General features: G+C 45.1%; 1 protein-coding gene across 2 annotated transcripts; it reads left to right on the top strand.

Annotated features, from left to right (window-relative positions):
- The first annotated feature begins 35,612 nt into the window (after nucleotides 1-35,612).
- CLCN4 (chloride voltage-gated channel 4) lies at nucleotides 35,613-273,612 on the top strand. 2 transcript variants are annotated; one of them, XM_078657586.1, is made up of 14 exons: nucleotides 35,613-35,703; nucleotides 53,065-53,148; nucleotides 87,859-88,010; nucleotides 115,092-115,191; nucleotides 128,452-128,508; nucleotides 140,320-140,507; nucleotides 160,913-161,035; nucleotides 170,341-170,547; nucleotides 170,656-170,736; nucleotides 172,485-173,030; nucleotides 193,886-194,072; nucleotides 198,225-198,623; nucleotides 220,803-221,019; nucleotides 271,685-271,912. In XM_078657586.1, the coding sequence occupies exons 2-14, from the start codon at nucleotides 53,070-53,072 to the stop codon at nucleotides 271,773-271,775; spliced, it is 2,427 nt and encodes an 808-aa protein (XP_078513712.1). In that variant the 5' UTR covers nucleotides 35,613-35,703; nucleotides 53,065-53,069; the 3' UTR covers nucleotides 271,776-271,912. The 2 variants fall into 2 exon arrangements, with proteins under 2 accessions (XP_078513712.1, XP_078513713.1); XM_078657587.1 differs by lacking the exon at nucleotides 128,452-128,508 and having other exon boundaries at nucleotides 271,685-273,612.
- Nucleotides 273,613-278,963: the final 5,351 nt, after the last annotated feature.

Below are 278,963 nucleotides of genomic sequence, written 5' to 3'. Positions count from 1 at the left end.
GACACACCTTCTTTTGGCATGTCACACACTTTTTTAGACCTGTGAACAAGGTGATTACTGGTTTAATTTTGTATGGGAGAAGGGACGCCACTGACTTGCCTTTTACCCATTTGAATGACAACAGCCTAGGACTCTTCTACACATATTTACACGCCAGCCGTAGACCTGCGGTTTAGCATTTTGTCACACATGCTCTAGATTCTAGTGACCTTATATAACTTGGTTCTTCTGCAACCCTTCCCTTTGATATTACTCACTGTAGACCTCTCATTTTCTTTCTCATAGATCACTTCTACCATTAATAGACAACATTTACTATAATCCTCTATACCCTCTGTATATGCATTGGTTGTCTTAATGATGTACCTATATATGATCTGTGTGTTGCTTTCCTTTAAGCTGTCACCTCTGCGTTTATGCTGTGCACTTTGTGCATAATCCATAGTATAATTCAATAAAAAGATGTAAACTTTTCCAATTTCACCATTCTTTTGAGGTGTTTTCTAGTGCTATGAACATTCCATTAAAGAGTCTTTCTGTAGGACGGTAGCATCCTTCTGCATGGTTACCCCCACTTTTTGCCTGGTGATAAGCTGTTTTTGACTAATCTGACTGGGATCCTGCTAATCAGGACCCCAGTCTATCTGCTTTCACCCTTAAATTGTTGTGGTTAGTACTTAGGTACAGCCCAGATTGGATATTGGGGTACCCTTATCAGTCCCTAGTAAATGGTACTAAGGTACCCAGGGCAACGGTACCCCAGAGGTCCCCCATGGGCTGAAGCATGCATTATGACACCCATGGGAGATCATTCAAAATTAAACTACAGGCCTGCCAATGCAGCCTGTGTAAGCTGGTGCTAGTACCACTTACTAAACGTATAGGTTTCCTATATCTAGGGTCACTGCACTTAAAACATGTCACCCCTATAGCAGGCCTTTACAATCCTGAAGGCAGGGTGCTTGGTTCTAAGTAAGAGGGTGCCCCTGCATGAGCAAGACACCCCTACAGCCTATGGAGTCTTGGATTCTTCCAGGTTGTCAGTGAAGCAGCCATATACTTTATAGAGGGGCACCGCGTAATTACGTGATGACCATCTCAAAACTGGCTGCAACAAATCCTATCATGTTTGGTAGCAAACATGTTGGAATCATACATCCCACACCATAAACGGTGTGGGAGTATGATTCCAAGCACTGGAAGAGCCCTCCGTAAGGCTCTCAGTGTTCCCAGTACCAGCCTACTTGACATGGACAGCACAAAATGGTTGCTGTCGACCAGAGATTCCGCCCTCCTGCTGCTGAGCCAAGCTCCAGCAGGGGAAAGCAGAATAATAGGCATCCTGTCACAGGGAGGTGTGACCACCTACCAGATAGGAGATAGTGTATTGGGGTAGGGTGGGTGCGCTTGTCAGCACTTTGTCTGCATGAGGGGCATAATTGGTGTCCCTGTGCATAGTCCAGTTCAAACCAGCCCTGGGAGCCGCTTGCTCCCGCTCTGGCGTGATACTAGACAAAGGACATGGGAGTAACCTCCCTCCTGTCCAGACCCTCTGTAAAACCTGCGGTCGGGTCGGGGACAATCGATATTTGCCCGGCGGTATTGCCTCTGTGACCCACGAATTATTTAATCAATGAAGAGGCAGGCGCTGGAGACTGGAAAGCAGGAAACAAGGTTTTATTCTCTCCGGAGGAGAACACAGCAAAACAGACAGCAGGTATCGTTCTGAGGTGCTCTAACTTATGTCTGAGGCCTGGCCCCTTATATACAGGGTTCTGCGGTTTTTATTACAGTTTACATACTCATGGTAAAGCTTTGATGTACGGAAAGACATTCCCGGAATCCCCCCCTCCGGGCCCGTTCCCACACACATTTACAGTAGAAGTCCCCACCCTGGTCGTAACAGGTGATGAGTATCGCGCAGCTGGATATTCCGCCAATTCATGGAATGCGGGGGTTCGATCGGATCTCATGGGGTGGGGGCTTTGATCAACCCGGGGGCCCTTTGATGAGGGAAGCTTTCTATTGTACGGGGAGGGGCAAGGAATAGTATCGGCAGAGCTGGGTGTCGGCCTGGGAACGAGGAAGACAAACGGGCACACGGGGAAAAAGGGGTTTGCATCAAAGGGCCGGGGATCATGAAAGGGAAGAAGGGAGGTGTTGCGCTGGGAACAGGATGAGGGTCTGAGGTAGAGCAGCGCTGAAGAGGGGTTTATGATTAAGGCAGGTGCAAGCAGGGGGTTGGTCAGCGTGCAGGCTTGGTGAGGGCGAAGGGCTATGTCGGGGGCCAGTGGCATGCAAAAGGGTTTGTTCTGATCAGGGCATCTTAAAATGGCGGGTGCGCACGACAAAAGTGTGGCATCAGGGGAAGAGGCAAGATGGCGCAGATAATGTTCACCAAACCGTACTAATTTTCAACAGTCCTCCCTTTAACATATTCAAGACATCTTGCTGGTTCATTTTCTACTCGGTTCTATTATGGTGGGCATAAGGAAAAAAAGCAGTAGGAACCCTAGATGAAAGAGTTGTAAACATTACATTTTAAGATCTCTAGTTTTAGGAGGCGGACCTATTGATAAACTTTGATAAACTTGTTTAGCAGGAAAGTCATAGTAATGCAATGCAAAAGTGATTCGAAGTGAGAGCAGTGTGCACATTTCATAATGTGAACTGATGGATTGTTACATAATCAATACAATGTTGGCTGGGAGAGAAACGAGACGTGGCAGAAATGATCAGGAATGTTCGAGGTTTAGTAAGTTTTCAGCAATTCTTCGTCTTCCGTTGGCACTGTGGAGCACCGGCGGTGGAGCTACGAGTCCAGCTCTATTCTAAGTTCCGTGTTGCAGGGCACGACCTTTTCCTCGCGTTTCTGGTCAAAAAGGTCTTTTTCGCCCGGTGTCCTTTGGGATCAATAGTCAAAAGTTCAGGTGGAAGAAGAGTGTACAAAATAGTCCATAGGGTAGGTCGGAGGAAAAGGGGGATGGAGCAAGGCCAGATCGGGGACAAACTAGGGGAACGAGAGATTTCAGATGGGCGGGCTCATGACCGAGTCTAGAGAGCGGGGACCTTTCGGCACACATTCGAACATGGAGCAGGGGCCTCAGATTAGCCCTTTCTTCTCATTTTGTTGGAGATAGTGCCTCGTCCTGTAGCTCTGTTCTGTCGCGGTCTCGCCTTGGCCCATGTCGCAGACGTTCCATAGTCCGTAGTCAGGCCACGTGCTCCCACATCCGGTCCTTCTTTCCTCCGACAGCCGTACCCTTGAAGGAGTTTGAAAAGACAATTTTTAGAGAATTGGTAGAGGAGAGTAACCACATAAGTCTATTTCTCTCCCAGCTCCAGGTAAGTGAGGATAGAAACGTTCGTTATATTAGGGTTCACAACTGACATATAAATGATCGATGGTGGACCTGCTGGATTTACTATGACTTTCCTTCACAACTGTTTAATATAGTCACGACAGTTCATCTAATGGGGATCCACCTCTGTAATGCAAGCCTGACGATGCTAAACCGTTCTCTAGGGGTCTATATTTACAAAAAGGTGGTGTGAGCTATCAACATGGTACTAAAAAGGCCTCGCGCTGCGGGACGAACACAGGCTAAACATTTTTCATATTATCAATGCATCCTGCCCTTTAACTAAACATTTTCACTTTTGGCAAGGTTCATTGTAATGGTTTTCTTTGCCCCGGTCTAATCTTTAACTTTGTAAAACATCATTCTGGTCCCTATGCAGCCTCTCGTGGCCTGATTACTAAATTAGAGAAGACAGGGGTCTCATCGGAAGACAACTAGGGACATAGAAAACCGTGATGGGGGGGGCATCATCTCATTTTGGGTTATAGGGGTACTGTCGGCAGAAGGCCACAGTTCAGTTGGTGAGCATTCAGTGGCATTTCTCGAATTTTCAAACTCTGAAATTTGCCTATATATAGAAAATCATTTCTAGGAGCCACAGCTGGCCTGTGTGAGTCGCGAGTCGACCCACCCCTTACAATCGGGGGATGAAGGATAGTTATCGGGGGGGGGCAACTGAACGCAATACTGGGTGCGGAACGCAATACTGGGTGCGTCCTGAGAAGATGGGGGGGTTTCGGTTACCTTTATGGTTTGGGTATCGCGACAATTTGGGACGGGGAGGGGCGCGTTATCTGAGGCACTTTTATCGCATAGTAGTAGCCGCTGACATGTAGTTCCCTCATTTCGGGTCAGATTTAGGGAACCTCAGTCAGCTTACCTGTCCTTTCCTTTATGACCAATTCTCGGTTTCATCAAAATATTTCCGGAAAGGAGAGGTGGTGACACAGCATTAGGGCGATTTTATTAAAGACAAGTTTTGAGCAAATACCGGCGGTATTTGAAGCCAATTGGGGGGTGTGCTAGGGGTGGCAGTCTGCCAATTTCGGGGCTAATCGCTCGGAAGAGTGGGAGTGTGAAAAAGAGAGAGAGAGAGAGAGAGAGAGAGAGAGAGAGAGAGAGAGAGAGAGAGAGAGAGAGAGAGAGAGAGAGAGAGTGCAACGGCAGGCTAAATAGTACACGTGCGACAGAGAGAGTGGCAGTGTATTTAAGAAAGGCTATTTCGTGCATTACACAGCAACGGACATTCACGGTCTGCGTTAGAATCTTGAAATTATGCAGTTTGAGGCGGACGAGCATTAGACAGGGTAGAGGGGACATGCTTCGAGAAAAAGGAAAAAGAAAAGGGAGGTACCATTGTGTCGCACTTTCCTGCATTCTCGGTCCTTCGACCAGTTGAGTCAACGCTTCAGTCACACACGCACATTCTCTCATAGTTTCGATTCATCCGTGACATAGGTTCATTCGCGCAGCCTGGGTTAAGGGTGATCACTTTCCATCAGATCATACTAGTTTTGCGGGTTCGTTTGCTACGTGAGTAGTTTGCAGGTGTGCTTAGGTGCCACCTTGCAGCGCTAGTCTGTTTCGTGTATTAGACATGGCAAGGCTTCAGATCTTCACCATACCTCGGTTGCGGCCCCTGATGTAACCTGTAGAGGGAGGAAAAAGAGGGGAAGGGAGGGGGACAACAGTCGCGCATATCAAATACATGGATTCGAAAGTCCTCTACTTACCTCATACTCGCCTTTCCTCCTCGGGGTAGAGTCCCCGGGGATATAGTTTCCGGAGTCGGGGGGGGGGGGCAGTGTGTCCTTATAGGTCGTATGCGGGGAAACGTGAAAAGGGAACCAGAGGTGCCTAGTGCGAGGTATCTAGTTAGCAGATGTATCTCACTATCGGGGTCCTTAAATCTCCTTCAACGCAGTGACGTTCTAGGGTTCTTCGGTTCTCGGGTCAGCTCTGTTCCCCAATACCTTTGAACATCGTACTTTATAACATTTACATCGTGTTATTTTACCCTTCTTTTACATTCCCTCATTTATACCGTTCGTTTTACCCATCCTTGGAAGTCGAGGTCTTCCTCCATGCGGGAGTTCATGAGTCAGTCGCGTACCTTGAAGGCAGAGTGTCGTGTCGTAGATCCGATCCGTCCTCCAGGGCTGGGCAGCCATCTTCTTAATAACCTTAAAGAGAGAGCATAGTAGGGTGCACAGAAAAGAACGTTCCCGCCCGTCCCATATTTTCAAAATAAGCATGCAACACCCGTTCATTATTTCGAAGACCTTTATTTTTGCAAAATCATGGCACGTGGATTTATGAGGGTACAATCGCATTTGGCCGGACACGGCAATGGCTAAAGTGCGTACAGTGGGGGTGTCGTTTTGCAGCGATAAAAACGTTAGAAAGTTTTAGCAATTCATTTGTAGCAAACCAGAACGTCTATCAGTTGGCCGGGGGCTCGGGGGCGTTTATTTCATAATTTAGAAGCATAGTCATACTAGTTGCAATCAGATTTCCTATATGCATACCGCGTGCGTGCGTCATAAGCGAGGTTATACATCAGCTATATATAAAAATATAATACATTGTACATTTATAATCATCATTTTTAACGGGATTCTTTTACATGTTCATCGAGTGAGCTCTCCTTTCTTCTTGTCAAGTGTACAAAAGGGTCCTATATGTCTCAGAACATTAAGTTTGTATAGTAAAAAGGGACACCACAAGGTGTTCGTAAGTTCCTATTGATACCTGCGCCATTTTGGGCGGGGCCGGGTTAGTCCGGAAGTAGCATCAGGGAAAAATGTTTCCTACAACCGGCAGTTGGACCAGAGTCCTTTTCGGCAGTTCTAGAATTCATGCTAACAGAAGGAGTGGCAATGTCATGTTTATTTCGTTGGTGATCAAGACAGTTGTCCCTTACCGGAGGCCTGCAGTGGCCGAGGGTTCCTCCGAGGACCTTTGTAGAATCTTCAAGGCTGTGGAGATGTGGTTGGAGGTGGGGGGCTCGTGCTCCGGTGGGCGAGCGACCGAGTTACATTGCTGTTCAAAGTTACTCTAGCGGCCGAGGCCCGCCTTTCAGCGGACCCAGACGCCATTTTGAGGCCCTGCAGCAGTCCCCTCTCATCGAGTCTGCAAGAGTGGAAGAGACCTTTTTGGGGACAACAATAGAGAGTGGAACTTCGTGTTGTGGAAGCGGGACATTCGGCTGGGGTGCGGCTGTGATGCCCCCACCTAGGGGGGCGAGGGAGACTCGTTCGCGCCGTCTCCTTCTTCCGGTGCACCCCATGCTGCTCTTTTTCATCGGCCCGCACGAAGGTCTCTCCCCATCCGGTGCTCCCCAAGTCGTGTCCTCAGTGCTGTGGGAGTATGGCCACCTGTGGCGCACATTCGGTGCTATACAAGTATCAGTGCAGTCATTGCAGGTTCGGTGTTCCGAAAATATGGGCACCGTTGCACGTTCTGTGCTGCGCAAATAGGGGGCACCATCGCCTGGCTGGGGGTGTTCGGTGTTGGGCCGGGGGCTGGGAGACCTCCTATCCGTGGAGGTGGGAGAGGCTCGTCCGCGTCGCCTCTCCCTCCCAGCCCAACTTGGACAAATTGTTGTGGAGGTACGTGTAGGACATCCCGCCGCCCAGAGCTGCTGCGGCTGTTACGGAAGGGAAAAGAAAGAGGTGTCTCGCTCTTCTCTGGACATGTGGCGGGACTACCTAAGACTATCCAGGCCCGTTGCGGTTGGGCCGAGGAGACATGTGGCGGGACTACCTGTAACTGCCCAGGCCGCTGGCCCCTGCCTCTCCTCCGGCTCCCCCATACGTTAAGATTTCCTGACCAAGTGTTGGCGGCAGGGCCCGCCTTATATGGGTTGCCGCCGGTTGGGCGTAGCCGTAACCCTGCCCTATTTTGGAAGGTTCCAGAAGGTGGGGGGGCGAATGTTCTGTTGATTTTCAAGTTTTACAGTTTACCGTTCTTGTTTTTCTAGTGTTATTGTGTTTTCCTTTGCCTGTTATGTTAAAATAAAAGTTCGCGTTTATCAGTGGCTTACTGATTTCGTTTCCCATTTCTTTCTTTCCAGGTTGTTTCATGCTAAAATTTCTATTAACATAGTTTATGTAACATGGAAGCACGTGCAGGGGGATGACGCAGATTCATATATTACGTACACACAAACTCAGACGGGGGGTAGTAGAAAAGTATGACACACAACATCCAAAGACAAACATAAAACAGTGATTATTTGGCCAAAATTATCTTTTTCCGTCTGTTAATTTAGAGCTAGGCTGGGTTCCCGTTCTTATATTGTCCGACCTAGGAAAACTCGAACATGCCGCTGAAATCGTTCTGGCGAAACCTGTGCCATCGGGCATAATCAAACGTGGTAGTTCTATCTGGTCTGTCCGTGCGAGTCGGATTTTTCTTTGTCTCGCGCTTTTTCTCATTCTGTCGGCCTGTCATTCCTGTCGGCCCTCTGCCCTTACTCACGCTCAGTAGAGTCGGGCATTGGGCTTTCCAGTGTCCGACATATCTACAAAAAGCGCATTGGTCTTGCCCTAAGTCTGGCCGTCTTTTGCGTAGTGTCGGGGGATAACTTTTGGGTCGTGGTGCCCCGGGGTTGTCCTGTCGGTATATTTCTCTACCTGGTTTGTCCTCGTCTTTTCTCTGTCGTTGCATAGCCTCTCTGCGCCACATACCGAGACTGTCGAGCATAATAGGCGTTGTCTTATTATTGCGAAGGGCTATTTCCAACGTTTCTATTTTATCAAGGTCAAAGGATCCTGCCAGTGGCCACTGTTTGTCTTGACTTTCTTTGGTATACCTGTGCCACAATTTATTATAGGCTATGGTAACTAATCCATAGTTTATGAACATGTCCTTATTAGGGGTGCCTTCCAGTGGAGCTATATGATCCACCTCTAATACACGGTCCGGGCTGAACCAATTATCAATCAGTGGGGAGAAGACAGACATGACGGCTCGTAACGAGGGACAAAAGTCAGCACTGCCTATCTTATCACTGGGCGCAAAGACTAGACAGAATATTCCTATTCTACGTTGTTTGCAGGCAGTGAATACCTCATGAACAAAAAATAAAAAGTAACTAATAACGAGGAACAATCAATAATAAATAAGATAGAGTAGGATCAATGGGGAGAGTAAGTAGGGCGCAAAAGTCTGCGTCCTCTACCCTTTCACTATCCGCAAAGAGGAATCTGTTATTTCTGGTTTGCAGACAGAGAATCTCCAGAAGACAATCTGCGAACAGTAGTTCGGGGTCAAAGAACCCAGTTAATCAGTGAGGGAGAGGGAGTCTCCCAAAAACCGTTAAGAAATAATAGAGTCAGCGGTGGGAGGAAAATAGGCGCGACGGTTGCGTTACCTATCCTTCACTGTTTGCAGAAGGGAAAGAGCCTACTGTTTCTCCGCGTGCAGACAGTGAATCTCCAAATAAGTTAACAAAGAGTAATACTAGTATTTTTTTAAACAATCAAGCAATCAATTATTTTGCAATCCGTCGTGTTTACACGACCTTACCCGGACCGTATGGACAGTTTCTTGTCTTCCGAATCCAGCGCCCGTTCGTCCTCTTTTTCTCGTATTTCTCACGGCACTCCTAATGGTCCCCAGTCAGGACCGTAGATCACTCGAGAGAGGTCTGTTCGGAACTAGTGAAGTTCGGATGATCGGCTGCCAGACGAGGGTCTATTGGGCAAGAGCTCTCCCGATCGTTGCAGTCGTTCACTCTGTCGTCGGGACCTCTCCCACTGGATCCACGAGTCGCTGATGGGCCCCACGCTTGGGACGCCAATTGTAAAACCTGCGGTCGGGTCGGGGACAATCGATATTTGCCCGGCGGTATTGCCTCTGTGACCCACGAATTATTTAATCAATGAAGAGGCAGGCGCTGGAGACTGGAAAGCAGGAAACAAGGTTTTATTCTCTCCGGAGGAGAACACAGCAAAACAGACAGCAGGTATCGTTCTGAGGTGCTCTAACTTATGTCTGAGGCCTGGCCCCTTATATACAGGGTTCTGCGGTTTTTATTACAGTTTACATACTCATGGTAAAGCTTTGATGTACGGAAAGACATTCCCGGAATCCCCCCCTCCGGGCCCGTTCCCACACACATTTACAGTAGAAGTCCCCACCCTGGTCGTAACAGGTGATGAGTATCGCGCAGCTGGATATTCCGCCAATTCATGGAATGCGGGGGTTCGATCGGATCTCATGGGGTGGGGGCTTTGATCAACCCGGGGGCCCTTTGATGAGGGAAGCTTTCTATTGTACGGGGAGGGGCAAGGAATAGTATCGGCAGAGCTGGGTGTCGGCCTGGGAACGAGGAAGACAAACGGGCACACGGGGAAAAAGGGGTTTGCATCAAAGGGCCGGGGATCATGAAAGGGAAGAAGGGAGGTGTTGCGCTGGGAACAGGATGAGGGTCTGAGGTAGAGCAGCGCTGAAGAGGGGTTTATGATTAAGGCAGGTGCAAGCAGGGGGTTGGTCAGCGTGCAGGCTTGGTGAGGGCGAAGGGCTATGTCGGGGGCCAGTGGCATGCAAAAGGGTTTGTTCTGATCAGGGCATCTTAAAATGGCGGGTGCGCACGACAAAAGTGTGGCATCAGGGGAAGAGGCAAGATGGCGCAGATAATGTTCACCAAACCGTACTAATTTTCAACACCTCCCCTGGGATCGTCCCAACCCTTTCCTTAGTGTACTTAAGGGCTTACCTGGGTGTAGGTCCCTTGATTGGTCGTGGGACAAGATTCAGATCAGACACCACTTCTTCTTCTACCATCTGGACACTCTGGACTTCGTTTGGGCTTGACTTCGTCTCCCTTCCAGTCTGCTGCATCGTCTGTGCCTGTGCACCATACAAGAACCTTCCAAGGCCTGTGGGCATCAAAGACACCTAAAGTAATCTCCCTTGGAGTGAAGGAGTCACCCCCCTGCATTTCCAAGCACCGCAACTAAGTCGACCGGTCTGCTGATCCTGAGCTCCTCCAGACTCCATAAGGTTCCGCAACACAGGTGGTAGTTTTGCACAGCTCCTGAGGCCTGCCCTACCCTCTCACCAAGTTTAAGGCCAGTGTCCCTCGTGGGAGTTGCAATAACCGCACCCCTGTGCACCGCGTCAACTTGCAGTTGCAAAGGCTTGTTGGCTTCCTTCCAAGAAGATCTTTGGGCGCCAAGTAGCCCTAACCTCAAGCACCTCCAATGACCAGATCCTTCAGCCACACTGCATCATGTGCACCGTGGCCTGCATCTTTTGGTGAGCTGCTCTAGGTCCTCCCGCGACTCCAGTGCCTCCGGCCTGTGGGTCCATTTGAGGGTCACCGTGGTTCTTTTGGGCCCCCCTGATTGCTCGGGCCTGCCTCGATTCCCCTGCTTGTGATGAGTCCCCTAGACCTTGCTGGTCCCGACGTTCCTCTTTCTTCAATTCCTGCTTTGGTTGCATTTGCCAAGGCTTATTGGTGCTCCCGACCCCTCAGCACTCAACATGCTTTGTGGGACAGCTCAGTGTTGCCTGGTCCTCAGAGCTGCAGAGTCAAGGTCATTGTCACCAATCCTGCAATACCCGACTGCGGAGGATATTCGTCTTACAAGTCTCCTGGCCACTCCTGAGTGACATAGACTCTGTCCCCTGTACTTGCAGGTACCTTTCATCTAGAATCGACCTTCGGATTCCACCGGACACTTTCTCCTTCTTCAGCAGCGGCACTTTCCTGAAGTCCTCCATTGGGTCCGACTTCGGTTTCCGACACCACTTCCCACGTATGCTCCTGACTTCCTGGTGTAGGTAACGTGGGTACTAGGGTATCCACTGGTGGGGTGGCTTACCAATCATCTGTGTTCCACAGGATTTTGTCAGGGTCGACTGTCAAGGGTCCTTAAACTTTAAAAATTAATCTGCGACTTACACGTAGAGTTGTACGGAGCACGCAGTTGTGTTCCTACACTGCACACTCTCTCCGTGTGGTCCCTATCTACGCACCTTGAGTGGGTACTTAGGTCCCCAGCACTTCTACAACCTCTCGACCTTGTCTTGAACCGAGTGGAGCCAGAGTGGAGAGTGGTCGGAAATGCCCCAGGGTAGGTGTACAATCTCACGCACCGCTGGCGACTGAGCCGCAGGCATCAGGAAATAATCCAGTCTAGACAGACTCCCATGGGCCCCAGAGTGAAAGGTGTATTGAAGCTGAGTAGGATGCAAAAGCCTCCAGCAATCCACCAAGCCAAATGTATCCAAAAACCCACCCAACCACTGTTGGGCCGCAGGAGTATCCCTAGGAGGGTGGCGATCGTGTAGACCGGAGAACACCGAATTAAAATCACCAGCCATAAATAGAGTACTATTAGGGAGGTCCAACAACACACGGCCCAAATCGGAAAAGGTAGAAGTCTGCAGGCCGGGGGGGCACGTAAACCGTAAATAAGGAGAGGGCACGACCCTCATAGCGACCCACAAGGACAGCATATCGCCCCCGATCATCCAGAATCACATCATCAATAGCTAGGGGGAGGGAAGCCCGAACAAGGATACCCACACCCCTAGAACCCGAGGTAAACCCCGAATGTGCTACGAGGCGATAGCCCCACCTATTCATCGCATGACAGACATTGCCCACCAAATGAGTCTCCTGCAGGAAAACAATATCTGGAGATAAACGTCGTATGCATTTCAACACCACACTCCGTTTGACACGGTCCCCCAGACCGTTAACGTTCCACGAAACGAATCTCAACCCGCTACCCCCCATCCCACCCAACAACGCCAAAACCCCCCACCAATGAGCGTGACACAAGAAACATCATCAAATACAGGATAAAGTCGCCTTGAGAACAGAACACACAAACAACGAACTTCCCAACCGCCCACCCCCAACTAACAAAAGAACACCCCCCACCCTGCACCCCTGCAAAAAGCTAAAAAGCCACCCCAACCTGCAGTGTGCCTGTCGCCCAAGAACCCCCATTCTACACAAAGACCCCGGAGGAGGAAAGGCTCCGTCCCACCCGCCACCCCGATCAAGACCAATAACGAGAAAAACCATACATCAAATCACATAAGCAATAGAGGAACGTGGGCATACACTCCTGGAAAAAGTTATTCAAGACAAGGCACCAGGCGAAGACGAAATGCTCAGCTCTCTACACCACCTTCAGCACCGCCCGGGTGGGCATCGGACTCAGTCTCAGGAGGTCGGTCAGGCAAGGAGTCCAGCCAGTCATTCACAGCATCCGGCCGATCAAAGAAAAAAGTTTGGTCATTGTACTCAACCCGCAGCCTGGTCGGAAAAAGCATAGCGTAGCGCATCCCCATGTCCCTAAGACGCTTCTTGGCACCACGAAATCCCATTCGCTGCTTCTGGACCTGTTGGGAAAAGTCCGGATAAAAGTTCACCGTGGCATTCTCAAAGGCCACCGGGCCCTTCACTCGTGATGCTTGCAGGATAGCGTCCCGATCCCTATAGTGGAAAAGTTTTGCAACAATAGGTCTCGGCGGGGCACCTGGCTTACCCTGGCCCCCCGGAACACGATGTGCGCGCTCCACTGTGAAAAATTTACTCAGGCCAGACGGAGAGAGGTGGTTTTGGATCAGGTCTTCAACCAGGAGATCAACCGAGTGGGGTTTTGGATTCTCCGGAACAACAACCACGCGAACATTACAGCGACGTGCACTGTTCTCAAAGTCTTCCAAGCGCCGGGTCATGAAATCGTTCAACCTACGGAGATTGCCAATCTCCGTCGGTATCTCAGAGACGTCTGTCGTGAGGCTGGAGGATTTGATGTCCAACGATTTCACCTTTTCATTGGTTTTTGAAAGATCGGCTCGAATTAAGTTCACATCAATGGCCACGGTGTCAATTTTGTGGGCCAAGGTTTCATATTGTTGGCCTATCGACTCCCTCATGCCAGAAATGGCGCCCATGATGTCCTGCAAGGAAGGCTCCGTCGACGCATCCACGATGTGATCAGACGCGCTGGAACCGGGCAGGGCAGCTCCGGGGGACCCCTTAGAGTGGGTATAACGATCCATGACGTTAGATTGGACCGGACCCCCGCGCAGAGGTGTCTTCGTCTTCCGAGTCTCCCGGTCCCCTCTGCCCGCCATCTCGGAGATGCGTCACAAGGAGATTCACCAGGGTCAACGGACCGGGCACCAGAAAGGGAGGCCTCAGGACCAAAGGACCGCCACAAAGGTACCGCTAGGATAGGGACAGCCAAATAGGAGAACAGTCCAGCCAAAGGCCCGACAGCCGACTCGTGCCCTGGACCCAGCTCCGGCCCGACCCTCTAGCCGATGTCTCAGTCTGAAGCAGAATCGAAACCGAAACTTAAGAGGGGGACCCACAAGTCCAATCCCCCTGCCGTTGTTGTTCAACTCCAAGACGGCCACTGAACCTCACCCAGTCCCGGGCGCACCTCAAGGGCGGAGCCCAAAAGTTCGAATCACCGTAACTCCGGCACCCGGTGTCAAAATAAATTTCTGAAAGGTCCAGGTAGATCAGCCCAACGTCCTCTATACAAATCCTCGTGGAAAATCAGGATTTGTTCAGGATATTACGCCGGGAGTGGCGGGGGTCCGGGGAGCGCTGTGCTCACGCGGCCATCTCGGATGCCCGCCAAGCTCCTCCTCCGAAAAACATGTAATTAATTCTCTCGTAGCAAACTTTGATGTATATATTGAAATTCTCAAAATGTCTTCTTTTATGAAAAAGTACGTTTATTGTTAATTCGTTTTTTTGTACTTTTCATCCATAAAATGTATATGGTTCTTATCAACTATAAGTTAGCTTAATATAAACAATTGAAGATCTCCTCCGGGGTTCACTGACTAAATATCGACGGACAGAATATCGTCTACCCAAAATATCGATGCCAAAATATCGAGGGACAAAATATCGAATTCCTATCTACAAACAGATAAGTACCAACATTTATATATATATACATTGTAAAAATATCAAATTTGTTAAAAATATTTGTAAAATAATAACATTATTAAAAATACATAGCTAAAATATGCTTAAAAATACTTAAATTACCTTACATTTAATAAATAATTAAGTTAACTTCTAAACAAAAAAATATATAATCATATCTGTTAAAACATTTATATATATAAACATAATATTAATAAAAAATACACAATATTATTACCGTAGGATAGCGTAGGGGTAAAAATTACTATTCCCACTCCTGGAAGTGCAACAGTAGGGAAAGCGTTGGATATCGTAGGGCCAAAAATTACTATTCCAACTCCAGAGAGTGCAACAGTAGGGAAAGCGTTGGATAGCGTACGGGTAAAGATTACTATTCCCACTCCAGAGAGTGCAACAGTAGGGAAAGCGTTGGATGGCGTAGGGGTAAAAATTACTATCCCAACTCCAGTGAGTGCAACAGTAGGGAAAGCGTTGGATAGTGTAGGGGTAAAAATTACTATTCCCACTCCAGTGAGTGCAACAGTAGGGAAAGCGTTGGATAGCGTAGGGGTAAAAATTACTATTCCCACTCCAGAGAGTGTAACAGTAGGGAAAGCGTTGGATAGCGTAGGGGTAAAAATTACTATTCCCACCCCAGAGAGTGCAACAGTAGGGAAAGCGTTGGATAGTGTAGGGGTAAAAATTACTATTCCCACTCCAGAGAGTGCAACAGTAGGGAAAGCGTTGGCTAGCATAGGGGTACATTTTTATATCCCCGCTCTCGTGAAAGTAAATTAATATAAATCACATATTTTTAAATTAATCAATTAAAAAAATTACCAATTAAGAATTAATTAATTACCAATTAAAAATTAATTAACATTTTTTTTAAATAAATACCAATTAATTATTTTACATGTTTAATTAATTATATTAAATTACTTCCCAACCTATTCCCCTATAAACCCACAACCCGCTACTAAAAATAAAATAATATTATTCACATAATTATCAATTAATCAATTAATAAAACATATTTAGCAATTAACAATTAATTAATTAACAATTAAAAATTAATTGACAATTTATTCAAAATAAATACCAATTAATTAACATTTTTAATTAATTATAATTAAATTACTTCCCACCCTATTCCCCTATAAACCCACAACCCGCTACAGAAAATAAAATAATATTATTCACATAATTGTCAATTAAACAATTAATAAAAATTAATTAACAATTAATTAATTATCAATTAAAAATTAATTAACAATTAATTCTAAATAAATACCAATTAATTAATTAACATATTTAATTAATTATTATTACATTACTTCCCACCCTTTTCCCCTATAAACCCACAACCCGCTACAGAATTAAATTACGCAAAAATTAAATAACATAAAATTAATTACTTACAATAAATTACAAATAAATATACACTTTTCACACATAAACTAACATATAAAACACTTAAAAAAATTAGATATTATTAAAAAGTCGATATTTTTAATTAACTATATTATGTACTTCGATATTTTGACTGTCTATATTTTTAAATTTGATATTAAAGTACTTACCTTCAAAACGATATTTTGGATGTCTATATTCTGTCCAGTCGATATTTTGTCCATTCTATATTTTAGACTCGATATTTAGGTGACTCGATATTTTGGATTCGATATTTAGACCGTTTACCCTCCTCCGGCTTTGTTTGTTAAACCGAGTGGATCCCGAAGGGAATACCAAACATTTAGTCACTCATGTTCTAATGCTACATTACACTTCTATCACCAAATACATTAAAATAATCATTTCAGTAAATACTCCACTGTAAAGTTAGTGTTTTTCAGATTAACAATGCACAATATCTTTCGCCAGGTATGTCAACCTTTTGGGACAGGTATCACCTAGCTTGCTTGTATGTCTTTCTCCATGATCTATAAGACATAATAGTCCACCTTTTCCATTGCTAGGCTATTTGGCAAATCTAAAAGGTTTATGTGCAAAAAGATCCTGTTTTTGGAACCACTTTTCGCCTGTGACTAGTTCGCTTAATCTATTCCCAGTCCCTCTCTGTCATTGTATTTTATCTCTATACCTTGATTTTTAAGAATAAAAAATACATTTCTTTTTCATTTCTCAATGTGTCTCAGTCTCTGGGAAACGTCTCTCTGACCTCCATGAATAAGCTTATGTGAGCAAACATTAAAGAGGTCCTTTCCTAATTGTAGATCTATAAATCTTTGAAGTATACTGTAACAGAGGGAGAGCTGTAGAAGTTCATTACTTTCAGTATGACATCACCACACAATTGAGTTCCAAGAAGATGTAAATATGCTCAGAGAAATTTGAACCCATACTACATTTTAGTTATAGCTGCAAGAAAATCACAAAAGTTCAGTTTGCAGTTGTAAATTGTTGGGACGGAAAAGTCCTATGCATGGTTATGGACGTTTACCCCTGCTCTGTGTGCCCAATTGTACTGTTGCCTGGATCCATAATGCTGATTTTTGTTGTCATTGGCAAACACTGATAATCTGTGTGTGCCATGCCAGATGGATTGTGGTCTTGTTGGACTGGGAGGGGCACACAAAGTGTTACCCTCTTAGTGGTGGAAGGCTCCTGCCTTCACCAAGAGTTAAATAGCATGAGTGCAGTGGTGGCAACATACCCTGTAGTTATCAGTAAAAGTGGAAGGCCCTTTTCAACCTGTGACACTGGAGTGAGGGCTACAGGTTCACTCATCTTTTTCAAAGTTCCGCTACTGTGTACTTAACTCACCCTTGTCGTACATCAATTAGATGTAGAGTGCTGCGCAGGGCAGGAGGGGTGAATCTGTGCTGGATTTATGTGTTCAGAGTGCAGTGCATGCATGGTGAGCGCGTGTACTGGGTGTATGTGTACCGTAGAGGAATACATTACTTGAGTAATGTAGTGCTGTGCAGTGCGTGCACAGTGAAAGAGTGCTGGGTATATGTGCTTGCAAGAAGTACAGTACATGAAGGGGGAGATGTTGCGCAGTGTGCATATGGCAAACGTGTACTAGCAGTAGGTAGGGTTTTTTGGTGGCAAGGGTGTTTTTAGGGTTTAGGCTGGGTAAGGGTATTTGGGTGGCAAGTGAATTTTAGAGTTTAGGGTGGGTATAGGATTTTGGCTGGCAAGGGAATTTTTAGAGTTTAGGATTGGTGTTGGTTTTTGGCTGGCAATGGGATTTTTTAGGGTTTAGGATCGGTATGGGGTTTTGGGTGCAAGCCGATTTTTAGGGTTTAGAGTGGGTATGGGATTTTTGGTGGAAGGGAATTTTTAGGTTATAGAGTGGGTATGGAATTGTGGGTGGATATATGTATGTATGTATGTATTTGTATATATATATATATATATATATATATATAATATATATATATATATATATATATATATATATATATATATATATATATATATATATTAAACGCAGAAACCTGACCGCCAAAGTTAGCGGTTACACCAGGCGTAGACCTCCACTCCGGTACCAGGTGTTTAGTCGAGTAACAAACACCAATGAAGCCACATCACGAATTCCGCTGCCAGCAATCCATATTTATTTTCGTTAAAGTGCAAGAGCGAGTGCCCTCCCTGACGCGTTTCACTCCGCAGGCGGAGCTTGATCACATGACGCGTCAGGAGTAGGCGGGGCAATAAATTCAATTTAAAAGCCCAAGCGCCTAAAGACACAGGACGCAAGGGTTGCAACACAGCAAATAGGCCAACAATTCATAATTAAAGCAATAGTGCCAGTCAATTATGTTTCTAATCGATGTACAAAAGGACACTGTTAAGAGCATAGTGCTCAAATGACATGTAAGAATAGCGTCACATGATTTGATCTGACAGCCACTCAAAGGGAGTAAAATGGATATTGTAAATTCATTTTGTCAAAATTAACCAGAATGTAAAGCACTCTTAAATCTTCACAAATGAAAATAAAAAGTGTGCTCAAAATATATATATATACACAACGAAAAACTATGATAATATAAGTATTTTACAGGTAAGTATGAACCACTTTATATATGTACATAAATATAAAGGGTTTACACTTACCAGTAAAACACTTACATTTTCATTGTAAAGGCATGCGTGGCTAAGGCACAGTCACAGTAAAGACTTGCGTGGAAAGGCATACATGGTAAAGATGCATGCGCTGTAAAAATCGGGTTGTGAAGGCAAGGAAGGTAGTGGCATGTGTAGTTCCATCAGACAACCTCGCTGCATGCATACTTCAATGCAATGGGACACCTATAAAATGCTCATCTCTGGCCTTTGCAGTCTCCTAAACTGCAAATTGTTTTCTGAGTCACTAGAACACCTTCCCCCGGATCAATGGCTGATTGGACTACAAATTGATTACTCACTGGTCACAGCTCCTTACCTCTCATAGCAGGAGTATGAGAGAAGCTCGAATGAAGTTCTGTTACTTAAAGGTTTAACAAAACCGGCACAGTTCTCCAGCTAAATTATACAGGGCCCAATTGATTCCCACATTGGATTGTTGCTGATGCCGTGGCCCAGACTGCGAAATACTACACATTCTCTGTTTCTGCACAGAATTTCTGGGACAGGGTTGATCACCTTATAAGAGACACTCTTGGCCACACCACTCCCTTCCAAGATTTGACACCTGGGGCTTGCCGACTCTTACCTCACACAAATTCTGCTGGATTGCCTCCATTTTGTCGGTGGCCAAACTATTCATAGTCCATTGGTGGCCTACGCCCAATGTCCCTACTCTGGAGGACTAGCTGGAAAGTGTGGCACTCACAGCTGCCCATGAAAGTTTGATCTATTGGTTGAATGACCTGGGATACATATTTATTGACATATGGGTCCCTCTTATTCATGAAAGAGTTAATCTTATATCCAGACTTCCAACTTTTTCCTGATTGCAGGCCGACACACCTTCTTTTGGCATGTCACACACTTTTTTAGGAATGTCTGACAAAATATCGAAATCAAAAATATCGAAATACAAAAATATCGGGACAAAAATATCGAAGTCAAAAATATAGGAATCCTATCCCTAACAAGGTAAGTACAAAAATATCGAAAAAATAATATCGTAGTACAAAAATATCGTATTTAAAAATATCGTTTTTTTAAATGTATTAATAATAATGTAAAAATAATTATAAAATACATATAATGTTACAAATATTAAATAAAAATATTAAAACATAATTAAAAATTTAAAACTAATACATATACATTTAAAATAAATTAAAAACTTAATAATGTAATGTAATTTTATATTTTTTAATTTCATTTAATTGATTTAATTTAAATTAATTTTATTTTTACCCTGTACGACTGTACCCCAAAAACCCAAAACTGACCCTGAACCCTAAAAATACCCCTTTACCCAAAAACCCAAAACTGACCCTGAACCCTAAAAATACCCCTTCACCCATGAACTGAAAACTGACCCTGAACCCTAAAAATACCCCTTTACCCATGAACTGAAAACTGACCCAGAACCCTAAAAATACCCCTTTACCCAAAAACTGAAAACTGACCCTGAACCCTAAAAATACCCCTTTACCCATGAACTGAAAACTGACCCATAACCCTAAAAATACCCCTTTACCCAAAAACTGAAAACTGACCCTGAACCCTAAAAATACCCCTTTACCCAAAAACTGAAAACTGACCCTAAACCCTAAAAATACACCTTTACCCAAAAACTGAAAACTGACCCTGAACCCTAAAAATACCCCTTTACCCATGAACTGAAAACTGACCCTGAACCCTAAAAATACCCCTTTACCCAAAAACTGAAAACTGACCCTAAACCCTAAAAATACACCTTTACCCAAAAACTGAAAACTGACCCTGAACCCTAAAAATACCCCTTTACCCATGAACTGAAAACTGACCCAGAACCCTAAAAATACCCCTTTACCCAAAAACTGAAAACTGACCCTGAACCCTAAAAATACCCCTTTACCCAAAAACTGAAAACTGACCCTGAACCCTAAAAATACCCCTTTACCCATGAACTGAAAACTGACCCTGAACCCTAAAAATACCCCTGTACCCATGAACTGAAAACTGACCCTGAACCCTAAAAATACCCCTGTACCCAAAATTAATTAATATTATTTAATTACCAATTAATTATTAATTAACAATAACAATAAAGTAAATATATTAGCACATTTGCTGTAATTAATTTAATTTAATAATTAATATTATTTTGCACAATTAATTAATTAAGAATAACAATAAATTATATATAAAAAAATTACTATAATTAATGTAATTAAATAATTAATAATAATTAATTACCAACTAATTAATAATTATAAATATGTAAAAATTATAATAATTAATTAACTAATTAATAGAAATTAATGACCAATTAATTAATAATTAAAATATGTACAAACATATATCAATTAATTAATTATTATTAAATTACTTCCCACCCTATTCCCCTATAAACCCATAACCCGCTACAGAACATATTTATCTATTAATAAATTAATTAAAAATAATTAAAAATTAATTCTCAATTAATTAATTAATAATTCCTACTAATTAATAATTAATTTAACATAATTAAATTACTTCCCACCCTATTCCCCTATAAACCCACAACCCGCTACAGTAGTAAAAGACAATATTTAATAAAATAACATTAAAAATAAATAATAAAACATAATAAATACAATATAATATACACTAAATTTATTTAAAACTTGATATTAGTAACATCAAAGTTATTAATTTCGATATTATTAACATCGATATTTACAACTTCGATATTACTGATATCATGCCAATATCGATATTTAGACTGTCGATATTACTTACCTTCGATATTTTTGTATCTCGATATTTAAACTTCGATATTTTGTCTTTCCTATATTTTATTTTCGATATTTTGTCTGTGTACCCTTTTTTAGACCTGTGAACAAGGTGATTACTGGTTTAATTTTGTATGGGAGAAGGGACGCCACTGACTTGCCTTTTACCCATTTGAATGACAACAGCCTAGGACTCTTCTACACATATTTACACGCCAGCCGTAGACCTGCGGTTTAGCATTTTGTCACACATGCTCTAGATTCTAGTGACCTTATATAACTTGGTTCTTCTGCAACCCTTCCCTTTGATATTACTCACTGTAGACCTCTCATTTTCTTTCTCATAGATCACTTCTACCATTAATAGACGACATTTACTATAATCCTCTATACCCTCTGTATATGCATTGGTTGTCTTAATGATGTACCTATATATGATCTGTGTGTTGCTTTCCTTTAAGCTGTCACCTCTGCGTTTATGCTGTGCACTTTGTGCATAATCCATAGTATAATTCAATAAAAAGATGTAAACTTTTCCAATTTCACCATTCTTTTGAGGTGTTTTCTAGTGCTATGAACATTCCATTAAAGAGTCTTTCTGTAGGACGGTAGCATCCTTCTGCATGGTTACCCCCACTTTTTGCCTGGTGATAAGCTGTTTTTGACTAATCTGACTGGGATCCTGCTAATCAGGACCCCAGTCTATCTGCTTTCACCCTTAAATTGTTGTGGTTAGTACTTAGGTACAGCCCAGATTGGATATTGGGGTACCCTTATCAGTCCCTAGTAAATGGTACTAAGGTACCCAGGGCAACGGTACCCCAGAGGTCCCCCATGGGCTGAAGCATGCATTATGACACCCATGGGAGATCATTCAAAATTAAACTACAGGCCTGCCAATGCAGCCTGTGTAAGCTGGTGCTAGTACCACTTACTAAACGTATAGGTTTCCTATATCTAGGGTCACTGCACTTAAAACATGTCACCCCTATAGCAGGCCTTTACAATCCTGAAGGCAGGGTGCTTGGTTCTAAGTAAGAGGGTGCCCCTGCATGAGCAAGACACCCCTACAGCCTATGGAGTCTTGGATTCTTCCAGGTTGTCAGTGAAGCAGCCATATACTTTATAGAGGGGCACCGCGTAATTACGTGATGACCATCTCAAAACTGGCTGCAACAAATCCTATCATGTTTGGTAGCAAACATGTTGGAATCATACATCCCACACCATAAACGGTGTGGGAGTATGATTCCAAGCACTGGAAGAGCCCTCCGTAAGGCTCTCAGTGTTCCCAGTACCAGCCTACTTGACATGGACAGCACAAAATGGTTGCTGTCGACCAGAGATTCCGCCCTCCTGCTGCTGAGCCAAGCTCCAGCAGGGGAAAGCAGAATAATAGGCATCCTGTCACAGGGAGGTGTGACCACCTACCAGATAGGAGATAGTGTATTGGGGTAGGGTGGGTGCGCTTGTCAGCACTTTGTCTGCATGAGGGGCATAATTGGTGTCCCTGTGCATAGTCCAGTTCAAACCAGCCCTGGGAGCCGCTTGCTCCCGCTCTGGCGTGATACTAGACAAAGGACATGGGAGTAACCTCCCTCCTGTCCAGACCCTCTGTAAAACCTGCGGTCGGGTCGGGGACAATCGATATTTGCCCGGCGGTATTGCCTCTGTGACCCACGAATTATTTAATCAATGAAGAGGCAGGCGCTGGAGACTGGAAAGCAGGAAACAAGGTTTTATTCTCTCCGGAGGAGAACACAGCAAAACAGACAGCAGGTATCGTTCTGAGGTGCTCTAACTTATGTCTGAGGCCTGGCCCCTTATATACAGGGTTCTGCGGTTTTTATTACAGTTTACATACTCATGGTAAAGCTTTGATGTACGGAAAGACATTCCCGGAATCCCCCCCTCCGGGCCCGTTCCCACACACATTTACAGTAGAAGTCCCCACCTTGGTCGTAACAGGTGATGAGTATCGCGCAGCTGGATATTCCGCCAATTCATGGAATGCGGGGGTTCGATCGGATCTCATGGGGTGGGGGCTTTGATCAACCCGGGGGCCCTTTGATGAGGGAAGCTTTCTATTGTACGGGGAGGGGCAAGGAATAGTATCGGCAGAGCTGGGTGTCGGCCTGGGAACGAGGAAGACAAACGGGCACACGGGGAAAAAGGGGTTTGCATCAAAGGGCCGGGGATCATGAAAGGGAAGAAGGGAGGTGTTGCGCTGGGAACAGGATGAGGGTCTGAGGTAGAGCAGCGCTGAAGAGGGGTTTATGATTAAGGCAGGTGCAAGCAGGGGGTTGGTCAGCGTGCAGGCTTGGTGAGGGCGAAGGGCTATGTCGGGGGCCAGTGGCATGCAAAAGGGTTTGTTCTGATCAGGGCATCTTAAAATGGCGGGTGTGCACGACAAAAGTGTGGCATCAGGGGAAGAGGCAAGATGGCGCAGATAATGTTCACCAAACCGTACTAATTTTCAACAGTCCTCCCTTTAACATATTCAAGACATCTTGCTGGTTCATTTTCTACTCGGTTCTATTATGGTGGGCATAAGGAAAAAAAGCAGTAGGAACCCTAGATGAAAGAGTTGTAAACATTACATTTTAAGATCTCTAGTTTTAGGAGGCGGACCTATTGATAAACTTTGATAAACTTGTTTAGCAGGAAAGTCATAGTAATGCAATGCAAAAGTGATTCGAAGTGAGAGCAGTGTGCACATTTCATAATGTGAACTGATGGATTGTTACATAATCAATACAATGTTGGCTGGGAGAGAAACGAGACGTGGCAGAAATGATCAGGAATGTTCGAGGTTTAGTAAGTTTTCAGCAATTCTTCGTCTTCCGTTGGCACTGTGGAGCACCGGCGGTGGAGCTACGAGTCCAGCTCTATTCTAAGTTCCGTGTTGCAGGGCACGACCTTTTCCTCGCGTTTCTGGTCAAAAAGGTCTTTTTCGCCCGGTGTCCTTTGGGATCAATAGTCAAAAGTTCAGGTGGAAGAAGAGTGTACAAAATAGTCCATAGGGTAGGTCGGAGGAAAAGGGGGATGGAGCAAGGCCAGATCGGGGACAAACTAGGGGAACGAGAGATTTCAGATGGGCGGGCTCATGACCGAGTCTAGAGAGCGGGGACCTTTCGGCACACATTCGAACATGGAGCAGGGGCCTCAGATTAGCCCTTTCTTCTCATTTTGTTGGAGATAGTGCCTCGTCCTGTAGCTCTGTTCTGTCGCGGTCTCGCCTTGGCCCATGTCGCAGACGTTCCATAGTCCGTAGTCAGGCCACATGCTCCCACATCCGGTCCTTCTTTCCTCCGACAGCCGTACCCTTGAAGGAGTTTGAAAAGACAATTTTTAGAGAATTGGTAGAGGAGAGTAACCACATAAGTCTATTTCTCTCCCAGCTCCAGGTAAGTGAGGATAGAAACGTTCGTTATATTAGGGTTCACAACTGACATATAAATGATCGATGGTGGACCTGCTGGATTTACTATGACTTTCCTTCACAACTGTTTAATATAGTCACGACAGTTCATCTAATGGGGATCCACCTCTGTAATGCAAGCCTGACGATGCTAAACCGTTCTCTAGGGGTCTATATTTACAAAAAGGTGGTGTGAGCTATCAACATGGTACTAAAAAGGCCTCGCGCTGCGGGACGAACACAGGCTAAACATTTTTCATATTATCAATGCATCCTGCCCTTTAACTAAACATTTTCACTTTCGGCAAGGTTCATTGTAATGGTTTTCTTTGCCCCGGTCTAATCTTTAACTTTGTAAAACATCATTCTGGTCCCTATGCAGCCTCTCGTGGCCTGATTACTAAATTAGAGAAGACAGGGGTCTCATCGGAAGACAACTAGGGACATAGAAAACCGTGATGGGGGGGGCATCATCTCATTTTGGGTTATAGGGGTACTGTCGGCAGAAGGCCACAGTTCAGTTGGTGAGCATTCAGTGGCATTTCTCGAATTTTCAAACTCTGAAATTTGCCTATATATAGAAAATCATTTCTAGGAGCCACAGCTGGCCTGTGTGAGTCGCGAGTCGACCCACCCCTTACAATCGGGGGATGAAGGATAGTTATCGGGGGGGGGGCAACTGAACGCAATACTGGGTGCGGAACGCAATACTGGGTGCGTCCTGAGAAGATGGGGGGGTTTCGGTTACCTTTATGGTTTGGGTATCGCGACAATTTGGGACGGGGAGGGGCGCGTTATCTGAGGCACTTTTATCTCATAGTAGTAGCCGCTGACATGTAGTTCCCTCATTTCGGGTCAGATTTAGGGAACCTCAGTCAGCTTACCTGTCCTTTCCTTTATGACCAATTCTCGGTTTCATCAAAATATTTCCGGAAAGGAGAGGTGGTGACACAGCATTAGGGCGATTTTATTAAAGACAAGTTTTGAGCAAATACCGGCGGTATTTGAAGCCAATTGGGTGGTGTGCTAGGGGTGGCAGTCTGCCAATTTCGGGGCTAATCGCTCGGAAGAGTGGGAGTGTGAAAAAGAGAGAGAGAGAGAGAGAGAGAGAGAGAGAGAGAGAGAGAGAGAGAGAGAGAGAGAGAGAGAGAGAGAGAGTGCAACGGCAGGCTAAATAGTACACGTGCGACAGAGAGAGTGGCAGTGTATTTAAGAAAGGCTATTTCGTGCATTACACAGCAAAGGACATTCACGGGTCTGCGTTAGAATCTTGAAATTATGCAGTTTGAGGCGGACGAGCATTAGACAGGGTAGAGGGGACATGCTTCGAGAAAAAGGAAAAAGAAAAGGGAGGTACCATTGTGTCGCACTTTCCTGCATTCTCGGTCCTTCGACCAGTTGAGTCAACGCTTCAGTCACACACGCACATTCTCTCATAGTTTCGATTCATCCGTGACATAGGTTCATTCGCGCAGCCTGGGTTAAGGGTGATCACTTTCCATCAGATCATACTAGTTTTGCGGGTTCGTTTGCTACGTGAGTAGTTTGCAGGTGTGCTTAGGTGCCACCTTGCAGCGCTAGTCTGTTTCGTGTATTAGACATGGCAAGGCTTCAGATCTTCACCATACCTCGGTTGCGGCCCCTGATGTAACCGGTAGAGGGAGGAAAAAGAGGGGAAGGGAGGGGGACAACAGTCGCGCATATCAAATACATGGATTCGAAAGTCCTCTACTTACCTCATACTCGCCTTTCCTCCTCGGGGTAGAGTCCCCGGGGATATAGTTTCCGGAGTCGGGGGGGGGGGGCAGTGTGTCCTTATAGGTCGTATGCGGGGAAACGTGAAAAGGGAACCAGAGGTGCCTAGTGCGAGGTATCTAGTTAGCAGATGTATCTCACTATCGGGGTCCTTAAATCTCCTTCAACGCAGTGACGTTCTAGGGTTCTTCGGTTCTCGGGTCAGCTCTGTTCCCCAATACCTTTGAACATCGTACTTTATAACATTTACATCGTGTTATTTTACCCTTCTTTTACATTCCCTCATTTATACCGTTCGTTTTACCCATCCTTGGAAGTCGAGGTCTTCCTCCATGCGGGAGTTCATGAGTCAGTCGCGTACCTTGAAGGCAGAGTGTCGTGTCGTAGATCCGATCCGTCCTCCAGGGCTGGGCAGCCATCTTCTTAATAACCTTAAAGAGAGAGCATAGTAGGGTGCACAGAAAAGAACGTTCCCGCCCGTCCCATATTTTCAAAATAAGCATGCAACACCCGATCTTTATTTTTGCAAAATCATGGCACGTGGATTTATGAGGGTACAATCGCATTTGGCCGGACACGGCAATGGCTAAAGTGCGTACAGTGGGGGTGTCGTTTTGCAGCGATAAAAACGTTAGAAAGTTTTAGCAATTCATTTGTAGCAAACCAGAACGTCTATCAGTTGGCCGGGGGCTCGGGGGCGTTTATTTCATAATTTAGAAGCATAGTCATACTAGTTGCAATCAGATTTCCTATATGCATACCGCGTGCGTGCGTCATAAGCGAGGTTATACATCAGCTATATATAAAAATATAATACATTGTACATTTATAATCATCATTTTTAACGGGATTCTTTTACATGTTCCTCGAGTGAGCTCTCCTTTCTTCTTGTCAAGTGTACAAAAGGGTCATATATGTCTCAGAACATTAAGTTTGTATAGTAAAAAGGGACACCATGAGGTGTTCGTAAGTTCCTATTGATACCTGCGCCATTTTGGGCGGGGCCGGGTTAGTCCGGAAGTAGCATCAGGGAAAAATGTTTCCTACAACCGGCAGTTGGACCAGAGTCCTTTTCGGCAGTTCTAGAATTCATGCTAACAGAAGGAGTGGCAATGTCATGTTTATTTCGTTGGCGATCAAGACAGTTGTCCCTTACCGGAGGCCTGCAGTGGCCGAGGGTTCCTCCGAGGACCTTTGTAGAATCTTCAAGGCTGTGGAGATGTGGTTGGAGGTGGGGGGCTCGTGCTCCGGTGGGCGAGCGACCGAGTTACATTGCTGTTCAAAGTTACTCTAGCGGCCGAGGCCCGCCTTTCAGCGGACCCAGACGCCATTTTGAGGCCCTGCAGCAGTCCCCTCTCATCGAGTCTGCAAGAGTGGAAGAGACCTTTTTGGGGACAACAATAGAGAGTGGAACTTCGTGTTGTGGAAGCGGGAGATTCGGCTGGGGTGCGGCTGTGATGCCCCTACCTAGGGGGGCGAGGGAGACTCGTTCGCGCCGTCTCCTTCTTCCGGTGCACCCCATGCTGCTCTTTTTCATCGGCCCGCACGAAGGTCTCTCCCCATCCGGTGCTCCCCAAGTCGTGTGCTCAGTGCTGTGGGAGTATGGCCACCTGTGGCGCACATTCGGTGCTGTACAAGTATCAGTGCAGTCATTGCAGGTTCGGTGTTCCGAAAATATGGGCACCGTTGCACGTTCTGTGCTGCGCAAATAGGGGGCACCATCGCCTGGCTGGGGGTGTTCGGTGTTGGGCCGGGGGCTGGGAGACCTCCTATCCGTGGAGGTGGGAGAGGCTCGTCCGCGTCGCCTCTCCCTCCCAGCCCAACTTGGACAAATTGTTGTGGAGGTACGTGTAGGACATCCCGCCGCCCAGAGCTGCTGCGGCTGTTACGGAAGGGAAAAGAAAGAGGTGTCTCGCTCTTCTCTGGACATGTGGCGGGACTACCTAAGACTATCCAGGCCCGTTGCGGTTGGGCCGAGGAGACATGTGGCGGGACTACCTGTAACTGCCCAGGCCGCTGGCCCCTGCCTCTCCTCCGGCTCCCCCATACGTTAAGATTTCCTGACCAAGTGTTGGCGGCAGGGCCCGCCTTATATGGGTTGCCGCCGGTTGGGCGTAGCCGTAACCCTGCCCTATTTTGGAAGGTTCCAGAAGGTGGGGGGGCGAATGTTCTGTTGATTTTCAAGTTTTACAGTTTACCGTTCTTGTTTTTCTAGTGTTATTGTGTTTTCCTTTGCCTGTTATGTTAAAATAAAAGTTCGCGTTTATCAGTGGCTTACTGATTTCGTTTCCCATTTCTTTCTTTCCAGGTTGTTTCATGCTAAAATTTCTATTAACATAGTTTATGTAATATGGAAGCACGTGCAGGGGGATGACGCAGATTCATATATTACGTACACACAAACTCAGACGGGGGGTAGTAGAAAAGTATGACACACAACATCCAAAGACAAACATAAAACAGTGATTATTTGGCCAAAATTATCTTTTTCCGTCTGTTAATTTAGAGCTAGGCTGGGTTCCCGTTCTTATATTGTCCGACCTAGGAAAACTCGAACATGCCGCTGAAATCGTTCTGGCGAAACCTGTGCCATCGGGCATAATCAAACGTGGTAGTTCTATCTGGTCTGTCCGTGCGAGTCGGATTTTTCTTTGTCTCGCGCTTTTTCTCATTCTGTCGGCCTGTCATTCCTGTCGGCCCTCTGCCCTTACTCACGCTCAGTAGAGTCGGGCATTGGGCTTTCCAGTGTCCGACATATCTACAAAAAGCGCATTGGTCTTGCCCTAAGTCTGGCCGTCTTTTGCGTAGTGTCGGGGGATAACTTTTGGGTCGTGGTGCCCCGGGGTAGTCCTGTCGGTATATTTCTCTACCTGGTTTGTCCTCGTCTTTTCTCTGTCGTTGCATAGCCTCTCTGCGCCACATACCGAGACTGTCGAGCATAATAGGCGTTGTCTTATTATTGCGAAGGGCTATTTCCAACGTTTCTATTTTATCAAGGTCAAAGGATCCTGCCAGTGGCCACTGTTTGTCTTGACTTTCTTTGGTATACCTGTGCCACAATTTATTATAGGCTATGGTAACTAATCCATAGTTTATGAACATGTCCTTATTAGGGGTGCCTTCCAGTGGAGCTATATGATCCACCTCTAATACACGGTCCGGGCTGAACCAATTATCAATCAGTGGGGAGAAGACAGACATGACGGCTCGTAACGAGGGACAAAAGTCAGCACTGCCTATCTTATCACTGGGCGCAAAGACTAGACAGAATATTCCTATTCTACGTTGTTTGCAGGCAGTGAATACCTCATGAACAAAAAATAAAAAGTAACTAATAACGAGGAACAATCAATAATAAATAAGATAGAGTAGGATCAATGGGGAGAGTAAGTAGGGCGCAAAAGTCTGCGTCCTCTACCCTTTCACTATCCGCAAAGAGGAATCTGTTATTTCTGGTTTGCAGACAGAGAATCTCCAGAAGACAATCTGCGAACAGTAGTTCGGGGTCAAAGAACCCAGTTAATCAGTGAGGGAGAGGGAGTCTCCCAAAAACCGTTAAGAAATAATAGAGTCAGTGGGGGAGAAAAATAGGCGCGACGGTTGCGTTACCTATCCTTCACTGTTTGCAGAAGGGAAAGAGCCTACTGTTTCTCCGCGTGCAGACAGTGAATCTCCAAATAAGTTAACAAAGAGTAATACTAGTATTTTTTTAAACAATCAAGCAATCAATTATTTCGCAATCCGTCGTGTTTACACGACCTTACCCGGACCGTATGGACAGTTTCTTGTCTTCCGAATCCAGCGCCCGTTCGTCCTCTTTTTCTCGTATTTCTCACGGCACTCCTAATGGTCCCCAGTCAGGACCGTAGATCACTCGAGAGAGGTCTGTTCGGAACTAGTGAAGTTCGGATGATCGGCTGCCAGACGAGGGTCTATTGGGCAAGAGCTCTCCCGATCGTTGCAGTCGTTCACTCTGTCGTCGGGACCTCTCCCACTGGATCCACGAGTCGCTGATGGGCCCCACGCTTGGGACGCCAATTGTAAAACCTGCGGTCGGGTCGGGGACAATCGATATTTGCCCGGCGGTATTGCCTCTGTGACCCACGAATTATTTAATCAATGAAGAGGCAGGCGCTGGAGACTGGAAAGCAGGAAACAAGGTTTTATTCTCTCCGGAGGAGAACACAGCAAAACAGACAGCAGGTATCGTTCTGAGGTGCTCTAACTTATGTCTGAGGCCTGGCCCCTTATATACAGGGTTCTGCGGTTTTTATTACAGTTTACATACTCATGGTAAAGCTTTGATGTACGGAAAGACATTCCCGGAATCCCCCCCTCCGGGCCCGTTCCCACACACATTTACAGTAGAAGTCCCCACCCTGGTCGTAACAGGTGATGAGTATCGCGCAGCTGGATATTCCGCCAATTCATGGAATGCGGGGGTTCGATCGGATCTCATGGGGTGGGGGCTTTGATCAACCCGGGGGCCCTTTGATGAGGGAAGCTTTCTATTGTACGGGGAGGGGCAAGGAATAGTATCGGCAGAGCTGGGTGTCGGCCTGGGAACGAGGAAGACAAACGGGCACACGGGGAAAAAGGGGTTTGCATCAAAGGGCCGGGGATCATGAAAGGGAAGAAGGGAGGTGTTGCGCTGGGAACAGGATGAGGGTCTGAGGTAGAGCAGCGCTGAAGAGGGGTTTATGATTAAGGCAGGTGCAAGCAGGGGGTTGGTCAGCGTGCAGGCTTGGTGAGGGCGAAGGGCTATGTCGGGGGCCAGTGGCATGCAAAAGGGTTTGTTCTGATCAGGGCATCTTAAAATGGCGGGTGCGCACGACAAAAGTGTGGCATCAGGGGAAGAGGCAAGATGGCGCAGATAATGTTCACCAAACCGTACTAATTTTCAACACCTCCCCTGGGATCGTCCCAACCCTTTCCTTAGTGTACTTAAGGGCTTACATGGGTGTAGGTCCCTTGATTGGTCGTGGGACAAGATTCAGATCAGACACCACTTCTTCTTCTACCATCTGGACACTCTGGACTTCGTTTGGGCTTGACTTCGTCTCCCTTCCAGTCTGCTGCATCGTCTGTGCCTGTGCACCATACAAGAACCTTCCAAGGCCTGTGGGCATCAAAGACATCTAAAGTAATCTCCCTTGGAGTGAAGGAGTCACCCCCCTGCATTTCCAAGCACCGCAACTAAGTCGACCGGTCTGCTGATCCTGAGCTCCTCCAGACTCCATAAGGTTCCGCAACACAGGTGGTAGTTTTGCACAGCTCCTGAGGCCTGCCCTACCCTCTCACCAAGTTTAAGGCCAGTGTCCCTCGTGGGAGTTGCAATAACCGCACCCCTGTGCAACGCGTCAACTTGCAGTTGCAAAGGCTTGTTGGCTTCCTTCCAAGAAGATCTTTGGGCGCCAAGTAGCCCTAACCTCAAGCACCTCCAATGACCAGATCCTTCAGCCACACTGCATCATGTGCACCGTGGCCTGCATCTTTTGGTGAGCTGCTCTAGGTCCTCCCGCGACTCCAGTGCCTCCGGCCTGTGGGTCCATTTGAGGGTCACCGTGGTTCTTTTGGGCCCCCCTGATTGCTCGGGCCTGCCTCGATTCCCCTGCTTGTGATGAGTCCCCTAGACCTTGCTGGTCCCGACGTTCCTCTTTCTTCAATTCCTGCTTTGGTTGCATTTGCCAAGGCTTATTGGTGCTCCCGACCCCTCAGCACTCAACATGCTTTGTGGGACAGCTCAGTGTTGCCTGGTCCTCAGAGCTGCAGAGTCAAGGTCATTGTCACCAATCCTGCAATACCCGACTGCGGAGGATATTCGTCTTACAAGTCTCCTGGCCACTCCTGAGTGACATAGACTCTGTCCCCTGTACTTGCAGGTACCTTTCATCTAGAATCCACCTTCGGATTCCACCGGACACTTTCTCCTTCTTCAGCAGCGGCACTTTCCTGAAGTCCTCCATTGGGTCCGACTTCGGTTTCCGACACCACTTCCCACGTATGCTCCTGACTTCCTGGTGTAGGTAACGTGGGTACTAGGGTATCCACTGGTGGGGTGGCTTACCAATCATCTGTGTTCCACAGGATTTTGTCAGGGTCGACTGTCAAGGGTCCTTAAACTTTAAAAATTAATCTGCGACTTACACGTAGAGTTGTACGGAGCACGCAGTTGTGTTCCTACACTGCACACTCTCTCCGTGTGGTCCCTATCTACGCACCTTGAGTGGGTACTTAGGTCCCCAGCACTTCTACAACCTCTCGACCTTGTCTTGAACCGAGTCATGGTTCTTATACCGCTTTCTTAGTATATGGTTTGGTCCCCTCCTGGGCTCCACTCTGTATTTCGTGCTATTTACTGTATTTCTATGCAAAGTATTGTGTGCATTGTGTTTATCTCTGTGTAGGAGATATCAAAACATGTTAGAGAGTATTCTGTAATAAATACATATTTTTATAAATACATTGTGTGATTCTTTATCACTTAATCTATACTATAAGATTGCCTTCTGGTAAAAACAAGCTGCTTTACACTCCTTCTGGACGAAGCCTGAAGGGTGCTCTCCAAAGCTACCACTTACAGAGCTTTCTAAGGTTGCCTAAGACCTCTTAAAGCACCACAGGGGTTGTCTGGACTGGTGCAAGGTGCGCACTTACATTAGTGGACATTATATACCAGGCCAGCATCTCACACTTTCTATCTTGCCCGTTCTGATAAGGTGTTTTATCGAACATATCTAAGTAATCCTCAACTAGTGCCAAATTACGTTCCGCAGATTTCTCTTTGCTCTCTGGGGCATCTTGTTCTTTATGCTCAAGTCTTTCATATTCCAGTTTAAATCGACTGTTATGATCCTAGTGCCTCATGGCTCCAGTGTTTCTAGTACCAGCAGGAGTAACTACAGACTTGCAAGCTTCTGCTCCTGAGCTTCATGCCTGTATTTTAGAAGCCTGAAAGACCACCTTCTATACTGCAGTTTTAGACCAGTAACAACAAGCCTGATGGTTTTCCTATAAGCAATGATCCCATCAACAGTCGTTGCATCCAGACAGTTTTTCATATTTTTGTGGACACTTCCCTTTTGGGTTTATTTAGCACTAATTTTCAGGTGGCCTTCTTTCTAGAGCCCCTGTTGCTTTCGGGTCAGATGGCTATCACTCAAATGTGCTGTTTCCATGCAAATTATCAGCATCCCTATCATCACCACACACAGACATAATAAGAGCACAGGGCACCTCATGTTGAGCACTTCCACTATTAAAGTACTCTGCTGGCTCCTTCTGCAAGCCTGTTTCATCTTCAAAGTTTGCTACTTCACCTTCAAGTCAGTTAATATAAGTGGATCACTGTACCTGGCAAGAAAGTTCAATCTTACCAGAGATGCATGTAGCACCTCTGGCATAAATGGAACCATGCTGAGAACAAGAAAATGGACGATGGAAAAGACATGTCCACCCTTCTACTGCTACTTCCAATGCTCTGGAAATTGATCCCTAAGCAAATTCGACCACATCTTTCCCTCATTCACTTCTGTAAGGAAATTGATACACATTGCTTCACGCAATACCTTATTCTTGTGCCAGGACCAGCCTTTAGCATATGTGAGTTGAGCTCATGCCTGGGACACCAACATTTAGAGGGATGCACAGAGCTCCCTGCACAAATCAGTGCTCTTCCGACATGGCTTTAAAGAAAAGTATGTTTCATCATTTGAGAATCTCAATCTCCCTCCCACTACCCTTTATCACAGCACACTTCACTAGAATAGAAGAGAACTCAACCAAAATGAAATGACTCGCATCCTAAAATAATTAAATGGATCACAACATAATTATTAGCAAATAGTTTCTCGTCAAAATGACATATGTTAAGTTGCTACTGTTGACTTACATTTGAATAGTACAATGCATAACATCCTAAATTGTCTTAATATAGCACTTACTACCCCATACGAGGTGTTGAGCACTTTGCGCCGAGCAGCAAGCTACTTTGGAACCCAAGATTAGAGGTTAATAGTTACTAGAATATTAATAAGTATTTTTTTTTCTTGGGCTTTTGTTGTGTTGGTTTTGTTCTCTATATTTCTTGTGTGTTTCATACTGTTTAGAGGAGGGATAGAATGATGGGAATGGATTTGAAAGGGGGAGCAATATGAGTTTGCTCTTAGGTATATGATGCCTCTGGCCTTACCATAAATCTGGCTACAGGGATAGCAACCTTCATGACACCTGTGATCCCTGGAGACAGGAGGAGATGGAATGAAAGTGTGTCTTTAAAAGTCATTGAATGTCACCTATGCGTTCCAGGTCCACGACCTATTAGAGGCACCAACCCCTTTCCAGAGTTTATAAATATTCGATATTAACAAGAAAAGGAGTGTAGAGGTTCAATAGGTAGTGGACTTACCCTCCTCTGTAAATTATGAAAAAACAAACAAAGTCCACCCTTAACTACAGGAATATTACTACCCTTCTTTGTTCAGTATTTGAGCGGACTGGTCAGTTTTACTGAGTTTGTACAAGAAAAACACACTATTTTGTTAAAATACCCTCACCTACCAAACGGTCCCTTGGTGGCATGTTTCATCATCGGGTTCTTCCCGCCTCGCTGGGGGATGGGGCGTGCCCGACCGACGACGACATGGGAACACTTATTAGTGAAGTGATAGTATATGTGATGTAAGAGTGGAAGGGTCTGAGTGGATAGAGTGGGAGAGCTAGTCAAATCAGATGTAGAAAAATAGTTATACAACTAAAAGTCTTAATTAAATGCAAAATTATCTGCTTATTGAGAGATGTCTCTGGTAAAAATGGAACCCTTTTTGCATGATTCATAAACTCGCTCAAGGTGTAATTATCGACATATATCACCTGTTTCTGAGGAAACAAAAATATTTCTGATACAGTAAACCAGGGGTGTCAACATGATGTGGAATTTCACACTGAGTAAAAAATGTATGGGTACCACCTTGGGGGAATCAAATGAATAGTTTCTGTATAATCAACTAATGCTGGTAAAAAATACTGGTATTTTATGGCTGTGAGAATCACTTGCAAAGCCAGATAACTTGCAATGCCTCCTGGCTCAGTTCTCTATGTGTACTTTATTGTAGCTATCACTTTACTGAACCACGCCCTCGAACGTGAAACAAACTGTGCTCTGACCTACCTTGAAAACATTAAGCACCCACCCAGTAGCTGGCGCTAACAAAATCGTAGAGACGTGCAAACCAAGCTCTTGGTACTCTTATAATAGGAGGAGGCGTTGGTCACGTGACTGTCAGTGCTTCCTCCCCCTCCATGACATCACCACTGCCGCAGCCATGACAGCAGCAGCAAGGGGAGAATGCTATCCCGATCTGTTTCACTGAGATAAACGGCCCCGCGCTGCAGGTAAGGCGGCGCACGTACAATTCTTTCCTCCTCGGTGGCCTTCCGCCGCTCTCCCGGCTCTGGCATGCTGCAGCTCGGTAGTGCAAGGGGGACTCGGGCGCGGTAAACAGGCCGAAGGGAAGCGTATGTGTGCATGCGGCAGAACAGGTGCGGGAGCTGTTCGCCCGCACTTTGGTGATGTGCGGTGCCGGCTGGGCTGTCATGTCTCTGACAGGGATGCTGTGCAGCCGAAGAAGGTGTCATGGTTTTTCTGGGTTTTCCTGTGTGTAGATAAGCGCCCTCAACCGCCCTCATTATGCAGGGTAACAGCTGACAGCTTGCTGCAGAAATATTACAGTGCTGCGTGTTCTATGGTCTCCTCACTTCTCTTATGCGTGACACAAACAGAAACTAGGCCACTGCTAAAAACAAATCGTCATGCAGCGTTGAAAGGGGCGAGAATCCATAGATATTAGATTAGTTCGTTCTCTTCTGTGCATTGCTTCTAAATAATCTTAGGTCTAGGATGCGGTTCTCGTTTTCATGGGTGATGCTAGGCCAAGCAAAATCACAGGGACCTCAAGCCGCATGCCTTGTAGATATAAAGTCTAATTTGACAAAATGGAGAAAAAGATGCAAGATCCAGAGTATCACTTTCAAATACTGCAAAACTCTAATGCACTTACCATACGAAATGTTCTGGTGCTTACGTTCGCGTGCTACTAGTACTACAGGGAGATATATACATATATATATTTGCGTTATTGTTCAGTTTAAAACTATTTTAACATTTGCGAGGGTTTTCTGAAAAATAATAAGCAAAGCACAGCAGACGAAATGAATCGAATGAGATGCACTGTTAAGTCACTGCACCCTGTAGATAAATTTAACAGTGCAAATTGTAACCAGGGTGTCAGTTAAGGAAAAAAATAACTCCACGATGCTGTCATCGCTTAGTGCTGCTGAATGGTCAATGAATCCTGGCATCTGCGCAGAAAGGGTTAACGTTGTACAGTGAAGTAAACCTGAGCACATTAAGGTGCCTGTGGGCTTGTTAAAAGACATCATGGGACTTTAGTTCTGCAGTGTAGATGCAGGCTGGTGTTTGAATGTCCTTTCTAGCTCCATGATTGTTTGAGGGCTAGGATATGTAAGGAAGTGGTGAATGACTCAGCCGCACTAGTGCTGCGTTGAAGGTGGGGTCATGTTTCTAATTCTGGTAGGTGTGCTAACACGTTATTTAGTAACTATCCCCTCAACATTTGCCCTTTGCATAATAGGGCATTTTTAATGTAGCTCAGGCTGGTTTCTCTCTCCTATTAGCTCCCATCCTTTCTAGTTTCTAAGAACACATTTCAACGCAAAATACTGTGTATAATGAGATTATATTTACATGGAAAAGAAAAGGTATACAGAATGCATTTTCCACACCTTGGCTAGACCAATTGTTATTATAGGAGTAAATCTCGGTACTGATAACAGAGAACAAGATACATTTACAACTACGTACGTTTTAGGGAACTGATAGGACATGTTTATATATTACTGAAGGGAAGAGATGCGACCTAATATGACATTTGCAAAAACACTGACTGATGTGGTTTAAATTAAACAGTTTCATTTCTTTTAATTCTGAAATTATCAAGACCTGCAAAAGAACCATATTAGTCTATTCTGTACTATACCATATATCTTGCAGACAGGTGTTCTAAAGCTGTCCCCTATTTTATACCTTTTTGCATTGCATTTTCTGACAGAAATCTAGTCCATCCATGTTCCTTTTCTTCCACTGTGTGGAAAGCACAGTTCATTCTGCATTTTAAGACTTACCTTACGGGTGATTGTTCGCGCTTTACAAATATGGATTATTATTGTTATTATTCTTATTTCGGACTTTTTATTCGTCTTTCTTTCTGCGGCATGATAACTTTATTTTAACGATGATAAACAGTATCTGTAAAAAATAAACATATATAAGTATTTATTAAAAACGTAAAAAAATTCTACATTTTTATTACTATACAAACACAGTTCATATAAATTCTAACTGAAAAATTGTAGGCCTGAAGCAGAACTGTGAAAGTTGAAAGAGCACTACATACATAGTGCATACCAATTTGAAGCACTCCATAACAATAAAACCTGAAGCACTCTGAGTACATAAATATTTTCTGAATGATCACAATACTATAAGGAAAGCCACTGAGTGTATTCATAATTGGTTCACTTTTACTTTAGTAAATAGATTACTACATGGTACATAAACAGTCACTATGGTTTTGCAACTCCACAGATTTAGAATTTAGAGTAGTGCAGTGTTGTTTGTCTATTGTAAGGACTCGTGCTGGGGTAGTGTTCTAGGGTAGCGCTGTGGTGTTTGGGTAGTATAGGAGGTCGTGCTGGGGTAATGTGTTAGAATTTAAGGTACTGCACTGGTGATTGCATAGTATAGGTGATCGTACTGGGGTAGATTTAGACTTAGGGTAGTGTAGGGGGGTCCTGCTGGAGTAGTGTTCTAGGATAGTGCAGTCGTGATTGGGTAGTGTAGGAGGTCATGCTGAGATTGATTTAATGTGCAATGGTTTTTGGGTAGTGTAGGGGGTTGTACTGGGGGTAGATTTAGGGTTTACGGTAGTGCAGTTGACTTTGTGTACTGTAGAGGGTCCTGCTGGGACAGTGTTCCAGGATAGTGCAGTCGTGTTTATATAATGTACGGGGTCATGCTAGGGCTAGTGTGTTAGGATTTAAGACCAGTGGTGTTTGTATACTTTAGGTGGTCATGCTGAGTACTGCAATGATGTTTGACTAGTGTAGAAGATCGTGCTGAGATACTGTTCTAATGTAGTGCAGTGGTGTTTATGTAGTGTATGGGGTCATAATAGGGATAGTGTTTTAGAGTTTAAGGTACTGTAGTTGTGTTTGTGTAGTCTATGGAGTCGTACTGCAGTAGTATTTTACGTTAGTACAGTAGTGTTTCGGTAGGGTACGGGGTTATACTGGAGTAGTGTTCTATGATAGTACAGTCGTGATTGGATAGTGTAGGAGGTGGTAGTGACATAGATTAAATGTTTAGGGTAATACAATGTAATTTCAGTAGTGTCCAGGGTCGTGCTGCGTAGTGTTTTATTATTCAGGGTAGTACAGCGCTGTTTATACAGTGTAGGGGGTCATATTAGTGGTAGATTTAGAGTTTAGAGTACTGCACTGGTCTTTCTGTAGTATAGAGGGTCATGTTGTGGTAGTGTTCTAGAAAATAAACTGGTGTTTGGGTAGTGTCGAAAGTTCTGCTGAACTATATTTAAGATTTCGGGTAGGAAAACCGCAACATTCTATTGCCAATAACCTTGGCGTCGATTGATGAATCTTCTGAAAACTTTCCATACTTTTGGCCATCTCAGTTCCGCTCCTTCCCTGAAAGTTTGGGGTGATTGGTGAAGCGGGGGCTAAGAAAAAAAGGGGTCCCAAACCGTGTTTTCCCCATGCAATTTCCCATAGGACCTTTAGCCACGGGTACAGCCCGAACGGAATTACACCAAATTTGGCAGACAGGTAGTCCTCAGTTCCGACTTGTGCGTTTCGCTTATCTGGTGTCAATCTGTTGAGTAGTTTCAGAAAAAACTACGGTTAAAGTCATTTTCATATATCTATGGGCGCGGTGGATCCGCGGATTGTACGAGGATTGGCCTCGTAGAATAAGCGCACCGTCTCGATGACGCGTTGAATTCTAATTGGCTGTCAAGTAGTTGTAAACACCCTGACCCCCTAGGCCTGCACAGGGGGTCACATAAAGACACATGAACTACCAAAATACTTCTCTAAGACTGAATAAAAAAAAAAAAAAAATACTGTCTTACTTTTTTGGCCCAACGGGTCCTTATGTGGCCCCCGAGGAGGCCTAGGGGGTCAGGGTGTGTCTACCCTGCCTCCTTTTCACATTTTGCACCCATATTTCACTGACTTCCTAAGCCTCGCTTCTACCGAGGCACAAAATGGCTGCCAACAGTTCCTGATGTCGAATGTTTACAACCGCTTGACAGCCAATTAGAATTCACGCGTCATCGGGACGGTGCGCTTATTCTGCGAGGCCAATTCTCGCACAATCCGCGGATCCACCGCGCCCATAGATATATAAATGACTTTAACCGTAGTTTTAAAAACAACTACTGAACAGATTGACACCGGATAAGCGAAAGACACAAGTCGGAACTGAGGTCTACCTGTAGTGTAGTTCCTATATTCCCAATAGGCTCTGCGCATTGGAATAATATATTCAGCAGTGTAGACGTAGGACTGAGGTTAACTAGGTCTCTACTGACTATATTAGACTTAAGGTTTGCCAGCTAGCTCAGAGGTCACTAGAAACTTTCTCGAATAAGCGAGGAGGAGTTTAACCTCCCTGGATAGACAAGAAGGGATTTAGCTTCTGACAACCATAAAACATGACAACTTTGCTCTCCCTGATTAAGAGTATATCTCTAGAGTCGTGTGAAAACAAAAGACAGCTATTTCACTCAGCCAAATGTGCGTACTTAGTTTCACCAGATTGCAGAGAAAAGAGAGACGGGCGTTTTCAATAAAAGGTATTATTTATTGAGCAGTCTCCTTCCTCATACAAGAGAAATGAATTGCTACAATTGCAATACTTATAGTAAAGTAAAGTGCGTACAGTGAAAGCAGGATTATAAAATAATACTGTAAAAGCATTGATATGGTTTCTTAGCCATATGATACTTTAAAATAGATAAAATATATACATACATATATACATTGACTAATCGTACTCAACTGGTGCTTCTAAATACACCTACCCCGGTGTACCTGACCTAAGCCTAATACGTGGGAAGGAGTAAGTAAGTAGCAGTTTAAGTTAAGTTTGTTTTGCCAAGAATCTGACTCAAGAATTCTCTGTAACGGTTTAGTCGGTTCAGTACCTGGGTAATAGAAATCAGGAGGGCTGGTATCTCTCTCTCAGGACTCGATATCCCAGTCACCCGCAAGGGTAGGCTGGAAACGCCGGAGCTGGATTTTCTCGGCAGGAGAAAAGACAGCGTCTTTCTCAGCGCGTCAAAAGGGAGGGGCAGCGTCCGTGGGCTCTCGCATCAGCTGGGCTCCCGGGCAAGTAGATAGCTGCTCCAGATTCACCACCACCGTGTCTTTGCTTAAGGCAGCGTTGGTATATTTATACCTGAAAGGTGCCGGGTTTGACGTAAGGCTGGACATAAGACTTCAATAAAGATGTCACTAAGAACTGGTCGTTCTTACAGTGCTTTACAGGAGTTCTCGGACGAAATCAAAACAAAGGCAATGGGGATTTCCCAGGTTGCTGGAGGCTTGGTTTGTTTAGAGAACTCGGTGTGCTTTCTAGGATGCTGGAGGAGTAGGCTTGCTTAATGTGACAGCATGTGCTACGACTGAATTATGAATAGGGTTTTTATGCCGTTGTATGGATCTTATTGATTTATAACCGGACAAGGGCACAAAATAGAAATATCGATACAGGTTCCTAGATAAACACACTACACCCACTCCACGAATTAATGTCCATCATTACTAAAATTTAAGCAATAGTAAACATATCTAAAGGTGCATGTGTATACCGATCCACCCCAAAATACATATTTTGCATTTGAAATGGTGGATGCGAAATACATGAAAATGAGTATAGGTACTGTACGTTTTTTAAGCAGAGTAACCATTCATAAAAATAGGATGCATATATATATCAGCAGAATGATTTTGCGAAAATTACACATGAAATGGCTCTAAATACAGAAAAGAAGTGCGAGACCATTCCATCACATATAAATACAATTATTTGTAAATATGCTAGAGGCTGAGGTAATATATTGTCTCTAGAGTTCCTAAAAATAGAAGCTTGTTCTCTAAGAATAGTTCTACTTTAAGCATAGTACAAGTGCCCAAAAAAAAGGTAAATATTTTGGAATCGGGGGGAAAAAAATGATTTCGTTTTTATGGGGAAGAAGAAAAAATAGTTCCAAATATTTTCAGTATCTTTTGTTTATCAAAGCCGAAGGCCGAATTCAGAGTTCAGGGAACGCTGTCTGCTCGTTTGCTTTAAAGTTATTCTTTCTGTTCAGGGGAGAACATCATTTCAGACAGACTTTCAAAAAAGCAGTTTACCGCTTCAGGTGAAAGTTCGACCAAGTTGGAAAACGTCGCTATCATGCAGTCTTGAGCATGATTGCTTTCATTGATGTATTGATCAGCATTGCTCACAGAAGGTCGTACCTGGTTGATGCTGCTCTCATCTTGCACTTCACTACCCTTTAATCGCAGTGGTGAAGTTTCCACGAATGCCGTCATCAGGATAGGTAACCGCTGGGGACAACACGATGCATGAGCCGTTACAGGACTTAGCAAGGTATCTGTATCCAATGGTACTTCTGATTGTAGTGTGAGACAGACGTCTAACACGCATTCCTCTCGGCACAGCATACATCTTAACACAGGTAAGATACAATTCTGCCAGATGGGTCTGAATGAAAGAAACCAGATCATATTCAGATCTCTGAGCCGGGCTAATCCAAGGACTTTAGTTATGCGGTCCCGATAGCGTATAGCTAGGATCGTTTCTTCCATTGTTGCTGGAGTCTTGTCTGTGACATGGCTTGCCATAACGAAGCAGGAGAATCAAAAATAAAATGCCTGCTACGAGTCCCAACAGGAGTGGTAGGCCGCCAAAGACCGAATGGACAAAATTAGGAAAGATGCCCAGGACTGCTTTGAAGGGTGTTAACAGTCCCGAAAAAATTGTCTTAAATACATGTGGGATACCATTCGTATCGGACATGTTTAAGATTTGGCTTAGCATTTCCGCGAAATGTAAGGGGCAATTTGTTGATAAAAGTGTATGTATCTCTGCCGTTGTCCTTGCAACTTGAAGATCATACGTTTCTTTTGATGACGCCAAGGGCACAGTCGTCTGTAGAAGAACAGACTTCATTCTGCTTAAAGTATCAATTCGAATAGAAGAGATATTCAAAATGGGCCACATTTTTCCCTCTCTGTCTGGAGTGCTGTTCGGATACAATACTTGCATACAGCAAGTGACCATGGAAGAAACGCTTACTAGATAAGCTTTTCCTGGCACCAAGCCACAACATCTGTGGTCCGCTATTACAATGTAGCTCCCGTTAGAAAGCCGTCTAAAGAATGGCTCTATTCGAGTTGCAGGTGTGCCATGCTGGTGGCATGAAAGGTTATTTGAAGTCCCCTCACCGGCCCCATGTACGTTTATACCCTGACACAGAAGTATACCACTTAGTGATCGTTTACAATTATTACCACTAAGAAATACATTCTGTCCTTTTTCACTATAACGTGTGTGTGTAAGGTAATTTCCATGATGACTTAATGTATCCTTTACCCAACCTTTCATACTGGCCTGCTCATATATACTCTTGGCAGTATTTAAATTGGAAAGTTGTTATCGGAATAGTTATGATTCCGTGTATTATCCATTCAATGACAGGTTGTTCTGACATTGTCAATGGTAATCTCTCAAGTTTTTCAATGCTCAGAATTGTATATTCCGCTCCTTTTTGTGCCAAGCTGATTTGTGTATCAGTAAGGTTAAAGATAGAGAATAATGACGTTGTGTTGATTAAACGCCAGGGCACGTAGCCTGAACGCATATTCTGTAACGTCCAGCCAAGCTGTACAAAAGAACGTAATTGGGACTGACCGTGTTGTAACATTAGTAAGTCCTGTTCTATTATATCAACTGCAGATGATACAATACTGTCCAGTGAATATATTCTGGAAGACAGAGTCATTAACCCATTGTCTACAACAGAAAGTGATTTTTCCAAATTAATACGGTCAATTTCCCGTATTTTTTCTGCTGTTTCAATTTGTGTTTCTTTCCAAGCTTCGTTGTAAGCCGCGTATATACTGGCCGCTATGAAACGTTTCTGACGCTGTTTGCGTGGTCCCATTATGAATTCACGCAAGTCAGCACCGTCTTTAAGTAAAGTCAAGTGTTGCTTAATTTCTGCCAGTGTGGATTTCTGTAGCCATTCGAGGCAGAGTTTCCCTACACTGTATGTTGTAACTATCCCTGGATGTTGTCTCTGGGAGTATCTAGGGTCTGGTCTGGTCAATTTCAACCCCTGTATTTTGTTCAGGAATCTATCTTGACAGTTATTTGTGTCTGTGGGCCAGATCAACCATTTTTTCCAATCAGGATGTGTTCTGTTTTGGTTAAAAATATGGGATACGTCTATCTCAACATCTGTAGTGCTATTACGGTCATGTGTTGGCTTTGGAATAGACGGTTTGTTTAAGTCTTTAATTTTGGCTAGGCCAAGACAGGTTGTCTGTTGAATTGTCATTCAAGAAAATAATTTGTTCTGGGATCATGCAGGCTCTTAATAATGATTCTATACCTTGGACCTGCCAATCTCTGGTACCCCAGATGGTTTTTGTTTCAATGTTATTTTTCCAAAAATCAAAACCAAATGTATTCATTTTTTCAAAAAATGTTTCTGAATAGATTAATTTAGTGTTGGTCAGCATGGTTTTCATTCCGGTCTTATTTAACAGTTTGAAATAAAATGTTTCTGCATCACTTGTGTTAAACCCTGAGAAGTATGGGAATTTATCATAAAATGTTTTTGAACTGCCTTTTGGTGGAGTTGCACAATGTTCCCATTGATTATAATTAAAAACATTTCTAGGTTGAACAGATTTGTGCAAATAATGGTGAGCATAGTGATTGTAGCAGTACATCTGTTCATAATTTGATGAACCCTGAAAATAATCATGTTCTGTAAATTTTGCTGACATAACCAAATCTGACATCATATCATTAATACTTTCAAAGTCCCAATCATCGGAGAATGTGCTCGGTTTTACAAAGTCACTTAATGAAACCTTGAATTGATGTGGATACTTCAAGAGCTCGACCGGCCCATACATTTCGTAATCTGTTTTGTCCCAAGCTACCCCACCGGGTATTGGATTGGCTGTGAAATTTACTGATGATAGTTCTCTTTTCTCGATGTGGGATGACTTGTGTGGCTTTAGGACCAAGTTGATGTTCTGACTTGCTGTGTCCATTGTACTATATTTTCCCTCAATGAAATGTCCCAAGCACAGTACCATGATGAGCCAAAGCAGGAGGAAAAGTACACCTAGCACAAACCAAAATTCAATCCATGGAGGAATCAGATAGGTTTCTTTGAGTTGATGAAAGAGTTATTTTGCTTTGTCTTTAAAAGTCTTTGTTGTTGTTTGCTGTTCCTCAAGTTCGCTTGGATCCTCAGAAAAGTCATCGAAATTGATGAAGTAGCCTGATGCAGTTCTGTCAATTGTTGGAATTGCTTCCGGATTTTCATTTGCTTTTGGAATTTTCTTTGTTTCATTAGCATAGTCTGATGCTACATCATTGTAGACAGGTGTTTCTTGACGAACTGTTGCAATTTGGGTTTTAAGAGGCATAAGTTCCATGGCTTTGTTGCATAGTCCTTGTTGATTCACTGTAGGTTTATCAAATGTGATTAGTCTCTCAGTTTGAACCTCTTGTTTTGTAGCAAACTTTGGAGTTCTGCTATTTCTTGGGATTCCACTTGGCCTACTACTTATTATTGGCCACATGATTGTGGTTTAACCAGGTCGATGGATACAACTCGGTTCTCCTTTTTACCAGCAAGGGGCGGTAGTACAACTGATCTTGTTCCGTTGACAGCTAAGACAGGTACTCCTTTTCTGTAAGAAGGCCCAAATTCCTTCTTCACCGCGATTTTCTCTCTGACCAGATCTCCAATCTTTGGAATCCAGACAGGCCTTGCTGGGACAGGTGGTTTCTCTTCAGTGGCTGTTGGCTGCTGTTTCAACTTTATGTTGCTCAGGTCTTTTCTCGTTTCATTTAAGTCCTGTAAAATAGCCAAACGATCTTTGATATCAAAGCATTTTTCTTCTACCACTGAAGTCTGACTATCAAGGTCCTGGATATGCATTCTAGTCCCGAACAATAGTTCATACGGACTGAAACCTTTTAGAGAATTTCTTGGCAGAGACTACGTTGGACACTTGTTAAATGTTTGACCCACCCATCACCCGAACCTAATACCTTTGCCGTTATAGATTGCTTTATGTCTCGGTTTTTTCTTTCCACAATCCCGTTTCCCTCAGGATGGAAGGGACAAGAATACCGCAATGCAATGCCCATGCTCGTCATGGCCTCCTTATAAGCTCTAGAGCTAAAAGCAGGACCCTGGTCAGAATGTAGCATGCCAATTGCGTATGTGCCGATATAGACTCGCAAATCTTTTATAACAGTTCTGGCGTCAGCCAAGCGCTGGGGCCACATCCAAATGAATCTCGTGCATGAATCCACTGCGACCATGATATATTTATAGTTACCATCCCTTTGTAAGGGACCACAGTGGTCCAGGTAAACGCACGCTAATGGTTTATCCGAGATTAGAAGGGGTGTTTGCGCCGGTCGTTTTACTGTTGAAACTTTCATCCTTTGGCATATTGCGCATTCTAGAACATAGTTCCTAGTTTGTTTTCTCATGCGCGGCCACCAGTATCTCTGTTTTAATAACGATACTGTTGCGGAAACACCAGCATGTGCAGAAGCGAGCCCTTGGTGTGCCGCTGTAATTAGTCCTAACCTATGTTCCATGTTTGGAATTGCCCTATCCCCCACTCCAGGGATTCGAGCAAATGGAACGTTATTCGCATCAGTTATGTATGAGTACTTTACTGGAAAGCCTTTCGGGAGTGATTTTATCTCATTTTTCACTGTAGCACTGACAGCTTGCAGTATCTCGCTGTCTATTTTTGTTTTTGACCGGGTGATATCAGCTACGGAAGCCGTTTGCACAGCTGCCTTCGCGGCTTCATCAGCCAATGAATTCCCCGCAACGTGAACGCCATCACGTTGATGACTCCGTGTATGTATCACGTGAGTCTTTTGTAGTTCTTTCTGTAAAAGAACTACTTGTTCCCAAAGCAATTTTTGCTTTATTGTGGCACCTGTGTCTTCTTTGTAACCGTTTTTAACCCATTTCTGCAAGTCATTATTGTATGATTTGACGCAGTAATGCGAATCGCACACTATTAGTGTCGGGAATTCGCGATCGGCAATATCTAGCTCCATTTTTAAAGCTATTAGTTCAGTTTGTTGACCTGAATTGTCTTTTACAGATTGTGACATTGTTACCAGAGGTCTCAATTTACCTCCGCGCCACCGGCATTTAACAATCGCGCACGCAGCATTATAGGCTTGTTTTCCCCAAACTGAGGGTTGTGCATATCCGTCTGTATATATTACACAGGAGTAAAGTTGTAGGGGCAGAATGTCGATTGACAGAGGATATTCTTTTTCATATTCTAGATTTTTTAATCTTTTCATGTTTGGGTCAAAATAGTATTTCACTTTGTCTGTAGCAAGAGAATTTTCCCATTGTATCCATTTTGGATCTAATGCCACGGTAGTTAAATTGCGTGGGCTTGTTAATGCCTCAAAGGCTGATTCTGCTGTTAAAACAGTAATCCGTCTGCCTTGGGCTTGGGCTCTTTCTTTTGCTACAGCTGTTTGAACCGCATGTACAATGTTTTCCGCAATACTGAATGTTTTTTCAGCTTCTGTGTACAAATGTGATTTGTATGCTATTGGTACCGTTTCTCCCTCATTCGAGGTTAGGTACATGAATCCGCATCTTCCTGGGATGACTCTGATTACATGGTTGCGTGTGTTATCGCGAGTTTGCAATTTTGTTTTTGTTAACTTATCTGTTTGCAATAATCTCAAAAATTCTGTGTGTTTTTGAGTCCAATTGATTGGTTTACAATCTGGTTTTATTAGTTCGTCTCTGCATAATTTAGAATGTAGGTTCTTCCGAAATTCAGGAAACCTAGAATTGATTGTAAGTTTTTCAGCGTCTTTGGTGCTTGGATTACAGCGCATTTCTCTAAGAAATTGTCTGCCAGGCTTTTGCCTTCACTTGATAATTCATATCCTAAAAACAGGACAGTTAGATGAGCAATTCGCGATTTTTTTAAGTTGAATTTGTAACCCTCTGCTGCGATCCCAAGTATTATGGTGTTTACTCTTTTCAAGTGAGTATCCAAGTCATCATCTGTTAGATAGATGTCATCGACATAAGATAATGCCTCATCATCATACATTTGTAGTAACTCTGTTACTCCTGCTGAGAATAATCCTGGGCTGTTCTTGAACCCCTGTGGGAGTCGACAGAATTTTCCTGCGAGCCCATTATTGAGAAAACGGTCAAATACCTGCTTTCAGGTGCTATGTTTTTTCAAAAGAATCCATTAGAGATGTCTAATGTTGATTTGTATTTTTTGCGCACGATGTTATTCATTAGTGCTGCACTATGTGAGTTTTGTACTGCAAAAGTTTTGCAACATGAGTTTAGATGTCTGTAGTCCAAAACTAGACGATATGAATCGTCTGGCTTGGAGACAGGAAACAAAGGATTGTTCATTTGTGAGGTGCATGTTTCAATCACCCCCTGGTATTCAAGTTGATCTAAGATCTCCCTGACCTGTTTTTTAGCTTCTTGCTTAATTGGGTACTGCCTCTGTGCAGTTGGTTGACATTTTAACTGGATTTTGTGAGGAGGAGAGTCCTCATCCCCTCCAACATGGTTTTTATATAGTGCAGGAGCTTGGGCTACTGCCCACTTTCTTGCAAGTGTTTATTTTTTATGAATTGGAATGTGATTTGAGAAGGCAGGCATAATCATTTCTTCGCCATGAGGGCACTCCCTGACAAACTCTGGTGGCCAGTCCTTTTCAGCTAAAAGGATGTCATAGCCTTTGGAAAGGTTATCCCAAAATAGACCCCTTATTTTCCTACTCTTATCTCCCTCTATACGTAATGTTATTTCGTATATTTTATGAGGTTTGCTAACTCTGGTATCTGCAGTTTCCACCTGAATGTATTCATTCGTGTCCACTGTCTCCAGATGATTCATCAGGATCTTGCGAGCTATGCTCACTTCTGCTGCGCTGTCTAGCATTGTCTGAGCCCACTCTCCGTTTTTCAGCTGTGTCCTCAGGATCCTCGGCATGTTTGATTACTTTAATACTGGCTACCTTCTTTTTTGGAAATTGTAATTTTTTACTTTGATGAGCAGGTTCCTTGTCTTGGGACTTGCGTGCTCTTCCCTGTGTTCTGACCGTCCTCTTCTTTCCGATTTCTGCGAGGAAGTCTGAAAAGATCGAGAGGGACGTGTATCAATATCTTGATATCTATCAGGTTTCTTCAAATTACCCCTATTTCTAAGGTTCTATCTTTTCTCAGAGGGCTCCCTCTGGGGAGACTTGTGTCCTTGGTCCGAGATCTTTCTCTCCGCCGAGGAGACCTTCCTCCGAACTGGAATCTTTTTTCTTTGGGAGTGGATTGTTTATTTCCATCCCAGCTCTTTTTTGGAGTGTTTAGATTATTTTTAATAAAGGTTTTTTTCAGGATTTTCAGTTAGTTGGGGTTTTACTGGTTTCCCACCCAAACTATCTCTTCCTAGCTCTTCATAGGATTTTTCTATGATTCTGGCAAGTTCAAATGGTTATTCTGCTATATCTGTTTCTTTCAATTTCTGGAGGAAAGTTATATCCTCAGTTGCCAATTGAACTAACTCTCTATATGCCTGTGTTAACTCTTTTATTTTAACTAAGAGTTTTTTGCTTGACATTTTATTAATGTCAGGATGTGGTGTACGGCTGGCTAGAACCGGCCATGTTGCTCCTGGTCTTCCTAGTGGACCGAGCCTGGTGATGTGATTATTATGTTTTAGGGCGCTTTTAAACCAGAGCAGGTGCTCTTGGTATTTTAATGGGATTTCCACCTCCTCGAAAGGAGTGTACTCATCCGGAGGTTCCTCTATTTTGTAATAGTGGAATTCATGTGTGACAGCGTTTGCTGCTGGAAAGTTTATCCATGAATAGAATACCTCTGTCTGCCGATATTCATGTGCCTCAATTACGAATATGACTGTACCACCTCTCGATGTTAGTCCATTTTCTATAAGTTTAAGAGTTATAGTTTTTCTTATGTTGACCGGAATGAGTATAGCATTCGGGTCGGTCTGCAGGAGACTATTGTCATCCTCTAGGAGTTGAGCTGCTATTCTAGCTGCCTCCCTTTCGTCTTCACCGTCTGACATTTTTACTGACAGAAGGGTTTTTGTTGCAGATCAAGTTTCAAGGAAACAAAGATTAGGTGCACAATATTTTGGAACACTGTATCCTTCAACGTTGAATAAACCAAAAACCATACATAGGAATCTCTTCCTACTAAGTTCCGGCGGATTTTAACCTTTTACCCACTCCAGACATCTTTTGGAGTATTTACGGGAGAAAGGGTCTGTGTGAAAAAGCACGACTGAGTTACTCGAACGTCTTGCGTTAGATTTATCGCCTTACCAAACGTTGGGCGCCATGTAGTGTAGTTCCTATATTCCCAATAGGCTCTGCGCATTGGAATAATATATTCAGCAGTGTAGACGTAGGACTGAGGTTAACTAGGTCTCTACTGACTATATTAGACTTAAGGTTTGCCAGCTAGCTCAGAGGTCACTAGAAACTTTCTCGAATAAGCGAGGAGGAGTTTAACCTCCCTGGATAGACAAGAAGGGATTTAGCTTCTGACAACCATAAAACATGACAACTTTGCTCTCCCTGATTAAGAGTATATCTCTAGAGTCGTGTGAAAACAAAAGACAGCTATTTCACTCAGCCAAATGTGCATACTTAGTTTCACCAGATTGCAGAGAAAAGAGAGACGGGCGTTTTCAATAAAAGGTATTATTTATTGAGCAGTCTCCTTCCTCATACAATAGAAATGAATTGCTACAATTGCAATACTTATAGTAAAGTGCGTACAGTGAAAGCAGGATTATAAAATAATACTGTAAAAGCATTGATATGGTTTCTTAGCCATATGATACTTTAAAATAGATAAAATATATACATACATATATACATTGACTAATTGTACTCAACTAGTGCTTCTAAATACGCCTACCCCGGTGTACCTGACCTAAGCCTAATACGTGGGAAGGAGTAAGTAAGTAGCAGTTTAAGTTAAGTTTGTTTTGCCAAGAATCTGACTCAAGAATTCTCTGTAAGGGTTTAGTCAGTTCAGTATCTGGGTAATAGAAAGCAGGAGGGCTGGTATCTCTCTCTCAGGACTCGACATCCCAGTCACCCGCAAGGGTAGGCTGGAAACGCCGGAGCTGGATTTTCTCGGCAGGAGAAAAGACAGCGTCTTTCTCAGCGCGTCAAAAGGGAGGGGCAGCCTCCGTGGGCTCTCGCATCAGCTGGGCTCCCGGGCAAGTAGATAGCTGCTCCAGATTCACCACCACCGTGTCTTTGCTTAAGGCAGCGTTGGTATATTTATACCTGAATTGTGCCGGGTTTGACGTAAGGCTGGACATAAGACGTCAATAAAGATGTCACTAAGAACCGGTCGTTCTTACAGTGCTTTACAGGAGTTCTCGGATGAAATCAAAACAAAGGCAATGGGGATTTCCCAGGTTGCTGGAGGCTTGGTTTGTTTAGAGAACTCGGTGTGCTTTCTAGGGGGCTGGAGGAGTAGGCTTGCTTAATGTGACAGCATGTGCTACGACTGAATTATGAATAGGGTTTTTATGCCGTTGTATGGATATTATTGATTTATAACCGTACAAGGGCACAAAATAGAAATATCGATTCAGGTTCCTAGATAAACACACTACATACCTCTCTGCCAAATTTGGTGTAATTCCATTCAGCCGTTCAGGCTGTAGCCGTGGCTAAAGGTCCTATGGGAAATTGCATGGGGAAAACACTTTTGGGAACCCCCTTTTTTCTCGGTCCTGCTTCACCAATCCCTCCCCAACTTTCAGGGAAGGAGCGGAACTTAGCTGGCCAAAAGTTTGGAAAATTTCAAGAAGATTTATCAATCGACGCCAAAGTTATTGGCAACAGAATATTGCGGTTTTCCTATGCACAATAGGTCCTAACTACAAGTACTAAAATCTCTCAATAAACAAAAGGGCTCTTTTTACAGCCACCCAAGATCTAAACACATAAACTTGATGTATATCTAAAAAATACCTGCTTCTTTTTTTTCGGCGGCGAAATGCGCGGAATCTACGCGTATCCCGCGACTTTAAAAAAAAAAGAAAAATACTATCTTACTTTTTTTGGTCCTACGGGTCCATATGTGACCCCCTGAGCAGGCCTAGGGGGTCAGGGTGTGTCTACCATGCCCCCTTTTCACATTTTGCACACTTCCTCAGCCTCGCTTCTACCGAGGCACAAAATGGCTGCCAACAGTTCCTGATTCCGAATGTTTACAACCGCTTGTCAGACAATTAGAACTGAGCGCGTGATCGGGACGGTGTGCTTATCCTACGAGGCCAATCCTCACACAATCCGCGGATCCTCCGCGCCCATAGATATATATATGACTTTAACCGTAATTTTCAAAGAAACTACTGAACAGATTGACACCAGATATGCGAAAGGCACAAGTCGGAACTGAGGACTACCTCTCTGCCAAATTTGGTGTAATTCCCTTCAGCCGTTCGACGGCAAAGTTATTGGCAATAGAATGTTGCGGTTTTCCTATGCATAATAGGTCCTAACTATAACTACCTACTGGCAACCGCCAGTAGGTAATATATATATATATATCTATATATATATATATATATATCTATATATAATGTAATATATTGCCTGTCCAGGGAGGGGCAGTCTAAATGCCCACTAATCGAATAAACAGAACTTGACTGGTTTATGTTAGCCCAGGGTGTAGCTGCATATCTTTTTTCAAATTGAATACTCCCTCTCCCTTTATATGCATGTTTCTTTTAATTTCTTGCAAGAGGATTAGTTAATAGCGAGCTGCCCTCTATGTCTAAGACCCCCTGGCATACTGTGTCTCTTTTATTATAAGTATACCAAACGTACTAATCAGAGTCTCTAAATGTTTTAGCAGGCTATTGTTTTTCTTTGTATCCGGTACTCCTCTTGCGAGCTTCATTAAGAAACGTGAGAAGTGTTTGAACACAGACAGAGCACACCGTGTGTCAGTCCTGCATTAAGCCATAATAAAGAATGGGTCTGCCTTTTCAAAATTTGTGTTGAAAAACCACATGCAGAGATGCTTAGTCCTCTCCTAGTGAAACGTGTTATTTCTGCATTATTTATTTTCTGTCGTTTGTAGCGAATTTTCAAATGTATGTCATGGCTCAGGTGTGCTGTTTTGTTAGGTCTACATAAGAGTGTTCAAATTGAGTGTTATGTGTGTCATTCATTCTTTGTTACTATTCAAACATTATTTTGTAGTTCCAATTTGGTCTGCTAGCACCTTCAGGATACACTCTTTCATTTCAGAAATCATGGAGGTGAAGTCGGAACGAGTGACTGGGGAGGTGTCAGAATGCGATCCGGACGCTCTCTTCGATTCATTGAGATCAGGTAAAACTGGGAAAGATAATGGTTGGAAACGCCAACATGACAAGCGGCCATATTAATGTTTAACTTGCAGGTAACCGCTGGCTGTTTTCCTGTGACCTCGTTTATTTGTTGCAGTGAATTTCAGGGGTTCTACATCAACACAGGAACAGGGGATAGGAGCACTGAGTGCATCCAGTGATTTTGCAGTGCTTCTGAAGGAGTATAAGAAGCCACTCATGCACAGGCCTTTGAGTGCCTGCTTTTTTGCCTCTGACCCAGAGTCTACCATTTCTAAATCTGAGGGGGTCCTAGACAGAGATACCATGTTTTCTATGTGTGTTCACCTACATTCAGGTCTTAGCCAAAAAATGCAAATAACAAACCTTTTCAAATAAACTTCTAAATCTGTTAAAGTCAGGCAGTAATTTGTACAGTGTATGCCCTCATATAATTTTCAAGAAATAATCAAGCACACAAATCAACATTGATTTATTTTACACACCTATAGAAAACTGCACATAGTAGGCTGAATTTTTAACCTCAAAGTGCAGTTGAGAACTGATGTTATTTCACAAGAATACGAGAGCGGGGTGTGGGGGGAGCCACTGGAGGTGACATGATTAGACCTTCAACGCTAATGATAATACGTTTACATGTTTTCTTACATCTCTTGAGAACCTAAAACTCTGCCTTAAGTCGAGCCTTCTCGGCAGAGAGACTTATTTATGGCCTTGCGGCACTAACAACATTTTCCTAATGTTTTGGGAAATGTGGAGTTGTTTGTGTGTGGTCCCTTTCAGTAGTAAACATGTTCGGAAAATAATATTTGCTTCTCAGTCCTGATTGGAATTTTTTATTTTTCTTCGGAATTTCAAGGATATGCAGCATCATAATTTTAAGTGCAGAGGGATTTTGTGGTGGTATGTGGGGACTACGCGTAACATCATTTCTCTCTGTGGAATCAATGACCGCTTCTTTTTGTGTCAGTGTTTTGCTGTGTGCCACCACACAATGGGTCGTGGTTTATTATGAAAATTTTTGGCAGGTGCAGGCCATGCCTGTTGAAATGTGATTGTTCTTTTGTAAACATGGTGGTAATAAATAGGTAGGAAGAAGTACACATTCTGCTCTCCAGAAACAAAAGGGTACTGTAAATTGGCTACTACTTGCAGTCATACCAGAGGTTAAGCCAATGCAGATATCACTTTCCCTTGAATGCATGCTTTTTAGGCATGTACGTTTTGTTTGTGGTGTGGGCTACACAGACGCGTAAGCTGGTGGAATGCATAAAAGAGCTTTTAGAAATACTTCTTTGTGAAAGGCTAGTTTCGTACACTAATAGTTCACAAAATACCCGCTGTATTGTAACCAAATGTTTGGCTGGTCTAGAAGGCTTTAAATGTGCCTGATGTTGTTTTTTCAGTACAATTTCTTCATATGCCTTTCCTATTCTGCCATCGTTTTTATGACACACACCAGAATCCCATGCAATGCATTTTCCTGTCTCAGAGAGTATCGATGCCCCTCGTCTCTAAGTCCCAAATAAAAGATTTTATCCTGACCACCAAGTCAGGTTCTCTGGACGATCCCTGTCTGCTCTCAGTTATCTTAGCTGGTCCACGACATTATTGCCGTCCATCTCGCAAACCTGCTCAATAACATGTTCAGAACAGTTATCTTTCCATCCAAGTGGAAGCGAGCCTCCATTCTGCTGTTATTGGAAAAAAAACTAATCTAGACCCCGAAGACCCAGCCAATTGTCGGCCTATTGCTAGACTCCTCTTCCCAGCGAAAATAGTCGAGAAAGTGATGAACACTCAACTAAATTAGTTCATTAAGGACTCTAACTGCCTTGATCCCACTCAATTCGGATTCAGATCCGAACACAGTACAGAGACTGCCTTGATCAAAGCCACTGATGAGCTTAAATTCATCCTAGATGAGGAGGGGTCTGCCGCCCCTATTCTGTTGGACTTCTCTGCGGCATTTGATATGGTGGATCATTCCACATTGATCCACTGTTTGGTAGCAAAAGGCATAACAAATCTTGCCTTGAAACTAGTCATCTTTCCTGTCGAACAGGGAAAACATAATCAACATTGATGCTTTCTCTTCAAGCTCATACCCCCTGCCCTGCGGAGATCCGCAGAGATCCTCTCTCAGCCCTACTCTTTTTAATATAAACATCACTGATCTGGCTCCTCTGGTCAAATCCTTCCGGTTCTCCCTCACATGTTATACGGATGATACGCAAATTGTGTTATCAGCCTCCAACATTGCCAGCCACATGTGTCTTCGCATCCACAATTGCATAAAATCTATTTATGGCTGGATGAACAAACACTGCCTTAAGCTCAATGCTGGAAAAACGAGGTGATTTTACTCGCCAGTAAGCCCAACTTCTGGACTGTTCCTTGCTGGCCAGCTGACAAGGGCCCCATTCCTGCTTCCACCAGGAAAGTCAAGCGTTTAGGTGTCACGATTGACAATCGTTTGCTCCTAGGCAATCAAATCAATGCAATGGTCTCCTCTTCGTATAATACCTTGAGAATACTTAAAAAAATACGAATCATTCTGCTCATCTCAGTCAAGAAATCAGTTATATCCACTACTGCAACAGCCTCAACATTGGCCTACAAGCTCATAACCTTAGCAAATCCAAATTCTTCAAAATTCGGTAGCCAGACTCCTATTGGATTTGCCTAGGCACCACTCTGTTTCTTCTGCTCTTAAGGATCTTCATTGGCTTAGTCAAAAAACAGAATCAAGTTTAAGGGCCTCTGTCTGACATATAAAGCCATCCACGATTCAGGACCTTCCTTTCTGAAGAAAGCCTTATCATTGTACATTCCAACAAGAAACCTAAGATCAGCTGGCTCCTTCAGAATAAATCCTACCAGATTTAAAAAATCTAAATGGCGTGGTAGCAGCTTTGCGGTTAGAGCAGCCACATCCTGGAATCTCCTTCCTTTGAGTCTTAGTTCAGCTCCTTCCCTGCCCCAGTTCAGGAAACGTTTGAAAACTTGGCTTTTCAATCCGTAGGTCCTCTCTTCTGCCCATCGTTGCTTATAAAATCAGCGCCAAGACCCCTCCGAAATACACTGCTCTTTACAAATAGCTTAATATAACATACATGTATGTATGGATAAGTGTGCATAACGATTGGCACTTTCACTAACCCTAAAGCGACAAACACTAACTGGGACGATGCACTCCTCTATTAATGGTTGCTGACTGGCCTGCCTGAAAGCCTGATTAGACTTGCTTGTTACATGACATTTTGCTGAAGATATAGGCATTTGTGTCAGGTATCATAAAATCCCTTTTATTCAAAGTTTTGGACCACTTGATTGTGTATTCTGCTGAACAACCTTCGACCGCTCTGTCTTCGGCTTAAAAGACATAACTTATGGTTATCGTCAACAAAACTAAATACATTGGCCCACCCTGTACTCTACAGGTCTACCATTGCCATTAATTAGAACATTCAGCAGTTATTACACGCTGAAGCATTTCACAGGAAAAATTAAAGCAAAGACCCATTGTTTTTAACTGCGAATTCAGATTCTCCTAGAAATAAAATACACATTACATGAAACAAGATTGCTCCAAAATGTTTGACATACTAAAGACATCCCTACTTTAACTATGGTCAGTTTAAACATGAATAATTCAAGGTAATCCCTTTGCACATTTCCATGTTAATGTTGATATAATGCAAACACATTTAATATGGAAAATAGCCCTATCCCCATGCTGAAACAGAATGGTGTATCATATATAAAACCCTCTTCCAACTTGAAAGAGACTTTGTTCCTTTGTCCTCTTTAAAATTTCCATTACCCCTTTGTTCCTCTTGCAGTGATGACTTATATTGTGAGCAAAAGACACACAAATGATAGACGGAATGCGGAACAAATCAAATATTCACCACTAGTTGAGAAATCAGGGTTAAATCCATCGTTCTTTTGCTCACCATGCCATCCCAGTTTGAACACAGCCATATGCAGATCAGTGTTGACCCTGTTCCTCATGGGAACAGTCCATCCCTAACTGCCAAGCCAGATCCTCCCTGGACCAGAAACAAGCATCATGGGACCGGTTTCGGGGTGACACCCCTGATAGCCAGGCTAGCTTGAATCCAGTGGTACTGTGAGCCCGTGAGCCACATCTGGGCATACCAGGTGCACTTAGGCTGAGAAATCGAAAGACACACAAATGATGGACGCAATGCAGAACAAATCAAACATTCACCCCCAGACATGGGTCCTGGGCTCCCTGTGCCACTGGATTCAAGCAAGCCTGGCTGATGAGGGGCGATACCCCGAAACCGGGCATAGGAGAAGAGGTGTCTCAAGAGTGGTTGTGCACCTGCAGGGGACACTGTTGTAAGCGCCATTGACGGACCATGCGTGATTTTGGCGGTATTGTGGAATTTCTGATGCTGTACACGTGTGTGAAATGGGAAGGCCAACAAGCAGCCATGAGCTATGGCTCAATGGTTCCAGTGCTTGACTATGGTTTCGGCATCCCCTTCCTGATAGGGGTTTGAGTCCTTCCGAGGAGATTCAGGCAGATTTAACAAGGGTGAAGTTTGTCGCCATTTGTATTCTGATTTCTTAATTTGTATTCAAGCAACTCCTTGCATCTATGACCTCTGGTTTTTACAACCGATATGCGGGACATGTGTGCCAATGCTGATCGTGTTCAAGGATTCACTAACCTTTCATATTCCGTCATGTGTCTTCGTTTCTGTGTCGTTCGGTTTCTATTTCCCTGAATTATCACTCAGAGTTGGGTTTGCGGTTTTGTAACACATGTCAACCTGCATTCTCTTCTATTGCTGCTTGATGTATGTCCTGGGAAGGGGGACCATTGCAGCTTCTGTGGATTTTCTCCCAGGAGGGGTGTGAGCTGTTTGGGTCCACAGACACATTCAGATAGTGGTCATTGGTCATGCCTGTGAGAATCGGGTCAGCTAACATCCTTCTCTGTGATTAATGTGTTGGGTGTTGAAATAATTGGAGCCTAGTGCTTTTTTTTTTTTTACAACTTTTTAATGCAATGAAAAACCACATTATAGCAATGACAGCAACCATCAGCACACACAGCATTACAATACAGCAATGACAAAGGGAGATTACAAGTATTGTCTAATGTACCAGGTATTAACCCCCATCGTCTATCCTTCTCGTGCGAGGCTATCTGCCTCGCTCCAATTACACCATGTCATGCAGTTCCAGTCTCCCCACAGGTGTACAAAGCATCCCCCTAGTCTTGTTCCATCGTCCCCACACCCTCGTACATTTATGTGGACATCCCCTCCCCTCAAAGACCACCTTTTCTGCTTGCATGCACCAATTAATGTCAGATTTCCACTCCCACGGTGTCGGGCAGAGGCTGCTCTCCACAATCTTGCTATGTTTTGCTTGGCTACAGCTAAGCCAAGGGTGACCCACAGTTTATCAGCAGCTCAGAGATCAGTTCCCTCTCATACATTTAATAAACACCATAATGGCGAAGTCTCCATGTCTCCTCAACATATATGCATCATACATGTTACCGCTTCCCTCCAATCGGGCTGAAGTAGTTGGCACGGAGCCTAGTGCTTTTGATCTTGCACTCTCTTTCTCAGGATTAAGTTGGTTGAAGGTTAGTGCCTACTTGCGCTGATGGCTAATTGTGACCCTTCTTATTGTTAATGGCTTCAATTATGCCCTCCTATTGTGCGGTGTCTATTTACTTCATGTATATTGCTCTTCATGGCCTTTTAATGTGCAGATTGACACTGAGCACTGTTGGCCGGTGTTGAATCTCCAGCACCTCAACTAATCAGGGGCGTCCATGCCTTTCAGGATGCTTGCCTTGCGGCTCCATCAGCTTGAGCCGCCAGGATGCATTGAATGAGGATTCTGGTGGCCTGCTGTGCTGCTCCCCGTCCTCCCAGGATGAGGGCTCCAGTGTCCAGCTCTGCTGTCCACCCTAACATTCTCCGCTGCCTTCCTCCCCGGAAGACCAATGTACAGGTAAAGTAGTCTCTACTGGCTCACTCTGCTGGTGTCGCCAGGAGACTTTGTGGCAACCTTTGATCTTCAGGATGCGTGTCTCCTCTTTCCTGTCCGTTTTGGTCACCAGGAATTTTTGAGGTTTGCTGTGAGCTCATTCCAGGTTCTTCCATTCGGTCTGAGGCCTGCTCCCCGAGTGTTTGTCTATGTCTTGGCACCCCAATGGCTGTTCTTCCTCTGCAGGAGATTTCCACCTTCCTTTCTCTTGTCGTCTGTTTAATCCGGAGGCATCTCTTCCCCTGACCTGTTTTCTGGTGGAGACAGAGCTCCAGTTAATCTGGTTGCTCCGGCTCCCTCTCTTGATGGAGGTGGTGGTGGGACGGGATGGCGACTTCCTTTGCTTCCATCCCCTTGTTGTTTTCGTATGTCCAGATTCGTCGTTGATGTAACTCAAGCTGTAGTGTTAGAGATTTGACGGGGGTGGTTTAATGTTACAGGGTCTCTTAGCTTCTGTGTCTTCTTCTGTGCTGCATCCAGACGGTTGTCGACTAGATCTTCCCATAATTGGCATTGGAAGTTGTGTCAGGGCTGGTGTGATCGGGCGAGTTTGGTTTCTCACTTCATTTGAATTCCTCTGGTATTGGAGTGTTTTCTGGAGGTTTGCAGTTGCGTTTTGGCCCTTCCACTCTTCAGGGTTGGTGGGAAGCTGTGACGGCGTTCCGATCTCCTTGAGGGGAGGGCTGGTGGACCACTAGGATTTTGTCTCCGGGTTTTTTGTGGAATTGTCTAATTTACATCCGGTCCTGCAGGTGTTGTGTCCTTCCTGGGATCTGCAGCTGATGTTGCAGACTCTCCAATATCCTCCGTTTGAGCACTTGTTTCTGTGGGTCACATCTTTGACTATGGCTGTGTCTTTTCTGGGGGGCGGACCTTTGGTCCGCCACCTTGGATAACTGGGCTCTCTGTCTGGTTGTCTCCTTTCCGTCAGGTGTTTGTACCCTGGATTGTGTTTTGGTCGAGTTCCGACTTTGTGCTCAAAGTGGAGTCTATGTTTCTTCTTCCGCAGATCTGTGGAGTTACGTATTCTGCCCTTGAAGGTGTTCTGTCTGGTGGCTGTTGCGTTTGCTTGCCGGCTGGGTGAGCAAAGTTCGTTGTATTGTTGGGGATGTATGACGTTATAACGCATACTATTACAACGCATGCTTTTACAACGCAATTTTTACAACGCAGGATCCATTACAACGAATACCATTACAACGCATTTTTTTACAACGCATATACCTTTACAACGCATACCATTACAACGTAAGTATAGGTAAGTATATAATTTATTTAAAAAATTTAAGTTATTAAATTTAATATAATTTAATTTTATTTCATTTTAATTTAATTTAAATATTTTTAATTTAATTTTTAAAAATACCCCTTTACCCAAAAACCCAAACCTAGCCCTGAACCCTAAAAATACCCCTTTACCCAAAAACCCAAACCTAGCCCTGAACCCTAAAAATACCCCTTTACCCAAAACCCCAAACCTAGCCCTGAACCCTAAAAATAACCCTTTACCCAAAAACCCAAACCTAGCCCTGAACCCTAAAAATACCCCTTTACCCAAAAACCCATACCTAGCCCTGAACCATAAAAATACCCCTTTACCCAAAAACCCAAACCCAAACCTAGCCCTGAACCCTAAAAATAACCCTTTACCCAAAAACCCAAACCTATAACATTTTTACTATAATTATATACTTACCTATACTTACGTTGTAATGGTATGCGTTGTAAAGGTATATGCGTTGTAAAAAAATGCGTTGTAATGGATCCTGCGTTGTAAAAGCTGCGTTGTAAAAGTAGTCCGTTGTGAAAGTTTCGTTGTAATGGTTGCATACCATTGTTGGCCTCATTTTTTCGGGAGCTTGAGGACAAGAGTGTTCTTTGGTTGGGCACTGGCTCTGTGCCCATGGTGACTTCTTTGTCATTGTGCTATAGTTAAATGTAGGCCTATGAAAGAACTGCAAGGCTTGTATAGGGTTGCTTTAAATTTAATTTTATATTGTGTGGGTCTCCAAAGTCACCCAGGCACTGTCTATCAAGCACTTCCAATCCTCTTAGACCCAACCCATACGCCTTCTATTTTCCCACTTCCTTCAGTGAGACAATACATTAAGTGAACTGTATGCCTCTAAGTGCTTTGCAAGACGTCTGTTAACACACTCTTGACTTTTCTCTATCATACATAGCTCCCCTTTGGACCCTGTCTATGCACATATGTATTTGCACTCACTGTACTTGAACTCCTGGCTTAACTCAGCCTGTCTGTCATTTTCCTAGTTGACAACAGGCTTGGCTTAGCCTGTGTGGTCTTCACACTCCGCACACTCTTTACTCCTTACGGCCTCTGCCTGTACTGGGCTCTGCACTCTTGTCATTCTGCACCTCTTTATGCCTCATTAGCCCTGCATAGTCTCCTGATAAACTGCCTGAAATCTTCTACCGTGCGCATCTCTCTGCATGACTTATGCATCTCATCTCTGTAATACGCAAAAAAGCGATACTGGAAGGAACGGCCAGGGGCAACAACAACAAGCCTAACTACACCATTGTGTGTTGCTGATAGTGTTCATAGGCACAGGCTACATGTGCGACTTTTTGGTTGCATTCCCTTGAAGTCTATATACAGCTGTTTTCTCTCTAACACTAAGAGGTTTCTTCTTTCCCAGCTATCAACTCTGGGCCTGATAAACAAAGGTAAAGTTACACTTCATGTAGGTTTACAATGGTTTGCTATTCACAAAGGGATTTGCGAGTAGTATCTTCAGAGGTGCTAAGTCTCAACACATAAAAAGATAAGGCTACAAAAAAAAAAGACAATATTGGAAAAGAAGGAAGCACTTATTGCTGTCAAAAACATGAGATACATCTAGTCCATGTTTTTATAGCCTGGATCTTGAAACTGGTTGCCAGGTTTCTGCTTTGTCCTGTGATTCTCTTTATGTCAAGACAGCATATTTATGTTGAGTTTCTACATTATCCTGGATTGCTCTGTGCAGAGGAATAACGTTCTTACAGAGATTTATTGTTGCTGGAATTTCGAGTATTTTCTCAGATGCAAACCAGTTTGTTTCATCCTGTGGCTCGAAGACATTTGTTTATCTGGTTGGGCAAGATTTTCTCTGCGCAGAATATTATTTAACCTTATGAAATTATACATATTGCAGTTCAGCATGAAGTGTTTCATATCCTCTCTGGCTCTACACAGGCATTTGTTGAAGACCACTGGATTTTTTCTGCTGCAAAGTATTCCGCAGCAGACATCCTCCTCTTGCTAGAGCAAAGAGCCTCCTCTCTCTGTGATTACATAACAAGATAAGATATTTTTGAGCACTCTGGCAGGGGTCATACGTGCCAGCATGACTCCTGAGGGAAGTTTTTTCCAGAGCTCCCAATTTCAGTGCCATCTCTAAAGTTGAAAATTGATTATTGACAATAAAATGTATTTTCCTTTTTGAAAATAGCTCAAGGGAAGGAGTGGGTAATACCAGGTTAAGTCTATTGGCCTTTTGTGCCCAATACATTGCAAAAGGTGACTTACTATTCATGGAAAGGGTTTTTTCCAGCCACAGCCAACCAAATAATTCTGAGATGCTGGTAGTCCTTTTTAGCCCATATTGTATGGGTCAATTTGGCAGCTAGCTTCAATTGAGAGGTACCCCTTGTCTGATTCTGGGGCAACTGTTTGGTGAACGCTTGAACAATGATTTCCAAAAGTTCCTCTTGAAGCAGACTAAGCGGCTTGCAGTCTTGTTAAAGCCTCATTTCTAGTGCTCCATATGAAATTTGGCTTCCCACGTTTGCTTGGAAAACATTTTTGGATGTGGGTGGAAAAAGGCTGTCCATGTTTCGTACCATCCTCAAGATGGCTTTGGATGCAGTCTCAGATTTTTCTAGTGTTGATTGAATGTGAGTTGTCCATTTAGGGTTTCTGTTTATTGTTATTCCCAGGTATTTAAAATAGTCAACTTCTTCCACTTATGTTTTTTCCATTTTTTGTCTTGAAGGTAATGATTTTTGTTTTACCTGTGGGGATTTTTAACTTGTTCGCTTTGCAGTATTCTTCTATTGTTCCAAGTTGTTTCTGAATGGGCCTGGGGAACTTGAAACTCATGATTGAGTCATTGGCATATAAAGAGCTAGCATCTTGCAGCTGTTCATTACAGGGATGTCATTGTTTGCTTTTCGGACATCTGGGTACAAATCAGTGGTGTAAAGGGAAAAGAAGAGTGGTGCAAAAAGTCAACTTTGCTTTACTCCATTTCTGATATAGTTGTTCTTACCAATGACCCGTTATTGATTTATTCTTACCTCGGATGTTGTTCCAAAATACAGTAGTTTGTTATAGAAAGGAGAGCTGGGTAGATGCTGATTTTTGACAGTTTTCCCAGAGGTGGTGCCTTGAGACCAAATCAAGAGCTGAAGAGAAGTCTAAGAATGGCACAAATAGAGACATTTTTATTGCGTTGCGGAATTTTTGGATGACTTGTATGAATGTGATGATCAGGGCGATCTTTGAGAGTCCTTTTTTAAAACCTCCATGTATAGAGGAGAAGATACTCGGATTTGTGGTCAACTCACCTAAGGCCTTAAATATCAGTTTTGAGACGATCTTGCAATTGATAGCTATTAAGCAAATTAGCCTGTAGAACTTTGGGGCATTTTTTTGCCTTATTGGAGTGATGATACTATTTTGCCAGGAAGTAGGGCACTGATTTAGGATGATGATCTCTGTAAAAATTGTTGTCCTTATTTCAGCCTACCAATCTGGGTCAGAAAGGAAATCCTCCGGTGGTATCATATTATGACCTGGGGCTTTTCTCTTTTGCAGGTCGCTTGTTGCTTTCTTCACTTCGTCTTTGGTGACGATCTTGATCTATGATTTGTCACCATCTGTGCTAATTATTTTTGTGGTATATGACCTGAAGGCTTGTGTGTTCAGCTGTGATAGTGACAATTTTAGAGAAGTGGGCTATCCAGACTTTTTCAGTGATGTTTGACTCCAGAAGGAGTTAGCCAGAAGTCCTGTGAATCATTTCCCAAAGCTGCAATTTCATGTTTTTACAACTTGGCATTCAAAGCAGTTCTTCTTGTTCTGAATTGGGGATTCATAGCTAGATCATGCATAATTTAATTTTTTGTTGAGTCACTGTGAACTGTTGTTTGTAATTCAATTTTTTTGTCATCGCCTCCTCGTCCAACCATCTGTCATGGTGTGTTTTTGAAGTTACCGATTGCTTGTTGAAGGTGCATCTTCTTGAAGCTTTCCGGTTAATGTTTTCAATTGTGCATCATAGAAGAATAGTTTATTGCGCTCTGCAGGACCTTTCAGGAAGCACTTTTAGAGATCCACAGTAGTTGATTCTGTTTTTCATCCCTCTGCATTGGACTGGAGATTGGGGGTTTCATCTCATTCTCACTTGCCTTCCGATGTCCCATGTGCAATTCAATTTTTTTTAACTTCTCTCGGCTCTGTCACTATATTGTGTTTTATGTCCAGGGCTAGTACATTATGTTAGCTTTCTAACTTCCATTGAATCCTCAGAATTGCAAATCTGGGCCAGTCTGTTACCCTTATCAGAATGTAGTCAATGATAAATTTGGCTCCGTAGGCATCGTATGTCGAAGACTTAGAGGCAGCGTTGTCATACGAGTGTCGTGCTGGAATGAGATACTCGTTTGCACTTGCTCTGTGGATTTATTCTGTGAGACATTAGAGGAAAAATCTCAGAAATACTAATTTACTTTGTTTCCCAAACAGCTTAAGTTAAATATGTATGTATAGTGGTGGGGGAAGTACATAAGGGGCCAGATGTGTGACAGATTGTTACGGTTGCAAACGGAAAATCGGCCCGTTTGCGACTGCAAAATAGGTCTGCCCCATGTGCAAACCCTATTCTGCAAGTCGGTAACCTATTACGGACTCACAAAATAGGGTTTGCGACTCGCTATTAGGAAGAGGCGTCCCTTCCTAATAGCGAGTCGCACTTCAGTGAATGCTTGTTTTGTAATTGCGGTTGCAAAACACTTACAGTTTACCACCTTCTTCAAGTAGGTGGTAAGCCCCTCGCAAATAGGAAGGGGTCTCCAGGGGACCTCTTCCCCTGTGATGTATTCCTATAGGTTCTGTATCGATCCCCCTATTCCTGACCCTATTCTGGTTAACAAGTTAACTAGCAGCCATCCCATGATGCAGAAAACCCCCATGATGCAGAAACCGTTATCTGATTAAGCCACACTACGGCACAGGAACGTGTTATCTGATTAGGTCATAACGCTTGCCATCTAATTAGACAAGCGATATTCCTCCAGCCCCTGATAAGGCATACGGAGTTCTCAAAACAAATCAAACCTATGACAACCTGGGAAAAACCCTGCGGCCATTGTTTTGATTTCTCCGAGAACTTCAGCAAAAGAATGTGCTAACGACCAAGTCGTATGACATCCTTATTGACGTATCTATGTCCATCCTTACGTCAATCTCGGCACCTTAAAGGTATAAATATTACCGGTATTGCCTTAAGCAAACACACGCGGTGGTGACGAGATCGGAGCAGCCAGACTTGCCGAAGCCCAGGGCAGAGCAGACCCCGCTGGCGCAGCCCCGCCTTCCTGACGCGCTGAGAACGAGACGCTGCTTTCTCCTGCCGAGAAATCCAGCTCCGGCGCTTCCGGGTAGCCCTCGCAGGCAGCCTGGAATATCGAGATCAGAGACGAGAGATACCATCCCTCATTCTTCCTAAATTCCAGGTACAGAACTGAATAACCCCTCGCAGAGAATTCTTGAGTCAGTCACTTGGCAAAACAAACTTAACTTAAACTGCTACTTTCTATTCCCGCCCACGTATTAGGCTTAGGTCAGGTACACCGGGGTAGGCGTAGTTAGAAACACCAGTTGAGTACGATTAGTCAAATGTATATGTGTATGTATCTATTTTATCCATTTTAAACCACCTTATGGCTTAGAAACCATATAAATGTTTTTACAGTATTATTTTATACTTCTGCTTTTTTTGTATGCACTTTACTTAACCATAAGTATTGCGATAATATCGATCCATTTCTCTTGTATGAGAAAAGAGACTGATCAATAAATACCATCTTTTATTGAACACGCCCGTCTCTTCCTTTTCTCTACAATCTGGTGAGACTAAGAATGCACGTACTGACTGAGTAAAATAAGTCGTCTTTTGTTTTCACACGACTCTAGAGATACACTCTTGATTAGGGGAGAGCAAAGTTGTCATGTTCTATGGTTGTCAGAAACTAAATCCCTTCTTTTCTATCCAGGGAGGTTCAACTCCTCCTTGCCTATTCGAGAAAGTTTCTAGTGAACTCTGAGCTAGCTGGCAAACCCAAAACTTTAAGTCTAATATCGACAGTAGTAGACCTAGTTAATGTCTGGTCTAGGCCTATACTATTGAAGGTATTATTCCAATGCGCAGAGCCTATTGGGATAATAGGAACTACACTACATGGCGCCCAACGCGTTTGGATAGGCGATAAAACTAACGTAAGACATTTAGAGTAACTCAGTCGTGCTTTTTCACTAAGACCCCTTTTTTCCCATAATACTCCAAAGACGTCTGGAGTGGGTGAAAGGTAATATCCGCCAGATCTCGCAGGAGGAAACTCCTATGTATGGTTCTTGGTTTAGTCAACGTTGAAGGATACACTGTTCCAAAATATTGTGCATCTAATCTTTGTTTCCATAAGAAACCTGATCTGCAAACAAACGGAATAACCTTCCTGTCGGTAAAATGGTAGACCGTGATGAAGAAAGAGAGACAGCTAGATTAGCAGCTGAACTAGTAGCAGCTGATAATACTATGCAAGACGCAGACCCGGATATAATACTCATCCCGGTCAACAAAAGGAAATCTATAACTTTAAAACTTATAGAAAATGGACTGACACCTAGAGGTGGCACAGTCATATTCGTAATTGAGGCACACGAATATCGGCAGACAGAGGTATTCTATACATGGATAAACTTTCCAGCAGCTAACGCTGTAACAAAGGTCTTCCACTATTACAAAACAGAGGAACCTCCTGAGGAGTACACTCCTTTCGAGGAGGTGGAAGCACCACTTAAATTTCAAGAGCACCTGCTCTTGTTTAATGGCGCCCTAAAACATAATAATCACATCACCAGGCTCGGTCCCTTAGGTAGACCAGGAGCAACGTGGCCGGTCCTAGCCGGATACACACCACATCCAGACATCGATGGGATGTCTGCAGCAGAGCTTTTAACACAGCTAAAACAATTAATAAAATTACATAGACAATTAGTCCAATATGTGATGCGGACTTCAACAATCCAACCAGCAATTAAAATTCCACAACTGACCCCTCATCAGGGGAACACAAATAAAATTACACCACAGAACATACAATCCTGCCTAGGTAAAGGACCAGCTAAACGGGAACAAATACCATTCTGGTTAGCACAAAAAATCACCCAAATAGAGGCGGTGTTTCCAGACACCACCCCGTTGGAAAAACACAGGATTCTGACTATCTGTCTTCCAATGGGAATCGCACCACACGTGGAGGACTGTGACACTTGGGGTACAGTCTTTGCTTCCATCTACACAAAAACGCACGGTGTTCCATCCATTTCGGTAATACCAGATGTGCTAAAACAAATTCAAGACGAATACGGTCCAGAACCCGCTTTAACTCTTGGTATGAAATTACTAAAAGACTTCAAGCAGGTCTCGGCTATATTATTAGCCAACATAAAGGGAGAAGCAGCAAACGTGGCGATCCGCCAGAGGTTAAAAGAGACAGATATAGCAGACCAACCAGCTGAAATTGCCAGAATTATAGAAAAGTCCTATGAGGAACTAGGTAGAGATAGTTTAGGTGGAATACCAGTAAAACCACAACTGATTGAAAGTCCTGAAAAAATATTTTTTAATAATAACTTAACATCACAAAAAAAGAGCTGGGATGGAAACAAACAATCCAATCCTAAAGAAAAGAAATTCCAGTCCAGAGGAAGGTCTCCTCGGCGGAGAGAAAAATCTCCGAACCAAAGACACAGGTCACCCCAAAGTGACCCCTCTGGGAAAAGATATAACCTTAGAAATAGGGATAAATTTAAAGAAGCCTGATAGATATCAAGACATTGATACACGTCCCTCTCAATCTTTTCAGACTTCCTCGCAGAAATCGGAAAGAAGAGGACGATCAGAACAAAGAGAAGAGCACGCCAAGTCCAAATACAAGGAACCTGCTCATCTAAAAAAGAAATTACAATTTCCAAAAAAGAAGGTAGCCAGTATTAAATAAGTTAACAATGCCGAGAATACTGAGGACACAACTGAAAAACGGAGAATGGGCTCAGACAATGCTAGACAGCGCAGCAGAAGTGAGCATAGCTCGCAAAGTCACGAATGAATATCTTCAAGTGGAAACTGCAGACACCAGAGTTAGCAAACCTCACAAAATATATGAAATAACTTTACGTATAGAGGGGGGATAAGACTAGAAAAATAAGGGGACTATTTTGGGATAATCTCTCCAAGGGCTATGACATCCTTCTAGCTGAAAAAAGACTGGCCACCAGAGTTTGTCAGGGACTGCCCTCATGGCGAAGAAATAATTATGCCTGCCTTCTCAAATCATATCCCAATTCATAAAAAATACACACTTGCCAGAAAGTGGGCAGTAGCTCAAGCTCCTGCTTTATATAAAAATCATGTAGGATGGGATGAGGACTCTCCTCCTCACAAAATCCAGTTAAAATCACAACCTACTGCACAAAGACCGTACCCAATTAAGCAAGAAGCTAAAAAAACAGGTAAAAGAAATCCTAGATCAATTAGAATACCAGGGGGTGATTGAAACTTGCACCTCACAAATGAACAACCCTTTGTTTCCGGTCTCCAAACCAGACAATTCATATCGTCTAGTTTTGGATTACAGACACCTTAACTCATGTTGCAAAACTTTTGCAGTACAAAACTCGCATAGTGCTGCACTAATGAATAACATAGTGCGCAAAAAATACAAAACAACATTAGACATCTCTAATGGATTCTTTTGTCAAAACATAGCACCAGAGAGCAGATATTTGTCTGCGTTCTCAATAAATGGCACTCAAAAAGAATTCTGTCGGTTAGCCCAGGGGTACAAGAATAGCCCAGGGGTATTCTCAGCGAGAGTAACAGAATTACTACAAACATATGATGACGAAGCATTATCGTATGTCGACGACATATACCTAACAGATGATGACTTGGATACTCACTTGAAGAGAGTGAACACCATAATACTTGGGTTCGCAGCAGAGGGTTACAAATTCAACTTTAAAAAATCTAGAATTGCCCATCTAACAGTCCTGTTCTTAGGATATGAATTATCAAGTGAAGGCAAAAGCCTGGCTGACAATTTCCTAGAGAAATGTGCCGTACTCCAAGCACCTAGAACACTAAAAAACCTACAGTCAATTCTAGGCTTCCTAAATTTCGGAAGAACATACATTGCAAATTACGCAGAAAGGGTCAAACCCCTTTATGATCTAATAAAACCAGATTTTAAAAGAACCAATTGGACTCAAATACACACAGAAATTCTGAGATCCTTACAAACAGACATGTTAATTAAAACAAAATTAGAAACACGTGATAACACACGCAATCTTGTGATTCGAGTCATCCCAGGAAGATGCGGATTCACATACCTGACCTCTAATGAGGGAGAAAAGGTACCAATTGCATTCAAATCACACTTGTACACAGAAACTGAAAAGAAGTTCAGCATTAAAGAAAACATTGTTCATGCAGTTCAAACCGCAATAGCTAGAGAAAAAGATAAAGCTGACGGTAGACGTATCACAGTCAGAACAGCAGAATCAGCCTTTGAGGCATTAACAACACCGTGTAATTTACCAACAACAACATTGAATCCGGAATGGATACAATGGGTGAATTCAATTACAACGGACAAAGTATACTACTACTTTGATCCAGAACTAGAGGAACTAAAAAATCGCGAATATGAAAGAACATTCCCTCTGCCAATCGACATTCTGCCCTTACGACAATACGCTTGTGTAATCTATACAGACGGACATGCTCAACCCTCCGTTTGGGGAGAACAAGCATACAACCCGACATGTGGGATTACAAAAGAAGTGTGGCACGGAGGTAAACTAAGACCTCTATTAACAAAAACACACTCAGTAGAAACTAATTCAGAACAACAGACTGAAATAATAGCATTGAAAATGGCGCTAGATAATGCGGATCGCGAATTCCCGACACTTATAGTGTCCGATTCATATTACTGCGTCAAATCATATAACAAGGATTTGCAGACATGGATTCAAAACGGTTACAAAGATGACACAGGTGCAACAATAAAGCAAAAACTGCTTTGGGAACAAATAGTTCTGTTACAAAAAGAACTACCAAAGACTCACGTGACACACTCACTGAGTCATCAGCGTGATGGCGTTCACGTTGCAGGGAATTCATTGGCTGAGACAGCCACAGCGGTAGCAACTAAATCGGCTTCCGTAGCTAGAAAAAAGCGTACAATGAAGTACATTGACGGTGAAACCGTGCTGGCGGTGAAAACGTCATCAAAAGGCGACTGCTCAGCGCTACCGATCAACTATCCACTCAATTATACATACATAATCGATGCAAACTCCGTCCCTTTTGCTCGAATCCCTGGAGTGGGGGATAGAGTAATTCCAAACATGGACAGGAGAACTTTGTTAATTGCAGATGCACATATGGGTGAGGGTCTCGGACACCTCAAACTAAAAGATTCTCTGGAAGAATTACAATCAAGTGGAGTAGTGTGGCTCACTGGTTAGAGGCGGCAGACCCGAGAGCAGAGGACGGCCCGGGACCAGGGTTCGATTCCCGACGCGGCAGGTTTCTGGAGCAGGGTCAGCGGACTCGATAATTCTCTCGCCTCGGTGCCCACTCTGATCAGCGATCACACTCGGCAACTCTGGGCACTAGCTTGCCTCATCTTCACTAACGGCCCCACCAGACCGCCGGGGATGCCTGGTCTCACCCTGGAGATACCCATTAAGGGACCATCTCTCAGGGAAGCCAGGAAGGGTTTCGCAGCGGTCGAAGCGCGGAGGTACCCCTTCGGGAGTGATTCCAGCGCTATATAAGCACATAATTAATTAATTTTAATTAAAGGTACTGGTGGCCAGGCATGAGCCTGCAGCATCACATCTTTGTAAAAAAATGCCCAGACTGCAACAGAGATCGCAGTGGCGAGAGAAACGGTATACTACCGTGGCGTTTCACTCCAGAAAAGATCAACAGTAAAAAGCAAAGCGTCCGATTAACATATACAGGCTAGTTTCCACTTATAATGTAGATCACCAGCACTCGGCTGACGTCTGGACTGTTATACAAAGATTTGCGAGTCTAAATGGCATATACGCTAGGAGCATGCTACGTTTGACCATTGTTTTCACTCTAGCCCTCCAGCCTGAGGGGAAACATGGCCAAATGAGCATAGCACAGCGGGACTCTTCTCACTTCCTTCCTGAGGGATACGGGATGGTGTAAAGAAAAAACCAAGGCATAAAGCTATCTATAACGGAAAGGATATTAGGTTCAGGAGCTGGGTGGGTCAAACATCTAATAAGTGTCCAACGTAGTCTAAATAACCTGCCAAGAAATTCTCTGAAGGGATTCAGTCCGTACGAATTATTGTTTGGAACTAGGATGTTAGTCTTAGATCTCGACAGTCAGACTTCAGTGGTGAAGGAAAAAAGCTTTGATATCAAAGATCGTTTGGCTATTTTGCAGGACTTAAACGAAACAAGAAAAGACCTGAGCAACATAAAGTTGAAACAGCAGCCAACAACCACTGAAGAACCACCACCTGTCCCAGCAAGACCTGTCTGGATTCCAAAAGTCGGGGATCTAGTCAGAGAAAAGATCGCGGTAAAGAAGGAATTTGGGCCTTCTTACAGAAAAGCAGTTCCTGTCTTGTCCATCAACGGGACAAGATCAGTTGTACTACCGCCGCTTGCTGGTAAAAAGGAGAACCGAGTTGTATCCATTGACCTGGTAAAACCACAATCATGTGGCCGATAACAAATAGTAGGCCAAGTGGACTCCCGATAAGTAGTAGAACACCAAGGTTTGCTACCAATACAGAGGTCCTAACTAAGAGGCTAATCACATTCGAAACGCCTACAGAAGAACAACAAGGACTATGCAACAATGCAATGGAACTTAAACCTCTGAAAACCCAAATAAAAACATTTAGCAGAGACACACCAACCTACAATGAAGTAACAAACGAATATGCAAGAAACAGTAATCCTGAAGCAATTGGAACAATGGACAGAACTGCATCCGGCTACTTCATAAACTTCGATGATTCCTCTGAAGGCTTCAGTGAATCAAAAACACAGCCATCAACAAAAACCTTTAAAGATAAAGTTAAAGAACTTTTGAAACAACTGAAAGAAACATATCTGATTTCTCCATGGATTGAATTTTGGGTGGGTTGTGGTGCATTTATCCTCATACTTTGGCTCATCATGGTACTAACTTTGGGACGCTTCATTGAGGGAAAATATGCTAAAATGGACACAGCAAGTCAGAAAATCAACTTGATCCTCAAACCGCACACATCTTCACACGTCGAGAAAAGAGAACTTTCTTCAGTCAACTTCACAGCCAATCCTATACCGGGTGGGGTAGCATGGGACAACACTGACTAAGAAATGTATGGTCCGGTCGAAATCCTGAAATATCCACACCAAATCAAGATCTCGTTGAGTGACTTTGTAAAACCAAGCTCATTTGCTGATGATTGGGACTTTGAAAGTATAAATAATATGATGTCTGACCTAGTGTTGTCTGCTAAATTTACCAAACATGATTATTTGCAGGGTTCGACAAATTATGATAGTATGTACTGTTACAACCACTATGGTAACCATTTTTTACATAAATCAGCACAACCTAGAAATGTTTTAAATTATAATCAATGGGAACATTGTGCAACCCCTCCAAAAGGAAGCTCAAGAACCTTTTATGACAAATATTCATACTTCTCAGGTTTTAACACAAGTAATGCTGAAACATTTTATTTCAAATTGTCAAATAAGACAGGGACAAAGACCATGATAACAAACACGAAATTGATATATTCAGACTCATTTTTTGAACAAATGAATACTTTTGGTTTTGATTATTGGGACAAAAATGTTGAAGTAAAAAGTGTTTGGGGTACAAAAGAATGGCAAGTACAAGGTATAGAATCTTTGTTTAGAGCCTGCATGATCCCAGAACAAATTATATTTTTAAATGACACTGTTCAACAAACTACCTGTCTTGGCCTAGCCAAAATCAAAGACTTAAATAAACCGTCTATTCCAAAACCAACAATGAACAGCAATAGCTCTACAGATGAAGAGATAGACGTAAATTATGTATTAAACCAAAACAGAACACATCCAGATTGGAAACAGTGGTTGATCTGGCCCACAGATACTAATAACTGTCAAGACAGATTCCTGAACAAAACACAGGGGTTCAAATTGACCAGGCCAGACCCTAGATATTCCCAAAGACAACACCCAGGGATAATAACCACCTACAGTGTGGGCAAACTCTGCCTTCAATGGCTACAAACTTCCACACTGGCAGAAATTAAGCAACACCTAACTTTACTTACTGACGGTGCTGACTTGCGTGATTTCATTATGGGACCGCGCAAACAGCGTCAAAAACGTTTCATAGCATCCTCTGTATATGCAGCATACAACGAGGCCTGGAAGGTAACTCAAATTGAGACAGCAGAAAGAATACGGGAATTTGACCGTATTAATTTGGAAAAATCACTTTCTGTAGTGGACAATGGGTTAATGACTCTGTCCTCCAGAATTTTTTCTTTGGACAGCATTGTGTCTTCAGCAATCGACATATTATCGCAAGACTTACTGTTGTTACAACACGGTCAGTCTCAATTGCGTTCTATTGTACAACTTGGCTGGACGTTACAAAATCTGCGTTCAGGCTATGTGCCTTGGCGTTTAATCAACACAACGTCACTATTCAATATCTTTAACCTTACTGATAAACAAATCAGTATGGCACAAAAGGGTGCTGATTATACAATCCTGAGCATTGAGAAACTCGAGAGATTACCAGTGACAATGTCAGAACGACCTGTCAGTGAATGGATAATACATGGGATAATTAATATTCCAATATCAACCTTTAGGTTTCAATACTGCCAAAAATATATACAGACTGGCATGTACGAAAAATTGGGAAAAGGGTACATTAAGACAACATGGAACTTGCCCTATTCACATGCATGTGTCAGTAATAAAGTACAGAAAGTGTTTCTTAGTGGCAATAGTTGTGCGATGTCACTAAGCGGTACACTTCTGTGTAACGGAATTAGTTTGCATGGAGCCTGTGAAGGGAACTCAAATAACCTTTCATGTCACCAGCTAGGCGCACCTGCAACAGAGAGAGAACCATTCTTTCAAAGACTCTATAATGGGAGTTACATTCTAATTGTGGATCGCAGATGTTGTAGTCTTATGCCCGGGACTCCTTATCTCGTAACTACGACTGCGAAGGTCATGTGCTGTGGACACTCATTGTTCCCCAGCTCCTTTCCAGACAGGGAGGCAAGGGCATGGCCCAACTTGAAAATTACTTCTATTCGAATAGATACTTTAAGCAGAATGAAAACAGTGCTTCTTCAGACGCCGACAAGGCTCACGTCATCAAAAGAAACGTATGATCTCCTAGTCGCAAGGACGACTGCAGAGATTCAGTCATTGTTATCAACTAATTCCCCCATACATTTCGCAGAAATCCTGAATGAAATCTTAAATATTTCTGATACCAGTGGAGTCTCAAAAGTATTTAAGACAGTATTTTTGATGGCATTAACACCATTCAAAGCCATACTGGGTATTTTTCCAGATTTCGTCCATTCGATTTTTGGCGGATTTCCCCTCATTTTGGGACTAATTGCAGGAATCCTATTCTTGGTCCTAATATTTCGTTATGGCAAACCGTGTCACAGACAAAACACCTGCGACAAGGGAAGAAACAATCCGAGCCATTGGATACCGGGACCGGATATCAAAAATCCTGGGACTATCCCGGCTTAGAGACCTGAACATGACTTGGTTTCTTTCATTTCGACCAATGTGGCATCGATGTGTTTTACCTGTATTAAGGTGCTTGCTGTGCGGAGAAGAATGCGTGTTGGACACCTGTCTGACGCTACAATCGGATGCGCCTGTGGATGCAGAAACATTGTTGAGTCCAATAAAGGCTCATGCTTTGTGCTGCCCTCAACGGCTACCAATCCTGATGACGGCATTCGTGGAAACTTCACCACTACGATTAAGGGGTAGTGAAGTTCAAGATGAAAGCAGCATTGATCAGGTACGACCTTCTGTCAGCAATACTAATCAAAACGTCAATGGAGACAATCATGCGCACGAATGCATGGTTACACCTTTTTCCGAGTTAGTGGAACTCTGCCAGGAAGCTGTTGACAGCTTTTTCGACAGTCTAAATGATATGATGTTCTCACCAGAGCAGAAATAGAGACTTTTGAGCAAGCTCGCACACGGCGTTCCCTGAATTTGGCCTTCAACTAGAATAATAAATACCATGAACAATTTTCCCTCCAGTTCACGGACAGCAATTTTTTTCAGCAGCCCCAAAATATTTTTACGAATTTTTCGGGACACTTATCTTCTGCTTAAAGTAAGAACTATTCTTAGAGAACTAAAATTTCTATTTTTAGATACTTTATAGACATTAGCTGCCCGCTGGTATGTTCATAATTATTTTATTCTGTGATGGAATGGTCTCGAACCTTTTTAGGTCTCGGCAACGAGAACTATTGTCGCCGAGTAAGCTCGCAAGGGAGTACAGAGCGGTGCACGAGCCGACCAGGGTCTGTGGACGCGCACACACAAAGGCAGGCAGGCAGGCACACACCAGACACACACAGACAGACACACGCACGCACACAGACAGACACACGCACGCACACACACACACACACCCTCCCTCTCTGCCGCCCCCCCCCCTACCCCCACTCACCGGGCTCTTTCCCTCTGCAGCGTCAGTCACGGCAGCAGGCAGGCTCGGTGTCTTCTCCGCGATCTTCAGCTGATGTGCACGCTCACGCTGCGTCTCCTGCGCGCCCACCAAGCTGTTTCGTGCCCGTTGATCCTCAGCTTGTGATTACTACTCCTTCTAACCCGGATTCTAAATTACTATTTCTTGGTTCTCTAACTCCACTCTGTTGATTCGTAACAAACTGATATTCAGCACATTTCACAGTCTCGCCTTTGCTTCTCATAAATACAATAAGATTATTTTAAGCAATGTCTACCCTTCTTTTGGTTCTGTGCCTATTATGCTTCCGACTATAGAGTTTTAGAAAGTGTGGTGGAAGATTCCATGATATCAGTGGTGTGCACAGTGCAGAGTGAGTGTGCAGAGAGTGCAGAGTAGTGAGTGCAGAGTAGTGAGTGCAGAGTGAGTGAGTGCAGAGTGAGTGTGTGCAGAGTGAGTGTGTGCAGAGTAGTGTGTGCAGAGTAGTGTGTGCAGAGTAGTGTGTGCAGAGTAGTGTGTGCAGAGTAGTGTGTGCAGAGTAGTGAGTGCAGAGTAGTGAGTGCAGAGTAGTGAGTGCAGAGTAGTGAGTGCAGAGTAGTGAGTGCAGAGTAGTGAGTGCAGAGTAGTGAGTGCAGAGTAGTGAGTGCAGAGTAGTGAGTGCAGAGTAGTGAGTGCAGAGTAGTGAGTGCAGAGTAGTGAGTGCAGAGTAGTGAGTGCAGAGTAGTGAGTGCAGAGTAGTGAGTGCAGAGTAGTGAGTGCAGAGTAGTGAGTGCAGAGTAGTGAGTGCAGAGTAGTGAGTGCAGAGTAGTGAGTGCAGAGTTGTGAGTGCAGAGAGAGTGTGCAGAGAGAGTGTGCAGAGAGTGCAGAGTAGTGAGTGTGCAGAGTAGTGAGTGTGCAGAGTAGTGAGTGCCGAGTAGTGAGTGCCGAGTAGTGAGTGCCGAGTAGTGAGTGCCGAGTAGTGAGTGCCGAGTAGTGAGTGCAGAGTAGTGAGTGCAGAGTAGTGAGTGCAGAGTAGTGAGTGCAGAGTAGTGAGTGCAGAGTAGTGAGTGCAGAGTAGTGAGTGCAGAGGAGTGAGTGCAGAGGAGTGAGTAGTGAGTGCAGAGTAGTGAGTAGTGAGTGCAGAGTAGTGAGTAGTGAGTGCAGAGTAGTGAGTAGTGAGTGCCGAGTAGTGAGTAGTGAATGCCGAGTAGTGAGTGCCGAGTTGTGAGTAGTGAGTGCCGAGTAGTGAGTAGTGAGTGCCGAGTAGTGAGTGCCGAGTAGTGAGTGCAGAGTAGTGAGTGCAGAGTAGTGAGTGCAGAGTAGTGAGTGCAGAGTAGTGAGTGCAGAGTAGTGAGTGCAGAGTAGTGAGTGCAGAGTAGTGAGTGCAGAGTAGTGAGTGCAGAGTAGTGAGTGCAGAGTAGTGAGTGCAGAGTAGTGAGTGCAGAGTAGTGAGTGCAGAGTAGTGAGTGCAGAGTAGTGAGTGCAGAGTAGTGAGTGCCGAGTAGTGAGTAGTGAGTGCCGAGTAGTGAGTAGTGAGTGCCGAGTAGTGAGTAGTGAGTGCCGAGTAGTGAGTAGTGAGTGCCGAGTAGTGAGTAGTGAGTGCCGAGTAGTGAGTGCCGAGTAGTGAGTGCAGAGTAGTGAGTGCAGAGTAGTGAGTGCAGAGTAGTGAGTGCAGAGTAGTGAGTGCAGAGTAGTGAGTGCAGAGGAGTGAGTGCAGAGGAGTGAGTGCAGAGGAGTGAGTGCGCAGAGTAGTGAGTGCGCAGAGTAGTGAGTGCGCAGAGTAGTGAGTGCGCAGAGTAGTGAGTGCGCAGAGTAGTGAGTGCAGAGTAGTGAGTGCAGAGTAGTGAGTGCAGAGTAGTGAGTGCAGAGTAGTGAGTAGTGAGTGCAGAGTAGTGAGTAGTGAGTGCAGAGTAGTGAGTAGTGAGTGCAGAGTAGTGAGTAGTGAGTGCAGAGTAGTGAGTAGTGAGTGCAGAGTAGTGAGTGCAGAGTAGTGAGTAGTGAGTGCAGAGTAGTGAGTAGAGAGTGCAGAGTAGTGAGTAGAGAGTGCAGAGTAGTGAGTGCAGAGTAGTGAGTAGTGAGTGCAGAGTAGTGAGTAGAGAGTGCAGAGTAGTGAGTAGAGAGTGCAGAGTAGTGAGTAGAGAGTGCAGAGTAGTGAGTGCAGAGTGCAGAGTAGTGAGTGCAGAGTAGTGAGTGCAGAGTAGTGCAGGTGAGTGCAGTGCAGGTGAGTGCAGTGCAGGTGAGTGCAGTGCAGGTGAGTGCAGTGCAGGTGAGTGCAGTGCAGGTGAGTGCAGTGCAGGTGAGTGCAGTGCAGGTGAGTGCAGTGCAGTGCAGTGCAGGTGAGTGCAGTGCAGTGCAGGTGAGTGCAGTGCAGTGCAGGTGAGTGCAGTGCAGTGCAGGTGAGTGCAGTGCAGGTGAGTGCAGGTGAGTGCAGTGCAGGTGAGTGCAGTGCAGGTGAGTGCAGTGCAGGTGAGTGCAGTGCAGGTGAGTGCAGTGCAGGTGAGTGCAGTGCAGTGCAGGTGAGTGCAGTGCAGGTGAGTGCAGGTGAGTGCAGTGCAGGTGAGTGCAGTGCAGTGCAGGTGAGTGCAGTGCAGTGGAGTGCAGGTGAGTGCAGTGCAGGTGAGTGCAGTGCAGGTGAGTGCAGTGCAGGTGAGTGCAGTGCAGGTGAGTGCAGTGCAGGTGAGTGCAGTGCAGGTGAGTGCAGTGCAGGTGAGTGCAGTGCAGGTGAGTGCAGTGCAGGTGAGTGCAGTGCAGGGGAGTGCAGGTGAGTGCAGTGCAGGTGAGTGCAGTGCAGGTGAGTGCAGTGCAGGTGAGTGCAGTGCAGGTGAGTGCAGTGCAGGTGAGTGCAGTGCAGGTGAGTGCAGTGCAGGTGAGTGCAGTGCAGGTGAGTGCAGTGCAGGTGAGTGCAGTGCAGGTGAGTGCAGTGCAGTGCAGGTGAGTGCAGTGCAGGTGAGTGCAGTGCAGGTGAGTGCAGTGCAGGTGAGTGCAGTGCAGGTGAGTGCAGTGCAGGTGAGTGCAGTGCAGGTGAGTGCAGTGCAGGTGAGTGCAGTGCAGGTGAGTGCAGTGCAGGTGAGTGCAGTGCAGGTGAGTGCAGTGCAGTGCAGGTGAGTGCAGTGCAGGTGAGTGCAGTGCAGGTGAGTGCAGTGCAGGTGAGTGCAGTGCAGGTGAGTGCAGTGCAGGTGAGTGCAGTGCAGGTGAGTGCAGTGCAGGTGAGTGCAGTGCAGGTGAGTGCAGTGCAGGTGAGTGCAGTGCAGGTGAGTGCAGTGCAGGGGAGTGCAGGTGAGTGCAGTGCAGGTGAGTGCAGTGCAGGTGAGTGCAGTGCAGGTGAGTGCAGTGCAGGTGAGTGCAGTGCAGGTGAGTGCAGTGCAGGTGAGTGCAGTGCAGGTGAGTGCAGTGCAGGTGAGTGCAGTGCAGGTGAGTGCAGTGCAGGTGAGTGCAGTGCAGTGCAGGTGAGTGCAGTGCAGGTGAGTGCAGTGCAGGTGAGTGCAGTGCAGGTGAGTGCAGTGCAGGTGAGTGCAGGTGAGTGCAGTGCAGTGCAGTGCAGGTGAGTGCAGTGCAGGTGAGTGCAGTGCAGGTGAGTGCAGTGCAGTGCAGGTGAGTGCAGTGCAGGTGAGTGCAGTGCAGGTGAGTGCAGTGCAGTGCATGTGAGTGCAGTGCAGGTGAGTGCAGTGCAGTGCTGGTGAGTGCAGTGCAGGTGAGTGCAGTGCAGGTGAGTGCAGTGCAGGTGTGTGCAGTGCAGGTGTGTGCAGTGCAGGTGAGTGCAGTGCAGGTGAGTGCAATGCAGGTGAGTGCAGTGCAGGTGAGTGCAGTGCAGGTGAGTGCAGTGCAGGTGAGTGCAGTGCAGTGCAGGTGAGTGCAGTGCAGGTGAGTGCAGTGCAGTGCAGGTGAGTGCAGTGCAGTGGAGTGCAGTGCAGTGGAGTGCAGGTGAGTGCAGTGCAGGTGAGTGCAGTGCAGGGGAGTGCAGGTGAGTGCAGTGCAGGTGAGTGCAGTGCAGGTGAGTGCAGTGCAGGTGAGTGCAGTGCAGGTGAGTGCAGTGCAGGTGAGTGCAGTGCAGGTGAGTGCAGTGCAGGTGAGTGCAGGTGAGTGCAGTGCAGGTGAGTGCAGTGCAGGTGAGTGCAGTGCAGGTGAGTGCAGTGCAGGTGAGTGCAGTGCAGGTGAGTGCAGTGCAGGTGAGTGCAGTGCAGGTGAGTGCAGTGCAGGTGAGTGCAGCGCAGGTGAGTGCAGCGCAGGTGAGTGCAGCGCAGGTGAGTGCAGCGCAGGTGAGTGCAGTGCAGGTGAGTGCAGTGCAGGTGAGTGCAGTGCAGGTGAGTGCAGTGCAGGTGAGTGCAGGTGAGTGCAGTGCAGTGCAGGGCAGTGCAGTGCAGGTGAGTGCAGTGCAGGTGAGTGCAGTGCAGGTGAGTGCAGTGCAGTGCAGGTGAGTGCAGTGCAGGTGAGTGCAGTGCAGGTGAGTGCAGGTGAGTGCAGTGCAGGTGAGTGCAGTGCAGTGCAGGGCAGTGCAGTGCAGGTGAGTGCAGTGCAGGTGAGTGCAGTGCAGGTGAGTGCAGTGCAGTGCAGGTGAGTGCAGTGCAGGTGAGTGCAGCAGGTGAGTGCAGTGCATGAGGTGCAGTGCAGGTGAGTGCAGTGCAGGTGAGTGCAGGTGAGTGCAGTGCAGTGCAGGAGCAGTGCAGTGGAGTGCAGTGCAGGTGAGTGCAGTGCAGGTGAGTGCAGTGCAGTGCAGGTGAGTGCAGTGCAGGTGAGTGCAGTGCAGGTGAGTGCAGTGCAGTGCAGTTGTGTGCAGTGCAGTGGAGAGGTGAGTGCAGTGCAGGTGAGTGCAGGTGAGTGCAGTGCAGGTGAGTGCAGTGCAGGTGAGTGCAGTGCAGGTGAGTGCAGTGCAGGTGAGTGCAGTGCAGGTGAGTGCAGTGCAGGTGAGTGCAGTGCAGGTGAGTGCAGTGCAGGTGAGTGCAGTGCAGGTGAGTGCAGTGCAGGTGAGTGCAGTGCAGGTGAATGCAGTGCAGTGCAGGTGAATGCAGTGCAGTGCAGGTGAGTGCAGTGCAGGTGAGTGCAGTGCAGGTGAGTGCAGTGCAGGTGAGTGCAGTGCAGGTGAGTGCAGTGCAGGTGAGTGCAGTGCAGTGCAGGTGAGTGCAGTGCAGGTGAGTGCAGTGCAGGTGAGTGCAGGTGAGTGCAGTGCAGTGCAGTGCAGGTGAGTGCAGTGCAGGTGAGTGCAGTGCAGTGCAGGTGAGTGCAGTGCAGTGCAGGTGAGTGCAGTTCAGTGCAGGTGAGTGCAGTGCAGGTGAGTGCAGTGCAGTGCAGGTGAGTGCAGTGCAGGTGAGTGCAGTGCAGGTGAGTGCAGTGCAGTGCAGTGCAGTGCAGGTGAGTGCAGTGCAGGTGAGTGCAGTGCAGGTGAGTGCAGTGCAGGTGTGTGCAGTGCAATGCAGGCGAGTGCAGTGCAGGTGAGTGCAGTGCAGTGCAGGTGAGTGTAGTGCAGGTGAGTGCAGTGCAGGTGAGTGCAGTGCAGGTGAGTGCAGTGCAGTGCAGTGCAGGTGAGTGCAGTGTAGGTGAGTGCAGTGCAGTGCAGTGCAGGTGAGTGCAGTGCAGTGCAGGTGAGTGCAGTGCAGGTGAGTGCAGTGCAGGTGAGTGCAGTGGAGTGGAGTGCAGTGCAGTGCAGGCGAGTGCAGTGCAGGCGAGTGCAGTGCAGGCCAGTGCAGTGCAGGTGAGTGCAGTGCAGGTCAGTGCAGGTGAGTGCAGTGCAGTGCAGGTGAGTGCAGTGCAGGTGAGTGCAGTGCAGTGCAGGTGAGTGCAGTGCAGGTGAGTGCAGTGCAGGTGAGTGCAGTGCAGGTGAGTGCAGTGGAGTGCAGGCGAGTGCAGTGCAGGCGAGTGCAGTGCAGGCGAGTGCAGTGCAGGTGAGTGCAGTGCAGGTCAGTGCAGGTGAGTGCAGTGCAGTGCAGGTGAGTGCAGTGCAGGTGAGTGCAGTGCAGTGCAGGTGAGTGCAGTGCAGGTGAGTGCAGTGCAGGTGAGTGCAGTGCAGGTGAGTGCAGTGCAGGTGAGTGCAGTGCAGGTGAGTGCAGTGCAGGTGAGTGCAGTGCAGGTGTGTGCAGTGCAGGTGAGTGCAGTGCAATGCAGGTGAATGCAGTGCAGTGCAGTGCAGGTGAGTGTAGTGCAGTGCAGGTGAGTGCAGTGCAGGTGAGTGCAGTGCAGTGCAGGTGAGTGCAGTGCAGGTGAGTGCAGTGCAGGTGAGTGCAGTGCAGGCGAGTGCAGTGCAGGCGAGTGCAGTGCAGGCGAGTGCAGTGCAGGCGAGTGCAGTGCAGGCGAGTGCAGTGCAGGTGAGTGCAGTGCAGTGCAGGTGTGTGCAGTGCAGGTGTGTGCAGTGCAGGTGAGTGCAGTGCAGGTGAGTGCAGTGCAGTGCAGGTGAGTGCAGTGCAGGTGAGTGCAGTGCAGTGCAGGTGAGTGCAGTGCAGTGCAGGTGAGTGCAGTGCAGTGCAGTGCAGGTGAGTGCAGTGCAGGTGAGTGCAGTGTAGGTGAGTGCAGTGCAGGTGAGTGCAGTGGAGTGCAGGTGAGTGCAGTGCAGGTGAGTGCAGTGCAGTGCAGGTGAGTGCAGTGCAGTGGAGTGCAGGCGAGTGCAGTGCAGGCGAGTGCAGTGCAGGTGAGTGCAGTGCAGGTGAGTGCAGGTGAGTGCAGTGCAGTGCAGGTGAGTGCAGTGCAGGTGTGTGCAGTGCAGGTGTGTGCAGTGCAGGTGTGTGCAGTGCAGTGCAGGTGAGTGCAGTGCAGTGCAGGTGAGTGCAGTGCAGGTGAGTGCAGTGCAGGTGAGTGCAGTGCAGGTGAGTGCAGTGCAGGTGAGTGCAGTGCAGGTGAGTGCAGTGCAGGTGTGTGCAGTGCAATGCAGGTGAATGCAGTGCAGTGCAGTGCAGGTGAGTGTAGTGCAGTGCAGGTGAGTGCAGTGCAGGTGAGTGCAGTGCAGTGCAGTGCAGGTGAGTGCAGTGCAGGTGAGTGCAGTGCAGTGCAGGTGAGTGCAGTGCAGGTGAGTGCAGTGGAGTGGAGTGCAGTGCAGTGCAGGCGAGTGCAGTGCAGGCGAGTGCAGTGCAGGCGAGTGCAGTGCAGGCGAGTGCAGTGCAGGTGAGTGCAGTGCAGGTGAGTGCAGTGCAGGTCAGTGCAGGTGAGTGCAGTGCAGGTGAGTGCAGTGCAGTGCAGGTGAGTGCAGTGCAGGTGTGTGCAGTGCAGGTGAGTGCAGTGCAGGTGAGTGCAGTGCAGGTGAGTGCAGTGCAGTGCAGGTGAGTGCAGTGCAGGTGAGTGCAGTGCAGGTGAGTGCAGTGCAGGTGAGTGCAGTGCAGGTGTGTGCAGTGCAGGTGTGTACAGTGCAGGTGAGTGCAGTGCAATGCAGGTGAATGCAGTGCAGTGCAGTGCAGGTGAGTGTAGTGCAGTGCAGGTGAGTGCAGTGCAGGTGAGTGCAGTGCAGGTGAGTGCAGTGCAGTGCAGGTGAGTGCAGTGCAGTGCAGGTGAGTGCAGTGCAGTGCAGGTGAGTGCAGTGCAGTGCAGGTGAGCGCAGTGCAGGTGAGCGCAGTGCAGGTGAGCGCAGTGCAGGTGAGTGCAGTGCAGTGCAGGTGAGTGCAGTGCAGGTGAGTGCAGTGCAGGTGAGTGCAGTGCAGGCGAGTGCAGTGCAGGCGAGTGCAGTGCAGGCGAGTGCAGTGCAGGCGAGTGCAGTGCAGGTGAGTGCAGTGCGTGCAGTGCAGGGCAGTGCAGTGCAGTGCAGGTGAGTGCAGTGCAGGTGAGTGCAGTGCAGGTCAGTGCAGGTGAGTGCATTGCAGGTGAGTGCAGTGCAGTGCAGGTGAGTGCAGTGCAGGTGAGTGCAGTGCAGGTGAGTGCAGTGCAGGTGAGTGCAGTGCAGGTGAGTGCAGTGCAGGTGAGTGCGGGCGAGTGCAGTGCGTGCAGGTGAGTGCAGTGCAGGTGAGTGCAGTGCAGTGCAGGTGAGTGCAGTGCAGTGCAGGTGAGTGCAGTGCAGTGCAGGTGAGTGCAGTGCAGGTGAGTGCAGTGCAGTGCAGGTGAGTGCAGTGCAGGTGAGTGCAGTGCAGTGCAGGTGAGTGCAGTGCAGGTGAGTGCAGTGCAGGTGAGTGCAGTGCAGGTGAGCGCAGGTGAGTGCAGTGTAGGTGAGTGCAGTGTAGGTGAGTGCAGTGCAGGTGAGTGCAGTGCAGTGCAGTGCAGGTGAGTGCAGTGCAGGTGAGTGCAGTTGAGTGCAGTGCAGTGCAGGTGAGTGCAGTTGAGTGCAGGTGAGTGCAGTTGAGTGCAGTGCAGGTGAGTGCAGTGCAGTGCTGGTGAGTGCAGTTGAGTGCAGTGCAGGTGAAAGCAGTTGAGTGCAGAGTGGTGTGTATTGACAATGTAAATGACAATGCCATTTATTTATGATTTAAAGAAAAAAAAATGTCATGAGGAATGCCAATAGCTCTACCTTTAATGATGCCGAGACCGTTGCATTGTAAATGCTTGTTTCTGTATTAAGAGCCATTTCATGTGTAAATTCTCATATACAAATTAGTGATAATGTATAGGTATGCGTGATTACTTTAGCATTATTCTACAGCTTGAGTGCACATAATACATGTGACAGTTTTTTCCGTATATTTGATAATTTCAAAATGCATTTTATGTATTTTGGGGTGGTAAGGTATACACAATACTCTACAGTATGTTTTACTATGCCTAGATTCGTAAATATGTCCATAGTTAGCGTGGAGTGGGTGTGATGTATTCCTATAGGTTCTGTATCGATCCCCCTATTCCTGACCCTATTCTGGTTAACAAGTTAACTAGCTGCCATCCCATGATGCAGAAAACCCCCATGATGCAGAAACCGTTATCTGATTAAGCCACACTACGGCACAGGAACGTGTTATCTGATTAGGTCATAACGCTTGCCATCTAATTAGACAAGCGATATTCCTCCAGCCCCTGATAAGGCATACGGAGTTCTCAAAACAAATCAAACCTATGACAACCTGGGAAAAACCCTGCGGCCATTGTTTTGATTTCACCGAGAACTTCAGCAAAAGAATGTGCTAACGACCAAGTCGTATGACATCCTTATTGACGTATCTATGTCCATCCTTACGTCAATCTCGGCACCTTAAAGGTATAAATATTACCGGTATTGCCTTAAGCAAACACACGTGGTGGTGACGAGATCGGAGCAGCCAGACTTGCCGAAGCCCAGAGCAGAGCAGACCCCGCTGGCGCAGCCCCGCCTTCCTGACGCGCTGAGAACGAGACGCTGCTTTCTCCTGCCGAGAAATCCAGCTCCGGCGCTTCCGGGTAGCCCTCGCAGGCAGCCTGGAATATCGAGACCAGAGACGAGAGATACCATCCCTCATTCATCCTAAATTCCAGGTACAGAACTGAATAACCCCTCGCAGAGAATTTTTGAGTCAGCCACTTGGCAAAACAAACTTAACTTAAACTGCTACTTTCTATTCCCGCCCACGTATTAGGCTTAGGTCAGGTACACCGGGGTAGGCGTAGTTAGAAACACCAGTTGAGTACGATTAGTCAAATGTATATGTGTATGTATCTATTTTATCCATTTTAAACCACCTTATGGCTTAGAAACCATATAAATGTTTTTACAGTATTATTTTATACTTCTGCTTTTATTGTATGCACTTTACTTAACCATAAGTATTGCGATAATATCGATCCATTTCTCTTGTATGAGAAAAGAGACTGATCAATAAATACCATCTTTTATTGAACACGCCCGTCTCTTCCTTTTCTCTACAATCTGGTGAGACTAAGAATGCACGTACTGACTGAGTAAAATAAGTCGTCTTTTGTTTTCACACGACTCTAGAGATACACTCTTGATTAGGGGAGAGCAAAGTTGTCATGTTCTATGGTTGTCAGAAACTAAATCCCTTCTTTTCTATCCAGGGAGGTTCAACTCCTCCTTGCCTATTCGAGAAAGTTTCTAGTGAACTCTGAGCTAGCTGGCAAACCCAAAACTTTAAGTCTAATATCGACAGTAGTAGACCTAGTTAACGTCTGGTCTAGGCCTATACTATTGAAGGTATTATTCCAATGCGCAGAGCCTATTGGGATAATAGGAACTACACTACTACTACTACTACTACTACTACTACCCTCTGCATTGGACTGGAGATTGGGGGTTCCATCTCATTCTCACTTGCCTTCCGATGTCCCATGTGCAATTCAAATTTTTTTAACTTCTCTCGGCTCTGTCACTATATTGTGTTTTATGTCCAGGGCTAGTACATTATGTTAGCTTTCTAACTTCCATTGAATCCTCAGAATTGCAAATCTGGGCCAGTCTGTTACCCTTATCAGAATGTAGTCAATGATAAATTTGGCTCCGTAGGCATCGTATGTCGAAGACTTAGAGGCAGCGTTGTCATACGAGTGTCGTGCTGGAATGAGATACTCGTTTGCACTTGCTCTGTGGATTTATTCTGTGAGACATTAGAGGAAAAATCTCAGAAATACTAATTTACTTTGTTTCCCAAACAGCTTAAGTTAAATATGTATGTATAGTGGTGGGGGAAGTACATAAGGGGCCAGATGTGTGACAGATTGTTACGGTTGCAAACGGAAAATCGGCCCGTTTGCGACTGCAAAATAGGTCTGCCCCATGTGCAAACCCTATTCTGCAAGTCGGTAACCTATTACGGACTCACAAAATAGGGTTTGCGACTCGCTATTAGGAAGAGGCGTCCCTTCCTAATAGCGAGTCGCACTTCAGTGAATGCTTGTTTTGTAATTGCAGTTGCAAAACACTTACAGTTTACCACCTTCTTCAAGTAGGTGGTAAGCCCCTCGCAAATAGGAAGGGGTCTCCAGGGGACCTCTTCCCCTTTGTGAGTGGTTGTGAAAATATTTTTTAGGAGCAGGCAGTGGTCCTACAGGCCACTGCCTACTCTTAAAAAGTGAAACAGAAACTTTTAATTGTTCTTTTTTAAATGCATCCCTTTTTCCTTTAAGGAAAACGGGCTGCATTTAAAAAAAAGAATGTGCTTTATTTAAAAAGCAGACCCAGACATGGTAGTCTGCTGACCCAGCTGGCCACCATCCCGGGGAATGCTAGCCATTCCCAATGGGGTCGCAAATTGCCCCTGCCTCATGAATATTAATGAGGCATGCAATTTGTGACCTACATTTTGCGAGTCGTAGAACGGTGCAATTTGCGACTCCCAAATTGTAAGGGTCGTACATCTGGCCCAAGATGTGGGGCTGTTGGATGAGTCTTCAATGGTTGAACAGGGCTGACGCTGAATTAGTGTTTGTTGTGTTAAGGTGTCATAAGCAAACGCATATTTTTAGCTGTTTCTGAGAGCCAGGTGATCATGTTTGCTTCAGATCTGCAGAAAAGAAAGTTCTAGGGGAGGGGTTGGCAAATTGGTATTAGCTGTCTCAACAGCAGAATAGTTTTCACTCTCTACAAGGACATTTTCTTTTAGTGGGCATGGTCAGTGTGTTAGCTTGCTGAATTATTTTTATTACTATGTATTTTTGTGCGTGAAAGAAGTTGTTGTGTAAAATTAATTTAGATGGTTATTATCTTTCTCAAATAAAACTGTATTTTACATAAAAAATTTTTTTTTTGATTTTCTGTCTTAAAGATACCAACTTGAGTAATGCAGGGGAAATGAATGGCTCGAGCAATTTAATGGATTTCCTGGATGAGCCATTACCTGATGTTGGAACATATGAGGATTTCCACACCATTGATTGGTTAAGAGAAAAATCGCGTGACACAGACAGACATAGAAAGGTATAAGCTATTTTTTATTTCAATATTCTGTGATGTAGTCTAGAATACACCCTCATACTTGCATACAACTGAATTGACAAGCACTCAAAATATTTTCTTTGCCAACTAGCAATTATCTACTTGTTAAATCTTTCATCAGTCAATATTTGACCATGACACAGTACTATGTCTGATGTAAATGAATACTTTCACATATCATTTGTGTTATTAGATTCATGAACTCATTATTTGCTTTTTTATGTGAAAAGGATTCCCCACGGGATCCATGCATAAGGGCCCTTTTTAGAACCTGTTGTCTCGTTACCAGCTCCCCCTTACAAGGAGAGTGGAGGGAAAGTGTAAATACTCTTACATTGATAATTGAGGTTGCTTTTCATTACTGATTGCACCCTTGGGTTATCGAAACAGAAATATGATGAAACCTCATGGGAGTGAGGAGGCTTAACTGCTAAATATCTCATACCTTAAAGAAAAAAAATATCTTGTTCTGTTATTTGAGTGCTACCAGGGCAAGATGTCATAATAAAAAGGTTGTGCAACATGTTGGCATGCTCCATGACATCTACCGCCACATTTAGCACATAAACACTCATCTGACCTTTTCTTCAAAATGTAAAAATATTGGAACCCTGTACCTATACATTATGAGAGAATCTCCCTGCTCATTATCTGTACCATAAAGAAAGTGCGGAGGCCCCACAGTTTCCAACCTACGTTTGGTTTAGAATTCAGACACACTAGGACTGATTTAACTGGTACTTTGCATGGATTTTTACATTGGTTGGTCGCGAAAGAGAGAATAGGTTTTAAAATCTTCAAAACTCAAAAGCCCATTTGATGGCCGTGGGCTATCTCAAAGACAGTATCGTTTTTGTGTGCCAACGATAAGCCTTCAATCTGCTGATCTCCGTTTGTTTAAGTATACTTCATCTAGGTGTTTGACTTTGGTTTCCTTGCAACATGTTGCTTCTCCATTCTTTCCCTACATCTAAGCTACCTATTTTTAGAGAACTGGAAAGATATTTTTTTCATTGGAAATTGTCTTCTGCTCTTCTTTCTTTCTTTAACATTGGATACCTCGCCAATCTAGACGTGACTGAGTTTTCAGTGTTTTTTCTTTAGAAATATTTCACTCAGCCAGACATTCTTGGGTATGTGGATGTCAGAAACCAGTTGCATAGCATAGATGTTTTTAGACCCAAACGGAGGCGAGGAAAATTAGCTCCCTTCTCTTCAGCTGCCTATTAGAGGAAAGTCATGATTGGATGAGAGAAGGCCCCTCCTACTGCTGGGCCCCACTGACACTGCACATGCTACATGAATGATACCTGTGCACTAGACGTAACATACAGTTGCTTTGCTGCCCCAGTCAGACTACGGCTAAATTCAGCTAAAATAGTTTAGATCTAGATGTTTCTTTCAAGTAAAAGTGGCTTAGATTTATACTTTTTTTAGGATTCAACAAAATCATTTGAACCAGTGGTGTAGCTAGAGCTTTTGTCGCCCAGGGCGGTCCCTGAGCTTGCCACCCAGTGACGGTCTGTGCAGGTAAGAGCGGAGAGACGCGCACACAGACAGAGACACACATAGAAACAAAGATGCACACACAGAGAAGAGACGTACTTACAGAGACAAATGCAGATATAGAGACGCACACACAGAGATAGTGACGCACACACAGAAAAATACACACAGATAGAGACACGCACACCGAGACAGAGATGTGCACCGAGAGACAGAAACACGCACATAGAGATGCACAGACAGATACAGAAACGCGCACACAGTAAAAAACACACACAGACAGACATATGCACACGAGAGGGGATGTCTCTGTTAGGGGATGCCATGACAGAGAGGCATAGGAGGTGGGCTGGTACGTACAGGGAAGAAAGCATACATTACAATTTGTTTTAAATTACAAGAGAACAATGGGAAAACACAGAGGGGGTGAACAAAAACAAACTAGTGGTGTGTGTGCCTGTAGAAATTGAGCACTGATGGCTGGTGGTGTGTGCGCCTGGTGGAAGTGTGCACTGCCGGCTGGTGTTGTGTGTGCCTGGTGGAAGTGTGCACTGATGGCTGGTGGTGTGTGTGCCTGGTGGAAGCGTACACTGACGGCTGGAGTTGTCTGTGCCTGGTGAAAGTGTGCACTGACGGTGTGGTTGTGTGTGTGGTTGTATGTGTGGTTTTGTGTGTAGTTGTGGTTGCGTGTGTAGTTGTGTGATTGTGTGTGTGGTTGTGTGTGGTTGTATGTGTGTGGCTGTGTGTGTGGTTGTGTGGTTGTGGTTGTGGTTGTGGTTGTGTGTGGTTGTGGTTGTGTGTGTGGCTGTGGTTGTGTGTGTGGCTGTGGTTGTGTGTGTGGCTGTGGTTGTGTGTGTGGCTGTGGTTGTGTGTGTGGCTGTGTGTGGCTGTATGTGTGTGGCTGTGTGTGTGTGTGTGTGGCTGTGTATGTGTGGCTGTGTGTGGCTGTGTGTGTGGCTGTGTGTGTGGTGTTGTGCGTGATTGTGTGTGTGGGTGGTTGTGTGTGTGGTTGTGTGTGGTTGTGCGCCTCGAGCTGGGAATACTTTTAAATAAAAGGAGAGGTGCGTGCACTGGTGCAGTGTGCGCCTCTGGTTATGCACACAGACACATACTCTCTCGTGCTCTCTCACACACCCATACACACACCCATACGAACACACTCTCACATCACATACACACAAACACACACTCGGACTGTGCTGGGGCAGGGCACAGGACATGCCGCTCTCGCCTTGAGACTCCATAGTGTTAGAGTCGCATGTACCCCGGGAGGCACTCACAACACAGGCGTGCATGTGTTTGTGCAAGTATCAATAAGGAATCAAGTTCCAAGAGCTGACGGCAATAAGGGACCTGGCAACACAGGACCAGACTGCCAGAAATAGGGCTTGAAAGACTCGCAGTTCGGCGGGGGTGGGGGGCTGCAGGGGAGGGTGAAATATGGGGGGGGGGGTGGAATCCAACTTTTAGCTTTTTTTTAATTTTATTTTTTATTGCTTTACTTTTTTGTATTTTATTTTATTTTTACTGTAATGATTTTAAATAATTGAACGGTCAACAATAAAAACAAAAAAATAAATAAATAAGGAATGTGCTACCCACATACAATGCCTGCTGGCAGAGAAAGGCGGATACAGGAACCTTTATTATTGCACTAAAACTCAAGATTCAAGGAGGACTGCTCTGTGTGCACCACACATTGCCACCCAAATCCGTGCCAGTCCTGGAAAAAAAATACAACCTGCCTCCGGATCCACAGGAGTCGGTGAATAATCCAGGGGCGATCTACCAATGTGACGCTGCACCACAGAATACAGGGGCCGCACACAGCGCACGCAAACTTCCCGATGCTTGGATGCCACACACGGAGGGTACGCACATTATCTAAGTTCAGATGCCATATACAGAACACACAAACTGCTCTGGTTCGCATGTCACACACACACGGTTCCTACTATCGTTCCTGCAGATCACCCAAACTGTCCAGGGTAGGAAATCACCCACAGAAGACACTCAGTGTCCCTGGTTCGAAAGCCACACACAGTACATGAACAGTGTGTGCACAAACTGTCCGTGTACAGAGGCCACACTGAAAATGCACACGAGTTTTGGCGTGCCATTGCCACAAGCAAGTGTATGGCACATAAACTGTCCTGGTACTGAGTCAGAATGCTATACACAGAGGGCAGACACACTGTCCGGATGCGGACGCCACACGCAACTGCACACCTAGATATTCGTTTTGTGGGCAGTAACCAAAAGCTTGCAAACTGTCCGGCCGGAAACAGAGGCCATACGAACTTCCCAGTGTTGAGGGGGTGGGGCATGCCCCCCGAAGAGCACAGGAAACGTCCAGTGTTCGGACGGCGGACCAGAACCCGCGCGCCCACGTCTCCATTGTACATAGCTTCGTTCTCAGAGGTGCATTGCGCACACTGCGGTGCTTTTTAGATGCTTTACTAAAAGAACCAAAATTGATAAATTGACCTAAATATTTGTAAAATCTCACTGTCAGCCTTAAAATAAACGTATTTAATCAGAATGAATCTTGTGTTTTCAAAGCGTTTGTCCTTTTTCATCTCTGAGAATTGTTCCACTTGAGAGAGCGCTGGTTGTTGTTTTACCCGACTCACTAGTAACCCCACATCCACAGACCTCCCGAGCACAGGGCACTCACAGACCGCCACGAGAGCGTCTTTCCTGCTCTTCAAATGCACGGGTTAGAAGTCACGTTATCGAGAATCCACGATCGTTTTTTTCACCATTCCCAGTCTTATTAAATATCCTATTAATCACGCGCCTGACGCCTCGCCGAGCCGTGTTTAATTTTAGAAAACGCGCGTGTATTAAATCGGGTCTTTAGCGAATATGAAGTGGCTCGGCTTTTACGTTATACTTTTAGCTAAGCTCGCATTCCTTACCTTTGTGTTCTCTCGTGGTCAGACAGACACGTTCGAATGCCTGAAGCTCAGTTTTTCACCTTTCCAAGGTCAATAAATAGAGTTCTTTTAAACTGGGTAATAACACCTATCGTGTAGAGGGTTTCGAAACAGCAAAAGTGTAGTATGAAGCCCTGAATAAAAACATTATCATGTACAACCCACGAATAAGCACGCACTAGTTTAATTTAAGTTGAATATTAAGTGTAAACAAAAGAGTAAAGAAGGGCACTATTTATAGACCAGGAACTTCAAGCGGACAAGAAAAACATACAGCAGCCATTTCCTGGAATTTGTCTTTCCTGTGTCAATTCTGTTGCCAAAGCAATGATATGAATATTACTGCGACACGGGACGGCACTGCAGCGACAACTGATGACGAAGGAGGCGCGCTGCTGTCAGTCAGGGGATGCTTTTCAAGGGATTACCAGCTTTGAAATGAAAGACTTCCACCCTGAAAACGGAGTGCTGCCCAGGATGCAAGTTGTACGTGACATGCTAAAGGTCACCAGAGGTTGGCAGTTAACATGAAAGAGAGCACCCTGCGGGCACCATTCATGGGCCTACAATGTTATTTATTTTTAAAATACCACGGAGCTTGGTAACTCAGATGGCAGAAATCCAATTCCTGAACCCTGGAATTTTCCATAACAACTTGATGCTGGTGCAAGCCGCCGTTCTTCTCTCGCGCAGCTGGGCTGTGGAACAACTTGGTGATCATCACTCGCGGTCCAGCTCAGTTTCCACTTTCCATCAGTGGGGAGATATAGGATTAAGCACAATTGGTAAATACAGACTGCATCTCACTCTCTCGGAGCACCTGTCAATCATCGCTTCCCAATATGCAGCTCCGTGCTCACCAAGGCCAATCTATCAACCGGGAGAGGTTCTGTGGCCGTAGGCACGGGGCCAGTTCCCTCACCACATACATCCTCCCCTTGTCCTTCATGAAACAAAAACACGAGGTTCGGATTCTCACGGACACAGAGGAAACAAAGTGGCCATTAGAGATGAATATTGGCGACTGTGGCTACGGGGAAGCTGTAGCATGGATCCATATGGATTCCTCAGAAAACTGGTGTTGGCCACTTACAGAATAAGTGAAACGCCTCACATTTTGGCCACCAGATGGCAGTGTAAGATAGCCTGTGGAGAATGCCAGCATAGTTCAGGCCCAATTCACAAAACAAGCATATGTCTTCAATTACCACAGCCCTGACGGCCGCGATAATTGAAGATATATGGGCTTTGGTGCGCGTAACAGACACCAATAGGCCATAGGCGGAGCTAAGCGACCGCCTATGGCCTATTGCGTGTTCTGTTAAAAAACACCTCGCACCCAAAGCCCAATTAAATTGGACCTTGGAAATAACACGCACGAGCTGTGTGGAATTTCCAGGTCCATTTTGAAACCCTCCTCAAAAGGGCTTTTCGCTTCGCTCGCCCTAAAAATAGATTGAGAACAATAAATTGAGCAGAACAACAAGAGCAGGAAAAGAAGGAGTACTGCAACAAATAAGTAAGAAGATGTGGATGGTTCAGGGAGATAGATATTAGCAATGTTTGAACAAGAAAGATAGCAGAGGGCAGTTTACTGGCAGGAGGAAAAGAGTTCCTTATGCAAAGTGAGAAACAAGGGAAAACCTGGCTAGAGGGTTTTACACTGCACAAGTAAGATCTGGATAGGCGCAGTGGAGAGACGAAAACCTATGATCTCGGTGGCCCAACAGAGACGGGAAATTTGCTCACCAAATCTGATGGTTGTGTAAGGACAACGATGTAAATCATGCAGGGAATTTTTAAAGAAAATTAGGTTAGTGTAGTGACAGCCAGTGAAGTGAGAAGCGAAGCAGTGACATCATATTTGTGACTGATGAAAATCAGTTGGGCTTCAGAATGAATGAAGCAAAACTTTTGAGAGAGAGGAAGGGGTGATGCGGGAAGTCCGAAGGAGTTGTTTAACACCCGCAGTAGACACTGTCACAACTTAAAGGCTGAGATGAAAGATTTTATACAGTTTTAACCTAGCACCGGCTATTAACACCAAATTCTCTTATCGTTTTTTCAAGGTCTTGGCTCCACTACTATCATCAAAATGGAATCAGCCCAGAGGGGAATTTGATCGCTATTTGTAATGGACGTGCTCTTTATAATAAAACATGCAGTTTCATCTTTTCCATCCGTGAGCTCCTTTTCATGCTGTTAAATACAAATACATGTATTAATCGTTGTTAGCCAATCTCAGTGCTGTCATTCATAACTGCCTGGCCAATAGATTTGAAGATTGGTTAGCAGGTAAGTTTAAAAAGAGATGATGTTTCCCAGTGAAGAGTTAAGAGCTGCAGTTGTGGATGTGTTTGTACTACAATGCTGTTTCTTTGGTGTTAGTATATTGCATATAAGTGATGCACTATGTATCGATACTTCTGCTTCTTCTAGCACTAGAACCCATTAGGCAGCCATGCGATAATGTATTTTTATCGGTTTGATAAAATGTGGAAAAATAGTAGGTGCAATTTTGTCTCGCTGAAAGCATTGCTTTAGCAATGCTTGTTTGGCGAGATTATAGTAAGGCTTTCAAAAGTCTACCCAAACTGCTGCGGATCGGGTACAGTTCATGTGAGCCAGGCGCGTGCACATCGCCAGCCACATCGCACACCACACCATTTGTCTGAGCCTCGGCATCAGACTTCAAAGGAATCCGCTCCCCCGCATCAGACTTCAAAGGAATTCGTTTCCCCGCCCCCGCCACAGCAATGCCGAGAGCTTGTTTGGGGGGGGGGGGCTCTCAGATACAAGCACTGCAGCTCAGGGGCGCTAGCAAACCCCGACGTGCACCTCCAGAGGCTCACACAAACACTGCAAAAGCACAGCCCCATGCCACCAGCCTGCTGGGCCTCTGTAATGACGTGAACATCGCAATGAACGTCGCAGTAGCAACAGGGCAGCCCAGCACTGAATTCAATGGCTGGGGCTGCCGCAGTAACACAGGCCCGCCCCTCAATAGTGGGACTATTCAGGGGTGTCTCTCCTTGATGTTCCCTATGATATTGCAGTGACGTGGCCCCACACTGCGCCGCTATCAGTCCGCGGGCGAAGGGCAGGCCTCTGACACTGTCCTCTTCACCTGCTCCCGCCAGCTCACATTCTGGTATCCACAGGGTGTAATTGACACAATTGTTGGCCTCTCGTTGTGGGAGCACTTCCACTGCTTGTTATTTTTCAAAACAGTGTGAAAAAGGACCTCGTTCACTAATAAACACGTGTCAACGTTCGGTTGCGAAGTGATTCATAATAGTTACTACAAACGGGGCAAATCCTATCTTTGCTTAAAACGCCCTCAAAGACAGGCTCGCCATTTAAAGGTCTGTTTGAGTGGGGGGGTATAGCGGGACGCACGCACACCTATTCGTTACTATAGCTCTTACCTACCGTTTGCCAAGGCCTCAAAGCGCGTTAATGTGCTGATGGTGTTTGTCGCACGTTGCCATACACACCGTAGAAAGAATCCCACTGTTAAAGAGCCGGGCTTTAACATTTCCAAGGTTCATGCGTGAGTAAACTCATCAAGGTCAGTTTCTTGCTCGTCGGGGTCAGTTCTTTCTTCACATGCTGAGATGTGCAGGCCTATTTAGTCTATGTAATGTCAAAACTTACCAGATACCAGAATGCCGAAAAAAATATACAAACTTTTTGCGCGGATCTGTGACACTTGAGAGGTCTTAATGCGCCTGTAATCTACCAGTAACCCCGCCCAGGATCAGCGTAGAAGCACTTTATGGCTAATGCAAGTAGACTGGTGCGGGGAGTCCTACCCTGCCTTCCTAATTACATACATGTCAACATGTTAGAAGGAGGTTTTGGTGAAAAACATGGGGGGGGTCGTATTTTCCCAATTGACTTCTATTAAAGCAGCTGCAATTTCTCGGCTGCTCTAACTTTGCCTTTTACTGCCCCCTAGCCACTTCCTGTTTCCTCCCCTTCCTGGAAGTTCCTTGTCCAGACTAGAACTAGACTGCTAAACTCCCCAGGGCACACAGTGTCGTTCATGGCTGACATTTCAACAAGTGCCACACGCATCTTGTGCCAGACTAACGCATTTGCTGATTTTTGTTGTATCAATGTAATGCCCCAAGATTGTCACGCAATAAAAATTTATTAAAGGTTGACTGTCTCTCAGCGCCTCACATTAATGCCTGTACCCGCTTCGTTAGTGTTATTTGGCAGCTCACTGCTGCCTGCGCCAACTATATAGTTGCTGATGATACCATGAGTAGTCTATCAGTACTATTATCCCATCGTCATGCAGTATGTGCTGCCTATGCTGAATCGATTGGCTCTGTAATTGGCTGGCTTGCCCGCTTAACCCAGCCAAGCAATTACCGAGCTGCTTTATAAGTGATCCTTGCGCGTGATAAACACTAGTCAGTTCTGGGCCAACACAGCATCAGATAAAGAGCAGTGATGTAACAGTACACACACACACAACCACACACACACACACATAACCACACACATAACCACACACATAACCACACACATAACCACACACACAATCACACACACAACCACACCCAACACCACACACACAACCACACACACGCAACCTCACCCACACAACCACACAACCACACACACACACACAACCACACAACCACACACACACACACAACCACACACAATCACACACACACTACACAAAACCACACACCCACAACCACATACACACACACACACAACCACACACATACAACCACACACACACACAACCACACACACACAACCACACACACAACCACACACACACAACCACACACACACAACCACACACACACAACCACACACACACAACCATACACACACAACCACAAACACACACAACCACAAACACACACAACCACACACACACACAACCACACACACACACAACCACACACACACACACACACACAACCACACACACACACAACCACATACACACACACAACCTCAACCACACACACAACCACAAACTCACATATAACCACACATACAACCATACACACAACCACAAACAACCACACACACACACACAACCACACACACAACCACACACACAACCACAAACTCACATATAACCACACATACAACCATACACACAACCACACACAACCACACACACACACACACAACCACACTGTCAGTGCACACTTTCAACAGACACCATCCGTCACCGGGCACAAATACCACCAGCTGTCGCTGCATGCTTTCACTGGGCACAAACACCACCAGCCGTCAGTGCACGCTTCCACCAGGCACACACCACTAGACGTCAGTGCATGCTTCCACCAGGCACACACCACTAGACGTCAGTGCACGCTTCCACCAGGCACACACCACTAGACGTCAGTGCACGCTTTCACCAGGCACACACATCACCAGCCGTCAGTGCACGCTTCCACCAGGCACACACACACACCACCAGCCGTCAGTGCATGCTTTCACCAGGCACACACCACCAGCCGTCAGTGCATGCTTTCACCAGGCACACACCACCAGCCGTCAGTGCATGCTTTCACCAGGCACACGTACACCACCAGCCATCAGTGCACGCTTTTATCAGTGCACACATCAATTGTTAACGCATTCACAATTAACTATTGTAGCAATTGCAGTATGGCGCACTTTACTTTTAAACATATTCATCTAAAGCTGTTACTACTAAGGAAGGGGACAGGGAACTGTGTTGTGTGATGTGTTCCCCCACCTGCTTGAAGGAAGGACTTTGCTGTGTGCTGTGTCCAGGAATAAGTGTCTCCAAGGGCCTGAGAAGAGCTGGCCTCCTGTTAAAACTCAGGAACACAAAAGTTTACCCAAGACGACTTCTACAATCAAGAGGAACCTCTGCCCAAGGAGATCAACGGAAGAAACCGAGGAGAAGCACTGCCCTTGCTGTGTGTTCTGGGGCTGGCCTGCAGTTTGCTGATTATGCTGAGGGTAAGGCTGAAGGACTTTTCTGTGAGCTGTGCCCCCCCTGCTTGAAAATTAAGGACTTTGCTGTGTGCTGTGTCCCAGTTGAAGGACCAGTCTCCAAGCACCTGAGAAGAGCTAGCCTCCTGTTGGAAACTCAGGACTACAAAAGTTTCCAGGAAATCTCTTTCACCATTGCTGTGTGCGTGTTCCTATGCACAACCACACTCACAGAACCACACACACAACCACACACACACACACACAACCACACACATAACCACACATACACACACACAACTACACACAACCACACACACAACCACCCACACACTCACACACCCACATACACAACCACCCACACACACACCCACACACACACAACCACCCACACACACAACCACACACATACAACCGCACACATACGACCACACACATACAACCACACATACACACAACCACACATACACACAACCACACACACACAACCACACACACACACAACCACACACACACAACCCCACACACACAACCACACACACAACCACACACACACAACCACACACAACCACACACAACCACACAACCACACAACCACACATACAACCATACACACAACCACACACAACCATACACACACAACCACACACACACACACACACACAACCACACACACACAACCACACACACACAACCACATACCCACACACAACCACACACACAACCACACACACACACAACCACATACACACACACAACCACATACACACACACACACAACCACACACACCACACACACAACCACACACACAACCACCCTCACACACAACCACATACACACAGCCACAACCACACACACAACCACACACACACAACCACACACACACAACCACACACACACAACCACACACACACACAACCACAACCACACACACAACCACAACCACACACACAACCACAACCACACACACAACCACACACACAACCACACACACAACCACACACACAAGCACACTGTCAGTGCACACTTTCAACAGACACCATCAGTCAGTGCACGCTTTCACTGGGCACAAACACTACCCGCCATCAGTGCACGCTTCCACCAGGCACACACCACCAGACATCAGTGCACGCTTCCACCAGGCACACACCACCAGACGTCCGTGCACGCTTTCACCAGGCACACACACACCACCAGCCGTCCGTGCACGCTTTCACCAGGCACACACACCACCAGCCGTCAGTGCACGCTTCCACCAGGCACACACACACCACCAGCCATCAGTGCACGCTTTCACCGGGCACACACCACCAGCCGTCAGTGCATGCTTTCACCAGGCACACACCACCAGCCGTCAGTGCATGCTTTCACCAGGCACATACACCCCTAGCCGTCAGTGCACGCTTCCACCAGGCACACACACCACCAGCCGTCAGTGCACACTTCTACCAGGCACACACACCACCAGCCGTCAGTGCACAATTTCTACAGGCAAACACACCACCAGCCATCTGTGCACACATCAATTGTTAACGCATCCACAATTAACTATTGTAGCAATCGCAGTATGGCGCACTTTACTTTTAAACATATTCATCTAAAGCGCAGCATGCCACCATTGCTACAAAAATAAATACACTTTTTTTGGTCTACAATTTATAGACTTTTGTTGCAATTGGTGTTGCAATATTTAGCAATGCCAATGTTATGTTATGTTAAAATATTTATTTAGCGCAACGTTCACCGGATAGGTTTCTTGGCGCTTCGGAGGCGACACTCTAGGTGACTTAGCAGGAATCAGATGGAGAAGGCTTGTCGGAACAGCCATGTTTTTAGCTCTTTTCTAAACTGGAGATAAGAATGATTGCTCGAATAGCCCAATAGCTCAAACTTAATTAATGCGAGACCTATTGCATTGCAAATGCTTGTTTTCCCTTTTTAAAGTGACAATTGCATGGCCACTAAGGTGAATTGGCAGTAAAAACATACTAAGTTGATTCTGTGGTATGTGAACAACAGACTCTGTTAGTTTCCGACATTCAAAATTTAAAATTAAGATTGAAATTGGATAACTACAATGACTACTATTTACACTGTGTTTTTGGGATATAAATATCACAATAAAAACAATAAATAACTGGTATGGATTTGTTGGAATTTATAAATTTCGTAAATTACTTCATAATGCATTTCTCATTCTTCAACTCCACCTGTCTAATAGTAGCATGTGTGTAAATACAATTAATTTGTTGTTTTATCTGAGCTGTCATTATTGTGCCTGTCTATGTGTGTAAATACAATTAATTTGTTGTTTTATCTGAGCTGTCATTATTGTGCCTGTCTATGTTACAATAAACGTAACAATGTGTAAGTGCAAATTGGTTAGTACAGACACTGTAAATTACTGTTTTTTTACCCGTATTACTAACAGAGTGCACAAGTGCTAACCTTTAAAAAACACTGGGGCATATTCTCAAGGATCTATCGCCGAGTTATCGGCACTTCATTGCAGCCAAAGTCGTGATAAATTTATCGCCCCATTCACAAGCTGGTGCTAACAGCCCATATCACCAGTTTACCTGCGATAGAAGCCTCAAAAACATCACCACAGATGACCGCGGCAACTATCACTAATGAGACGCAGAGTAGGCGTTCCTGTGCAAAAAGCAGCAACAACAACACTCCGAAAAATTCCCAACGACCAGCCAGATCTGCGATAAGATCTCAAAACAGGCGATAAGGCGTGTTAGCAGCAGGAATCTAACATCTGCTCTGACCTGGTGTAAAGTCGGACGACAACCTGCCCCAGAAAAGGGAGCCCAGCTCACAGCCACACCTGAAGAACAACAGATGCCATGGAGACACTGACCATGCATCCTGGAGCCCCAAGAAGACAACAACACCCACCACCACCACCCCCAGCACCCCCCTCCCCCCCACCCCGGGGCCCCTCATCCAGGCACCATCACCCCCTCCAACAAAGATATGTCACATCAATGTTACGAAATCATGAAAAAAACAAATAGCCAGACGTCGAACAATTACAACACCTAACATACATGTGTGGTCAGAAAAAGGAGAATCATACATTCATCTTAGAATTCCCAAATAATTAGTTTAATCAGAATAAACACAAAACAACTATTCTGAAGAGTCATGGCGGGTCTTCTCAAGACAATCTGTAAGTCACAGCTGCAAGAAAAGATCCTGCATAAGAAGGTGTGTTATGCGCTCATCAAAGGACAGAGCGAGAGAGCGGAAGAAAGACAGAGATAAAGAGAAAGAGAAAGAGAGAAGGAGAGAGAGAATAAGAAAGAGAGAGAGAGAGATTGTACAAGGAGCGCAAGGCCAATCGGGCTCTTGGCTCATACATGTCAAATGTCACATGTGTATTGCTATTGGTGCTCACTAAGTCTAATGCCTGACACCAAATTGCAACTCAGAGGGCACATCACGTTTTAAAAATGTAAGCAGTAGTCAAACTAATATTAGGTATGAAAGCTCCTTTGTCTCAATACACAAGGCGAAAGGACATCTGAAAACTCCAACCTTGGTCTTGAATGTGGCTGGCCCTCCCTGCGAGGGATACCATACCAGATCTTGACGACTCCCACACCACGAACTGCGCTAATGAAAGGCCAACTTGTCCACAACCCACACACACTTGTTCCTGCTTGAGGTACACCTGCATGGGATGCCCTTGTCACATAAGTGAAAAAAAACATATGTCCAAACATTGCACACGAATATCACTCATTGCTCAGAGCTGTGTCATATCATCCACATAACTGCCGCTGGTCAGACGTGTGCCGGTGCTATGAGACCAACAAACACAATGGCAGGCAATCCCGGGCACATGCACAACCCCTGTCACGTGGAACTGTACCATGCACAAATGCTGTATCTGTTGGGATCACTGCCACTGGCAGTGTTGCACATCAGTTACCGTCTGAGTTTCTGTCTTGCATACTTCACCTGCGTCCAGCCCTGGTTTCACAGTCAATCATGCAAATTCAAGTGGCCCATGGAGGTCTGCCTATCCAACACAACGGAAGCTGAACTGGATTATGACTTGTGTGTCCGCCCCCTGTTGGTCCACAAACAGGAGTGTAACCGGGATACCCATGCATGGGATGCCTTGATCTCTGGCGTTATGTGCTGTATGGTAGTTCCTATATCCCTAATAGGCTCTGCACATTGGAATAATATACACTATAGTTTTGACATAGGACTGAGGTCAGTATGTCTCCATCCAGTACATTAAACTTAATTACTTGTGTGTGCCAGCTATCTCAGAGGTCGCTAGAAACTTTCTCGAATGAACAAGAAGGGGTTAGTTTCAGACAACCTCATAAACATGACAACTTTGTTTCCCTTCGAGTCGGAACAATATCTTCAGAGTCGTGGAAACAATAGATAACCGTTTCACTCAGTCAATCGTGCATGCTTCGTTTCTACAGAGTTGTTGCACAGAAATAGGGAGATGGGCGTTTCAATAAAAGGGTTTATTGAACAGTCTTCTTTCTCATGAAAGAGATATGAACTGCCACAATCGTAAGACAGAATGCGAAGTATAATGTGTACAGCGTTAACAGTAATATAAAATAATACTGTAATAGCATGGTCTGTAGCTATGACATATATAAAAATACACACATAAATAACACAGGCTAAAATACTCAACTGGTGCTTCTAAAATAATCCTACCCCAGTGTACCAAACCTAAGTCTAGTAAGAGGGAAGAAGTAGGTGCTGTTTAAGCTATAGTTTACTTTAGTTTAGTTGTCCCAAGAATTGCCAAGGTTTCTCTAGGTTCTAATCAGCTCCATACCTTAGAATGAGAGAGGTTGGTAGCTCTTTCCCGGGACTCGATCTCCAGCACCCGACAAGGGGAGTCAGAAACACTGGAGCTGGATTCTCGGCGAGGAGGATGACAGCGTCTGGTCAGTGCGTCAGTTGGGGACTTGACTTCCTTCTGGACTTGCTGTGGCGAGCCGCGTCATGCAAGTAGGTAGCCGAACCGCACCGTGCCTTGCCATAGCAAGTGAAGGTATATTTATACCATGAAGGTGTTTAGGAATGTCAGTATTGACGTAAAAGTCTGGCATAAGAACGTCATGAATGAACCCCTACGGAATAGATGTTTATGCATAATAAATGAGTTCTTGAAGAAATCAATATTCAAGCAAGGGTAAGTCCCAAAGGCTTAAGAGTCTGGTTTTCCAGGAACTCGTTGTGACGTAGATGAACGGATGTAAGTAGCCATGCCTGTATTTGGGTAGCATGGACTATGCTAAATAAGGGCTGGATTTCCATGCATAAATAAGGGCAATGTGAATTGTACCTATGTAATGGCATCAATCGGGAAATTCATACAGAATCTAAATCGATACACAACACCCACTAAACTTTTGTATGTATGACGTTACTAAATTCTAAACATGTTAAACATATCTAAAATATATCTACACATGAAGTGTTAAAAACATGTCCAAAATACATTGAAAAATGCATTAGAACTGGTTGTAAGCATAAAAATACATTGGTGCTGTATACATTAAAGCAATGTTTCATTCTAAGCAAATGCTGACATTTGAAATGCAAATTGAATGAATCATAAAAATATACATTTGTGAAATGGCTCGTAAATACAGAAGAAAAAGGACCGAAACGATTTCATGTCAGATTACGTAAAACTGTTTGTTTGTGGACAAGGTCACATACAAATTTGGAGAAAAAAAATTAATCATAGGAAAAGTTCCAAAGTTAGTACCTTGTTTTTGAAAAATGAAGGTCAAATTCAAAGTCTCTCAGAACACTGTGTGCCAAAATCAAAAGTCAGTGTTAGGGCTGGAAGAAATCATGAAATCTTCTGTCTGTAGTCAAAAAGTCATCTACCATTGTAGGTGGAAGTTGGATTACCTCGTTTAGAAGATTAACCGCACATAGATGAGAAGCATCGCCTTCAGCATTGGTCGCATCAGCAATGTTCGTACCGAATGTTACCTGCGCGCCTGTCATTTCCTCTCGTACCTCCGCATCAGCATTTTGCGTCTGCGAGATCTCAACAAATGCCATCATCAGAATTGGTAGCCGCTGGAGACAACACAGAGCATGGGCCGTTACTGGGTCCAGCAGAGTATCGATATCCTTAGGCATGAGTGGTGGCAGTGTTAGACAAATGTCTAGCACGCATTCTTCACCACAAAGCAGGCAGCGTAGATCAGGTAAGATGCAATCTTGCCAGATTGGTCTGAGTGACAGAAACCATGAGGTATTTAATTCTCGTAGATGAGGTAAACCCGGAATTTGAACGATGCGCTCACGACACTTCATCTCCAATAGCGCTCTCTCTGTGGTACTTGGAGTGGCGTTGGTGATTTGGCTTGCCATATCGTAGCAGTAGGAGCTAAAAAAGTATTCCTGCAATGAGTCCCAAAAGGAGGGGCAGTCCGCCAAACACAGAGTGCACGAAGTTTGGAATTATTCTGAGGACTTTTTGAAAAGGTGCTAACAGTCCTGAACATACGTTCTTAAATAGACGTACAATACCGCTCGTATCAGACATGTTTCAGATACAACCTAACATTTCTGAGAAATGTATAGGGCAGTTTGTATTCAAAAGGGCATGTGTCTCGGCAGAAGTCCTCCGACTTGTATATTACAGGTTTCTTTGGCCAAGGTCAGTGGCACCGTTTTTTGCAAAAGAATGGCTTTCATTCTGCTTAGTGTATCAATTCATATAGAAGAGATGTTCAATGAAGGCCATAAAGGCGACTCCCTGGCTGTCTTGGTTTGTGGAAACAATACTTGCATACAGCAAGTGACCCTGGATGACACAGTTACTAGATATGGAATACCTGGCAACATGCCACAGCAGCTGTGATTGTTCAACATGAGGTAACTTCCATTTGAAAGTTGTCCGAAAAGTGGATCAAACACTGCAGCTGGTGAACCTTGCAGGTGACAGGATAAGTTGTTAGAGGAACCATCGCAGGCCCTGTGTAAATTAATACCATGGCAAAGGAGAGAACCGCTTAGTGCATTTACACAGTTTAAACCGCTAAGAAATATTTCACGCCCCCCACTCCAACATCTGTGTGTGTGTATGGTAAATCCCAGGATGTCTTGATGTATTCTTTACTCAACCTTACATATATCTGCCTGCTGGTATGTGTTTTAGGCAATACTGAACATGGAAAATTGTAACCAGCAGAGTGTTTGTTCCATGTATTATCCATTCAGTAGCTGGTTTATCTGCCATTGAAAATGGTTTTCTTTCCAGTTTTTCAATGCTCTGCACCATATAGTCTGCTCCCCTTGTGCCAGTTTGATCTGTTTATCAGAGAGATTGAATTCTGGAAACAGTGACGTAGTATTGATTAAAGGCCAAGGCACATAGCCTGAACACAAGTTTTGGAGCATCCAACCCAATAGCATGATAGAACATAGCTGAGACTGACCATGTTGCAACATGACCAAGTATTGTTCTATGATGTCTATGGCAGAAGACCATGCTGTCCAATGAATATATCCTGGATGACGGAGTCGTTAACCCATTGTCTATTAGAGAGAGAGATTTCTCTAAATTAATACGATCAATTTCTCGTATTCGTTCTGCAGTCTCTGCTTGCGTAATCTTCCATATTTCGTTATATGCAGCATATATACCGGCATATATGAATCGTTTTTGATGCAGTTTTCTTGGTACTAGCAAGAATTCCATAAGATCTGCGCCATCTTTAAGTAAAGACAAGTGTTGTTTTACATCCTGTAGTGTATCTTTCTGTAGTCAATTTAGGCATAGCTTCCCTACACTGTATGTTGGTATTACCCCAGGATGCTGTCTTTGAACATATCTTGGGTCCAGCCTATTGACTTTGAAACCTTGAGTTTTGTTCAGGAATCAGTCTTGACAGTTATTTGTGTCAATGGGACAGAACAACCATTTGTTCCAATCTGGATCTGATCTGTTGTGATGCAAAATATTATATACTTCTACCTCCCCCTGTGTAGAGCTATTACTCGCAGGTATTGGTATGGTCGATGTGCTCATGTCCTTGATCTTGGCTAACCCAAGGCAAGACGTTTGTTGGACAGTGTTATTCAAAAACATTATTTGCTCAGGAAAGATACAAGCTCTTAACATAGCTTCTACCCCTTGCACTTGCCAATCTTTTGAACCCCAGACAGTTTTTGTCTCAATGTTGTCTTTCCAAAAGTTGAAACCTTGTCTAGACAGTTGGGCATAAAAGGCTACAGAATAAATCTGTTTTGTATTGGTTAACATAGTTTTCATTCCTGTTCTGTTTACATTTCTAAAGTAAAATGTTTCTGCATTGGATACATTGAACCCTGAAAAATATGGAAACTTATTCGCAAAAGTTTTTGAGCTACCCTTTGGAGGTGTAGGACAATGTTCCCATTGGTTATTCGTATATACATTTCTAGGCATTGTAGATTTGTGCAAGAAATGATGACCATAATGGTTATAACAATACATTTGTTCATAGTCTGATGAACCTTCTAAATATTCATGATTTGTGAATACTGCAGACATCATATTATTAGACTTAGACTTAGAAAATGCTTTATTCGATTTTACAAAGTGATAAAATAATAAAAGCAAAATACATAAAGAAAAAACAGTTCATTAAATATGTACAATTAATAATGCGTTAAAATCTACGAAAGAAGCTAACAAGTTATACATTTCTTTTCCTCAATATGTTTTTTTTTAAAACAGTCATGATTCCTACACAATACACATTATTCAGTAATTGTAATTGCCGCCATGTACCCTGCTTTAGAAAGGGTATAATCCATCTGGCCCGTTCAGTTACATAAAATTTACAAAAGAGAGTCACGTGTAAGGTAGATTGATTTGATAAGTTATTGCACGGACAACTACAAAGCTGTCTGGAACAGTCGTTAGTAGTTGGAAACGAAACCAGGTGATGAAAACAATCAAACCTACACCTGGTCAAGATGTATCTATCATATCCCCCTAAACACCACACTAAGTAGGGTTGAATGGAGGTAGAGACCAGGGTAAGTTGATGCTGGATCCCGTTTATTTTTTTATTAAACTCCAACCCCATTCTTAAAGACTCAAAGTGATTCAGACATAATGCTTTGAGCTCTTTTCTAGATATTGAGTGCAAGGAATCAGGGTTACCATAAAATTCAGGCCTACCCAAATCTTTGGATAGTTTACTGATATAATTCAACCATGGAATTTTCTAGCCTGTTCCAAACCCATAGAATCTTTAATTATATAGTAGCATGGGTTGCATTTTAATCACGTCAGTGATGTAGCGAATCCCTAGTTCGCTGTGACAATTAAAAACAGATGCGCTTTGAGGAATAGCTAATATAAATCTTAAAAAAGCATTTTCTACCACTTGTATGGGTGAAACGTCATAAACCCCCCAGACCCCTGCCCCATATGTGGCTATACTTGTACACTTTGCCTGGTACATTTTCAATAAAATCTCCGGCGGCCTCCTGCCCATATTTTTTGAGAAAATCATCACTGCCGCCGTCGACCTCTTAAATAAGAGGGCCCTATTCTTTATAGCAGAACCCCAAGAACCTTAATCCTCCAATAAGATGCCACGGTAGGAGAAAGTTTTTGTTGGTTCAATTTTATCTTTCGCAGCTACAAGGGTACAACATTTATTCCTTCCCTTTCCACAGGACATAACAAATGTTTTCTCAACCTTGAGCCTCAGTCCCCTATTGTCCATAAAGTCAATGTAAGTGGTTAGGGCCCTCTGAAGACCAAGCTGGGTTCTGGCCATTAAAACCGCATCATCTGCATATAGAAGGGAGACAATCTGGTTATTGTTGACTTGCAGGGAATCGCTCACACTGGCCACCAGTACCTCCTCCAATGCGTTAGTGTATAATGTGAAGAGGTACGGGGCCAGTACGCAGCCTTGTCTCATACCCCTCCTCATGTGAAAAGGCTTGGTACATTCTCCCTTTAATCCATACCTCACCTTCGCAGCGCCTCCCACATATAATTGTCTCAAAAATAACAGTGACTGCTCAACCTTAAGTCCCTCTAGGATAAGACCTACAAATACCGCGAATAAATTGCCTTGCTTAGCCTGGGTATATTTCCCATGTAAGATGGAAAAGTTTAAGACCTGCTCAACGGTACCCCTCCCTAAACCCATATTGAACCGGACTTAGGACACTGTTATCTTCAGCCCACTGTTGCAGTCTATTCAATATGACCCTTCCTGCAATTTTCATAAAAGAATCTAGTAGGGATATGGGTCGGTAACAAGCAGGATTTTCCCGGTCCCCCTCTTTAAAGATAGGTATTATTATGGACTCCGACCAGGATTTAATAAAACCCTTTGCACAACTGGCCTCGAGGATTGCTACTAGTACTTCCTCATGCGTGAAGTGGATATTAATCGGCGAAAAATGAATTTACTCGCCCAATAATGCTGGTTCACTTGCTATTTCGGTGTTATTACTCCCATTACCATAAACCGAGGAAAAAAGTCAACCCTGGAGTCTTCACTTATTGCCACCTCAATCCTTGCTCCCTTATTATTTGAGAAAAACAGAGCCTATACTGATTCCCAGAAAAAAGAACAATCCCGACGAAGAGATGCCTCGTACAGGTTAGTCCGGGCCTGGTCTTTGATTTCCTTCTTTGGCTTATTCCTAGCAAGATTGTAGGCCTTCCTAAACCCTCTAATGTCCTCATAATCCCTCACTGATTTATGTAAGGCGGCCTTTAACAGGGAGTATGCTATTTTTCAGAGTTTTTTGCTCCCTGCACGGACGAGTCAGGATTTTTTGAATCACCGTTGTAATTTGAGAAAAGGCAGTCAATATCTCAGAGTGGGAGATCTCTTCTTGCAAACACTCAGTGATTGGAATTATGGCATTTAGCGTTATTTTTGAATTCGTTACCTCAGGGTCATTCTTAGCCCAACGCAATGAATAACCATTCTGGCGTTCCAGCACACAACCTTGAGTCCAGGCCAAGCTCTCTACTACAGAGGGAGTACTCCTTTGAGGAAGTAAAATATTAATACTTAGCGGAAGGTGATCACTAAGCCCATTTGGGTGGGTGATAAATTCCTCAACCCACGTTACATAACGATTTGGGAGAATAATGAAGTCTATAAAAGTACTAAAGCCCCGACCGATGAACGTGGGGGTGAAATCTACTGGTGACGAACACAGCTTATTGGCAAATCCAAGATAATGCATCGCCATGACTTCATTAAACGGTTCACCCCTATTTGAGTGTGCAAAATGGGCCACGTGACCAAAGTCCTCTTCCTCGAGTTCCCCAAACCAACATGAGGGCTGGGTACAGACACTAGTATTAAAGTCCCCTCCCCAGATTATAATAGTATCCTTCCCCGGTGTTGTACTTAATTTATTTATATCGTCGTTGAGACTTTTCAGCATGTCAGTGAAGTTGCCCCTATCTGTGCTGTTGTAGAGGTTAATGACGGCTAACTCAACTTGCATTGAAAAATTAATAACGACAATTTGATAATAGGTAGATGACTTTAGGGTTTTTATCTTCAAACACTCCAATAAGTTCTAGATGCACACACAGATCCCCCCTTTATACCTCCCATTTATTGAACGAAGTGCAGGTATATGGAACGTTTTAAAACCATCAAAATGTAGTTCATCCAGCAGCCAAGTCTCCTGCAGGCACAAAATGTCAAAGTTGTTGGTGAAATCTATCCAAGCTGGATTGTTGACCTTAGATTGAAGCCCAGAGATATTCCAAAAGGCTATTCTCACCTGCCTCTGGGCATACTTAGATTGAAACCCTGACACCGAGTCCTTCTCCTCCCAATTTTGACACCTCTCTGACTCTGCCGTAACACACATACTGCTATCAGTGATTCCAGCTACTACAAGTTCGTTCAATGCCTTCTCGCTCAGATGGGCGTTTTGACCCTGCTCCTCCGTTCTTGTTACGGGGAGATATCCCACTTTTTGTGTACCTATATGGATATTTGATTCGTACAATTGTGGGTTAACGAAAATGGGACTGCTACTAAAAAACCCTCAGTCATTATGATAGAATCATTTTCGGGTAGTTCCTCCATGGGTCCCAGATAACATGCTCTCTGGGGAACTTTAGGCCACCCGCTAGTTACCAACTTTTGATAAAATTTGTTACCATATGTCAATCCACATCCTCCAGTGAGTATAAGGGTCCAAACCTGTTTGACACTTCTAGATTGTATCTCCAGTGGTTATTAGAAAAAGTACCCACAGAGGCTGTAGTGTCACTGTCAAACATGTTAGGCCGATAGAAGAAACCCAGGGGTAACACTTTTATTCCCTCAAATATAAATCTACTTGAACCTATCCGAGTCAAAACTTCTTGTACTAAGGCAGGGGAGCCTAATGATAGGACTACGCAATCCCCTTTAAAAGTCTTTTAACTGGGGCCCACCCATGTGACGCGTCTCACCATTTTAAAAGAAGTGAACAGGTCTTGAATCATACCTGTTTTAGCTCCTAGAAAGTGTATAGATTTATTCTTCAGCATCACCCAATTTTCTCTATCTCCCTCAGTGGATGGTGGTACATTTGCCAAGTCCAATGTATACGGGACTGCTGCAGGTGGAAGGTTCAAGCTAATATGATTAGATGTGGGGACCTCATTGTGAGTCATTCTGCTTCCTGGTCTAGGGCGGTTATCTACGAGAAGGGAATCGTTACATCTTTTCCTACTGAGATCGTTACTACCCCCTCTCTTTTACCATCCTTGTTGGTTGCACACTAGGGGAATTTACCTTCATGGACCTCAATCCCACAGAGCAACTAACTCCCTCCCCATTGCCACGAATAGGGGCACAATCTGCTGAGGACTGGCTACGGTTTTTGTCTGGCCCCCCGCCCCTACCTGGCTCAAGTTGTTGAACGTTTATGTCCTTTAGGTGCCCTGAGATAAATGCCAGGCTTAACTCGATTGAATCTAGTCTTTTCACCAAGGTACCAATGGTATCTTTGATGAAAATAGTTAAATCCTAAATAGAATTGTTGCTTACTTGGCCTTTCTTTTTACCTTTATTATTAGTAGATTACACGTTTTTTTTACTATACTATTGGCTGGGCAATCCTTTCCCTGTATTGTCTTGAGCTTAAGTTTTAGGTTTATTGGGGTAGGAGGAGCCTCATGAATCTGTGGAGATAATGCTATAGGGGCCTCTGATTTCTTAGACACACACACTCTTTTATAAGGAGGTAATGGTGCAGTATCAGGGTCAATTACAGATATCTCATCCCTCCCTGACTGAACACAACAATTCTGTAAATCAGTGGTTGCCTCGTGTGATGTCAATTTTAGTGCCCCATCAAGCAATCCCAGGGAAGGAGAGTTGATTTTACTAGTATCAGTCGAGCCAAATGACTCTTTGTTCAACTCCTCCTCTACATTATAGATTTACTTTTCTAGGGCACCCACCGCCCCTGTCAAGTATTTCATTAAGAAAGCACTAGAATCAAATAGCATGCCGGCTGACAAGGCCCCAGGGGCGGACGGCCTAACGGCTGCATTTTACAAAGAATATGCTGAGATCGTCGCCCCATGTCTGTTGCAGGTATTCCTTGCGGCGATGGAAGAGGGTACACTTCCCCCAACGCTTCGCGAGGCCACAATCATCACTATATTAAAGCCAGGCAAGGATCCAACTAACCCGTATTCATATCGTCAATTGTCACTGATAAATTTAGACGCCAAAATCTATGCCAAATTAATAGCAAATAGACTGCAACCCATACTGCCCCAGATAGCGCTGCCAGACCAATCAGGCTTTATTCCGGGGTGCTCCAATGCGCTTAATTTGAGGACACTTTTTGGTACACTACATTACCTAGCCCCTCATGTGCATGCCATCGCAGCACTTTTGGACGCCACAAAGGTGTTTGATTCGCTAGAATGGAAATTCCTCTTTACTTTATTGACCCGTATGGGCCTCAGCCCAATATTTATCAGGCAAATTCAAATATTATATACAAACCCAGCAGCGAGAGTCAGGGTTAATGGACAGATATCTGAACCCTTTGTTATCACCAGTGGGACAAGACAGGGCTGCCCACTGTCGCCGTTGCAGTTCGCCATAGCTACAGAACCGTTAGCTGCCAAGCTTATGCAACATCAAACGCAGAGGAGCATAGGCTTCACGACAAGGGGCCTCCTAATCTCCATGTATGCAGACGATATGACGATTTACTTGACTAATACTAATGATAACTTCGATACGGTAATGAGGGAATTGATAAGATATGGGGGTCTAACCGGAATCCAGATCAACTGGTCAAAATCTGTGATGATGCCGCTGACTGATGGTACGGTCCCTTTCGATACAGAATTCCCGATACAATGGGCAGTTGAAGAGACAAGATATTTAGGCATTTGGATGAGTAGGTCGATGCAGGAATTATGGATGGCGAACTATGGCCGACTGATAGATTGGCTGGAAGGTAAATTCAAAGGTGGACAAGGTTGCCGCTGTCCCTGATGGGGCGAATAGCCATTGCCAAAATGGTTATACTGCCTAAGCTACTCTATTTATTTGTCAATATCCACATGCCACTAAACGCACAATTTTTTAAACGACTACGATCTAGTGTGCTAGAATTAATCTGGGCGGCAAAGCAGCCCAGGGTCTCATGGAAGGTACTGGCGCTACCATTTGCACAAGGAGGATTAGGCGCTCCAGATTTTGAACTATATGCTTACAGTGCATGGTCAATACATGATCAAAGCACAGTATCTATGATGTGATCTTGGATTCAAAAGCGAATCTGTTGTTTAGGAGAATAGACAACCCAAGTCCACTACAAATCAGTTCACACAGAATAACCCTGGGGCCAAATCATCCAATAGAAAGAAGCAGGGGACTAACAGTATCTTCAAAGATTCCAGAGTGAGCAAAGGTTTCAAGACATTATCATAAACAAATCTGAATCGCTCGTACTGCGCTGCTCACATTCACCTACTTTTTCTTGATCTTTTTGTTCACTTCTTGAAACTGGTAAAGGAATTTGGCCCAGCCTGAAGCTTGCTCTGCCCACTCCTTCCAGGTTGTCCTGCTCCAAGAAATTGCCACCACCCAAACAAAAGCTCCCTAGCCTATGACCTAAACTCTCTAGCCTATGACCCCTACGCCTTTGAACTTACGAAGAATAAACTTGACTGACCAGGCCTAGCCAACTCTCAACCAATCTCCAATTTCCCAAAACAGTCTGAAAATGCTGCCTTCTGTCTAATCTGCAGCTTTATAACTGAAAAAGTTTACATTCAGACTATCAAATAGGGTTCCACCTGAAGGGAAGCATCCAATATTCCTCCATTTCCATCTCTGCAGTGTTCGGAAGTGGAGTTTTCACACTTGTACTACTGGTCCAGTCAACTTCCACACACTCTTAGACTAGAGGAACTGTTGTCAAAAGACATCTCTTATACTGCATCTCCTAGCTATCTTACAGATCAAACCTAATTCTGCTACTACTGTTTACATTCATTACCTCCTTTCAGCACAACTTCAATTGTGGTTTACCATCAAAAGTTAATCTTTTGACCCCCTCCGCTTCAGAATTTATCTCAGTTCACTACCATGCCTCATCAAGTCCTTCAACCTAACCTCCTACAACTACAGTGATGACATTCAGGTCATCTAGTATCTGTAAAACATGAAGACCTAGATACTTCAGGACTGTACTACTGTCTCTGGGCCATAGAACAGTGGATGCTAAGGAATCACCTCAAATGTATATACTAAAAAACTGGACAGCTCACAAGTCTGGATCATACACCTATAGAAATCAATCTACAGCTGGTGGGTTTTAACACACATGTAGCTTTCTATAATTCCCCATTTCTCATCTCCACTCGACTCTTCTTTACTCCATGCATAATCCCAGCTAAATGTTAGCACAAATACGATGACAGCACCCTCTACCAATCACCAGTTACATGAAAACACTTCCCACATAGGTCACACTGCATTCGCACCTCCTTTGAGCCAAAAATATGAAGGCCTTTAAGATTAAGCTTCTTATTTGCAACTAGTTTTTGGTGCAATAAAAAATAACATGATAAAAACACAACTGTCTATCATGTACACCACTGTATCACCTCCTGTGTAGGCTACACAAGCACTCCCTAGAGAGTAGTATGCTAAAGCGCAACAGGGATATGAAGGGCTATATGGATGTGACTACAATACAATACATATATTACAATTATTGCTTGATTAGCTCACGGTATTTTTGTAAAGAGGCATCTAATTAATTAAATTATCACAGGGAGGGGATATGAGTTGCAAGCTTTAGAAACACGTAATCTGTTGTCCTGGGAAAAATTGTGTAAATTGGATTAAAACAGGTGGTAAACACATTTATAAGATTGGTAGGTGTATTAATATGGCCGCATTCCAAAACTTCCATGGCTGGTATACTGTGTGTATGGAAATGAGAGTGGATGGGAAGAAGTATGACCCTTCAGAGAAAACAATAAGCTAATTGTGAGGAAAATCCCGCATGATATGCCACATCTCACTGATCCTCAGTGCAAAAGTCATAAAATGAATACATTGAAGGTGTTCAGATCTTGTTTTCTTTCTACATAGCCAATCAGCGCATTGTTCTCTTTTTCAGATCACCAACAAAAGTAAAGAATCCCTATGGGAGTTTATCAAGGGTTTGCTGGATGCATGGTCAGGATGGGTTGTAATGCTTCTCATTGGACTCCTGGCAGGTATAGTATGAACACCATTGGAGGAAAGGGGTTGTAATTGTGTATTATAAATGATCCCCTGTTGTACAAAGAGCTACAAATACTTGTGTACAATGAGATACAAATACTATTAGTTTATGAGTTGGTGTAACTACGAAAATACTTTGACAGAATATATTCTAAAGTTATGTTTTCAATCTGGATTCTCTGTGACATCATAGCTTGTGTTAGCAAAGCTCAATGTGCGTGTCCCCATTTTGTTCTTTAAGATGAAAAGCACAATTACCAGTTCAGTTGATTAAATTGTCTCCATAAAACTAATAGGTTTGTGCGCTGTTCATCTTTAGTTTAGGTGATCGGCACGATACAACTATTGGTCCTGCTGCAAATCATGAGCATTCAAAGACAATTATTTTATCAAAACGGTTTATGAAGCTGATTAGCCTAGATATCTGTCTGTAGGATTTTACCTCTTTTATTATTGCTCTTTCTTCTCTGTCCTTGTCTGGGTTAGATTTATGTTCAGTTTTCTAAGCAAAGACTTACCTTTCTAGAGGTATGCAAGGTTAGAGTTATTAAACTAGAACCTATGGTGTTATCTGGTTTCTATCCATATCCCTTGGTAGTACCTTTCATATACTTTTTTCGTAAGGCAGGCCCGCGCTTTGGAAGTACCTAAACTTTCTTTTCCTTGGGTGAGAAACTCAACTTGGAAAAATGAACAGTAAACAAAAGGAACTCAAACAATAGAATACATAAAAATAAAAACTTCCTATGGACCCAAAATACTTTAAAATAAGGTGTACATACGCATTATTGAATCTTACATCTAATGGATCAAAACAGAAAGAACATAAAACATGTTCACGGTTGTGCAATACTTCTTTGGTTGCAAGGCACATGCTTCTCCCTAGTTTATGCGAACTAGGCCCAGTATCACATTTGCTGTTTCCTACTAGGAAAGATTTCAGAGGTCACTGGCCTTTGGCCAAGAGGATATTGTGAAGAATAGAGACTTATGGGGCATTCGGCTCAATATTTGTCGCTACAACTAAACCAAGAGAAGTACTGGAAAGTAGTTTACTCCTTCTCATACCATCCATGCCTTGCAATGAGGACATGCCGGGAGTTTAGGAATGAAGCAGGGTATAGTTGGTTAGCGGTTGTCTTAGGTGAGATATTACACCTGTCTTGGTTTCAGTGTTCATGCCTGGAGCATGTCCCACAATTGTTTGTGGTATTATAAATGTAACAACAAATAATGTATTGCTCTTTTATTAAAAATGTTTTCATTGGGTTTATAACTAAATGCAAGCAAGCGTTTGACATAAAGAACTCTGAAAATAGAAGGACACATTAACCTACATCGTTGTGATAACAGAAAACGTCAAGATTAGTCTCCTGCTTGGTATAAAGATGCACCAATGAACAAAGAAGTAGAATAGAATTAAATAAACAGAGTAACAATTAACAGTTACATCTTAGTGTTAGCTCCAGAATATGTGAACAATAAACATCTGTTCACACATCCTGTATTGTGATGTTCCCATGTCTCCCGCCCATCCTGCCAAATATTTCCTAGCCGCTACAAACATAGTACACCACTCCTGCCTGCCTTCCCTCTGCCTCGGATGGGCACAATGGCACCATTAATTTGAATCACTGATATTGACCATAGACGATCCTGTGGGTGAGCTTGAGTCAAACAGGACCGAAACAGCCATTCCTATTTTAAACTGATGTTTTATGTAGGTGCGAAACGGAAGTGAGATCCTTTCAAACTTTGTGACTCTATCCCTAGGAAGTGCAGTGAATTGTTCCATTGCATAAAAGTACCAAACCTTATTCTACCTTGTTTGTGTTGAGGGTGAGGGTGAGGGTGAATACTCAGAGAGCCATTATTGGGCTACTTAACATAGCAGCTACAAGCAAATGTGTAATAAGCTTCCTCCCACAAATAGTTAATGTAGTGAATTTCCCCTGTATCCCCCAAGAGCTGAGTCAATTGGTCAAATTTGAATTCCTGGCCTTCCCATCTTCTTAATTTGTGTAAGTATTGTTTTCCAGAACATCTGAACCATTTCACAGTGCCCCACATATGGGTCATGTTGCCCCTTTCTTTCTCACATCGCCAACATTCTGGCGGCGAGCTAAACAATATATGAACACGAACTAGGGTCAAATGCCATCTCATTAATATTTTAGAACTATTTTCTGTATATATCGGAGATTGCATTATTTAAAGCCATAGACGAGTAAAGAATCGTCCTAGATAGACAGACCCCCCAGGATATAGCGGCATGGATTAGCAAATTTAGCGGCACAAAAATGGAAATTTAGCGGCACAAATATGGAAATTTAGCGGCAATTTAGCGGCATTTTATTTGGCGGTTTTTCTTACAACAAACACAGATATCTTAGTTTTTTATGTTTGTGGTCTGTGTATGTTGGTTCCTGGTGTGTTTGTGGTCTGTGTGTGTTGGTCCCTGGTGTTTCTGTGGTCTGTGTGTGTTGGTCCCTGGTGTGTTTGTGGTCTGTGTGTGTTGGTCCCTGCTGTGTTTGTGGTCTGTGTGTGTTTGTGTTGGTTCCTGGTGTGTCTGTGGTCTGTGTGTGTTGGTCCCTGGTGTGTCTGTGGTCTGTGTGTGTTGGTCCCTGGTGTGTTTGTGGTCTGTGTGTGTTGTCCCTGGTGTGTTTGTGGTCTGTGTGTGTTTGTGGTCTGTGTGTTTGATGCCTGTGTGTGTTGGTCTGTACTGCGACTGACGCCTGTGCCGCCGGGTCACTGATGCCCTTGAACTCTCTAAAGCTACTGCTGTCTGCGGACACTGAGCCCTCCTAGCGCCCCTCGGGGCCCCGGGCAGTGCATGTCTGCAGACAAGGGCCCATCCGGGAACAGAAACCATGCCTGATGCCTCCTTTCGGCAGCCAAAATTCACCCAACACACACACGTCTGTCAGGCAAATACTTTTTGCCATATAGTTACAAAATAGTAGTTTACAAATTCCCCTGGAAGTTTGATTTCCATAAATACAGTTTTCAAGCTACAACTAGGAGAGTACAGTGTTGTGAAACTTCAAAGTTCCTTTAACAATTTCTCCAAACTTGTGAAGTTCAGGAACTAGGAAGACTTATTTACAACACCTATTAAAATAAGTTTAAAATAAATAAATAACACGACAAACATACTTTAGCAGGTGAATTTTCACAAAATGTTATTGCCAAAGTTATAATCGTGTGCACCCCCGATTAAAACTATGTGACCACATTATTATATTTCTGTCTCTGGACACAAGTTCTATTTTATAAACGTATAACATTGCTTTGTAAAACAGTTAAACATAAAGACACGTGATTAAGATTAGTGTTTGGACGGCACTGACCGATTTCCATAGGTCCAGAGCGCTCTGTGGGAAGCAGTTGACTGTTACAACTCCCTTCACACTATGAGCCAATTAACTGCGTATGAAAAACGCAAAATTTGAAGTGATACCAGGAAGTGCATGAAGGCGCCTCGCGTCTCTTGATTGCACCTGTGATGAGTGTGATTGCCTCATGACACAAAAACTGTATTCACCCTGCTGACGAATTCCACGTCAGGCTGCTCAATCGAGTTCAGTCGGTCAAAGTGCAAAAGTATATTCTTTAGATTAGAACCTGTATTCGCAGGATGAGCTAATCTTTCACTGATAAATGCGTGACAAGGAACAGTGAAGGTAGGTTGAGTTAAGGAATTCTTTAGAGGTTGTCCGTCATGGCACTCCGTCGCAGAAGTGGCAGATGCCCCATACGTCGTATTACTAATGCATTATCGGCGTTCGCCTACCTTACTTGTACTGCGGCAGACCGTGGCAGGGAGGGATGACTGCATGTGAGAGGCTGGAGGGCGAGAGTGTGACCTCGTCCTCGGAGTCGTACCTGGCTTGAATAAAACAAAACCGAGTCAGACAATATACAATTTTTGGTCGGCACACGGGGCAGTGAGCACTTCTTCCTTTGAGGCTGCTGCACTGCGTGTGGTGTCTCCCTTGTCTTCCAGCCCGATCCTCGTCCCGAGGCTAGTGGGGCAACGCCCCATTCACCCCTATGCACTTTTAATCCTCCTGAAAGGGGTCTGGATGTTTAGGTTTCACGGGCACTTCTGTAAAAATCCCGCCATTTTTACAAAAGTGCCGATTTCGCGGGCACCTTAGTAAAAATCGCGGCATTTTTACAAAAGTGCCGATTTCGCGGCAAATCACGAAATCGCGAAATCCTGGAGGGTCTGGATAGAGAAGGTGCGGCAGCCCTTATTCTTCTTGACTTTCGATACGGTGGACCCTTCCACTTTGATCCTCTGCCTTAAACATCTCGGCTTTAATAACGAAGCCCTTGATCTGCTACGGTCCTTCCTCATGGGCAGAGAACATTCAGTGATCCTGGACAACCATATGTCCAAGCCATTTTCACTTCCTTGTGCGGCCCAGCAGAGGGCCTCACTCAGCCCCTTACTTTTCAACATCTATGTAACATGATTAGCATCCCTTATTAGATCTTTTTGCCTCTCACCCACATCGTATGCCGACGATACGCAAATCATTTTGTCTTCTTCCAACAATGTCAATGACACTCATCTCCAGCTTCACAACTGTATCAGAGGTATAGATACCTGGATGGGCGAACACTGCCTTAAATTGAACTCTGATAAAATCAATGTCATTCTTTTTGGTAATACACCACAATTCTGGAGCCCTACCTGTTGTCCCACTGAACTAGGAGCCCCTCCTTCACCCGTCCAAAAAGTGAAAAATCGAGGAGTCCTACTAGACGATAACTTAAGTTTTAGCAAGCGCATCAACTCATTCATTTCCTCAAGCTTCAGCATCCTCAGAATAATCAGATAATCCTTCTGTTTATTCCCCCTCATTCGAAGAAAAAAGGTAATTACACTGTTAATACCTGAACATACTGTGTTCACAATGCAGCTGCTAGCCATCAAAGGACTCCAATGGTTTTCAGTAGGTTATCAAATTAAGTTCAAGGCACTTTGTCTTACCTACAAAACTCTCCATGACTCTGGCCTCGAACATCTCAGACAATGCCTAGCATTGTATGTGCCCAGCAGAGATTTGCGATCTAAAAGCTCCATGATGGTCACCCGCCCCAGATTTAAAAGACTCAAATGGGGATGGGGTTGGGGGGATAGCTGCTTTGCTTCAGAAGCCTCTAAATGCTGGAATAGCTTACCTATAAACATTAGAGTGGCTCCTACCCTGCTGATTTTTAGAAAACTGCTGAAAACATGGCTTTTAAACAACTAGTCTCATTTTAAGCTCCCTGGTCATTATTCTGATTCAGCGCCAAGACAACCCTGGGTATATGTGCGCTTTGAAAATGTATTAACATCACATGGTGGTCGCATCGGACACGTTTTAACTTAGCTCCATGGGAGGCCTGTCATGTCCCCTGGAATATAGTGACATTGGCCCTTTGCTGGCACAATCCCATGCTCTCACCCCGAGGCGGTCTCCTGTGGGGTCGGGCGAGGCTACTGTCCGTCAGGAAGGGCCGAGGCCGCCATTGGTATATTGGTATCAACCGCAAGCGACCTGGGAGGCCTCCCCTTGCAAGGGATGGCAGCCCAGAATAGGGCTGCTCCTGAAGACGACGGAGCAATGAGGCCCACCGTGTGACTGCAATCCTTGGGTAATCGCCGGGGGAAACTTGAGGGAGAGAGGAGCCCCTGAAGGAGGCCGAAGGTGACCTGAATGCTGGTGACCTGCGCTCTGAAGAGCAGCAACGCCCTGAGGGGCCTGGCGGTGAGATCCTGGGGAGGACTATGGAGGGCTAATGTGTGACAGCTGAGGCCCAGGGGCCCAAGAGACAGCACTGCTGAGTGGTGCACGGAACGGTGCATAAAGACCGCTTCCTGCAATACCCCCTGTAGCGGATGTGGCTACTGGAAGGAATGATGTAGACGCCTGCAACTGCGGAGGAGGCTTGCCATTAGAGGAGGGTGAAATATTAGAGGAGTTTTGCTGGCACCCGGGTGTGACCCCTTAGAGGACTGGAGAGAACTAACCTGTGGCATCTGGAGGGCGCCGCCTGCTACGACACAAGAAGCATGTCGAATGACAACCGAGGGTGCACCACTGCAGATACAAGGCATCAGAAGTGTTGTACTCCACTAGAGAAACACCTGGAGCGGCGGTGAGTCTATGGGGTTAAACCATTGACGTATTGCTCCCTGGGGGGCGCGCAGGAATGAAGACTTGTACAGTGCCCCTCTCGGGTATGTAGGGCACAGAACTTTAAGATCACCCTGCAGCGGCACCCCCGCCAAACCTTGGTCTCAATAAGCAACTGTTGAGGACTGTGCACCTGCCCACATTACGCTCCAAACCTGACACCTCCTTGTGAAGTTGAGGCCAGTTGGGAGGATATCGAAAGTGCTTAGATCTGCAAATAGTAGGTGGCTGTTAGCTACCACCCCCGCTTTGGTCTAGAGCTACACAACCCTATACTCACTCTGTGCTTAACGGGTGTGGATTCCCTGCACAACTCCTTGTGGGGCACGATGAAGGGGCAGTAGGTCTAAGGCGTTGTTGAATCTGCTCAGCGAGGTCTGCTGCACATTACCGTGACTTACAGAGTTCATAGCCTTGTCGCTGAAGGTGTGCTCCCCTCACTGAGTACCTTGTACTGGCCAGCATACACCAGATGCTACAGCCCTGATGGGGAAAGACACGACTTAAATCAACAGTGGTCTTGCCGGATGCAGGTGGTCCCCCCAAGATGCAGAGACTGAAAGTGATGAGGTGGCTCAGGTGGTTGACCCTATAAGTCTCCAACTGGACAAGATCCTAGCGGCCATTTAGGATGCGAAAAACACCCTGCAACAAGACATTGGCACAGTCTTGATGGGCTTAGGCCTCCTTTGTACAGAACACCATAATCTGGCGGACCGAGTCAAAGAAGTAGAGACTTCCATTATCGATCTTAAACCCAAATGCACCACACTCACTAGCCAAATGACCGAACTGCAAAACAGAGTACAGGTACAGTGTGCACGTTGGGTACTGCGGGGGAGCCTCAAGGCCCTTGTGGTCCCAGCTGGCTCCCCACCTCCTGTATGAGACGTCATTGCTCTCGCACACATGGAGCTGCTGGAAATGCAGCTTTCTGCATGCAAGAGCAATATTTTCATCTCTTTTCCTACCTGCATGTCTGTGGGCAGGGAAAGAGATGAAAACTCCACTTCCAACAAGCAGGAGCACTTTGACATCTCCTGCTGGAAGCGGAGTGTTTGCTTTCGCTTGACAGCAGCTGTCAAAGCACACCCCAAGCAAAAGCCAACAGCTAGCCCATGAGGGTGGACATCCCCGGGGCATTATTAAGCCCTTGGAGGGGGGCCTTGTATGTACCCCTCCATTTTTATAATGAAAATCTGCTTGACTCTGAGACATGGCCCACCCAGGGACTACAATTATAACAAGTTTGGGAGACCACGCTTGTTTTTTTTAAAATTCACTGCGATATTTGCAAATATTAACGAATATTGCCGTTAAAAAAAAATGATTGTTTGACCTGCTGGTTGCTCTGTGGGACCCCAGGACCAAGGCTTGGGGGCTAGGGTATTCGTAACCTGCCCCCTTTTCATTTTTTGTGTTTTTTTGGGGGGGGGACTCTGCTGAAGCCTAGTCCCAAGATGGCTGCCAAGATTTCCCTGTCGAAGTGTTGGCAGCCAATAAGAGCTCTGCAGATCTCTGCTCGAGCTTGTCATTATTCGCGGAGGATCAACGTCTCTAGATATCCAAATTTGATTTTCTGTTAATAACTCTAATACTACTGAACAGACTTACACCAAATATCAAAAAGTGAGCTTTCTGGACCAAATACTACCTTTCTGCCAAATTTGGTTTAATTCTGTTCAGCAGTTTGGGCTGTAGTCGTGTTGAAAATCCCTGTGGGAATTTACATGGAAAATGCACTTTTTTTGTCACCCCCCTTTTATCTCTGCTGCCGCTTTACGGATCACCCCTAAACTTTCCCTGCACAACTAGAATCACTTTTTGTTTTTTAAAGTATGTGAAGATTAGATTAATCAAACGGTGCCAAAGATATAGGCAAGTCAAAAAACGCTTCTCCTGTGGAAACAAGGTTCTACCTATAACTACCTATTGGCGACTGCCAGGAGGTAATTTATATATCTATATGAGATATATATAATATATATAATATATATATATATATATATCACTCCAACCGGTTGTAGTGCATCGGTGGTTTATTGACCACACGGGTAAATATCACTTGTGACATTATTATTGAAATTGAAAATCGAGCCAAAGGGAAATATTCAAAATTGAAGATAGAAAGTCTACACATATCAAAAAGGTTAATACCTGCTACGTTATGAGACACACAGGCTTTCCTAATGGATATTGATATAGAAAAATGGATTAAAAATAGCCAGGAAATCATTACTCAGGAGGATTTCGGATTAGTATCACCTTGCGTCTATGAAATAATTTAGCCCTGAAGAAGTTCCGGTCACGGAACGAAACGCGTTGGCTGGTGTTTGTATGGACTAATAAAGGAACATTGAATTCCACATATCTATCCAACAGCATTTGTGATTCAGCGTCTGTATGAATGTGGCCTAACGAGTTATTACTCTCCAACGAATCATTGGACATTTAATTTTCTAGCGGTGCTTTTTCATTTACGAAAAATATAGACTACTTCCAATTCTTTTGGATATGCCCTTGGGGACAGGGGGCATTTGAAAATTGCACGCCAGCACTTTTGTATGCATATATTATTATATTGGAGATATTGGGGTTGGTGCTTGGAACTAGAGCGGTCCACTGTCTGCAGTTTTGCCTATTAACATATATAGTTAGGAATTAGCATTTATAAAACCTTATTTTACTCGCACAAAACCATTGAAATTCCATATATAGTTAGTTGCACTAACTATATATCGCGCACCCGTAATCCACTGCTGATGATGTCACATATTACATCATTCATGACATGGTCAGTGACATCACTGATGACATCACTGATGACATCTCAAATGACATCACTGATGACATCACTGGAATTTCAATGGTTTTGTGTGAGTAAAATAAGGTTTTATAAATGCTAATTCCTAACTATATATGGTCTATAACCTATGGTTTTTTCAGTGAATTTCAATGTTTTTTTATTAGCAAATATCAAAAGCTTTAAAATGTCAAGTACGTGGTAGGTAAAAACATTTTCGTGTTTATGCACGCTGATGTGCTTTGAACGCTGCCCCCCCCTCTTTTCTTTTAGGAGTATTCTCTCTTTGCAGATAGTGAAGGGTAGGTAACGCAGGCCTTTGTCCCCGTTGTAATCCGTCGTGCCTGCTTCCCTCTCCATTTGATTGATTGTTATCCAAGCATTTACTGTTTTGGAATTGGTTCTCTTTGGTTCATTCTCTATTTACAAACAAGCACAGAGTCGCAATACTCTGTTTAGTCTTTGCAGATAGTGAAAAATCGTTAGAAAAAACAAAAGGAATCAAGCAAAATCATTAGGCCACTAATGGGATCTCTTTTTGACCTCGCTAAAATAGAAACATTAGGAACAACCCCTCATGAGAAATATGAAACTAGTGAGAGGAACCGAGCTCGACGCAATGATGACTGCAAGACAGCTCAGCTCCGCCGCCCACCCCGCCCAAAATAACGACAAACCCTATGCAAATATTATAAATATATACAACACACCAGCAAAGTAACAGGGTAAAACGTTTTATTAAATAACTATTTACATGGCAGCCTGCTGCAACATCGATCCAAATACATGCCGCCGTTCCCGGGATTTCTCCCCGACTACTCTGCGGCCTACGAGATGGAGAGGCCGGGGCGTTGACTATGCGGGGCCTCCGGCCGCAACCACAGCGCCAACGATCGCTGCTGACGGAGGGGAGCCTCGCCGGTGAGACCACTGATCTGAAGAACCGCTGCCTGCGGTGCCTCCCTGAGCCGCTTGACGGAGGCCCCCGAGGGGCGGTGTGGTGGCGCGGACTCAGAAGGGGCGCTTGGGTCCTGCCCCCTCCCCAAGTCTTGTTGCCCTGGTGTGGCTTGAGATCGCCCCCGACATAGGCAGCCGGCTCCCGGGGTCCGGCGGAACTTTTTGCCTTTTGGTGACTCTTCCATTCTGGACCTTGTCCCACAATCCGTTTGACCTGAAGACACGTCCTGCGGTGCCCTGGTCCGACCATCACATATACCTGCGCCAGGAGACGGCGTGGGGTGCACTGGAAGGAAGAGGCGGCGCGAACGAGCCTCCCCCACCTCCCCAGGTGGAGGTTTCTCAGCTGCACCCCAGCGCTTAACTCGGCAGCTGAGCTACGCCCATTCTTGCGGCACAGTGCCTACCTGCGCCAGGAGGCGGCGTGGGGTGCACTGGAAGGAAGAGGCGGCGCAAACGAGCCTCCCCCCACCTCCCCAGGTGGAGGTTTCTTAGCTGCACCCCAGCGCTTAACTCGGCAGCTGAGTTACGCCCACTCTTGCGGCACAGTGCCTCTCTCGGCCAGCTGAGTTGAGCCTGCTCTTGCTATTACAACGTCTCACCCGCCATCAGGCTGAATTGCACCCACTCTTGCGGTACAGCGACAGGCGGCTGCCACGGAGCTCACGAAATGGCGGTCGGCTCCACAGACTTGGGCCTGGCCTGCAAGAATGGCTCTGGGCAACCCTGGAACTCGGATGCTTGACTGCTAGGGCATGGGCCCCATTCCCAAAAGCGTCCCCTCAGCCTTGAAGATTCTACAAGAGTCACCGGGGCCCCCGACTCCCGCAGACTTCCGGTGGGGAGCGACTGCCATGATTGCTCACGGAACGGTCACGACGTAGCCACCGGGTGCTCTCATGCTGACGCCAGCTTCAGTATGTAACATCCAGAATTATTGTAGTATCGCGTTGTCGCGTAATGCGTCATATGACGCGCCGCGTTAGCGCACCCGATGTGCGAAGCGCAGCTTCCCGGAAGCGATCCGGGGCGCGGCGCGGAGCGGAACGCGTCACGTAAGCATAACAGGTCATGTGACTTGTTAATAAAAATTTTCATTGGTTCATTTCACTTTTGGTTTCCTAATGATGTAAGGCTAGGTCATGTGACCTAAAAATGACACTTTTCATTGGTTTAGAACTTTTTTTTTTTGTCCCAAATGATGAAAACCCCTCCTTGTTTCCTCACTCTGACTTTCATCTTTGTGAGAGGAAGACCTACAGTGCCTCGCTCGGCCACCTGAGTTATGCCCGCTCTTGCGGCACAGTGCCTCGCTCGGCCAGCTGAGTTGCGCCCACTGTTGCGGCACAGTGCCTCGCTCGGCCAGCTGAGTTGCGCCCACTGTTGCGGCACAGTGCCTCGCTCGGCCAGCTGACTTCCGCCCACTCTTGCGGCACAGTGCCTCGCTCGGCCAGCTGAGTTCCGCCCGCTCTTGCGGCACAGTGCCTCACTCGGCCAGCTGAGTTCCGCCCGCTCTTGCGGCACAGTGCCTCGCTCGGCCAGCTGAGTTACGCCCGCTCTTGCGGCACAGTGCCTCGCTCGGCCACCTGAGTTACGCCCGCTCTTGCGGCACAGTGCCTCGCTTGGCCACCTGAGTTACGCCCGCTCTTGCGGCTACAGCGTCTCACCCGCCATCCGGCTGAATTGCACCCACTCTTGAGGAACAGCGACAGGCGGCTGCCACGAAGCTCACGAAATGGCGGTCGCCTCCACAGACTTGGGCCTGGCCTGCAAGCATGGCTCTGGGCAACCCTGGAACTCGGACGCTTGACTGCTAGGGCATGGGCCCCATTCCCGAAAGCGTCCCCTCAGCCTTGAAGATTCTACAAGAGTCACCGGGGCCCCCGACTCCCGCAGGCTTCCGGTGAGGAGTGACTGCCATGATTGCTCGCGGAATAGCCACGACGTAGCCACGGAATGGTGGTGCTCTCATGCTGACGCCAGCTTCAGTCTCAAACATCCAGAAACACTGTAGACTACCAATTCAATCAGTTCCGGTGGAGCCCCAACGTGACCCGGTAGGGAAGAACTTGCCCTCCCCTCTTTGACTGATGGTTCTTGTTGCCTGTCCCTTCTATTGTCATTTAACTGAACTTTTTGGACTACTCAAAGGGGTTCTGGTCCGACCGCTGCTTGGTGGAGACATTTTGACTATATTCTGGACCTGCCCGGCCTCCCCAAAATGACCAGACATCCCTCACTTCCAATTACAGCATACACTCCTTTATCAATATCTTCTTTGATGTTCCTCTTGAATATGTAATTTTGTAGAACCTCATACAGACAAACATTCTCGAGGTAACTGCTTCTATTTGGATAATATGTATCCCACATGTTGGCAACTCCTTGATGTGTACTGGTTGCTCAGCCTTGATATCACGAGATATGTATGCAGTTTTGGAGCACATGGCGGGCGGGGACGGGTACTGATTGAACATTTGGACATCCATATTGATATTAAGTTCTGATGTATTATTGATTACTGTACTATTAAAAATTCGAATTAACGTTACTCATGGTACTTGCCCGGAAATGTATATCTAGATAATTTCATTGTAACTGGTCCTGTCGTACTTTGATTATAAAATTAACGTCCACCGATTCCGCAACTGTTAGACACCTTAATTCCTGCAACCTAATGGCCCGCCCGTTACGTTTTTCTACAGTGTAAATGTCCCCTCATCATATACGATTCCAGTTTGCTCCGTGGCCGTCCCACGTGGTTGTAGGCCCGTATTTGTATACTGACATTTTTGCAATAAACAATTTTCGAAGGAAGTATGGAATCAGCGTCATAACAATCGTCTAGGTTGTTGGGTTTTTGAATAGTGGCTGTTATTCCCAAACAATAGAAAACAGATAATGCAGACCCTTTGCCTGAATTTTGGATTGATTGAAATTTGTATCCGTCACACCTGCCCTTTTTCCAGAATTATTAGAAAATGGTCGACCGTAGCTTAAGGTATCTGCCGAATGTAAGGTGTGGTATTTTGTCCCATAAAATAAGACTAATTGAGAAACAAATACACGAAGAGGGAACTCGAATTTAGAGACAAACAAAATGAAACATTTTTTTGCATCATAAAAAGGGGAGGATATGTTACACAGAAAAATAATGCGAAAGGGATAGCCAAGATCTGTTGTATCACACGTTCCTGCAGCTAGTCTGATACATAAGTAGAACCTTTTTCGTGTTTGCGCGCGCTGACATGCTCTGAATGCTGTATCCCCCCCCCCCCCCTTTCTTTTCTCCTCTGTAGGTTACATCGGAGTTCCGACTGAAGAATGGAGTGGACATGGACCGCACCGTGCTCCATGTAGGGAAAGACATAGACAAGCGCTATGAGATATTGCATGGAGTGCAGACCGTCACTGGGAGCGTGAAAGATTGTATGGTATGAATGTGCGCATGGGCCCTGATTTGTACGGTTTGAATGAGTATGTGTGGCGCACGACTGGGTCAATAAAAAAATGCTTTTTGTATGACTGAGGCGGTGATCGAACGGTTAATGGAATGAGAAAAATAAGCCCGAACATGGTACCCGCATGTGAAGGACGAAAAAAAATATAGCACTTTCCTTACTTAGGAACGACTCTCTCTGGAGCTAGTGAATGGGAGAGTAGCCTACACCAGAAACTTGAAGTGTTATTTCAGTACGACGAACCCGACCCCAACCGATATCCCAAATGTACACCCAAAATAATGCGCACCAGTAAGTAAATTTATGTGCTGACTAAATAGGAGAAGTTATCTCGGCTCCGCCGCCCACCCCACCCAAAATAACGACAAACCCTATGCAAATATTATAAATATATACAACACACCAGCAAAGTAACACAGTAAAACTTTTTATTAAATAACTATTTACATAGCAGCCTGCTGCAACATCGAACCAAATGCATGAAGCTGTTCCTGTCGAAGTAGCATAGGTGGCGGCCTAGGGGTGGAGGACCGTTGTGCAAATAGTCCGGGGGCGACACCACGCTCAAAGGCCTGTCCCCGCGGTCAGCTGCAGCAGGGCGAGCCTTAGCGTTGCACTCCCCGGTCAGCTGCACCATGACTGCCATTGGCGTTCCACTCGGTTGGATGGCCGGGGACCCGCTCCGGTGTCCGGGGTGAAGAGCGGCTGTTGCTGCGGAACGCTCAAAATGGCGGCCGACTCCCCGGATTTGGGCCTGGTCCACTAGAACGACTCTGGTCTACCCTGGAACTCGAATGGACTGTGGCAGAGCGTCCAAAATCCACAAAAAACACCACTGCCAACTCTTCAATAACTTCCATCACCCAGCACCGCATTTCCAAAGGAACAGCATAGCAAGCTTTCGTGGCCTTTAGAGTTTTCGGAAGCAGTTTCCCAAGACCATCACTGCAGCCATTGCAATCCAACTGATGAACTTTTCCCAAGATCGTCATATTAACAGGGCTGCTGGTGTAATCGGGGCTCTTGCAGCCATTCAACTTAATTGAAGCTTTTTTGGGGGGGGGGGGTGAATGCCTTCCTGATGACCCCCCCCCCCCTCTTATTGCCTGGTCCGACCATCACATATACCTGCGCCAGGAGACGGCGTAGGATGCACTGGGAGGGAGAGGCGGCACGAACGAGCCACCCCCCACCTCCCCAGGTGGAGGTTCCTCAGCTGCACCCCAGCGCTTCACTCGGCCAGTTCAGTTGCGCCCCCTCTTGCGGCACAGTGCCTCGCTCGGCCAGCTGAGTCTCACCCGCTCCTATGGGGGCTTCCGATGGGGGCAACCGCCACTGTTGCTCGATTATCCCCCATGGATATACCGCTGCCACGGGTGTCCGCCACCTTATCCACATCTGGTGCCGTGAGGGAGGCTGATTCAGTGCATCGGCGGAGGGATACGCCTGCTGTCCCGCTCTCCGGAAGTGGCCACAACATTGTCACAGGATGGTAGTGCTCTCATGCTGACGCCAGTTTTTGTCCGATTTACTAAGAGACACTGTAGACTGTCAACTTGATCAGCTCCGGTGGGACCTCAGCGTGACCCGGTAGGGAAGAATTTGCCTCCCTCGCCTTTGAGTCATGGTTCATGCTGCCTGTTCTTTCTGTTGGCGCTAACGAACTTTTTGAACTGCCGAAAGGGATTCTGGTCCTGCTGCTACTTATTGGAGACATTGAACTATACTCTGGACCTGCCTGGCCTTGACCAAAATGGCGCCAGTATGGGAGCGACTTGCAACTCCTTATGATGTTCTAGTTACTTAGCCTTGACGTTATGGGGATATATGCGGTCTTTGTGCACATGACGTGCGGGGAAAGGTACTTACTGGGCATACGGACAACCCTATTGATGTCGATTTTTCATTATTGATTATTGTATTATTAAAGCTTCGAAGTAATGTTACCCATGATACTCGCCCATGGTGTGCGTATGGACGATTTTATTGTAACTGATCCTGTTATACTTTCAATTATAAAATCAACCTTCACTGATCCTGCAACCGTTTGTCACGTTTAGTTTTTTCAATTAAATGGCTCGCTTGTAACATACTCCTATACCCCTGGCTTTTTACCCTTTCCTACGCGCGGTCTTTACTACCGCCCTCGAGCGATCTATGTAATGAACAGACTACCATTGCCGAGAAACAAGGGAATGCATCTCAGAGAGATAAGTCAAGTACGTGGTAGATAAAAACATTTTCGTGTTTATGCACGCTGATGTGCTTTTGAACGCTCCCCCCCCCCCCCCATATCATTTAGATTACCACCGCCCATTGCACAAAAGCGTACCGGGCGCTCCCCACGTAAAAAAACATTTTTTTTTTTTTTTTGCCCCGCGGGGCCCTTTTAAAGCCTCCACATCAAACCTAGGGGGTCAGGGAAGATCTACTATGCCCCCTTATGGTCATTTCCCCCTTTGTTTTGGCCTCCTCTCGTCTCTCGATCCTACCGAGAGACAAGATGGCGTCCGGAAAATATATATATATATATATTTTTTTTTTGCCCCGCGGGGCCCTTTTAAAGCCTCCACATCAAACCTAGGGGGTCAGGGAGGATCTACTATGCCCCCTTATGGTCATTTCCCCCTTTGTTTTGGCCTCCTCTTGTCTCTCGATCCTACCGAGAGACAAGATGGCGGCCTCTCCGGACTGTTTAGAATGTTGACAGACACCGGAGAGCCAATCAGCTTCGCTTCGCGAAGTTCCGTTACGCGTCAAGTACGCGAACCGGAGCGCTACCCGGAGCGCTGTTACAGATATAAATATTTTTTTGAACGTTAATTTCTCAAAATCCACTGGAGCACATATATTGAGACCTAGCAAAGGCACATCGGGCTACCAGTCCCTACAATTTTGCCAAGTTTCATGCAAATCCATTCAGCCGTTCGAGCTAAAAGTGAGGCCAACCGCCCTATGGAAATTAACATGGGAAAAACGCGTTTTTGGGACCCCCCTTTTTTCTCGGCCCCCCCTTGACGAAACCCCCCCAAATTTTCAGGGGCTGCTCAGAAACAAATGTTCCATTTTCCTGAAAATTTCAGCCAATTCCGTCCACAAACGCCAAAGTTATTAGACATAGAATTTTCAAAAATCCCATAGATGAAAAATCCTAACTATATATACCTACTGGCGACTGCCAGTAGGTAATATATATATATATATATATATATATATATATATATATATATATATATATATATATATATATATATATATATATATATATATATATTGTCGCTCCACGGTTGTCCACCTTTGAGTAGCACACGAGCAGCAGCTTGATTTATGTGTAGGTGAGGACGGGGATCCGCTTGTAGATGCCGCTCCGTAAGGATCTGCCAGACGCGTCTCGAAGCTCCATATGCTTCTCTTCAGGGGCTTTAACGGAAGCGGTGTGCGCAACCGCTAACCCACTTCTCCATTTTCCATATGACACACCCACCAATGGGAGGCTCAAATGAGACTATGTATTCTGGAAAGTGTGGTGCGGAAAGCACACAATCAAGTCCTGTATGGACCCCGCAAGTGGGTTAGTCCTCGATCCCGTGTACGGCTGCTGTTTCACTTCCGTGACCCCCAAGGATAACAGGGTGGTGCATACTCCGCGGCTGAACGGCCGCATATAAATTGTCGCTCCAAGGTTGTCCACCTTTGAGTAGCACACGAGCAGCAGCTTGATTTATGTGTAGGTGAGGACGGGGATCCGCTTGTAGATGCCGCTCCGTAATGGATCTGCCCGACGCGTTTCAAAGCTCCATATGCTTCTCTTCAGGGGCTTTAACAGAAGCGGTGTGCGCAACCGCTAACCCACTTCTCCATTTTCCATATGACACACCCACCAATGGGAGGCTCAAATGAGACTGTGTATTCTGGGAAGTGTGGTGCGGAAAGCACACAATCAAGTCCTGTATGGACCCCGCAAGGCCACATTCAAGCGATTGTGTACAAACATTAGTGAAATACTCTACGAATTCATTAATCAAACTTAAATATCATTATAAGACATCTAGCACAGAGTTAAATTATCCATTGTGATTGAAGACATTATTTTAATAGACTATGGGTTTTGGGGCTATTTTTGAAAATACGAGCTGCTTCTATGTAGAGAGCACTCATACACAAAGTTCCATGAGCCAAAATAACTACATAGCTCTGTCAAAGGTTAAGTGTAACTCAGTTAATCGTATAGATTGAGCCCAAATATGAAACAGTCCACATCTCCAAGTGGAGTAAGGGGAATTATCTTGGGTAAAGACAATATCAGGCTAAATGCCTCGCTGACAACCCATTTGTATGTCTATTTGTATCCATAGCTGGTCTTAATTGTATCTTTCTGTGCTTCTAGATGATGTAATCTGTACTATCTCTTAAAGTGATTATGTGTTAGATAACGTGTGCATAAAGGAAATACATATATATATATATATATATATATATATCCTGCTCTGTCTCGAAACAATCAGCTTCTCTGGAACAGACGAACGTGGAACCGGTTTTTAGTGCACGGCCGCAATAACGCGTTTCGGCCTCCCCAAATGCCTTGATGACATGACGCGTTGCGTAGTGCCTTAGCCAAATTTAAAGTGCAAGTGCTTCACTCGTGATCACACAAATTTCTACATCATAGACATTGAAAAAATGCTGAAACCACCGCAACAGGATTCACAGGTAAATTTACAAATATGTTGGTTTAAAATTGCTAAATAGGAGGAGCTACGCTAGCAACCAAGATGGCCGCGTAATCTCCCGGCTCCGCCGACCTCCGCCAGCAGCTCGAATATCCTGCCTTCAATCCTGACTTCACACCTGATCCCCTTGTTTATGAAGTTTTGCTGCTTCTACCGGTGCAATCCCGAGTTTTCTACCTCATCGGTCGACGAAGATATGCCATGTCTCCATTTTCGGCCTAACATCGTGTGGAAGCCGGGACCTCGATTTCTAACCTAGCCGGTCTGGAAGTGATCAACAACGGCCGTGATGACCTGGACTGAGCCCGGTCTCCCGAAGTGTGCCGTGAATTGCTGCTTTTTTGAGACGGTCCTGTGATCGATCTACACCGAGGACACACCAACGTGTTCCACCGGATGCCGTGGTGGGGGTCTGGTGCCCGAAGACCTTGCTGACCTCCCGGGGCCGAAGGGACGGGGCCCTCGCTGACGGCAAAGGTGTGTTCTGCTATACGAGGAGCGCCCACTGTTTGACATTTGACTTGCGTGGCCTGTTACCCCGGAGTAGCCGGCCTCCGGGCTTCAAATCCGGCTCTGCCGCCTACTGAGAGGGGACGGAGCGGATGGAAGGCACGCCATCGCTGCGGGCCGTCATGGCCGCCATTGAGGCGCTCCATTTCCGTACTAGCGCTGTGTTCCGGACACTGATCGTGAAAGTGGACGGTATCCTGGAACCGGAGGTCGACCCTCTGCTGAGTTCTCCGCGGGCTGTAGTGCCAGCGGGGCATCGAATGTCTGGACTCGAGGTCCCTGTGCCGATACCGGCTTTCCTGAGCCCTGGCGGTTCCGAATCACCGACCCTCAAGCCTGTGTTTAATGCCAGCGTCTCCTGTTCGATTCTGTTTCCTCATGCTACATCTATGGACACTCTCCAGTGTGATAACAAGTTCCTCAGTGACGTTTTGGGACATGTGCTGTTCCTGGAGGCATTTCATTGTCTTATTCGTGAACATTTATCCTGTACTCGACTCTACTGCATTGCCGAGAACTCTCATGGACGCTTTGCCTTTTTTCTCAAGATGGCGGCTCGAGGGAAGGAGACTCTTAAGGAAGATCGTACTGGCCAGGGCTGAATTTTACTGCTTCGATCCGATATTATAGTTTTCAGCAATGCCGGGGTTGTGCCTATAGTGTAACGGGAGTTGGGTGGCCATTGACTATACTCCCCCGACTGGTTTGAATATTTTGCTGAAATGTTGGCTTTATTGCGTCTGGGGTGGTCGCTGTTGGCGGGGGGCACGGGAGACCGGGAGTGTGTTTGGTTTCTCCTCCTCCTCCACTTTTTCTCTCTTTCCCTTCTTTTAGGGTAGCTCTTGGGCGACAGACACGCTGCTAGTGGGTTAGGCCGTAGCCATTACAGGGGTGTAGGGTGGGGGGTTAGGGGAGGGGTTTTTTGTTTTTCCTTTGTTTTGTTCTATGGCCCTTTTGTCTTTCCTTTTTTCCTTTTACGAGAAGTGGGCTGTTTATTCTTCACGTATCCTTTCTTGCCCGGGTGTCTATACTACCCTTAATTATCCTGTATCGTTGCGTATGGGGAAGGATGTGGCGGGGTTGTTTTCGATCGTATCTTAGACTGTTTATTTCTCCTAATTGTTGTGTATAGTCGTGATTCAACGTGGGTTCCTTGTGATAATTCCTGTATGCATAATCCCCCGCCTGTCTCTTTCCCGCATTGTATTGTTTGACGCCTGATGTTTGTAATGCCTACTCTTGTCTTACTGTTAAAATAAAAAAATATATATAATAAAAAAAAATTGCTAAATATTTCATAATTATAAAAAATATTAGGATAATTAATACCATTAAATTTAACAACTGAATTTGAGTCTAATAAAAGGCAACAATACGCTAGATCCTGCAAGTATAATACACAGTGTAAAAATAGCAAAGCTATAAAGTGATAAAACTATCCATATGGTAAAAATTCACAACTCCATGTCAATGCATAGCTTTGTTTACCATGAGGGTCGATTAATTTCACTCTTTCACTGGTTTTGATTAAAGTAGCATCCGCTGTATTTAATCTACTTTAATACACAGAATTGTGCCCACAGTGGACTTAGGCCTAGATGTATCAAGCCTTTTCCGAATCGCAAAGGCCGAAATTCACCTTTGCGAATCGCAAACGGTCTATTTGCATGTTTTGGCATGCATCAAAAATTTGCAAATTAAGGAATAGCAAAAATTTGCGATTCCTCATTTTGCCATAGCATTTAAGGAATCGCAATTTTGCGATTCCTTAAATGCTATGTATGTAGCATTTTTGAATTGCGAATTTTGGTTAAGAAATCGCAAATTACCACCAACTTGTAGTTGATGGTAATTTGCGAATTCTTTAAAAAATGCACAATTTGGTAATTTTTTAAGGTGGCATGTGACGCACACACATGCCAATAGGGCATGTATGTGCGCCATATGCACACACATGTACATTTCAGGGGTGCAGCAGGGTGTCCTTGAGACACCCTTGAAATTATTCTCAATTTGCGATTAGCAAATTGTGAATCGCAAATTGAGATTAATTTCACAATCATTCCTATGGGCCTCCTGGCCCATAGGAATGAATGGGAAATTATTCCTTAATTGCGAATTCGCAAATTGCGAATTCGCAAATAAGGAAGATTAAGAAATCGCAAAAAAATAGCGTTTTTTTTTACATACATCCCATTTTGCGATTTCTAAATAGCGATTCCTTAAAAATCGCTATTTAGAAATCGCAAAGGGGTATGTTGATACATCTACCCCTTAGATTCTCTACTATGTCTTATTAGTGTAATGAGTGTCAGTGCATATCATTTCACCCTGTTGAACCCCTAAGAGTTCAAAAAGTGCTAAGTCCTGTAGATATAAGGACTAAAAAATCTATGTACCTAAGGGGCTGAATAGTTGAAAAGAGACGGAATATTAAAACAGCTATGTGCAAGTAAGTCAAAGGAGAACTGATTACAAGCAAGTGAAGAAGTCTTCACTTGCATTGAGCCCAAACAGAGTTTTTGTATCCAGTTCTAAATTGTACCTGGTTTCCAGTAAGCGTAACTGGGCCTCAGGGTTACCTCCCCTCCTCAGTGGCAAAACTGTGTCAATGGCAAAATATTTGAGGTTTTCCGGGCTTCCGCAATGAGTCTCCCCAAAGTGTCTAGCCACTGGATAGGTTGGATCGCTGTTAGTGATGGTTCTTATTTTCTGGAGTGTCCGCTTGTGTACCAGCAGTTTGGTACTCCCTATGTAGGGTAGGCCACAGGGACACTCCAGCACATAAACAGCGAATTCGGTCTTACAAGTAAGCCTTTTCCTAATAGGTACCGGATGTGGTTTGAATGGGCTGGTGTAACGTGTTTTGTTGATGGTAAATGGACACACTTTGCATGTGGGACATCTGAAAAACCCATTGCACGCGGTAAGCCCAATTGTCTGAGGTTCTCAATTCTGGGCTACTTTTTACGAGGCTATTGCTCATAGATCTGGCTTTTCTATATGTTCGCTCTGGTTTCTTAAGAGACCTGATCTCCCAAGATTGGGTCATTCCTTACAAGCCCCCAGTTCCTATTTAGTATTTTACATAGTGCCTGATGTTGTCGGTTAAAAGTGAGGATCGTTCTAGTTGGTTGTGATGATAAATCCAGTGCCTCGTTGGTTTACTAGATTTATATGAAAGGACTTCCTCTCTAACCATAACTTTGGTTTTGTTAATGGCTTTGTCAAAAACATTAGCGGCAATACCCCTATCAAGGAACCTGTTCCTACTTGCTGCTTGTGCGATGTTACAATCTTCGTCAGTGCTGCAGATGCGTTTAATACGCAGCATTTCCCCGTAAGGAATGCTTTGTATTAAATGTATATATATATATATATATATATATATATATATATATCCAAAATACTTGCCACAAAATTTGAAGGAGCCCACACAGGAGAAATATTGCACGAAATTTAATGAAAGCTTGCTGCTGGAAGAGACAGGCAGTACAGCAAAAAGTCTTTAAGAATCCAGCCTGACGCGTTTCATGACATGGTCACTTCTTCAGAGGCTTAGGAAATGCTGGCGTTCACAAACATTTTGCGGGGCACTCATTTATCAGTTCAAATACCTGCACAAGTGGGTGTGGCCGTTCGCACGGCATTCTGGTATTAGTAGTGTCTCCGCTCATGCTCAAGTGAGCTGTTGTGTCGCGCTGCACCAAATAAACAATAATGTTCCCAAGTGGGGGGCTGTGCAAACCTGCTTCATGCAGCAGACTCGTTCTCGCTTTCATTGGCGCTCCTGTCCCATAAATCGGCAGCGCTGGTATGCGATGCCGTGGGTCCGTGCTCGCAGTGGGGCTCCTTACACGACCTTTGGCTGGCCGTTAAAACATCCAAAATACTTGCCACAAAATTTGAAGGAGCCCACACAGGAGAAATATTGCACGAAATTTAATGAAAGCTTGCTGCTGGAAGAGACAGGCAGTACAGCAAAAAGTCTTTAAGAATCCAGCCTGACGCGTTTCATGACATGGTCACTTCTTCAGAGGCTTAGGAAATGCTGGCGTTCACAAACATTTTGCGGGGCACTCATTTATCAGTTCAAATACCTGCACAAGTGGGTGTGGCCGTTCGCACGGCATTCTGGTATTAGTAGTGTCTCCGCTCATGCTCAAGTGAGCTGTTGTGTCGCGCTGCACCAAATAAACAATAATGTTCCCAAGTGGGGGGCTGTGCAAACCTGCTTCATGCAGCAGACTCGTTCTCGCTTTCATTGGCGCTCCTGTCCCATAAATCGGCAGCGCTGGTATGCGATGCCGTGGGTCTGTGCTCGCAGTGGGGCTCCTTACACGACCTTTGGCTGGCCGTTAAAACATCCAAAATACTTGCCACAAAATTTGAAGGAGCCCACACAGGAGAAATATTGCACGAAATTTAATGAAAGCTTGCTGCTGGAAGAGACAGGCAGTACAGCAAAAAGTCTTTAAGAATCCAGCCTGACGCGTTTCATGACATGGTCACTTCTTCAGAGGCTTAGGAAATGCTGGCGTTCACAAACATTTTGCGGGGCACTCATTTATCAGTTCAAATACCTGCACAAGTGGGTGTGGCCGTTCGCACGGCATTCTGGTATTAGTAGTGTCTCCGCTCATGCTCAAGTGAGCTGTTGTGTCGCGCTCCACCAAATAAACAATAATGTTCCCAAGTGGGGGGCTGTGCAAACCTGCTTCATGCAGCAGACTCGTTCTCGCTTTCATTGGCGCTCCTGTCCCATAAATCGGCAGCGCTGGTATGCGATGCCGTGGGTCTGTGCTCGCAGTGGGGCTCCTTACACGACCTTTGGCTGGCCGTTAAAACATCCAAAATACTTGCCACAAAATTTGAAGGAGCCCACACAGGAGAAATATTGCACGAAATTTAATGAAAGCTTGCTGCTGGAAGAGACAGGCAGTACAGCAAAAAGTCTTTAAGAATCCAGCCTGACGCGTTTCATGACATGGTCACTTCTTCAGAGGCTTAGGAAATGCTGGCGTTCACAAACATTTTGCGGGGCACTCATTTATCAGTTCAAATACCTGCACAAGTGGGTGTGGCCGTTCGCACGGCATTCTGGTATTAGTAGTGTCTCCGCTCATGCTCAAGTGAGCTGTTGTGTCGTGCTGCACCAAATAAACAATAATGTTCCCAAGTGGGGGGCTGTTTTGTGGCAAGTATTTTGGATATATATATATATATATATATATATATATATATATATATATATAACACTGGCGGTCATCACTGTGTAGTTGTAGCTAGGACCTAGTTACCATAGGAAGAGTGTTTTTTTCTTTGCTCATAACTTTGGCAACATTTGACGAATTTCAAAAAGTTTATCCACCACTGCTCCTACCTGGAAAGTTTTGGGGTGATCCATCAACTGGGGGTTGAGAAAAAAGGGGTGTTATAAAATGCAGTTTAGCCATACAATTTCAATAGGAAATTTTAGACCGCACTGCAGCCACAATGGCTGAATGTAATTACTCTAAATTTGACAGAAAGCTAGATCTTTACACAGAAAATGTGCCCTTTGTGATTTGATGTGACTGCGTTAAATGTTTTTTGAGAAATTAAAAAGGTTAAAAATGTATAGATAAATGGCCTGTTGGGCAGAAATTCGAACCTTCAAGCCTTCTTAGTGGGTGAGAGGGCTTTTTCAGAATGAGCTAAACTCTGATTACCTTATCACAATATGAAAAGAAATGTTGCAGCAGCCATTACAGAACTTAGAGACTTGCCCCTTGTCCTGAAAAGTTTATTGAAAAAGGACATTTGGGGGCAGGGTAGGGATACCCTTGACCCCTAACCTAACTCTTGTGGGACTCAGAGGGCCCTGGATTCCTGAGGGAAAATGAATTACAACACAAAAGTGGGGCAGGTGTCAGTGGTGGGGTTTGCCTGCCCATTGTGATTGCAGGGCCTGGCACACCCCCGTGGCTGTCTCCTGGATGTTGTTGCCATATCTCCGTTCTTCGAATTTTTCGAGATTTGCTGCCCAATAATTTGTTAATAATTTGGATTCCACTCAGCCGGGGTTACAGCATCTGTCATTACTATTCCGCATAATTTAATTACGAAGATAATAATAGAGACTCTGCTTGACATCTCCATGACCACTCTGAAGACTTTGACACTGTTTATCACCTGTGCATCTTTTAGATCTTACATGCCACATGGGTCAAAGGTCCGCAAGTGTACTGGATTAGCTCTATCTCCTTAGTTTGTCATATTTAATTTAATTTATTTTTTGGCTCTTTGTACAGCAGTTATTTAAGAATTAGAATTTTGTCTTCAGTAAATAAGTCAAATATATAAGCGAGTTAATGTTTGGGAAGCTTGAGGCACGTTCCCTGTTATGTTTTCTTCTCTTCTCACTTTGTGTTATGTGAAATACTGCTTAAGTGGCTGTTCAAATATTTTTATCACAATTTGGCAGGTGCCTTGGCCGGAGTGATAGACCTTGCTGTTGATTGGATGACAGACCTGAAGGAAGGATTCTGCCTCTCTGCCTTTTGGTATAGTCATGAACAGTGCTGCTGGAGATCAAATGAAACCACCTTTGAGAATAGAGGCAAATGTCCAGGGTGGCAGAAATGGTCAGAGCTTATGGTGGGCCGAGCTGAGGTATGAATGTATATTTGTTTATGCATCCGGTCAAAGGTTGAGAAAGAATATATACATTTGTACCATCTGTAAAAAAGTTGTGCTTGCTCAATAAAAAAGTATTGCCTCCACTCAATCTATGTAGTTATATGTATTTATATGTCCTGCAATTCAGTGTTATCAACCTTCCTTATATAGTTTGATCAGATTATACAGTCACCATTAGAGATAGGCTAAATAAGGGAATGTCAAACTGATGATTACCCGACGACAAAGAAGGAAAAATTATGACTCAGCTTAAGTATCGGAAGACTTTAAATTACTCATTGTGAAAAGTTGCTTAATTGACGTTAGTTGGCAAAATTTAGAGATGGGTCCGGTGAGAGCGATGGATGCATGTCGGGTGTAGAAACCTGAGTAATTGTTAGGTGACTTTGAATAATTTCTTGCTCTTATAGGTAGTCTGTGTAGGAGACTTTTTTTATTGCCAATTTGCATATTCTTTTATTTAATATTTTGTTAAGTTATAATGAGAGGTATATGAATTAGACAACAATGAATAATTTAGGAATAGCAAAACTGGGAAAATCAGTGCAGTGCTGTGTTGAACTTAAAATCACATTTAATAATATGGCTGATTAAACTTTTAGGGCTATGCTATTGAAAGCTTAAACTGGGTAACTCGCTAGTGATACAAAATTCATATACATAAGCTAAAGCAGTAATGTTGAAGTTATGAGTTGTTGATGGATAGGAAGACTTCAAGAAGAATGAGAAAATTGCTGACACCCTTTCTCTACCTTTTAGAGGTATGCATGTGTAAGTAAGGCTCCATTTGACCGAGCCATCAATCACTTTTTGCTCATGTAAACAGCTCACTGCAGTTAGTTTCTGTCCATGTCCTACTGTCATGCACATCTTAATACTTGAAAAGGAAAGTCTCAGGTTCCAGTAGGATATTTTCTCACTAACGTTTTACATCTGATTAACTCTTAATTGCTGGAACAATATGAGCCACCCTCTATATGATGTCTAGGGGCCAAACCTATTTCTTCTCCCTACTTCATATATGGAACCATGATCGGAAAATACCAGTAGCTTATTTTCCTAGTCGTATAGCATTTCCTTCCTCTTATGGCCATGAACTGTAAAAGGTATGTCTGTCAGTTCATCAGACTTGACCAGGCAGGGTTGTTCAAGTCATTTACCTTTCAACCAGCTGGTTTTATGGCATGCTAAGTTTAGCTGAAATATTGACAGACCAGTAGATTGTGATATTGATTAATACAAAAAAAGTGTTAAAATGCAATGGGTATTCCTGTTACATGTTCTTTAATGTTATGGCGTTAGTGGCAATTTCATCTCTCTAGCTATCTATGTTTAAATTGGGTAACAATCCACAATCACAGAACATCTATATTCCTCTATATTCGTGAATGATCAGATTGCCCCGTAATTCCCACTAAAAAGAGCCACAATAAAAGTCTGCTTTATTTATTGCTTTATGAATTATACTGTCCTTAAAACCTTTACTAAAAGCAATTTGCACCAGTCTACAATTAAGTGCATACTCACAATTAGATCTGAGATAATTTTTTCAGCCTCTATAGAGAATTACCTTTTTTGGTCTCGCCTACAGACAGTTTTAGCTGTCTGTTGGGAAACCCTTTTGTCTCTTAACACATTACGCATACTCAGGGTGGGCTTTGGCTCAGTGCCTTGGTCATGATTGGATCGCTTTGCTATCTGTCTCACTTCCTTTCTGGTCTAGTGGCTTTCCTCAATGTTCTTGTGTTAGTCCCACCCAGCAGCATTTCAGTCTCAGTGCTCTGATTAGATTATGCATCCTTTCACTCCTTGGTCTCCTATCCTCCATTTCTCTCTCTACTTTCTCCCCCACCCGTTCACCTCTTGCCCGCCGTCCTCGTTGTTTTTTGGTTGTCTTTCTTAACATGTTTTTTGACCATTTCAAGATGGCCACTCATGAGTGTGCATGTGGGTGGTAATGTTAGCTAAATCATTGTGGGGCTCAACCCTTGAGCCCATACAAAAAAATGAGTGCTAAGCTGCTTCCAACTCTTACATTTGTTACTAAGATACTGCGAGGTACTGAGGCTTAGCTCCTTCACAGTCTCATTGCTAATATATATGAAAAAATATTGTGGATGCCAAAACTAACATCTCAAGCACAACTTTATTTTGGCCTCCCCAAATAAGCAAGACAGGGGACATTTCGGAGTATGTGCCACAGACTCTGGAAAAAGCAGCAGAGTCACTCCATAGTCTGTTTTTGTCAGCAATCCATAATTCCAATTTGAATGCGTCTTACAGATGATACTTGGAGGAATCATTAAATAACTTACATGCTAGAGCTTTGACCCGCATCAGCCAGTCTGAGAGAATATAAAAATGCCTCAAATAAGAACATTCAAAAGTTGTCAACACTTGGCAAGGCGTTCTCATGCCTGTCTTATGATAAGTAATTATATCCAGCTTAAAACATAACGTACCCTGAAACATGCTATTCCAAATTCTCAAATTCTCAAAAAATAAATGCATGGTTTATCGTTTTGGACGCCTGTCAACATTGGATTTCATTTCATAATGGTCAAAAACCTCTGAAATGAAAGAATCTATTACATACATAGTCTGCATTGGCCCCTTATTTTAGATGAACGACGAACTTTGTTGCATAGGGCTCATAACCTCTGTCTACTTGCAGATAAGTGGTTATTGAAGCGTTGATTCAGAAAACGTGGTCTTGATATTTGATTTGTTAAATTTATGGGCTTAATTAAAAAATGATGAGGCTACTGATGCCTGGAACTTGAAAAGTGTCATCATGAACATTTGTTTTTTTACAAAACTACAGGTTTAGTATAAATTAATTATAGGAGCTATTCAGGAAACAGCTGTGCTTATAGAATATCTGACTTTTTATTTTTTATTTTGCTGTGTATTACCTAATGAGATAGTAATGCACGATTTTACCTGCTGTATATGCATACATGCAATTATTTTAAGTAATTATGCATGTTTAATAAATTTGAGTTGATTTGGAATTGCACATATATGCACGGTGGGCACCAACAAATGGATTTCTTTTATTTTAGCAAATCCCATTCCAAGATGGCTGCTGTGGATGTAATTATATCGACCGTATCCATCTTTGAATGAGGTTTATTACCCAAAATGGCAGTGTGCAGCCCCGCTGGCCGTCCTTTAATGCATTGGTAAAGTTTTACAGCCCATTCCAAGATTGCCTTCTGCAAATGCACGTGCATTAGTGGTGACTAATCCAAAAGAAAACATTGGCAAACTCAGAAGGTTTCAATGCTGAGGCATATTGGCTCTTGGGCCCACACTTCTGTCTATCTTGGGTTACATTCTTGGTATTTTTCCACATTTTATTGTAATCTATTTGGATGGGTGTTTTTAACCATATTCTGTTAAAGTGATGTATATATTAAGTTGTTAAAGATTAAAAGGGAAGTAACACAGGCCAACATTCTTAAACCTTCACATAGCTCTCCATATATAACGGAACTACTTGATAGAGAGGATAATCCAATTAGAGGACCGCTGGAGATACATGATCATTTTACTAGCTTTTACTTCGTGCTACACACCTCTAATACAGTTCATATAGACAGTGAACTTACTATTTATCTAGACTCACTTGAATTACTCTGGCTCAGCAGAGCTCACAGGGAAGCCCCCAAACCGGTGTGACTCATATATACCCCTATCCCTCATCAATATTGACAACAACATTTATGCATAGCTCCTGGCAAACAGACTGCAATCGCTCCTCCCTCTCTTCGCCAGACCCGATCAATCCGGTTTTATACCGGGGCGTTCAACATCACACAACCTAAGGACCTTCTTTTCGGTATAACGTAATCTGGACCCTCAAACTCCTGCCTTGGCGTTGTTCCTGGACTGGCCATACTTGTTCTCAATTCTGGCCAGGCTGGGCCTAATCCCCCTCTATATTAAACAAATTAGATTATTATAATCACAGCCTTCTAGCTAGACTTTGCACAAACGGCTTGATTTTGGCTCCGGTTGATATCACACGCGGCACTAGGCAGGGGTGCCCTCTATCACCACTCCTCTTTGCCATAGCCATAGAGCCAGTAGGCCCCCGAATCAGACAACATCATAAAACATGAGACTTGGACTTCTCGGCTAGAGACCTCATCATCTCTCTTTATGCAGATGACATTACACTATATTTAAGAGACCCGAAGGAGATCCTAAATCCCGTACTTCGCAAACTTACCAACTTACATAACCTCTGGGACATGAACTAGGGGCGGATAATCACTTGGCTAGAGGGAAAAATTGTTATCTGGTCTAAGCTTCCAGTCTCACTGGCCGGTCGGATTGCAATTGCCAAAATGATTGTCCTGCCCAAATTATTATACATATTTGCTAATCTGCTGCTACAACTAACCCAAGTCTTCTTGAAAACACTGAGATCTCTGATGGTGTCCCTGGTGTGGGCGAGTAGGCAGCCACGTATAGCGTGGGAAATACTAACACTTCCATTGGCTCTGGGTGGGTTGGGCACACCATATCTAGCTCTATATGCCTTCTGCGCACAGGCACAGTATCTACCCCACAGGATCTTCCCGACTCGTTTCCAGCCTCAAGTGGCGGTTGAAGCTGACAGCGTGGCCTGACATCATTAGATGTGGCTCTTTACCAACCCTATACACAACAAATTTACTACACTAAACACAGCTGAAACATACGCTGGGCATGGGATAAGCTCCGCAAAAGGGCGGTATGTAAGATTCTATATGACCCATCGATTTCACTTGCCCAAAATCCACAGCTGCCAGTTCTCTGTGACAAGGGGAATATTGTGCGGGCGCATAGACTGGGTTTAGTCACATTTGCAGACTTATAGCCTAATGATACCTTTATTACCACGCCTACAATAGAGCCGGGGGTGACTTCCAATCTCTCAGATTTGCTGTTATATTATAGTATCAGGGGAACTTGTTGCAAACTACATGACACTTTTCCTACCCCTCCAGACACACTTCTGACCCTGGAACTTATACCTTCCAACTCATCCCCCAGTAAGCTCATTACTCGATTGTACAATACCATGCAACGCACAACCCCGGTGGTGCACCAAGGGCCCTGGAGGGTTGGAATTCCGAATTGGAGGAAACTCTATCAGATGTCCAGTGGCAGTTCTGCTGCAGCCAATTAGAGATGCTTTCACCTAACTACAAACTACGTCTTATACATTTAAGTACCCACATCGCATTTATAGGACGCCCATCCAACTTAAACACATGGGGCTACGCCCTGAAGCAGACTGTTGGAGATGTAGGGCCCCTTAGGCTTCGATCCTCCACATGGCCTGGAGCTGCCCATTGGTGGCGAAATTTTGGAGTGAGGTCTTCCAAAAGATTAGTGAAATGCTGGGAGTCAATATACCCCTCTCACCCAAGGTAGGACTCCTGGGTTATGTTCAAGAGACCCCAGCTGGTGGCTGCAGGTTATTGACCATGACTTTACTATTGGCGAAATGCAGTCGCTATACATTGGGCAAGCAAAATACTCCCACCATCACAGCATGGATCTCTGACATCACATTTTGCCAGGAACAGCTAAATATATTTTGGGAACTGTTACCGCTGACATCTAGGCCCAGGGATATATGGGGATCCTTCCTGAATTGGCTGTCTGCCTATGAGGCAGCTCACAATTGCACTGTACCACTAACCAAGGACCCAGAACCAGACACCCACCAGGCTGGAACCCTGGCTACCCTTTCGACGTAAATATTGTGGCTGCACTAATGTTGTATTTACTGAGTCATATTGCACCCCTCTATTTCGGGAGTTAACAGGCTCTGAATAATAATACTATGATGCAGCAGAGTGTGCCCTAATTTGTAATGTCAAATTTGCAACTAGACTGTATTGCTTCCCTTTGGTTTGTTGTTAAGTTTGATGTGATTTAACCAAATGGCAATAATATGATTCATGTTGTCACATATATGACTGTTAGAACTATGTAATTTGTTAAAATGCCAATAAACAAATAATTAAAAAAAAAAAATTAAAAGGGAAGCAGAGAGTAGTATCTTTAAAGGACGTCCCACAGATTCAGCAGGAGCTATTTGTTTCTCTCTACTGGCTTATTTTTCCCTTTTCTGCACTGTCCTCTGGTTTGACAGCAGATTTGAAATCAGAAAGCTGCATTGCTGAAATGTGTTGTATGTATTAAAATACAGAATTGGTATTTAATGGCTAGTGGAATAACTTTACGAAAATTACAAGGTGGGTTTTGTGAACAAAATGTGTGCATAATTCAAAATAATCTAGAGTAAGTGTTTTAGTAATAAAGAATGCTTAGGTGAGCGCACCTATTTATGATTTTGTTGGATAATATGGCGTTAATGATGTACCTACATGCTGCTTTGGCATGAATTTCATGGAAGCGTTCAGTCATCTATATCGTTAAGCTTTGCATGACGTGATCATCACTATAAATAATGTTGTGTTAGTTCTAAGACTTTAATCCCTGCAACCTAACAACAAGCATGTTTTGTGAATCTCCAAAATCCCCGTGATCTCGATAGCTCTGTAGTTTAAGCCTGGAAAGGCTGTACAATCTAAGCGCTAAATCTGGTGCCTAAGTTGTGTGGTGATGAAATCTGTGTAGCATTTAGTTGTCCTATCCAGTCAGGCAGATTGGCAAAATGAAAGCAAGTAGAAGGAAGCAGTGCGGTTAGATGCTTTTTCACATTCGGAAAAATGTTAGAAGTCTGTGCCTCATTGACATTTTTTTAATCAGGTCTAAAAGCTTTTAGTAAAATTTAAAAATAGTGCTGTTAAGTGCGCAATGTGGCTGCATTTTTTACAGATTTCTTTTGACTAGTACTCCTTCATGAATCACTGGAAGTGGTAGGGCTTGTATGGCACCCCACAAAAGATTGCCATATCTGATGAATTTGTCTTTCTGCCTGCCTGTAAAAACCTAATTCTATGGGAATCTGGCAAACACATGCAGCCGAAATACACATAGGATGTCAGTGCAAGGTTGTGAGCATTCACATAAAAGCAGCACTTTACACAAGAGGTGTTATGTAGGCCACACTCTCAGTGAGAAAGATAAAAACAAAAGTCTGGTCGTGCTGTTAATCTCAAAACAGTAAAGTTCAACCACCACTTTATGTGCTCTACTCAAGACAAGGAATGAAGTCCTCTGCCTATTATGAGGGCAAAGATGGTGCGGCCCTCAAGGTCACGGTGCAGGTCCAGGTCCTTGCATAATCAGGGACACTACCTCTCTGTGCTCATGCGTAGATTAGCATCAAGCTAGTTTCAAAGTAAGTCAGGACACCAGGCGCACATGCAATTGGGCACTCATGGCAGGGGAATGCACCTGTATATCATGCAGAGAACAATCCCATCCCAACAATGTTATTTCCAAATTCTTTTTATTAATTGCTTATTGGTGTTTTCTCCAGAGCCGCTCTCAGTCATACCTTTTAATCCCTCTCTTTTCCTCACCTGTGCCACACCCCTCGAACCTTTCATTTTTCCCCAACACAGAGCTGCTGTGCTTTTGCCTTCAGATTCCAAAGCTGGCATTCCTAATTACGGCACAGGGCTGTGCAACATAAGACCCATTTGTGTTTACACTTTCGCTATAGAAACAATAGAAAGTGAATGTCAATATCCTGTGACACTATGAGACGCTGGATATTTGCACTTACGCTTGTCACCAGTGCAAACCTTTCTACTTACAGAACGAGCCTGTGATCCACAGTCCAGTATTTTTCTTTAAATAAGAGGTGGTCTTGTGCTGTCCTGATAACTATTTTAAATGGTATCACCAAACCCTTGAATGCATAACTATTTATTATTAAATCATATTCTCCAGGTTTCTATCTTTGGTCAACCTGGGCATCTCATTGTACTTACAGCTTTCTAAGCATCCACTAAAGGTACTGTTCCATGTTTTTTTGTAGCTAAGGATGAAAAGCTTTGCTGATTTTATTGATCGCCATTGACCCCTTCCACTAAGGATGTTTAGTCATTGTACTTTCCATGTAATCCACTTCCTCATTAACACATAACCTCAGAAACCTACAACTTTTGGCCAGATTCCCTGAAAACTGTGCTGTAAAATATACAGATTGTTCTCATTACTCCCTTGCTGTTTAGGCAAGGAATTTCGCTTTATCATTGTGTAGGTTCACTGACCACTGCTGGAGTTTACTACCCAGGAATAAGTCACCAAGAAGTTGCAGAGCATCATTATCCACTATTAACATGCCTTTCTTCTAACTGATTTACACTCAGTTTAGTTGTCCTTTGCTTTTTAGAGTACGCTACAGATGAAGCCATAGCATAGCCAGACTTAAAATCAAGAGGTTAAATAAAAGGTCAAAAGACATGCGCCAAGGATCCAGAATATAGCCCAAGACTCGCCCCTTCTCCTCTCCATTTTAGAAAGCAGCTTATAATGCATCTCATTATGCCATGGACCTAAACATCCTGATTCTTCATGCCTCGTGGTGGTACACGAAGAACCTACATGATTAGCCTCTTTTTTACTCGCCTTTCTGCATAATGCTAAATTGTGCCCACCTGCCATCCGCCCTCTTCCATGAACAGTGCAATTTTGCTCCTCAACCAGGATATAGCTATAGAAGTACATATAATGTACATATTAATACTGACTTTAATGAATTCAACATACATCCTCTCCATAGTACCCTTGAGGCAGTCTCTTATGGAATTTTATTGTGGCTCCTTGCTAGAGGTGGAGATGGACTTTTGGATGGCTTTTGGCATTCTGATATTTTGCTGCAGATTAAATGGTAACCCGTGTAGTCTCTTGTTACCAAGTGGTTTTACCGAAATTAATTGCAGTGGTAGCCCAGATCAATTTCAAATAAAAAACACAATTTCTTTATTTACTAAAAGAATATATTATTCAAATTGTATACATCATTGGGTATACCTCCAGGTTCAATTATTTAAACAAGATCCGTTTCAATGTCAGCTATATTTGAATGATATTTTCGATTGACTCTAAAGTAAGTTGAGACCTTGTTTTTGGTTTGAATACATTTTTATTGACATTTAAGTTTATCAATACAACTACAAATAAGAGAATAAAACAAGACTTCAACTAGTGTGTCCCTACTTCCATCTGTACCATCGTCCCTCCCTTTTCTGCTGCTAATACTCTGTCACGTCCTTCATGGGCTTCTTTGTCCACTTGCCGGAGTTATTCCAGTATTGGGGATAGTAGCTGGTTTTGCTTTTGTAAAACTGTTGCGTAATAATCATCAAGTTTTTAATTGTCTAAAATCTTTAGCATTCTGAGTCTCTTGGGGCAAAGAGTTCTTTATAGTTTTTGCTCAAGTAGTCGGCTTCATATTTTTGTAAAGTCTTTTTCTTCCCTTCTTGCAGTTTTGAATTGTTTTCCCATTCTTAAAATCCACCACAGTCTTTCAGTTCATTTGTGTTCTGCTTGAATTCCCCAGAGTGAGAGGGTCGTTTGCTTGGCAGCCGCTAATAGGCGAGAGAGGAGCTGACTTTGTGTCCTGTGCAGCGGTTAAGTGTCTGTGGCTGGGCGACCGAGTAGAAAATTCTCAGGCCATTTGCCAAGGTCTCTACCAGTGATCTGTTCTATGGTTGCCAACAAAGAGTTCCAAAATGGTTTTAGTTTGAGACAAGACTAATGGATCTGTGGTAGGTTCTTATCCTCCCCACATCCCCTCTAGCTTCACAGACTTCTTCCCCTCCCCATTCGTGCCAAACTTGTTGAAGTGTCACACCACAAGAACCATAGTTTCCCTACTCACAACACAGGATGAGACATTGTTTGTGTGCAGCAAAATGTTAGATTCTAGGGTTAAGCAACCAACGACACAAATGCATATATCGAAAGCACGTACCCTTCCTTTAGCTGATCAAATGATTTAATGGAGTCATGGTCGAAGATGTATGTCCCTAAATGTCTACACCACCCTCTATCCATTTTTAGGTCGACCCTGGGCAGCGCATGCGCTGCTCTGCGAGGCATGCTGTATTCGGGTAGGAACTTGAGGCTACACCCACTCTCCGCCCATACTTTTAATTGGCTTGTGTCATTGTTCACTGTAAATTGTTGCTGTTAATTGGTCAATAGGTTTGGTAGTCCCTCCTTAGTACTGCTTTGTCTCATTTTGTAACCTCCCATGGCGACACCCCCTGTTACGTGTGTTGTTACTCAGTAGGCTTTACAATTACAGCCTCTGAGCACTATTTTCTCAAATAGCTCTCTCCTAACGCTTTAAAAAAAAATTGTACAGCACAGGCGCAAAATGCATTTGTAATGCAATAGGTCTTGCATTTGCAAGAGTTTAACCCCTTAAGTGCTGCCGTCGGCCAACGGTCGTCACGGGCACTACCTCCCCAGTGCTGCGTGCGACCGCTGGACGTCCAGTTCAGCACCGGATAATGGACAGCGCAGCACTGGGGAGGTTTGTTTACTAGCTCCCAAGTGGCTAAGCTATTGGCATTGTAAATGACAATCTCTTTTATTTATCTGTTTTAAACACAACACATACATAAAAGACATTGTCATTTACAATGCCAATAGCTCAAACTCTCGTAAATTGGAGACCTATTGCATTGCAAATGCTTGTTTATATCAGGCTCTGTTCAGACCAGTGACCTTGTCTTGGAAACAGGAAATCGCCATGCTAAGAAGGTTTCTTGGTTATCTTGTAAATTGCAGATTTCCTCTCCATTGAACATGCACGCCTTTGCTTGCAGTCGCATATTTTAAGATACAGAGCATGTGAAATGATAGATAAACTGCCACTGATAAATTGTTAAATATTGTAATTTCCTTTTCTTGTAGTTTTGCAAAGCCAGTCTTTAACAGATGAAAAGCATGTAATCCCTCTGAGAGATGACCCAGGTTATTTTAAAGGGGTTTTCCATCCCATTTTAAAGTCTGTCTGTCCTTTTCCTTTTTGGTGGAATCCATTCTGACAGGCCTCTGTCATACTCGATCATACTGCCTCGAAATCTGTCATTTCAAAGAGGAGAACCAAAGCGGTGTATGCACTTTGTTTAACCCGCTTTGTGCATTAAAATAGAAACAAAAGCCCGAGGCAGTTGTTTTGTAGGTCGAAGTGACACTACAGTATTTGTCAGAAATCCTTTGACCAGGCTTCTGACATGTCCCCAAAGACAATAGCTTACTGCACATGACTGAAGAAGACGTAAAAGAAATGGAAATGTTTTACGCAGACCCTTTCAAATTGTGAGTAGTATGGGCAAAATGTGGAATTTGAAGTCACTATTTCGCAGATCTACATTCTACTTCCAGACTCTGCGTTATTTAGCTTAATGCTCTTCTTCAATTATCATTATCCTTAAAGGATGTCAAAAGTGATGTCAGTGGGCTGTAAAGACTAAGCCAGAACAACCAGTGCATTTTGATTAGACCGTTTTAATGAACCAATTAGTATTAAATATGGGGATGCTAGGTCAGTGTTCAAGTGTCTTAGAAAAGTGTCATGGAAATGCCCTGTGTTTTGAAATCACAAGCATGGTGGAAGAGAGAAGCAAATATTTTTTGGGTACCCATGTCTTCAGTGCTGTGAGTAGTTCAGAAAGGTTGTTTCCGACTAGTCGATAAATTGGATGTAAAAAGCTTCTGGCGCACGCAAACGGAACACTCCATCAAAATATCTGTTTCCCTATTTAAATAGTTTAGGGCGTTTCCCAAACATTAACTGCCTATGGTGAAAGTCCACCAACCAGACGTAGTACAGACTTTTCTTCCTTTCTTTATTTCTTGCCACTGTGCTTTAATGTTAAATTCTTTTCTTGCATGGTATCAGCAGCTCTTCTCCCAGGATCAATCTCTATGGCTGGTAACAACAGTGGACAACATTTACCTTTTCTGAAAGCACAGTAGTGTGAGAGAAGGGAGACTTAGAGGTTCACTGCGGAAGCTGGGTGTGTGATTTGACCGTGCTACTTTAGCAACCTGTCCCCTTGAGGGTGCACCATTGAACTTCATCCAAGTGACATTTTTGTCATTGTTCAGGTTTTACTTTCAGGCAAAGTATTTCTTTCTCATCAGCCCTTGGTTCTTTCCGTGGTCTTTTTTCCAATCCAATCCATCATATCCTGTGCAGAGTTTGTCAGTTTCACTCTGTGGCAGGTCTACTGTTTCCTTCATGTACCATATCTTCTTTCACCAAAAAGACATCACTATGTGGGCCCAGCTGTGTCATCAGTATCTGACTGGCAAAGAAAATAAAAAGACAAACTACTAGTGAGACCAGAAAGAGAATGACTTATACGATCCACAATATTTTAGTGGTTTCAAGAGAGATTGGAGGGTGAGGGGGGGGGGGGGGTAGAACACCTATTGGGCATTCAACCCATAATTCAATGTGGGTCGCCTTTTTCATATCATTCCATTTGAAATTGGGTCACAAGCACTATCCTTAATGCACATGTGCATGTGCTAATAGTAGTCCACACACATGTGCGCTGTGCTCCTTTACAGTTGCTGTCTTGGTTCCACAGCAGCCATTGAGGATGTCAGAGGATGCCCTTTCTCTAGACATTCTTAGGTTAGTCATAACAGAACAGTAGAGGACATTTGGAAGAGAGATAAATAAGGGAGACAATAGGGACATTTGAATCCGCTAATGAAAGGAGGAGACTCACACTTGCTTGTCAAGCAGAGTGGTATAGACTGTGAGGTTTTTTTGCTCTCTAGGGCTCTAGCACAGTCACATTCTAGATCTTCACCAGGCTTATTGGTCCTAAAATGCCCTTTATATGAATGAAAGTTGGTCTTCACCAAAATATATCATCAATGTATGCACTGAGTGTCTGCATTGTCATGTTATGTTTATTTTTTTAAGAAATGTGTAAAGCATCACATTCACCACTGTGGTGGTTTCACGTTGTGAGTTACAGGAGGACAAAGGTATTTTTGTTATAGCTGGGAAGTAATGGCCTGGAGGGATAGATCGTTGTCATCTTCCTAAAAGCAGGTTGCAAACCATTGTTCTGGGTTGTGGAGGGAGGATTGTTAGATGGGTTGTCAGGGGTCGGAGAGAAGGAAACAATGCAATCTTTGGCCTTATGGTAGTGCTGCACTTTAAATAGCCTGTCAGGTTTTTGGCAACTCCAGGCTGGCCAGTGCAGAGATGGTACATCTGGGATTATTATGAGACCAAGAAACATTTCTTTTCTGTCAACTTCTCTGCCAGGCCTACTAAAGTAGGGCTTCTTTTTAAGATGTATTGGTGGTAAAAGTATTTAGCTGACAGCTCCATTGGTCTATGGAGCTATGTGTAAATCCGAGTAAAGTAGGAAACATAGTTTTTGTCATTTGGGAGCGTGAGGAAGGTGAATTAAGAGATGATCACCACATGAATGGCTATAATTGCTTTGTTCCAGGTTCAGGTGGATCAATGTAGTCTTGCCACAACTGATTTTTAACCACTTAGATGCGATTCATGAGTGAAAGGCAGTCAAGCTATAATTGAGGTGATTGGGCAAGTCTTATGTGACATAGTCATGCTTCTCAAGGATTTGGGAGCCTTCAACCTTGTTGCAGAAATTGATACTAAGGAGTCAATGAGAGATGCTAGAATGCAAAGGTAGTTTTTGAAAAGGAAAGATGTGAGTAGGAGCCCTGAGACACATAAGACAAGCTGTTTTGCAAATAGGAAAAGAAGAAAGCAGAAAGGAAGTAAGATGTGTTAAGTTTACTCTGAGAGGAAAGATGTGATCCAGGCCTAGTTGGGGTCAAAATCTCGAGCTCCATTCAAAGGGATAGGAGACGGAATAGTTAAGTTTCAAACGAAGTGGACAATGCTTGGAGATTTAGAGCACAGGTACGTTTGTCATAAGTAAACATTCTCATGCCAGCAAGGATGGTTATTAGAATTGATTCGGTGAGCTGAGTTGGGTGAAAGCCTAGTTGAATGTCATCAAGAATGTCTCTGAAGCAACCAAATTGTGAATTTGAAGGCTGGGAGGAGAGGTCTTCTGTGCCATGCAGGCCATTGTCCCAGCATTTGCAAGTGTTTTCAATAAAGTGCAAGCCATATCCTGTATTATTAACATTCACAAGGGATGTGCTTTGCATGTTTTTTGCAAACAGTGCCTTTGCTCTGTGAAGGATTTGAGAATGCCTCACACCGCCTAATGTGAGGCTGGTAACAGTGACCACCTTTTCATGTATTTGGCCTGTTTTGTAGTGTATACAAAGTGTCATGGGACACAATGGATATTTTTTCGTTTAAATTGGGTTATGTGATCACAATATTCTTGAGTGGTAAATTAGTCAGAGTCCAAAGTGGTGTTGCGTGTTCCGTTCACTCTGGACTTTGAAAAGTGTTCTGAGAAATTAGGAGCTTCTAGTAGAGTTGTTGTAAAATGAAACATTGTGGTGTGGCTGGTACCATTTTTAAGGTAAGCAATGGAGGTATAGGGTTGTGAGTCATGATTTAGGACTGGAGGCTGTGTTTTTTGTTTATGTTCCTGGGATATAGGAAAGACTTTTAAGATTGTGCTAGTTTGGGTAATGAACCAGCTGGCAATTATTTTCAGTAACCAGAATGTTTCGACTCGTGCTACTGAGTCAATAGTATTGCTGAGTAGGGAATTAAGGCAAGTTATACCCAATGTGGTGTTCAGAGTACTTGGTAGGTTGTGAAGTTAAGACAAGGAGGATTAAAAAAAAAAAGGTGCTTTTTCAAAGTCTCGGCGAAGGTCTGAGTGTGCAGACAGTTGAAAGGTTGGGAGTATCAGGGGTGTGAACTAGAAAAGGGAGAGTTGAGTTTTCCTGCTACAAAGTATTTGTTGGACTTGTGCCATTGGAGTACCTTTGTATTCGATTAACAAGTTGATCATGTGTGCTTTGAAGTGAGCGAGACCCTACACAAGTTATTGAGAATCAAGTAAAGGAAAGGGTGAAGGGGAATGAAGATTTACCCAAATGAAAATGAGTTTGGTCAACTCAGGTGTTGAAGTCTCCAACAAGCATAAAGTTGAAGTAGTTAATTAGGAGGTGGTTAATCTTGTCACTGAAGGAAATGTGGAACGTGGGAGATTGCCCAACAGTAGCTCGAATTATGGATGGTGAAGGAATCACACAATTTAATCCAATTAGAATATTAATGAAAAACAGGAACACACCAAGTGGAGTAATTGTATTGGTTACAGTTTTATATTGTTCGCTACTGTCAGTTACATACTCCGTAGATACTGTAAACACCCCATTCCCTCCAGGTGTGACGGGTGGAGAGGGAAGTGGTGAAGTATTGAATGAACCCTTCCCTTGCATTCATTGTTTGTTTTCCTGTCATGGTGCCAGATTACCCTGTTTCTCAGACTCATTCAATCAATCAGGGATTTGTGAAGCGCACTACTCACCCGCAAGGGGCTCAAGGCTCGGGGGGGGGGGTCGCACGCAGCTTTGTCTCATCCCAAGAGCCAGGTCTTGAGGCTCTTCCTGAAGGCCTGCAGAGTGGGGGGTTTGTCTGATGCTGAGTGGGAGTTCGTTCCAGGTCTTGGCTGCGATGTAGGAGAAGGATCATCCCCCCTGCTCTGAGGATGCGTAGTATTTTGGCTAGGGCAACCCCAGCAGATCGGAGGCTTCTCTTTGGTGCGTAGAAGGTGATTCTTTCCTGGAGGTATTGGGGTCCGATGTTGTGGAGTGGTTTGGAGGCGTGAGTAAGGAGCATGAAGACCACTCTCTTTTTGACGGGAGCCAGTGGAGTTCTCCTAGGTGTTGGGTGATGTGGTGTTGTCGTGGGATGCCGAGGACCAGTCTAGTTAGTGCGTTTTGGATTGTCTGGAGTTTGAGGTGTAGAGATTTGTTAATTCCGGCATAGATGACATTCCTGTAGTCTAGTCTGCTGGTTATGAGTGTGTGGGTGACGATCCTTATGGATTCGGGGGGATCCATTTGAAGGTCTTGCGGAGGACGTGGAGGGTGAAGCATGTGGAGGATACGGCGTTGATCTGTCGGTGCATGGTGAGGGAGGAGTCGAGTATGATGCCGAGTTTGTGAGCGTGGTCTGTTGGTGTGGGAGGTTCGCCGAGGGTGGTGGGCCATCAGGTGTTGTCCCATCAGGTGTTGTCCCATGCTGTGGGGGTGGATCCGAGGACAAGGATTTCAATTTTCTCTGAGTTGTGCTTTAGTCAGCTGTTGCTCTTCCAGGAGGCGACGTCTTTCATACCTTCCTGGAATCTGTGTCTGGTGGTGTTGGGTTTGTTGGTGAGGGAGAGCATGAGCTGGGTGTCGTTGGCATAGGATACCAAGCTGAGTTTGTGTTTGCTGACGATGGTGGCGAGAGGGGCCATGTAAATGTTGAAGAGCTTGGGGCTGAGTGAGGATCCTGGGGTACTCTGCAGCTGATCTCTGTGGGCTCGGAGAGGAAGGGTGGGAGTCTGATTCTTTGGGTTAGGCCGGTGAGGAAAGAGCGAATCCAGTCAAGGGCGGTTCCACGGATGCCAGCGTTGTGGAGTCTCACGGTTAGTGTGCGGTGGGAGACGGTGTCGAAGGCTGCTGAGAGGTCCAGAAGGATGAGGGCTGCAATGTGGCCCTAGGCTAGGAGGGTGCGGATGTCATCCGTGGTGGCTAGGAGGGCAGTCTCAGTTCTGTGGTTGCTGCAGAATCCGGATTGGGAAGAACCAGTAATCTGTGAGGCGCGTCCGCGGTCTCTAGTGACAAGGAATGGGGTCAAGGCCAATCTGTGAACCCTTCATATCCCCGATTCCGACAGGCAAGACATGCTGTAACAGATGTTCTTCACAGATTGGCCTCAACCCCATTCCTTGTCACTAGAGACCGTGGACGCGGCTCACAGGTTACTGGCTTGCCGTCCCTGATGTACAGCAGCCCACTGCAATATGCCACTCTGAATTCGAGAACGCTCTGTGGCGCGAACATTTCAAACGTCTGCTTTAAGCTGTTACAGCCTTTATTAGGTTGACTCTGACCCAGCATCCAACTGCACAGACCGCGGCCGTCTGCATCCTTTACTCTTCTTGTACTCGGCCTGGACTTTTACTCAGTCTTCGCCTGAAACAAACCTCCTCTAAGACACTCTGATCTGGATCTAGGCAAAATGTATACAGGCATACCATTGTTAATGTCCTGATGATGATCCTATAGCTTTTGTAAGGATCGAAAGGCGGTTGACTTGTTGTACGCCATATACACCTCTTTATTTAATACTTATTATGTGTAATGGTGTCTCCACTATAATTTGCTTGTCCTACCAAAATGTGTCTCATACCAACTTTTACTGTGCCTGAGCCTTTTTGTTTCATGTTGTACGTCCTTCCCACTAAGTTGGATACATGCTTGTGTCTCACTAGTGGGCCTGCAGCACTGATTGTGCCACCCACACGAGCAGCCTTTCAAAGGGTTCTCAGACCTGCCCCTGCAGTGTCTGCACGCAGTTTTTACTGCCTTGTCAACTTTCCAAGTGCACTCACTTGCCAAGCTCTAACCTTCCCTTTTATTACATGTAAGTCACCCCTAAGGTAGGCCCAAGGTCCTTTTCTGAGCATGGTGCAGTGTATGTGAAAGGTGGGGCATGTACTGATATGGGTGACATGTCCTGATGGTGAAATACAGTATATTTCGTTTTTCACTATTGACAGGCTATCTCACCCATAGGATAAGCACAACAGACAATCGGCATCTTTGTTCTCTGCCCCTGGGATGTACTCTACTTTGAAATCATAGTCCTTCAAAGCTACCACCCATTTGCACACATGGCCTGGTATAGCATCCAATTGTTTTTTAAAGAACACATCCTTAAGAGTTTTATAATCCGTCCTCAATACAAAATTAATTCCCCAAAGAAACGTATTGAGCTTTTGAATGGCCCAGTAGATGCATAGAGCTTCAGATTCATAAACTGAATATCTGTATTCCGTTCCCACCAAACTTCTTGAAATGAAAATGATGGCCTTTTCCACCTCATCTTTCACTCAGTAACCAATATAGAACAAGAAAATAAACATTCTGTAAAGATGAAGCATTTTTCAAAGCTCCCTCAACATCTTGAAACACAAAATCACATTTTGGAGACCATATAAACTTCACACCTTTTTTTAAAAGGGACCTCAAATTACATGTACGACTGGCAAAAGATGCTTCAAACTTATTTGTAATACTCAGCCACATCCTAATCCCTACGGGGATGCCTGAGTAGACACCACTTCCATTGTAGGGATAGGATTCCGACTGCTTCCCCAATGGGATCCTGATCCTGTCGGAGGAGGCGGTCTTACCTCCCGACCGCTGGGGCCCGACCGTCTGCATAGTAATGTGGCGGTCGTACCAATGGCTTGGATGTCAGTGGGACTGCCACTGACGGCCTGTTTGTGGTGGTCCCACCAACATCCTAATGAGGCCGTATATCTTTGAGGGTGAAAGCATACCAGGGGCCATAATCTTATCTGGACAATCACAGAGTCTTGTGGCTCCAGAAAACTATAAGGTTGGAATTTTTTTTTTTTTTTAGGTACTGTTCAGTTCGGGTGTCTCCTCCAACACTAGTGTTTTGTGGGAACACATTGGTCGAATGTCTTGTTGGTCACCGGTGGTCACTGTAAATTATTCTTGGTGCAGAGGGACAACATAGGCTAGTGGTACAGTTAGACCATATTTAGTATTCCTAGCACTGTAATGTGTGTTCTTCTTGAAAGTTTTGGCTTTATTAGTCCAGTATCGCTTATGTGAGAAAATAGGACATTTTGCGAACAATTACAGGTCCCAAAACAAGAGTAAGAGAGTGAATGAAACTTCTTTAGATAATGAAGAGGATTACGAGTAAGATGAGTTACACTGTGGAGAAGTGATACTTGAAATAGAGTAACAAGGTAGTAAAAGGCACATTGACAGTGTCAATGTGAATGGTTGCCCTATTGACATGCTGTTTGATTCTAAGGCTAAAATATAATTAGTCCAGATGTTCTTCAATACAAAAAAATTGTTGGGTAGTATCAGGCTTTTTAAACCTGACCTATGGGGATCAACTCATAAAATTTCGTAGATATTTCATAGGAGACTTGGAATACATGGGTTGCATCACAGCCGGGAAGATCTATGTCTCATTGTAAAGGACACAGTATCATCAGCTGGTTCCACCAAAAAACCTTGACGTTATGCTAGATCCCAAAAATGAAACTTATATCATCATAAAACAAATACATTCTGCTGAAGGGTCAGTTCAGGATAGTATCTTATCCACTCTTGCAGTAGAGTCAGTTCAGGATAATATCTCATCCACATATGACAACCCCGGTGGTGAGGGACAAGTGTGAGCAGGGGTGTCCTCAAGACCTGTGTCAATGGTTTAACACGACGCAGTTTAAATGACAGCACCTTAACTTCGCAGATGAACACACATACTGTAAACGAGAAAGGGTGTGGACATTTCCTTAAAACTACAGCATGAGCAGTTTGCTGTCTTGATGTGTCAGAAGCATTACAACGCGTAGTAGTTCCAGGTCGTCTTGAATGAAATGATGATAACCGCATTCACTTGAAGAAGTTCAACAGGAAACTTTATTAAAAGTATAGCTGTTCATAGAAACGTCCCAGCCACGACATCAGCAGGGTACTAACTGAAATAGTTCACTTTCAAACACATTCCACATTCTACATTCCAATTTCCTACAGTACCATAACAATATTCTGCTAAACAGGATAAAGATACCACACATAACAGGAGAAAGATATCCCAGTATCCTCTTCCATCTTTATTCAACTCTACAGTTTGCCTCTTTTTAAGGTTTCTTCTGCCTTGCTTGCCTGTGTTTCTATTTGTTAGATGCATTACCCTGTTTGAGCCAGCGCTCTTGGCTTTGTAAATGCTTGTTTTAAGCTTCCTCCTATTCATCGTATTTGTCCTACTCTTACATCTCCACAATGGCTCTCCCTTCCCCAGTGTTGTTTTTTGTCTTTTTTTAAGCAAAGAAAGACATTACTCCAACTGGCGTATGCCTATGCTTTATTAACTTTCTCGTTAGAACCTTCTCTTAAAATCAATGAAATGCAAATACATACTGTGCTATGGTGCTTGCTGCTGATTCCAGCAACAACTTGGATGTGGTTTCAAAGTGCTCATTACAAATGTATCAGAGCTAAGTTCTCATGATGATGTATTAAAATGACCAAAAAGGGCAACAAAGAAAGATGCGAGACAAGTAAAACTGTGAACTTCATCATGTTTCTTTTCTGTTAGCGATGAGTGAGATTACAGTGTAAAATGCCCAGCAACATGACTGAGTTTTGCTTTGGAAAAGGAATACTTAGTTTGTCCACTTGTACTGACACAATATAGTACAATGCCTCTAATTATGATTATTTGCTTGTTTATTCAGGGTGCCAGTGCATATATTCTGAACTATTTCATCTACATTCTCTGGGCACTCTTATTCTCATTCTTGGCGGTTTCTCTGGTCAGAGTGTTTGCTCCTTACGCCTGTGGATCTGGAATACCTGAGGTGAGGAGTGTTTCTATTAAATTTCAAATACATTTTGTTAGTTCCCTTTCCCATGTACATTTTAGTGAATTAAGGAGCAGGTTTACCACCCTACTTTATCACAATAGACTTCTCGCCCTGATCACAGTATCTGAAGGCCATTTCTTAAATAGTTCATACATTTTTACTTGTACTGCTCAGAAAAACAGGAAAACATAGAATTTAGTGCCACATAAGAACGGACAGCCCCACCCACAGTGCTTATTTTCTGTCCACCATTTATCGAAACACCATCCAGGGTCCTAAACTTTACCCTATATCAGCCGTGTGTTAGGGCTCCTGCCACACATCTGTGGATGGAGCATTATACACACCCATTTTGCAAGGTATAAGGCACTTTTGAATAATACAAAATTAGCTCTAGTGATGTAGACATCGTCTACTCAACGGGTTCTCAGAAAAGCATGGCTTTTTTCTGTTGCACTCTATATAATATTGTATGCCCCCATAAGAAGATGACTATGCTCTTTTTTTCTCATGAGTAGACTGTCTAGCAGATGTATTGCTTATTTCATCTTTGTTTTTTTCTAGTTGCCTAAAGCTCGCTTATGTCCACATTTTGCCTCTTGGAATAAGTACACTAAACTATATGAAACTGTGAAAATTGATAGCACATAATTTATAGATTAAAGAGCTAAATGGATTAAAGCGCTAAATGCTCCTTGAGTAGGTTTGTAGCTGCTCAGCGTTTGAATTTTTCAGTTGGACAGTTTTGTTTTGCAGCTGTGAAATTTCGTTTTGCCTGTGATCTCTCTGCAGTTTATTTAACTACTCATCATTTGTTAATTTTTTGTTGTTATTAATTGTATGAAAATGGTTTATTTGCGGAGGAGGTGGGTTATTCTCAAATAGTAAGTCCCAAAATCCTGTAGGATCAAACACACAGGTTCAATAATTTATATTAGACGCAATCCCAGGTAGCTGTGGTATATAGCAGACAAGCTTAACTTCGGCCAATGTGCAGGGCATTTTGCAACACTAAAAAAGTCAAGACCAAACTTAATGGAAAATCCTAACATCAATTAAAAAAAATTAAAATATAATTAATAAGTAAGATTCTAACAAAATGACAAAAATGTAATAAGGGGAACCAGAGATATGACTTTTTAGAATTTTAAGGCAAAAAGTGCCAAGAAAAAGTAAAGCATCAATCAGAAGTCCCAGTCTGTGGTTGACTCCAAATATGGCACAATTTCAGGCTGACCGTGATGAAGCGCAGGTCGCCCATGCCAAGAGGGTCATCCGGATAAAGGTTTTTACCTTCTGACTTACTCTTTTTTATGGAAGGTGAAATCCTCCAGCGAGGCCTGGTTGCAGGCTGTATCCATTGACGTCCTCTTGAAGCTGGATAGCCACTGGATGAGTTCCTGTTAAAGTTGTTGGTTTTGGCAAGGAAAGTTCAGAGTGAGCAAATGTCCGATTTCACAGTCGCAGAAGTCCTCTGGTTGAGGGGATACTATTTGTGTTTTTTCCTGGTCAAGATTTCTACCTTCAGGCTCAGTCTTTTTATGGAGCTCAAAATCCTTTAGCAGGGCAAGCCAGATGCTGAATCCAATGAAGTTATATAAAAATCGGACACCTTTACCGCGAGGTGCCACAGATGCTCCGGAGATGTTGAAAGTCAAAAAAGGTTTTTAGGTCCAAACTTTTCAGACTTTCTGGGGTAGTTCCTCTTACCCACTTTTAAGACTACCAAGACCTCAGAGACCGCTTTTAGGGGCCAGGACACTTCAGCAGAAGCTACCAGCAAGGCCCAGTCCAGTTCCAGATGAAAATGTTTCTCTGGTCACTCCAGGGAAAATGCCTCTTGCAGCTTGTATGTCCCTTTAGCCATACAGAATGTCATCCAACTGACCCTTGGAGTCCTCTTCTTAGTCCCGGCTAAAAGGGAGAGCAGGTCCAGCCCTTCAGATCTCCTCCCTGGTTACAGATAGCAAGTTAAGTCCTCTTCTGTTTTGCCACAGGTCCAGAAAGTGTTCTTTGGCCCTTCAGTTCAAGGTTGCCCAAGAGTATTTTCAGTTTGCTGTATTCCACTTATCAGCGCCCATCTTCGAATATTTGGGATACCTATTTTCCCCTACCTCAGTTACTGATTATTTAAGCCAGCCAGCTGTAGAACACCTCTAGGCGACGGCTGAGTAGACGTCATCGAGGTTCTCGATCACCGAGCCAAAGTCATATATGACTCCTTAACAGAAGCTTCCTTTTTTAGTATCCGTCTTGATTTGGTGCAGTTCAGGGTCTTTTCTCTGTTGCAACAAGTCTAGGACATTCCTGCCATGAGCCTGATGTTTCAGCCTCAGTCTTGTATCTTAGTAGGAGCAGCTCTGAGGTTACTTGACATTTTGGCCTCATGCATCCAAGTGTCCACTTCAGCAGATGGCATATGGAGGCTCTACTGTGGGATCTAAAGACTCAGTGGGCCCAGTCTCAAGGAAATCTGTTGGATTTTATCCTGTACAAGATCTGCAGTGGTTGCTGCTTGACAGCAATCTGACCAATGAAAGACATATCTCTCTTCCCCAACCAGAGCTTATTGTGGGGATGAATGTATCACTGCTGGGCTGGGGAGGTCATCTGGGGCAGATGGAATCCGAGGACTCTGGTCTCTGGTGGAGATCTGCCTCCATTAATGTGTTGGAGTTGCAGGCGATTCACCTGCTGTTAAAGGCCTTCCTGCAGTTCATAAACGGTAGGGCAATACAGGTTGTCACATAGAACACCACTGCCATGTGGTACTGCAACAAACAGGGCAGAGTGGGTCCTGGACCCCGTACCGGTAAGCTCTGTGCCTGTGAAGGTGGCTAGAACATCAAGGCATCTCTCTGATTGTAAACCACTTGGGGGGGATCATTGAATGCTATGGAAGACAAGCACAGCTGCCAGCACTTGGCAGATCTCAAATCGTGGTTACATCTCATGGTGGCTCAGGGTGTCTTCTGACAATGAGGAGAATATTGTATACATCTTTTTGCCACTGCTGAGAATGTGCATTGTCCAAACTTGTGCGCCTTGAATTTTCTGCGAAGGTCCTCCCTAGGAGATTAATTTCGACTGGGTTGGAACACTGGGCTCCTTTATACCTCTTCCTCGCCTGCCCAGATGTATAAAGACAGGCCCGGATGGTGCCAGGAGAGTGTTGTACTTGTAACTTCTGAGGATGTGTGTCTGCCTTTTGATCAGGCTACTACTTTGGGAAAATCTTTGTCGCAACAGCAAGGCAGGGTTCTTCACCCGAACCTTCACAATTTATACCTCCATGTCTGGAGTCGTGACTCTTTTTCACGTTGTAAATCCAACATCCTCACAACATTCTTTTCACTTCCTCAACCCTGAACACATTGGTTTGACCACACAAGAACTTTAGGATTTTGCAGAGATTTCACTAAAGACCATCGGGCAGACAATCAGCTTTTTTGTGACATTCTCTGTGGCAAAGAAAGGTAAGGCGGTAATGAACTTTGTCAATGGGGATGGTCCTTTGCATTAGGACCTGCTACATATTGGCCAAAAAGCAGACTCCGGAAGACACAAATCCCCTCTCCACCAGAGTCAAGACTGCCGCAACTGCATTGGCATACAGAGGACCTGTCAATCCCATTTGTTAGGCTGTGACATGGGTGTCAGTACCCACATTGATGAACCTGTTTACCTGTTTTACTCATTTGGTCCTGTAGGATATTTTGGTCTGAGCACACTCCACACACCCTCCAACTTTGGAGCTCCTGCTTTTGCATCTATCCTAACGGTCAGCAATCTGCGGTTACAAGTATCCATAAGAAGAACAAGTTATTTGCGTTCTGTAATGTTCTTTATGGTAGATATTCTAGCAAAATGCAGATCCTCTCTGCCTCTCCTCCCCATTCTCTGGAACGGTTTCTTTTTCCCATCTCAAAAGTTCCCAAATTAAAGATCTACACACTGAGGCCTCTAATTGTTTTGTGCTCTGCGTCTGATTCCGTGGAAAGACTTGGAGCAAGAAATTCATGTTGGTGCTTAAAGGCGACTCTTCTCAGGCACTAACTGAGTGCAACAAGGTCAGTGTGGAGTCGCACTACACCACCTTGCGACATATGGAAACACAGCTATGAAATCTTCTGGATCCAGTCTAGCACTTGGGGAATATTCTAAAGGTTACGGAACCTGTTGTTTGACAGAGCATCCCCCAGGAAGAGATTTCCCAAAAGTAAGTAACTTGTTAGTTTGAGTGGTAGTAATTTTTAGGAACATTAGCTCACATAACCATGTATTCTGGGAGATTGAAATTATTCAAAAGATATTTAACAATGTGGACGGTAATACTGGCGAAGTTAAATAGTGCCATTTTGCTATCTGGTTTTTCTTAGCCTAAGAAAAGTAGCTAGACTGCTCCAGTGCAGTGGCGTCACTAGGGTTGGTGTCACCCGGTGCGGGTAACTCATGGTGTCACCCCCTCATGACTTACCGCATGGAACTCCTCCGCTCTGAGTCCGCCAGTGGACACAGTCGGCAAATAACAGGGCCATACCACCCTATCAAAAATTATGCCACATTACACCAGGTGATTTCCCTTTTCTTTCTGCATAATTTAGTCAACCCTCCCACATAATGTGGCCCACCTCTGCTGCATAATTCCAGTGGCCCTAGCTACGAGTGGCATTAGGATACTAAATGGCCCCGGCCGAGGTGAAGGGCAGTCAAGGTACTGGGGAGTTGCTTGGTAATGACTAGCAGCCGCAGCTGCTGTGTAACTAATTTCTAGTTCTATTAATTTTAAGGATGTTTACCTTGTGTGGATAGCCTGGAAATCTCCTAGACCCTAGTATGAAATCCTCTGAAATATAGGCATTTCATCTATTCCATCTTCTAGTCTGTATGAATCCCTAAAATTGGAGGAGTTGGCATAAGCATTTCACGTTGAGCATTGCATAGCCCTCTACAAATACATTTTGCATTAGATGTCATAATCTGTGGGGGACATGAAAGCTGAAGCCAGGTTCTCACTCATCAATAACAAGCAAATATACATTTCTTTATAAAGCTGGTTGGTTTATCATAGCTCAGATCGCAACGTGTCGGAATATTGTCTCAAGCCTACAAAACAGAATGTGAAAACTATTGGTAAAGAAATTAATAATGAAACTCTCAAAATAGTTTGAGCCAACAGAGTTGAATTGTTCTGGAAAAGAATGCACGTTACTCAACCCGGAGTGCTTCTAACGACTCCCTCAACTTCCTACTACCTTCTGACTAGTAGAGATGTTCCTAACACATAAGCAAATTAAAGGCTATTTCCTCTTGCATCCATCTTTCTTGTTTTGGCCTTCTCTTCCCAACTTTTCTTGCTCCTTTCCCAATCCTGCTCCTTAACTTCCTGTTGCTCCTTCCCTCTTGCAAGCTCCCATCTCTACCTTTCCTCACCTCCCCTTACTCTCACGGCTCCTAATGTTGACATCATGTCTACACATTCACCTCCTGTCTACCTATGTCCCCCGTCAGCCACTTGCAATAAATTACTCCAAAATCGAAATGACAACTTTTAGAACATTCCTGTGCCTGCAGATTTAAAAAGGAAATTCATTTCTATTGGTCTTTAACATGTTTCATGCTATGGTTCCATTTTTGCGTGCTCCAGCAGCTAAATTACAAGATATGGGAACAGGATACTTTAGGGCAGATTTACAATAACTGGCGCATCCCTGCATATCAGCAGGGATGCGCCAGTAATTGTGCGTCACGGCTCCGCCACCATGGATGCACCACATTTACAATGTGGTGCACCATGGGGCCAATATGGACAGATGCGTGACGCATCTGCTTCCGTAAAGGCGGTGCATTGCTGGAGTTGCGTCGCAAGCGCGATGCAGTTCCAGCAAGGCTCGGGGGTGCCCTATCCTGAAAATGCTGCGTCAATCCTTATGCCTGCTTCAAGCAGGCACAGGGTTTTGACGCAGCATGGCCTTAAAAGTGGCTTAGTGAAATCTTGTAGATTTCACTCAGCCACTTTTAGGAGGCGTTCCTGCGTTGGAACGCCCCCCCTTGCGATGGAACGCCTCCCTCTGGCACAGGGCTTTACAACGTGACTCATCTCGGAGATGCGTGACGTTGTAAATACCCCGCACCATGGCGCATCTTTTGCGCCGCCGCTGCATCACAAAAGTGACGCAACAGCGGCGTAAAAGAGGCACAAGGGGCTTGTAAATCTGCCCCTTAGATCCTAATCCGGATTTCACCAAATTGGGTGATTCTGGGAAAACTGCATAATTCCCTTATCTTCCCAAAGTTCGATCCCTGTTTCCATTTATTTGTAAACGCTGAAAAATACTGGACTATGTTATTGTTGAGATATGCTTGACGGATGGCCAGCCGATAGCTGCGCATAAGGGAGATTAAAAAAAGATTTCCAAATGAAGTTTACATAGCTGCACGTGTGGGGATCTGTTAGTACTGTTATGCTAATATTTTCAGGCGAATATATACTTTATTGTATGCGTCTCCTTAACACACTAAGACACCACGGTGCGAGTACTGTGCACGTTTATCACTTTAATAAAAGTGAAAATATACTACTTCCAACTTAATTTCTTCATCACTGATAAATCTGGATAAGTGCCAATAGGAGAAAAATAAATGTGACCGAATCCAGTCTGAATTGTGAAACAGACATACTTTAGAAGCAGGATCCCTACTTATAACGAGAAAAGGAAAACTGGCAGAGGCACAATTTAAATGAAACCATTAAAGCTGGGGGGGGGGGTGGAGGGGGCTGTGCGTGTACCGTGTGTGTCTGACTGTGTGTGCCCGTGTGTTCTGACCTCTGCATCCTCTGTCTGTTTCCAAACTGTGCGGGTGGGGGCTCTGGCAGTGCACGGGCCGACTGTCAGGAAAGCCGAGCTCAGGGCACCCTGCAGTATTTTGTAAGCAGGTGCCTTGCAGAGCAGAGGCGAGGCTGCAGAGCTGTGTTACACAGCGTAACCAGTCAGATTGGTGTCACCCCATGTATGTATGGTGTCACCCGGTGCGGTCCGCACCCCCCGAACCCCCCTAGTGACGCCGCTGCTCCAGTGCAACCAAGAGGAAGGGAGATTTCTCTTGCGAAACACATTGGTATGGAGCTGTCGCATAACGGAACACTTTGTATACTCAGATTGATTTTAAGCTGTTCATCATGCTTCATTTGCATTCACTAGGACAGAGGAAAGGGCAGGATGTTTAGTTAGATAAAGTGGTGCTGATTGTGGATAGTAAGCAAGGTGCCTTAAAAATACACATTTAGAGGAGACAGAGGAAAAGAATTAGAGTAGAGCATGGCACATTCAAATGTTTGTTGTACAAAACAAGCCTCTCACATCAGTAGTGCTGCTATAAACTTCAAGAGGTAATATTATTAAATTGCAGAAAACCAAAGGAGTTAAGAATGCAAAATCGGGCATTGCCTTCTTAAAATTAGAAGACCAAGAGTTTCCAATAGTGTTAGCATGTGGCCGATTGTTGATGATGCCCATTGTCCAGATAATCGGACATTAGCGCTGGAAGACTTTTAACCATATTTTGGAAGGAGATCTTAATTTTACTTTGGTCTTGGACAATAAGCAATACATCAAGCAAAGTTTACAACACAATGTTTAAAACAAGGAAATATTGTAGGCGCTTGATGCTAGAATTAAAAATATCTCATCTGATGGGCATGTCAACCAGTGGAAAAATTACCCTTGCTGTTCATACAAACTCTGAAGCAGTAAATGATAAACCATAAATTAATTTACTTGGGGCCAAATTCACAAACGTAAACTTACACCTTTGTGTAAATTAACGATTGCTATTCAAAAGGTATTTTACGAGTAGCATCTTTACGACTGCAGAGTCAACGCACATAAAAACATCAGACTGTCCCAGTCGCAGCCGGCATGACCCCCTTGGTCGCGTGGGGAATGTTTAATTTAAAATAAAAATTAACTTACCTTTGCTGGCCCTGTCCCACGTCGTGTTCTCTGCAACAGGAAGCAGCAGCAGGCAGCCTCCCTCCCCTCCCCTTAGCCAATCACAACTCTGCAATGGCAGAGTTGTGATTGGTCGGAACGGCACCCAGCCAGGTGCCTATAGGGAGGCCATTTTTTCCAAGTAGGCTGCATGCAGTGCGAGAAGCAGAAACATAATATGGTATTTGTAATACCATTTTATGTTTCTGCTTCTCGCACTGCGAGAAAGCAGTTGGCGAAGTTCCTCCGCCCACATGGAGGAGCCGCTCCTGGACTGTTCTATCTTTTTGACTGGAAAAAGCTACAGTAACATTGACCCTTAAACCAAGGATGCAATTGTAGGGTCATCTCGTGTTTAAGATACAATTCAAGTTTGTATTATTATATCGGATGATCCAGACCCCCAATAAAATGCATAGGACAGAGTGACTCCCACCAATACTTCATGGCATTTAAACTCTGAAGAAGAGGTTTTGCTGCAAATTATGTATGCAAACAATATTATATTGGTCCTCGGGTTAAAACTCAATAAATTAAAAATAAATATGCTACATGGTTTGGTAAAAATGAAATGTTATCTTTGAAGTATTCTCTTACTATATCAATTACCACGAACAAGAAAGAGTTTTCAGATGAGTGGCTCTTTCTTTGCCCTTCTCTTTTTGTACATGTCAGACATGCAATTCCTCTGGTCTGAGCCCTCGATTGCGAGAGCGTTGTTACACTGCAGTCCCTCCTCTAACACCTGTTTGTGCAGAGACCTCAAATAATACACGTTGTATGATATTTATTTCCCCTGGGTGTTATAAAGTCTGCAGTTCGGATATCCACCTCTCGTCATTTGACACACCTACCGAAATGTAGCGGGGAAAAGTACCTGTAAATACCAAAACATGTACAGTTTGGCCTGTATAGCATGAAAATCCTCATGGAATGCCCAATTTGAGAGGATATTATTTGTAATATGGACATTTAGTTTGAATGATCTCTCATTCCGCAAGGCCCTGAAAACGTGGCTTTATAGTAATTAATTCTGTCTAAGAACTAATTAATATGCTGACTGCTCCAGCGCTGGGAGGCCTCAGGTACCCATGTGCTATATAAGACTCGCAGAATAGAATAGAGCAGTTTATCACACCAGATGAATTCCGAGCCCAAAGGTACTGGATTTTATCAGGAGCAATAAATAACATGTACCCCTCCGGAGCTCCTGCAATCGAGGATTTATTGGATTATGTTAGTGGGTTTTCTGTTATTGTGCTTCCTTTCTCCTTATCATAATGACCATGTTCCCTCTTTGCTGTTTAGATAAAAACCATCTTAAGTGGCTTCATTATCCGAGGTTACTTGGGGAAGTGGACACTGCTCATCAAGACGGTCACTCTGGTACTGGTCGTGTCTTCAGGATTGAGCCTTGGGAAGGAAGGTCCCCTGGTCCACGTCGCGTGCTGCTGTGGAAACTTCTTCAGCAGCCTCTTTTCCAAGTACAGCAAGAACGAGGCAAAGAGGAGAGAGGTGACTAATGGCCCAACTTTGTGCTCTGTGTGTGATTTGTTTTGGGGAAAAAAACTGGCTTTATCAGTCCCCGAAGTTTATTTCTCTTACTTCAATTTTGTTTTTCAGGTGCTCTCAGCGGCAGCAGCTGTTGGAGTCTCAGTTGCCTTTGGGGCTCCAATCGGCGGTGTACTGTTTAGTTTGGAAGAGGTAAAACATGTGCATAACCTAATGAATAGTACTTGTTCAACTTTTCTTTTCTATGACTTCTGCTGTGTGTAGGAGTAGGTAAACATGGTAATTCGTAACAATGAATGAACAGAATGAAAATCCAATTCGATTAGGAAGCGGTGACTATGCAGAACATGTATGCAAATAGTTTGAATAACGAGTGAGCTTACTAATAAGAAATACTTTTATAGAGACATAAAAAATTGATCAACTCGTACAATTATTTCAAATTTGACACAAAAAATTATTAGCATAGGAATAACTTTCTCACCCAATACTCAGTGCATGTTACATTTCCATGCACTTAAAACTATAAAATCATAAGATTTATAATAACACCCATCTGCTGTATTTGTCCTAAGATTATTTACAATAGTTTCACTATATTTAATTGTAGACATACTCAATAACGTGGCTTACGATCTCTGGATTTTCTAAATATATATGTTCTTCACCTACGATTTTATGTTATTTAGTGAAAGAAAGATTGTCCCTTGTATAATCAATTTAGAATTGAATATGCATTACTAAAAATTGCATTTACAATTTTTGACTAACATGCCCATTCTCCCTCCTGGGATCTTCCACCTGCGTAGACAATCTGCAGTTTTTAAGACACCGTAAACAGGGTTAGGGCACCACCAATGGTAGGGACCCAGTACCTCTTTAGATGGTGGATAACTATAAACCTCTAATATGCTTGTAAGACAGACAGAAGAAGAAAAAACAACAGAGTCCATGTACAGAAGCGTCATCACATGGACAATAGTCCAAAGAAAAATGGGTCTGCCTTAAATTTGTTGTTTACTTGCCTGGAGAAGTTACTCAGAAAAAAATGTATATAAAGACATCTTAACAATTGAGGGTACATCATGTCAAGGTACTGTTCAGGATCTAAAAATAGCATGATCTAAAAATAGCATGGACTCCTAATACAAAGCCTGCCTGCTGCTGGTGCTCATGCTGACAGTATTCCTCTCTCTGAGCTATTGTCAATCACTACGCTTGACTATTGCAAGTCTTTCCCTGTGGCATTGGAATGCTTCCAGAGCTATTCAAGACCATTTGAAGCACTTTCCTGATATGTGCAACCTAAGGTAAGATCCAGACACCATCAATGGACAACAGTTCTTTATGAATGCTCAATTGATTAGATCCTGATCCGTTACAGTGAGGGATGACGTACAGCAAACTTGAAGATACCAAGTACGTCCATCTCAACTCATAATAATAAATTTGGGGTAGACGTAGGGAGCTGAAGAAGTATCAGTTTTTAACTGCTATCAAAGTTGGCAAATTACAGCATTTACAAATCTTGGTACAGCTCAATAAACTGGAAACATCTTTCTCTTTATATACTTCCACCAGCCATTAGCCACCTAATCAAGTAGCTAAGGTATGTTTTACACTTATATGGTTGAGGAACCTGCAACTTGACTCTGCAAAGCTTTGATAATATTCCCAAGGATGATCTGCATGTATATGAGACTGTATTGTGTAGTTGAATAGGGAAATGTGTTTTTCTGATATGCTAGTCTGAATTGCGTATTCAAATCAGTCCACTGATAATGTTGACTAGTGCTCCCTTAGTCAGTCATAGCAGCTTGCCTGCACATGGGCATCCTTGTCATTGTTACCCTAGGGCACTGCCCATGCATCTGGTGATGTATTTCACAACAGAACCTATGGTCATAACTCATTTTGCCTTTCTGTGTGTTTTTGTTTAGGTCAGTTACTACTTTCCTTTGAAGACTCTGTGGAGATCGTTTTTTGCTGCCTTGGTAGCTGCTTTCACTTTGAGGTCTATCAATCCTTTTGGAAACAGCCGCCTGGTTCTTTTCTATGTCGAGTACCACACACCGTGGTACATGGCAGAATTGGTCCCTTTCATCCTTCTTGGTGTTTTTGGAGGACTTTGGGGAACTCTTTTCATTCGATGCAACATTGCCTGGTGTTGGAGGCGTAAAAACACCCGACTTGGCAAGTATCCTGTCTTGGAAGTCATTGCTGTCACTGCTATCACAGCCATTATTGCCTACCCAAATCCATACACCCGCAGGAGCACCAGCGAGCTCATATCTGAGCTCTTCAATGACTGCAGTGCCTTGGAGTCATCCCAACTATGTGATTACATCAATGATCCCAACATGACTAGGCCTGTAGACGACATCCCTGACAGGCCAGCCGGGTCTGGAGTTTACACTGCGATGTGGCAGCTGGCCCTGGCCCTCATTTTCAAAATTATTATCACAATTTTCACTTTCGGCATGAAGGTAAGGATTCAGCATTGTAGAATGAATTGCTTTCATGTAAGATTAATACATGCAAGATTAATACCAGTCATGTGGTAAATATGGTGGAACTGATGTGCGTACATACAGTGGAACCAGACACAATCTGTAATATGGAAGATTCTTGATCCAGATTCTCCTTGTGTACTGATCAAGAAAAATGACAAACTGTTAGGAAATCCGTAGAATGAAAATGCACCGCCCACTCTTCAGCAAAAAAGTTTAAAAATCACAGGTGTGGTTTTTGGCACTAATCATTTCAGCATTACCGCTACAGCTCCCTTTCTTAGGGAGGTGGCTATATTCGATGAAGGTAAATGAGGATATGGGAGCAGTGTTTTCCCATGTTTTGAGTTTGCTCTTGGTGTTTGATTCATATGAAATCTGGGGTCACTCATATTTTGTGGGGCCATTTTAACTTGTGGGTCCTGTGTCATAGAGACTTGAGAGTGATTTGGCATCTGTATTTGCTGAAACAGGACCTGAACTGGAACATTTTGCATCTGTGCTAGATTCACACCTTGCATTTGCCTATCACCAATTACTCAATTTGGATTCTGCCTACACTCCCTCTTCCGGAGCTTGTTACTATAGTGACAAGGAGTCACCTTTTTCAATAGTTTCTGAGACTTGTCTTTAGTGTGCACTACTAGATTGTGTTCCATTTCCTTCCTCAGAAGTGGCATATCCTTTTAAGTGTTTAATTATTGTGTAGTTCTTGTTTGCCCTACCTGCTTTTGGCAAAGAGTTTTAATACATTTTAATCAGTGCCATTATATTTAATGCTTTTTAACATTATGAAAAGGGGGGGCCCTCGGCCCCCCCGCACGCATGGCGGCGCGGCGACCGCCTCACCCCCTCTCCCCGCGGGTCCTTCGACGGTGGGGGCGTGCCCTGGGGGCGCGACCCACCGCCGATTGGCCGGCGCCTCTCCTGACCCGGAATCAATGGACTGGTTCCGGGTCGGGGGGGGCGGGCGTGAGGAGGGGCCACCCGGCCCCTCGGGAATAAGAAGTAGGGAGCGCCCAGGAGACTCCCTTGTCCCTGGACGCTCCCTCGCTGAACGTTGTGCCCCGCGTTCGGGGCTTCTTTGTTTAATAATCCTTTTGGTTTTATTTTTCAGGTTTTTGTCTGGGAGCAGGCGCGGGAACCATCGGAGCCCCGCGAAGGATCAGCAGCGTCGGAAGGCAGGGAGCGGCCTCGTGAAGGCGGAGAGCGTCTGTGGCCGTTTTCTTGATCGACTTCGTCAATCGGCCTCGTGGGAGTCAGGCGCGGAGCATTTCTTCGCCGGTTTACAGTTACCGGGTTACCAAGGAGTTTTGGTGCGGCGGTCCGTTTCCCAGGGCCCGCGAGGTATTGTGTGGGGGCGGCAATATCCGGTACCAAAGCAAAGGCGGAGGTTGCCCGGGAGAAAACGCGGGAAGGACCGGCAGTGATAGACTGTTGTCCCCTAGATGCCAGAGGAGCATCGGTTTATGGCTTCGTGAGGGGGTGAATTTTGGCGCGAAGGTTAAGACGGCAAAACAGGGACGTTAGGCGGATCTAGCTCGGGCGAAGCGAAGCAGGGTCGACCAGGGCAGCACCTGGATGGGAGACCCTTAGTGAGAGGCTATAATTGTAGGAAAGGAATTGTTTTCACGGCTTTTACAACGTTAGTGATCGTGTAAATATTGTGCATGAAGTGACACAAAGTATATAATAGTATGCTAAAACAAAGGGACATTTTCCTACAAGGTTTTTGGTTTAATCTTTAAGTGATTGTTTGTGAATGACATTTCCTACAAGGTTTTTGGTTTAATCTTTAAGTGATTGTTTGTGAATGACATTGCAGAAAGGAGCATCCAGCTAACTGTGTTTCACGCTACACTGCTGTGTTTTCTTTATAGTTCATTGTACTGGGGGTGGCACAAAGTGTGCTATCATATGAAAGCAAGGTGACAATTTTGAATTGTTTTTACCAATGTATTGTTGTTATTCTACTTAGTAGACAGTCCTTGTGAATAAGGGCAGGGACGGGTGCAGAATTCTCCTGGCATTGGAAGGAGTGTTATTTATATGTCACGTGTACACGGTGATAACATTATTGTATAATTTCAGGCAAATTAACGACATTATTGGGGCCATTCGCTAACGGACAGGACGTGAGAGCATCCAGCACGCAAAGGGTGTGGACCGGAGCCGCGGACCGTTATCGCAGGCGGGGACAAAGGACTGGTCGGTAAGAGGGGTACGGGGGGCTAGCATTCATAGCTCCTGGTGGCCGCCGGGTGTGTCTACATTAGGTTTACTCACCCCCTTACATAAGCGGACAAGCCGCTAGTGTTGCGGTCGCCGTTGCATGGTGCTGAAAGCCCCCTGGTGACCCTCCATCTGAAAGGTACACACAGCTGACCTGTTGGGAATTAAGTAGGCAGCGGGTGTTTTTTGGGGGGTTAGCATCATGCCAGGTCCAAGGGGTGGAAAAAGGGGGTCCAACATGGAGGCTATGATGCGGGCTATGATGCGGGAGATGAGTGACATTAAACAACAGCTAGGACAAATTAAGGAGCGGGAAGCCCGGTTGGAGGATAGAGATGGCGAGGCACCGGGCCCGTCCGGGAGACCGGTCCGCAAGAGGGTGGCACCAGTGCCAAGAGGGGAATTTGTCACCCCGCAAGGGAAACCTAGGTCCAAAAGACCCAAGGAGGCGGTACCCACCCCAGGCCCAGGGGATACGTTACCCGCCGCACCGCCCGCGGTGGTCCCACCCCCGCATGTGCCTACACCCATTGCCCCTGTGGTGCCGGTGCCGGCAGGTCAACCAGTAGACGCTGGGGCTGCTTCCGCACCGGTGCCCACAATCCCGGGTACAGGCGGGCCGCACCCGACGCCCGCTCTGCCAGCTGTGCCAGGACCACTGGGCATAACCCCAGTGGTACCTGTTGTCCCGGGGGGTAACGTAGATTCAATGCCACCCGAATTGTTATCTCAGTTAACGGCCATGATGCCATGGCTCCAGAAAGGAGGAGCCTTCCCGAATTCTGCAGACCATGCGGCAGAGGCGGCAAGGTTCGTAGAAAAAATCAGATCGGCACCGATCGCCGACAGTGTTGCATTGCCAATTTCTTCTCCCCTTGCAGGTCCAAGTGTTCCCCAGCTGGACGGAGTACAAGGGCAGCCGCCCCCGGTGCCCGCGCTTGGTAAGGAAGTGGCATTGCCGCTCTTGGGGGACGGTGTAGTACCTTTCAGGAGCGAAAATCTAGCTCAACATGTGTCTTTAGCTGTTAAAGAAATGATTTGGGCTGATAAATACGTGTACATTTATTCTTTATTATTGGATAATAGGGAAATGGAGCAGGCGAAAGCACTGAAAGAGTGGATGCTCCCAGGTGAATGGAGGGCGCAGTGTACTAGATTCAGGGTTGAGGAAAATCTCAATAATTGGATGCAAGCATGGGCCGTTTTCACTGCAGTTAAGGCGGAGCGTCCTCCAGATCTGCAGGCTGCATTGGCTTGCTACTCGAGCAGGATTGTGGGGTGGAGTCAGCAGTATTCTGGGGAAGCATGGAAGGGTTATGATGTAAATTTTAGGAAGGCATTGGAATTCAATAGAGCATTACCATGGGACTCGGTAGATTCCATGGCCTGGCACAAACAGTTCTCTGACACTGCACCTCCCCCTCAGTTCGGTGCGGGCAGGGTGTTCACTAGACCGCAGCAGCCCTTTCGGCCCCCCCAAACGAGTGAAGTACCTGGGAAATTTAGGGCAGGTGGGCCAGAGAAGAAAGGAGTGTGCTGGGATTTTAATAAGCGTACCTGCACAAGGGCCGCGTGTAAGTTTAGGCATGCATGTGCCTCCTGTGGGCACCCCTCTCATCCAGAATCTACCTGTAGGTCCAAGCAAGGTAACACGGGACAGAGGGGTAGGGGAAAGCCACTATAAGTCAGACACGTCACGCCCCCCCACTCCAGTGGATGTGGTGGCAATGATTCCATTCTTGAACAGATACCCTGACCACAAAGCGGCCACCCTACTCCAGGAAGGTTTTTCTAAAGGTTTTAGGATCCCGGCCGGGGGATACACAGGCAGCGCGCATTGTAGAAATCAATTATCAGTCACACACAATCCGGCTGTTGTGGCCGCCAAAATTGACAAGGAGCTTTCCTTAGGCAGGATATCTGGCCCTTTTTCTGCAGTGCCAGTACACAACTTTGTGTGTTCCCCACTGGGAGTTGTCCCCAAGAAAGAGAAGGGGCAATTCAGATTGATTCATAACCTATCAGCGCCAAAGGGGGCCTCACTGAATGATGCCATCGACGAAGGTATCTGTAGTGTTAAGTACGCCTCTTTTGATCAGGCTGTGACCTTATTACAGGCCACTGGACCCGGGGCACTGATGGCGAAATCAGACATAGAGTCCGCCTTCCGCCTCCTCCCAGTCCACCCGGCAGACCAACATCTTTTAGGTTTCACCTTTAGGGATAGGTTCTACATGGACAAATGCATGCCTATGGGTTGTTCTATTTCTTGCGCCTACTTTGAGATGTTTAGTTCATTTCTTGAATGGGCCATGAGACAGGTGACAGGCCATCAAAGGGTTATGCATTACTTAGATGATTTCCTCTTCCTCGGTACAGCGGGTTCTCAGGAGTGCGCACTGGCATTGCAGGAATTTTGCGTGCTCATGCGGGCTTTTGGGGTCCCGCTTGCGCCTGGGAAGACGGTGGGCCCGACCACCTGCTTGGAATTTCTGGGCATCGAGATTGACTCGATGGAGGAATGTTTTAGACTACCTAAGGACAAGGTGCGCAAATTCAAGACGTCGCTACAGTTATGCCTCCGGAAGGAGAAGGTCACTTTGCAGCAATTACAGGAGGTGGTAGGGCAACTGAATTTCGCACTAAGAATCATCCCAATGGCTCGCCCCTTCTCTCGCTCCATCGCGCACGCGATGCAGGGGCTGAGGGAAAAGCACCACCGCACGCGCCTATCGTCTGAAATTCGCCAGGATATGCTTATTTGGATGGCATTCCTGGAGGATTTTAACGGTAGGGTGGTCTGGCCCGGCCCGCTCACTACATCAGCGGAGTTAGGACTATGGACCGATGCGGCCGGTAGCGTGGGCTTTGGTGCCATCCTAGGGAATAGGTGGGTCGCTCAACAATGGCCAGAAGAATGGAACACATGGGGTTTGCTCGGCAACATTGGCTTCCTGGAACTTTTTCCAATATGGGTGGCACTGATGGTTTGGCCCGAACACCTATGTAACCAATCAGTGGTGTTTTGGTCAGATAACATGACAGTGGTGGAATGTATCAATCAGCAGGGGGCACGGTGTCCTTTCATACTTCGTTTGATCAAAGAAATTGTTCTGCGTTGCCTTAAACTGAATGCTAATTTTAGAGCCAAACATGTCCCTGGTGTTTTAAACAATGCTGCTGACGCCCTTTCTCGCTTCAAAATGCAGGTTTTCAGGGAACATCTCCCCACAGCAGACCCCTCGCCAGCACACTTCCCAGCAGTACTTTGGCAGATTGGTGCCCCAGATTACAAGACCTCGTGGTCGCTAGCCTAGCCCCCAGGACCAAGACGGCTTACGAAGGGGCGTTTCTGTCTTATTGTTCCTTTTTGGGGCCACAGTGGGAAGTGCTTTGGGCGAAGGAGGATGGGTTTGCAGCCTATTTAGAATGGTTGCACAAAGAGGGGCGCTCAGTAGCAGCGGCAACCAGACATAGGGCAGCAGTGTCATTCTTCGCTCAAGCTAGGGGCTTCCGGGATCCCACCAATACCTTTATGATACGCAAGGCTTTAAGGGGATGGCGCCGTATTCAGGGACACCAGAAGGATAAGAGGAAGCCCATGGGGTTGGCCCGGCTAACAGCCTTACTGGGCACGCTGGAGTTTGTTTGTAACTCAGAGTGGGAAGTGCTTCTTTTTAGGGCGGCATTCTCCCTGGCATTTTATGGGGCACTGAGAATTAGTGAACTTGTGGCAGGATCTAAGGCTGACATACTAGGTGGCTTGCAGAAGGCTGGGGTGACGATAAGGGGTGACACCATGTGGGTGATTATCCAGAAATCAAAGACCGATCAAGAAGCTAGGGGTCACACCATAGTTCTGCAACGGGCCCCCGCCAACCCGTGCTGCCCGGTGAGGCACGTGGAATCACTCATGGGGTTATTGGTCGGTTCAGCAGGCAGGGCGTTGCTCTGTCACGCCGACGGGAGCCCCTTAACCAGGTATCAATTCAGGAGAGTGTTCGAATTAGGGGTTACAAAAGCGGGTCTTGATCCTAGAGATTTTGGATCTCATTCCTTCAGGATTGGGGCAGCAACTGAGGCGGTGGCGGGGGGCCTCCCAGTGGAAAGAGTGAAGACAATTGGGAGGTGGTCGTCAGACTGCTATAAACGTTATGTTCGGATTGACATGCTATGATTACCTGTCACTCACGCTTGGTCTCTTTCCGCTCTCTTACAGTTTCTCAGACCTGTTACGCAGGGGAGGAATTTGTCGTCGGGCACCGCCAATATTCATCGGCACGGAGCGGCGACCAGGAAACAACAAAGAACAATGTCTGGATTGTTGGTCATTCATATGTGAAGCGAGCGGAATGTGTCTTCCTGTCAGGTGTCAAGAAGGAAAGGGCGGCACAACTAGGGTTGAATATCACGTTCTTTGGCAGAGGAGGGTTGTGTCTTCACGAGTTTAGGGGATTCTTCCAAGGGCTGTTAGCACGCCAGCGGGCTCCACCGTCAGTGGTGATACTTCACCTTGGGGAGAACGATTTGGCAACACTGGGCAGGCGCACCTTGATTGAGGAGATTATCTCAACAGCGGGTTGGATAGCTAGGACCTGCCCCGGGTGCACGCTAGTATGGTCTCAACTAATACCTCGACTTCAGTGGCGGGGGGGCGATTCAGTCAGGGCGTTGAACCACTCGGTAAAGAGGATCAACACACGGCTGGATAGGTTGTTCCGAACTCCCGTGTTACAGTCAATACCTCATGGGTGCATCTGGGGTCAAAAGTATTACTTGAAAGACGGGGTTCATCTGACAGAAGAGGGTAATGTCCTATGGGCTGACAATATCTGGGCTTGGCTGGAGGGCTGGGGTAGGAGGATGTGTCCTTAGATAGGGGCTAGAGGGGGAGGCCAGATCGTCGGTTAACAATACTGGCCTGTGGCGGTAAGGTCATTATCGGTGAGCACATATTTGAGGTCTGAGGGGGCGGGCATCATCCTATGGAGGTTCCCGCCCAGGGGGAGGAGCCTGCGGGCCACTCCCAGTACTCCAGGGGCAAGGTAATATGCAAAGGAGCGCGGGTAGGAGTAGTTCACGCTTTCCTTAGGCTGGTAGCCACCCCGCGCGCGTGGACTCATGACGCCACCGGCGCAGAGTAAGGGCCCTCCTTTAGTGGGTAAATGGAGTTTGGGGCGTAGACCGGGCAATTCCCGGGGTAACACTGCGCATGCGCACTTCTAAGGGGAAGGCGCAGCTTGTAGGACCTGACACCGGTAGTGACCCTGCCATATGGCCAGAAATGTACAAAAATCAAGATAGGATGTTTAGTTAAGCTAGGAACAACTTGTATTAGAGTTTTGTTAAGGTCAGGCTCTCAAACTTGTTGATAACGATTGTATAACTGAATGTCCTGCTGATTTTTGTATTTCATCGTTGATTATGCAATTAAAACCCTTTTTTAATTTCATACTTTAATAAATACGGCCGGGCGACTAGCGCCCGCCTTCCAAAGAGTAAACACGTCTCGTGTCCACGTTCCTTGGTGTTGGGTGCCGGATTGGGGGGGAGGCGGCAGCTAGTCGCTGACCATGTGAAAAGGGGGGGCCCTCGGCCCCCCCGCACGCATGGCGGCGCGGCGACCGCCTCACCCCCTCTCCCCGCGGGTCCTTCGACGGTGGGGGCGTGCCCTGGGGGCGCGACCCACCGCCGATTGGCCGGCGCCTCTCCTGACCCGGAATCAATGGACTGGTTCCGGGTCGGGGGGGGCGGGCGTGAGGAGGGGCCACCCGGCCCCTCGGGAATAAGAAGTAGGGAGCGCCCAGGAGACTCCCTTGTCCCTGGACGCTCCCTCGCTGAACGTTGTGCCCCGCGTTCGGGGCTTCTTTGTTTCCCACCCACCATCCCTTGGTACAAAGCTTAAGCAGCGTTATGTCCGGTCTAATGGTAAGTTTCATAGGTATAGACCGCGGGAGAGAGTAGGTTGTTGTGGTATTTTGTGATCTGTTGTCAGGACCTTTTTCCCTTTGTAGAAAAATGATGTTTGAAGTGAACTATATTTGAAGATATGTGTCGTTAGGCCTTTTTTCCCTTTGTAGATATACGTAGATATTGTGATTATGAGCAACATGCGTGAACTGAATTGTAATTTTATGCCATGTGTCGTTAGGGCTTTTTTCCCCTTTAGCTATGCGTGGATACTGTTATTTATTAGCCAGTGTAGTTGTCCTTTAGACTTTTTTCCATAGGTCGTCGTATTTATTAGGTATGGGGCATGCGGTAAGGTCATTATCGGTGAGCACATATTTGAGGTCTGAGGGGGCGGGCATCATCCTATGGAGGTTCCCGCCCAGGGGGAGGAGCCTGCGGGCCACTCCCAGTACTCCAGGGGCAAGGTAATATGCAAAGGAGCGCGGGTAGGAGTAGTTCACGCTTTCCTTAGGCTGGTAGCCACCCCGCGCGCGTGGACTCATGACGCCACCGGCGCAGAGTAAGGGCCCTCCTTTAGTGGGTAAATGGAGTTTGGGGCGTAGACCGGGCAATTCCCGGGGTAACACTGCGCATGCGCACTTCTAAGGGGAAGGCGCAGCTTGTAGGACCTGACACCGGTAGTGACCCTGCCATATGGCCAGAAATGTACAAAAATCAAGATAGGATGTTTAGTTAAGCTAGGAACAACTTGTATTAGAGTTTTGTTAAGGTCAGGCTCTCAAACTTGTTGATAACGATTGTATAACTGAATGTCCTGCTGATTTTTGTATTTCATCGTTGATTATGCAATTAAAACCCTTTTTTAATTTCATACTTTAATAAATACGGCCGGGCGACTAGCGCCCGCCTTCCAAAGAGTAAACACGTCTCGTGTCCACGTTCCTTGGTGTTGGGTGCCGGATTGGGGGGGAGGCGGCAGCTAGTCGCTGACCATGTGCGTTTGCAGAAAGTAATTGACCGTAGTTCTCATTAAGTAGATCTTGGCTGAGATGCCTGACTGAAGTTTGAAAGGGCTCTGATTGTTTCTGAGCAAGCAAGCAAAATATGGGTTTCTGTGTTTTTTGTGAGTGTTGGCATGATTTAGATCATGATTTAGATCATATTCATCATCTAGATCCTGCTACACAGCATCTAACTCTAGTGAATCAGGTACGGTGTTAACCCCAAAGTCTATGAGGTAATGTGTCCCTGGAGACTATATTCAAAACAGCGTTTCAAAATACACTCAATGAGAAAGGACTGTCTCAATAAGAGAGTTCAATATGAAAAATGTAGGAAAACATGTAGGTTCATTAAAGATTCAAATGCAATACAGTAATTGAAAAATGCAGTAGTCATCTCATGAAAAGACAGAAATAATTTGCCATAAAAACTCTTAGTAATAAGAATAGTATCAAATACAGGCACAATCAGAAATAGACAAAGTCTCAAAATGTGCAGCAAAATTGGGCCGCATCCCAAGAGGCTTAGAAAATGCCTCATGGCTCACTCCCAAAGTTAAGGTTTATATACAGTTTCTTGCATAGAGAATTATTAAAACTTCAGTCAGCATGGTAACGTGCATTATTATAACAAATCAGAATTCTTGTTTTAATAACGTCACACAAGTCTACCATCTTAGCGCTAATCAACTACGTGAATATTGACCCTTCTGATCTAATGTCATCCAGAGTTGTTAGAACAAACTGGTTACATAATCAACAGAAAACCACTGTGAATCAATGCGTTAACAGGAAGAACCTTGGGATTGTAGCAAGAGGCTTCCTCTAGTAAGTTCTTCGAGAACATTAAATAAACACTTTTTTCTGCATGTAGTGGTAAATGAGAAACCTGCATTTCAATTCACCAAGGTGCCAGGGGGAGCGTAAGTGACCTCATTCCTTGTCTCCCCCCCCCCCCTCATGACATCACAGGAAGTTTATGTCATGTGACATTTGAACTCCGTGACATTACAGGACGGCACATATTTAAAATCCTACAATAAAAGAATACTTATATAATAGAAAATATACCAAAGTAAATAAAGCAGGTTATCACCCATATTATAAGTGGGGTAAAGCTATAATAAGTCAACTGTGCAATCATCATATACAAATAGCAAAACCAGGATAGGCTAGGGCACCTCTCTCTCTCTGGCCAGAATTACAGATATTATGCAGCCAGGCAAGTCCACCGTATTCTCAAGGGCATATTCAAATTCCATTGGAACAGCTGCCATATGCTTAGGCACAATCTTATACGAGTACCTCATTACTTCGAGACTAGCCTGTGTGGCACCTGTGTGGGGATTTCCTGTTCAGATATTATCTGTTCACAGACTACAAAAATGTGTCTGTGTTGCATCCCTAACAACAGAGTGAGTGTTCAGAACAGTGTCTTTTCTGCAGACATAATTAATTTAATCACTGATTTTATGTAGATTTTTCACAGGGTTGGAATATTATGATAAATATAATTGTCTGGTTCTACATATAATAGATAAGTTAGCTATATCGGTAGCATTTTCTATACTTTGAATAGACAGGTGCTCCAATTCCACCAACTCACTAGAACTTATTTAATGGAAATCAGAAGAGTGAGGTTGAGTCTAGGAATTTTACTTGTAACGTCTTATTTTATACAGGTTTCTGCAGCCAGCATTTACTCTGCTGACCCATTACACAGGCTACACATTTCTAGAAATATAAATTGAATACAAGATACAATGGAGTCATTGCTTGTCTGATATATCGGAAGGGAATTTTCTGACTCATTTTCTTCAGTTTCTGAAACATATACAGAGTTGATGCAATGGTGTTGCATATATACATTTACACTTGTGTTTAAGAGATAAATGTGCTTCATTGCCCGTAGATAGATATGTTTGCCCAAGGAAATCTGAAACACATTAAAACACTTTGGGATTAAAAAAAATGTAAAGACGAGTTTCTTTGAATAGTATAAGGTAGATTTGTTCTTCTCTGCATATGTCCCCCTGCATGTCGGGTTGGCCGTAGCAAGGTGGCAAAACCAACATGCGCAATGCAACTTAAGTGGCAACTCCTCACTGCTGCCAATCATTGGCAGTAGTGACGCACTGGCCCAGCTATGCCCTTGAACTCCAAGTAGCTTAATGAAAAATTATGAACACTCCTTCGAACCATATTGAGAAGGTCCTAAACCTTCACTGAAACATAGCGCCAAGCAGGAGACCAAGTATGGCCCAATTTACAAGCCTTGACTGAAAGACAAAAGACGGAAATGGCCCAATTATCAGTGTCTGGGGAAATGATTTTCTCATTGCCACCAAAGCAGGCAGACAGGTTCAGGAAGTTACTGTTCTGCACTGCAAACCTACATTCCCCAACATTTAAGTATCCCCCACCAACCAGTGTCATGCTTTGTACTCAATACATGGAAACACTGCTTTCAACATTGGGGCCCATCGGGGAAAGGGAGGGGGGGAAGAAAAGCACCGACCCGAGACTCAATGTAGGTGTGAAAAAGGGCGCTTTATTGGAAGCAGGTGCATCCTACACAATAACATCCTTGGCCTGCGCCGCACAATCTAAACCTCATAAATATGTAATTTACTGACTCACCCCCACCCCCTCCCCTAACTGATTCCCACAATCCACAAACAGTAACAATTAGCATAACGTAAATTTGCCTCTCCACCTGGCTAAATACTTTATTGTGCTTGACCTACCCCCCGATAATCCAAACAGATTTCCTACTCTTCCCCCATATATTAGGAAGAACCGCCCCTACATGCAAAATGCACCCCACACCTGCTCCAGCGACATGCGAAACCCCCACCCAATCATAAAACCCCCTTGCACCAGCCTCCAACAAAACGTCGCCCAAAATCCCCCGGCACCCCAAAACTCCCCCGAAAAAGAAACTCCCCCGAACAAGAAACTCCCCCGAAAAAGGGAAATACCTGCCCTTGGGGGCCCCCCCCCTTATAACATGACCCAGGGAGGGAGGGAGGGGAAAAAATGTCCATCCGCCACCCCCCGCCCGGCGGCCGAGACACCACACTTAAAATGGTGTCTGCCGCGTGGCCGGCCGGATACCAAAACCCCAGCCCAAAAGAAGCCCAACAAAGCCCCGCCCCCAGCCCAAAAACTACCAGAACACCCAAACCCGTCCCCGGGCGGCGCCAGCTCCACCCCCCCCCCTTTCCCCGGCCCCCAAATTCCCCCGGGCGGGGCAGGCCTCCCTTTGGTCGGTCGCCCCCCCAGGACCCCCATTGGGGCCCATTGGGGAAAGGGAGGGGGGGAAGAAAAGCACCGACCCGAGACTCAATGTAGGTGTGAAAAAGGCCGCTTTATTGGAAGCAGGTGCATCCTACACAATAACATCCTTGGCCTGCGCCGCACAATCTAAACCTCATAAATATGTAATTTCCTGACTCACCCCCACCCCCTCCCCTAACTGATTCCCACAATCCACAAACAGTAACAATTAGCATAACGTCAATTTGCCTCTCCACTTGGCTAAATACTTTATTGTGCTTGACCTACCCCCCGATAATCCAAACAGATTTCCTACTCTTCCCCCATATATTAGGAAGAACCGCCACTCGAGGGACGTGCTAACGGTCCTCGACCCCCCCCTAGGACTCCCCATCGCTGAAACCCGGGACGTGCCGCATGACCCAGCCGGCAGGACCACACCCCTAACCATATGGCGTCCTCCCCCCTAACCATAGGGCCATGCCCTCCGTCCCCATGTATAGGGCCATGCCCTCCGTCACCACGTATAGGGCCATGCCCTCCGTCACCACGTATAGGGCCTTGCCCTCCGTCACCAATGTATAGGGCCATGCCCTCCGTCACCAATGTATAGGGCCATGCCCTCCGTCCCCAGCGTATAGGGCCATGCCCTCCGTCACCAACGTATAGGGCCATGCCCTCTGTCACCAATGTATAGGGCCATGCCCTCCGTCACCAATGCTTAGGGCCATGCCCTCCGTCACCAATGCTTAGGGCCATGCCCTCCGTCACCAATGCATAGGGCCATGCCCTCCGTCACCGATGCACAGGGCCATGCCCTCCGTCACCATTGCATAGGGCCATGCCCTCTGTCACCATTGCATAGGGCCATGCCCTCCGTCCCCAATGTATAGGGCCATGCCCTCCATTACCAATGCATAGGGCCATGCCCTCGTCACCAATGCATAGGGCCATGCCCTCGTCACCAATGCATAGGGCCATGCCCTCGTCACCAATGCCTAAGGCCATGCCCCGTCACCAAAGCCTAGGGCCATGCCCTCTTCACCTATGCATCGGGTCATGCCCTCCGTCACCAATGCATAGGGCCATGCCCTCCGTCACCAATGCATAGGGCCATGCCCTCCATCCCTAAATGTATAGGGCCATGCCCTCAGTCAACGTCACCCCCGGGGCGTGCTTCCAGGCCGCGGAATCGAGCTCCCTACGAAGTATGACCGCACCGAAACGGGGCCGTGCCCTCTCTCTGGTGCCCAGGCCCCCCCCCCTGTCAACACAAGGCCTGGGAAGCCGCCCAGCACCTGCAGGTAGTCCGCCGAAACCGGCCGTCCCACCAGAGAGAAGCCCTCCGTATGGTGCGTCCCACACCGGAGCCCGTCCGCCAGGAAAAAACCCCTGCCGCAGTGCCCCCAAAACCCCCGTCACCCACCATACCCCGCCGCCCCCGACATGGCTGCGTCACCGTTCCTCGTCAGACCCCACCGCGCGTTGCGACCCCCCTGTCCTCCGGCGGGCGTGCTCCCTGAACATGGAGTCGAGCTCACTACGGAGAATGACCACACCGACATGGGACCGTGCGTCCTCTCTGGCGCCCAGGGAGAAGTCCTCCACACAGTGCCTCACCCCCCAGAGCCTGTCCGCCAGGAAAAAGCCCACTACAAAGAACGTACCTCTCACCCACGCATGACCCCCAAATGCCCTTGAAATGCCCGCGGCCTAACCGAGACGCTTTCCCTGTTCCCGCCTATACGCCCGCACCGTCCGCTCGAGCCCCCCAAACCTGCATCTAGGCCGACACCCCAAAAAGTAGTCAGCACCTAAAAACGCCCCATGTGCACCATAACGGCAAGAAAAGGATCCCGTACGCTCTGCCAAAACCCCCGACCCTGCGAGACGGGTAGACTCCACCCCTTTCAGAACCCCAGGTTACCGACAAAGCTGCACCGGAGCCCGAATGAGGCCCGAACGACTCCCCTATCAATGCCCCCCGTGTCCCTACATTCAACTCCAGCCCCCCCCCAGACCTTCACCCAGGCCGCCCCAAGCAACGTGTAGTCCTCCAAGACGCCATAGCCCTCCCAGACACTCTGGACAATCTACCCCTGCACTTGGCTCCCCCTTATAAGTGCCAATATGTGCTCAGCTTAACTGGTATTGTGCTGCTTCCGTTATTGCCTCCGCTTATATTATACAAGTAACCTTACACCTACAACCAGCCATGACTATTGGCTCTGACAAAAGTTGTCAGTTGGATAAGATAAATATACTACATGCATACATAACACCATGGCTTCGTTGTACATACTATTGAAAATGCTTTGGTTCTTGTGCGAGTGGTTGTGGCGTAATGGCTAGAGAGCTACTAACTTTGGAGCTCAGGAAGCAGGTTTGAGTCTCAGCATCAGCTCAAGGTACAGTGTTTCTGAGCAAATCAATTAATCGCCAGTGCCTACCAAATGTAAATGAATATGTCGTTGTTGATGCTCAGGGAAAGCCCTTCGAGTTTTACCATATATAACTGCAAACAAATAAAAATTACGTCAAAAACAGTGTACTGCTGCAGAGGTAAGATTTCTTTCCATTCAGAGAGCTAGGAGACATCTCAACCCCTCCCTGGGCCAAGACCTCAAACCCAGCCTCCCCCATTCTATCCTATAGGCAGAATGGCCTTTCAGCAGTGAAAACCAAATGGAGTGTTTTTCACTGTCAGGACATTACACACACCTTAGCACATGTCCTTCCTTTTACCTACACCCCACCCCGCACAGGGATTACCCGGGACCTACCATAGGGGTGCCCAATGTGTATGGAAAAGTGAAAGTCCGGCCCGACAAGTGGTTGCACTTGTCAGGAACACATGCTAAATTAGCAAACTGTGCGCAGGTCCTACACTGCAGCCTTGAGTTCCCTTCTCCACGCACCCTTGAATTACTAGCCCTGGCACACACAGTGCACATCACAAGGGACTTTACTAGTAAGGCAAACATACCAATCATGGCCATCCAATTACCATTACACTTTACATAGGGAACACTTGTACTTTGACACTGATCAGCAGCGGCAAAGTCCCCAAGCATCTAGATTGGCAACTCTATGTCAGGAAAATGGTCTACGGGGAAAGCAAAACATTTAGAGAACTTTCACTAAAAAGGGGCAAGTCCTACAGGGCCCCTAGGGGTCGAATAATCCTGAATCACCTCAAATTTATTTCTGTCTAAAGTTGCCTTTGCATGATTATTTCCCAGGTTTTACCACCAAAAGGACTAGCTAAACCCATGAACTCTCATAAATCTTCCCCAGAGATTTGATGATTCCTTGTTGGAAACTACCAATGTGTGTGTGGTATCCCCCCAGATTTTTGCCGCCCTTTACTGAACCTGTTTTTGTTAGCCAGTGACAAAATGCTTGTGCTTTCCAGTTAAACAATGAAACCCGGAATTCACCTAATTGGCACATTTAATTCCCTTTTAAGATCCCTAGTATATAGACCTTCCTGTAACTAGGGCCTGCCAATTAATGCTACTAGTGGACTGCAGCACTCATTGTGCCACCCACTAAAATAGTAGGTTTAAAACATGTCTCCAGGGTGGCCAATGCAGCCTGAGCGTGCAGGTATAAAATGGCTTTCTGACCTGGCAAAATAACCCTTGTTCCAGGCCTAAACCTTCCCTTTAAAATACTTTAAAGTCACCCTTTAGGTAGTCTTTAAAAGCCGTAGTAGACCATAGTGCAAAGTGCATGGTATTTAAAAGCAAGTACATCTAATAGCTACAGGTTCTGGCAACGAAAACCTCCGAAGTCATTTTTCACTGTATCCTGACTGGCTCTCCCCTAGAGTAACACTGGTTTACACTACTGCCTTTTCTAAGTGCAAAATGCAGTCTGTGTACCGCTATAAAAATATTCCAAGGGCTCATTTTAATAGCAATTTAAAATTCAACGTAACATTCTTATAAAATAAACTTTGCTGACACTGGGCGAGGTGGTTTGTTCCTGTACCAGCATCTTATCATTGAATTTCTTCCAGTACAGAGCTGATTTATCATGCCAAAATATAGCTAAATATGGGCTTGCACTATCAAATGAGGAAGACTAAAAGCATACCTAGGGAAGTTGCTTTATACCAGCTGAAGCCAAGGTCTGTGCATTGTGCTTGAAAAACCAATTTCCATAGTGTAACGCTGGTAGGAGTTTTAATTTGATAATTTCCAGCATTGTTAACAGAGAGGGGCATGAGAATTCACTGGCCACGCGTAGTAATGAGAGAGAGCACAAAAAAGTGAGGAATGGAATACTCAAATTAACCTCAGCCACTGGCGATTACGCCGGACACATACGCATCGTAACTGATAATGTCACAGGTACCCCCCCATCCCCCTACACCACCCAGAAGTCCATACCCCCAGCGTACACTCCTAACATTACCACCCCCCAAGAAGTCCAGCAGTCTTTACTCCCCTGCCCCGAAACAAAAACCCCGGCGGCCGTAGGGACCCTTCGGGTAGGGGCAGCTGGGACTCACCTAGTCCCACGTGGGAGCCCGACCGCCCGCACCAGGCAGAGCCGGCCCATCCGCTCGGCCGCGTGGAGCTGCATGCTGCTCTCCCGAGCTCCACCAACATCCAACGACGTGTCCAGCATGCCTCCTGCCGCGGCCCGTCCCTGCACCAGCGAAATGTCCAGCCTGCCGGGAAATTCTCGTTTCACCCAAGCCTGAAATGTCCCACTGTATCTACACACACTCAGCAAGTCCATACTTCCGCAGGCAATCCACTCGTGCCTTTTGCGACAATGGATGAAGTTCCCGTGTGATTTCAGTCTGGATTGAGCTCCAACCAAACACGGAAGAATGCTTCAACTCAGCTGCCAAATTGTCCCGTTGACTCAATACACAAAACAACAGTGACGAGCACAGGCATGTGATGACTTGGACGACGATTTAACAGGCCAGCAGCGTGAAGCGTTCTCTGAAGAAAATGTCCATCCGCCACACCCCGCCCGGCGGCCGAGACACCACACTTAAAATGGTGTCTCTGCCGCGTGGCCGGCCGGATACCAAAACCCCAGCCCAAAAGGAGCCCAACAAAGCCCCGCCCCCCAGCCCAAAAACTACCAGAACACCCAAACCCGTCCCCGGGCGGCGCCAGCTCCACCCCCCCCCCCCTTTCCCCGGCCCCCAAATTCCCCCGGGTGGGGCAGGCCTCCCTTTGGTCGGCCGCCCCCCCCAGGACCCCCATTAGACAGTAAAAAAAGGATGTGTTGCATCAGAAACAATCCGAACGAGCAGCAGAAATCAGTTAAGTAAAAACAAAGAACACAAAGCCAACCCTGTAGGCCTACTCAGTTCTCTTCTTGCTAGGGGTTCTTTTAGAGTCGTCCGGTGCAGGACAGACTATGAAGATCAGACATAATATCACAAATGGCTTTGTAGTTAACTGATTGTGGTGCAGTGGTCCCTCAAAGTAATGAAATACTGTCTCTTCATACATTTCAAACTCTGTGTGTGTGTTTGTGCACAGTTTGAAACATTTTACAGCAGATAGGTGCTGTTTAATGTAGTAGGTTGGCAAAGTAATCCACGTGTGTTTAAGATAAGATGTCACACTAAAAACATAATGGTGAATGGTTGTTTAAACATTGTGACTCAGATAATTGTAAAGATTTACATTAAGACATATGAGAAAAGAAACATCCCTGCCCACCAAAAAAACCAAATTATACTGCAAGGAATGTACTAGCTACATGTTTTAAAAATTGATATGCGCAAGCTGATCCAGAAACCATTTATAACCGGTCACCTGATAATACCACTATAACTCTGATTTGTGGAAACGTTCTACTACTGTTACACTTTAGGATTTCTCGTGTTAGTTCACACTTTCGTATTTTATTATACGGTGTTGGATACCTTTTTAAAATCATATTTGGACTCTTTATTTCAGTCCTAAATGAAGAGCATATAAAAGCATCCGAACCTTGCCATGCTATTTAATCATCTCAAAATTGAATGACAAGAGAAGCTCCTCAATTTGCATTGCTTTCCATTATAAGAAATAATGGCATAAATAAGTGACGACTGATCTGCTGGAGATGTGATTGTCTTCTGTAGACACTGTTTCAGGCTGGTAGAGGGCAAAGGAAATAACTACGATGCCGCCAACCTTACTCGGCTGGCAGTGGCACATCTTTTCCATATCATTGGCGCTGCTGGCAAGTTCTCTGGCATGGCATTGCAGTCATCTACTGCATAAAAACCCTCCCGTGTGTAGCACACTCACCCGAAGGAGGAGCTCTCTCGGTCATCAGAGAGCCATAGCTCAAGCACCAGCCTGCTGATGAATTGCTTCCTGTATGATCCTTTGATGTGTTTCTTTTCAGTGCTATTGTAATGTGGCTGAAATGTAACAGAATGCCAGCTATGCCTCGTTTGGAGCAAATTAAGTTGTTTCTAACTTCTTGTTAATAGTGCTGTACAACAGTGTAAAAAAAGTATGAACCCAACATACAACCTAGTGTAAAGTCTTTATTTATGACCTATTCACTGCTTTTCCAAAATTTACTTTTCGTCCTTTGGAAAGCTTATATCAAATCCGACCGTAGGGGTTACAAGAACTCTGCTAAGGGTCGCAGTGGGATAGCTAGGGGTCCCACCTGCTACCCCTGGCAACCCCTAATTGACGTCCATGGTGAGAAATATAAACACATAATGAACATTGTGATTCAGTTGCCAGTTTAAACAAGATGGCTCAGAGGCCTAATTGGTGTCTATAAGCATTAAAAACATATTTTAGCACGGCGTGATAATGTTGTTTATATTGCGAAAGCTTAATATCAGTGTGCACGAATAAAAATAAAGTGCAGTGCAGCTAATGCTAATGCATATTTTAATTTAAATGCACAAAGGTTTCCTGAGTGCTTAACATAGTAATGTAAGTGTGTAAGCTAGTGTCACTGTTAAGTTCTGTGTCTTTTTAACATTAATAAATAATTGTAAAATAACATATTAATAGCAACTCAAGGTTTTTAAGGATGAATATCATAACAAACCCCATATTCAGTAATAACTCGTGCATAGGTTTTTCAAAAAGTATTGTACGTTGTAAGCTAGTAAGTGCCACACTGAAGTGACAGAATATCACATTTCACTCTACAGCTTTTTGGTGGTTCTTGTAATGTTTAGCCTAAGAAAGTTCTTAGACAATGGCCACATTTTGGTGCTAGCACTTAACCAGGGTGCAAAACACAGGGGGCCAGAGGCACGACGATTGTATGTTCTTTCAACAAACTCCGTAGTAACGCATGCCTTTACCACGCATGCGTTACTACGGAATGCTATTTTCACGCTTATCTTTCTCCACGTATTTTTCCGTGGTGACGTCATACGTAGGCAAAAAGAAACAGCCGTTTCCTTCCTCTGCGACGCCGATTGCCTGCACATCTCGTCTAAAGGTTAGTGTTTTTTTGGGGGGGGGAAGCCCCCCCAACCCCCCTTTTTTATTTGTACCCTTTACCACACATGCCTTTACTACGTACCTTGTAGTAAACTTATGTGTGGTAAAGGCTGTCGTTGTAACTACGCATGCGTTGTAATGCATGCGTGGTTAAGGTTTTCGTTGAAACGGCCTCGTTGTAGTGGCCGTTTCCCAGGCACGACCATTCAGTTTTGCGGGTCGCAAATTGAGATTTTTTTTTTTGTGACTCGCAAAATGGAATGTATTAATGTGTCTCAGACACATTTAGCGATTCCCAAGGGGGTCGTAAATGACTTGCCTCATCAATATTCAAGAGGCAGGTTGCACTTTGCAACCCATTGTGAATGGCTGCACTCACAAGGATGGTGGCCTGCTGGGGTCAGCAGACCACCATGTCTGTGACTGCTTTTTAAATAAAGACTTTTTTTTTTTAAATGCTTCCTGTTTTCCTTAAAGAAAAACGTTTCTGTTTCATTTTTTAAGAGTAGGCAGTGGTCTGAGTGCTCTTAAAAAATATTTTTACTGCCCAACACAAAGGGGAAGGGGTCCGCTGGGGACCCCTTTTTGGTAACTCCAATTGTTTTGAGACTATATTTGCAGTCACAAAACAGTCACAAATACCAGTACGACTCGCTGCTAGGAAGGGAACGCCCCTTCCTAATAGCGACTCACAAACGCTATTTTGCGAGTCGGTAATAGGTTACAGACTCTCAAAATAGGGTTTGTACACACCACAACCCTTTTTAGCAATCGCAAATGGTCTGATTTTTCGTTTGTGACCTCTAAAAAGGGTCGTACATCTGGCCCAAGGTGATGAAAAATAAAGTTAATATGCTAACTCTCAAATTTCTGTTAGTCTTATTCTATGTTACGCATATTTGGTTGTGTGGCTCTGAATGTTGTTGGAGTTATTTGCTGATTCCTATATTTTCTGCAGATTCCATCTGGACTTTTTATTCCAAGCTTTGCTGTTGGTGCCATTGCTGGGCGCATGGTGGGAATTGGAGTGGAACAGCTAGCTTACCACCATCATGACTGGATCATCTTCAGGAGCTGGTGTCGGCCTGGGGCCGACTGTGTCACTCCGGGACTGTATGCAATGGTGGGAGCTGCCGCATGCTTAGGTAACATGCATAATCCTCTATTTCATTTCTTTTGTTGACATACTTATGAACTAACGATGCCAAACAAGAAATCTAAAACGTGGCTGTAATCTGAGACGTGGCTGTAATCTGAGCCGTGATGTACCAATCACCTTGTGGCCGTTTGAGCCAGGTGGAAACAAACGAGGCTTGCAGGAGTCGCTCAGGACAAGGCCCTGGAGTAATGCAAGCTCCAAGCGAAAAACAGGGTAGTTCCTGTAGATTCACTATTCTTAACTCCCATGTCTACTTAACTAATTGATATGTTGGTCGTACATATTATGGAGTTAAAGTAAATATGCTGGTCAATATTAACATTTCCATATTGTTGTGGTAGAATATCGACGCACAGCTCTTGTAGGATGCTTCACATGCTGCCACATGAGTGCAGTAAATGACTGATTGTCTTGCTTTATGTTACTTTACTTAGGCTTTTACAATGAATTGCTGCATTTCTTTACCCATAGGCATGCAAAATCAAAATGAGCGCATGGACAATATTGCATTGTGTAAACTAACAATTACGCCACTTACAGGGTGGGCTGGTCTCGCCCCTGTACTGATTTTGTATGTGAGATATCTGCTTGGGTAAGAAATGGAAACTACACACAGCAAACATCACATAATTTTAGTCACTTCAGATTAATGCGCCTTGTTGGCTGTAAGTAAAATGTGATGGAGTCATGTGCATATTTTTGTCATAAAAAGGTCTTGGGTATTACAACGAATCATTAAGGCTTTTGCAATAAAGTCATTTGTAAGCTTTCACACATCTCTTGTTCCAACTATTGTAACAATTGTAAACAAAACATGTAAAAAAACAAACATGTCTTACATCAAGGAAGAATAATAGACTTCGACCCATGTGCTTCACACTGAGGCTGTCTCGAAGGGAAACAGCCATTACATTGCATGCGTAACAACGCATGCAATTACAACGCAGTCATTACAACGACCGCGTTGTTACAACGCAGTACATTACAACGCAAGTCGTTACATCGACTTGCTCTAGGGGACGCACTAACCTAAGGAATAGTATAATTTACTATTCCAACACCTACTGTTGCGCACACTGGAGTTGGAGTAGTAAACCATACTATTCCTAAGTCCGGCGCGCCCCTAGAGCAAGTCAATGTAAGGACTTGCGTTTTAATGTACTGCGATGTAACAACACAGTAGTTGTAACAACAGCGTTGTAATCACATGCGTTGTAAACGCATGCGATGTAAGATGCTATATTCGTCTCGCAGCCCTTTAAGAGCATGTCCCGGTGGGACCCTTGCAGTCAACAAGACAGTGCCTTGGTCAGTCCCTCCACTCCGCATGCCCCTCGTTGGAAAACGTTTTGCCCTTTTTTACAATGATGGATTAGAGAGTCACTGTTCAGTCCTGTTTCTCTCTCTGCAGAAAATGGTCTCCTCTACGCCTTCAATCGTTAGTTATGTGCTCTTCAGTCTGCCTTCGATTGTTGTAATTTGAAATTCCCTCAGATTTCTTACTAGGGTTGCCTAGTAAAGCCATCTTTTTTCCTTCTGGTTAGATCAGACATTTCAGTGGCACATTCTCAACTGGGTGTCTCGCTTCCAGAATAATGTCCAGCATCAAAATACTTCTCATTGAGCACCAGAGCCTTTGTTTTCTTTGCCAACGTACACTTGTTCCTTAGGAGATAATTCTTGTGTGACTTATCTAAAATGGTAGCTTTGAGCCACGAAAGGCGCAGTACCCCTTCATCAACTTGCTCCTGAGTGATGGTACTTATATGTTTCTTGGATTTTTACTGTCCAGAACTACTCACTATGGATAGGGGTGAGTGGGATTGCTTATCCTCTGTGAGCTCTGGGACAAAGCTAACTCCATTCGTGACAGACCCTCATCCTTTAGAGGTCTTACTCGTCACGCTAGTGTTGCACCATTTTTCTCCAGTGCAGGCTTGCGATACTGTCTGTAGTCCTCCTCCACTCCTCATAGTAACACACCTGCTGCACTATATCCTGTTTCACTCTGGAACCAAAGGTAGCGAAAGTTAACTAGAACAAGCATTGGCAAAGCCAATAGGTCTCGCCTATGGGTGAGCAATTGTCTTTGACAATCAATTGGGGGTGGTGAACGGGGAGGCGGATTAATTAATGATAAGTGTGCGCATGCTTAATGGACCATTTAGGCAAGCGCACATTTGACCAGTTGGTACACTTTCAAAACATTTAACATCTTTAACATTAAAAACAAGCAAAGCAGCAAGATACTGCACTGATGTTAAAATCATTTCCAGAAGCCATGTATGAAACCTATAACCTGTACAGTACGCACAGGCGTGCCTTTCGGCAAGCGCACAGGTGACTAGTTGGTACACTTTCAAAACATGTAACATCTTTAACATTAAAACAAGAAAAGCAGCAAGATACTCCGCTGATGTTAAAATCGTTTCCAGAAGCCATGTATACAACCTATAACCTGTTAACAGTACGCACAGGCGTGCATTTCAACAAGGGCACATGTGACTAGTTGGTACACTCTCAAAACATCTTTAACATTAAAAAAAGCAAAGGAACAAGGGAAAATTGCAAATCTCAATGCAGGTCAACACCAAATGAGAGATGATGCTAAACCTTTTTTAACAACTTATGTTATTGTCCAAACGTTCGGTGCTATGGAAACCCCTCGCATCACAAGCTGCAAGTATACCAGGCTGATGGTCCAAAGGCAGTCAAAAAGAAACAGGCAACCTCGGGAAACAGCATCTGACATTTGATCTCGGTCTTTAAATGAACAGCAAAGGTCACGAGATAAGAAAAAGAATTACAGCCCTGTTTACAGAGAAGCTCACAGCGAGTAAAAACACAGAGCGCTGGTGTCAACTGTTCTCATGAAACTGGGCCGAACTGTTAGAGAAAAAGTTAATCTTGGGTTCAACAGAGCATTCATCTAATAAGTCATGTAAGCAAATCCTACTTTGACTTGTACTGTCCCCTCTCCCTTCTTTGAAAGCAGAAAGCAGTGTGTGTACCTACGTGTGCTCACGGGGTGGCTGCTTGTGAGCGAGTGTGTTTGCGTGTCTGTTTTCTCGTTCCTTTCGTTGGTGCTGTGTGATGTTGAATTGGATGCAAGTCTTTATATAGCCTTTTTTTGAAATTATTTGTTATAGATACAACTGCAAATAAAAAACTCAAGTATACCATATTTCTTATTTAAAAAAAGAAAATAAGTGATGGAACTGTGATTAATTAAGAAGCAAATCAGCAAGACACTGCGAGAATGTTAAAATAATTTTCAGAAGTGACACAAACAACTTATAACTTGCTAACAGTACACACAGGCGTGCACTGAGGCAAGCACACACATGACCACTTGGCGCACTTTCTAAACATTTAACATCTTTGACATTAAAAAATAGGAAAAGGAACAATGGAAATATTGCCAATGCTAATGCATTACAAAACCATATGAGAGATGATCCTAAACCTTTTTTTACAACTTACATTATATTTAAAACGTTTGGTTTTAAATATAGCATGACATGCTGTAATTACACTGGGGCAGATGGTCAAAAGATAGTCAAAGGAAAGAGACGCATTCGTGGAAACAGCCTCTGACATTTGATATTGGTCTTTAAATGAACTACAAATGTGACAAGGTAAGACCAATATTAACAGCCATGTAAACAGAAAAGCTTGTAGCTAATCCAACCACAAACGCTTGTGTGATGTGCTTTTCCGAAGTATTTTTTTCCTTAAGGTAGTATCTAAAATAAAACAAGTGGAAGGCTACAAGTAATGAACCGCTGCGCTGTGTGAGTGAACAACCAACAAAAAGGAGGGACAAATAGGAAAGATTAACATCTTGGAAGCAAGAGTTTTTAAAGGACACTGAAAGAAACAAATTAAAAAAGCAATGGGCAGGCTGTAAGCCCACAAAGTTTATACAACATGTCTTGATGAGACAGCACAAGAACTATCTAGGCTCGACCTAAATATGTAAAATGTCTGATGGTTGGTAGTTTATGTATTACCTTGCTGAAACAACTTGAATATCAGTAACACCTTCCAATATATGAATGGTTAATTGAAAAGTGGCAACTCAGAGAAAATGTTTCAGAACTTGTCAGAGTATCTTAATGTGATGTGTTATTTCCAGGTGGAGTCACAAGAATGACGGTCTCCTTGGTGGTCATCATGTTTGAATTGACTGGAGGATTAGAGTATATTGTGCCACTAATGGCTGCGGCAGTGACAAGCAAATGGGTGGCAGATGCATTTGGCAAAGAAGGAATTTATGAGGCTCATATCCACCTGAATGGATACCCCTTCCTGGATGTTAAGGACGAATTTACTCACAAAACTCTAGCAACTGATGTGATGAGGCCCAGAAGAGGGGAGCCGCCTCTTTCTGTCTTGACCCAGGACAACATGACCGTAGAAGACGTGGAAACACTGATCAAAGAGACGGATTACAATGGCTTCCCAGTGGTGGTCTCTAGAGATTCAGAACGACTCATTGGCTTTGCTCAGAGAAGAGAACTCATCCTTGCAATAAGTAAGTATATGCTTATTACTTTGTGTTGTCCATACGTAATGCTGTTCTGTTTGGTTATAGTATTTAAATTCCCAAAGTAATGCTGCTTACAGGACTTGAATCTGGATAGTGCACAGCAATCTTATTCGTGATGCTAACCTGGTTTTTGTAAGTCTCATCAAATATAGCTGCAACTTGTTTATGTATACTGTGCGTACAGGTTAAGCTTTGAACTGTAGCTTAGTTAAGATGTTTATTTTGCTGGCCATAGAGATAAATAGAAATTAGAGTTGTATTTATAATTACTTTATATGTAACAGTGAATCAACTCAAACTTTAAAAAACAAAAATACTCCAGTATCTATTAGACAAGATTAACTAACAGGTTGCAAAATATACTAACTTGACAGGATCTAGTTAGTATTACATTTATATCATATGAATTATCTATCCTAAATTCTGCCTCTTCCAGTAGAACAAGTAAACAATCTTTTTACCAGTCATTTTGATGAAGTTGCACTATAAATTTTTTTTGTTATTCCAGTTTTGAGGTAAAGTAATGAACTCCAATCGAAAACACAAATATAGAATGTGAGGTCCCAGTTGACTGCAGTACACATAGCCCAAGCATATCAATTCACTAGGCATGTCATTTTGAAAGTCAGTACAGGAAGGCTTATTTTTGAAAGTAGTATTATCGGGAGAAGAGATTCATCTAGCCATAGTGGAAAATAGGGTCCCATATCACTCTATAAATGGTCTGCAGTTTCACACCCTGTCCCTCCTCCATAGTCGTTTCCATAGTTCATCCAATGATCCAAGACCTTCATATGTTTCCAGGGGTATCCCCATCTCTCATTCTCAGCAAGCATACATCAGCCCATGTTAGACTGCCATTGCGCCAGAATCCGGCTCTCCCGCTGCCCCAGAGTCTGCTGCATCCTGGCAGGCAATCTGTAGTCACAAATTATACGGCACTTCATTGTATGTTGGAAGATTTCCATTGTTCCATATTCTAGTAATAACACAAGATTTGGGTTCAGTGCTGGCATAGACTCTAGTCCCACGTTCGAACTTGTAATGATTCCCTCCTAGATCTCACTTAGCTAGGGCTGGAGCTTTATAGTGTGAACTAAACCACTAGTTTACCCCCTTAGGCCTATATCTGATTCTGTTTTTCTCATCTTCTTTTACCTTTTTTGTGAGAAATACACTCAGTGCCAGCTTGACTCCTACACACATTAGTACTTCTTGCGGGTGTTGGAGTGCATGCTCCCATTCTGGTTCTTAGTTTCTCCAGTTTCCGAAGGACATTATAGCCCAGTGTAATGTAGGTCTTACACACCACCTCACAAATAGCCTCTCATACAACACTATGCTACAAAGGAACACGATCTGGGAGCCCTATAGGATATGAATTCATAGGGTATCATAAAGATGTGTTATATACCATTCAATCAATCAATCAATCGGAACATTTGGAAAGTGCACTACTTACCCGTGAGGGTCTCAAGGCGCTGGAGGGGGGGGTGCGGCTACTGCTCGAATAGCCAGGTCTTGAGGAGTCTTCTGAAGGTTAGGAGGTCCTGGGTCAGCCGTAGGGGGATGGGGAGGGCGGTCCAGGTCTTGGCGGCGTGGCGGGAGAACTATCTGCCGCCGGAGGTTGCTCTTCAGATGCGGGGGACTGTGGCGAGGGCGAAGTCGGCGGAGCGGAGCTGGCGGTTGGGGGTGTAGAAGCTGAGTCGTCTGAGGTATTCTGGTCAGGTGTGGTGGAGTGCCTTCTGTGCGTGGGTGAGGATCTTGAAGGTGATCCTCTTGTTGACGGGGAGCCAGTGCAGGTCTCTCAGGTGGGGTGTGACGTGGCTGCAGCTGGTATGTCGAGGATCAGGCGTGCGGAGGCGTTTTGAATTCGTTGGAGTTCTTTCAGGAGTTTGGCCGAGGCTCCTGCATAGAGGGCGTTTCCGTAGTCCAACCTGCTGCTGACGATGATTTTGCTTCTTGTTTCTGTGGGGATCCACCTGTGGATCTTGCGGAACATGCGGAGGGTGTTGAAGCAGGAGGACGAGACGGCGTTGACCTCTTTTGTCATGGAGAGAGTAGAGTCGAGGTTGTGTGCATGGTTGTGGGTGTTGGAGCTGTTCCCAGTGCGGTCGGCCCCCAGGAGTTGTCCCAGGCCAAGGGGGTGGAGCCGAGGATTAGGACTTCCGTCTTGTCCGAGTTTAGCTTAGGTCAGCTGTTCTTCATCCACTCGGCGACGGCTTTCATTCCTTCATGGAGGTTGGTTTTGGCGGTGAGGGGGTCCTTAGTGAGGGAGAGGATCAGCTGGGTGTCGTCGGCGTAGGAGATGATGTTGAGGCTGTGCAGTCGGGCGAAGTAGGCGAGCGGTGCCATGTAGATGTTCAACAATGTTGGGCTGAAGGATGAGCCCTGGGGTAAGCCGCAGATGATCTCTGTGGCTTCGGAGCGGAAAGGGGGAGGCGGACGCTCTGGGTTCTGCCGGAGAGGAAGGAGGTGGTCCAGCCCAGAGCCTTGTCTTGGATCCCAGCGTGGTGGAGGCGTGTACTTAGGGTGCGGTGGCAGACAGTGTCGAAGGCGGCTGACAGGTCCAGGAGGAGGAAGGCCACAGTTTCTCCGTTGTCCAGCAGGGCTCTGATGTAATCTATGGCTGCGATGAGGGCAGTTTCGGTGCTGTGGTTGCTGCGGAACCCGGACTGGGAGGGGTCCAGGATGCTGTTCTCCTCGAGGTTGTGGGTCAGTTGTCTGTTGACGGTCTTCTCGATGACCTTTGCCAGGAACGGCAAAGGGAGATGGGCCGGAAGTTCTTGAGGTCCTTGTTTTTTTTGAGTAAGGCGTTGATCTCTGTGTGCTTCCAGCTCTCCGGGAAGGTTGCTGTCTTGAAGGAGATGTTGATGGCTTTCCGGAGATGGGGTGCGATGGTGGTGCTGGCTTTGTTGAAGATTTGGTGTGTTAAACAATAGAAAGCCACTACTGATAGAAACTTCAACCTTATTTTCAAAAAAGCCACATTGACCTAAACAAACGTGACCGCTTCACTATTTCAACTCTTAGTTTTTTATTTTTCAAAATTCATTGATCCATAGTCATAATTTAATGGACAATTCAACACAATTTATCACAATTTATACAATACAAAATGCATTACACAATAAATCCCCCATCCTTACATTTGGTATCTCGCATAAAATCCCAAAAACACTCTAATCATTAAAAAACACACTCTACTCAGCAAACACACACATTCATCCTAACACACTAACAAGGACAGTGCAATTTTTTTTACATATTCAACATAAACATATTAGTTAAAAAATAACTGGACCTACGGTGCATAAATTACAAAATTATTGTGAACATCAAAAACACTTTAAATGGTTCAAAATCACTCTACAGGTCACAACAAGCAGGTCGGCGCGTTTCGAACACCCCAAGTGAATGGTGTTCTCCTCTGGACCAACAAGCTGCAATGACATAAACAACATACAATTCTGAGTTATTCTGTTTAACTAAACAGCCGCTACTACCCCTCTCTCGCCCCCTCCTGGGGTCTCAGGCTTACCTTTCTCTCTTTATTGTAGATCAGCTGATCTATATGACTGCTGGCAAACGATCTCAGATCTGAAATCACAAGATAATTTTGGACACACTTAAACTACCATTCTACATTGTTACTCCCTTTAAGGAAACTTACAATTGGCCAACCGAGATATCCAAGCAACACCAGAGTCCCTTGATGTTAGTAATTGATTCTGAGCTAAAAAAACAGAAAAGAGCTACTTTAGAGCCTACTCCACTAGTTGTAACTACAGCTTGTACATTTTCTTTCATTCGCTGGGCTTAGATGTCAACTTACATTTGGATGCTCTTTGTAGGGGAATCACGAGGACGCCATGGCCCCTTTAACTCTGTGGAGTTAATCTCTTCGCGCTGGAACATAAAACGGAGGACATATATCAATTACCGTCCCAGGAGGGCAGCCCGTATTCAGCGTATAAAATGATCAATTAACTGCCTACCTTCGTGTCAAGGGACAATGGTCTTTACTTTAATTCACTTGAGTCGCAACGAGGAATGCGGGCAGCTGCTTCTGGGTCTAAGTACCAACGGGGCTCTTTTTCATGCCGTTTGTTCGGACCCACGTGATCGCGTTCACTATCCGGGCTGGATAGTGGGTATTCTGGGAGATGTAGTTCAGTTTGGTGTCCTCTGCAGTCGGGTGAGCACTATGATCGATGCACTTTGTAATTTGCCAACCGCGCTAAGTTTTAGAGTTGAAATCCTTCTTTAGGCTGCTCTGAGCGAGTTATTTACATTTATGAGCAAGGCTAATTTTCACCATGTAGTACCGTCCTTCAGTCCTACGCGATCTGTCCAGATTAGAATATGGGCATTCTAGATGTTGTAGTAGAACTTTGGTGTGTTAGGATTGTAATTTATAATGCACCTGATGTGCATTGTTTGAAGAACTTTGGTTAAACCGCAAGTTAGCAATTTGGTATGTTGACTCTATAGAACGTTGCTTCAGCTACCCCAAAATATTTTCATAACTTGTAGATCTCAGAGAGTTTGTTTAATCCATTGACTGCTGAATTAAATTTAACAATCAATAGAGCTTCTCTGCGGGTCAATCTCAACTCCAAATCACTTCCTCTGGTTCCCAGTTCCACTCTTGAAATCACGGTCCATTTCAGATCTTTTTCGGCGTGATTGTTTAACCTCCAATGGTTGACCAGGGGGGCTGTTTGTACATTTTTCCGGATCCGTGATTTATGTTGTGAGATCCTGAATCTTATCTCCTGGTTTGTTTTACCAATGTATAATTTCTTACATAGACACGTAATCCCATACACAACATTTATCGACTTGCAGTTGGTGAAAGCGTCGTGTTTCCAATAAATGGAGTTATGTGTGAACAACGTTCCTTCTTGAGTCGAGTCACAGCATGAGCATGTGCCACATCAATGGTGGCCTGTTATGGGGGGGGGGGGGGTACGCCTACATAATCACGCAGTGTATTTGGCTTTGGTTGAGACACTGCAGCCCATACAATCTGATTGGCAATACTCTTGTCTTTCTTAAAAGCAAAAAGTGGTCTTGAAGCCAGAGATTTGTCCACATGTTTAATCAAGTGCCAATTCTGATAGATAATTTTCTTTAGATGGTTTGAATTTGGACAAAAAGTTCATACAGCCAAATACACTGCGTGATTATGTAGGCTTACCCCCCCATAACAGGCCACCATAGATGTGGCACATGCTCATGCTGTGACTCGACTCAAGAAGGAACGTTGTTCACACATAACTCCATTTATTGGAAACACGATGCTTTCACCAACTGTAAGTCGAAAAATGTTGTGTATGGGATCACTTTGATTTAATGACTGTAATGAGGAACGGTCATATTTCAGTATTGAATGTTACTACTATGTAATCAAGGTATTACACCTGTGTCCTGCTTCCCAGTTCTAGTGTTTATTAACATAAGGAATATCGAAGCAGACCCACCGGATGCTACTACTGAAGCTCAAATGGCACAACAAGAACACCACATGACACGTAGACTTCTGTAGATTTAAGTGCTCACTCATATGTTATACTTAAATACTGAAGAACATGCACAGTTCTTTGCAGAGAATCCTCAGGCTTTAGATTGTAGTGGTGGATGAATGTAAACTTGGGAGTTGTCAGTTCTACCATGGGAAATGTACTCCAGTGGTGCTTCTTGAACCTTTTCCCATGAAGTGCCGGTGCACCTAGGTAAAATATCATGAAACTTGTGATTATGTGTAGGCAGCTGGAATCACTAGTGTTACTCAACACCTCAAGGGTTCTGTGAAAGCTTCAGTGCCTTTCGCCATAAATTTAAAAAAAGACTCTCACAATTTTAAGTACACTATTTAAGAATTACATACGGCCTGTCTTCCTGATCTCCATGGAGTACAAACCCACCTCCATCGGACACAAAGAATCGGGAGGTAATTCAGGTATTACAAACCAATGCACTTGCTTAAACTGGGAGCCCACATTTCGGACAAATAGAAGCCCATGCACACCAGATTACTAATAAGAATTTGAAGCATTATTAATAAGGTAGCATGATATTCCTCCGAGAGCGGATTTACCTGTCAGACACCCATTCAACATATTGGCTGCTACGCAGTTGTGACAATGCACCGGGGGAAGGTGTCTGAATACTACTAATTTATGGCTATGAAACTGCTTAGTTTCCAGATTCATGTGCTTTACAATTGGGACTATAATGTTGTGTGGCAGACGAGAATTGTTATTGCAATGTTTTCTAGAAGCAACCTTGATTTTTCCGTTAAGTAGTATTTATATTAAATATGTATTGTAAATTTGGTTGCTTTATTGTATAATCCTCTACTTATGAAGGCTTATATACCTTAATCTGGACTTAAAAATCATTATTTTGTTTTGGTATCTCCAAGGCATTTGTTTTTATCTCAACCAGATTGTAGACCACAAAGTGTCCCACTTGTTCAGCCCTTCCATTTTCATGTTCTCTGTGTAAATTCAGTTTTTAACACCCTTCATATTTGAGTTCTGCTGGAGCGTGAGTAATTTAAAACAGTTCATCCCTTTGACTTACAACAGCGGTCCCCAACTCCGCGCCATGATCTTCTTCAGGTCGAATGAATCTTTGCCACCATTTTAAAATGGAGCATAACTCTATATAAAATTCCAACACTACTTATTATGTTCAGTCAATAATGAGAGTTTAGATGAATTTTTAACGGCTTTATTAATCTCATTAGATTTAGTGGTTTGAGATTTAGTCTCTTTATTAAAGGTTTAAATTATTTACATCAGTTATAAACAGAAAATATTACAGCATGTTCCATAAAGGAAAATTACCTAAGTCCTTACTCTACTCTAATAGACCCTAACCTATCAAAACCAATGAAGGGTCCTTTCATGAAAGGGCGACAATTTTAAGGGGCATTTAGAAAATGCATTTAGATTTTAGTGAATAGTAGTTCTGGAAAACTCGTCCAAGTCTTCACCCAATCGGGAATTAGTCATAGCAGTTGCTGTACACGTAAGGAAAGTTTTGAAAACACCATCAACAGTAGTTTACAGTGTAAAGCTAAAAGGATAGTCACAGAGCAATTAGCCTGGACCAGTCTGAGCAACATAAAGCTCTCAGCATGGCTGTAAGGAAAGGGTGGTGGAAGAGCGCCTAAACCCCTCTAATTATGAACACGTATCTTAAACAGAAACTTGTATGTATCCATCTTCGTTGTTATGTCATCACCAACCAATGATGAAAGGATCATCAGATGGTCTGTCGAATCTTTCTTCATTCCCACGGTAACAACCGAGAACAGCTTACATAATCTTCAAGAGGCATACTAAGTGGCAAGTGCCTATGTACACTGGTTTCACGTTGGGTTCCCATGAGAACCCTGTAACTCACTCTTTTAGCTATTCAGAACTCCACTGCGTGGCAATGAATTAGTCTAAAGCAGAAACATTCTGTTACAACTTTTACGGATCTACATCATAAGCTTCACATATCTTTGCATGCACTTATTGTTTTAATATACTGTTGGCTATTCATTATTAAGTGACAGATAGAAATCTATCCAAATACGATGAGAACAAATAGCTTAGGAAGGATGGAAAACATTTGTTTAAGTCAGAACATTCTGCGAGGAAGACATATTTTCTAAAGCTAACGTGTATTTATTTAATATTGTACTGTGCCACAGTCTGCTAAAACATGTTGAAAGGCAAAAATAAAAACAATGCAGAGAAGTAAAGAACGAATGAGGCTTAGCTTAACTTGACAATGAAAATACGATAGAAATGGATACTTACTACAAAAAAAAAATCAGGATAAACATGATACTCGTCAATTTGCACATTTAACGAAAGGCACGTTTTCATTTTTCTGTTTATTTAAGCAATACTTGTGTTCATGTTTTACAAGTTAACCGAATTATTTTTAAGCATATCTTTATTCCGTTATCAGTTCTAAAGTGTGTCATTCTAATAGGTCAGAACTGTTTAGTGATCTCTCATTTGTTGGTGTCTTCCCTTTTTGCAATCATGTGCCTCCTGCGATTGCGGTGGAGAGATGTGGTGACCGTTGGTCGAGATATAGTGGAAGTAGTGGTATTTTCCTGTGCAAAGTCACCCCGATCATCTTGCATTCAGAGGTTTACAGGAGAGAGATGGACTTTTCCGTGCTCTTTGATTGAAGCATGATAATTGTGTAAAAGGCATGAACCTGACCAGCCTTGTCAGGTGTGAAGCACGGAACCCAGGTTGTGTGAATTATGCACATTTGAAATGATATACACTTTCAATCTTTATTGACAATTTAACAACGAACAGGCAATGCAGCATTGTAACTCGTTTATGTTTATGTATCACGTACACCTCATGAAATGTCTGTATCTTTAAAAAAGAATGGCCGCAAAGTAAACCTCACCCGTGAGAAAGAAGTGAGGAAACTTCGAAACGCTTAGGGTGTTTCCCTTTTGTGCCAATAAATCACACTGAGCACTTTTTGAGGCCTCGGCTCTGGTTTTTCCAAATTTAAGGATTCATCATCAGGATCTTTGTGAATGTTTAGGGGTTGGCGACCCCGCCGAGTGCCCGCCGTCACGAGAGGCTCGGACACGCCAAAGTTTGGTGTTTTGGAGGACTGTTAGACTGTAAAGTGATTTTGCTAGAGGAAATCTAGATGCTTAATTGGGACTTTTATAAAACCACAGTCTGTTCATAATGAACAGTGTACATTAAAATAGGAATCAAATACATTATTTCTGAAGGTTGATAATCCATTGTTATACAGTGGAAATGATCAAGAATAATACACTCACTTTTCAGGGTCTGATGCATTTTTCGTGTTGAATTCAGTGCTTAGTAGCCTTATCTAAAACTCTTCAAATTGATAATGAAAAAAGGAATGAAAATTAAATGATTAGTGAGCAAGAGGATACGCTATCGTGGTTGGAGACAATGCATTATGTCACAAATGTTCCCTAGGTGCTTTTGATTTTAAATTGCCATTCAGCATTCAAGACCATTTGCACAGCTTGTTCAAAGATGGTTATCTTGGCATAAAACGGATGGGGGGCGTGGCCCAACAGCCACGATGGCGGACGGCGATTGTTAGAGCTCCGGTCCCGGCCGAGAGGTAGCTCCTGCTGAAGCGGAGCTGCGGGCACTATACAAAGTGCAAACGGACTGGTAACGGCAGACGGAGCTGGGTTACAGCTTTGGGCCTAGGCACGACATTAGCTGACCTTCATTCCGCCCGAGAGAGGACGGGGCCTCCTTGGCGGCGTGAGCCGTTGGAGCCGGGGAGTGGCGCAGAGGCGGCGCCCGGCCGGCTTGGTACGTGGGCTGTGCGAGAAGTTCTGGGGTCTGCCCGGGGACCGCTGTGGTGGGCCCCGGGGCCTCAGTCGGCGGTGAGAAATAACACCGGAGCTTCCTCCCCTGCATGGGAATTGGATAGACCCCGTGTGGGGGGAAAGGGTTGCCGAGGGAGGGTGCGCCGCGCTGATCGCGGCTGCCCTGGAGGGCGCTCAAGTGACCCTATCGGCACCATTTCTGCTGCGCGGCGGCCGGCCGCGGATTAAGACCCGGAAACTGCGGCGGTGAACACTGGTGTCGGCGCTTACCCCCTGCACGGGGATCCGACCTGACCGAGGGTGTGGAGACCGATTTCGCAGTGGGGACAAACCGCGTTGGTCGAGGCCGCACTGGAGGGCGCTCGGGGAACCCCATTGGCGCCATTTGGAACGGTCAGAAGACAGCCGGGGGCTGAGACCCGGACGCCCAGAGGTGAGGCGGTGTGCTCAGGGGGGCGCGGTGCGAGCCTGAGGCGACGGAGCCTTTTTCACCCGCCCCCCCTCCCACCTCGTTCCTGCTGACGGCCCGAGCGGCAACCGGAGTGTTGTCCCTCACTCCGCACTGTATGTGCAGGGCCGGTGAGGTATCCAGAAGATGCAAGACAGGATCCACAGGACACGGTGAGGAGAGGGGCACGACTGAGACTGTAGGATACTTGGGATCAGTGTGGAGATTGGGGTCCCTGGTGCCACGGGACGTGTGGAGGGACGGTGCCCGGGGGTCACTGCTGCTCTAGCTACTAGCCTTGAGAGATCGAGGGGTGTGTGGTTTCCAGAGGGGGCGCCTGTAGATTGAGGGGACCCCTGGAGAAACGGGTGCGGGACCCAGGCGCTCTACTCCCGGGTCGACCCGGTGCAGACCATACCGGTCTCCCCCCGCCCATGCACTGCCGCGCGATTGTTCGCTCCGGGGGACGGCCACCTACATCTTACGGGAAGAGGCACCTGTTCCGCGGGAGTGAGACCGGAGCTGCGACCGCATTCTGGGGTGAGTAAGACCCTGGTACAGAACGACATGGTGCGTAGAGGCCCGAAAACCACTTGTTGTTTGCTGCTTGTTGCTGCTTTTTAGCGGACTCTGTTGGACCCCTGTCAGCCCTTCACGACTTGCGGAACCCGCTTCGCGGGTCCCGCTGCGCCCCAGAGACCGAGGGTAATTGATTTACATCTGCGTGGGAGGACCAGGGCTGCGAGCGTGCGGGGCAGGACTTCCAATCCCAGAAGCCCCTGCATACCGCGCCTCTGACCATCTGGCCGCTCTCCCTGGCCACCCCCACGCCCCGCCTTCATCCTTTAAAGGGCGGTAATTGACCTTCCGACGTGGGAGACCCTTGTTGTTTGCTGCTTGTTGCTGTTTTTTAGCGGACTCTGTTGGACCCCTGTCAGCCCTTCACGACTTGCGGAACCCGCTTCGCGGGTCCCGCTGCGCCCCAGAGACCGAGGGTAATTGATTTACATCTGCGTGGGAGGACCAGGGCTGCGAGCGTGCGGGGCAGGACTTCCAATCCCAGAAGCCCCTGCACACCGCGCCTCTGACCATCTGGCCGCTCTCCCTGGCCACCCCCACGCCCCGCCTTCATCCTTTAAAGGGCGGTAATTGACCTTCCGACGTGGGAGACCCTTGTTGTTTGCTGCTTGTTGCTGCTTTTTAGCGGACTCTGTTGGACCCCTGTCAGCCCTTCACGACTTGCGAACCCGCTTCGCGGGTCCCGCTGCGCCCCAGAGACCGAGGGTAATTGATTTACATCTGCGTGGGAGGACCAGGGCTGCGAGCGTGCGGGGCAGGACTTCCAATCCCAGAAGCCCCTGCACAACGCGCCTCTGACCATCTGGCCGCTCTCCCTGGCCACCCCCACGCCCCGCCTTTAATCCAATGGACTTCCTATTTAAGTGAAGGTTAATATCCGCTACGCGGGAGCGCGCGGGAGCGCGCCGGGAGAAGCCCGGGACAAGGGCGGGACCGTCTGTGGCTGTCCGGGGCAGACCGAGGCTGGGCTGGGCCTACTCTCTTGGATTGTGAACACAGCTTTTGAGCTCAACTACTGGTTGAGATCCCCCGGCAGAGCTTAACTCACCACGAACATCATGCCGTCCCCGGTAAGAGAGAGCACTCCATCTAAACCGGGCGTGGTCAAAAACAGGACTCTTGAAAACTATTTTTCCCGGGCAGTAGGGGAGGGGGATAAAGAGTGTTACCTGTCCAGGTTAAGGGCAGAACGGAGACGCTCAATTGACAACATGAAAAATACCCTCCTTGGAGATCAAGTTATTACACCCAGGGAAGAGTTGTCTAGAATTGATGATGTCCCATTACTGCTGAGGGATTGCACTAATATTTCACCAGGGGCAGTTATGAGTATAGCACCAGCCAATAGTCCTAGCCCAACTAGGGCGACAATTAATTTAGTGTCCCAACTCCCCCCAGCGCCCAAACCTAGGAAAGCCACATCCAAGCCATCTAACACTCAAGTAGTTTTCGGACCCCCTCCCAACAAACGTAGGAGGAAATCTAAGGGTAATCAAGGAAAGAGTCAACCCAAGGTTCTACATTCGGACTTTGGTAAGTCCCTAAAAACCCCAACGTTAGTAGAAAAACCACCGGAGGATTCATGCCCAAAACCCATTGCTTACAAGGATCCAGCTCCTGGTACGATAAAAGATACAGGAGCTGTTATTGCTAATATCCCCTTGTCTGTTGTCTCGCTTGGAAATGTAGAATTCCTGCTAAGGTCCCTGCTATTGCCGATCAGCAAGAGTATTAAAAAGATAGAGATCAGACTAACTATTTTGGAGGCCACATTAGGCAGTTTGAAAACTCAAGCTGGCCGACAGGGAGGGCAATCAGATCCCATTCTCCCTACCGTAGTGCCCCAACCGACGGCAAATAGTGTTGTCAATCCAGTCCCTTCACAAGTCGCGAATGTGGCACCCTCACAACAACCCTTAAGGCCAAAGCCTGTCACATTTAAACCCCTCACTGCCAATATGCCCAACCAACCGCCAGGACCTGTACCCCCGGCACAGCTGGTAGATAATACCATCCCGACCCCTTTAATGAAGCTCACCCTGAGACCACGCAGGCCTAACTTACCCCCAGAGACAAACGCTTTTACGGTAGTCATGGCGGGTGTCCCCCCACTCGAGGCAGGCGAAATGGAGGACTTTTGTGCCCTGAAAAGTAGGGTAATTAAGTGGTTAAATATAAATAGACCCCTTCCGACACATCTCAATAATGAAATTATAATGGTAAGAAGGGTACCATGGGTGGGGAGAACACAAAAATCCATAAAAGGGGACTGTATACTAGTGAGTTTCAGGGACACAGGTACGGTGGAGTTTATATGTCAGGGTAAAAATAGCTCTAGGGAATCCACCATCCAAACCCTCCATGTGTCGTTCTTTTTTCCAATTAGCCCGGTTCCATTCCAGCAACCCCAAACTCATGATACTTGGGAGAGGGTTGGGAGGAGGGGGAGACACCAGGCCTTACACCCCAGACCGATAGCTGGTCGACTGGAACAACCCTTTTATACCCACAACCAGTTCAATTGCCTGTATGGACTAGAGGGGGTCGATTGACAAACAGATAACACCCCCCAGGGCTGCATTGAAAAGGGCGACCTGGCAGAAATATTGGAGGAGCAAAGTTTTAAGGCTCCTCAAACCTCGGCGATTGGTGTGGGGGATTCAATGTGCGCTGAACTTGAGGCAATAGTTAAAAACAATATAGGAGGGGTACATGAACAGGCAACGCAAAGGCCAATGTTGGAAATAAGATCAAGGGACCAGGGGGGTGCAGAATGGAGTGGAGAGGGGGTGAGACTTATCTCATGGAACATAGCTGGTATAGCGGGCAAATTTCATAATAAGGAATGGGTTGACTACATTAGAAAATTTAATATCATATGTGTACAGGAGACATGGGCTGTGGAGAATAATTACCATCTGCAGGGGTACAAGTGCTTTTTTGTTCCCGCCCGAAAATCTAGTTCTGGGAGAGCAATGGGTGGTTTGTCCCTCTATGTAGATTTAGTTCTCCCAGGCACCTGGTCCCTCCCAGACTGGTCCTCACATGGGATCCAGGCAGTGCGGTTCCATGGAAAGGGGCTACGATTTTCTGCTTTTAACTTGTATAACACCGAGTCAGCAAATAACCTTACCCCGGTATTGACTGAACTCGACCAAAGGCTGGGACAAGAAGTCGTTTCTCAGAATAAGGGCCCATCCCATGGGTTGCTTGTGGTGGGGGATTTTAATTGTCATCTCTGTCCGGCATTAATTAAAGCAAATACAGATTGGGCGCAATGCCCAATTGAGAAGGGGCCTCATTTTTCTCACTCACCTACCGGGGTGGCTCTTAGGTTGCTTCGGCTTAAGTACGACCTAGAGCATACCATCAATATGATAGGCCCACAGTCGGACGGCACACTCCCACCAACTTTTAAAGGCAGGGGTTGTTCATCTATTATAGATTACATTTTGGTCTCGAGATCCCTGGTTAGCAAAGTAACTAGTGTTGGGATAGACTGGAACAGCTTCAGTGACCATAACCCGCTTGTTTTAATGCTTATATATAGGGCGGGCTCAGGACCCAATGTCCACCGCTTAATAGGGGAGAGGGTCACCGATCAAGGCAGAAGACTGAAGTGGTCTAGAATAGATGGGGAAAAATTTTATAAAAATTTGAGCAACAACGGTCTGCGGGCCATAAACGACTGCTTGGATTTGGAAGTACAGGGCACAAGATTACTAGAAACGTTTGACCATATTGTAAATCTGATAGATGGACTATTAAGGACCAATGCGCCCACACGCAACCTGGTCAATCCCCGGTGGTTTGATCAGAATTGTTCTAAAGCACTGAGGGAACTGAAATGCTCTCTTAAGTCAAAACCACGGGATCGACAAAAAATTAGGGCAAGCAGAGAGAAATACAGAAAAGAGACCAAAAGGAGGAAACTCGCCTTGCAGGCAGAAGCTTGGGCAGATCTGAGAGAGGCAGGGGAAAGAAGGGACCTAGCGGGGTTCTGGAGAATCATTAATAAACCGACCTTTTTAGAAAATGATTCTCCGGAAATAGGGGCCAATATCCTACCGGAGCAGTGGGTTACCCATTTTAGGAGTCTGTATAACCACGAACCGGGTATCCTTGTAGAGCCACCAGCAAATCAAAGCCAGGCTCCCCCGGTAGCATTCACTCTTAAGGAGATCATTGTAGGGATGGAAAGCCTAACTAAGAACAAAGCCCCGGGTCCGGACGGAATTCCCCCTGACCTCTTTCTTAGTAATATAGACCTATGGGCCCCCCTGATGACTAGGGTCTTAAACACCGCTATCTCCTGTGGTCTCCCCCCATCATGGTCTAAAGCGATTATTGTGCCAATTTTTAAAAAGGGCAACAAGGACGATCCCAGGTGTTATCGGCCTATTTCCCTGATTGACGTTTCGGCTAAACTTCTGGGAAGGGCAATTCTAAATAGATTGTCAGAGTGGACCGAAGAGCATAACATCTTCTCGGATACCCAATATGGGTTCAGGGCAGGGAGGTCCACTAGCGATCAATGCCTGAACCTATATATGCTGACTGCCAAATACACTCTGGCCAGTGATGAACCCATTTATATGGGATTCATGGACCTGGCAGCAGCATTCGACCACGTCAATAGAGGGAAGTTGTGGGACATGATGGCAGGCTTGGGGATCGAGAGTGGTCTAATCACCATATTAAGAGAGCTGCATAGTGACACCACGGCTAAAGTAAGATTTAACAGGGAGGGGGGATTGTCCGACTCCTTTTCATGTAAAAGTGGAGTCAGACAGGGTTGTATCCTCGCCCCTTTTTTGTTCTCCCTTTACATTAATAATCTAGAACAGTCTCTCTTGGGTTTAAAAACAGATTCCCCAAGGGTTGGGTCGCGGCATATCCCTGTCCTGCTCTATGCAGACGACGCGGTCTTGCTTGCGCGTACACCCCGAAGCTTGCAAATTTTGATAGATGGGTTCGTCAAGTTTATGAGTGATCTGGACCTATCTGTCAACTTAAGTAAGTCTTATGTGCTCCTGGCAGGCAAAAAACCTTCTTCTAAATCCTTTTACACAATAGGTACCCATCGTTTAGAGGAGGTTAAAACGTTCTCCTATCTCGGAGTAACCTTTGATGGTGCTCTCCAATTTAACCCCTTGGTGGCAGAACGCTGCCATAAAATGATCGCCTCCAATGGGGCTATAGCTGGTTATGGTAGGAGGCTGGGTAGGTGGAGCCCGGAACAGGTGATGATCCTGTACGGCTCCATAACATGTTCTAAAGTAAGCTACGGGGCAGAAGTTTGGGGCTTTGTGAATACTGCTAGAATTGAACAGGAAGAAAATAGACACATGAAATCTATCCTGAGGGTACCACCTAGTACTGCTGGATATATAGCTCATAGGGAGCTAGGGAGGCCACACCTGGTTGACTTATTGAAACTCAGGCCAATTGTGGCGTGGCTAAAAATTTGGGCAAACCCAGATGCATATTTAAGCAGAGAAATTCTATTGGACTGCTTGGGTAGGACTCACTGTATGCGCATCCCTTGGCTCAAATATGTGAGAAACACTCTTGAAGAGTTAGGGTTCGGAAATCTCTTCAGGAACCCCACAACCATCTTAGCACAGCACAAGAAACAAGTAGGGGAAATTTTCCTAGAGCGGAAAACCCAATGGCGTGCGGAGGTTGAAGGAGGGAAAAAGTCCGTGAGGGCTTATAACTTGGTGAAGAATGTGGAGGGTATGGAGCCCTATCTGTATCTTGTGCATAACGCACAGGACAGATTTCTTATGTGTCGTTTTAGATTGAACTTACTTCCTTTTATGTTGGCTTCTCCAGCAGGTTTTACCATGTCAATCGAGCAGAAGGGACCCTGCGGCTGCGACAATCGGTCTCCGCAGGATTCCCTTCATTTTATTTTGCTTTGCCCCTATTTTTCTATGCCCAGGCGGAGATTTCTAGTAGACATATTAAAAAAAGCCCAATTGGAACATGCCAGGGATGCTTTAGTCTATTTGCAACAAGCTACCGACCCGCTAACCTTATGTTGTGTCATGAATTTTATCAAGGTGGCGGTTCGATTAAGGATGACGAGGGGAGAGGAATGAACGACCTGGGTTTTTATGTTTTAAATTTATGGCCCTGTATGTTGGGATTTTTATTGTATTATTCATGTACAAGGATCTTGACTAAGATTTAATGTTTTTCTTATCTATGTATATATATGTGTGCTTTTATGGTGTTTTTTAATCACCGAATAAAGATTCTTGACTATGACTATGACACTGAGGGACAAGGAGAGCCGGAGGTGCCCCACCAGCAGACTGGGGCGGGAGAGGGCGGAGGCCGTCCGGGGACTGCTGAAATGGCCCAACCAGGTGCACAACAAGTGGACAAACTTGACCTTATCCTTCAAGAAATCAGAGACTCTAGGATAGCGATGGAACAACAATTGCGGACCCTCACCACCAATTTTTCCCTTCTGAAGGCAGACCACGCCAAACTGGCGGAGACAGTCAGGGACCAGGGACTCGCTGTTTTAGACCTTACACCAACAGTGGCGGAACACACTACCTCCATACAGGAGCTGCAGAACCAGGTCACTTCCCTGATGGATAGGGTGGAGGATGCAGAAGGGCGAAATCGCCGCAATAATAGAAGGGTGATTGGCCTGCCGGAAAGATGCGAGGGGACGAAGGCTGCGGACTTTATGGAACATTGGTTCCGCGACCAGATCGCAACTGAAGGGCTATCTCCACACTTCTGTGTGGAACGTGCGCACAGGATCCCGTCCGGTCAGCCTAGACTGGGACGCCCACCGCGCCCCTTGATAGTCCGTATCCTGAATTACCGAGATAGGGATGTCCTTCTACAGAAAGCCAGGGAGAAGTCCACCATCCACTTCGAGAACCAGAGGGTGTCCCTCTACCCAGACTATACAAACGTGGTGCAAAAACGGCGAGCGTCGTACTTGGAGGTAAAGAAGAAACTTAGGAAGGCGCAGCTGAAATATGCGCTACTCTTCCCTGCCCGCCTGAAAGTCATACACGGGCGGAAAACTCACTTCTTCGAGAGCCCCTCTGACGCTGACGAATGGCTGGAAGTGATGGGCATTGATGGCAGCCAAGACCGCTCCCAAACGGCTGCTACTGGCAATTCGAAAGAAGGTTCGGACCAAGACGGCCGACGGTCCCCGGGAGCCGTGAAGGAGAGGAACCGACAGGGCCCGTCCCGGGCACAACAGAAGAAGGACCAGCTCGGGGCACTGTTGATGGCTGGTAACTTTAGAGAAGATGCAGCGAAAATAACTATGGACTCAGAGGACAGCACACTACAATCGGACTCGGAGAACAGTGTGATCCTATTCCCCACGGTCACTCCTCGAGCTGCGGACGAGCTAATGGATAATTGGCTGGATGGCTGAGGCATCCTAGCAGTGTCTCCCTCGAATGCCCTTTATTGTATCCTTTTATTATATTGTACAGTGTAGACCCTGTAATATTTTTGAGTGGTTATATGTTTGTGGGGTGGGATACAGTCAGAGGACCTGGTGACACTTAGGTAGCTTTACCAAGAACCCACTTTGTTTATAGAGGATGCCTACAGGGGTCACTTCTATAAGGTGCTGAGAGGGACCCACTGATTGCCCCGCGGCAACCGTTTCGAAAATGCTTTTGTATTCCTTGTAAGCTATACTCTCTGGCTGGGTTACCGTCGAGCCGACAACGCCTGATGACAACAACACCATGAACGTGTGTGTGCTTAGCCGCCCCCCCAATGGCGAATGCACAAGACTTCGGACTTTTATGTTACATTGGTTTTTGTTTGGCCCAGCTGGGTTGCACCGCTGTGCCTAGTTGGTTCTGTTTTTGTTAGTATTTCCGGGGTATGTATTCTCCTGGGCGCTTATCTTTTGGGATCCTTGTACACGACTGCTGACACTGATAGATCTGACAACGGATGACTGGGGGCCACTTAGTGCGGTGGTTATATACCGGGATCAGAACACATGCAGCAATATCCTGTCACTACATTACGGGACACTTGTGCACAGGAGACCGGGCAGGAACTAGCGGATAATATATGGCAGACGGTACTCGAACACCCTAAAAGAGTCTCACGGAATGTAAAATTTAAATTTATTCAGACCATGGTTCTTCATAGAGCGTACCTAACCCCGGAGAAGATCCACCGGATGTTCCCAGACTCTCCCCATTGTTGCCCTCGGTGCCGAGCGGATGAGGCGGGCCTCCTCCATATGCTTTGGGCATGCCCACAACTGAGGAGATACTGGGGGGAGGTATGTCAGACACTTAGAGAGGTTACACACGTGCGGGTACAGGAGACCACCTTGCATTGCTTAGTGGGAGCTCGCCACTGCCCTAAAACAATGAAAGCCAAACTGAGATTTATAGACCAAGCTCTCCTCTTGGCGATCAGAGTGATTACAATGAGATGGAAATCCCCTAGAGCGCCTAGGGTGGAGACATGGAGGAGGGATGTAGTAAAGTGGGGCCAGGTACAGAGTATCACCCTTAAGAAAGAGGAGGAAACTGGGAGGCGGAAAAACCCCATGGCAATGGATTGGGAGTTCATGCTACTGGACTTAGATAGACTGGACCCGGCACTATCCCAGGGGGAAGGACCGCATGATACACACTGAGGAAAAAACATCTGGGGATTGATCATACCGAGGCCAGATTAGGTGTATATGTTTATGTATTAATACTGTATTAGAGTGGTCAGAACAGTAGACCGGAGAATTGTACCAACGAGAGACCCTTGCGCTCAGGAGAAGGAAGGGCTAGGGGCGGGATAGTTGGGGTGGGAGTGGGAGGGTGCGGGTCTTCTTCTTCAGTCATTTGTGTGTATATAGATGTTCTATATCAAACTGCCCGTAGATAGATGTGTAATGTCACACGCCGAGCGGCCATACTGAAGTTATAGAGGCTACATAGTTCCGAAACGATGGAGGGAGATTACCACTGTTTTACCTGTTGTTGGGGCGAAAATAGAAAACCGTGATTTATTAAACGTATGATGATTATAGGTGTGTTTTGCCTTGTATGTCCAATCACGAATAAAGAATTTAAGAAAAAATAAAAAATCTTGGAATAAAACGGATCCCTAACAAGAGGAGGCTTTATTTTGATGGACTGCTAGAAAAATAGAGGTTTAATTTCCAAATTAGTGATTGATGAACTTGGCTGGGATAATGGAGAAGTATGATACATTATAGTCATTTTTCAGTTCCTTTCTGTGAGCCTGATTTGAGCCTAAATTGTAAAACGGATGCCATATTGGAAGTTGTCACTTTGCCATGGAGATCGTACTGGGCAGTGGCATTGGAAGTCCTGATTGAATTTCATTTGATCTATCATTGATGATGACTGGTTTCTCAAAGATTGTTATGTATCAAAAAAGTAGGAGAAACTGCTGACAGTCCAATTGGTGTAATCAACATTTTACTCCCGCTTTTCTCATTGGGTGCATGTTCTGCTAAAGATTGTAACCCAGAAGGGGAAAAGTCATAAGCCAATTCCCTGCTTATAAAAGCTCCTCCTCACCTACATTCTCCTCCACATTTCGACAGGTCAAGTCTGAGAGACCTGAGACTGTTCAGCGGTCAGGCTGTGTTTCAGGATTAGAGATGACATATTACAGATCAGCAGGTGTTGGGCCCAGTGTTTTAGCTGTCAGTATTGGAGCAGGTTGCTGTGTAAATGCTAAACTACCTTGCATTGTTCAAGGGGAATGACGTGGTCCTTTCCAAAAGTATCCTGTATATTTCTGCATTCGCCTCTTGAATTTGGCATTTAAATTAATAGTTAGAGAATATATTAATAACCTTTCCTCTATCCCCTAAGCAGCCATATAGGCAAGGATAGAAAATGAAATTCATTTGAGAAAAAAAAGCAATATCAAGTTGAACGGACTAGGATCTTCCTGACAGGAAACTGTACCCTTCTTAAGACCGTGCAGCATACTTAACAACTTGGGTTATTAATCTCAAGCCACATAGACATTATGAGGGAAATATAAATGTTTCTTTCATAGAAAAATGGATCTGCTTCTGGGGAAAATCAGGAACAGAAATTCAAAAGATTTATATTTGATTGTATGCGAGGCTTCATTCAGAGTGAACCCAGCCTGTGAGATTCGTTGACTTGGGCAAGATAATCAGATTTACAGATTGTAAGGTACGCCAACCTCTTCATTGGCAATAGGGCCAGATGAGTGCAAGGCATCTGGCTGAAACAAAAAGTCTCTTTTGTCACATTGGATTCTTAGCTGCTGGGAACACAAATGGTTTCAAGCTCTAACCAAGAGGGAACTGCGCACAGTGGCGATAAAACGGCATTACTGAAAACGATGGGAGACAGACAAGGGAAGCCAGATCTCAGAAGTGCAGTGGGAGGCCATATTTTCAGGCATAGCCAATAGCTATTGTAGCATTCACCACAGGGAATCAGCTTACTATCTAGTCTGTCTGTGCCTGTGGTACGTGACACCTATATGTTTATGCCGGATATTCCTGATTGCAGCTGAGGAGTGCAGGAAGTGTGGCAAGGAGAGAGGGACATTCCCCCATGTGTTGGTCATGTGTGGTCATACAGACATTTTGGAAAGAGGTCGTGGGGAATATGAAGCCGATCCTGGGTTTCACTTTCCCAGGTGACCCAGGACTAGTACTACTTGCTTGGTATCTGACCTGATGGACTAGATGCCGTGATATCCCAGATTGAGCATGAGGAATGCACATATTAGGGCAAGCACCTTGGTCCTTCGCTCTTTGGTTCATAGAATGTGGCATCTCTTAGCAATGAAGCAGTTTATTCATAATCTGGCATAGGCAGAGCCCAAATTCACAGGGAGGTCTTGCTCTAATGCTTCCCAAATATAGAGCTTCTCTGTCTTTCGCCTGCGTCTGAGCCCTTCGAATACTTAGCTGTGAAAATCGACCCAACCGCATAGGGCCCATGTATTCCTGGAAATGTATATACCACCAATAAGCATAACTCAACACCCACGCATAGACACAATGGAGGCGGTGACCCCTTGCACACATTCGAATATCCCAGCATCTATCTCTAGGCGCTCAACAATTATACCTCTACACACCCATTACTACACACTCCACTGGCTAATTATCCACACCAGAACTCCTAGCATCTTGTCAGGTTAATGTTAATGAATGGGGAGGAAGGGGGAAAGGTGTGAAAAGTGGGCAACTGTTAGTTCCTGAACAGTTGTGTTTTAAATTATGGAATGAAAGTGCTTTACAGAATCAACAGGGTGCAAAGCCCACTCCGTTGGATGAAATAAATAGAGGTTGACGTAATATTCCGAATTCCTCATGATCGTCACTAATCTATACTTTTACCAATGGTTTAAACCACTGAAATAAAGGTGTTGGCATTAGTGGTGGGTATGATGCACCCACTTATAGTCAGAATGAGTCATTGCAAAACTTCAGAAAAAGGCCAAAGAGAAGCAACACTCAAATAAATTAAAAAATAAAGCCATGCTAACCGTATCCGGAGCTCATTACTATAAATGCTGATGACCGTCTTTAACACTGATGATGGTGGATGAGTGTTTGTCTAATGATTTTTATCTAAAGGCAGTATAAAAATGGGGCAAACATCCATCGCTTATATGCAATAGGTGTTATACTTTACCACAGGGCATTACTTATTACTAAAAATCACAAAGTAATCCGGACCATCATATTGTTGAAGCTTCTAATAGTTTTATTGGCCCTGTTTAGAGAACGCAAGGCAGAGGCAAGATGGGGTGGTGAGCAACTCCATCTTGTACTTCACGGAAGACGCGCCAGAGCTCCCAGCCAACAGCCCTCATCCTTTGAAGCTGCGGCGGATATTGAACCTGAGCCCCTTCACTGTGACTGACCATACACCAATGGAGACTGTCATTGACATATTCCGCAAACTAGGACTGCGGCAATGCCTTGTCACTCGAAGCGGGTGAGTGTTAGAGAGATCGAATGATTTGAATGTGGTGACCTAATACATTAAGTTTTGTTTTTCAGGTTTTTTAGCTGGTTCACCTTGAATACATGCTTTGCTTTAATTGTTTAATTCGATATTGCTTTTTTTCCTGTGTGAACTGCACTTAAGGTTCACTCAGTTTTGCCCTAAATAGTGCAGTTTGTTTATGTTGGTGGTAATTGATCAACATTCTTTCTGGACTTGATGCCATATTCCCCTGACCATGAGGAAAGGCAGACAGAATTGAGCTTTCTCACTGTTATTCTTGTCCCAGTGATACGCTTGCTGGAGAGGAGGTGCTGATGGACTTTCTTAAGTGTTCTTCACTCTTCCACCATCCTTTTTGCAGTGCTTAATAAATGTTAACTCTTTACAGCCAGAGGACCTTTTGTGTTACTGTTTACAAACATATCTCATCATGTACACATTTGTCAACTAACATGTTATGATGAACTCACTTTGTAAAGCCCAGTGTTACTGTATACATAATCATGCTATTGTACATTTTATTATTTTACTAAGAACTTGTTAATCTATACAGAATGGTATCACTGCTGTTGTGTGTTTAATGCTAAAGATATGTTCTTATTATGGCACACAAAATTCAGACATCGCACACACTTTAATATACTGAAGAGGTACACTACACACATTTGATTTAATGTATACACAGGCCTTTAAGTCGGCCAGGTCCTGCCGGTACTCAGCACTGGCAGTTCTAAAAAGCAGGTGCTGATTGGGTCCCTATCGGGCTCTCCATTTTTACCCTCAGGGTGAGAAAACATCTTAACTCTGCAGCAATACCACCATTCACTGCCTTCAAAGAGACTCGTAATCGTTCTTTCACCATCTCATCATTTCAGAAGGGAAGCATTTTTAATATTCTATACAACGAAGCCATAGTTGTTGCTTATTTATCTTACACAACTAGCAACCATTGGCAAAGCCAATAGCCCTGACTTGTTGCAGGTGTAATGTTACTTGTTGTATTATATATCTATATGCAATGACAGAAACAGCAAAATACCAGTCGAGCGACACACTATGTATGCTAGGCTCAGATCTTTAGCGTGCATATTTTTAACCACATCGACGCTGATGACGAGCTCAGCTCGTCATGAGGTACACCTCTCGTACGCTCATGACGAGCTCGCGGGATTTTCAAATCTTCAGCGCACAGCGGGAAAATGCGCCGCAGCGATGCGGTTAAACCACGCCCTTAATTGCATCGGCCACGCCCCTTTGAGATACGCCCTAGTGTTTTCATTCCACTTAAAGCCCTGTTTATACACATTTATAATATAGTAATCATACTGATGTCAATATTTACATCTGTGGTATAGTACACGTTTATCTAGTTGTATATGTCATTCAGATACCTTGAAGTGGGTTCAGCACAGCGAGCTACAGGACATTTAGTATCTTGAGGGATCTAGGGGAATGCTGGTGGAACAGGACACAGTGTGGAATAGTGTGTCTATGAACAGTGAATTGAAGAATTTACAGGACTTCGACACATATTTCTGTGGAATATTTAGTAAAGGTTTTACAACCCATAGACGCGAATGTATAATGCAGATCTAGCTGGCCTGCAAATATGTATTTGCATATTTCCACATAATTTTCAGTGGACATTTCCAAGAATTGTTTTATTACAATTTCAGGAAAAAAAGGTTGTGCATTATATATAAATGTCAGCAGAGTTCATTTTTTCAATTGAAACCTGCTTTGAATTTATGAGAAAAACAAATGTTTTTATTTCAAGGAAAACAATTTCCACTCTAAGGACTATGACGTTTTGACAGATTGTTGCATTGACCATAAACAGTTGCCCAATCTATAGACGTTTCGGAGATTATTGCTGAAGTTTCCACATGAATGCTCACTAAACTCTCATTTATTTTGCTTTGTGCCCAAAGTACTATTCTTTTATTAAAATGCTCTTCGTTGGGATGCCTTACTTTAACAATTAGTGTATTGATGGTACTGCCCAATTTTTTGTATCCCACTGGCACAGCCCTCCTTTGATGGCTCTGCTAGGTCCCACAGATAAATGAAAGTCTTTAAGGGGAGTGGGGGCGGTCTGCATAGGAAATGTCTCATCAGACCTTTCTCATAAGACGCAGTAAGAGGTGCCTGCATGGGTTTTCTAAGGAGAGGTGTTACAGGCATCAGACCTTTGTTAAACTTTGTTCCTTTGTCAGATAATATCTGAGGCGTGAGGGTTGGTGGTATTTCATTTGTCTGCTATGCTGTTTATAAAAAAATATTGTAACTTTTGCATACAAAACAAAGTGGCTTATACTTCTCCCAAATCAAGGGGAACCCCCGCCTCACATGGCATGTGTTCCTATTAATCATTCTGAGATCAAAGTAGGAGGCAAAATTATAGCGTATTACATGCATGTCGCTCCAGATAGCAATTCCCACATCTAAAACAATATTTCCTCGTGTTGAGCAAATGCTATCTGATACGAGATGGCATACCTCAATTGTAATTGCCAGATAACAATAAAAGAATATACACAGAACTTAATGACCATCGATCAGATTAACTGCATCAATCTCAAGATCTTCCTCTTCCCAGAAATGAGATACAAGTTAGTATAAAATGATGGTTAACATACTTGCTCATATTGGTAGCAACCATGGCACCACTTGTAGGTGAGCTGCAACATTATAGGCCTAAGTACTGGAAAAGCCATTGGCCCTTTTAACACTGTTATACTCAGGAACGACAGTGATATTCCCAGACTCCCCATCCTTTGAAAGTTCATATAAAAGGCTTTTCATGCTATACAAATGCTTAGTAATAATCATTGGTATTGTCTGGAAACAAAATAATAAAAATTAGATTAATTATGTATGAACCAGTCCTTTAATGATCAGGAGAACATAATTAAAAAAATCTTTAAACATTCTGAGAATTTTCCAGCATCGTGAACAAAGACCTTTTTCAGCTCCGCATAAACCAAAGTGCAACTTTCTTTAAAACATTAGTAGAACTCTGAAGAGATAGCATTTGTTAGGGTTGACATAATAACTACTGATGGACAACAACTTTACTCAATCAATCAATCAAATCTCTTTATTCGGCATTATACAAAACACCATAAAGTACAATTTTAAATAATAATGATACATTTATTGCTTGTTATCTATACAGAAAAAAGATACAAAGCTATTCAATACAGTTCATTAATCCCCCGTCTGACCCCCACGTGTTACTCTGTTTTCGGGGGCACTCCTTTCAACAGATCCTCTTGTCTATCTTAATTTAACTGCTAGCCTTAAAAAGCTTGTAATAGAGAGTAGGGTCAAGGGGTCTTGGGCCTTTTGTAAGTATAAGAGTGCCACCTTAGCATGCCTACATTTGTTTTTCTTTAGCAGACTAACTAAAAAAAGGCACCTAATAAATAGTGTAAAAGGTTGATCCTAAAACGTGTCATTAAAAATCTGTCCTGGGCGTTATGTATGAGGGCAAGGTACGGTTTCATTCCTTCACTGGAACTCACTAGGCCGTAAACTCTGACTGACTGTTTGCCCCATTCCCTCTCTTCTCTAGAGGCGGTTTTGTGGGTAATAAACCTCTTCTTCACACTGTCCTTGTCTCGACCTGCGATTCCGGTCGGGTTTGGGAAGAGGTCTTTACAGCCAATCTTTTCAAAAGCGGCCTTAAGATACTGCAGCCAGGGAATGTCCATTCCCTTGTCCCTGCCAAGGCAATCCATGATTATTTGCCTGGTCAACGTTGCCTCTGAGTTATCCCAGATCTTTAACCATGCTAGCAGGGGTCTGACCTGGATCCTATCCTCTATAAAGGCCCCACCCAGTTCTTCGTGAACAATATAAGAGGGGACACCCTGTGGGACCTTGAGGAGCCTTCTCATGTATTTATTCTCCCCTACCTGCAGTTTGTCAGAATTGGCGAACCCCCAGAGTTCCGCACCAAACGCCACTTTAGAGTAGCAAATTGAATTGTATAAATTCATCATTTGCTCCGGGGACCAGCGTTCAAATCTGCAGCCAAAATTCATAATTGCCCCTGTACTAGACACTAACCGGTTACAACGTTCCTCAATTAGTGCTTTAAAATTTAGATGACCATCAAATAAAATGCCCAAATACGTGAAGGACTGCACCTTCTCTAATTTATGTTCGCCTATTCTATAGTTAAAACATTTCCTTGATTTTGTCCCTGTTTCCATTACATACGACTTGGTCAGGTTGGCAGACAAATCTTAATTGTTTATAAAATCCACAAAACCGTCTATCAGTCGATGTAGTCCCCGTGGAGTGCGTGTCAACAGGACGCGTCATCTGCATAGAGCAGGACAGGGATTACTTTTCTGCCTACTCTAAGTGAGTCCACATTTAGTCTTTGTAAGGCTTGTTCTAGGCCATTTATGTACAGGGAAAACAGGAATGGCGCCAAAATACACCCCTGTCGCACACCACTAGTGCAGATAAAAGGCTCAGTGCATCCGCCATCTAAATTGTACCTTACTTTAGCCGAGGTGTTCCAGTATAGGGCTTTTATGATCTTTATAAGGTCCTGATCTACCCCTAAATTACTCATTTGATCCCTCAGCTTCTCCCTATTGACACAGTCAAATGCTGCGGTAAGATCCATAAAAGCTAGATAAACCACTTCATTACTGGCAATGGTATATTCGGCCACCAGTAAATATAAATTTAAGCATTGATCTGTTGTTGATCTTTTAGCCCTAAATCCATACTGGACGTCAGTAATGATATGTTGTTCCTCAGCCCAGTTCATCAGGCGGTTTAGAACAACACGTCCCAGGACTTTGGCAGTAACATCTATAAGGGAGATTGGTCGGTAGCAGGGGGGATTATCTCTGTTCCCCTTTTTGAAAATAGGCACTATTGTGGCAGATGACCAAGAACGCGGGAGCCCCGTGGCTTAAGCAGCATTTAGTATTCTTGTTACGATTGGGGCCCACAGGTCCACCTCGCTTAGGAAGAGGTCCGGCGGGATCCCATCTGGTCCCGGTGCCTTATTTCTGCTGAGACCCAGGATACCAGCAGTAATCTCCTCTAGGGTGAATTCAAGTGTTACATTCCACCTCCCCGTCCCCTCGCCATTATACGGTGGCTCACTATTCCTCCGGTTATAAAGCCCTCTGAAGTGCTCCACCCACTGTTCCGGGAGAACATTGGATCCTATCTGTGGACTATTTACATCTTGGAAACAGGGATTATTAATTATCTTCCAAAAGGTGGTTATGTCTTTCCTTTCGGCAGCTCCTCTCAAGTCCTCCCAGGTTTGGATTTGGAGAACCCTCTTCCGTCGCTTTAATGTCTGCTTATAATTTAGCCTGCATTGCGTCACCCTTTGTTTGTCCCTTGGGTTAAGTCTTAGTGCGGCTCTTAAGTTTCTCTGTGCAAGAGAGCATGCTCTGTCGAACCACCTAGGATCCTTATCTGAAAGAAACAGGTTAGTATTAGATTCCTTACCTTAGAATATCCCCAGGCGTCAGTCTGGATCCGGAAACTTTTGCGTAGCAGTACCCCTGCGCGTCGGTAGGCGTCGTCTGCAGGCGTCCCCTGCGGCTCCGCGTCGTCGGCGTCGTGCGCCGTGATGACGTCGCTGGAGTATATAGACGCCGCCTCCGCGCGCTGACGTCAGTTCTTCTTTTTTCCGCGCCAGTTAGCGCAGATCCGAAGAGCAGTACTCCGGTCTTTTGACCAAGTTTTTTGTTAACTAATTAATCTTCTACGGTGCCGGTAGGATGCCCGGTTTCAAGAGTTGCGACGAGTGCGACCGCCTGATGTCGGTCACCGACCACCATCGACTCTGCCTCCGGTGTCTGGGCGCGGACCACGACGTGGAGTCCTGCGTCGACTGTCGGGCCTTGACTGGTAAAGCTAGGCGGGAGCGGTCCCGCAAGCTTCTCGAGCTCCGAGTGTCGGCCCCGCGTCGAGAGCGGTCCCGGTCCGGTCGGAGGTCGAGGGAGCGGTCGAGGGAACGATCGCGGAGCCGCCATGAGCGCTCTGGGAGTCGCCACCATTCCTCCGGTTCGTCAGGTAAGCGTAAGAAGTCGGGGCGTCGTCATCGCACCCCCGACTCCCCCCGACGCCCGCGTGATGCGGCCGGGGGCTCGGGTGGCCCCACCCCCGCGGCCCCGCGTGGGTCGCCGGCGCCGTCTGCCCCATACCCGTCGGTCCCTGGGGAAGGCGCGTCGCGTGAGGAGATTGAGGCCTTCCTCATGGCTATGAGGGCGAGGTCTCCTCCGGCGGGGCCTACGGCGCCTGCGGGCCCGTCGGTCCCGTCTGGGGGCCCGAGCGGTTCGGGTGCTCCTGCCCCGACGCCGCCGGTGGCTCCGGCCCCGGCGCCGCTGGGCCCCTCAGGTCCGTCGCCGGCTGGTCTACCGGCCTCTCCGGCGTCGGTTCCTTTGGGCCAACCCGTGGTACCGCCTCCGCGCGGTGCAGCGACTCCGCCGTCGGTTCCGGCCGGCGTCGGGTCCCCGGCGCCGACGCCACGCGGCGCCACCCCCATTCCTCCTCTGACTCCTGACGCGGAGTCGGACCGGCGTCGTCCGACGCCGGATCCGGCACCGATGGGGCCCGTTGACCCCGAAGTCTATATCGTCGATCCAGAATACGACGATGAGGACGAGTATGGAGAGGGTTGGGAGGGGTCTGAGGACCCTTTATCCCGTGCCTGCCAGTATGATGTGGACTGGGTAGGTGATCTGGGTGATGCCAGTGGTCTGGACGAGTCGCCCAACCCTGGGTTTGTCTCCCCGACACCTGTGGCGTCTGAGGCAGGGGCTGCCTATTCGGTGGTCCTGATGAGGGCTGCCAAGGCCTTGAGCCTTGAGCTCCCCGTCGCGAAGGTCAAACCGAACATTCTGACCGAAGTGTTTAAACCGCAGTCATGCCCTCAGGAGCCTCTGCTGCCGTTTAATGAGGCCCTGACGGATGTCCTTTTGGGCACCTGGTCCAGGCCCGCTTCCGGTGCACCGGTTGACCGGAATGTTGCCAGGCGTCACCGTCCGTGCTCGGACGACCCTGCCTTCCTATCCACCCATCCCTCCCCGGAGAGTCTGGTGATCCAGGCCTCCACTTCACAGTCCGCATTCCCGTCGGCTCCGCCCGATCGGGAATCAAAGCGGTATGACCAGTTTGGTAAAAAGGTCTTTTCCTCTTTGAGCGCTGGACTGCGGTCTTGTAATACCGCGTGCCTCTTGGGCCGCTACACCCACTCCCTGTGGGATACGGTCGAGGAGTGTTTGCCGCAATGCCCCCAGGAAGTGCGGGACAAGCTCACCCGGGCCTTGGTTGAAGGCCGGGATGCGGCGCGGTACTCGATCCGATGTGGTCTTGACACGACCGACTCGCTGGGGCGGGCTATGTCCACGACGGTGGCGATTCGTCGCCATGCTTGGCTGAGATCTGCCAACTTCTCGCCAGACGTCCAAAATACCCTCATGGACATGCCATTTGATGGCAGTCGCCTGTTTGGTGACAAGGCGGACCACGCGCTGGAGCGCTTCAAGGACTCCAGGGTCACGGCCAAGTCCTTGGGTCTTTCGACCCAGCGCCAGCAGACGGGTTCGTTTCGCCCCTTTCGTGGCCAAGGGAGGGGCGGTCCCACACGTGCTGCCAGCCACGCGCCGCAGAACGCTCCCCAGCGCGGTGGCGGCCGTGGTTTCCGCCGTGGTGGCGGTAGAGGGCAGCGGCGAGGTCAGTCCACACCTCCCCCCGCTGCTGCATCCAAGCCTTCCTAGTCCGAGCTTTCGGGCTCACGTGACGCCAGTGGGTGGCAGGGTTCGCCATCACCACTCCCGCTGGCGCGCGATAACATCGGACAGGTGGGTGCTGCAGCTCGTCCGAAGGGGCTACGCCCTCCCCTTCGAGTCCACTCCTCCAGCCATGCCACCGCAGAACCACCGTGTGTCGGGGGACCACTTGACACTTCTGCAGGAGGAAGTTACGGCCCTCTTGGCCAAGGGGGCCATCGAGCGCGTTCCTGGGCCAGAAGTAGGGTGTGGTTGCTACTCCCACTACTTTCTGGTGCCCAAGAAGGACAAAGGAGGCCTGCGTCCTATCTTGGATCTACGGAACGTCAACGGCTTCCTCCGGAAGGAGAAGTTCAAGATGTTGACTTTGGCTCAGGTCTTGGCTGCTCTAGACCCACAAGACTGGATGGTAGCGTTGGACTTGCAGGATGCGTATTTTCACATCCCCGTCCTGCCGGCCCACCGGCGTTACCTGCGGTTCACGGTAGGCCAGGAGCACTTTCAGTTTATCGTGCTCCCATTCGGCCTTACCAGCGCCCCACGGGTGTTCACGAAAGTGATGGCGGTGGTCGCAGCTCATCTGCGCCGGTTAGGGGTTTCAGTCTTCCCCTACCTCGACGACTGGTTGTTGAAGGCGGGCTCGCCCCAGACAGTCGTCCACCACCTTCAGATGACGGCAGACCTCCTGCACGAGCTGGGGTTTTCCATCAATGTGCCGAAATCACACCTGTGTCCCTCTCAAAAGCTCCTTTTCATCGGAGCGGTTCTCGACTCGGCGCAGTTTCGGGTTTATCCCCCGGAACGGCGGGTCCGGGATATTCAGGCTCTGATTCCCATCTTTCAGCCGTTATCCCGGGTTTCGGTCAGGTTGACGCTGCGGCTTCTGGGGCTGATGGCCTCCTGCATCCTTCTGGTGCATCACGCCAGGTGGCAGATGCGGGCTCTGCAGTGGGACCTGAAGTTTCAGTGGGCCCAGCATCAGGGCAACCTATCCGACCATGTCCTGATCTCGGAGGGCACTGCGAGACAGTTGCAGTGGTGGCTTACGGACCGCGATTGGGTCAGAGGCAGATCCCTCTCCCTTCCCCAACCGGAGCACGTGGTTGTGACGGACGCGTCCCTCCAGGGCTGGGGTGGCCACTTGGGAGAGGCGGAGATCAGAGGCATCTGGTCTCCGGCGGAGTCCCGGCTCCATATCAACCTGTTGGAGCTGCGGGCGATTCGCCTAGCACTGAAGGCATTCCTCCCCTTTGTCAACGGGAGTGTAGTGCAGGTGTTCACGGACAACACCACCGCCATGTGGTACTGCAACAAACAGGGCGGTGTGGGGTCGTGGACCCTTTGCCAGGAGGCTCTGCGTCTCTGGCAATGGCTGGAACGTCAGGGCGTGACTCTGACGGTTCAACACCTGGCAGGTTCTCTGAACGCCAGGGCGGACGAACTCAGCCGTCGGTGCTCGGTGGATCACGAATGGCGTCTGAACTCGGACGTGGCGAGAGGCCTCTTTCAGCAATGGGGAGAGCCTTGGTTAGATCTATTCGCCACAGAAGAGAACGCGCAATGTCATCAGTTCTGCGCGTTGGAGTTTCCAAGACGGCACTCGCTCGGCGACGCCTTTCGGCGCGAGTGGAGTTGCGGTCTGTTGTACGCCTTTCCGCCTATACCACTTCTGCCCAGAGTGCTGAAGAAGATCAGGCGCGACCGGGCCCAAGTTATCCTTGTGGCTCCGGACTGGGCTCGAAGATACTGGTATCCCGAGCTACTCAGCATGACAGTCGGTCCCTCGATCCGCCTGCCCCTTCAGGAGGACCTTCTGTCGCAGCAGCAGGGGACGGTCCTCCACCCGAACCTGTCCAGTCTCCACCTCCATGCTTGGAGATTGAGCGGCGGCAGTTGAGGCCATTTGACTTGCCTCCTGAAGTCTGTGATGTAATTCTGGCAGCCAGGCGTCCCTCCACAAAGTCGGTATACGCCTGCCGGTGGAACAGATTTGTGGCATGGTGCACAGCAAAGGCTGTGGATCCCCTTTCTGCCCCTCTGTCTGAGGTTCTCTTCTTCCTCCTTTCCCTTGCCCAGCAGGGCTCTGCTCTGGGCACTGTCAAGGGCTATCTTTCTGCCCTTTCCGCCTTCTTGAGGCTACCTGATCAGCCATCTTTATTCAAGTCCCCTATTGTGTTAAGATTCTTGAAGGGCATCACGCACATGTATCCTCCAACTCCGTTCGTGATGCCTCAGTGGGACTTGAACCTGGTTCTGACTTTCCTGATGTGCGCTCCCTTTGAGCCCCTTCATTCCTGTCCTCTCCGTCTTCTCACTTTAAAGACGGCCTTCCTGGTGGCCATCACCTCTGCCAGGAGAGTGAGTGAGCTCCAGGTTTTTTCTGTTAAACCTCCTTTCTTGTCTGTTCATCCTGATAAGGTGGTCCTTCGGACTAGACCTTCTTTCCTGCCCAAGGTAGTCTCTGCTTTTCACATTGGGCAGTCCATCACCTTGCCCTCCTTCTTCCCGCCTCCGCATCCTTCAAAGGATGAAGAGCGGCTCCATCGTCTGGACCCAAAACGTGCGCTTTCATTTTACATGGATCGCACACGCCAGTTCCGGGTGGATGACCAACTGTTTGTTGGCTACGTGGGTGAGAAGAAGGGAAGGGCGGTACAGAAACGAACCATCTCTCGGTGGGTCGTCCTGTGCATCAAAGCATGCTACTCTTTGGCTCGGAAGGTGCCTCCTGTTGGGCTGAGGGCCCATTCCACTCGGGCCACGGCGGCTACTACTGCCCTGGGCCGGGGAGTCCCTTTGCAGGACATTTGCCAGGCGGCCACGTGGGCCTCGCTGCACACCTTTGCGAGGCACTACTGCCTGGACAGTCAAGTCCGGAGGGATGGCTTCTTTGGCCGTTCGGTCCTCCAGGACTTTCTGGTGTAGGTTGTATTGGTTCGCAGACCCACCACCGGGGTTGGTATTGCTGGGGTATCTATTCTAAGGTAAGGAATCTAATACTAACCTGTTTCTTTCAGATGAACAAGTTACTTACCTTCGGTAACGATATATCTGTAAGAAACAGTAGTTAGTATTAGATTCCTTACCGCCCCACCCATCCTCCCCGTTCTGCGAACTGATACCTAGGGTTAAGGACATCCCTTTCAGGGCCCTAGTTTCATATGGCACCAGTGTTAGTTCTCACATGGCTCTGCGTGTTCTGGCGCGGAAAAGCTGTGTGCAAAGAACTGACGTCAGCGCGCGGAGGCGGCGTCTATATACTCCAGCGACGTCATCACGGCGCACGACGCCGACGACGCGGAGCCGCAGGGGACGCCTGCAGACGACGCCTACCGACGCGCAGGGGTACTGCTATGCAAAAGTTTCCGGGTCCAGACTGACGCCTGGGGATATTCTAAGGTAAGGAATCTAATACTAACTACTGTTTCTTACAGATATATCGTTACCGAAGGTAAGTAACTTGTTCTTTAGGCTTACCCTGTCCTGTCGTTTTTAAAAGGCCATCTATTAGGCGACCCATTTCCTCAAATAGATCCACTAGATATGACCCTTCCACTGATAAGTAAATGTAAATGTGTAAATGTAGTATACTTGTAAAGCGCACAGCTGCCCCAGCAACGGGGCGTCCCGGCGCTGTATAACTCTGGGGAACCCGTCCTGGCTTTCCCTGTGGGATGGTCCCTTGCTGGGAGTCCCCAAGGGGAGACAGGCATCCCCGGAATTGGTGGGGCCGTTGTGGAGATTAGGCAAGCTAATACCCAGAGTTGCCGAGTGGAACCCCTGAATATAGTAAGCACCGAAGCGAGAATTATCGAGTCCGCTGACCAAGGTCCACGACCCTGCCGCGTCGGGAATTGAACCCTGGTCCCGGGCTGACTTCTGCTCTCAGGCCTGCCGCCTCTAACCAGTGAGCCACACTACTCCAAGTCTAAACATTTCTCTAAAAGCTGTCTACCCTATTTTGCTAGGGACCTATAAAAGCTTTCCCCATTAATTCTTGACCATTTCAAGCGCCTGCCCTGATCAGTGATCTTCTCTAAATTTGACCCAGCCCCCCTCTTTATGACCCTACTTACATTTGGCGCTGATAGCGACAATACTAGGGGGTTGTGGTCACTAAAACCACTCAATTCTATTGAAAATCCCCGTAACCATTTTTTTAAGCAATTGAGATACTAAAATAAAATCAATGAAGGAGCTGCAGCCCCTTCCTTTAAAAGTGGGGATAACCAGCTTGTTAGAATCAGCAACCAGTAGATCCATTGTGTCTTCAAGCATATGGTTATTCCACACCCTACTGGACTCCCTGCCCTCCAGTGTGTGCTCAAAGTGTGGTCCCTCCTCTAACCTACAGGAGGACCAGTCTTCTTTAATGGGTAACAGGTTTGGGCACAAGTGGCAGTTGAAGATCCCCCCGATTAAAAGCATGGGTGCAATTTTCTCTGCTTCTGCTCCATCAAGGGACTTAGTCTTTCGTCGAGCTCTCTCACTCTGGAACCTCCAGGGCTATAAAAATTCACCAGGGTTATGTTAAGGCCCCTATTTTTAAACCCGAGGCCTATCATGTTTTCTGAGTTCCATTTTAGATCAACCCAGCCCCCTTCCAGGCACACATCTACAAATATTAGGAGGCCTCCCCTCGCTCTTCCGGTCGTAGACTTACTTGCCGGGATCCCAAACGATTTATACTCGGCTAAATGAAAGTTAGAATGGTCTACCTCCCAGGTTTCCTGGACACAGATTATTGTAAATTTGTTAATGTATTCCAGCCACTCCTGATTCCGAAATTTAGCTGACAAACCTGCTACATTCCAGGATACTAATTCAATGGTGCTCCCTAATGTGTCTACATCAGGGCAAATACCTGTACTGGACCTATCGGTACGTTGGGGTGCTTCAATTCTGGGAGCCCTTATTTCACAGGGGGCAAGCTGAGACATATTCGATGTAAATCCCCTTTCCTGCTCCTCCACCTGTGGTTTAGGGTATAGAGAGGCCCCAATCAAGACATTGTCTTGACCTGATTTCTCTCTCAGTAGTCAGTCCACTTCACTAAGGTGTCTTCCCCAATGGAGTGGTGCATATCTATCGTACAATGGGAGTACCATCCCTCCCCCTCCCTCGTTGATGCTACCTGCTGGTCATATGTGTTTCCTCCCATTAGGGCTCCCAACCGAGGCTCACTCCCTGCAGCCCCCCCTCTTTGCCTACCTGGCTGGCCTAACCTGTCCCTATGCCCATCAAAATGCTCAGCATTGGATGTGTAGTCTGGTGGCATATAAAAATAACTTAGATTCCGGGCCTGGATAGAAGATCGTGAGTGTATCCAGGGGCCCCAGCAAACATGGTCCACCACCCTAGAGTCATTAAAATTAATGACAACACAATCTCCTGCTAATTTTTTTGTCCTGCCTCCTACCCAGCTCACTCTCCTTACAAAGAGAATTTTACATTTTACATCTCGGGGCAGTGGTCTATTGTTGTTTAGCCAGTGTGTTGTCTTATTTTTTAGTTGGTCATAGGATTTGGCTTTGCCATCTTCTAATTCCGGAACACCGGTCAAAACAACAGCATAAGGTGTACATTCTGGGGATAGGTCTAAGTGGGGGCGCTGATTCATTGCCTCATTCTTGTCCCCATCCCTGTCCTTACTGTGGCTTACTCCATCTGTGTCTAATGGGACTGCATTACCTCCGCTCACTATTCCTCCCCCTAGATTATCTGAGCCTGTAGGGTGACCAACCGGGCCCATAGTTGATGCCACTGTGAGACTAGAGCAAGCAGCAGGATCCCTTCCTCCCTCCCTCACTGGCTCCTTTATATAGCCGCAATTTGCTACTTTGTTCTCAATGCCTCCCAAAGTGGACATTATCAGTCCTTCCATTTTCACAAGTCTATTTTCAATTACTGAGAGTCTTTCCATTAGTGGTTCCAGGGAAGATGATATAAGGGCAACTATTTTCTGCCAGTGCACTTCCTCCGGCTCCAATAAGCCAGTTACAATATCGTCCGTACTAGTGGCGTTTGCTGCGGACACAGTTTCTTTTGAGACTTAGATAACTGGTAAGTTTGTGTGTGGCAACTCTGTCTGTTTGCTTGGTTTGGAAGTCTTAGGTTTCTTTCCCTTTTGCTGTGTGCCTCCTTGTGTGCCTCCTCTTTTTCTCTTACCCCCCTCCCCTGCATAGAGTCGGTGGATTGAGAAAGCTCTTTATGGACTTCTGCCACGCACGTGATCATGCTCTTTGTTGAATCCGGCAGTATCCTTCCTGGCAATAAAGGGGGATTCAAAGGATCTCCATCATTGTTAAGTGATATCAGGGTTTGCTGTGAGCTTACAGTCTCAGACTGGGAACCCATTGCGGTGACAGGCTGACGATGTCTTTCCGGCGAGCACACATTGATAATGCCCCCCAGAGATGATCGTTTTGAGAACACCGGGTCAGTGGAAAGACGTCGTTCCGTGATAACAATCTCATGTGCTAGCACCGATGTGGCCCTGGTTATGAACTGATCAAGGGTTCCTGCAACGTACCCGATTCCCACACCTTTCCTCCCTCTTCCCTTGCGTGCTGTCATATTAAATCAATTTAGTTACAGCTATTGGGGGAAGAGGTAATTACAGTTGACTCCAATATTAATCTTTGGGTCCACTTACTGAAAAAGCGCATCCACTGTTGGAATACAAGCCCTTAGAGAGGAGGCCCAGCCCAGCCTCTCCCTGTCTCGAACGGGCTCAAACGGGCCCGCCCTTGGCCCGGGCTTTGCCCGGCTTGCGTCCGCGCATCCCGCGTCGCGGGGGCCGCGTGCCGTTAAGTAGCGCTGTGGGCGGGTTCCAATACAGGTGTGGTAGGTAACAGGGTTCCTGGGCGTTATAGTCCCCTAATCCAGCAGCAATAGCCCTGTGTCCCGGCTACGAGCGGCTTCCTCGAAGCGGGGGCCGCGAGCCGTTAAGTAGCGCTGTGGACGGGTTCCGGCACAGGTGTGGTAGGTAACAGGGCTACTGGGCGTTATAGTCCCCTTAATCCAGCAGCAACATCACTGTGTCCCGGCTACGAGCGGCTCCCGCGAAGCGGGGGCCACGAGCCGTTAAGTAGCGCTGTGGGCGGGTTCCGGCACAGGTGTGGTAGGTAACAGGGCTCCTGGGCGTTATAGTCCCCTTAATCCATCAGCAACAGCACTGTGTCCCAGCTACGAGCGGCACAGGTTCCGGCACAGGTGTGGTAGGTAACAGGGCTCCTGGGCGTTATAGTCCCCTTAATCCAGCAGCAACAGCACTGTGTCCCGGCTACGAGCGGCACCCCTCACTTAATTGATAGTCCACCAACTATATCAAACCTAAATATTTTGTTTGTATTTGTATTTTTAAATTATTATAGTGCTTTTATCGAAAGTGCTGAACAGACCAATGAAATGATACAGTAGAACTGACAATAATCAGCTTACAGTCACAGTATTAATGTTGATTGGCTATTACCAGGCCATTCCTCTCATTCCCTTCATAATTATACATACCATATAGAAAATCCATCAGTATCCCTCTTGTCTGCTGTCTAAGACACTATTATTATGCAGCTATCGGGACAAGTCTCTCTCATGAGAATTTTGAGAGCAAGCTTAAAACCTACGTTTCCAGCCTCATCTCCAGTTATGATTTTGGCAATCCAATCTCAAAATAAACACTTGATCTAGATAGACGTGAAGAAACTTTTAACTGGGACACATATTGTTATCTTATAGATATTATACTGTAGGTGGTGAAGTCTATGTATTACTTTAACTTCTTCTCCCTGTACCGCAAAAGAGACAACTCTACCGCAATGACTTTTTCTTATCCATATGTCAATATGCATACCTAGTATTTCATATTGTCCTGCTTTTTTGGACTGTCATTGTACTTTTACTCTGATTGCTGGTGTGGGTCACTCGATATTCTAGTCACGATATTGTAATCCTTTGATATTCTACCTTTGATGTTCCTTCCCACAATCCTTATTGTTTTGTAAAGAGCTCTCCTGTCCTGGTGGGTCTGGTTTGCAGTATATAAAACCGTAAATAAAAAAACAAGTAAATAAGTACTTGAATGCCTGGGTGCATGTAATCTGCATAGTTTTCCCAATAAATCAGACCAATTTGTAAAGCGCTACTCACCCATTAGGGTCTCAAGGCGCTGGGAGGAGGGGGAGCCGCTACTGCTCGAACAGCCAGGTCTTGAGATGTTTCCTGAAGGAGACATGGTCCTGTGTCAGCCGTTGGTGGGTGGGGAGGGAGTTCCATGTCTTGGCCGCCGGGTAGGAGAAGGATCTTCCTCTGGCGGTGGCTCTGCGAATTCGTGGGACGGTGGCGAGGGCGAGGCTGGCGGATCAGAGCTGGCGTGTGGGTGTGTAGAATGTGAGACGGCTGTTGAGGTATTTGGGGCCCATGTCGTGGAGAGCCTTGTGTGCGTGGGTGAGGAGTCTGACCGTGATCCTCTTACTGACGGGTAGCCAGTGCAGGTCTCTCAGATAGACAGAGATGTGGCTGTGACGGGGGATGTCCAGGATAAGTCGTGCAGAAGCGTTCTGGATGCCCTGGAGTCTTTTCTGGAGTTTGGCTGTGGTTCCCGCGTAGAGGGTGTTCCCGTAGTCCAGTCGGCTGGTGACGAGGGCCTGGGTGACCGTCTTCCTGGTTTTGGTGGGGATGCACCAGAAGATCTTTCGGAGCATGCGCAGGGTGTTGAAACAGGATGACGCGATGGCGTTGACTTGCTTGGTCATCATGAGGGAGGAGTCCAGGATGAAGCCCAGGTTGCGTGCATGGTCCGTGGGCTTGGGGGCGGTAGTGCAGGGGGCCACCAGGAGTCGTCCTAGGCAGAGGGGGATGGGCCCAGGATGAGGACTTCCGTCTTGTCTGAGTTCAGTTTCAGACGGCTGAGCTTCATCCATTCCGCGACGTCTTTCATTCCTTCCTTGAGGCTGGCTCTGGCGGTGGCGGGGTCGTTGGTGAGGGAGAGGATCAGCTGGGTGTCGTCAGCGTAGGAGATTATATTAAGGTTGTGTTGGCCTGCGATGGCTGCGAGGGGGCTCATGTAGACGTTGAAGAGGGTGGGGCTGAGCGAGGATCCTTGAGGAACGCCGCAGATGACTTCGGTGGCCGCGGATCGGAAGGGGGGGAGGCGGACTCTCTGGGTTCTTCCGGCGAGGAACGAGATGATACACTCCAAGGCCGTCCCTTGGATTCCGGTGTTGCTGAGGCGCTGTATTAGTGTGCGGTGGCATACGGTGGCGAAGGCTGCTGAGAGGTCCAGGAGGATGAGGGCAGCTGTTTCCCCGTTGTCGAGCAGGGACCTGATGTCGTCGGTAGCTGCGATGAGGGCGGTCTCGGTGCTGTGGTTTGCTCGGAAACCGGACTGCGAGGGGTCGAGGGATCCGTTTGTCTCGAGGAAGGCGGAGAGTTGTTTGTTGACGGTCTTCTCGATGACTTTGGCAGGGAAAGGGAGGAGCGAGATGGGGCAGAAGTTCTGGAGATCCGTGGGGTCCGCGGTGGGTTTCTTCAAGAGGGCGCTGAGCTCTGCATATTTCCAGCTCTCCGGGAAGGTGGCAGATGCGAAGGAGCTGTTAATGATGTCCCGGAGTTGGGGTGCGATGATGGAGTTGGCTTTGTTAAAGATGTGGTGTGGACAGGGGTTGATTGGAGAGCCGGAGTGGATGGTGTTCATCATGCGGGTGGTGTCTTCAGTGCTGACCGAGGTCCAGGTGCAGAGGGTGGTGGTGGGGGGCGCTGGTTCGGTGGTTGGGTGCGTGGTCTGCGCGCTGAAGCTGTTGTGTATATCGGCGATCTTACGGTGGAAGAACATGGGGAGTGAGTCGCAGAGGTCTTGCGAGGGTGTGATGTCGTTGCTGGGGTTGGAGAGCTCTTTAACGATGCTGAAGAGTTCCTTGCTGTTGTTGTCTAGTCGTTCTCTGAATGTTGTCCTTTTGGTGGTTCGGATCAGCTGGTGGTGTTCGCGGATGGCGTTCTTGAGGGCTGTCATGTTTTCTGTTGACTGGTCGTGGCGCCAGGCTCTCTCGTGGGTGCGGCAGTTTTTCTTGGAGTCTTTGAGGTCGTTGGTGAACTACGAGGCTTTCTTGCTGCCGGGTCTGCTGGGAGGATTCTTCAGCGGTGCAAGGTTGTTGGCGCAGTTGGTGAGCCACTGTGTGAGGTTCCGGGCTGCTTCGTTGGGGTCCGTCGTGTTGGTGGGAGGGTTCTGGCTAAAGGAGGTGTTGAGCTGGTCGGCGGTGATCTTGCTCCAGCTTCTCCGGGGAACCTGTTGCGGGTGGTGGTGGGTCGTGGTTCTCCTGAAGTTGAAGTGGATGCAGCTGTGATCTGTCCAGTGTAGTCTGGTGGAGAAGCTGAAGGAGATGTGCTTGCTGGAGGAGAAGACGAGGTCAAGCGTGTGGCCGGCGTAGTGGGTGGGGGTGTTCACCAGTTGCTTGAGTCCGAAGTTTGCGAGGTTGTCCAGCAGGGTGGTGGTGTTGTTGTCATTGTTGTTCTCCAGGTGAAAGTTGAGGTCCCCAAGGAGGATGTAGTCTGAGGAGGTGAGGGCGTGCGGGCTGACGAAGTCTGAGATGGCTTCGCTGAATTGTGTGCGTGGCCCTCTGACCTACATCTTCATATTTTTGTATTATCCCACACCCCATGCTGAGACTATGACCCCAGGTCAGAGACCTAATTCTAAATTAATATATTCCATACACCTTGTGGGTCATTTCTCCTAACCTTTTGCGTTTCCTTGAATCCCAAAGCCTACTCTCTTATTTGTGCCTGTCCGTAGTCCTAGATACATAATGTTTTTTTTTTTCATGCCTCCTGTTAACAGGTATTCCTTTACTCCTGTCTCTTTATATGCGCTCTTGATCTTGGTCAACATAGTTTAACTAGTGCCTTTTTCGTCACTGGTCTGCTTTGTTCTTCCTTATGCGTATTTGCATTTCATCTACTGCCATTACCAGGTCACTTAGGAGGAAGCTTACCTATGCCTTTTGCATCTCCCACTTCTGAAACTCTATAAGCTGAGAAAAATGTAATTGTGAAAAATGACAAAAAGAGGTTTTGGTCCTTATTCGATGTATGAGATAATTATATTTTATATATATTTTGTTTTTTCTCTCATCTTTACACTACCCTGTCTCTTTTGACCAACCTCCCAGAAATTGGAGTCCAAACTGTTGCAGTTTGGTGGAACAACACCCACTCTCCCACGATCACATTGACAGTGCCACTGGAAACACCCTAGGAACAGTTTATTTGAGGAAAACGGTTTATTTTATGCTGTGGTTGTGCAGCCTCAGTTTTAGACCTGTGAGTGTTGGGGTGGTCTTCCCCTAAACGTTATGCCTTAATCCTCCATTGCTTTCTGACCTTGTTTTTGCAGGTTTTTGATCTCTGTGCACGTTACCACTGCTAACCAGTGTTAGAGTGCTTATGCTGTCTCCTCTAAATGTGGTAGAATTGGATTATACCCATTGGCATATTTTGTTTTACTTGTAAGTCCCTAGTAAAGTGAAACTACATGTGCCCAGGGCCTGTAAATTAAATGCTGGTAGATGGTCTGTAGCACTGATTGTGCCACCCACCTAAGAAGCTCTTTAAACATGTCTCAGACCTGCCGTACCAGCCTGCGTGTTTGCTGTTTAAACTACCATTTTAACCTTGCAAAATAACCCTTTTTCTAGGCCCAAACCTTACTTTTTTAATACATGTTAGTCACCCCTGGGGTAGCCACTGGACAGCCCAGAGGGCAGGGTGCAATGTATTTTCAAAAAATGGACTTGTACTTTAAGGTTCTACTCGTCATGGTAGTGAAAAACTCTTAAATGTGTTTTTTACTACTGCAGGGTTTATCTCTCCTGTAGGATAACATTAGAGTTGCCTTATTACATTTTTTTAAGTGTAATTTCCAAATGGAAAGAGATAACTATCTCATGTTTGGTGTCTCAGGAATCGCAATTTAAAATCCCAACTAAGGGTGAAGTTGGCTCTTAAATTAAAATTCTGAAAATGGCACATTTAGAAAGTTGGCATATTCCTTTCTTACCAACCTATCTCGAGTGAAATTACACCCGACCACTGTGCACTGTTGCAAAACTCTGCTGAGTTTATTTTTCAAAATTTAAACCATATCAAAATGAAATTTCAATGATGTCAACATGACTTTTCAATTCAGTACATTGAACAAAACTGACATAATTTTTAACATTACAATTCTTTTAAAGCTCAGAAGTATACAGCGTGTGTAACACAGTGTATCAACATGACATTATGCAATGACATTATGCATTTAAGAAGCCCGATGCATTTCGAGCCCTATGAGGCTCTTCCTCCGGGGCCTGAAATCTAAACAAATGTAAAAAACACAGCGTTACATTTTGGGACCACTACTGAATTGGAGTGAAAAAATAAAATGAACGTGCTCAGTGTAGTACACCACCACCTTCTCACCCTGTGGGATCGAGTAAAGCTTACCCTTTCCTTGAACCACTAGATAAAACGACCTATACGATGAAAAAAACGTTGCATGAACACTCACATTCCTGTGTTTAAAGCTCCACTCTGATAACAAAAACCACAACAACGTGGCAACTGGACTTACCCACTGGAAAACGCATAATCGCTCACGGTTCTACAAAGCAAAAAAAGACCAAAATCAGAATTACCGGACTCCTTTCCAGTGAATTCAAGAAGAAACCAACATGACCCGAGTACTCCTAGCTGCATACCTAGACATTAACGCTGCTCCTCGCAAACGTCTCTCGTGGCCATTGCCGAAAGTTCAAATGCTCCGTCGATTCCTACCACATTAAACTCCGCGTTGTTTGTGTACTAGCCAATCAAAATCGCTCTACACCCTCTAACGTCACAACAACAACTAGAGCGGTCTGCTCTCACTGAGCACGGCACCACTTCCTGATTTGACTCATTACTAGTGACCACGTGGGGCTGTCTCTGCCAATCCGCTACTCCTAATCTCGAGGCTACAATATACACGCGATCGTGAGAGTGCAGCGCATGCAAAATAAAGTGTGTGTAAATAAAAATCTATGGAAAATGAAATGGTGTCTCATGCTGTGCAAAATATATAAAAAATATATATATATAGAAAAAGCATGTAAATGAAAAAAACATATATATAAAGAACAGTACATGTTTTATTTCAGAACAACCATCACTGCATAGCAAAGAACACATGGTACCTGGTATAGCGGTAATTTCTCTACAGAAAACATGAAAAATCTATTTTATCATTTAACCCTTTGGGCTCTTGAGTCCCCAGTTTTTTTATCCAAAAAGTTTCTCTCTGAAGCAGAGATCTGGTTAAATCTGTGCCCTCAAAATGCTCAACTCTCTCTAGGACTGAAAACTGCAGTTGGGCTATGCTGTGCTTAGCCTCCTGCCAGTGTGCTGCCAAAGGGCTCTTGATGGTTTGGTTTCTGATGGTAATTTTATGTTCAGAAATTCTGATTTTTATTTTACGCTCAGTTTTGCCCACATAAAGTTTCCCACATGGGCACTTTATGTAATAAATGAGGACACTAGAGTTACAGTCAGCATTGAAAAATAGAGGGATTGTTTTGCCTGTCTGTGGATGATGTATAGACATGCCTGTAATCACATTATTACAATGGACGCAGTTGCCGCATCTCTTCATGCCCTTGTAGGACGACATTTGTTTTTGTTCAAATTTGGGCGTCAAAAGTTCCTTGAGGTTTTTAGACCTAGTATAGGCGAACATTGGCTTTTGGTCAAAAATGCCATTAAAGTCTGCTTCATTTTGTAGGAGTGCCCAATGTTTGTTTACTATGTTCTTGATTTTTTGAGAACTAGTAGAGTATTTCAAAACGAATACATGTCTTTCCATTTTTTGTTTCATCCTTTGGTGCAACAGATTCGTTCTATCATACATTTTTACTCGTTGTCTTGTTTTTTCCAGCAGTTCTTTTGGATAACCTCTCTGTTCATATTTATCCTGTTGTATATCTAGATGTTTCTCCAGATCTAACTCTTTGGAACAAATCCTTTTAATCCTCATGAATTGAGAGAGAGGTAAATTGTCTTTCAAATTCTGCGGATGAAAACTTTGATACGCCAATGCATTATTCACATCAGTCTCTTTTCGGAACACTTCTGTGTGTATTTCTGTATTCTCCAAAGTGATTGCCACATCTAAGAAAGAAATTTTCTGTTCATTGATATTGGAAGTGAACTGTATATATTCATTGTATTGATCTAGTTGTAGCAATTTCTTTTCCAATAGGGATCTCTCAGCGTTCCAGATGACAAAAATGTCATCGATAAATCTACAGTATAAAACTGCATGCTTCTGCCAATCTTCATCAGTATATATATGGTCTGCTTCGAATTTGGCCATAAAGGTATTCGCATACGCCGGAGCACCGGCAAATCCCATAGAGGTCCCTTGTAATTGTAGAAAGAATCGTTCATTCCATTGAAAATAGCTGTGGTACAAACAGTAATGTAAGATTTCCATGATGAACACTTTTTCAGCCCTGATTGAAGGTTGACTCAGCAAGGCCCATTCTACTGCTTCTAGTCCACCCTGATGGGGGATAGACGTGTATAGCGATTTTACATCGATGGTACACATTAACATTCGGTTGTCTGGTTTTATAGTTTGCAATTTTAGGAGGAAGTCCGTGGTGTCTTTGACATATGAGGGCCATTTTTGGACAAAAGGTTGAAGAAATTTGTCGATATAGATTCCGAGTGGTTCAAAGATGGTGCCGCACCCCGTTACTATTGGTCTCATGGGGGGGTTTTTTAGACTCTTATGTATTTTGGGAAGCATATACAATCGTGGTCTTCTTGGATGATCTGCTGTCAAAAATTGTCTCGTTGTTGCTGTGATATGTCCTAATTCCAATGATTGTTCCAGAATGGTATTTAAAGTTGTTTTTAAATCATTGATGGGATCTTTATCCAGTAATAGATACGTTGATCTGTCTGCAACATGTTCTTCAACTTTATCGATATAGAATGTTTTGTTCATCACAACAATTGCTCCCCCTTTGTCTGCTTTCTGAATCATGATAGCTGGATTTTCTTGCAATAATTTCAGAGTATTCCTATCCTGTGTAGATAAATTTTTCTTTTTGCCCCTTGACAAATTAATGTTCTGGATATCATTGCGTACTGATCGTTCAAACGCTTCTATGATTTTATGAGAAACTGGCGCCTGAAACTTTGATTTGGGACGGAACTCAAGAAATTCTGTTTCTTCTTTTTGAGGAGTAGCAGGAACAACATTGGTGAAGAAATGCCTTAATTTCAAAACTCTCATAAATTTAAAGAGAGAAACTTCACACTCTAGTTGGTTTGTGGTGTGAGTGGGAACAAACCCTAAGCCTTTGTTTAAAATCCTAATTTGGTGAGGTGACAGAATAGTGTCTGAAATATTGACAACCAAATTTACCTCTGGCTTCTTGTTGAGGGTTTTTTTAAGACTTCGCCTTGTTTTCCTGTTGATTTTGAAGGTCCGGGTGGTTGACTTGAATCCGCGGCGTCGGATAAAAAAGATTGTTTAGCTCCGGCAGCTTGTGCTCCTCTTTCCTCTGATGTTTTAGAAACTTCTGGTAGCTGAGATTGAACTGGTGGTCTACTCGCTGTAAGGTCTGAATCTGACACCGAGCTTTCTTCAGAAGATACATTGGTCTTCCTTTTTGGAAAAACTCTTCGCTGGGCATACACCTCGGCCCAGGTATATACTTCTTGCAATTTGTAGTCCAGTGTATCCCTTTTGAATTTCCTCAGCTTGCCTTCTTGTATTTCCTTTGTGTGTTTATCCAATCTTGCATTAATTTCCTCCAATGATTTATCCAAATCAGCTTTATCCATTCTCTCTTCCAAGTCTGCTTTAATTGTTTCAATTTCTTTTGAAAGGTCGTTGATTGCTTTGGCTAATTCTTCTACTAGAAGCAAAATTAGATCCAAACTACATTTATTCAAGATTGAATACCAGCGCTCCATAAAGTCTTTATTCAAATGAAACCTAAATAACATGGGTTTGATAGACAGCCTCAAACCTCTGGGAATGCGTTTCACTCGATGATATTGTACCAGTGTCGATGCATGTAATTTCTGGTTGATCTCTCTTCTAGCTAAAAATTCAAAATGCTTGAGCTGTTGTATGATCGTGGTCCCTTGTGTATCGGCTGTTTTGATTTCCTGGATCATTGCATAAATATTTGATGCTTCTTCTGGTGTATAAGCTAATGTGCTAGCTCTATGTTCAGTCGTGTTAGAAATTGCTTCGAATTGCATGATGGGTGCTTTCTCGCAAAAGGACAAAGTTAATGGAATGAATTTGAGTAGGAGAAGCACACCTGTTTTTCACAATATTCGAGGATTTTTAGGATTTTTTAAAGATACTAATCTATGCGTGCAACAATGGTGGCACGTTTGCCCTCACGTGCCCACTTGAACCAACCTATCTCGAGTGAAATTACACCCGACCACTGTGCACTGTTGCAAAACTCTGCTGAGTTTATTTTTCAAAATTTAAACCATATCAAAATGAAATTTCAATGATGTCAACATGACTTTTCAATTCAGTACATTGAACAAAACTGACATAATTTTTAACATTACAATTCTTTTAAAGCTCAGAAGTATACAGCGTGTGTAACACAGTATATCAACATGACATTATGCAATGACATTATGCATTTAAGAAGCCCAATGCATTTCGAGCCCTATGAGGCTCTTCCTCCGGGGCCTGAAATCTAAACAAATGTAAAAAACACAGCGTTACATTTTGGGACCACTACTGAATTGGAGTGAAAAAATAAAATGAACGTGCTCAGTGTAGTACACCACCACCTTCTCACCCTGTGGGATCGAGTAAAGCTTACCCTTTCCTTGAACCACTAGATAAAACGACCTATACGATGAAAAAAACGTTGCATGAACACTCACATTCCTGTGTTTAAAGCTCCACTCTGATAACAAAAACCACAACAACGTGGCAACTGGACTTACCCACTGGAAAACGCATAATCGCTCACGGTTCTACAAAGCAAAAAAAGACCAAAATCAGAATTACCGGACTCCTTTCCAGTGAATTCAAGAAGAAACCAACATGACCCGAGTACTCCTAGCTGCATACCTAGACATTAAGGCTGCTCCTCGCAAACGTCTCTCGTGGCCATTGCCGAAAGTTCAAATGCTCCGTCGATTCCTACCACATTAAACTCCGCGTTGTTTGTGTACTAGCCAATCAAAATCGCTCTACACCCTCTAACGTCACAACAACAACTAGAGCGGTCTGCTCTCACTGAGCAAGGCACCACTTCCTGATTTGACTCATTACTAGTGACCACGTGGGGCTGTCTCTGCCAATCCGCTACTCCTAATCTCGAGGCTACAATATACACGCGATCGTGAGAGTGCAGCGCATGCAAAATAAAGTGTGTGTAAATAAAAATCTATGGAAAATGAAATGGTGTCTCATGCTGTGCAAAATATATAAAAAATATATATATAGAAAAAGCATGTAAATGAAAAAAACATATATATAAAGAACAGTACATGTTTTATTTCAGAACAACCATCACTGCATAGCAAAGAACACATGGTACCTGGTATAGCGGTAATTTCTCTACAGAAAACATGAAAAATCTATTTTATCATTTAACCCTTTGGGCTCTTGAGTCCCCAGTTTTTTTATCCAAAAAGTTTCTCTCTGAAGCAGAGATCTGGTTAAATCTGTGCCCTCAAAATTCTCAACTCTCTCTAGGACTGAAAACTGCAGTTGGGCTATGCTGTGCTTAGCCTCCTGCCAGTGTGCTGCCAAAGGGCTCTTGATGGTTTGGTTTCTGATGGTACTTTTATGTTCAGAAATTCTGATTTTTATTTTACGCTCAGTTTTGCCCACATAAAGTTTCCCACATGGGCACTTTATGTAATAAATGAGGACACTAGAGTTACAGTCAGCATTGAAAAATAGAGGGATTGTTTTGCCTGTCTGTGGATGATGTATAGACATGCCTGTAATCACATTATTACAATGGACGCAGTTGCCGCATCTCTTCATGCCCTTGTAGGACGACATTTGTTTTTGTTCAAATTTGGGCGTCAAAAGTTCCTTGAGGTTTTTAGACCTAGTATAGGCGAACATTGGCTTTTGGTCAAAAATGCCATTAAAGTCTGCTTCATTTTGTAGGAGTGCCCAATGTTTGTTTACTATGTTCTTGATTTTTTGAGAACTAGTAGAGTATTTCAAAACGAATACATGTCTTTCCATTTTTTGTTTCATCCTTTGGTGCAACAGATTCGTTCTATCATACATTTTTACTCGTTGTCTTGTTTTTTCCAGTAGTTCTTTTGGATAACCTCTCTGTTCATATTTATCCTGTTGTATATCTAGATGTTTCTCCAGATCTAACTCTTTGGAACAAATCCTTTTAATCCTCATGAATTGAGAGAGAGGTAAATTGTCTTTCAAATTCTGCGGATGAAAACTTTGATACGCCAATGCATTATTCACATCAGTCTCTTTTCGGAACACTTCTGTGTGTATTTCTGTATTCTCCAAAGTGATTGCCACATCTAAGAAAGAAATTTTCTGTTCATTGATATTGGAAGTGAACTGTATATATTCATTGTATTGATCTAGTTGTAGCAATTTCTTTTCCAATAGGGATCTCTCAGCGTTCCAGATGACAAAAATGTCATCGATAAATCTACAGTATAAAACTGCATGCTTCTGCCAATCTTCATCAGTATATATATGGTCTGCTTCGAATTTGGCCATAAAGGTATTCGCATACGCCGGAGCACCGGCAAATCCCATAGAGGTCCCTTGTAATTGTAGAAAGAATCGTTCATTCCATTGAAAATAGCTGTGGTACAAACAGTAATGTAAGATTTCCATGATGAACACTTTTTCAGCCCTGATTGAAGGTTGACTCAGCAAGGCCCATGTGATGCCTGTACCTGAGTCACATGAATTGGGTGTAGCTGACAGTTGAGCTTTGTGTATTCCTCCTAGACAGCCACCACAATAGGGAGCTCAGGTGTGCCTGGATGGACCATCTTTGGCAGTATGGGAGGGAGGAGCTGGGTGACATTCCCACTTATACTTGAATAGGCTGTGTCCTGCCTCCACACAAAGGGCTGTAATACCCTCTGTAGTTCGTCTGGAGCCAGCACAGGGAAGGCAGAATGCCTGGGGACATCAAATGATAACCTCTATAAGCTTCTCCCCCACTTCAAAGGCAGAACTGGACCTCAGACACAACCTCTTTAGTACACGTCTGGACCTGCGGATACTTTGCCATCAAGAACTACTGTGCTGCTGAATGACTTCCACTCTGCTGGACTGCTGCCTTGCTGTACTGCTGCTTTGTTGTGGTGACCTGCTGCCCTCTAGCTTGGGTGAGAAGGACTGGACCTGCATACCTGGAACCCAGAACCCCAGAGTGACTCTGAGAGCTAGTAGGCTGGCATCCTGACAACAACCTCAGGGACAGAAGGCTCCAACAACCTTGCACCTGGTCTCTGCCATCTGTGAGTCTACCTTTGCAAGTGGTGCCCACCTTGTTTTGGGCACTTGGAAGTGGGCTTAAGGTGCTTTGCCAGCCACTGTGGATCCAGTGGGACCAACATAGCTCCTTTGCTCTGTGGCGCAACCCTGAGCAGAACTGACTCCTCTTCACTGCTGCGTGGATTGGACTCATTGCAAAAATCTGCATCGCCGGTGCAGCTCACATTGCCTTCGGAACCTCCGCTGTGTGGCACATTGTTGGCACAGGCTGTCGCATACCTCGATGGCAGCCTCGATGATGTACTCTACAACACAGTCTCACAGCTCCTTGAACCCGCCACATCACTCTAACTGAGTGATACATCCCGACTCCGGACTTTGCATCACAAGCCCTCATCGATGGGATCTATGATGACAAGGCAACAGGACCTCGCACCACAGCCTTGCTGCATCTCAGAACTGATACATCGCTTCGGGTTCGCAACCCACCTTCGATGCGGATCCTCACAATGCTTCACAAACCAGGATTGAAGGTACTTTGTTCAGCAGACCTAACTGGGTCCCTTGAGCCGACCTGTGTTCCATTACTGTCAGCCTGAATTTGTGACTTTGTCCCAGTCCGGGTGAGCAGTAATCCACAGTTTGCACTTTGTGGCGCTATTTTCCCAAAAAATGTTTTCACTTGCTAATGTCCGGTTCTACTGATTTGATTTTTGTTATTTTGCTCTTGTTTGATTTACTAAAAATGACTCTATTGTCCTAATCTGGTGTGGACACTTTGTGTGTGGTGTTTTCACATTATTACTGTTTGAAGTGTTGCACAAATACTTTACACATTCCCTCTACGTTAAGCCTGACTGCTCTGTGACAAGCTACCAGAGAACTCAGCATAGGTTAATATAGAATTGGCTTGTCCCCCACCCTGACAAGGATTGTGGTGAGTGCTTGACCAGGGTTCTCCCTTCAGTAAGCCAACAATGAAATGACGTACACTTACCCATTACAGAAGCATGCTAATTGTCTCAATGATTGATCATGCAATTTCACAACCCACACAGGCTTGACTATTAAATTGTATACCATCAGATAAAAAACATCTGAATGTATCCGAAGCTGAGATGCCGACTTAGTCCCTTGTCACCATTTTGGCTCTCTCCCGTCATTTCTCACCATGTTCACAACTTTGGCCAAATTGGAGTATGTGACTCCACTTACCTTTTCATCTATATAATCACTCACTGATTATCTATTTGACCATGCTAATCTTTATAAAAGACTAACCTCACCTGTCACTATCCCTGGTACTGTACCCAAAGTGAAGTAATGAAGTCAGCAAACAATGGCTCCTGAAATGGACAGCCATCACCTCTTCCTGCTCCTCCGTGTCCATTTTGAGTTTTACCACTTACCCTTAATCTTTAACCAAGCTGGATTTTCTGCCCATCTACCTTTCATAACCCCCTGTTAAGGAAGCCCCCTGGAAGCTCACATCACTCTAGTGGCCATTCTTCTTCCAGCCCCTCCCACGTCACAAGTGGGAATTCTTTACTTTGGAATTTGTTTCCTTGCTGCAGCACCGCACCGAGGTGCTCATTCTCAGTGTTCCTGGGCTTGGAGGAATACCTGGGGTCATGAGTCAGAAAACACGTGACACACCGTTCCTCTCATGCAACCTTTTAGCAGTTTTCCAAAGCAACCCAAAATGGAAGAGAAGAAACCCTTGCAAAAAAGGAAAAACATCTGAAAGCAATACAGTAAGCAAATGACGTTATACTGCGCTCATCTAATAATATACAATGAAAATTATTAAAACTGTGGTCCAAGTCTTGAGGTCTGTGAGAACCCTGATTCTCCTTGCCAGGTCTCTTTCTTTATTCTTGGACTCTGCTTTGGACCGTGTCATGTGAGCAACAAATTAAAAATGTCCACAGACACACCGCTCATATTTTCTGCTTGGTATCATACTTCAGACAGTTCCAAACAGCTATGTGGTGTCCATATAAGGTACTGTGTGTCATTATTTTCTACATTCTCTTCCATTTTTAACTCCTCTCATTCTGCGTTCTTTACTTTATCTGTTACTTGCTCTTTCGCATGCTTCTCCTTTGCCACATAGCTGTCTTATTTTTCTTTGTTGCCACCTAGTTGATCTTTCTGTCTTTGTTTGTTCCACTCTGCTATCCCTTTGACATTCTTCTCAACGTACTTATCCTCATGTGTCCCAGTAAATTGTCTGACAACTTCCAATGGATCAAACACCTTTACTTGATCTCCCAGGCGTCCTACCCTGACTCTCCGTACTTCCACTAGGCTGTATTTCTTCTCTGTGTGGCATCTTCTTGCCCAAGTAGTGACCTTATCTCTCGTAGTTGCCCTGCCTTTTTTTACACCTTATTCCTCGATCCCTTCTCCTTGGTTTATGCTAGCTACATTCCGTCTGCTAATTTCTGCCATGACTTCTCTCATCTCTCTTACTCTTTCTTTGTCCGTGCTGGCCATTGTCACCTCTCTCCCTCACTAATTGCTGTTTGCCCCTGTCTTCTTTTTCTCCATTTCCTGTGACATTTCCAGTTCCCATGCCTTGAGTCTTTCAACCCTCTGGTCAGTCTCTCTTTTCTTATGGCATTATCACTGTACATCACTTAACCTCTTCGTAGGGATTTTTCCTTTCTCAGCCTACTCTTAGTGACCCTTGCTGGTATCCTGGTCCAGGTCTCCACCCCGTTTGTCTCCCTTTCAATTTGCATGCTCCGGTTCCTCAAGCATCACATTCTTCCCCGGTCCTGGAAAGGTGGTGCTACAGCAACCTGTGTCCCCTCCTTTCCTGCAAACTGCTTCTGCTTATTACCTGCCTTTCTCCTGACTGTTTGTACTCATGATGCCTCTCCCATTCCCTAATGTCATTGTCACATCCAATGCCCCTGTCCTTGGGGAGAGGGTGTCTTGGATCTGTCATCCTCTTTCCATACTGCAAGGGGGCTTCATTCCTACCCCTCTTCTTCCTAAATTCCTACTCTACTTTTTCTTCCCTTCCACATGCTGTCTAGTCTCTTTTCATTGACCTTCCTTCTTCACTCCCTTTCCTAATGCTCACCTCCTTCTTCCTCACGACTAGTACCACTTCCCTTTCTTATTCCGTTCCCATGTTCTCTGGCAGCAGCTTTTCCTCTCCGGCATTGTATTTTTTGAATAATTGTTCCACCCCCCTGCCAGAAAGATTTTGCCCTCGGCACCTTTATACCTGTGTGTACTCTTCACTCACCAGCCAACCTGTTTCTGCTACTGCTGCACATTCCATTTCCATCTCATTTTCCCTCTTATTCTCAGGAAACCCATTAGGGCCCCTCCCGAGGCCCCTACCCACCTTCCCTTTCTGGGAAGGCACAGACGTGGCATGCCTATTAATACTGCCTTCTTTGGCCTGTCTGTCCTGTCCTAAATCTAGGTGGTGCCCTCTTCATGCTCCGCGAGCCTCCAAGTGGCTTGCAGCGCTCTGATGGCCATCAGAGCTCTGCCACTGTTCTCACTCCACATCCCAGACTGGGAACCAACAGCAGCCCAAGCAATATGTTCAAACCTGCCCTGCCAAGTGCCTCTAAAGTCTCCAGCCCACCAGAGAAATGCCCAGTGGACAAACACGGGCTATCTGGCCCTGGCCTCCTATGGGAGTGCCTGTACCATGGAATGAAGGTCCACATGGCAGACCTGTGCTGACCATCAGCCGCTTCTCCTCCGTGCTCTGCTCCCCATCCCCCAACTTCCCTGGTTGGAAATCAACGTCCTTGTCACTTCCTCCATGGCCCTGGCTTGCAAAAACTCCAGACATGCTTATCCTCAGATGCACGCCAACAGCCCTGTTCCAAAGGGAACCAGAACGGAGCAAACTTTTTTTTGTTTTTTTATTTTTTATAAAGCAAAAGATAACAAATCTGTTACTTTTTCAAAGCAAAAACTCTCTTAAATGAATCGCGTCTGTCTGATGGGTCCCAACTGTCAAATACACTCGTAAAATATCTAAGCAGGCATTTTCATAATCAGTCACTAAACTGCAAGCATAGCCTGAATGTGTTTGGCTCACCCGCAGGCAGCTGATGCAAGAGAATGCAATGCTGTTCTGGCAGCGAACCACACAATTCTTTTCAATGGCGTCTGACTGAGACTGGATTATTCTAAAAATCTTGGTCTATCTGCCTAAAAAACATAATTAGCATTGGTCTACTCGAACAGCAGTATGCGTTGTGAAAGTGATTATTTAGAGCAGATCTAAAACACAATCCCAGCACCCTGCAAACCTCGTGCAAGTAATCAGTATCCAGTGTCATCTTAAAAATTGTGGGTGCCCTGGGCAAGACATATTTTGTGGGGGCCGGTATGGAACTAATTAGATTTTTTTAACCCATCTTTGCGAATTGAAGCCCACATGATGCCACACAATTCTAAATAACTTGTTGAACTTTAATAGGGCCACACAAAATAGTTGTAATATGTCTTGCCCTGAGCCCTAAAAATCCTTAAAATGACATTGGATAGACAGACGGAGTCAGGCGTAGAGCAAGACAGAGAGGGAGAGAAATGCAGACAGAGAAATGGAATAGTAATTGGTCAAATAGAGAGAAAGTTCATTTTCCCAGGGTGTCCCTTGGAAGGTGCAGGACCTGGGCAGTTGCCAACTATTCCCATGCCTTACAGGGTCTCTGTGTGCTGGGCCGGACTGGGCACAGCCGGCATCAAGCGTTTCCCCGGTAGGCTGAAAGGGTGGGGGCTGGTTTTCCAGCGGTGCTGCAATATTGCCCCCAGTAAGAAAAGGTGTAGTGCTTCATACTTGCACTACAAAACCTATGTTTGTTGGACTTTCAAACTGCTATTTTTCTTTAGTAAATTCCCCAACTGTACAAAGGTGTTCAAAGCTATCTTTGCACGCGCTTAACAAAAATATGTAGCAGTGATCTTTGAGAAGAAAAATAAATCGCGAGTTGTACTAGACCTGTGAACAGGTCGTGTTGCAATTCAGAGGTCTGGGATATCCTGAAGGTATGGAATTCAACTGAAGACATGTGTGCATCTACAGTATATGAAACCAACAAACTATCAGTGATATTATATTACTCTTTCATCTTCTGTGTACTGAAAGAAAAATATATATTGTGAAATTATGATGTTACCATGAGGCAAATAAATTATAACTCTCATTTCTTTAAAGCAGTGCTTACAGGCTTTAGCGAAATTGAGTCATTTGGGCAGTTAGAGCATATATCTATCCCTGGGACTCTTTTTTTACCATTTGTGTAATTTATTAATCTCCCTGAGCTTGTAAGTACTGTTGTTTCGCTTGTATTATGGTTCTTGCGCATGTGTGGGTCGTTACTGTGTTCTGGTGATTTGGCCGAAGCAAATTTGGGTCATCTTTACTTTCTTCTAGGTGGGCATGAATAGTATATCTACATACATATTAGACCTTACTTCAGAGATAGAAAATGATACACACATTATAAGACTCGGAGGTCAGGTTTTTCTACTAGGTAAGAGAAGTACTGAACCGACCTTATAGCCAGATTATGTCCTGCTGGTTTCTCATACTCCTAAAGATTTAATAAAATGGCCGTCATTAGCGCTGGCAGTGGTTAAGAAATACATACTGCCAGTGAGAGCAGTGTCCTCAGTGCAGAAGAGTGACATATTACTGCACATAATTCAGCCTACACTCTTTGATGGGTGATTGTAAAGAACCGGCAGAAATCATCCCTAGGGGGAGTGCTACACAACCAACAATACAAAACAAGGAGTGAGGGGTCCAGGGGAAAATTTAGAGACCAGCACGGATATCTACTGATTATACTTGTGCCAATCCAAACATGGACTGATCGGCCAGTCCAAAATGCTTTTGCGCTGGTCATCTAGTACAAATGTGATTTAGATCTTATCAGGAGGTGAAAATGTTGTTGCAAAATGCGCACCAGTGAATTCAACTAAATATAACAATAGGTTATCCGCGGGTCTAATAAGCATCACCAAAGCCTTAGAGACCTAGAAGGATTAGTTACTTACCTGTAATCCTAGTTCTCTTCCAGGGGTATCCTCATCGCCTTGAGACCCTCTGGGTGAGTAGTGCGCTTTATAAATACACAAACTTGAACTTGAACTTAAAGTCATAAGCATTAGAATATTCCCGCCCATGCGCGGGACCCCGGAAACAATATATTATATGTGCCCCACATATATATACTCATATATATATATATATTCACTGAAAAAACCATAGGTTATAGACCATATATAGTTAGGAATTAGCATTTACAAAACCTTGAAAATTCACTGAAAAAACCATAGGTTATAGACCATATATAGTTAGGAATTAGCATTTAAAAAACCTTATTTTACTCACACAAAACCATTGAAATTCCATATATAGTTAGTTGCACTAACTATATATCGCGCACCCGCAATCCACTGCTGATGATGTCACATATTACATCATTCATGACATGGTCAGTGACATCACTGATGACATCACTGATGACATCTCAAATGACATCACTGATGACATCATCTAGTGTCTGTGTGTTTTTGTAAAGTTTAAATACGTTTTACATATTGAAGAATGACTGGATGTATGGAAGACTGAGTGTGTGTGTGGCTGGCTGGGAGGTGTGTGACTCTGTGCATATCAATGTGTACTTGTATCAGTGATTGTATAAGAGAGTAAGTATGTGTTAGTATATGTGTGAAAAGTATGGTGTTCTGTGTTTAACTATAGATGAGGAAATCGAAGTGTGATTGATTCTTCACAGGACTGACTAGGTGTATGAGTGCATATGATAGTGTTCTAATAATAACTGACTGTATGTATGAGTAATTGTATGGGTGAATGAGTGAATGTGTGTGTAGACGTACGAATCAGTGAGTGTGTATGTAGTAACTGGTATTGGTGTGTCATGATGTCATCAGTGATGTCATTTGAGATGTCATCAGTGATGTCATTTCAGATGTCATTAGTGATGTCATCAGTGATGTCACTGAAGTATGGTGTTCTGTGTTTAACTGTATAGATGAAGAAATGGAAGTGTGATTGATTCTTTACAGGACTGACTTGGTGTGTGAGTAACTCCATGGATGAGTGGCAGTGTGTGACTGTCTGCATAGGTGTATGAGTGCATATGATAGTGTTGTAATAATAAGTGACTGTATGTATGAGTTATTGTATGGGTGAATGAGTGAATGTGTGTGTAGACGTAGGAATCAGTGAGTGCGTATGTAGTAACTGGTATTGGTGTGTCAGGATGTCATCAGTGATGTCATTTGAGATGTCATCAGTGATGTCATCAGTGATGTCATTTGAGATGTCATCAGTGATGTCATCAGTGATGTCACTGACCATGTCATGAATGATGTAATATGTGACATCATCAGCAGTGGATTGCGGGTGCGCGATATATAGTTAGTGCAACTAACTATATATGGAATTTCAATGGTTTTGTGTGAGTAAAATAAGGTTTTTTAAATGCTAATTCCTAACTATATATGGTCTATAACCTATGGTTTTTTCAGTGAATTTTCAAGGTTTTGTAAATGCTAATTCCTAACTATATATGGTCTATAACCTATGGTTTTTTCAGTGAATTTCAATGGTTTTTTAATAGCAAATATCATAAGCTGTCGAATGTCAAGTACGTGGTAAGTAAAAACATTTTCGTGTTTATGCACACTGATCTGCTTTGAATGCTGCCCCCCACCCCTCATTTCTATTAGGAGTACTCTCTCTTTGCAGATAGTGAAGGGTAGTTAACGCAGCCCTTTGCCCCCTTTGTAATCCGTCGTGCCTGCTTCTCTCTCCATTTGATTGATTGTTCTCTTTGGTTCATTCTCTATTTACAAACAAGCACAGAGTCGCAATACTCTGTTTAGTCTTTGCAGATAGCGAAAAATCGTGTAAAAAAACAAAAGGAATCGAGCAAAATCAGTAGGCCACTAATGGGATCTCTTTTTGACCTCGCTAAAATAGAAACATTAGGAACAACCTGTTGAAAATAGCAATGCGTATGTACATAAGCGGCGTTCATTTGTGTTCACAGTACCCCTTGTTGATTGTTTCAATCGAGCATTGAATTGTTCGAAGTTAATTCTCTTAAGGATCTTCTCTACCTGCAAACGAGGAAGAATAGGAATATTCTCTCTCCCTTTGCAGATAGTGAAGGGTAGGTAACGCAAGCCTTTAACACGTCGTACCTATTTCATTCCTCATTGATTGATTGATTGTCCGAACATTGACTGTTTGGGAATTAGTTCTTTTTGGAGGTATTCCCTGTTTGCAAATAAACGTAGGAAAATCTTTGCAAGTAGTGAAAGGGTACGTAATGCGGACCTTTCTCCCCCGTTGTAATCTGTCATGCCTATCTACTCCCCACTGATTGATGCACCTTTTTCACCCGGACCATTTACTAGAGATACGTCATCTGGCCCGACCAGAGAGCACCCCTAGTGAAAAGGACATATGCAATAATAACGAAGTGATCACTGTATCCTGTTAACAGAAACTTTACCATGAAACAACCTGGAAAGAAAAAAATAGGAAAACGAAAATCAGTAGGCCACTGATGAACATGAACTTTTATTAAACAACGAACAAAGAAACGATAACATAACGTAATGATAAAACCTATTAATGTCCTAGAAACAAGAAAACGTTAAAATATGCCAGTGGTGAGAGACCAGAAAAACAGTAAGAGAAACCAAATCACCCCTCGCTGTCCCACCGCCTGCCACGCCAAAAAAATCGATAGACTAGGGAAAATGCAAGTCAGTAGAACATCCGCCCCCACTCTGGAAACTTCCAAGGTGGGGCAGGGTTCCGGCTACGCCCAGCCGGGAGCAACCCATATAAGGCAGGTCCTGCTGCCACGCCTCGGCCAGGAGATCCTAACGTAGGGTGTAGCCGGAGGAGAGGCCGAGGCCAGCGGGACCCGGCCAGGGGATTGCCTTTACAACGCTGAACAGTTGCAGGGGGGGGGAATGTCTCCTCGACCCTCCCCTCTCTCTCCCAGTCCGGCCGCGGTGGCCCTTGAGAGTTGCAGGTAGTCCCGCCACATGCTCTTCCGGTCCGGCCACCAACGGTCGGGGGGCCGAGGCCGACGGGATCCGGCTGCAGCCGATAAACCAAGAAACCCGTTCATGGGGCCAGAGCCAGGGGCGTCCGGCCGACATCCACCGGAAGCCCGGCCCGAAGACGGACGGGACACTTCTTTCTTTTATAATGGCTGCGACAACACTGGGGGGGGATGTCTTGCACATGCCTCCGACCCCCCCCCCCCCTCGTCCTCATCGCCTGGTCCGGCCATAACAAATCTCAAGCGAGACGCCGTGGGGTGCACTGGGAGGGAGAGACGGTGCGAACAGGCCTCTCCCGCCTCCCCAGGTGGAGGCTTCCCAGCTGCACCCTCAGCGCTCCAGGCGCCCGGAAAAGGGTTCTTCCACTGTGGCCATGCTGCAACGTCTCGCCCGGCAGGGTGGAGCCCGTCCGCTCATGTGACCCCGCGATCGCCGGTAGCTGCCGAACTCTCAAAATGGCGGTCGACCTGGCAAGAGCGGGCCCAGCATAAAGAAATGGCCCGGTCACTGGTTGACTCCACCACCGTAGTCCTCCACGACCTTGAAGATTCTAGAGGAGCCGCGGGAGTCTCCGACCCCCGATGGGGAATGACTGCCATGATCGCCCGTGGAGTGACAAAACTGTATCCGCGGGACGTCGGCGCTCCCATGCTGGCGCCAGCCTCACTTTGAATTACTAGAATCCTGCAGACCTCACTTCCGGTGAAAGCACAGTGTGACCCGGTAGGAAAAATTATTGCACCCCCTCCCCTTTTTGACTGATAGTTCAAACCACCGATCCTTTCCTTTGCCCTTTTAACGGAACTTTGGACTGCCTCCCCCTCTTTTACATTTTCTAGAGAAAACAAAACATTAACCACTACATTAGCATAGCAGTTGACACCAGAACTGTTTTCAAATTGAAAACCAACAACATCTTCAACAGAATCCTTTTTGTTTCTGCTGTGACCCTGCCACAGCACAGGCATTGTCCCCAGCAGTAATTCTGCAATGCCGGTAAGAATAGCTGTGGTGCCTACTGGACTCACTCACCCCCGCGGCGCCCCACGCCGTTTTTCCTGGGCGGCAACTTACTAGACATCACTTTCGTGCCATCTAGATTTCAGCGCGTTCTGCTGCCTTGGAACTATTCGCACAACAGACCGCTACTGACAAGAATATTTCATTATTGGTGCTGTCAATTTCAATAAATCTATTGGATAATTCAAAAGAAATTGCCACGGTCTCTTCGTTGTTTAAATGTTTTTACTGTTTTTGTTTTCTTGTATATATTTATATGTTATTAAAGTTTTATATTCCTACTACTTTGTTGGAGTGCTATATATTTTTAATGTGACACATAATTGTAAAAACTTCGATGTACAAAGAGTCATTCCTGGAATCTTCCGCTTCAGGCTCGGTCCCCTCCCCAATCACAATACAGGATGGTTTTCAGATAGTAGGAACACGTGTGGTGTGACGGATCTCATCGGGTGTGGGCCTTGATCTACTATAACTCCTTTGAAGAGGGGTGATTCTTTACAGCTGGGGCCATAAACTACATCTGCAGGGCTAGCTGATAGCCTGGACAATCGGACACAGAGAAAGAGGAGTGTCAGAGGGTGCGGTAGTGAATAGGGCGAAAGGGAGGTGTCGGGCGGGCACAGAGTGTGATTCTCAGGGAAGAGCAGCGCAGATGGGGGGAGGTTTATTGCCCATGCATAAGACAGAGAGCGGTGGTGACCAGTGCCTAGGGAAGATGCTTGCGTGGGTGAGGAGCCATGCTACGAATCGACAGCGTGCAGAGAGTGGGTCTGGTCAAGACATCTAAAATGGCTGCCGTGCACGACAAAAGTGTGGCATTTCAAAAAAGGCAAGATGGCGCAGACAATGTTTTTCAACACTTCCTCATTTCCTTCGAATCGAACGTTAACAGACGTTGGGGCATATTACCAAAGTTAAGCGATATTTATCGCTAACGATGCTTACCAACCAATTTTTTACCACTAAGCATCGTCAGAAATTATCGAAGATAAACCTTGCTATTATCAAGGTTTATCGCAAATGCGATAATAAACGGCCGCAATGCATGAATATCGCTAAAAACTCAGCGATATTCATGCATTACCGAGCTAATGCTCTTAGCCATGTTATCCACCTCCCATTGGATAACATGGCTAAGAACTGCTCAGGGCAGGTGTTACTTTTTGGAGATATTCGCGCTTAGCGCGAATATCTCCAAAAGTTGGTAATAGGAGATAGATATCTTGCATGTTGTAATGCAAGTTATTGTGGTATATGGAACTCATACCATAATCTCTCAGGAAAGCAGAAACTGATCCTTTTGGGACCGCCTAAAAAGGCCTAGGGGGTGAGGAGTACTCTACTTTGCCCCCTTTTCACGTTCCGAACTATTTTATTTTACTCTCTTCTGTAATTACACAAAATAGCAGCGATAAGATGCATCGGAGACACACAGTGAGAGAAAGGAGGCCGGAGATGAAGAAGAGATGTCAAATACACATTGGAGATAATATAGTGGCAGAAGGGAAGTAAATATGAGTAAACTTACCATGTAACATAAAAATGTTGCACTCTATACTATAAGTCTCATTTTATACTACAATCACTTCGCTACAACCTCATAAATTAAAAATAAAAATGAATAATGTCTCAAACAATTTTTGATTTCTAAATATAAATTTATTCTTCAGAATTTTCTAAATTTGAAAGAACTAGTAACATGTCCTCATCAGCAATGTCCTCATTAAAAGTCTCCAATGATGATTCTTGTAACTCTATGGTCTCCAAACACTCCTCCTTGTGACAATATTTCATTATTGGTGCTGTCAATTTCAATCAATGTAGTGGAATCATTCAAGTCATCTCCTCGTGACAATATTTCATTATTGGTGCTCTCAATTTCAATCAATGTAGTGGAATCATTCAAGTCATCTCCTCCTTGTGACAATATTTCATTATTGGTGCTGTCCATTTCAATCAATCTAATGGAATCATACAAGTCATCTCCTCCTTGTGACAATATTTCATTATTGGTGCTCTCAATTTCAATCAATGTAGTGGAATCATTCAAGTCATCTCCTTGTGACAATATTTCATTCTTGGTGCTGTCCATTTCAATCAATCTAATGGAATCATACAAGTCATGTCCTCCTTGTGACAATATTTCATTATTGGTGCTCTCAATTTCAATCAATGTAGTGGACAATTCAAAAGAAATTGCCACGGTCTCTTCATTGTGAGCCATTTTATTTTGAAATTGCTTGCTGTAAATTGCAGAAAAAAATAATCACTTTCATTTATCGTTTTTAGTAATACATAATATAAAACTAACTTTATCAAGTATTTAGTATAACAGAAGGACTGCAAATAAATAACAGAAAACATTTTTCAAATTATCTTCAAGTGTACAACATAGTTCCCCTTACAAATTAACAACTCACCTTTTTAAAAGTAGCAGAAGTGTTAGTACTGTGTAAATCAAACACCAGAAATTCACCACCAAAAATTCCTCACAAATGTACCTCAGACAGTAGTATCACAAAATGGCTGTGGTTTCCTCTCATTTGACATATATACATAACCAATTAACTTTCATCACACACAAATACAAAACCAAAGTAACATTTTAATTGGTTCTAAATTTCAACACTTTCAAATGTGTTTTCCCCATGCAATTTTCCATAGGACATTTACAAACGTCTACAGCCTGAATGGCTGAACGGAATTACACCAAACTTGACAAAATGGTACATCAAACCTAAGAGGTCAGGAAGGATCTACTATGCCCCCTTATGGTCATTTGCCCCTTCGCTTCGGCCTCCTCTTGTCTCTCGATCCTACTGAGAGACAAGATGGCGGCCGCTACGGACTGTTTGGAATGTTGACAGACGCCGGAGAACCAATCAGCTTCGCTTCACAAAGCTCCGTTGCGCGAAAAGTCCGCGAACCAGAGCGCTGCCCGGTCCGCTGTTACAGATATATATATTTTTTTAAACGTTAATTTCTCAAAATCCACTGGAGCACATATATTGAGACCTACAAAAGGCACATCGGGCTACCAGTCCCTACAATTTTGCCAAGTTTCGTGCAAATCCATTCAGCCGTTCGGGCTAAAAGTGAGGCCAACCGCCCTATGGAAAACTCAATGTTAAAAACACGTTTGGGACCCCCCTTTTTTCTCGGCCCCCCCTTGACGAACCCCCCCAAAATTTTCAGGGGCTGCTCAGAAACAAAATGTGCCATTTTCCTGAAAATTTCAGCCAATTCCGTCCACAAACGCCAAAGTTATTAGACATAGAATTTTCAAAAAACCCATAGAGAAAAAATCCTAACTATATATACCTACTGGCGACCGCCAGTAGGTTATATATATATATATATATATATATATATATATATATATATATATATATATATATATATATATAAAAAAATAAGCAATTGCAGCCAAATAAACAGTAGAGCTGAATTATGCTGTAAAGAATTTCCACCATACATGAACATTTGCATTAGAAACATGAGAAACAACACCAAAGATTGTTTAGAAACAGTTTTAATGCTTAGAAAGCAGTAGAAATTCTTATAACTCACTGAAAGCATAGAAAGCTCCCAGGCTGCATTGCAAACACACAGTCTAAAAAGACTGAAAAGCTAACCTGTAGCTGCATGCAACAAAAAACTGACACCGTGCCTTTAAGGCACTCATGACCCCCAGTATCCCATCATGCCTCAGGGGTGACAGTTTGGTCAGTTGTTCTTTTCGGAGACTGAAAAACCAAGTAATAAATAGGTTAACAATATCTCCTCATTAACGAATGTCCTTTGCCCCGGGAGGCGGGAGGGTTGCTTATGACTTTGATGAGGATACCCCTGGAAGAGAACTAGGATTACAGGTAAGTAACTAATCCTTCTCTTCCAGGGAAACCTCATCAATAGTCATAAGCATTAGAATAGAGTAGCGAGCCTCACCTCATCCCTGCGGGCAAAGGAATAACAAGACAGTAATCTCATCAACAAGCCTGAGCAGGCCATAGGCTACCCAAACAGATTCCTCAAGGAGGCTTGTCTTACTTGAGTATCGGCCCTGGAATCAGATTCTAGGCAGTAATGCCTTGTAAAGGTATGAACTGGTTTCCAGGTTGCAGCCTTGCACATCTCTGAAATTGGACCGTCATGTAAGAAAGCTACTGTGGCTGCTTTCCCTCTAGTAGAATGCGCTTTGGGTAACACCAATAAAGGCCTGCCTGCAAGCTGATAGGCCAATTTAATGCAAGAGACAATCCATCTGGAGATGGATCTCTTGGCCGTTGGAAAGCCTGTTCTCATTGAACCATAGTTCACAAACAGCTGATCCGTCTTCCTGATACCCTTGGTCTTTTCCAAATAAAACTTGAGCACTCTCTTAAGATCCAAAGAGTGCAGTGACCGCTCGGCTGGGGTCGTAGGATTTGGAAAAAACAAAGGGAGGGATATGGACTGATTTATATGAAAATCTGAAACCACCTTAGGCAAGAAGGATGGATGAGCCCCAGGACTACTCTATTGCGGTGGAAAATAGTATATGGTTCCTTTGTACAGAGCGCTTGTATCTCACTTACTCTGCGCGCTGACGTAATCGCCACTAAAAAGGCTGCTTTCCAAGAGAGATGTTGCAAAGAGGCCTTGTGGATGGGTTCGAAAAGAGGTGACATTAACCTGGATAAAACCAGGTTCAATTCCCAAGGAGGAGAAGGATTTCGCACAGGGGGATAGACTTTTTTCAACCCCTGGAGGAAGTCCTTGACCACCGGAACCTGAAAGAAAGAGATCTGGTTAGGTGATTTTCTGTACGCTACTATGGCTGACAGATGCACTCTAATGGAAGCATATTTCAACCCAGAAGTAGCCAAGGAAAGGAGATATGGAAGGATGATTACTTCCTGCCCTATAATAGGATCTAGGTGACGATCCCTACACCATATGAAAAACCTCTTCCACTTGAACGCATATGACGGTCTCGTGGAAGGCCTCTTAGCTTCTTTTAAAATGTGCATACATTCAGGAGGCAGGTTCAGATGCCCATATTGCAGGACTTCAGGAGCCATGCTGTCAGGTCCAGTGATGGAAGGTTGGGATGTAGTATCCTCCCGTTCATCTTGCTCAACAGGTCCGGTCTGCAAGGAAGTAGTCTGTGTGGACACACAGACAGATGCAGAAGGTCCGGGTACCACCACTGCCGTGGCCAATCCGGAGCTATCAAGATCATCTCCATGTCCGACCTGAGGAGCTTGGACACCACCTTCGGAATCAGAGCCAGGGGAGGAAATGCGTAAGCAAATGCTTCTGACCAATCCATCAGGAGAGCATTCCCCTGCGTCCCTGGCCGATGGAATCTGGACGCTAAGGCGTGGCATTTTGCGTTTTCGTCGTCTGCAAACAAGTCTATGGTTGGACGACCCCAACAACGAAAAAGTTTTTCTACCACTTCATCGTTTAGCACCCAGTCTGGCTGATCTTCGAAGTGCCTGCTGAGTGCGTCTGCCTTGGTGTTTAATTCGCCTGGAAGGTGTACTGCCACTACTGATAGGCCCCGAGCCAGAAGCCAGTGCCAGATCGCCTGAGCCTCCAGGGAGAGAGGGCGAGATCGTGTGCCTCCTTGTTTGTTCAGATAGAACATGGTGGTGGTATTGTCCGTCTGAACTAGGACTGAGTCGGTGTTTATAGCTGGTAGAAAAGCTTTAAGAGCTAGATGAACTGCCCGAAGCTCCAGCATGTTGATGTGGTAGGTTTGTTGCTGAGTTGACCACCGACCTTGAATTTGAAGGCACCCCATGTGTGCCCCCCCAGCCCTCTAGAGAAGTGTCCGTGACCACGGACAGTGTTGTTAGAGGTTGGTGAAACGGTACTCCCAGCAACACATTCTGCCGGCGAGTCCACCATAGGATGGAAGTCTTCGCTGTCTGGGACAAATTGATTAGATCCTCCCAATTCCTTGTCGCTTGGTCCCACTGGTCCTCTAGAGCCTGCTGCAGAGGCCGCATTCTCAGTCTGGCGTTTGGAATCAGAAAAATACAGGATGGCATGGAGCCCAGCAGGGAAGCTACCTGTCTGACTGTTGGATGTCGAGACTGGAGGAGAGTCCTGCACTTCTGTTTCATAGATGATAGTCTCTCCTCCGAAGGAAACGCTTTTCCCAAACTTGTGTCCAGAACTGCGCCCAGGTAGTGAATGCTCTGGGTCGGTCGTTGGACAGACTTTTCCATGTTCACATGGAGGCCTAGCTTGTGTAACTGTGGCAGGCACAGTTTAAAGTCGCTGAGTACCTGCCGGGGAGATGGGCCTTTCAGGAGCCAGTCGTCCAGGTATGGATAGACGAAGAGCCCCTTCTTGTGAAGATAAGCCGCAACCACTGCCATGCATTTGGTGAAGACTCGTGGTGCTGACTTGAGCCCGAAGGGCAGCACTTTGTACTGGTAGTGCTTGCTTCCTACCACAAACCTCAGGTATTTCCGATGGCGAAGGGCGATTGGAATATGAAAGTATGCATCTTGCAAATCCACCGAACACATCTAATACCCGACTTGAAGATGTGGACATATTTGGTGAAGAGCCAACATGCGGAACTTTTCTTTGACCACCACCTTGTTTAGAAGGCGAAGGTCCAAGATGGGTCTGAACTTGTCCTCCTGATCTTTTTTGGGAACAAGAAAGTATCTGGAGTAGACTCCTTTTCCCCTTTGAGAGGGAGGCACTTCCTCGATGGCTCTTTTTTGAAGAAGAGTCTTGACCTCTCTTCGGAGAAGATTCAGTTGGTGCGGACGAGCCTTTTTTGGAGGTATGGGCTTTGGGATCGCACGGAAACGTAGTGCATATCCATTGCGCAGTATATTCAGCACCCAATGGTCTTTTGTGATGCTGACCCACTCTGCCAGATGTTGCGAAGCACTTCCTCCCACTGGAGTGGGCAACGGCGCCAGAGGAAGCCACTGCTCAGGCTTTTCCTCCTCTCGGTGTAGAAGAGGACTGCTGATGACCTCCTCTACCCCTGTTGGATTTGCCTCCTCGAAATTGGGTTTTTCCCTGATTTTTGTTCTGGGACCACTGAGGGGTTTGAACCCTCTGTTGAGCCCCTCTGCCCCTGTTGGATTTGAAGCGTCGTTTGAATTCCTTCTTCTTCTCCAAACCGACCGCTTTCACCGTGTCCAGCTCGGTCTTCATCCGGGTCATTTCCTCATCCGCGTGTTCTCAGAAGAGAGAGGACCCAGAGAAAGGAAGATTTAAGATGCGTTGTTGAGCATCAGGTTTCAGGCCTGTTAAGTGTAACCATGAAGACCTTCTGGCACATACTCCATGGGAATAAGAGTGTGCCGCCAACACTGCACTGTCCGCCGCGGTGCTTATCATTTGATTAGCCACCAGACAGCCTTCCGTTAGTGTCTCTTCAAAGTCCTTTTGGTCCTCCTTCGGGAGCTTGGCTTTGAAGCGCTCCATCGAGTCCCATAAGGCTCTGTCATATCTTCCCAGCAGTGCGGACGCACTGGATACCTTCAGGGCAGAAACGGCAGCATTACAAACTTTGCGACCCCATGAGTCCTGTGTCTTACTGTCCTTATCTGGTGGGACAGAAGATGAAGGAGCGACTGCATGGGTCTCCCGAGCTGCTGCCACAATCACAGAATCTGCCGGTGGATCAGATTTGACAAAGATTGGGTCTGAGTCAGCAGGCCTGTATTTCTTTTGTATACGAGCCGGCACTGCTCTGATGGTCGCAGGGGTGAGGAAAACGTTCTTGACTGGTTCCATGAGCCCCGGGACTAAAGGAAGTAACGGACAGGAAGAAGATTTTAGGTGTAATGTCTCACAAATAACTGTGGTAGTCACTTGTGGGACAGCCATCGCAATATTTAATTTCTGAGCCCCTCTCTGCAGAACATCTAAATAAGTATTGATGTCGTCCACTGGAGAGACTCTGGAGATAGGGCTATCTGTGAGAGTAGGAGAGTAATTTCTTCTGGAAGATCGGGTAGAGGCGGTAGAAGAAGTGGAAGGAGTTCTTCTACTCCTGCGATGAGAACTGCGTCGCCTCTCGCGCGATCTTCTGGAACGTTCTTCTTTTCTTGGAGAACGAGATCTTCTCGAACGTTCCTCTCTTCTTGGAGAACGAGATCTATCTGGTCTCCTTTCAGGTGAACGTGCTGCCTGTTGCCTGGGAGGACTGACTCTGTCTACCTCTGCAACCAGCCTTTGCAGCGGAGATCTATGTTCCGGGCTGACGTACCGCCGAAGGTGTTCCGTAGCCCCTGATTCCTTCCAATTCTGTAGTGGTGCATACCATCTAGGGGACAGCCTCACCCCATGAGCCGAAACCTCTGACCGACGTGGAGGAGATTTACGGACAGGACTTCTGGTGTTTGAAGGTGATCTGGAGGAACCTGAAGACTGAGAAGATGAGTGACGGGAAGCTGATTCTGTAACAATAATCGCCGAGTGTCTCGATGTCGATCTCTCCCTCATCGTCGATGAGTGATGCAAAGAACAACGGTCCCTCGACGTCGAACGGCGCTGACTTGCCGACGACGGAGCTTTGTCTCTCGACGTCGAGCGTCTACGTGACGACGGCGGAGTAACTCTGGACATCCTCGACACCGAACGTCGACGAGACCTCGACGGAGATCGCCTCCTCGACACCGATCGGCGCCTGGTTGTCGACGGTGGAGGGGTCTTGGTCCTCGACGCCGGACGTCGCTCTGACGTCGGCGGGGGGGGGGTCACACTTCTCGACACCGATCGACGTCGAGATGGCGACGGTGGAGGCGTGCCGCCACTCTACACCGATCGTCGCCTGGTTGACGACGGCGGAGGGGTCTTGGTCCTCGACACCGATCGTCGCCGAGTTGACGACGGCAGAGGGGTCTTGGTCCTCGACGCTGATCGTCGCTGAGTTGGCGACGGCGGAGAGGTTTTGGTCCTCGACGCCGATCGTCACCGAATTGACGATGGCGGAGGGGTCTTGGTCCTCGACGCCGATCGTCGCCTGGTTGACGATGGCGGAGGGGTCTTGGTCCTCGACGCCGATCGCCGCCCGGTTGACGATGGCGGAGGAGTCACTGGCCTCGACGCCACTCACCGCCCTGTTGGCGACGGCGGAGGCGTGACCTCCCTCGACGCCGATCGTCGCCTGGTTGACGACGGCGGAGAAGATTTCGTCAACGGAGCTGGCATTCTCGACGTCGGTGACGAACCTGATCTTCTTTTCGAAGGCGAGCCCGCCGTCGACGGTCGTTTTTCAGTTGGAAAACTTCCAGAGAGATGTTTCTTCAGCGCCGAGCCCGACGTTGAAGTTGAAGGACGTGAAGACTTGCCTTTAGAAGGACTTCTGGCCCTCTTGGTGCCCTTCTTCACTGGAGATCTTCCTCTGGAGGACCTTTGGGCCAGTCCATAAATGTGGTTTCTTTCTCTGTCCTTGAGAGTTCTCTCAGACAGGCGTTCGCAATGTGGACAGTCCTTAGGATCATGAAGATCAGGCAAGCAAAGTATACAGACATCATGACTGTCTTATTTTGCCTTCTTGTTGCCACAAGAAGGCTGTCAAAAAGAGAAGGCATTTTAAAATAAAAATGCCACACAAAAAATGTCTAAAAAGACAGAAACCTTACCTGACAAGATGTCAAAAGTCAAAGTAAGTCCAAAAGATAGAATAGAATCAAATTTCTGTCAGAAAAGCCAGAAATGAGTGGAGCTGTGTTACCAGGGTCCTTCCTGAAGGAGCCGGAAAGAACAACTGACCCAACTGTCACCCCTGAGGCATGATGGGATACTGGGGGTCATGAGTGCCTTAAAGGCACGGTGTCAGTTTTTTGTTGCATGCAGCTACAGGTTAGCCTTTCAGTCTTTTTAGACTGTGTGTTTGCAATGCAGCCTGGGAGCTTTCTATGCTTTCAGTGAGTTATAAGAATTTCTACTGCTTTCTAAGCATTAAAACAGTTTCTAAACAATGTTTGGTGTTGTTTCTCATGTTTCTAATGCAAATGTTCATGCATGGTGGAAATTCTTTACAGCATAATTCAGCTCTACTGTTTATTTTGCTGCAATTGCTTATTTTTATATATATATATATATATATATATATATATATATATATATATATTACAGCTCCCCCTGACAAAGTCAGAAATCCAGCACTCCCAGTGAGTTTAAACCTTTGGGTTTATTTGCACAATAAGAGAAAAACGCGTGTCGGCTTTTGCCTTCGTCAGTTTCACACTGGCGTCCGTGAGGTGAACATAAATAATGGCGAAATTAAGTAAACATAAAAATAGGACTACACGTCCGAAATCATAAGCGCCATCTTAAAGCAGTGAAATACAAATTAAATCTACAAGATTAAGTCATTAAATTAAATCATTAATGAATTCATTTCGCCCTGAATGGGCATTGATGATGGTTCAAATAATTAAATCATTGAACAGTAATCATAACACTTACGTCCACATTAGATAATTTCATCGGTTGGCGGAAGGACTGAATGTCTCTTGTCCTCGTATTACGAACTACTAGACACCTCTAATAGGTGATTCTTGTAGAATTGATCAATTAAACAATAATTGTAAATTTAATTCATTTCGGTTCGTGTATTTACAAATTCTAGGACGACATTCTTCCAACTACGACCCTATACACATATATACATCGATTTACAGACTTGATGAACACAGGTTTACACACAGCTAGATAGTTCAGTCAGTTAATGTCATTGCCCTCAAATACTACAGATGTGACAGCAGTTCCTCCCCTGAATTCATACCCCCTGGGGACTTCGTTTGGAGCTCTATGATGTATCTAGACTCCAAACGTCTCAACTGACATTTATAGTTTCCTCCTCTCAGATCTTGTGTGATGCAGTCTAAACTGAAAAAACTCAAAAGGTTTCTATCACTCCCATGATGTGTTGCGAAATGCCGTGCCATCGGAAGGCTATCATCTCCATTCATGATGGCACGTTGATGTTCTAGTATCCTCAGCTTGACTGCCTTCGTAGTGCTCCCTACATAGCGATGTCCGCAGGGACATTGCAAACAGTAGACAACAAAAGGTGTTGAACATGTGATAAATTTAGGGATTCTGATTTTCTCTGTTTTGTGGGGAACGCTATATGACAACACTCTCTTGCTTGAACTGCAGGCTTTGCATTTCCCACACGGGAAAGATCCATGCATGGACTGCAAAGCTTTCTTGGATTTCATATTGGGCAAGTGGCTTCGTACTAACCTGTCCTTTAAGGACTTGGTTTTCCTAAAGGTTATCATCGGATGGTCTGACAATTCTTTGCCAATAACTGTATCTGATTTGAGGATGTTCCAGTTCCTAAGCATAATGGCTCTGATCTTATTCGCTGCCACCGAATAGTTGGTAATTAATCGGATTATGCCCTTTCCACTTTTGATATTCTTACTCTGCTTCTCTTTCAGGAGTGGTCCCCTCTCAATTTGTGCTACTCTCCCTTTTGCTTTTGCAAGGATCTTCTTCGAGTAGCCACGTGATTCAAAACGTCTGATGCTGCCCTCAGCTGCAGTTGTGTAATCCTTCTCAAGGGAGCTGTTACGCTTAATCCTTAACAGCTCGCCATAGGGAATACTATTGATGAGGGGTCAAGGATGGTTACTACGTCCATGGAGGACAGAATTCCCTGCCGTCTCTTTTCTGTAGAGAGCTGTTTGAATCATGCCTGACTCTACGAAGACTTTCAGATCTAGAAAGCTGACCTCTTCTTTACTTATTTCATAAGTAAATCTTAGATTCAAGTCATTTGTATTGAGAGACCTAATGTATTCCTCAGCTGAGGATTTCGGTCCCTTCCAAATGAGGAAGAGGTCATCTATATACCTCCTCCAGCAAATCAGATGATCCACCCACACTGCCTTCTCATCGGCCCAGGCTACCTGCTTCTCCCACCAGCCCACGAATAAATTCGCGTAGCTGGGGGCGAAGCAGGTACCCATCGCCGTCCCCCTTGTCTGTCTATACCTCTGATCCTGGAAGACAAAGATGTTGTTATTTAAACAAAATGATATGAACTCTAGTATCATCTTGCTATGTTCCAAATATCTTGCCGAGCGTAAGTTCAAAAATGTTTTTACTGCTCTTATTCCATCCACGTGTCCAATGCTGGTGTACAAGCTGGAGATGTCCATGGTTATCATAATCATGTCATCTTCCCATTCAATGTCTTGTATCTGCCGCAAAAAGTCTTTAGTGTCCCTAGTATAGGAACTTAATTGCATGACCCATGGTGCTAGGAAAAGATCGATGAACTTGGACATCTTCTCAGTTAAACCTCCAACAGAGGAGACAATGGGTCTCCCAGGTGGTCTAATGGGATTTTTGTGTATTTTAGGCAGATGATAGAAACAGGGGAGGCTGGGTTGTTGATTTTGCATATATATATATATATATATATATGTATCTATATATGAGTATATATATATGTGGGGCACATATAATATATTGTTTCCGCGGTCCCGCGCATGGGCGGGAATATTCTAATGCTTATGACTATTGATGAGGATCCCCTGGAAGAGAACCCAGGCATACGAATTCTCAATCATGCATCTAGGGGATCCTTAAATAAGGATGGAATCCCATCACCCATCGTGGTGGCATGCATCATCATCTGGGATTTCTCCTCTGGGCTGCAAACCCTAGTGCAGCCAAGGGCTACAACCCCCTCACCGTGAGGGAGGAGCTCAGGGATGTTTTATGATACAATTCTTGCAAAGAATCTTCTAAAATACAGGAAGATGTAAAGCACTGAAAATTTCTTTAGTCAAGTTATAAATTCCCAGTATTGTCTCTGAGAGCTAATATCTGAATGTTAGGTATGATTTTATCTGTCTGTGTCAACAGAAGTGTTGTATCTTCTGCTGTTTTAGAATGAAAATCATTAAAGTTCTTTGAAAAAAATAGTAGTCCTCACATTTGCAGACTCAAGATGTTGTTGGAGGATTAATCTTTTACTGGAAGTGCTGCCTACACTCCAGTCCCCAGAGCTTTTAATGTTGTGCACTTTGATGTATGTCTTTAGCATTTATAGTAGATTGGACTTGCCAATATACGAACTTCAAAATGCAAATTTGATGGGTTAATTTATGTTTTATGAGCTTCCGAGGACCCCTTTAGTTATTCATTACAATAATGTAGGCACCACACAGAAGGATTGATGCTGCATGTAAAGTAGACTAATCAATGTGACTGTTTTCTTTTTTTTATTCTCTAGACGGCTCCTGGGCATCATAACCAAGAAAGATGTGCTAAGACACATGGCGCAAATGGCAAATCAGGACCCAGAGTCCATCATGTTTAACTGAGTTGGCGGCCATGCCTTCTGGAGGGAAGACTTTCGGAGCCTCCTTCTTTTAGAAGAAAAGAGCTATGGTTGTTCGAAGGACTAACGCAACGTTGTGGCGATGGACAGGCTCCTGACTCACACAACGCTAAAAATGACTGGAAGAAGAATGGCACCATGGGAGCTTTCATCTTGAAGCTCTGATCCCCTGGCCAGACCATGCTGTTGTGGTAAAGAGATGGCTGTTTGTTCTGTCTTGGGGCAAAGACTTGTATATAATTTGTCAGGCCATCCTGGGCCACACACCGATACAGAGAAACAAATCTCAAGACAATGATAAAACATCGGTAGAAATCAGAATTTCCAAGATCAATGTAAGACCTTGCATTCGGAGACAGAGAAGTGTGTTTGTGCGCGCGTCTGTCTGTAAAGATTTATTTATTTACTTATTGTCAGCGGACATATTGTTCGAAAGTGCACAGCTGTATCAGGAATTTTGTGAAATCTGCCAATATGCAGTATGTCCATGGAAGTCAATGTGAGTGAGTAAGCTTGGTAGAGCTCCACCTTTATCTCTGTAGTGAATGTTGTTCCTCATGAACATCAGCTATTCAACTGTTCTTATACAAATTGGTCTGACAGGGACCAGTGTTTCATCTTAGAAGGCTGAAGGCAACTATGCCTGTGCTAAGAAAACGAATGGAACATACATGAAAGGACACCAATTTCTAAAAACAAGATTTGCACTTTAAATGGAAGAGATTTTTTTTCTCGGACAGACTCAGTATTTAGGGTCGTAGATGCTGCTGAAATATTGAAAGGTCAACGGATGAGTTACATGCGTTTTGTCATTTCAGACATACATCATGCTTGTCACCACAGGTCAGACTGGATTGGACCAGTGGCCGGGCATTTTGGGGTCAAAGTCTTTTGTTTCTACTGATTATACTTGTGCCAATGCAAACATGGACTGATCGGCCTGTCCAAAATGCTTTTGCGCTGGTCATTTAGTACAAATGTGATTTAGATCTTATCAGGAGGTGAAAATGTTGCTGCAAAATGCGCACCAGTGCAATTTATGTAATTCTGAATTGTTACTGCAAAACTGTAATCAGGCTAGTCTCTTGCTTTGATTTCAGCTGAACACAATTTCCTAACCAAAGGCAAATTCTTCCTTAAATTTGCAAGAGTGCCAGGGATTCTGCACAGGCAGGATGGGCGACCATTCACATACCTGTATGCTGCTGAACTTCAGCACACGATCAAACTTTTCATATGTTCAACCAACACATTTATATATAATGAGGACTGAGACAAATTGGTGACACTTCACCCCAAAAAACATTGTTTGGAATTTACAGTGGATATTGTAAATTTTGTAGAAACAGTAGTATTTCTGGCAAACTGGTTTAGGGCAACTCCCCAGACATTGGCACAGATTTGTGCATTTTAATATCTAAGCAGCACAATAAAAAAGCACAGTCATAGCTGGATGTGAAAACCTGCCATCTTGTATATGTCCCCACTCTACAAGCTACAGTTGTAGTTTATCATATTATGCTTTAGGTGCGCAATGACCCAGAATGCTGTACACGACAGCGCCAATGACTGAATGGAAGTGCTGATGGCAGCAACTCTACACATCGGGCAGGAATATAGCTCAACCTCTTTGAGTACAGGCTACAAATGTACTGACTATATTCCACATTCTCACATATTGCTGTTAATGGGGATACCATAAATCAATGATGTTGACAGTCCATGCTCTCTAGGAATCGGTTTCAAATCCCAATTACATTTTGGGAAAAGAGAGACTAACAAACAATGAGTATTTTCAGACTAGCCCTGATTGCGCCCAAAATTGTATACATTTTCAATGGCAGTTGACAAAATAGCCCCAAAAAGAGAGAATGGAAATTTATTCACAGCGGTGAATTCCTTACTCTGCTTCCTCCTAATAATATGAGTTTGATGAGCAGTGCTTGTTTTCAGTGTTTACTATGTGGATCCCTAACAGTGTTGATTATAGGAAGGATGAAGCATAAGTGATAAAAAATGGAAGTTTGTGTGTTAGCTTTTAAATCGCCTGTTCGTCACTTCCCTTTCTTGGCTCTGTCACTTTGTCGCTTAGAGCTTAAAGCAGAGTTGCTCCTTAAGGGGAATTATCCTGATTGCATCTGAAGCTGATATGGTGTCCTCGGAACTGGTCCCATTTGCACATACACTCCTTGTTTAATATAGATTGCCTGTTTTTGATTGTCTGTAACCTTTAATGTTCCCTATCACATAGGAATTTCACAGTAGGAAACTAGGTGGCCCACTACATAGAGTAATGAAACGAAGCTTCAGTTCTTTTACGTTTTAGAGGGGAAAAAATATATATTTTTATGGTCTTATGCGTTTGAGACAGAAATAATATATCTTGCACAAGTAGTGTTCTGTGTCAGGAACAGTAAATTCCTCAGCTCCTTGGATGCTCACCTTCAAACTTGCCAATCGGGTGAGGTGAGCCAGTTTGAAGCCGACTGTAAGTAGGGGAGGAGGGCATTACTTAACCCTTACGTTTCAGGAAAATTAAGCATGCGATATATAGATATAGTTCATTCTGTATAGTGCCCATTGCAAGATTATGTTCAGGGGCCTTTTCGGGCCTTTAAAACAGCTGGAATTGATGGCTGAATACTATAAATAATGTTTCAACTTTTAGAAAATGGCAGATTTATGTATATCTTATGTTTTTAGCTGCTCTACGGTGCTTTCACATCTTTTTTTTACCCTTTGGCTCTGACTGAATCACAACCGTACAGTGTTACTAGGTGGAGGCACTTACCTGGACAGAGCAGTATTATGAAATATTTTCGGAAAATAAAAAGATGATCCCTCTGTTTCAGGAAACTCACATGTTATGTGGGTATTTCGGCCAACCACAATGGCATCTGTCTCAAACCTTTATTATAAGGTAGTGGTGGCTGCTCCCGGGAAGCAGCAGTGGGGCGGGGTGGGAGGAAGAAGGTGAGGGGGCTTTACAAAAAAAATATATATTAACTTACCTGCCAGCCGCCTCTCCTCCGTCTTCTATCTGGCTTCGGTGCAAGCAGGAAGCACCCGGGCTTCCAATCACCCCATAGCCAGTCACAACGCTGCAATGCTGTGGTTCAGCGCTCAGACAGCGAATGGGGGCCTGGGCATGTTCTCCATCCAGACTGTAATGCAGCCTTGGTGGAGAACATGCACAGTGCGCAAGACTGTCATTGTGGACCTTACAGAGTGCCCACCTCTCCCCCCCCCCCCTGCTCTGAGTGCCGAGCGGCCCCACCCCGCAATGCCAGCAAAGCTGCCAAGCAGCAGGAACTAATAAAATGATAATAATATCAAGTTATTATCATTTTGTCTGTCCTTCTTTGCACTGCTAAAAGCAGTGGGGCAATGCTCCTCCCACTTAGTGGAGGAGCCGTCACTGTAATAGGGCATTGCAGGCCTTTACTGCTTGAACCGGTAGACCACTGCTCTATATTCTACAGTTCCTTATTCTATTAACTCTGAAATATAGTTCCAGCAGGGAATGGAGAACATTCAAAAGTTTATAGCGCGCACAAAGTTCATTGCTAAAGGCAGGCCTTAGTTCTATAATCCCTTATTGATATACACATGGGTTCAAATGTAATTCTTCTCTTGTAGTTTCAACAGTTATTGTCAGCATTGTTTCACCAAAATGCAAAACAACTGCCTATTTAAGGAGCTGGTAACTCCAGGTCAGAGCAGTTTGGCCGAATATTTTTCAAAGATATTGGCTAGTAATGTAGATTCTGGCCACCTAGTATCTCCAAATCAAAGTCTGCCCATCTCACAAACAGGGTCTAAAATCTCGTTACCATGCAAGATTTCAAACGTGATCTGCAATTAACAAAAAAATCCCTGTAGCAGAAATAAAACATTAATCACTTGTTTACAGGCTTACTTTTCCCGCACATGAGGGATTATGTTATTCTGGAGCAGTTTGGAAATAAAAGCAAGGTATTTTCTCCGGGTCCTGTGACAGTCTTTGACCAGGCAGTATCTGTTATTGGTTCTGTAGTCTGTCACTGGTGTCCCAGGGCCCCACATACTATTGCACTCTTTTCAGATATATATGTAATTATAGATGGATAACAGTGAAAACATACCCATAGTTCACTTTTTACCCATCTGTAATTTTATGTTATGTACGTCCCTCAAAATCATCTGCCCTTGCTTTCAACTGCTAGGCAGTGACTTAGGAGTAATGAGAGAGCCATGCATGACTTGGCCTCTCCTCTCTGTACTGTGTAATAAAAATACACAATCAACTGCCACCCACTCCCACTACCCTCTGTGGTCTTCCATCCCACCACCCTCAGTGTACTTCCACCCGCTCCTCTCCCAAAGCTGTGCTTGAGCCAGTGTTGTCTTGACAGGCTCCCCGAGAGCCCTGTCAGAGTTTCCGGGAAGTCCTTTCTGATGTAGCAACAGTGGGAAACAAATTCTGTTTCCCACTGTTGCTATGTCAGTGCAGTGAATTACCAGATTTAGGATTTGGTATTTGTGAACATGGCACTCAATGAGAGTAATACACAATATAGAGATAACAAGCTTTGTATCCTTGATCTCGAAGAATAGCTGTATTGAGCAGTCAAGAATTATTCCCGGATGTGGTAGTAAATTTAATTCTTCAGCACAGTGTGACATAGAGCACAGATAGAGATATTGCTTTTAAACCTCATTAATCTTTATTTACATAGAGAAAATACAGGGCAGTGAAAATGATGTCCAACACAAAAACAGAATGTCCTTGCCATTCTGGGGACCCAAATACAACACTAATAGAACTAATAGTGTTATATCACACACTCAGTAAAGCACTGTCATCATATAACATTTGTGTCTGTGGGCAGTGTGATACTATGGGCAAGAGATTGTTAGTCATCTGTAATCTATATAACTCTTTTGGTCTCAGTGTTTTGCTATGGACATTGTATTTTAAGCTGGCAGACTGAATGCTACACATCTGTCACGTGTGCTATGACATGTCCGCGTTTTGCCTTAGTTTAAACACAAACAGCCACCACCGAAAAGTGACTCTGTTTCACAACCTACAAAAAAGAAATTCATAAATTCAAATTGAGTGGTCAAGAGTCGAACTTCAAATGCTCCGTTATTGTTGGCTACTTAGGATCTTCTAGTCCTTGAAGAGAGATTGGTATCATTATACACACTTCAAGTGGAGGCAAGTTACAGGTCCAGCTGGTCTCCTAAGCCCAACAGGGGAGATGCTGGTGCTGGGAATGAACTTGGCACCTAGAGTAGACTCTTCAAAGGTATCAAACTTTAAGAATTTTTTTTCACACATTTATGATTTTGTGACAGTTTTTACTCTAGTGGAGCACCTATAGGACATGGGGCACCTGTTTGACCTACTGGTTGACATCGACATTTCAAGTAATGCTCACATTTAGGGTCAAGTCCCTACTCCACCCTCAAGCGATAGTATTTCCAAATATGTCATAGATAGATGGTTCCAATGACTCTGCCATTGCTGTCTGAAAATCCTGTCGGCTGGTTGTTAGATGTGGTGATGTAGGAGTGTTTTCATAAAAGATAGAATTGCACAGGATAATCTAGGTACTTGAGTTATACCGCCTTTAAATTCAGGGATCGGTGGTGCTCCTTTGCCAGTCAATTCTCTATTGTGGTTCATAAACTTGAGCTGGAATGATTATGACTTGCTTGCAAGTTTTATCTCTCATTTCTGTCCAGATACTTGTGGGCTTCAAGACATACATATTGTTATGTTATGTTAGGACATCTTGTAATGTGCATCGCAACCTAAAAGATAACCTGGCACTGAGGTAAATAGCTACCACACTGAAAAAACACCAATTATTGAATATAAAGCCAGCCCTTTAATAGCTGTTGCGGTTCCGTCAGAGAGAGAGGCAGAGAATTTCAAAGCTGAGCAGCTTTAACTGAGAAAGCCTTACCACCCAGTCTTGTGTGGTGGTACATAGGTACAGGAAATCAAACAGAATCAAAAAGCATCAAAAGATCACAGTTTACGAGTAGGCATATCCATTCAAAACTTTCTTTAAATTAACAGGGCCCTTGATCATGTAGCTCGATGGACCAGGAAAAGAGATGTTAAAATAACACGTTTGGAAATCAGGATCGAGGGAAGAGTATTTAGTGTAGCAGAGGCGGAAGACAGCCAGGCTGATGTAAAGTCAATATCCCAGCAGCATTTGGAATGCACCGGAGACACTTGAGCAGTCCTAAAGGGGAAACCAACCAAGAGATGACTTCTGACAGACAGTGTTGAAACACCACAGCAGGAGTCCGACACCGATTTATCAACTGAAATCAAGACGTGTGTGTTGTCAACTTAATCCGTAAAATAGGCACCAAAAGAATGAATGAACTGGGCCAGTGAATGCAAGTATATGCTGAAAAGCATGGGATTGAGCAAGGAGCTCCCCAAAACAAGGCTTTGCTCAAAGCAAAAAGGGGGCATATGAAACACCCGACATTTGGAACCAAAATAAGACTCAATCTATTCTAAAGCCATCCCCTGAACACCAGTCTTGGCCAGCCTGAAAAGTATTGTCTCCAGGGAATTTTAACAAATGCATCAGACAGACAAAGCAATACCAAAGACCTTGGTCTATCTGCATTCAAAGTTCATCCAAAACAGACACTAAGTCAGTTTCAGTCCCCTAACCAGGACGAAACCCCCGACTGCCATATACAAAACGTGTAGCGCTGAAAAGCAAGATTGATGTTTTTTTTCTAAAATCATAACCCTATGTGGTAAAAAAAGGATATAGGGTTAAAGTTACTCATATTAGTAGGGTGCATGGTAGGCTTCTTTAATTAAAGGAACAACTATCACTTTCTTCCATACATGAGTTACCTGACCTTTCAAAAATTGATTTATTTCACATTTCTAAAAGGAACTGTCCAAACAAAATGCAGCTGACTTCCAGATAGCTGGAGGAACTGGATTTAAATGAGAACCTGGGTGGAGATCCTCATGAAATAGCATTGGTAATCTCTGCATAAACTCAACTGCTTAAATTAACGATGATGAACCCCAAAATCCAATGCTAGCTGTGTACTAGCTGAGCTAATTGACAAAGTTCCAGTGCCCTCACAGATTTTATTTCTTTCCACAAAAATTAATTAGCTAGAGCATCACATA

The sequence above is a fragment of the Lissotriton helveticus genome, chromosome 8 (genome assembly GCF_964261635.1).
Source record: "Lissotriton helveticus chromosome 8, aLisHel1.1, whole genome shotgun sequence".
Lineage (NCBI taxonomy): Eukaryota > Metazoa > Chordata > Amphibia > Caudata > Salamandridae > Lissotriton > Lissotriton helveticus.
The sequence above is the reverse complement of the archived record's forward strand: the minus strand, read 5'-3'. Positions and strand labels throughout refer to the sequence as shown.

Bases quoted from the DNA above. Each gene is read 5' to 3' on its own strand.
- CLCN4 (XM_078657586.1), top strand. From the start codon at position 53,070: ATGGAGGTGAAGTCGGAACGAGTGACTGGGGAGGTGTCAGAATGCGAT. The intron at 53,149-87,858 runs GTAAAACTGGGA...TCTGTCTTAAAG, and splicing joins CTTCGATTCATTGAGATCAG to ATACCAACTTGAGTAATGCA. The intron at 115,192-128,451 runs GTATAGTATGAA...TCTCCTCTGTAG, and splicing joins TCTCATTGGACTCCTGGCAG to GTTACATCGGAGTTCCGACT.